Source organism: Hyperolius riggenbachi, chromosome 6 (genome assembly GCF_040937935.1).
Source record: "Hyperolius riggenbachi isolate aHypRig1 chromosome 6, aHypRig1.pri, whole genome shotgun sequence".
In the NCBI taxonomy this organism is placed as follows: Eukaryota; Metazoa; Chordata; class Amphibia; order Anura; family Hyperoliidae; genus Hyperolius; species Hyperolius riggenbachi.
In genome coordinates this window covers 252,227,152-252,515,509 of record NC_090651.1, presented here as the reverse complement: position 1 = coordinate 252,515,509, position 288,358 = coordinate 252,227,152, and the positions used below count along the sequence as shown (strand labels likewise).

Below are 288,358 nucleotides of genomic sequence, written 5' to 3'. Positions count from 1 at the left end.
TATTAATGAAGCTGCAGAACTGCGATTACTACAGCAGATTGAAAAAGCTGCAAGTAAAAATGAGGTCATAATTATGGGCGACTTCAACTTTCCAGACATTGACTGGAGTATTGAGGCTACCCATTCTGGTAAAAGCAGCAGATTTCTGGCAGCACTACAGGACAATTACTTGACTCAAATGGTAACTGAACCAACTAGGGGGAATGCGTTACTGGATCTGATCATTTCTAATAGACCAGATAATGTATCAAATGTGCAGGTTCAAGAACATTTGGGAAATAGTGATCACAACATGATAACGTTTGATCTGGTGACTGATAGGCCACGGGGCAGCGGGACCACTAAAACTATGAATTTTAGAAAAGCAAAGTTCAATCAAATTAGGCAGGCACTAAGTTTGGTGAACTGGGATAATGTACTACAAGGGGAAGACACTGAAGGGAAATGGCAAGCTTTTAAACTTATACTCAATCAATACTGTAGTATGTATATCCCATATGGAAACAAAATGTCTAGGAATAAAAAAAGGCCTCTATGCATGAATAGAAAGGTTAGAGATAAAATGAAGAGGAAAAAGAATGCCTATAAGGTCTTAAAACAGGAGGGGACCGAGGCTGCACTAAGCAATTATAAGGAGTGCAATAAAAATTGTAAAAAAGAAATTAGGCAGGCAAAGATTGAAGCTGAAAAACAAATCGCTAAGGATATCAAATCTAACCCAAAAAAGTTTTACAGTACATTAACTCTAAAAAAAGAAAGGTTGACTGTATAGGACTCCTAAAGGATGAGGGTGGGAACTCAATGGTGGATGACCAAGGTAAGGTAGAGTTATTAAATGCTTTCTTTGCTTCTGTCTTCACAAAAGAAACAGCACTGTTGCAAACTACAGAGGCGGAAGAGTCTCAATCTTCTAACTGTAATATTAAATACTTAACGCAGGAAGAAGTGAAGGCAAGACTAAATAAATTAAAAATAGACAAGGCACCTGGCCCGGATGGCATGCATCCTCGGGTCCTAAGGGAATTAAGTTCAGTTATAGATAAACCCCTTTTATCTTAACTTTTGTGACTCTCTTGCAACTGGCAGAGTCCCAGTGGATTGGCGTACAGCCCACGTTTTCCCATTATTTAAGAAGGGCAAAAAATCAGATCCAGGAAATTATAGACCTGTAAGCTTAACATCAGTTGTATGCAAACTATTTGAGGGGTTACTAAGAGATACTATACATGACTTCATAGTTGAAAATAATCTTATTTCTCAGCATCAACATGGGTTTACTAAAGACAGGTCCTGTTTGACTAACATGCTCACCTTTTATGAGGTAGTGAATGCTAATATGGATATTGGGAATGCTGTAGATGTGATATACTTGGACTTTGCAAAGGCCTTCAACACTGTTCCCCACAAAAGTCTGGTGCAAAAGTTGAGGATGCAAGGACTGGGGAAGAGTCTGTGTTCATGGATAGGGAACTGGCTAATGGACAGAAAACAAAGAGTTGTGGTCAATGGATCGTACTCAAAATGGGAGACTGTTAGCAGTGGGGTCCCACAGGGGTCTGTTCTGGGTCCAGTGCTCTTCAATTTATTTATTAATGACCTAGTAGATGCAGTAGTGAGCAATGTTGCTATTTTTGCAGATGATACAAAATTGTGCAGAATCATCAACTCTCAGGAAGATAGTGTCATATTGCAACAGGATCTGGATAGGATGGCTATATGGGCACATACATGGCAGATGAAATTCAATGTTGACAAATGTAAGGTCATGCATTTTGGACGTACTAATGGTCTAGCACTATACAAAATAAATGGGATACAGTTGGGGACATCAAACTTGGAGAAGGACTTAGGAGTACTCATTGACAACAAGTTAAATAATCGTACTCAATGCCAAGCAGCTGCAGCTAAAGCTAACAAAATTTTGGGATGCATTAAAAGGGAAATAAAAACTCGAGATGCTAGCATAATATTGCCCCTGTTTAACTCTCTAGTAAGGTCACATCTGGAATATGGAATTCAGTTCTGGGCACCACATTACAAAAAAGATATTGCAGTTTTAGAGCAGGTGCAGAGACGAGCAACAAAATTGATACGTGAGATGGAAGGTCTCACTTATCAAGAAAGGTTAGATAAACTGGGTTTATTTAGTCTAGAGAAAAGACGCCTTAGAGGGGATCTAACTAACATGTATAAATACATCAGAGGGCAATATAATAGCTTGGCGGATGAGCTTTTTGTCCCTAGGCCTTCTCAAAGGACTAGAGGACATGATCTGCGCATGGAGGAAAAACGTTTTAGCCATTTATTTAGGAAAGGGTTCTTTACAGTTAGAGTGATTAAGATGTGGAATGCATTGCCACAGGAAGTCGTTATGGCAAACTGTATACCTGCATTTAAAGGGGGCTTAGATGCTTTCCTTGCGTTGAAAGACATCCATGGCTACAATTACTAGGTAATGCCTAATGATGTTGATCCAGGGATTTTATCTGATTGCAATCTGGAGTCGGGAAGGAATTTTTCCCTTTAGGGGCTAATTGGACCATGCCTTGTAAGGGTTTTTTCGCCTTCCTCTGGATCAACAGGGATATGTAAGGGAGCAGGCTGGTGTTGTACTTTATACTGGTTGAACTCGATGGACGTATGTCTTTTTTCAACCAAAATAACTATGTAACTATGTAACTTCAGACTAAAATGGCCACAGCAATCTTACAAGTTGGGGACGGTGTTTTAAAACAATACAGAATTATGTGTGAGTGGGTGACTTACTTTGCCTATCACCTAGCAATACTAGTATAGCTGTCACAGAGAATTACATGCTGCAGTACACATGTGGGTTGTAACAGTTGCTGCTTTTCATATGTGGGGTTAGCGTTTTCTGCATTTCATATGTGTGGGGTAACATTTGCTGATTTTTATATTTTGGAGGTAATGTTTTCTGTTTTTTTATATGTGGGGGTAACTTTTCCTGCACTCCATATGTGGTGGGTATCATTTCCTACATTTCATATGTGGGATAGAGGGATAACGTTTGCTGCTTTTTATATCTAGTGTTATGTTTGCTGCATTTCAGATGTTGGAGGTAACATTTGCTGTAATTTTTATGTGGATAATTACTTTTGCATTTATTATGGAGTGGGTGTGTGTAAATAATCAGCACCAGGTGTCATATAACCTAGGTACACCACTGAGTGATCCATCTATTATTCGTACTATAAATCAGAATGGATAAGAATGTGTAGTATTTGTGGTTTGGAGAGATTGTACAGCTCAGCTTCAAGTCACTACCACACCCACTTTGGCTGGAACCCTAGATTTACAGCGCCCACATATGCTAGTCGGAACCTTGTGTATACATAGTTATACAGGTTACAACAGGTGTCAATCAGCCCATCAGCAGGTTTTTGGTGGTCAGATCCCAGCTCCTTGTATGGGGACAACAATGGCTATATATCTAATTTCTTTAAGTTTCAAATCAAAAGTTTCCCTTCTTAAAACAAAAGGTATTTGTGATAATTCGGCTTGTAGTGAGCTCTGACCTGAATAATTACAACAAATACCTTCTTTTTTTAAGAAGGCAAACTTCTGATTTTCATACCATCTTAGTAAGGATGCTTTTTGGTCTCTTTCACCTCCGTACACACACCTAGGAATTCTGACTCGTCATGAGCTTGCTGGACAATCTGTAATTTTTAGTTTCGCAGAAAGATTTTTATTTTTGTTTTCTAATGTAAACATACAATTAGTAAAATCTAATAATCATCAAAATTGGTAATTAAAATAAGTAATACATACCATGCATGCAATGTAAACTAAAAATAAACCGATAACAAACAACATACGGTAGGTTATTCTTCAGCTTTAGGTTCTAAAGCTAATCATATAGTTTACAATGCACTTGAAAATTATATGCAAAAAAAGAAAAAATACAGGCGTCATATATTTAAAGTTTATTTCTACTCTTTCAGTACAACCAGGGCTGCCAGATCTTTTCAAATCATGAGGTGGTGTCTCTCAGCATGGCAATGATCTTTTCTCCTAACATAATATCCTTACGTTTGTGCTGCGGATATTTTAGCTGATGCAGATTTTGCCCAAGTAGATAAATCATAGGATATTTAAGTAGCAAGAAATCAAATTTCTTTTGAGGAATGTCTAGAGAGAGGGGGCCTGGTTTTTTTCCAGTGTCAAAAACAGGCTGGGCTATAGAGGAACTCTACCTCAGCTGCTAGTCTATGTATCTCAGTGGTTTTAAGCTAAAGAAGAACTCTGCCTGTTCCATGCATGTGCATATGCGATCAAAACATCCCATGTAGTACTTTCCCCTCATATAGTGACACCAGTTAGTGCTTTCCTCAACATAGTGCCTGTTGGAACCTCTATTATAATATTGCTCTTTTCTAATAGTACTCTTTACTATAGTGCAGTGATGGCTAACCTTTCAGAGGCCGAGTGCACAAATGCAGTGGGCCACATTTCACCAGAAAACAAACGCAGAGGGTAGCATTTCACCAGCAAACAAACGCAGTGGGCCACATTTCACCAGAAAACAAACGCAGAGGGTAGCATTTCACCAGAAAACAAACGCAGTGGGCCATATTTCACCAGAAAACAAACGCAGAGGGTAGCATTTCACCTGCAAACAAACGCAGTGGGCCACATTTCACCAGAAAACAAACGCAGAGGGTAGCATTTCACCAGCAAACAAACACAGTGGGCCACATTTCACCAGAAAACAAACGCAGAGGGTAGCATTTCACCAGCAAACAAACGCAGTGGGCTACATTTCACCAGAAAACAAACGCAGCGGGCAGCATTTCACCAGAAAACAAACGCAGTGGGCCATATTTCACCAGAAAACAAACGCAGAGGGTAGCATTTCACCAGCAAACAAACGCAGTGGGCCACATTTCACCAGAAAACAAACGCAGTGGGCAGCATTTCACCAGAAAACAAACGCAGTGGGCCACATTTCACCACAAAACAAATGCAGAGGGTAGCATTTCACCAGAAAACAAACGCAGTGGGCCACATTTCACCACAAAACAAACGCAGCGGGTAGCATTTCACCAGAAAACAAACGCAGTGGGCCACATTTTTACCAGAAAACAAACGCAGCGGGCAGCATTTCACCAGAAAACAAACGCAGTGGGCCACATTTTACCAGAAAACAAACGCAGCGGGCAGCATTTCACCAGAAAACAAACGCAGTGGGCCACATTTTACCAGAAAACAAATGCAGTGGGCCACATTTCACCAGAAAACAAACGCAGCGGGCAGCATTTTACCAGAAAACAAACGCAGCGGGCAGCATTTCACCAGAAAACAAACGCAGTGGGCCACATTTCACCAGAAAACAAACGCAGCGGGCAGCATTTCACCAGAAAACAAACGCAGTGGGCCACATTTCACCAGAAAAACGCAGTGGGCCACATTTCACCAGAAAACAAACACAGTGGGCAGCATGTCACAGGACATAAACACAATGTGACAAAACATTTCACCAGAAAATAACACAGTGGGCCGCATTTTACCTGAAAAAAAAAGTAATGTACTCACCTGACAGAAGTCTTCTCTCTCGGCTGGGCTCTGGCGCGCATCTCCCCCGGACGTTCCTCCTGCAGTCTCCCGCGCTGCCGCTCACAGGCAGAGTGCAGGGCTACGGGAAGATAGCGCCCGAAGCCCTGTACTGGAGACACAAATAGTCTCCAGTACAGGGCTTCGGCAGCCATCTTGCCGTAGCCCTGGTCTGCCTCCCGGGAGACTGCGGGGTTGCGGGATATGAACTGGTGCGGCGGCGTCTAGTAGACGCTGCGGCCAGTTCATAAGTAGCGGTGGCATGCCAGCAGATTAGGCTACGCGTGCCGGGCCTGGCACGCGTGCCATAGGTTCGCCACCGCTGCTATAGTGCATCAGTTTTACTCTAGTGGTACCAGTTAGTACTCCCAATATCACTCCACTATTTACAGTTTTCTTTATTATAGAGCCATTACGGAAACCCCATATTATAGTTCCCTGCATTATAATTCCATTAGTTACAGTATCTGTCATGTCATTATAGTGTCCCCTATTAGTGCTCCTCTGTTTAGAGTTTCCGAAGAGTGCAAAGTCATGCTTGCAGAGGTTGGATGGTTACATTCATCTGTTCTGCTGCAATCACTGTCCTTACTAGTGATGAGCCAAAATTTTGCATATGCGCAGCTTCGCATTGTAATTTACATTTATGATGCAAAATCGTAATTCATAGATTTCAACAAACTCATAATTAATTTTGTCGTTAAACATAATGTCGCATCATAATTTTGCGTTAATGTAATTTAATCACTTCACCCCAAAGCGGTTTTTTACCCTAACGGACAAGATCGATTTTCACCTTGCAGTGCTCATCCCTATAGCTTAATCACTACTTATCACAATGAAATGATCTAACTCCTGTTTTTTTTCACCACCAATTAGGCTTTTTGGGGTTGATATTTGTTTTCAGTAATTACTTTATTTTCTATGAATATTAAAGGGGAAATAAAGGAAAAAATATATACTATATTTTCCCAATTTCATCCCCCATAGTTTTAATATAAACACTGCTACTGTACATAAAACCCACACATTTTATCTGCCTATTTGTCCTGGTTATTACAAGACTTTAATTATGTCCCTAGTACAAAGTTTGGTGACAATATATTATTTGGAAATAAAGGTGTATTTTTTCTGTTTTTTTTTTCCTCACTAATCTCACGTGCACGCGCACAGCGGCAGCAGCACTGTGTGACTTATAATTACGTAATTACGAAAATAATCATAATTATGAAAATTTCACATGTATGTGTAATTATGCATCATTTTTTGCAATCACAATTTTGCTATTAAGATCGAAATTATGAAACCGTTACCACGAGTCCTTACCCAGCTGCTCAAACTGGGTCTTGGGTACACTAACCCGATGGTGATGCAATGTCATATAACAAGACAAGAGTTATATTGCGTTTTTCTCCTGACGGACTCAAAGCACTTGAGCTACAGCCACCAGCGCACTCAGTAGGCTGTAGCAGTGCTAGGGAGTCTAGCCCAAGGACTCCTTGCTAAATAGGTGCTGGTTTACTGAACAAGAAGAGCCAAGATTTGAACCTAGGTCTCCTGTGTCAGAGGCAGAGCCCTTAACACTATCCAGCCACTGATTACCATTGTAACTTAGAAGAGAAGCGGCAGTGCATGTGGCTGGGAATGGAAAGGATTGTGATCCGGAGCAGAGAGAGATAAATGTAACCACTGACACATTCCACACGATGAGCAGTTTTATGCAAGGGAAGGCAGCTGCGTTACCTTGGGATTCTTGCCGCAACACCCATGTTGGGAAATGCTGGTTTAGTGTTTTTTTTTTCCAGTCTGCAAACTCTTGCTGTTCTCTGAATTTGCCAGAGATGCATTATACAGTAAAATGTATGTGTGAATCATATACTTCCACAGTACCATCTGGTAGTCAGCAGTATGGTCTTACGCAATGTTCCAACCAAAGAGGAGAAATTATCTATGAAGATCGGCCTCCAGACATTCTAGTGGAACTCCAGACACGGACAGTAATCAAAGCTTTTAATCTGCATGGTCCACGTGCTCTTTTATGCTATTTATAGGACAAAGTTTATAGCACACCAATTTCTTCAGTTGTAGCACACTCTTGATTGTGCCAAATCCAGAAGTATTCTGACAAATGTTTTTGGGGCCTCGCAGGGTCCCCCTTTATCAAGGCGTGTGGTTTACAGTGCAAACATGCATTTAAATACAACACTAATCCCCAATACCCAACCCCACCCCAACCAGTTTTAAGCTTAGTCTACACAATATAAATGGTCATACGAGATACAGTGCACAAGGTACTACCAATGCTCACATACATTTATTAACATGCAGCCAGTGCTGTAAACTGCCACAACTCCCATGTCCTGAAAAGATTCAAACCCTGTTCCCACCCTGTTGCCATTGCTACCATGACTGACAGCCATCGCTGCCATTCAGCTGCCTTGGGAGGGATCCCCAGTGCTCCCCGCACAAGGGTCACATGCATCCCAAGTCCTCCCATATTATAAACGTTGAGCTATGGTACCGCCCAGGAAGAGGATGTCTCCATGGCAGCAAAATCCTGATTGGCTTGCCTGTAGTGCGTCATCAAGGTGCCATGCATTAGGACTCTGTCACAAGGGAAGGTAACCACATTCCCAGCTGTCCATGGCGCGTCATTGGAGTTCCTCCCATGGAGACAATGTCTCCAGCATAGCCACAATCCGATTGGCTCGTCCGTGCAACTTTGCCACTCCCCATTAATGTGTCACTAAGGATGTGGGCGTAGCGTAGATATCTGCCAATCAGAAATAAGACTGAGAAATAAGACTGAGTTTTGCAAAAGATGGTGCACCTTTAGAAAGTAGCTGATTAACCTTGACAAAGGTATTGAGTATTATCATAAATTCATGCATTAGAAGATGAGGGAAAAGTATTAATTGGTGTGTCTGGACCACAAGGAATGGAGGGTCTATCCTTGGCTACATGGAGTGCCGAACCCCGGAACCAGACTCTCCCCATATGAATGTTGGCCGAAACCCAGACAACCGAAGCCAAAACTCGAACCTAAACACAAGCCAAACATTTCAAAAAAGAGATGTCGACACAGAGAATCCAAGTTCAGATAGCGATTCTAACCAAGGCCCCAGTCACCCTTTTCAAGGGGCAGGTGGCACAGACAACCTCAGTGGAGCAATGAAAGAAGGAAAAGACACCAGAGGGAGACAAGACAAGGGAACAGCAGTGAGAATGTGTATCAATGTCAATTCTTATAAATATCTGTTATAGATATGATAGTATGTTTTGCCTGCTGTAGTTTGTTTTAGTGAGTAGACTTTTCAGTTTGTCTGAATAATTTTTTGAAAGAATGGTTGTCTGAATGTTTGTGTGTAAAGGATTACAGGAATTTCATATAAAGAGATATCAATAGAAATAAATGTCAAAGAACTGCAGCAGAGGATAGGGCCAAAGATGGCCTCTCTGGCCCTAACCTGTTCACAGGCCTCTTTAATTTGTGTCTCCTGTTATTTAGCCACCAGGCACTTACAACCTGTTGCTATAAAGAGAGAAATGTTCATTTTGCCTTTGTGCGTACTCAGTTTGGTTCAGTTTTTTTTTTTTTTTTTGAAGATTAGGTCTGAATTGATACTGTGTTAAATACCCTGAAGATGACTATATTCCTCTCTTCACTTCAAAACAAACAAAAAAAATCTTATCTATCCCTTAGAATATAAGGATTATTGGAAGGCTTGTACACACCTGCTACTTTTCCGACCAACTGTCGTTAACTTGGTCTGTTGGACAATAGTTCGGCATGTGAATGTTTGACAAATGACTGGACAAGAAACTGATAACAACATACAGTATTTCCCACAAATTTAGTTGCAACCTGTAGTTGCATTAGCCAATATAATTTAAGGTATGTGCAGAACTGATATACTATACTAACACATCTTCAGCCTAGCATTTATAGGTGATCTTGCAAAACCAGCCTGAATTAATTAAAAAAATAAAAAGTTCTCTCATCTTGAGGGTACTTGATTGTAAATGCAGAAAGTCTGAAAATGAACTAACCTTTCAGCAACCATTATTATTTGATATGGCATGCAGACCCCTGCCCCTAACAAAATAACATTTTTTAATAATACCAGGCCAGCTTTTCACGATTGCTTATGTATTTCGGTGTCCTCCAGGCTGGAGAACATTAGTAAATGAGGCCCATTGTGTAAAAGCCTTTGGCGAGCCTTGTCTACTAGCAGAGAAGAAAGCTGTTAAGTCACACACCTGTGGACCTCGCTATGCCTCACTGGCCTGCTGGTATTTACTGAATTCTGTCTCTCTGTAGCAGCAGACACAATGGACAATCTGTGGGTCAGACGGCTCCATTAAGATGTCCTGAATACATGTGTTTAATGAAGTATTACATTTTAAGAGCTGAATAAAAGCAGGAATCCTTAGCAGGAACAGATGTCCACAGATGCAAAGAAGACCTTTTTTGGGGGGGATAATTGTTCTCATCTTTTCCAGCGTCTCTTTTCTCCCACCTATCGGCTCAGCTTGCCGCTGTTTGATTCATCAAGCTAGGCTGTATACGAATTGATGTGCATGGAGATCTACATTTCCTGTTTTGTATGAGACATTTTCAGAACAATTCCACTGTATATATTCAGCGTGGAAACTGGAGACATAATGCACACATCTGTTAGCAAGAAACCTTGGCTAGGTGGCCATGAAAAAGCTCTGCGTGTTAGAATCACGTGGGCCGCTATTTGATGTGTGCAGGAAAGATGTTTGAGGATCATCTAGGTTTTTGTTTTTAATTATGGGCACCAAAGCGTTTGCAGATCGTCTGAGAGAGCTAACCAGCCCATATGTACTGAAGTCCAGACAAAGTCTAAGAAACATTCTCATAAATCTTCCTGGTGTGACAGCCTTCTGCTTCCATTTCCACTTCCCCAGCCAGAACGCCTGCTTTAAGGAATGCTTTAACCACTTCACAACTGAGGGGTTTTACCCCTTCAGCATCCAAGCAATTTTCACCTTTCAGCTCCTTCCATTCATTTGCCAATAACTTTATCTCTACTTATCAGAATGAAATGTGTTAAATGTGTTTTTTTTATCACTAATTAGGCTTACTTTGGGTGGTAAATTATGCCAAGAATTATTTTATTCTAAATGTTTTTTAATGGAAAAATAAGAAAAAAATTGGAAAAAAATCCTTATTTTTCAGTTTTCGGCCATTATCATTTTTAAATAATGCATGCTACCATAATTAAAATCCACGTAATTTATGTGCCCATTTGTACTGGTTATTACACCATTTAAATGATGTCCCTATCACAATGTCTTGCACCAATATTTTATTAGGAAATAAAGATGCATTTTTTTCAGTTTTGCATCCATCATTAATAAAAAGCCCATAATTTATAAAGTAACAGTATTATACCGTCTTGACATACATATTAAAAAAGTTCAGTCCCTAAGAAAACTATTTATGCATTTTTTATAATTGTAAATTTATTTCATTGTATTTTTTTACAAAAAAAATAAATGTTGGTAACTATTGGGGAGTGTGGGAGGTAAGGGGTTAATTTAAAATGTAAAAACAGGTCTTTGCATTTAAAAAAAATACTTTTAGATGTAGTTTTACTATTTGGCCACAAGATGGCCTCAGTCTTTTTTTTTTTACACGTCCTGTAAGCAAAATATGTATGCTTACAGGAAGTGTACTGAAGATGGGAAACTTTTATTTATTAGAATGATCGTGCAGCTTCTCATAAAAGGCGCCGATAATTGCTACGGGGACTTAGATCAATGATTAGGAATTGCTTTCCCATTCATTGATCTCCTGGTGGGCAGATGGCAACATGAACGAGCGCACAAATAAGCGGGAGCGCTTACAGCAGTGGTAGCAGCGGGAGTACGTATATTTACTCCCCTGGGCGGTTAGATGAAGTCTGCAGGGGAGTAGATATACTGTACTGGAGCTGTGAAGTGGTTAAACATATATGGTTTTCTGAAAATTTATGTATTCTCCCACGAGTAAAAAAGAAACCACTACAAAGTAAAATGCAGGCATTTGTACGCTATGCATAATGCCGGGAATACACGGTGCGTTTCCGCGGCTCGATCGAGCCATTAGGTGGCTCGATTCATAATTTCCGACGTGTCCGATCTCCCGCCGGATCGATTCCGCACTCGATACCGCGGGCGGGACAATAGAAAAAGATAAGGAAAACGAGCAGAAGATAAGTGAATCGCCCGCGGGGACGAACGGGAATCGATCCAGCGGCATAATCGAGCCGCGCAAACGACCCGTGTATTCCAGGCATAAGGCAGCATTCACACTTGGTTTTTGTGTGCATACTCTGCATAGAATGTTAAATAATGTACTGAGGAGGACAAAAAGTCTGAAACAGGCTGTCTACATGTAGGGTTGATGTAGCTCTGTAAAATTTAAAGCTATGGGCCTGATATACACCATCGGTTCTGCGTGCTAGCCTGGCTAGAGTGACCAGATTTTTGTAGGCTCAACCTGGGACGGGGTGAATTGGGTGGGGGTGGGGGGGGGGGCTGCGCCGAAAAATTTGGTGTCTGCAGCGCGCGCGAAAAATGGGCGTGGTCATGACATTCTATGGGCGGAGCTAACAGAATGATGCAACAGCGAGGCATAAGAAAGCAGTGTTTACGCCGTGATGTGGTCAAACGTGGATTCACATCATAGGTGTGCAGAAACTGTGTGATGCTATTTAATAGTATGCCATAACCGCAAAGCAGCAAACACAGCCAACTATGACCATTAAATAATAAATGCAGCAACAGTTACCCCAGACACCACAAAATAAACGCAATGGGCAACATTTCAGCACAAAATAATCGCATTGCGGGCAAACATGTCAGCATAAAATAAACGCACTGCGGGCAAACATGTCAGTACAAAATAAACGCACTGCGGGCAAACATGTCAGTACAAGATAAACGCACTGCGGGCAAACATGTCAGTACAAAATAAACGCACTGCGGGCAAACATGTCAGTACAAGATAAACGCACTGCGGGCAAACATGTCAGTACAAGATAAACGCACTGCGGGCAAACATGTCAGTACAAGATAAACGCACTGCGGGCAAACATGTCAGTACAAGATAAACGCACTGCGGGCAAACATGTCAGTACAAGATAAACGCACTGCGGGCAAACATGTCAGTACAAGATAAACGCACTGCGGGCAAACATGTCAGTACAAGATAAACGCACTGCGGGCAAACATGTCAGTACAAGATAAACGCACTGCGGGCAAACATGTCAGTACAAGATAAACGCACTGCGGGCAAACATGTCAGTACAAGATAAACGCACTGCGGGCAAACATGTCAGTACAAGATAAACGCACTGCGGGCAAACATGTCAGTACAAGATAAACGCACTGCGGGCAAACATGTCAGTACAAGATAAACGCACTGCGGGCAAACATGTCAGTACAAAATACACGCAATGCGGCCAAACATGTCAGTACAAGATAAACGCACTGCGGGCAAACATGTCAGTACAAGATAAACGCACTGCGGGCAAACATGTCAGTACAAGATAAACGCACTGCGGGCAAACATGTCAGTACAAGATAAACGCACTGCGGGCAAACATGTCAGTACAAGATAAACGCACTGCGGGCAAACATGTCAGTACAAGATAAACGCACTGCGGGCAAACATGTCAGTACAAGATAAACGCACTGCGGGCAAACATGTCAGTACAAGATAAACGCACTGCGGCCAAACATGTCAGTACAAGATAAACGCACTGCGGGCAAACATGTCAGTACAAAATACACGCAATGCGGCCAAACATGTCAGTACAAGATAAACGCACTGTGGGCAAACATGTCAGTACAAGATAAACGCACTGCGGCCAAACATGTCAGTACAAGATAAACGCACTGCGGGCAAACATGTCAGTACAAGATAAACGCACTGCGGGCAAACATGTCAGTACAAGATAAACGCACTGCGGGCAAACATGTCAGTACAAGATAAACGCACTGCGGGCAAACATGTCAGTACAAAATACACGCAATGCGGCCAAACATGTCAGTACAAGATAAACGCACTGCGGGCAAACATGTCAGTACAAGATAAACGCACTGCGGGCAAACATGTCAGTACAAGATAAACGCACTGCGGGCAAACATGTCAGTACAAGATAAACGCACTGCGGGCAAACATGTCAGTACAAGATAAACGCACTGCGGGCAAACATGTCAGTACAAGATAAACGCACTGCGGGCAAACATGTCAGTACAAGATAAACGCACTGCGGGCAAACATGTCAGTACAAGATAAACGCACTGCGGCCAAACATGTCAGTACAAGATAAACGCACTGCGGGCAAACATGTCAGTACAAAATACACGCAATGCGGCCAAACATGTCAGTACAAGATAAACGCACTGTGGGCAAACATGTCAGTACAAAATACACGCAATGCGGCCAAACATGTCAGTACAAGATAAACGCACTGCGGGCAAACATGTCAGTACAAAATACACGCAATGCGGCCAAACATGTCAGTACAAGATAAACGCACTGCGGGCAAACATGTCAGTACAAAATACACGCAATGCGGCCAAACACTTCACCTGCAAGAAAAGGCATTTACTCACCTGGCAGAAGACGTCCCCTCACGCAGCCGGCCTCTGGTGCCTCAGGTGCAGCTCCCCCTGGCCTGGATGATGTTCAATCTCCCGCTCAGCCTCTCACAGGCAGAGCAGGGCTACGGCAAGATGGCGTCCGGAGGCGGAGCCCTGTACTGGAGACAAATAGTCTCCAATACAGGGCTCCGCCTCCGGACGCCATCTTCCCGTAGCCCTGCTCTGCCTGACTGTGCCTGCCGGAGAACATTGCAGGCTGGAGCGGGGCTGCGGGGAATGAACTAGCGCAGCGTCTAGTAGACGCTGCGGCTAGTTCATTGTACGGTGGCCAGAGTCCCGAGGCCGGGACGTCCCGCTGCTCAAAGCGGGACGTTTCCCGGGACCTCATGCAGCCTGGGACAGCGCCCCCCGAAGGCGGGACGCGTCCCGGGTAAAGCGGGACGTATGGTCACCGTAAGCCTGGCTCCAGGGGCATAAAGAGATAATTTGCATATTCAGTAGCAGTGTATTGTGGGTAACCACACATGTTCACTTAAAGCTGAATTATCGCAAGTACCTTCTGTTTTAAGAAGTCAAATCACACCAAGCATTGCTTTTTAGTAGGAGGGCTCTTTTTGCCCTCTATACATTCCTAGTGGTTTGAGTCACCCCGAGCTGCTTGGTTACTCTCTAGTTCACTCTTGAGAGCTTATTGCCTCTGGGTGTCGTGTCTGTTTCAGAATTAGACAAGGCACCTGTGCTGCTGCTAAGCCGCAACCAAATTGCTATAGCTGTGCCATGCATGGCTGTAGGGATCCAGATGCGTGCTACGAAAAATTGCTGCATGTTATCTAGAATTGCACCGTCATGCAATTTGGATGGCAGGATGTTGGTGGGCAGTACGGTGGCATAGTGGTTCATATTCTCGCCTTGCAGCGCTGGCTCCTTGGCTCGAATCCCAGCCAGGGCATTATCGACACAGAGTTTATATGTTCTCCCCATGTCTGCGTGGGTTTCCTCTGGGCACTCTGGTTTCCTCCCACAGCACAAAAACATACAGATAAGTTAATTGGCTTCCCCCTAAATGGGCCCAAGACTTTACAATACATTACACTATATGAACATATGACTATGGTATGGATTAGATTGTGAGCCCCTCTGAGGAAAAGCTAAGTGACAAGACAATATATACTCTGTACAGCACTGCGGAATATAAATAAATAATAATGCTAATAATGCAGCATTTCCCTGTCTAGCTCGGATGCGAGGAAATGCTGTGTATTTGTACCCAGTGGAAACAGGCCCTTAATGAGTTTTTCACATGCAAAAAAATCAACTGCATTCTAGCACTTAGTTGTGTTCAAAATTATTCAACCCCCACTGAAATTGAGTGTTTTGGCCAGTTTGATATTGATTTTGATCATTTCAGTCTTCTTGTTTACAATTAAATCAAAGTTCAATTTGTTTACAATTAAATCTCCAGTTCAGTCACATTCTTAGGCTTTCGTGCTGCAACTGCTTTCTTTAAGTCCCACCAGAGGTTCTCAATCGGATTTAAGTCTGGTGACTGCGATGGCCACTCCAAAATGTTCCAGCCTTTAATCTGCAACCATGCTCTAGTGGACTTGGAGGTATGCTTGGGATCATTGTCCTGTTGAAAGGTCCAACGTCTCCCAAGCCTCAGGTTTGTGACGGACTGCATCACATTTTCATCCAATATCTCCTGGTACTGAAGAGAATTCATGGTACCTTGCAGACGCTGAAGCTTCCCTGTACCTGCAGAAGCAAAACAGCCCCAAAGCATGATTGCCCCCCCCCCCCCCGCCATGCTTCACAGTAGGCAAGGTGTTCTTTTCTTCATAGGCCTTGTTCTTCCTCCTCCAAACAGCGTTGATCCATGGGCCCAAACAGTTCTAATTTTGTTTCATCAGTCCACAGAACACTACCCCAAAACTTTTGTAGTTTGTCTACATGACTTTTGGCATACTGCAGTCGACTCTTCTTATTCTTTGGAGACAGCAAAGGGTTGCGCCTGGGAGTTCTGGCATGGAGGCCTTCATTACTCAGTGTGCGCCTTATTGTCGGAGCTGAAACTTCAGTACCCGGATCTAACAAATCTTTTTTCAGTTCCTCAGCAGTCACACAGGGATTTTTCTCCACTTTGCGCTTCAGGTAACGCACAGCAGTCAAAGTCAGCATCTTCTTTCTGCCATGACCAGGTAGCGTTTCAACAGTGTCCTTTGCCTTGAATTTGTGAATTATGCTTCCTATGGTGTCTCTTGGTATGTTTAACATCTTTACAATTTTCTTATAGCCATTGCCCTTCCTGTGAAAAGAAATCACCTCTTCTCTTGTCTTCCTGAACCATTCTCTTGACTTCACCATGTTTGTAAACACACCAGTAAATGTCTAGAAGGAGCTGAGTAACAATGCAAGATAGTTCACCAGCCTCAGGATATTATCATGCAGATCACAGGGAGTCCTATTGGGATGAGGGGTCCATCACACCTCTCAATTTCAAAGTCCACAATCATAGAAATGCCCATCCAGGACTTGACCCACAGACGGATGTGATATAAATCACTGGTGTTTATTCCATTATAGCAGAAATGTATACAGTACAATAAAACAGCACGACGTTTCGGGCATCGGCCCTTTATCAAGTGCTCAAACTTCTGATATGACAGTGCAACATATATAGACACACCTTAACACACCACACCCAACAATTGGGGGGCGGGCACATGCTTAGTTACTAGTTAACCCTTTCCAGGGTAAAGAGCTGCTACCTGTTAAAGAAAACATCTGAGACTAAAGTCTTCATTCAAGCCACCAGGTGATTGAGTCCCCAAACACTCCATCCAGTAGGCCTCACGTCTAAGGAGCGTGTTTCTGTGGGGCTTGCCCTCCTGAGAGGATACAACTTCCAATATCTGCCATCTTAATTGGCTCACGCTATGTCTTGACTCGACAAAATGTCGTGCCAGGGGGGACACTGTGTTTATGTCCTCTCCCCTATCCCTGGCTTTTTTCAGGACCTGGATGTTACTTTTGTGTTCGTTGAGCCTAATCTTGATTTCCCTTGTGGACTGACCCACGTACCCCAGGCCGCAGGGGCACTTGATGTAATAAACCACCCCCTTTGTGTCGCATGTGGCAAAATCTCTAAGTGTGACAGCTGCTCCTGTGCGGGGGTGATGTACCTCAGGGCCCTTAATGATGTTGTTACAATGCTGGCAGTGGAGGCACGGGAATGTCCCTGTCTTAGGGGGGCCCAGAAATCTCTGGACTACACCCCGTGTCCTACCAATGTCAGCCCTTACCAAATGGTCTCTCAGTGACTTTGCTTTTCTATACACAAATCTAGGTGGAGCTCTACAGATTGGAGCAATTTATGGATCCATCTCAATCACCGGCCAGAATTTCAACATTACGTCTCTCAATATTGCAGATTCTCTGCAATATGTGATGACAAAATTTACTTCATCTACTTGATCACATTCAACAGTTTTATATTGTCTCAACATTTCTCTGGTCATCCCTGACACCTCCAATGCTAACTCCTCACATCGCTTTCTGTTATACCCCCTACTCACAAAATCCTCAGTGAGGAGTTGCGCCTGTTTATGATATAAATTATCAGTGGAGGTAATCCTCCTTGCCCTAATATATTGGCTCTTAGGGAGCCCATTCACCAATGGCCTAGGGTGACAGCTGCTGGCCAAAAGAAAGTCATTCTTATCAGTCTCTTTTCTGTATAGATCGGTTTCAAAACCATGTTCTCCCTTCCTGATCTCAACGTCAAGGAAGTGTAAGCTGCTGTCACCATACTCCATTTTAAATTTTAAGGTACTATGTTTCTGATTTAAGGCATCAAAAAACACGCGCAACTCTATCTCACTTCCTGTCCAACCAAAAAATAGATCATCTATGAATCTACAGTATCCCAGGATGCCAGTGCCCCCCCCCACCCAAAATATACTGCATTTCAAAATCAGACATCACAATGTTAGCTACCGTGGGGGCATACGGGGCCCCCATTGGCACCCCGAGGACCTGCAGATAAAAATCATCACCAAATCTGAAATAAGCATGAGACAAACTGAATTCCAACAAAGTCATAATAAATGACAACAACTCATTATTGATCCTACTATCTTTTTTCAGTCGTTCCTGGACCGATATTAATGCCTCACTATGTATGATGTTGTTATACAAATTGATCACATCCATAGACACTAGCAGACTTGTATCTCTGGCATTAATTTGGCTTAACGTGTTGAGAAACTGAGTTAAACACCTTTCGTCAGATCTTACAATGGGCTGTAACCAAGTGTCTATCAGAACACCCAAAGGTTCCAATAATGAATCCACAGCAGACACAATGGGCCTTCCTGGTGGGTGTCTGAGATCTTTATGCACCTTGGGCAGCGTATAAAACACAGGTACCCTAGGTGAATCCTTTTTTAGTGCTGACATAAGTTCTCTACTGATGACACCCATATCTGCTGCCTCCTCTAATATCATATCAATTTCTGATTTGAACTTCATAGTGGGATCACCAGGCAGTTGTCTGTACATCGAAGTGTCGCCAAGCTGGCGTTTTATCTCTGCAATGTAATCATTACGATCTTGAATTACGATTGCTCCCCCTTTGTCAGCCTTTTTTACAATGATGGATTTGTCCCTTTTAAGCTTGTTCAGGGCCTCATGTTCCTGCCTTGTCAGATTATGTTGTTTTTTACTTGTAGTGGTCAACCTCTTAGTGGTCTCCTTAATAACTAGTTTTTCAAATAGGTCCAGTGCACTGCTGGATAGCGGCGGATCATTTTGATTTTAAGATTTAAAGGAAAGGTTCAGGGAGGGTGGGTAAAAAATAAAAATCAATTTCCACTTACCTGGGGCTTCCTCCAGCCCGTGGCAGGCAGGAGGTGCCCTCGCCGCCGCTCCGCAGGCTTCCGGTGGTCTCCGGTGGCCGACCCGACCTGGCCAGGCCGGCTGCCAGGTCGGGCTCTTCTGCGCAGGCGCAGAACTACTGCGCATGCGCAGTAGAGCCCGGAGGACGTCCGATGACGTCAGCGCGCCGGCGTGGGACGCAGAAGTTCCGGGCCTTGGAGCGCAGAAGAGCCTGACCTGGCAGCCGGCCTGGCCAGGTCGGGTCGGCCACCGGAGACCACTGGGAGCCTGCGGAGCGGCGGCGAGGGCACCTCCTGCCTGCCACGGGCTGGAGGAAGCCCCAGGTAAGTGGAAATTGATTTTTATTTTGTACCCACCCTCCCTGAACCTTCCCTTTAAGTCTCTTAGGGATATCCTGTGAGTCCGTGTAGTCTCGGGGGTTAATAGTACCAGTGTCTCTCCTGGGACGATTTAGGCTATGCCACACTTTCCATTTGATGTTTCTGGTGTACTTATATAAATCAACTTTCACATCAAACATCTTGATGCCACATGTAGGTACAAAGCCTAATCCTTTATTAAGCAGGGCATACTCCTCCTGCGTTAATTGTTTGCTAGAGATATTGATTACTCTCTCATCCCTATTCAAAGTCACCTGGTCCCCTGGATTAATATGGGTCCCCTCTTCTCTATTGTTAGTAACATCAGTATGCAGCTCATTATTCCTTACACTGATTGCCACATTGTTCATGCGATCTTGACTCACCCTTTCTGTAACATGTAACACGGAGTGTCCGGCGCCGCCTGCGTCCTCTCCGCATGTGTCCGTCAGCCGACACATCGCTCCTATTGTTGGCTGCGGGTGAACGGGCGGTTCTGGGGCTGTAGCTGTGGGGCTCCTTGCGGTCTCCGACCTCCTCTGCCTCGGCTTCTTCCTCTTCCGTCGGCAGGTCCGCCCCTTCCTCTCGGTGGATTGCCTCCACCTCCCCTGGGCTCTCCTTGTGTATGAGGAAAAGGGGTCGCGTACTCCTGCTCACTGCCGGAGTTCTCAGACTCGGAAGCGCCGCCGGCTGCTGGAGGGTGCTGCTGATACTGACGTGCCAGCCGTCTCACCAAACGCCAGGTATAGACTCTATTTAGTTCGTAAACCTTTGTATCTCTTTTAAATTTCTCGATCTTCCCCTTCAAGATTCCCTCTTTCAGCTCCTTAATAGTTGTATCCAATTGTTGTTTAAAGCTGTTATAAGCCTCCAGAGTGTCCTTACTTAACAGTTCTGCCGTTAATTTCTCCACCTCCCTAGAAGGAGCTGAGTATCACAGTCATTTTAAATCTGCCTAATTGGTGCTTATTATGCTTGATTGTTGCTCGTTAACATCCACAGGTGATTTCAATACCTGATCGAAAACACTTGAATGAACCTCTGTTCTTAAGAGTGGTAGTCTTTAAGGGGTTGAATAATTGTTTCAATGAAGAAATCACACAAAAAAATTAATACTGTATTACAAAAACAATTGATGTCATTTTAGTTGCATTTGGTTCTTTAAAAAGTCCTTGTAAGATTTCATTCTGAGCACAATTACAAATGTACACTAAATTCCTTAAAACCCTTTACAGCATTGGGGGTTGAATAATTTTGAAAACAACTGTACATACAAACACAAATGGGCCTCAATTTACTAAGGGCAGTTTGGTAAAATAATTGAGGTCGGTAAAATACAGCATTATGGGCTTGATTCACTAAGACAAATAGAATGCCTTATCCGAGTTAACACACCTTATCAGAGAAAACACATCTTGTCAAAGTCAACACACCTTATCAGAGTAACATGCCTGCTAATTGGCACTCCACTTGTCCTGCTCTGAGTCTCTACGGGTTCGTAGGGGCTATGCTACACTGATAAGGCATGTTAACTTTGATAAGGCGTATTATCTCTGATAAGACGTGTTAACTCGGATAAGGCATGCTATTTGTCTTAGTGAATCAAGCCCTCTGTATTTTACAAAAATTTTTCACCAAATTCCCCAAATTCACTAAGATTTCCCGCATGGGGTAGAAGTTTGTTAATATACTGAAAAAACATGCTTCAATGCAGCGAGTCCTGGACACACTGAAAGCTCCTGGGAGCACGGCTGGCGCTGTCAGCGAGGCTCATAGGACGGTTACTGTGCATGCGCGGGGGAATTCATTCTGGGTCACAGGTCCTGACAATTAGTCAGAACCAAAGAACAGGAAATATAGTGGTAGAACAGTGGCAGAAACAGGGTAACGGAGGAAAGATAATGATGAAGCTGAACATTATAACCAAACGTATGTACTTGATTTACCATAGTTAAGAGAACAAATATACCGTAGTGGAATCAGAATCATTTATTTTGCCAAGTACAAAAAGGGGGGTTGTACCCAAAATTGGTTTTGGCTCATACTGGTTCTGGGAGGATGGGGGGAAATGCCTGAAAGCCAAGAGCTGAGGCTGCCATACTACAAATCAGATAGGTTTAGGCAAACAAATGAAGACAAGTATGAAGTTACATGGTAAAAACCGCTTTGAAAATCGGATAAGGGAACGTTTTTATTGCTTACAGGAGCTTTTTTTTTTTAACCAAAACAAAGTTTATTGAACAGAATTTTAAAGTTACAAGGCATACATTTGCATATAACAGATATACATGAGCATTACTGCAAAACCAAATATTCGGCACTGATTCACGGAGAAAGTGACGTCACGTGTGCTTATACAGGAAGGTATATATCAGCCAGCACAAACATTACAAACAGTGGTAGATTAAATGATTAAATAGTTGAGAGGACATAATAATTTGCATGACACAGGCAGAAACATTCAGGGGGTCCTTAGAGTGTGTAGTTATTAGTTTGAAGCAATGCTACCGGTTTTTCCATCTGTCCCAGATTAAATGAAATTTCTTTAGTGCACCTCTGTATAAGTATACTACTTTTTTTGTAGGGCAGAGCAGTACTGACTCATTTGACCCAATTTTCAAAGGAAGGTGGCATGGGCGATAGCCATCTACATGCTACCTCTAGGCTACCCATAAACAAGACTTCAGATAGAAAGGTTTTAAGTGAATTATCAAGTGCTTCATCCTGAATTACACCAAAGAGGCACAATATGGGGTCGGAATTCATAGGGCAACCCATTTTATCATATAAAAATTTAGTAATTTGGGCCCAGAAAGCAAAGATAACTGGGCATTCCCAGATCAGATTGAAAAAGGTTGGGGAGGAAGCTTGGCATTTGGGACATATGTTGGAGGCTTGTAGGTTATATTTGGAGACTTGTTTGGGGGTTAGGTAGGCCTGCTGCAGTATATACATTTGCGTAATACGTTCCCTTACACAAGGGGAAACATTTTTAGGAGCAAAAAGAGCGTCATCCCAGTCTTCATCTGTGATATCCAATCCACAAGATACCCATTTATTTCGTGAAGGGGTGGTAAGTTCTTCTGCACCGTAATCCAGAATGGTTTTATATAACTCTCCAATCATATGCCTGATTGGGCCATTTTTAATCATTTTTTATGATAGGGGAGTTATAAATTTGTATGGGGGTTTTATCAAATTGTTTATTAAAGGCATGTCTCAGCTGCCAGTATCTAAATTCTTGGTTAACAGGGATGGAGTATGTATTTGCTATCTCAGAGAACGACAGAATCTGACCCTTGGATGTAATATTCAGTGGTGCTCATCCAGATATCCGGGTATCCCGGATAGCCAAACTTTTTTCAGCTATCCGACTCGGATTCGGATTCCGGATTTCTGTGCAAATTCGAATAGCACTATGCGGATATTTGGTCGCATACCCGGACAGGGCCGGTCCTGGATGTTCTGCTGCCTGAGGCAAAGATCGTGAAGGCGCCCCCCCCCCCCCCCCGGCCAAACCCCCCCCCCCCCTCCTTCCTTAAAACAAGATTAAAGAAGACAGCTTCAACAGCGGTTATCTTCACATTGGATCTGCTGGTGTGTGTCTCTGCCTGACTGCCTCCATGCTCTGCTTGTTCTCCCTCCTGTCTATCTTAGCGGAATTAAGCCTGATACACACTTTCAATTACGATTGGCCAATCATTGACCAATTTTACTACCTGCCTCCATGTAGTATAATAAGGGATACCTACATAATCTGCTCATAGTCTTCAGTATCTGTTGCTCCTCATACTACATGCAGGTGGTAAAATTGGTCAGTGATTGGCCAATCATAATTGAAAGTGTGTACCAGGCTTTAGCCCTTACCTTAAAAGTGGATGTGTTAGAGGATTTAATGAAGTTAGAGGATTTAATGAATAATCCAGGGACTGACGGTTTGCTGAGACAGTGTGTTGGTCTGGTGTGGCAGTTGGAAATCTCAGCTCTGAATCACCACCCTGCTGTGACTGTCAGAGTTCATCTCTCTGATGCTGAATACACACGGTGCGCTCCCACACTCGATTTCCCGCTCGATTCGTTTATTTCCAACATGTCAGATTTGCATTTTGATGGATCGTTAGGCCGATTTGGCATACTTTACATGCGAATCGTCCTAACGATCCATCGATATGCAAATCGGACATGTTGGAAATAAATCGCCGGAAATCGAGTGGGGAAATCGAGTGCAGGAACACACCATGTGTATTCAGCATGAGAGAGATGTCAATTCTTGGAGCACAGCACACAGTCCATGCTTTCTACCTCCTTAGGCACAAACCACTAGGGCTTCAGTCAGTCACTGCACTGGCAATATAGCTAGGCCTAGGTTGTATGGTGCTGTTGTGAACTTACAAAGTGGCTGCCCCCCTCCTGCATATCCCAGACCCAACCCCCTTATAGCACACAGACAGTCAATAAGACATAGAGAAAAATAAATAACAGCAGCAGTCACAGGATGATAGCATATCCCCCCTGTATATGCAGGGCCTCTGCATATAACAATACCACACTAGACACTACCACAATAAATACCAGTCAGTCTGAATATATATATATTTTTAATCATGACGTGACAATAGAAAATGAAAGGAGTCCGACCCGACCATGAAGAGCAGAGCCTGGGGCAGCAAAGTGACTCACCGTGGATGGTGGGGTCAGGCGGCGACGATGGCGGAGGGCAGGCGGAGGGCATGATCCAGCATCCATCTTGCGCTGGCGGGCAGAAGGCAGCTGCAGGCGGCGAGCTTGTTCCTCCATCTCGCGCTGGCGGGCAAGGCCGGGGGGCAACGGCGGGCTCATCATTGTAACGGTCACGGCGGCACTCAGTGACCGTGACTACCATGGCGGGCAGCGGGCAGCGTGACTCCAGTCACTTCCGGTCCCGGATTCTGCCTGCGGCCCACCATCAAGCAGGTGCAGCCTCACAGAAACCTAGTAGGCGGCAGAGCTCGGACGCGGAGTGCGGCATGGTGGGTGGGCGGCACGTCACGTGGCAGGGCTGACGTCACTGTGCACCGGGTCACTCACGATTTGGTGTGCAGCCAGGGAGACCTCACTGCAGAGTCTGCAGCGCAGGAAAATTTAGGCGATCAGGCGGGCCAGGCGGCGGTAGCACACTCCAGTCCAGTCTCTCCAGAAAGGCGGCAAACACCAGGCGCAGTCACTTCCTCTTTATGCCTGGTGCCGCCCCACCACTTTTTGCCGCCTGAGGAACCCGCCTCACCCCGCCTCATGGACGGGCCGGCCCTGTACCCGGATATCCGTGGATATCCGTAGGATATCCAAATCCGAATACTGTAACTAACGAGATGACTTCATTGAGCCAATCAGAGGGCTCCCAGCAGAAGCCCTAGAAGCCAATCATAAAGGGGAACTCTGGCCATCCCCCCCCCCCCCCCCCCCCCCCCTGTATATAAAGCAGCGGCCATTTTGAGGGAACTCGTCCTTGCTTTGTGACTGCTCACTGAGAGACACTCCAGTGCTGTTTGGCTAAAGCAAGTACTTTCTACTGTGTTAAACCCAGCGTTTTTGCACATAAACACCTGTACTATACCACTCTTTTATTGTTGTTTAGCTAGCTTGTAGTATTGTGATTTTCGTTAATGTGCGTGACAGTCTCTGCTGCAGCAGCTCTCTAGGTCCTGTCTGTGTCTGTGTGTGCTGTTTGTGCACACAGGCCAGGCCTGTGCTATATTGCCTTAGCTACAGTATAGTTTAGGCCATAGGGATTACTGTGTAATTGTGTAGTTAATGAATACTGCAGTGCTTAGTTGTTAGAGACTAGTACTGTCTGTGTTAGCTTACTACTACAGATCACTGTATTTCTGCTGTGCTGCTGAGTGTCAGTGTGTGTGACAGACCATCCGTTAGTGTGCACACTGTATTCTTCTTCTACTCAGTTGTCTGTCAGCCCCCCCGTGCTGATTCATCAAAGTCCAACACTGATTTCAATAAAGTGCAAGTACCCCTCATCCATCTGGTGACATCATCACTGGCACCCGGGGGAAGGGCATCAAGGGCAAGAAGAGAGGGAACATTGCTGGCAACGTCACCGCCAGCAGTTCTGCCGCACCAGTGTCCATTCCGCTGCTAGCCACTGGCCATGGATGCACTGGGCGCCCAGCTGATAGGGGGAGTCACGCTGCAGATGCGCAGCAGCATGTAGTGGTCATTTTTCAGCATGGTCGGTGCCGCAAATTGGAGGAGAAAGACGCTGAGCCTGTGATGCAGCGATGGTGGATGAGCAGGCCACCACCAGCTCTACAACAGACACCTCCACCCCCACCACCACTCCTGTTCGCAGGAGCAGCAGCAGCCACCCACTCGTTGGTCATCATGTCGACCCCAGCAAGCAGCCTACCCTCAGTCAGCGCGCTCTGTAGTCCGGACACCGCGAGCGAACTGGGGTTTGCAGAGGAGTCAAAGATGGTGACGGTGATTGTTGGGGGAGGGGATTCCTTGCCTGAGGTGTCAGCAGATGAGGAGTTTGGGGGTCATCAACATCCCAGCAATTGTTTGAGGAGGAGGAGTATGATGCTGATAATAATGATGACGAGATTAAGGACCGTGACTACCAACCACAGGAGGGGGATGTTGGCTCTGAGGAGGAGGATGCATCCGTGGGTATGGCACGGAGGATCAGCATCACTGGCATTGGCAGGAGCAGCAGTGGGCATGGAATGCGGGACCCACAGCCTGCTGCTTCATCTTCTGCCGCTACCACCAGCCGCATCATTCAACCCCAGGCCCCAACCACCGCAGGGCCAACCACCGCAGAGAGAAAAAAAGCAGAAGTAACCCAATCAGGGCGTAAGGGAAAATTACAATCCCCAATCTGGCAGTTTTTTGATCTGCCCTCAGTGGACAGCAAGTTTGTGACTTGTAATATGTGCCAGGTGAAGCCGAGCAGAGGTTGTAACCCCTCCAACTACAGCACCTCCAGCTTAATCAACCACCTGGCGAACAAACATCTTCACAAGCATGAGGAGTTTAAGAGGCTGAAGGAAGCTGGCGCTGGCAGTGTTCCGACCAAAAGCACCACCAGAACCCCCTTTGCCAGTGCCACTCCTGCCGACACTGAGGCCTGCTCAGGCAGCTAGTCCTCCTCAGTGGTCTCCTCTGCTCCCTCCTCCTCTTCCCGTGCAACCAAAAAACACTAACAGACCCCTTTGAGCGAGTCCTTTGTGATCAGGGCTCAGCCTCCCAGCAGCTGTCACATCCGCCAGCTGAATGGCCTGCTTGCACGAGCTATGTCCTCCCAGCTCCTCCCGTACTCCTTTGTGCAGGAGGGGAGCAACATGCGTGCGCTCCTGCAGAGCGCAACGCCGGATTGGCCAATACCCAGCCGGCACTACTTCTCACGCACGGCCATCCCAGCACTGCAACGCTTTGCGTTGGCCAAAGTGGAGCGTGGGCTGGATCATGCGGTGGGTGAGTGGGACAGGTCGGTACAATTCATTTACTGTGCACTGGGTCAGTTTGGTGGAAGGGGGTGAGGAGGGGACAGCAGCATCGGACACAGCAGCAATCCAGTGGGTGGTGCCACCTCGCAGCAGGGTCAGGGGAAGTGCAGCAGGTTCCTCAGATCCGGTTCCACCCTCCGGCAAACCCGCCTCCGCCAAATGCCCCGCTTCAGCAGCAGTGTGTAGGCCCGCCACTGCCAAGAGCTGCTGGAGATGGTGAGCCTGGGGAAGCAGAGACTGACAACAGACCATGTCCTGGCCGAACTCCGAGACCAGGAGAGGAGTTGGCTGACCCCCAGAGGCCTCAGAGTCGGAGAGGTGGTGTCTGACAATGGGGCCAACCTGGTTGCTGCCATCCACCGGGGAGACCTCACCCACATCCCTTGTCTGGCCCATGTCCTGAACCTGGTGGTGCAGAAATTTCTGAGCACCTACCAGGGGATGGACCCACTTTTGAAAGCGGCTCGGAAAATGGTGGGTTATTTCTGCCGCTCGGGTGGTGTCTCAGCAGCTCTGGAAGCCGTGCAGCTGGAGCTGAACCTCCCACGGCACCAGCTCATTATTGATGTTGCAACATGATGGAACTTAACCCTGGCCATGTTGGAGTGTCTGGTTGAACAGAGGCAGGCTGTCAACCGATACCTGGCCAGAGCCCACCCACCTCCCGGACATCATCCTGAATGCAGAGTGGGAAAAAATGCAGCTGGTGTGCTTGGTACTGGAACCCTTCCTGGAGGCCACCAACATGGTCAGCCAGGATCGTGTGTTGGTGTGTGAGTGGGTACCATGGTGGGCATGCTGGACAAGGCCTTCGATGCTCTGCTGGAAGTGAGAGAGGCAGCCTTGATCCAGCAGGAGCAGCAGCAGCAACCTTCACAGTCCACCTCTGTGTATCAGGAGGAGGAGGTTGAGGACTTGGAGTTGGAGGAGTTGGAAGTCCCTGACCTTGAAGATGAGGGGGCACAGCCAAGTGCAGCTGCAGTGGTGCGGGGGTGGAGAGAGCAGGGGGAGGCTCAGGAATCAGAGGAGGAGGACAGCACTGGGGGTGATGAAGAGTATGTGTCAGCAGAGATGGCAGCTCTCTTCCCCATGGCAGTGCACATGCTGCAGTGCCTGAGCAGTGACCTAAGGATCAAGCATATGCGTGCTCGGGAGGACATATGGATCACCCTGATGCTGGACCCACAGCTGAAGGGGAAGCTGCATCAGTTACTGCCTGCACGAGGAGACCCTGTGCGCGAATGAGGGACTTGCAATGGTCCCTGGTTCGACGCTTGGAGGAAGTCTTCCCCCAGACTCCCCCCTCCCCCTCCTGGCACAGTCCAGCCAGCACAGCAGCAGGTGCCTGCGTCCATCAGCAGCAGGCGCCCATCAAACCTGCTGTCTCTCACAAAGGCGCTGTACGCCACACCAGTACAGCTGCCGACTGAGGAGGTGCCTGTAGCAGCATGTGGCTATCCAAGCCAGAACCAGCGCCTGACCCGGATGGTGGCAGACTACATGGGGTCCTACAGCGGGCTTGACAGCGACACCCCTGTGAACCCCTTGGACTACTGGGTCAAGCACCTGGATATTTGGAGCGAGCTGGCGCAGTACGCCCTGGAAGTCCATGCTTGCCCCCCTTCCAGCGTGCTGTCCGAAAGGTGCTTCAGTGCGGCTGGTGGCGTGGTCACCGAGAAGCGCTCTCGTCTGTCCACCCAGTCTTCCACAGACTGGGTGGACAGACGAGAGCGCTTCTCGGTGACCACGCGTCCACCCAGTCTTCCACAGACTGGGTGGACAGACGAGAGCGCTTCTCGGTGACCACGCCACCAGCCGCACTGAAGCACTGCAAGTCCCTGATGTTTCTCAAAATAAACCATATGTATCAAACGCAGATAGAACAGAGGCGCCAAAAAGAGTAAAAACACTTATTTAAAAACAGTAAAAAGAGGGAAGGTAAGGTGGACTTACCTCCCTCTAGCAGTGGACAACAAAACTCTGAGGTAGAGTAGAATGCATTTATTAAACAGTGTAACTCCTAAAGATGCAACGCGTTTCGCGGGCCACAGCACCGCTTCCTCAGGCTATACAGGAGTTCAAAAAAGCTGTATCCAATCCAAGTATTGAATGAGCGCTCATTCAATACTTCAATTCAATACTTGGATTGGATACAGCTTTTTTGAACTCCTGTATAGCCTGAGGAAGCGGTGCTGTGGCCCGCGAAACGCGTTGCATCTTTAGGAGTTACACTGTTTAATAAATGCATTCTACTCTACCTCAGAGTTTTGTTGTCCACTGCTAGAGGGAGGTAAGTCCACCTTACCTTCCCTCTTTTTACTGTTTTTAAATAAGTGTTTTTACTCTTTTTGGCGCCTCTGTTCTATCTGCGTTTGATACATATTACTTATCCGCCCTTGGTGGAGGGGTACGCCCCCTTTTTTCTCCTATCTACAGAGAGCGACTTTTATACCCGAGTGGGGTCGGGTACCAATTCTCCCCACCTGCCTTTCAAGTGGTTGCCTGCTGGTGACCCTTTTTTGTGAGTATAATTCTGCACGAACTATTTAGACAGATTTTCTCTGTTAAAACTATATTGCACTATTAGGCTCTCGGTGCCCTGTTTTTTCTTTTGTTTCTCAAAATAAACCAGGCTTGGGTGGTTGGTGAATTCCTGGCCCCTGTTGTTGGCAAGAGTGGGAAATGAAGTGGCTGGAAATCACTATGCCTGCCTTACCACCCTTTACCACCACAACCTCCAGGCTCCGTCTTGAGTCATGAGCCTCGTTCAAAAATTGTCTACAGCCGTGGTACCAACACACTAGGCGCCATGGTGAACGATGTAAACACAATTGCTGTGTAATTTTTTGGGAGATCTCTGTTCTGTCTGAGTTGTGGGGAGGCCCTAACTGTGGTAGTATGACCGCTTTCTGGAACCTCTCCTAATGTTTTACTGTGCCGTGGTACCAACACTTGGTGCCATGGGGAACTATCTAAACACAATTGCTGTGTAATTTTTTTGGAGGTGTTTGTGCTGTCCGAGTTGTGGGGAGGCCCCAACTGCGGCAGTGCGACCGCTTCCTGGAACCTCTCCTAATGTTTTAACTGTGCCGTGGTACCAACATTAGATGCCATGGTGAACTATCTAAACACAATTGCTGTGTAATTTTTTGGAGGTGTCTGAGCTGAAAACTGTCATGTCCCAGATGTGCGTTTGGACTTTGGACACAATGTGGGCGGCACGACCGCTGTCTGGAACCTAGTCCTGATGTTAATTTACAGCCATTTTTTGTGTGTATTTTTAACTCCCCACATAATAAATTAGTGTTTCCCTTTAAAAAAAAACATGATGCTACATGCATAATTTACCTCAAAAAACGTTTTGGAAACTATTTATAGGCCACTTCAATTTTTTCAATCCGGATATCCGAATCCACCCGGATAGCCCAGATAATGCGTTCAGTTATCCGCATGTACGTGGATATCAGAACGTTCGGATTCGGATGTCCAATTCCGATCCGGATATCTGGGTATCTGGATCCGAATCAATTTGGATTTTAAAAAGGGGTATCCGAGCTCTACTGGTAATATTACCCAGCATGATCACTCCTTTGGATATCCAGAATGGAGAATCAGGTATAGTCTTAAATTCAGTGAGATTGGGGTTATCCCACAAGGGAGTATGCTTTCCAATGCCTTTATCACTGTATAATTTGTTAACATATTTCCAAACCTGTGCAGCCTGCATAAGGATTGTATTATGTTTTTTATCTCGAGGGACAAAGCAGCGGAGAGTATCGAGGGCTGGGCTTCCAGAAGTTGGGTCTTGTGGATATCCTAGCGCTTCGGTATTTGTGGAGGCTGGGACTAGGAACCATGCTGAAATGTGTTGTAGTTGTGCTGCCCAGTAATACTTTTGAAATACGAGAAATGCAATGCCACCTAGATTGGTCGGATTTTGTAGTAGCGAGCTCTTTAACTTGGCTCTACCTTTTCCCCAGATAAAGCTAAGGAGTATGGATTTCAATTTTATAAAAAAAGTGCATGGGATATAAACAGAGGAGTGATGTATGATGTATAGGATTTTAGGTAGGAGTATCATTTTAACTAGACTGTTTCTACCTGTGACCGCTAATGGGAGTTTTGCCCAGACTTTGCATCGTGAATGAACCAGGGGGAGTAAGGAATACACTTCTCCTTTAAGATAGTTAATGGGGTTTACAGGTAGTTTTTAATATCAGCTTTATACATGCAGCAATTCCACATGTACTGTGTAATGATCGGTGTCAGCACACAGAGAGAATCTGATTGTTGATGATCTGCAGAATCATCAACAATACAGATGTATACTCGATTATGGATGATCTGCAGAATCACCAATAATACAAGTATGACTAACCTCTGGACACCTAATGAGTAAATGTATTGGATGAACTGGAGGCTATCTCCCGAGGCGCGGGAGATATAAGAGACTCGGCCAAGAGCCACCTGAGGGGCAGGTGACCCCGGGCAGTGCAGAAACTATCTCTTGATTGTGAGGACCTGGTAACCAGGGAAAACAGTGTTAGATGGTGAATTGTACTGTAGCCAGAGGGAGGGACCACTGGCTGCTAACAGGCCGGACTCTCTGAGGAGCGGGAGTCCCGGTTGCAGCTGACACCTGATGGAATGGTGTCACTGCTAATACTGATAGACTGAGCACTCAGGGAGAGTGACAACTAGGATAGTCGGGCAGGCCAGGTCGGCAACACACGAGCAGATGAGGTACAGAGACAGAAGACTGATTTGGTAACCGGTACAGGCAGGGTCTGGCAACAGGTAGACAGATATGCAGAGGTACCGAATCACAAAGCGAGAGAAAGGTCAACAGAGCAAATAGTCCAAACATATAAATATAACAGAGTCCTAGACTGGGGTGTGAGCTCCTTGATCTCGACACCCGGGAACTAGTCTAGAGTAACACAGTAATGACACAGAGTCCCTAAGCTTGGGTGTGAGGTCCTTGGTCACAACACCCTGGAACTGGTCTAAAGTATAACACAGCAATGACACAGTATCCCTAAGCTTGGGTGTGAGGTCCGTGGTCTCAACACCCTGGAACTGGTCTAAAGTATAACACAGCAATGACACAGTTTCCCTAAGCTTGGGTGTGAGGTCCGTGGTCTCAACACCCTGGAACTGGTCTAACATATAACACAAACGTATTCTGGCTAAGTGTGAATTCCCAGGTCCTCCTGGTTCTAACACTCTGTGGGATTTGACTGGTCTGAGTGCTCACACGTAAGTATTCGCAACGGCAGACAACCAGCAACTGACAGGCAAGTATATATAGAGCAGCGCTCCTCAGCGCCGCCCAGCCCCACTTAGCCAATCAGCTACTACGCTGGGACCAGCTGATCGTCCTGATCAGCTGATCCCTCTCCTATTGGCACAAAGGTCCTGCCTCCTAGCACGCGCATAGCTCTCCATCTGTGTGCACTACTAGGCTCAGACACACCAGACGCACGCTGCTGTGCGGAAACCGTCGGCCTGAACGCGGAGACAGCCGCCCCGCTGCCAGGCCGCGCAGCGGTGTCTCCGCAATCCATTACATATTGTGTTTCAGAATAGTGTTATATACTAATGGATGAACAGTATGTAGCTCTCTTCTCATGCAGTTCATAGTAACTTGTGGTCTGGTAACCATTCCTGAAGACATGCCTCAATAAGAACGCCTGGGTGACTCTGGGACATCACATTGCATGTTTTATATGTTTAATAAACGTCACAAAATCAGAAGACTTTGGTGTACTGTTTGTATTGTTGCATCGGTTTCCTAATGCATCACAAAATGACTGTGACGTGTGTATGACTCCTTCTCCTTTGGGGAAAGTAACCAATATGGATGGCTCTATGTACTGTGCTGTGTAATATTGTGGCACTGTACACATATATTACACAGGACATTATCCACGCACTTTGATTGGCCCAATAGGCTGCCTGTCACTTGACAGGAAACTTGACAGGCAGCCTATTGGGCCAAACAAAGTACGGGGATAATGTCCTTTAAAGTGATTGGACCCGCAGGGGCTCAGGGCAGGACAAGTGTAGCTCTTGTCTTCGCCAATCAGCATGCATAAGTTCATAGCACTCGGTATGCTACTCTGATAAGGCCTGTTAACTCCGATATGGCGTGTTAACTCTGATAAGGCGAGTTAGCTCTGATAAGGCATGCTATTTGTCTTAGTGAATCAAGCCCTATGTCACATGTCATCTTGGGTACACTTTAAACTTCTGAACTGTGCAAGGAAAAGTAATAGGAGAAGCTGTAGGATTGCTAGAAGAGGAACTGCAACTGTTCTGCAATCAGACACTTCATAGGTGAGGTCAACAATGTTCTACAGCCATGCCCCAGTATGACAAGTGCAGAGGAATAAGGCTCAGAGAGACTGTAATGTTAAATGGCATGGTGCACATGAGAACATAATTACTGGAACGCTGAGCGCAGCATGGCTTTATTGTCCTGACAGGGCCTCATGCAGAGCTGTGTGAAGTAGAAGAGTGCAGCACGTGTTTAAAAGAAAACAGAAGTGGTTTCTTTAAGCCTTAACCTCAAGTGGCTTGCTGTGCTAATGACTTCATAGGGAGCTGTACAGTCTAGACACCCTTCCTCTTCAGCGCTGTAGTCAGCGAGGAGGACTTACTGGCAGAGATCATGAGGTCAGTCTGGGTGTTCAGTTTGCATCTGCACAACCTGTAAGGACGTATACAGCTGCATCCTTCTGAACTGCACCGTGTAATCAGGCCTTGTATTTCTCAATTCTGACTAACTCTAAGGGGGAGCTGCAGAGAGCTGTAAATAATGTCCTTTCTCAGTCTCCGCCCTCTCAACTAGATCATTCCAGCAGTCTGACTTGAAAATTACCTTGATATCAGATTTGTTTTATTTCTGCCGGGGGCTTTTGATTTGTTCCACAGGTTGATGCGTGCTCAGACGGCCAAGTAAAACCACAAATGGGAGCCATATCTTCCCATGGCAGCAATCCAGGAAAAGTGCTTAACCCATTCTTTTATATAAATTAGAGGTTTGTTTTATAGATGAGTATATGTAACTGGGTAAATGTACCACAGCCTACCTGGGACATGCCTGGAATGAAGTGTGTATAGTATAGTCATATTCTTCTAAATTGGAGGAAGTCATCACCCATGTGGTTGTACACACACAAGTGAAGGTCCTCACTCTGTTGGGAAGCAGTATAGACATTGGGAGTTAAAGGCCTAATTCAGGCTCATTATTGATGCATATTGGCCTCAGTTCATAAAGCATTCCCGCATGCGGTAATGCTGAAAACAGCAGACTTTCCCAAGCACTTAGCTAAGTATCAATTCATAAAGGCTGTTACCACATGAAAAACTAAAATTACAGAGCAGTGAGGAAAATTACCGACTTGGCTGTAGTTACCGCCAACACATGTCAGTAAATTGTCAGCAAATGTCAATTCATAAAGCCTTCAACAAGCGGTAAGCGAGACGATGATTACCGACACCTCTGGTGAGGTCTTGACAGGGAAGGACTGGGACCTTTTGGCCTGGGGGGAAAACACAAATTAGAGGCCCATTTTTACAGCAGCCCCAGCCCAAATGACATCACACACGTGCCCCATGTGCTATATTCCAGTAGTGGGAGAGAGATGAGAATAGCCTGAGATGGATCAGAGAGCTTATCTGTATTGCAGCCAAATCACACAGAGGCTACTTGCCTATAATATCAATCCTGTCCCTGCCAATCTCTCACACAAGTCCTGAAAGCAGCCCCTTTGGAGTCTAGGGACTGTCTGCCTGCAGACGTCCTGGTGTCTAGGGACTGTCTGCCAGCAGCCCTTCTGGAGTCTAGGGACTGTTTTCAAGCAGCCCTTTTGGAGTCTTAGGATTGTAGAATACTTTTCAACCTAGACAATACCTTATGTAGCTGTGCACATGCAGCCATTTTAACAATGGTGAGACCAGATTTGTTCCCACAGACCCTGCAGGCAAGCCTCTGCTCTATATCATGCTATGTATATTTACCAGCTTGCCCACCCTCTAATTGCTCTGTAATTGGGCATTTATTTGCCTCAGCCAGCCTAGTGGTTCACATTGCCTTGTACAAAAACATGAATGCACCAGGCACTGTACCAGCCCTAAATCATTAAATGAGAGGCAGCCTGGGGGGGAAGTCCCCCCCTTCCCCCCTGGCCAGTTCTCCCCTGGGTCTTGACAAGTTACTGACACCTCTCAGTGTTCTCCCCAGGGCTAATTAGGTGGGCGGGCCGCCCGGCTGATTTGAAGCCCCGCCCGCCTGTTGTCATGTGCTCGCCTGGGGCTTCTAGTAAACTTCACTTAGGAGCGCTCCATTGCCTGCTTTCAGTCAGCGCCAGCCTCGCACAATAGCAAAGGCTGATGCTGTACACTGAAGGAGCGCTCCTCTGCCTGTCAGCTCAAGTGTTCTGGTGAGACAGGGAGGGATTGGCTGGGCGGGTTGTAAGGGGCGGGACTCCTGCTCCGATTCTTCCTACTGCTCTCCAAGTGATAGGATCTGTTTTATTACGGTGCCTCTCACTCTCGTTAATGAAACCGGAGAGAGCAGTAAAGCAAAAAAAACGCCCACACAGCAGCAGCTTCCAGGAGTGAGATGAGAGCCACGTGAGTTTCCGGGACAGCCTCAGAGCGGCTCACGTAGTCTCTCTTTCTCCTGCAGACTGCAGCTAAACAACATGCCTGAGTAGTTGAAACCGGCAGCTGCACGTTTAATCCAGCTGGAGGGAGACACGGAGATCAGGAGAAGTGATGCCCCTTCAGGCCTCTGCATGTTTATTTACTTTGGGGGGGGGGGGGGGGGGGTGAGCAGAGGAGACGCAGCCATGCAGAGCATGTTGAATGACAGGCTGTCTGTAGGCAGCCCCCTGTGCACTTGTCTCCTGCTGTGTGTGTTTCTCGCTGGCCCCAGCTTTGTATCTGTAGTGCTGCCCCTCCCCCTGCACACTGGGGAAATTTAGTGGAGCTGAACTCTTGCACAGGACAGAAGGAAAGCAGAGAAATGCACCCTGTATTTACACACACAGTTTAGCCTGTCTAATTTGATCTCTTTCTGTGTCACATGACTGCAGAGAAGCTCATTTGAAAAGCCCTGAATGTTAACATGTCTGCTTACAAGAAAGCAGGAAGTAGACACACTGCAGATTTATTGCAGCATTTGTATCAGCTGTAACAAATGTTTTTCTTTAAAGGACAACTGAAGTGAAACTGATATGGAAGCTGCCATAATTATTTACATATAAGCAATGCCAGTCGCCTGGCTGTCCTGCTGATCCCCTGCCTCTAATACTTTTACCCTAGCCTCTGAACAAGCATGCAGCATATCCGATGTTTCTGATCATATTGACAGATCTGACAAGATTAGCTGCATGCTTGTTTCTGGTGTGATTCAGACACTACTGCAGCCAAATAGATCAGCAGGGCTGCCAGGCAACTGGTATTGTTTAAGAAGAAATAAATATGGCAATCTCCATATTCTTCTAACTACAGTTGTCCTTTAAAGGTTATGCTGTTGTGCATCTTTTAGAGCAGAGAGGAGGTTGTCTGTTCAGGTCTGCTTAAAAAGGGACCTGAGCACCTTAATCTGAAACAATCTGCTAGGTACACACAATGCAATTTTCTGACAGATCTACTGTCAGATCGATTATTCCCAACATGTCCTATCTGATTTCTGCACGATTTCCTATAGAAGTGAACAGAAAATCGGAAATCAGATCAGGCATGTTGAAAATTGTCGAACTGACAGTAAATTTGTCCGGAAATTGCATTGTGTGTACTTAGCAGGTACATCGGTTTGCCTCCTCATCCTCTTTTTATTCTGTAAGCAGAGTTGCATTCCCCCCTCGCACGCCACCCGGCTACTTTTTCATGCCACCCGGCTGGAAAAAATTTCTGGGGAGAACACTGCCTCTGGTGAGGTCTTAACAATGCAAAGTGCAGGGAGCCGAAAGTCTGTGCAGGGAGCCGAAGTCTCTGTGAGTCTGTGCAGGGAGCCGAAGTCTGTGTGAGTCATCTGTGCAGGGAGCCGAAGTCTGTGTGAGTCATCTGTGCAGGGAGCCAAAGTCTGTGTGAGTCATCTGTGCCGAGAGCCGAAGTCTGTGTGAGTGATCTATGCAAGGAGCCGAAGTCTGTGAGTCATCTGTGCAGGGAGCCAAAGTCTGTGTGAGTCTGTGCAGGGAACCGTAATTCCCGCTTGTAACAAAAGAGATATATCGCCATTCTTCAGCTGTACCGCTCAATTGGCTGCGGTAATTTACCGAACATCAAAGGCAGCTGTGAAAATCTTTATGAATTAGCACACAAAGGTCTAAAATACCGAATGCGGTATTTTCCCTCGCAGATTTTTTTACCGCAAAGCCTTTTATGAATTGAGGCCGTTGTGTGGAATGTACAGTCATGAGACTATGAAAGTACACCCTTTCTACGCCAAGGTTTTCCGTACGAGGACATAATAATAAACAACTGTCTGGTCCTAAGCAGGTTTTAAAATTGGATAAGTACAACCACAAGTGCACAACGACCCATGGCATATTACAGTCTTATTATTTCATGATTTATTTAATAAAGGCTATGTCAAAATGCAGAAGTGGTGTGTTAAAAAGTAATTCCCCTCTTACATTTTCCATAGGAATGAAGATGGTAAATGGCAGCCAGGTGCTGCTAATCAAATGCACTGTATTAATTTATCATCAGCAAGTGTGACTACCTCTCTAAGCAGAAGTTGTGGCAGATTGCTGTCTGGGGCATTCAGGTGTGTGTTAACACAATGCCAAGGAGGAAAGACATCAGCAATGATGTTAGAGAAGCAGTTATTGCTGCCCATCAACCTGGGAAAAGTTTTAAATCCATGCCCAAACATTCTGATGTCCATCATTTAGTAGTAAGAAAGATTATTCACAAGTGTGAAACATTCAAAACGGTTGGCAATCTTCCCAGTAGTGTACATACATCCAAGAAATTTACTCCAAGGTCAGACTGTGCAATGCTCAGAGAAATTGCTATAAACCAAACAGGTACATCTTAGATACCGGTACTAAAAACATTAGTTCGCATGTGAAATGTTAAGGTTCATGACAGTACAAATACAAAAAAAAAATTGCACAAAACAACAAACCTTCTGGATTCAATGTCCTTTAGGCCACATTAACAGTGGGATGTTGCATTTTGTTCCCTGTGTAACATATTGCATACAGTGAAGCATACAGTCAATGAAAAATAGGCTTTACTCCTACTGTTAACATGCGCATGCCATTGCACTGCAATGCACCCGCCACACTGTGAATAGGTGGTGATTTGCAGTAAGCCGAGTGGGGCCTTGACACGAGACCAAAGTGGAGATGTTTGGGTATATTGATCATTCCTAAATATTACTTTATTATACATTTATATGGCACTGCCCTATTTTTGGCAGTGCATTAATGTGTTCTTGGCTAAACTGCTTACTAAGGAGAGGGAGTGGGTATGCACTTGGGGACCCAGAGAGTTAATAGCTGCATGTGGTGACCCAGAGGCATTATTGGCTGCACTTGGGGGCCAGGAGGGGCTAATGATTATAATGCTTTATGCAGTGCAGTCATTACATTTGCTGGATAGACTTATATTTGAGTCATTAAAAAATTCTTTAGAGTGCAAAATACTGGGGTCCACTTATACACGAGTTTGACTTACATTCAATGATATGGTAGTGCAGTATAAGAAAACCTTTTTCAACCTACTTAACACTGTGGTCATAGAGAGAGGAAGAGAGATAGAAAAGGGAACTAAACAGCAAGTATAGTGGAAAGAGCTGTGAATAACAATAACATTACCATCTAGTGGCTTTTCTTGATATTGCAGTATATTTAATACATTACATCACACCTGTTCTAGATGACTAAGTTCGCTGAATAACTTTCGTGGTTAATGACCCTTCTAAGTGCTCTTATTGGGGGCTTGGAAGCTCTTCATGTGCACTGGCCTCCACAGTAAGAGCTTCATCTTGAAGTCAGCCTTTGGTGTCACACTGTATAGGAGTTTCTCCCTCTTGTTGGATAAGTGATGAGATGAGTTTATCTGAAACTTACTTGTAATAGGCACTCCCCGATCTGTACACTGTCCCATAGTCAATTCTATAACTAGTCAATATGTCTGAGAATTACTCGACCATCAACTGTTGTAATCATGTTTGACACATGCTTAGTGGCTTTCAGAATGGTTGCAGGTATCCATTTAGAATTGAGGGCTTAACTCTTGCAATATACCTTGTTTCCAGGCTCAAACACCTGGACTTCTAAAGCCTTTGTATTATTATAGAACTTCTCCTCTTTATTCAACAACAAAAACATACACCATTTATAAAGCGCTTTTCTCCCACAAGTGCAAGTGCATAATAATGGCTCAGACCAGTAATTGGTTGATTGGTAAATTTTGGTACAGAGGAAGAATTCTACAAGTCCTCAAATGCCAGGCTAAAAAGGTGGCTTTTCAGTCTGGATTTGAATAACTCCAGGGATGGGGCTGTCTTTACTGGGTGTGGTAGGGAATTCCAATGGGTAGGGGCAGCATGGCACAAAGCTCTGACTTAAAAGGTTTTGAGGTGCACTCTGGGAGTGACCAAGTTAATGGATCCTGCTGATCTAAGGTGAAAAGTGTGGTGCAGTTTCAGCAAGTCCTTCATGTCTCCAGGGCACAAATTGTGTAGGGATTTGAATGTAAACAGTCCAAACTTAAAGAGTATTCTCCATTCTACAGATAGCCAGTGCAGTGAGCGAAGAATCGGTGTAATGTGACAGTGGCGAGGCTGGTTTGTTAGCAATCTGTCAGCAGCATTCTGTACTAATTGCAGGTGGCACAGGTCCTTGTTTGGAAGGCCTGCAAGAGTAGTCCAGCCATGATATGATGAAGGCTTAAACTAGGGTTGGAAGATCCTCTGGGGGAATGAGATGTTTAATTTTTGCAATGGTACTCAGATGAAATTAGGAATATTTGATATAGCCGAGATTTGGGCAGCACAGTGGCGTAGTGATTAGCGCACTTGCCTTGCAGCGTTGGGTCCCCAGTTCAAATCCCAGCCAGGGCACTATCTGCGCGGAGTTTATATGTTCTCCCTGTGTCTGAGCGGGTTTCCTCCGGGCACTTGGGTTTCCGCCCACATCACCAAAACATAACATAAGTTAATTGGCTTATCCCTACACATATGACTATGGTAGGGATTAGATTGTGAGCCCTTCTGAAGGACAGAAAAGTTACAAGACAATATACTCTGTACAGCGCTGTGGAAGATGTTGGTGCTATATAAATACTATATAATAACTAATCTGTCCACAAAACCTGCCCAACCTACATTTCCAAACTTACCCAGAGGTACACACCTAGCTGCTCACTCCGCTCCTCCAATGAACTTCGCCTGACTGCCCCTTGCATCACCCAATCCCATGCATGCCTCCAGGACTTCTCAAGAGTTGCTCAAAAGCTATGGAACTCCCTACCTCCCCCCATTAGGCTTTCCCCCTCCTTTAACATCTTCAAGAAGGCCCTCAAACCTCACCTTTTCACTCTGGCCTACCCCCCTCACTAGTGCTCTAAAACCACAGCTGAACTCTGGTCCCCTACCTTTCGTGTCCCCGCCTCTCCCTCTAGATTGTAAGCCTTCGGGGCAGGGCCCTCCTCCTTATGTCTCCTACCTGATCACGCACCTCCATTACCGTATACCCATCCTATGGATCAGAGTGAACCCGACTTGCCTAATCTCCATGCTCCCATCCAGTGACTGACTAAGCATTACCTTGTACTCGTACTGTGCTGCGTGATCTGGTTTGCATGTATTCCTGTATTGTCTTATGCTGTATGTCATCCCTAAATATTTTCTGTAACCTTAACTAATGTCCAGTGCTGCGTAATATGTTGGTGCTTTATAAATACAATAAATAAATAAAATAAATAATTCCCCATCGATCAGCACACCAAGGCCACACACAGGTCAGAGCTATTTACGTTTGAGTTCCCTATCCTAATTAGTGTTCATTTAGAATAGAGCTGTTTTGATGTCACAAACTGGCCTTGGACAAGAAGGACCTCAGTTTTGTCATCACTTTCAGCCAGTTGTCATTTATCCACTCAGCTAAGAAAGAAATTATTTTGGAGTAGGGTCTGTTCTACCAGGTTTTAAGGATTAGTATAACTCAGACATAGGCAAACTCGGCCCTCCAGCTGCTCCGGAACTAAAAGTCCCACAATGCATTTGCCTTTATGAGTCATGACTGGCTGTCGGACTCCTGCAATGCATTGTGGGACTTGTAGTTCCTTAATAGCTGGAGGGCCAAGTTTGCCCATGCCTGGTATAGCTGCATATCATCGGTATAGCAGTAGTACATCAGGCCATGTTGTTGAATAACTGTACCAAGTGGTAGCATGTAGATTGCAAATCTAAACATGTTTTCACTCAAAGATTTATCAAAAGCTCTACTTGATTACACCAAATGTTAGCACAGTGAGTTAAATGCTGCTGCAACAGATAATTAGCGAGTCTTTTCCATCTATAATTCTGTTTTGCACATTTTTTGAAGTCTTGACCATTCACTCAGCTTGCCCATTTGAAGATGGGTGGAAAGGCAAAGCAGGTTACTTTCCATAAATGCCTTGAATTCCACGGATTTGAACTCTGCTTCATTATCAAACACAATTATTAGTATTAGGTAATCCATGCTTTGCAAATAACTTCTATGGCATGTTTATTAATATTGAAGTTGTTGCTGGAGTAACAGGAGCAACTTACAACCATTTAGAAAATTAATCAACCACAAGAAAAAACTTTGACCTAGGAAAGGCCCTGTGTAATCTATTTGAGGTCGAGACCATGAACTTTGTGTCATCTGCTACTGATGAACTGCAATCTGGCTGGAGCATTGCGAGTAATCACAAATGTTACCCTCCCCCTTCTGAAGTGTTCATCCAAATTTGGCTACTACATATAACTGCTAGTGAGAGCTTTCATATTTTAATGCCAATATAGAAAGAGGGTGATTGGCACTAGGTGCTTCACTGGCAGACCCCTAGGGGGTTTAGTGGATAACTCACTGTTCCTCCGGAATACAGTCAACCGTGTAGCAAGAAGGAAAGGAGATCTGGGCACCAGATGAGTTTGCAAAGACTTCCACCACTTTATTTCACCCCCATATCAGATGGGATACACACACAAAAAAAAGCAGTCATTTTGCAAGCATACGCTTGCGGCCGCTTCCGAAACAGCCGTCAGGCCTTTGCTTTTTTGTGTGTGTATCCTGTCTGATATAGGGGTGAAATAAAGTGGTGCTCTGAGGAAGCAAGCGGCTTCTTGCAAAACAGCTGTCAGGTGTAATAGATTGCTGAAAAGCCACCGCATGGACTGGAGGCAAGGCGGCTGGTTCCGCGTCTGGCTCGGCGGGTTGCACGCGGCAGCGTGCGTCTGGGTCTGTTAGTGCACACAGGTTGAGGAATACGCGCGCGCGCTGAGAGGCAGAACCTTTATGGCAGACGAGGAGGGATCAGCTGACCAGGTTGGTCAGCTGATCTCAGAGCGAGTGCTTATTGATTGATCAGCGATGGGTGGCGCCGGAGAGCGCCGCTCTATATATAGTTATTGCTGGTCAGTCTAAGGTTGTCTGCCGTTGCGAACACTTACGTGAAAGCACTCAGACCATAGTCAGATCCCACAGTGTGTTAGAACCAGGAGGACCTGGGAATTCACACTGAGCCAGATTACTACTGTGTTATACTTCAGACTAGTTCCAGGGTGTTGAGACCACGGACCTCACACCCAAGACTAGGGATACTGTGTTGCTATTGTGTTATACTTCAGACTAGTTCCAGGGTGTTGAGACCACGGACCTCACACCCAAGACTAGGGATACTGTGTTACCATTGTATTATACTTCAGACTAGTTCCAGGGTGTTGAGACCACGGACCTCACACCCAAGACTAGGGACACTGTGTTATCATTGTGTTATACCTCAAACTAGTTCCAGGGTGTTGAGACCACGGACCTCACACCCAAGACTAGGCATTGTTAGATATCTGTTATGACCTATTGCTTTCCTGACTATCCTGCTGCTTTCTGATTCGGTACCTACGCATATCTGATTACCTGTTGCCAACCCTGCCTGCTCCTGGTTACCGAATCAGCCTTCTGTCTCTGTACTTTATCTGCCCAAGTGTTGCCGACCTAGCCTGCCCGACCATGCGAGCTATCCCTCTCCATAGAGAGATTAGTCTCCAGTCCTGCTTGTGACACCCGCCTTCTAGGTGTCACTTAGCCACAGGGCCTTCCTGCTACTCAGCCTGGGACTCCACCCCTTTGGAAGTCTCAGGCTGGTGGAAGGTCTTCACACTTCCCTGTGGGAGGTAATTCTCATACAGCCAAGGACCACCTGCTCCTCGGGTGGTCCCACTCAAAGTTATTACTGTTGCACCAAACACTCACACTTTATAGGTGTCCAGAGGTTAGTTATACTTGTAATATTGGTGATTCTGCAGATCATCAATAATCAGGTATATATCTGTATTTTTGGTGATACTGCAGATCACCAATAATCAGATTCTCTCTGTGTGCTGACACCGATCGTTACCTCAGGCCTTTGCTTTTTTGTTTGTGTTTCCTGTCTGATATGGGGATGAAATAAAGTGGTGGAAGTCTTTGCAAACTCATCTGGTGCCCGAATCTCCTTTCCTACTTGCTACACATATTTTTAATGCCAGGGTAACCCTCATGCAGGGATTTTAGGATTTCAGGTGTCCATTGCTTGATTTTTCTGCCACCCCATCATAATTTTGATTAATTTCCGGCCAAAATAATTGAAACTATTGATAACACACGTTGGAAAGATCTTGCTCAAAAGGAGCTGGTTGGGTGTGCAGTGGTAGATTTTGGGATGATCGATGGACGCCCCAGGTCTCCCCCTTCCCGCCTAAAATGTGCTCCCCTGGACCCATAAAGAGTGTTGCAGTGGAGCGCACATAAACCTGTCTGGCCGGCCAGTGATGGAGCTTGTATGCTCCACTGCCAACTCTCTGCAATACCCTGGTGGCGTACGTACGAAAAGGGCATCGGGAAAAAAGGGCGCGTGGTATAAACGATAAATAGAAATATCGTTTATAGAAATATTGTGTAGAATTTCGTTTATAAATAGTGTTTTAAGAATTTATAAATCACTAAATAATGTGTATGAGATCGGCAATTCTTAAAACGTTAATCTTCCCTGTTTGTAAAGTGAAACTTATATTTACGTTTATTAAAAACCCTCCCTGTACCTATCCCTAACCCCTAGACCCCCTGTTGGTGCCTAAACCTAAGACCCCCCAGTTGGTGCCTAAACCTAAGACCCCCCAGTTGGTGCCTAAACCTAAGACCCCCCTGTTGGTGCCTAAACCTAAGACCCCCCAGTTGGTGCCTAAACCTAAGACCCCCCAGTTGGTGCCTAAACCTAAGACCCCCCAGTTGGTGCCTAAACCTAAGACCCCCCTGTTGGTGCCTAAACCTAAGACTCCCCAGTTGGTGCCTAAACCTAAGACCCCCCTGTTGGTGCCTAAACCTAAAACCCCCTATGGATAATAATGTTTTACAGACATTAATAAATAAAAAATGTAAAGAAAAAAATGTAAATTATTTTTTTGGGTGGATAATAATGTTTTAGAAATGTTTTAGAAATAGTGATTTAGTATCTTCATAAACGTTATTCGTCACGGGCTCATTTTGTAAACTTAAATCATCACAAACATAGTTATAAATCCTTAAAAATTTCCGGGCGCCGTTATAAATCCTTAAAAATCTCCGGGCGCCGTTTGTTAAAACGTTAATAATCTCCGGCGCCTTTTTTTCCCTGTTCAGCGCCAATTAAACGATATTTATAATGGAAGTGAATGGGGCGCCCTTTTTGTCCACTTGTCTCATGCGCCCAAATCTACTGCTTCCACCCTGGTGGGAGCACCTTAGATGGGGGAGACCTGAGAGTCTGGCAGGTAGAGCAGCTCCACATATTTTCAATAGATTTCATGCTGAAATGTGTCATAATTCATGGACCCCTCCAGCATTTTTTTACGGGAGCACATATTATGTCTCAGCTTTATTTCCTTTGTACAAGGCATAATGCCATACGATGTTAGAGGCATGCTTTCAAGAATACCCACCAGAATGCAAATCTCTGCCTCACTATGCACCCAGTGCTGATTGTACTGTCTGGATTAGCTGTGTAGCACTCTGTATCTTGGCTTGCCTGTTATTTTTTTTTGATATTCTGTTACTGACCTTGGCTAGTTAATCGTTTACACTGACTATGTACTTGACTATGCTAAAACTCTGCCTGCCCCGACCTCTGACCTGTGATCCAACTATGCCTGGTGTCCCTGAAGTGCAACCTGGTGAGCACTAAGCAGCAAAGTCCATCCACCCTTGCAGGTCACTCTAGTGGAAACCAGTGGTCACTTAGACTCTGCATTCTGGGGAGCCCTTACCTCAGTGGGAAGGTCAACAGATACAACAGTAATAGATCCCTCTCTGATCAAAATCTGATCTATGTGATGGTTGAATCTGGTGGCCACCAATGAAGCCATACACTTAGATTTATCAATTATTGCCACAAACTGTACACAGATTTTCAATAGATTTCATTCCCAGTGGCCTGTACGTTATGTGACCATTTACATTCTGACAGGTCACGGGACTCCGGCAGCAATGGAGAGAGCATGCATCAGGAGCATGCCAGTGGAACGGTGAGTGTTTTGCACGGCAACACTCTCCACGGGTCCAGAGGAGTACATTTAAAGAGAACCTGAGACGCAAGGAAAGAAAAGTTTTTTTATACATACCCGAGTCTTCCTCAAGCCCCCTCCACACAGATCGTTCCCTTGCCGCTGTCCTTCACCTCCTGGATCTTCTCAAATTGGCCATGAAAAGTCATCTGGTCCACGTTGCACTGCGCAAGCACTACCTGCCACGCGTGCCCCTGTCCTGCACCTGGGCAGAACTATTGCGCAGGTGCAGAACAGAGCGTGACGTGGGAGCGCACTCAGTCAGACTGCCTGCACCGACTGGTTTCCGACTAGAGGACTTTCCGGGGCCAGTTTCAGAAGACCTAGGTGGCAGAGGAGGTGGGGAGGGAGCGATCTGCGTGGAGGGGGTTGGAGAAAGCCCCAGGAATGTATAAATCCCCCCCCGTCTCAGGTACACTTTAAGATGGGGGAGACCTGGGGAAGGAGGGTATGCAGGAGTGCACAGAGTTAAGGACTGACAGAGGAGCGCCTCTGCTGGGACAAGTGAGACGCTACTTTGCCGAAGACTCTGCAGGACTCCTGGGAGAGACAGTTAAGTTGGGGGGAGACCTGTGTGGCCTGGAAGACAGCTCAGGGCCCTGGAGCCTAAGTAGGGCCAGCCCTGCTGAGGACAACTACTAGAACTAGGGAGTCTGATGTTATTAGATAAGAATTATTTTATTAGATGCTCTCATTGGTTGTATGCCCCCCAGTTTGATTTCAATGGGCCATATTCTTCTCTTTCGGCATATTTATAAAGTGACAATAAACTTGGAGGCCTACCACTCTCATTTTCTGTGGTATCGCTGCTTTTCTTCCCCTCTTACTCATATTTAAAAAACATGAAAAAGTACAGTTCACCAGTGATGTGCAGTGATAGAGCAGGAAAATAAACAATACAAAAGCATTACAATGGATTCAAGCAGTGATAAGCCAGTGATAGCTGTTAGTGACATGAATATGTACACTGTAAATCGCTGCAGAAGATGTCGGTGCTATTTAAATACTAAATAGCAGCCAAGCAAACCAGTTTGTTAGTTCTGTGTTTCTGGCATGCCAGGTGTCATCATATCCAGCACTGCTATCCTGTAAGCTCTGTATCACTGAGTACCTAATAGCGATCCCTGTATGTGTCACACTGCACGCTTTCTTTGACACTTCTCTTAAAGTGGATCCGAGGTGAACTTTTACTCATTGCATAATTGTGTTCCTTTCCTATTGTTTATAGGGCATTCCTCAAGCCAAATACTTTTTTGTTTTAATACTCTAATTCCCTAAAAACTAAATAAACCATGCCCACAAGGTTTCAGAGAGCCTTGGCAGTAGCAAGGGCTCATGGGAGCTCAGTCTGGGCAGGAGGAGGAGGAGGTGTTACTAGCCATTGATTTCAGAGGCAGAGGGGAGGAGGGAGGAGGAAGGATTAGTTTTTTTCACAGGCTGATTGCTCAAGATGCAGATAAGCCTGCCTCTGTGTAATGTTTACAAACAGCATGGCTGCTGTCATTGTATCACAGGAAGAAATACTCATTTTCTATTAAAGCTGTTTGCAGCTAGATTTGCTGTGTAAACTATCTAAACTTCAGATAAGATATATAGACAAGTTACTTGTTATAGTTAGTTTTTCATCTCGGATCCGCTTTAAGCTCCTCCTTCCCCTTCCCTCGCAATTTAAGTACACCTGTTCAATAAGTAGAGGAAAGGGATAGCGAACATTTGATAGACAATGTGGACATAGCATTTGCTATGGGAACAGTTATTATCCTTATTAGGATTATAGCATTCCAGAGAGAAGGCTTAGGAAGTTTGGCTCTGAACCTTCCTTCCCAAAATCAGAGACAGCAGAAACAATTCAATGGTGGTAACACCTAATAGGCAAAGCTGATGTTCCTGGTGGATTTCCATTTAAAATATTTCTGTTGGTTGTACTTAATTAATGTTCATGTTTGTGTGGAGAGGACACTGAGCACAAGGCAGTAGTTAGTCATCACCATCAGTGTCCTTTGGTATATATTGATTTTCCTCTGCCTGAACTTTGGCTGACTCTTCCTATTGACAAAGCCAGACTTTGTGACCTAGGGAATGCAGTTTACGTGGTCACAAGATGAGCCTGAACTCAGAGACCCCAGAACACTGCGGTCACACATAGGAGAATGATGGATGGAAGCTCTCTGCAATGGACTCGCCTGATCAATCTTGCTCTCTGCACTGAAGGGATTTTTGTGTTTGGAATATGAAGTGTAAAATTCTGTTTACTGACATGAATACTTAATACCTAATCCACCATAACTTTCCCTAGTGCTGACTATAGCTACTTTTAGAAATGGATTAGAACAGCCTTAAAAGAATTCAAGAAAGTTCTTTCATCTACATAACGAAACAACATGACCACATTATCATGATAGAAGAAACTACAAACCAATGTGTTAAAAAAAAGTCAATTTACAGGCAACCTGAATAGCAAGAAGTATGAAGGCTGCCATCTTTCTATGCACTTGAGCACTTTCTACATATGTATACCCCTGACAAAGTCCCTTTATTGAGGTGAAACATGTTTGGTGTGGGTGAGATGTGCTCATAGGTTCTTGTATTGGTGATGGTTTTTGTTCCAGCATTTTCCTTTTTCTGTCTATATACTGTGTTGTTTGCCTGCATAAGGATTTAGATTACAGCTCTTTTCCCTTAGATCCTACTGTCATTATTGCTGGCGGAACAATTATTTTTTGATTTAGTACATACGTTTTGAAGTATTTGTACAGTTTCAAGGGTGTTTCTGTGTATATGCATTCAATGCTGTTTTTTTAGGGGTATAATGATGTGGAATTATAGTGTTTATACACCTTACTGATTCAACCTCTCCATTTGTTCCTGCACTGATATGTATATTCAGCGAGTGTACTCCTGGATTACAGTATGTATGATGTTATAAAGCATATTATTCAAAGTTACGTTTTATTTGTAGAGTGACCTTTGTCACACAGTATATACCTAACTTTAATGCTGGGAATACACGTTTCGTTTTTGCCTTCGTTTAAACCTTCGTTTCGATTGTGCCTTTTGTCCTTTTCGATCCCGAAATAATCGACCGTACGGTTAATATCACCACCCACGGTTTGGGTTTTTTTTTCGATTCTGATGGTTTCGTTTTTCCAATGATCGAAGGCTGCAAAGAAACGAAACGTAGTACAGGGACGGACGGCATAAACGAATATATAATCGATCTGAACAGCCATCAAGCCTACCAATGGCTCGATTAGATGGATAAAGAGAGATAATATCAAACATGTTCGATCACTAGTCGTTCGTTTTTGGGGTCTATTAATCGAAACTATAATGAGATTATGACTATTTTCACATACGTTTTCAACACTCGATTCGTTTACCGAACGAATTGAAGGCTAAAACGAAGGCAAAAACGAAACGTGTATTCCCAGCATAACAGACAAATCTACAGTGTCAAAGTAATTCATCATTGTGTCTGGCTGCCGGTCTTAGTGGGAGATGGAGAGTTAGGAGGTAGAGATCATAGGCACTCACTGACATCTAAAGACTTTTTTGCCACTGGCTTAAAGGTCACCATAGTCATCAGATGACTAGTTTCCCACCTTCCGGCCGGGCACAAAAATTGTCCTTTTGGAAGGGGCTTTTTTCCCCTCTCTTGCCTGCCATCGCTGTGCATTAATACCTCCCTCCTCGGCTTGAGAATTAGTCTTTCTGGCTGTGGAGGAGCAGGAGCAGTGTCACTCACTGTTAGAGCACCTGGAAGCAGTGGTGCCCGATCAAGCCCAGCAGAAGCATCCCCATTCCTTGCCTTTCATGGTAAGTAGGTCAGGGGGAATCCACTAGAAAATCAGGGAAGAAAATCTATATAAGAAGGAGTGATGTGGGGGAGGATCACTAGACTGCCAGGGAGAGCTATATGGCGGCATTTGATTTCCAGGCAAATTTATATAAGGGGGGGCACTAGACCACCAGGGTCCAAGAATTAACATTAAAGTGGACCTGAACTCAGGAAGTCCTCTCACAGCATAACCTTCAAACAAAAAACATTTCTTTCATGTTACAGCTGATACAAATGAGGGGGGATTAACCACTTCCCGACCGCCGTATAGACAATTGGCGGCTGGGAAGTGGACCCTTTTACGGCATGGGCGGCGCGATCGCGTCATTCGTGACGCGATCGGCCGTCGGGGACTGGCTCCGCCCACCTCGCGCTGTAACTTATAATTATACACTTTGTATGCGGCGATCCGGGTGCTAGTAACCCGCCGGCGCTTCCGAACGGCCGGCGGGTTACTAGCACCCGGATCGCCGCATACAAAGTGTATAATACACTTTGTAATGTTTACAAAGTGTATTATACAGGCTGCCTCCTGCCCTGGTGGTCCCAATGTCCGAGGGACCACCAGGGCAGGCTGCAGCCACCCTATGTCGCACCCAAGCACACTGATTCTCCCCCCCCTGCCCCAGCTCGCCCACAGCACCCCTCAGACCCCCCCCTGCCCACCCCCCAGACCCCTGTTTGCACCCAATCACCCCCCTAATCACCCATTAATCACTCCCTGTCACTATCTGTCAACACTAATTTTTTCCCCCTGCCCCCTCCTGATCACCCCCCACCCCTCAGATTCTCCCCAGACCCCCCCCCCCCCCTGTGTACTGTATGCATCTATCCCCCTGATCACCTGTCAATCACCCATCAATCACCCCCTGTCACTGCCAACCATCAATCAGCCCCTAACCTGCCCCTTGCGGGCAATCTGATCACCCACCCACACCAATAGATCGCCCGCAGATCCGACGTCAGATCACCTCCCAAGTGCAGTGTTTACATCTGTTCTCTACCCTAAACACCCACTAATTACCCATCAATCACCCATCAATCACCCCCTATCACCACCTGTCACTGTTACCCATCAGATCAGACCCTAATCTGCCCCTTGCGGGCACCCAATCACCCGCCTACACGCTCAGATTGCCCTCAGACCCCCCCTTATCAATTCGCCAGTGCAATATTTACATTTGTTCTTCCCTGTAATAACCCACTGATCACCTGTCAATCACCTGTCAATCACCCATCAATCACCCCCTGTCACTGCCACCCATTAATCACCCCCTGTCACTGCCACCCATCAATCAGCCCCTAACCTGCCCCTTGCGGGCAATCTGATCACCTACCCACACCAATAGATCGCCCGCAGATCTGACGTCAGATCACCTCCCAAGTGCAGTGTTTACATCTGTTCTCTACCCTAAACACCCACTAATTACCCATCAATCACCCCCTGTCACTGCTACCTATCAGATTAGACCCCTATCTGCCTCTAGGGCACTCAATCACCCGCCCACACCCTCAGAACGCCCTCAGACCCCAGCTCTGATCACCTCGCCAGTGCATTGCTTGCATCTATTCCCCCCTCTAATCACACCTTGAGGCACCCAGCAATCAGGCCCTAATTTGCCCCGTGTGGGCTCCTGATCACTCGGCCAAACCCTCAGATCCCCCTCAGACCCCCTTCCGATCACCTCCCCAGTGCATTGATTGCATCTATTTTCCCCTCTAACCACCCCCTGAGACACCCATCAATCACCTCCTGTCACCCCCCTAGCACTCCTATCCATCAGATCAGGTCCAATACAACCTGTCATCTAAAAGGCCACCCTGCTTATGACCGGTTCCACAACATTCGCCCCTTCATAGACCACCTGTCATCAAAATTTGCAGATGCTTATACCCCTGAACAGTCATTTTGAGACATTTGGTTTCCAGACTACTCGCGGTTTTGGGCCCGTAAAATGCCAGGGCGGTATAGGAACCCCACAAAGTGACCCCATTTTAGAAAAAAGACACCCCAATGTATTCTGTTAGGTGTATGACGAGTTCATAGAAGATTTTACTTTTTGTCAAAAGTTAGCAGAAATTGATTTTTATTGTTTTTTTTTCACAAAGTGTCATTTTTCACTAACTTGTGACAAAAAATAAAATCTTCTATGAACTCGCCATACACCTAACGGAATACCTTGGGGTGTCTTCTTTCTAAAATGGGGTCACTTGTGGGGTTCCTATACTGCCCTGGCGTTTTAGGGGCCCTAAACCGTGAGGAGTAGTCTAGAAAACAAATGCCTCAAAATGACCTGTGAATAGGACGTTGGGCCCCTTAGCGCACCTAGGCTGCAAAAAAGTGTCACACATGTGGTACTGCCGTACTCGGGAAAAGTAGTATAATGTGTTTTGGGGTGTATTTCTACACATACCCATGCTGGGTGGGAGAAATATATCTGTAAATGGACAATTGTGTGTAAAAAAAATCAAACAATTGTCATTTACAGAGATATTTCTCCCACCCAGCATGGGTATGTTTAAAAATACAACCCAAAACACATTATACTACTTCTCCTGAGTACGGCGGTACCACATGTGTGGCACTTTTTTTACACCCTAAGTACGCTAAGGGGCCCAAAGTCCAATGAGTACCTTTAGGATTTCACAGGTCATTTTGCGACATTTGGTTTCAAGACTACTCCTCACAGTTTAGGGCCCCTAAAATGCCAGGGCAGTATAGGAACCCCACAAATGACCCCATTCTAGACAGAAGACAACCAATGGTATTCCGTTAGGAGTATGGTGAGTTCATATAAGATTTTATTCTATCCTGGAATTCTAGCCCCTCATGAAACATGTCAGGTGCTCAGAAAAGTCAGAGATGCTGGAAAATGGGAAAATTCACTTTTTGCACCATAGTTTGTAAACGCAATAACTTTTACCCAAACCAATAAATATAGGCTGAATGGGTTTTTTTAATCAAAAACATGTTTATCCACATTTTTCGTGCTGCATGTATACAGAAATTTTACTTTATTTGAAAAATGTCAGCACAGAAAGTTAAAAAAAATCATTTTTTTGACAAAATTCATGTCTTTTTTGATGAATATAATAAAAAGTAAAAATCGCAGCAGCAATCAAATAGCAACAAAAGAAAGCTTTATTAGTGACAAGAAAAGGAGCCAAAATTCATTTTGGTGGTAGGTTGTATGAGCGAGCAATAAACCGTGAAAGCTGCAGTGGTCTGAATGGAAAAAAGTGCCTGGTCCTTAAAGAGAACCCGAGGTGGGAATTACTTTTACTATTGGGGCACAGAGGCTGGTTGTGCGCACTAAGACCAGCCTCTGTTGCCCCATCGTGTGCCTCCATGTCCCCCCTGCTCGCCGCTATACCCCCCGCATTGCTGGCGACACGCAGCGTGTCGCCAGCTCAATGTTTACCTTGCGCTGTCAGTCAGCGCTGCTCCCCTGCCTCCTCCGCATCGGCGCACCCGCCCGTGTCCCTTCCCTCCCGCTGATAGGAGGGAAGTGACGCGGCGGGTGGCGCCGATGCGGAGGAGGCGGGGGAGCGGCGCTGACTGACAGCGCAAGGTAAACATTGAGCTGGCGACACAGCCAGCAATGCGGGGGGTATAGCGGCGAGCAGGGGGGACATGGAGGCACACGATGGGGCAACAGAGGCTGGTCTTAGTGCGCACAACCAGCCTCTGTGCCCCAATAGTAAAAGTAATTCCCACCTCGGGTTCTCTTTAAGGGGGGTAAAGCCCACAGTCCTCAAGTGGTTAAACAGGCTAAACACTCTAAATGCATAAAGGTTGCATTTCTCTGTTTTCCTTCTGTCCTGTGAAAGAGTTCAGGTTCACTTTAAGGGTAGGGGATAGAGACCCATAGAACACAACAGAAAGCTATCTGAGGGGATCACTAGACTACCGGAGAAATTAATATGAGAGGGGGAGACAGCTAATCCACCAGAGTCCAGAGAATGTAAGAAGGGACGGGAACCACTAGACTACCAGGGAAAGCTATAGGAGGGGACCACTACACTACCAGAAAAAGTAATATAAGAGGAGGAGAGCACAATGGACCAGAAGATATAATAAGGGGAATGGGGAGACCATTAGAATACCAGGGAAAGCTATATGGGGTGTTGTGCAACAAAAATTTTGGTGTGGGGCCCAGTGGTTTCTAACTACACTCCTGACTCACATTACTTTGCCATAAGTGCATGGAAAAGAGGACATAATTATAGTTTATTGATAGAAGCAGCTAGTTAATTTCCTCATAGGGAGGCACTCACAGAAATAATTTACGGAATGATTTAAGAAGGGAAGTATGACCAACAATTTGTATTGATTAAAGCATAACTTAACCCACAACTGAACAAGGCATATTATCAAAGCTGTCAGGTTGATTGGTATAAGCATTACCTCTCCAACCATACTTTACAAATTCTGTGCTGCTCTGCAACTGTGCACTGGCTTCTAGTGCCTGGATAATTTCCGATTAGCAAATTTTAGAGCTCTTACTAAATCTCACTATCTATTTTCTGATCCAATTCTGTATCATGCATGAAGAAGAAACTATCAAAAGCCTGCAAGAAAATGATGTATAGTTAAGGTAGCCATACATCAGAAGATGTATGGGCAGATCGACCAAGAGATACATCTCTCTCTGATTGGAGAGAGATCTGTCGCCTGCCCATACACCACAGGCCGATTCTCTACTTCCATCAGTTCCATCAGTTCGAAACTAATTTTTCTAGCCGTTCCTTTTTTTTTTTTTTTTTTTCCAACTTTATTTACAAAATTTACAAAGTTTACACACATGATGGCCCCGCCCCTCTATGACACACTTCCGCCCGGAAGTACTCTCACATTCCTCATACTGTTCCATGCTACTTAATGAACTCAGGTGTCCTCTGGCATTACAGAGGCGCCGAGCTCGCTGATATAATACAGATGGTAAGTCTGCCTTCTCCTTATACTCTTGTTTACTTGCTGCCTAAAACACCCCACCTGTTTTTTAGCCATTCCAACACCCTCTGTTCCTCCTCCTCCTCTAGACCATGTCAACCCTTTCTCCCAATTTCACCCACTATTCACTGTTGTTCTGTATGATGTCCACAACAACCGGCAGCAAACCCAGCCAATTTTTTACTTTATGTATTTGCATATTTGTTTGTATTTATCATTGGTCTTACTCTGTTTAGCACAATGCACCTTTAACATTCCCCCTACCCATTCTATAGCTGTCAAGCATACCTATGAGACTACTATCAGTCTGAAACTAATATTTATAACCCGCGCACAACTTGTCACTAAAATGTAATGCAAAATGTAAATTTACGTATTCATATCAGCACTTTGACGATTTTATGCCTCTGGTTGTCTGTTTGTGTATTTTCTGCAGCTGTGACTCCTACTGTATTTTGCCTGAGGAAGCGGGATGTATGGCCCGTGAAACGCGTTGCATTGTTTTTTGGAGTTCCAAATAAATTGTTGACTGTCTGAATCGCAGTCCTTGCCTGTGTCTGTTTGGAGGGGGTAAGACCACCGCTGCCTCCTCTGTTTAACCAGTTGGTTTTTTAAGTTCATTTAATTACCTTTTATTCTTTTGGCGCCTCTGTATCTTGTACACTACAGGCCGATTCTCGATCAATTTCAGCTTAAAATTTCTTGGGAATCAGTCTTGTAATTTTGAACCTGCCACCTCGCCACCCCCGTGCTGCCCCCCTAATGTAAAATGTCACCCCCCCAGTACATTATACTTTACTTGTCCATCGCTGGCTCCGGCCTCCATCCGCATCAATGTGCCCTATGTCGTTTTCGGTCTATGCATGGTGGTTCCATCTCGTTCATTGCTTTCTCCAATATAGCACGCCTCTACCGTCACGCACCCTATCAAGCAAGTCGGCCCTACATCTAGCAGCATGTCCATTCGATACATGACTGGGGATGTCACTGGAGTAAATATAGTCATGAGTTGCTAAGTTTCTTAGTTAAATTTTTGTTGCAAATTGCATGCAGCTTAGAAATCATCTTTAGACTGAATGTATGGTAAAAGGGTGACTGGTGGTGTGGTGGCCACGTGTCTTTCGCCAAAATACATTTGATGTAAACTGTCACTCAGTAGGGATGAGAATCAAACTTTTGGGCAACAGGTTGAGGCTCAATACTGTACAGATGTGTCACTAGCCTGCAGGATTGCTACACGTCTTTTCCTTGCACAACAGAACAGCTCCTCCTGGGCAAGGTGAGTGGGGAGAACATTGCGATCAGAGCATGCCTGACCTTTAGGTGATGTCAGGCAGCCGCTGTACACACACTAGATGCATGCCTTTATCAGCCCCTAGCTCAGGAGCGGTGTTATATTTACCTTTCCCAGCATTGCCTCTTCCTACTAGCAGCCACTTGCTCTATGCTGCCATCATGTGACAAGCATCATGAGTCGGAAGGATGGCAGCATGGGGCGTGCAGCTGCCGGGAGGAAGAGGAGACCCAACGCAGTGCGGAACAGGTAGATATTACACTAGCCCCTGTGCTACTCTGCAAGGTGGGAGGGAGGAGGAGCGGGCGTTATAGACCATGGCCTTAGGCCTGGTCCACACTAGGTCCGGAAACGTATCCGTGGCTGCGTTTTTCAAACCTGATGAAAAACGGAGTCCCGGATACTAATGTTCAAAATAGCAGCCAGCCTCACCCAAGTAAACGTTTGCGGGGACCCGTTTTCAAAACCTGAACGGAAGGTCCGGATCTGCTGCATTTTCACGCAACGGATCAGGACCACGAATACATGCAGGGGTAGTGAAAAGCAATCAGAAAACGCATCTCCGGCTCCACAGGCAAAAAACTGATGTGAAAACGGATAGCCTGAGCTTTATGATTGGCCCAAAAAAATCCTCCCACTCCTTCCTAATGATAGAGACGTTTTCTGTCAGGGAAAAACTGAACGGAAACTGATGCAAAACTGATGCACTTTCATCAGTTTGCAGTACGGTGGTACTTCCCCTAATCTTCCCCTGATCCGGACTGCAGTGTCCGTCCTGCAACTGTGTCTAGTGTGGACCTAGCCTTACCCTCTGTGGATGAGAGACCTGCCTAAGGCCCGGGCCACACTGGAACTAAAACAATGCACTGTTAGTGGATTGTTACGGAAAGGATCCACTAACTTATGGATCTGTTCACATTGGTCCATTCAAAAGGATCCATCCCGCACGATTCGCTGGCCTGACCGCAAGTTTGTATCTGAAGTAATTTTGCAGGATTGAAGGATGCGTTGCATTGACTGCATGTTAATGGAACGGAGAAGGAAAACTGATGCCTTTAAAAATGGATCCATTCCACGGATCAGTTTTTACACCGGTCAGTTTTCCATAAGTGCCAGTGTGAACCGGGCCTGAGGGTAGGTTCACAGTGCGACGTTAAAGTCGCGCGTTATAGCCCTTTCTAACGTGTGCAAACGCACTGCAATGCAAAGTCAATGCTACATTCACAGTGCATGCGTTGCGTTATAGTGTAACGCAGCACATTCTGTGAAAGTAGTGCTTGCAGTGCGTTTGGCACGTTATGGGCTGCGTTACTGTGTTTGCACATGCTCAGTGGATTTTGGGCGCATCAGGATGCCACGATAACGGCGCATTTGATGCGACGTTAGGGTCACATTGAAATGACAGCTAAACGCAACGCAATATAGCATAACGTGTACTAACATATTATGCTTTTGTGTTGCGTTACTACCTGCGGTGCGACCTTCATGTCGCACCAAAAACGCAACTTCAACTGTGAACTTAGCCTTACACAACCAAACTTCAGCTAATTTTCAGTAAGTCAACTCCTCAAGATTTTCCCATGTTCTCTTTGCATCTGTTTTGATCAGTCATTCCCACAGTGTTGCAAAATAAGCACATTTTATACAGCTAGTTCTTTTTAGTTCTAGGTTATAGTAGAACATGTAAGTTGTTTATATTAGCGTATGTAAGCCTGCACTGTCTCCTCGCAAGTAAGACGCAAATTACAAGACTTTAATGTCTGGAATAATCTATGTCATACATACATCATCTGGCTTAAGCCGGATAACCCTGGCATGTGCAGTGTATAAATTAGGCAGAACATAACATCAGCATGAGAGAGTCAGGAACAGCGGCCAGGCGGTGATTCTGCACTGTAACCAGGGAGTTGCTAAAACAAGTGAACTCACAGCAGATGGAGGCCCCTTCCCAGCTATGGACTCACTCAGGCAATATCATAAATAATACATCTCGCTGTTACCATTCTTCTACTGCGACTTGCCAAAACTCTGTCTTCTGGAACAAAGCCTTTGTTCTGCTCACAGGTCTTGTGTTCTGTGGTGAAAAGTCCCTTCCTAGATTTAGATTTGTAGTGAATCAAGTTATTGGAAAACAGCTGTGCAGACAGACAGCTGAGGATTTCTCTGATGAAGGCACAGGCGGATCCACATAGATGCTTGTGTTCATGTTCTCCTCTTTATTAAGATGGCCACTAATGATACAATTTGCCGAATGATCGTTTATGAACAATTATTCTTATGTACGTTCGGAAATTATTGTTTTGTATTGTTAGTGTCCACCTTAAAGCGGAATATAACCCTGCATTTCAACTTTGCTCTAAAACATTATTTACAGTATATTATATGCAACCAGCATTTTTTTTTTTACTAGACCAGCATTGGAAGGGTTACACAGAGCTTTCAAGTTCCTGGACAGAACTGCAGACGCATCCGAAGCTGACATAGATACATTTTGTTTACTTAAATGTATCTAAGTGTGGCATGTGACTCATCTCTCTGACTGAAAAGGAGCTGGAGGACAGCCAAAGAGTGTGTAACATTTATCACTTGTTACATTCTATTTAGTTAAATGTATCTAAATGAACTTCTGCATATCTCTCCGCGGAACTTTAAACCTCTGTGTTTAACCCTTCCAATGCAGGTCTAGTAAAAAAAAATGCTGGTTGCTATAATATGCTGTAAATAATGTTTTAGAGCAAAGTTGAAATGCAGGGTTATATTCCGCTTTAAAGAGACTCTGTAACAAAATGTTCAGCCTTATTTCTTCTATCCTATAAGTTCCTATACCTGTTCTAATGTGGTCTGTCTTACTGCAGCCTTTTCTAGTTGCACAGTGGCTGTATTATCTCTGTTATATAATCTAATCTTCTTTCCTTTGTCAGCTTTGTCGGGCTCAGGCACTGAGGCAGGAATGTGCTGCTCTGCTTGTGATAGGCAGAAGCTATACACACCCTCTTCATGCCCCCTCCAGACTCTGTATGAGTCACAGACTGAGCTTCTCTCAACCTATCACATGCTGCTTAGCAGCCATGTTTTTTGTTTGTAAACACTGCCTAAAACTGGCAATTACAAGCCAGGATTGCAGCAGGGAGTGGCAGAAACAGCAAAGAGGGGCCCAGGAGAACATAATGAATAGAATGGTATGCTTTTTATTGTAAGAATTTTAGAGTACAGATTCTCTTTAAGATTGTTCTCCTTTTGAAATCTTTTTTAACCACTTCAGCCCGCAGGTTGTTTTCACCTTATGGACGGGAGGAATTTTGATTCACCAATAACTTTATCACTACTTATCACAACTTAATGGCTTTGAAAGAACAGAAATGAAACCGAGAGCCCAATATGGTGTAGTATGTCAAAGTAAATGAAAATATAGTGTAAATGAAAATATAGTGTAAATTAATGGTAATGTACTCACAAATATGGGTTACCACAAAGGCAACCACTGGACCGGCAGGTGGGGAGAAGTATACCCCACTAAGGTAATAAAAAGTCGCTCTCTGTAGACAGAAGAAAATGGGGATACACCCCTCCATTCAGGGTGGACTAGATCAGCAGTAAAACAAGAGTAACAGAGGCACCAACACAACGAAATGATCTATAACTTTTTTTTTGCCACCAATTAGGCTTTCTTTGGGCGGTACATTATGCTAAGTATTATTTTATTCTAAATGCATTTTAATGACAATAAGAAGAAAAAAAATGGAAAAAAATCATTATTTCTCAGATTTCGGCCATTATAGTTTTAAAATAAAACGTAAAACTGTGGATAAAAGCCACACATTTTATTTGTCCCGGTTATTGCAACATTTCAATTCTATCCCTAGTACAATGTATGGTGACAATATTTTATTTGGAAATAAAGGTGCATTTTTTTCAGTTTTACATCCATCACTAATTTTAAGCACATAATTTAATAGTAATATACTCTCTTGACATACGTTATATATTAAAACATTTTTATCCCATAATGTCTGTATCTGTAATTTTACTATTTGGCCACAAGATGTCCTTGCACATTATTTTCTATTATCATACTATAAGTACGAAAAATAGGAAGTGATGCGTGCCTGTGTTCTCCTAGATGCCGGCAATCACAGGGACTTAGAGGGTAGATGAATGAAGGAATCTAATAATCGGCGGCAGGACCGAGCGTCTGGGGGGGCGCGTAGCGGCATGATCGCTCCTACAACTGAAAATGATCACAGTTTTTGAACAAAAACAGTGATCATTCTCGCTGCACAAGTATGGTTTGGCTCATAGCACGTCTGTCCCCTGCCACCAATCCCCCCTGTCGCCGGGACAACTGCATGGACATAAGTTTCACATCCCTGTGGCTAGAGCACTCACGTCTATACAGCTGAAAAGGTTAATCTCAGGTACACTTTAACTGAGCAACCTGGGCAGAGCGTGGCTTCATAGGAATATTACTGGACAGTCTATTAGACTATATACAACACAAATATGGTGCTCAACAGGTGTGGTGCCTGCATAGTCCCAAATAACGGATATCTACATCGTAAGGTTTATTTACACTATGTGCTTTGAGTAATGTTATAGAATAAGTTATAGGATCCTTGCGCACTATGTGCGATGTGTTCCGACGCAACGTACAATATCATTGTCTTTCAGTGAGATGCAAAGTAGGTAGAATAAAATGTTTGCCTGGATTTTAGTTTAAAGGTGGGGTTGGGACAATATGCAGCAGGATGTCTCTAAATGACTGAGAGAGAATCACAGGAATTCCATTCTAGCGAGGTGTAGACCAGAAGGCACCTTGCTGCTAAAGGTTAGTGTACACACTAAATTAAACTCAGCCATGGCAGCCACTAAAGATCCTCGGGCGAGATTCAACCATTATACCAATCAATACTTTGAGTATGATCTCATGCATTAGCCCCAGATGTTCTGCTGTTACAGCACATAGTAAAAGCTTCTTTCTCTGTTATAACAAAATCTGCTCTCTGTTTGACCACAAGGTGCCTCTCTAAAGCTGGCCAATTTCTAGCGAAAAATCGTTCGAGCGATCTGAAATTCTGATCGGATTGGTTGTAAATAATCTCCATTGGTGGCCACAATCGATTATGAACGAGTGAAAAAAATGTCGCCCGAATGAATTTTCGTCGATTGAAAATTTGGATTTTCTTGGTGGTTGTGATAGATAGGAAGCAAAGATTGGTTAGTTGATGGTGAACGATTTTTCGTCCGATCAGAATTTCTGACTGCTCGAACGATTTTTCGCTAGAAATTGGACCGTTAGTGGCCAGCTTAAGAAAGAAAATGCCTAGGTTGCCTTTGCCTGGAAACTGTCCTGTTTTAATAAACTAGGAATCTGGTGTGGATGGTATAGAGCAAGTCAGGGCCGGTTCAAGTAACAATGGGGCCCTAGGGCAAGATTAACCCCCAACAGACACCACCCCGACCAAAAAGCGTCATCAGAGGCCCTTTGTTGCAGCCAAATTTTCCTCCTGGGTCCCTGAGCTGGCTGCTGACCCTCCCCCAATCATCCCCCAACTTAACAGACTCTGCAGTGTCCCTGGGGAGCAACAGTTCAGATGGGGGAGGGACAACTTGGGGGCCCCTACAGGCTCTGGGGCCCTGGGGCAACTGCCTATTTTTTCCTATGGTAGCTCCGGCCCTGGAGCAAGTACTGGGGGGGATACTGGAGTATTAAGGAGACAGAGGGAGCACTGTTTGGTTAAGGGGGTGTATAAGTACCGTACTATACATATATCCTCTGAAATCTACATATTTCAGTTTTTAAATATCACAAAAGAGCCAGAAGTACAGATTTCGATTTCGCATAGTCCTGCTCTAATATTGTTATTCTAAGAAAAAATCTGATAAAAATGTTTAAACATAGTTATGGCTACCGACTACTGATCGTAATTAGTTTTCTTTATCTTACATGGGAATGTGTCAGTCCTATTCACACAGCAGCAAGCTTCAGAGAGAGATTTACACAGCGCTGACTAGGAGGTATGTGAGTGTATTAAATGTGCTGACCATAGGCTTACAAGGTTCCCTAACCATTATATGTAACACAGACTAGAGATAGAGATTGTATGCGGGAATGCAATTGAGCTTAGGATAAAAAGAGTAATTGTCTTTTGTCATTTTTACAAGGAGGATTTAATGGAAGCGAAGGTATCAGCTGTGAGGGAAATTCCAAAGATAGTTCGCCAGCTATGTGATATTACTCCAGAGAATTCCCAGACAAAGTCTGTGTGACAGTTTCTCAGTGGCTGTGCTTCTCCACAGACAGAGCTCTTATGCAGAGCCATCTATGAGGTGTTTAGTGCACAGAGGAATTTCTGGCATCTTTCAGGGCTATTCAATGCCCACCTAACAGCAGCTCTTATCAGTCATCTATCTTCATGTTACACTGCACAAGCTTAATTGTGTGTAGTCATATCATTGCCCATCACTGCTTACTGAAAAAGGATACAAAGCTTGAAGAAAAAAAAAGAACCGGGATAATAAGAGGCCTATTTGTCAATGTATGTGAAATGTATTTTTTTCTGCAAGTTTTTTTTTGTACCTTTGTGTCACCGTCCCCTTCCCAAATTGAGGATATTTGAAGTAATAATTCTAATATTGTGAAAGGTACTGTGAAAAGCACCAACACAACATTGCTTCTGTGGTGCATATGATATGACTGGTGGCTTTGAAATGCACTGTAGATGCTGTCATTGGAAAATGCATGCTTTGTTATGTGGGAAAATGCATACAAAAATGTGTTCAGTATTACAAAAATATGTATAATGTGAATGTAGCCTAAAAAGACATATCACCGGCACAGCACATAGGAGGATGGCAAAGTTGGTTAGTAGAGATGGTCAGCAGCAGATGATCAGCAGGACAGCTTTAAAAGGAATTGTTTAAAAGGAAATAAATACAGTCCTGGCCAAAAGTTTTGAGACTGTCAAAAATATTGGAAATTAGAAAAGTTGGTGCTTAGGCCCGGTTCACACTTGCGGTGGCCCTCCGGAATCGCCGTGCCAGAGCCGCACCGCCTGCAGAACGGACGGAACGGACGCACGGCATAGCAATTAAAGCCTATGCGTCCGTTCACATGGGTCCGTTCTGCAGAACCGGAGCCGGACCGGATCCGGGCCGGATCCGGACTCCGGCCTCCGTTCCAACATGCTCTATTTTTTCATCCGGCCCCTCCGGCAGCCGTATCCGGGGCGGAGCCGGACTGCACCATCCGGCCAATACAAACAAATGGGAACCGGAGGCCGCACAACACACTGGCTGAGAAATCCGGATGTTCTACCCCACTTCCTATGCGGATTGTTGCGGCGATATTGGCTGGGGACACATGGGCAAGCATTTCGGAGTGGAGCAGCACGAGCTGGAGATGTTGGCAGGATGTTGGCAGCATGTCGGAGGTGGAGGTGAGTGCTAAACAGCAGAGGGCCTGATTCCACAGGTCCCCCTTCTGCTGACCTCCCAGACCCCAACATTTTTTTTTTTTTTTTAACGTTACTTTGCCAAACGGATCCGGATCGCATCCTGATGGACACCTGATGCAACCTGACCGGATCCGGATCAGAACCGTACGGTTCCGGCCCGGATCCGGTCCGGATCCGGTCAGGTCATCCGGTCCGTTTGGCAAACAACCGCTAATGTGAACCGGGCCTAAGTTTTTATATGGTAATAGCAATTTGCATATACTCCAGAATGTTATGAAGAGTGTTCAGAGGAATCGCATAGTACTTCTTTGCCATGAAAATTAACTAAATCCCAAAAAAACCTTTCCACTGCATTTCATTGCTGTCATTAAAGGACCTGCTGAGATAATTTCAGTAATCGTCTTGTTGACTGAGGTGAGAATGTTGACGAGCACAAGGCTGGAGATCATTATGTCAGGCTGATTGGGTTAGAATGTCAGACTTGACCTCTTAAAGGAGGGTGATGCTTGAAATCATTGATCTTCCATTGGTAAGCATGGTGACCAGCAAAGAAATGCATGCGTTGCATAAAAATGGCTTCACAGGCAAGGATATTGTGGCTACTAATAACTTCAAGGAAAGAGGTTCAATTCTTGTTAAGAAGGCTTCAGGGCATCCAAGAAAGTCCAGCAAGCGCCAGGATTGTGTCCTAAAGAGGATTCAGCTGCGGGATCGGAGTGCAACCATTGCAGAGGTTGCTCAGGAATGGCAGCAGGCAGGTGTGAGCGCATCTGAAAGCACAGTGAGGCGAAGACTTTTGGAAGATGGCCTGGTGTCAAGAAGGGCAGCAAAGAAGCCACTTCTCTCCCAAAAAATCATCAGGGACAGATTAATCTTCTGCAGAAAGTATGGTGAATGGACTGCTGAGGACTGGTAAAGTCATATTCTCTGATGAAGCCCCTTTCCGATTGTTTGGGGCATCTGGAAAAAGGCTTGTCAGGAGAAGAAAAGGTGAGCGCCACCATCAGTCCTGTGTCATACCAACAGCAAAGCATCCTGAGACCATTCATGTGTGGGGTTGCTTCTCATCCAAGGGAGTGGGCTCACTCACAATTTTGCCAAAAAACACAGCCATCAATAAAGAATGGTACCAAAACACCCTCCAACAGCAACTTCTTCCAACAATCCAACAACAGTTTGGTGAAGAACAAAGAATTTTTCAGCGTGATGGAGCACATAAGGCAAAAGTGATAGCTAAGTGACTTGGGGACCAAAACGTTGACATTTTGGGTCCATGGCCTGGAAACTCCCCAGATTTTAATCCCATTGAGAACGCGTGGTCATTCCTCAAGAGGCGGGTGGAAAAACAAAAACCAACTAATTCTGAGGAACTCAAAGAAGTGATTATGAAAGAATGGGTTGCTATCAGTCAGGATTTGGCCCAGAAGTTGATTGAGAGCATGCCCATTCGAATTGCAGAGGTCCTGAAAAAGAAGGGCCAACACTGCAAATAGTGACTCTTTGCATAAATCTCATGTAATTGTCAATAAAAGCCTTTGAAACGTGTGAAGTGCTTATAATTATATTTCAGTACATCACATAAACAAATGAAACAAAGATCTGAAAGCAGTTTAGCAGCAAACTTTGTGAAAACAAATATTGATATTTTTGACAGTCTCAAAACTTTTGGCCAGGACTGTATGACAGCCTCTAAATCCCTCTCACTACAGTTGTCCTTTACCCACTTACGTACCAGCAGTCTCTAGCCCCTTAAAGGGAACCAGAGATGAACTTTTGACACAAAATATACATATCAGTCGATAGCTTGTAAAGAATAAATGCTCTACCTGATAATTTCACCGCTCTGGTGTGCCTTTTTGAGTGTTTATCCATTATTGCTCCAGGAAAAATCCAATATGGCAGCTGGCTCATACCCATTCTGCTTCCAGGTTATGAGCTGTTCTGGATGTGCTGTCTAGGCTCTATGAAACTATAGACAAGCAGGGCTGCTGCTGAAGTCTTTCATCTGTGTGCTTTCATTATTCTGGTATGCTGTGCAGCTGCATGTAGGAAGTGTCTCTCATAGGAATGAAATTGCATAGATAATAATGATGACGACTGCACAGTAAGTACACACAGATCACACAGCCACACTTGTCTGTTTTTTCAGAGCTTCTTTCTCGGTAGGAGCAGCTCCTCCCAGTCATCAGAGCACTGGGTATGCAAAGCAGGAAATCTGAGCCAGGAGGAAGTGGGCTTGGGCTTGAAAAGACTCACAGAAGATTGACTCAACTTTAATGATTCCAGGCCAAACCTAGACTGAATACTCAGTCGGGGATTCTTATCACAGCTAATAACAGGAAGATTTAGCAGAGAAGAATGAAATTAAAAGCAGGGTAAGGGTTTACTGTCATGTTCTCACTGATACATATATTAAAATACGTGAGGGTGCTTCATCTCTGGTTCTCTTTAAGGACCACAGACTGCTGGTAGCGAAGAATGGTACCTCCCGATGAATCGTTGTGCATACCCGCTGGTCACATCGCTGCTCCTTTCCCGCACCCAGTCCTCTCTGCTGTCTCTATGATGGCAGCGCTTTGTGAGAAGGTCAGGAGCCACTTTCATTGGCTCCTGACACTGTCTATCAATGTAAGCCAATGGGATTGGCTTACAGTGATGACAGGGTGAGTAGCCAATGAAATCGGCTATTGACTGGCTCATACAGCTTTCGAGTGATCTGCGGCGGCGAGAGAGCAGTGCGATTGGTGGTAGCGAGAATGCGCGGTGGGATGATTGAAATCTACGCCCCGGCAGCGGTAAGTAGTTAAGGTGTACCTGGGGCTTCCTCCAGCCCCTTTTAGGCTCATTCTCCCGTGCTGCCTGGATCCTTCGCTATTCGGCCCACTAATACCTTCAGTCAAGGCCAGTTGGAGCATGGCCAGTCCGGCTGCGCGCTTCCCCCCCATTGCACTCCCGTCACCGAGAACACTCTGCACCTGCGCAGTATTACTGCACAGCTGCAGAATACTCCCGATGTCGGGTGTGTGCCGTGCATGTGCAGTACGCCCTGACTAGAGGAATTACCGGGCCAAATAGCAGAGGATTCAGGCAGTGCAGGAGGACGGCAAGGGAGTGATCAGCCTGGAGGGAGCTGGAGGAAACCACATGCATGTATAATTTTTTTGTATGCCCCGTTTCAGGTTTTCTTTAAAGCTCCTTCCACGCTATATACATTGTGTTGTGCATCCTGAAAAATGGGGATTGCAACGCAAGGGTGATGTAAAGTCGCATCACAGCCTACCACTGTGATGCGACCGGTACAGTGCAGCATACAGTCCATAGACTTTATGCTTGTACTGCGCGCTTCACCCGGTAACGCAGTGCAAGCTGTGCATTATTCTGTCAAGTATCGTTGCACCACTAAAGTACCAGTGTGAAAGGCCCATTGAAACTAAATCGCATTGTGATACACTTATATTGTCTATTGCATGCTAACATAACAGAGGTAATGTGAAAGGAGTGTTAAGTATTACAATTTCAAGGCTATAATGAACATTTTAACTAATAATAGCCCATTGAACTTTTGTATAACCACATGGAAAGCAATAGTGTTAATACATATTACAGCAAACCTGGCACATTCTTTATCTATCACGTGTTGGGCTTGATTCACTAAGACAAATAGCATGCCTTATCAGAGTTGACGTGCCTTTTCAGAGTAGCATAGCGAGGACTATGAACTCCTAATTGGCAATGACGAGAGCTCCACTCATCCTGCCCTCAGTTCCTGCGGGTCCAATCACTTTAACTTCTAGCCGACTGCATCACACCGATGGGCGTGGCCACGGTTGCAACCCCAGGACCGCCTAACGCCGATCGGCGTAAAGTTCTGGGGCTCTGTTTTGCAGGAGATCATGCGCAGGGTGCGTGCGCATCTCCTGCTTGGTGGGCGGAGCGATTCACCTTCAGTCTCTGAGCGGAAATCGCCGCTCGGGAGACTGTTAGACGGCGTAATCGGCATCTAATTACTGGTACAGCGCTGCAATCTACAGCAGCGCTGTACCAGGGACAGCCGTGTGACACGGCTGTCCCCTCCTGAGCCACAGAGGTGATCGGCTGTCATAGACTGAAGCCTATGACAGCTGATCATGGGGATTGGCTGGCGGGGGGGAGGGAGGGAGGGGGGTATACAAGAGCATTAAAAAAACACACACTTTATTAAAAAAAAACATACATAAACAAAAACAAACAAACATCTCGGGGGCAATCAGACCCCACCAACAGAGAGCTCTGTTGGTGGGGAGAAAAGGGGGGGAATCACTTGTGTGCTGTGTCGTGTGGCCCTGCAGCTTGGCCTTAAACCTGCAGTGGCCAATTTAATGAAAAATTGCCTGGTCTTTGGGGGGTTTAACAATGCAGCCCTCAAGTGGTTAAAGGACATTATCCCCGCACTTCGATTGGCCCAATAGGCTGCCTGTCAAGTTACCTGTGAAGTGACAGGTAGCCTATTGGGCCAAAGTGCGGGGATAATGTCCTTTAAAGTGATTGGACCCGCAGGGGCTCTGGGCAGGACAAGTGGAGCTCTCGTCATCTCCAATTACCAGGCATAAGTTCGAAGTGCTCGTTATGCTACTCTGATATGGCGTGTTAATTTTGATAAGACATGTTAACTCTGATAAGGCATGCTATTTGTCTTAGTGAATCAAGTCCCTTGTGTTTACTGCTTAAAGGGCCACTATCGTGAATAAAGTAGGCAGTTAAAATCTGACAGAACCGATAGGTTTTGGGCCAGTGCAACTCCACATGGGGGATTCTCAGGGTTTTCTTTGTTTTCAACAGCATTTCCTGATCAGCAGTTTAACTGCCAAAACAGTAAGATCAGGTAGTGTAACAGATCCAGGTTCTCTGTTCCTTGGAACTGAGTTCCCTGTGTTTCTGTTGAAAAAAGGAAGACCAGGAGCCCAATAGTGCAGTATCGTTAAAACCCTGGAGGTTCAATTTAGGAGCAATTGAATACTCACAAGTATGGGTTGCAATCCTGCAACCACCGTATGTGCGTGTGGGAAATTTGGACCGTTCCCGCTCGGTCTCCCGGTCTGCACTGGACTCGGGTGGTCGCTCTCCTCCTTGGGTCTTCTCTACTAGTGGAACGAGTCCCAATGTAGTGAAGGTCCGCACCTCTGTAAGAGGTGTTGAAGTACTTAAATAGGGGTTGTGGGGAGGCGCCCAATATATAGGTACTTATACAAAATAATAAGCAGCGCTCAATACAAAAATATGTTATGTGGCTATTATAAACATGAAGTGACCAAAGTCCAAATGTAACTTAACGCTCAATCCACGAGTGGATCGCTGTAGTGAGATATGTGTATATCTTCAAAAGCAATATTGTAATGTTCTAGCAGCGCTCAGTAACAGTTCCTAAGATAAATGCTGGCTTAATACCACTTCACAAAACACCATGGGGTCCCCCCCCCCCCCTTCGTAGAGCAACTCACCAGAGGATGCGGCTGAACCGGCCCGATATCGCTTCTGGGGTATATGGCCACCCCACTGCCTCCACCTGGCAACCTCCAACAGCTCACTGTCATCTGCTTCAAGATTTTCATTTATATAATCATCTGCGCTGGATTGATCATAAACCTCAGTAGTTACTAAATAACTCCAAAACCATGATAAATCAAAATCTCCGCTTTAGACATATTCTTAGTACCTATTGCTTACAGGTTACTACATCATGTAGTACTTTGGACTTTGGTCACTTAATGTTTATGATAGCCACATAACATATTTTTGTATTGAGCGCTGCTTATTATTTTGTATAAGTACCTATATATTGGGCGCCTCCCCACAACCCCTATTTAAGTACTTCAACACCTCTTACAGAGGTGCCGACCTTCACCACATTGGGACTCGTTCCGCTAGTAGTAACTACTGAGGTTTATGATCAATCCAGCGCAGATGATTATTTAAATGAAAATCTTGAAGCAGACGACAGTGAGCTGTTGGAGGTTGCCAGGTGGAGGCAGTGGGGTGGCCATATACCCCAGAAGCGATATCGGGCCGGTTCGGCCGCATCCTCTGGTGAGTTGCTCTACGAAGGGGGGGTTGGGAGACCCCATGGTGTTTTGTGAAGTGGTATTAAGCCAGCATTTATCTGATGAACTGTTACTGAGCGCTGCTAGAATATATAGGTACTAACTGATTTCGAAAACTATAAAACGAGGCTTCTTACCTCTACAGAAGACTCACTGAGGTGGAAAACAGGGAGTCTATTAAAAAAAAACGGTTTTACTGTAGACAACGCGTTTCACGGGACGCAGCTTGCTTCCTCAGGTCAATAATACAGAAACCTTAATTATCAGCCGTGCCGTGCGGGGGCGCATTGAAAAAAAATTTTTTCATTGCGCCCCCGCACGGCTGACAATTTTTTTTAGTAAAGACTCCCGGTTTTCCACCTCAGTGATTCTTCTGTAGAGGTAAGAAACCTTGTTTTATTATTTTCGAAATCAGTCAGTACCTAAAAATTGGGCGCCTCCCCACAACCCCTATTTGAAAACAGTAAGTTACCAGCCTGCCTCCCTACTCATTTGCACACTATTTTGTCAGTTAGACTTTGCAACCGCTGTTCAGGGAATACTGTTGAAAACAAAGAAAACCGTGACCAAGAATTGATCTTCATTCCAATTAGTTGCTGATACCCCCTTTCCCATTAGAAATCTTTTCCTTTTCACAAACGGATCATCAGGAGGCTCTGTATGGCTGATATTGTGGTGAAACCCCTCCCACAGTGTGATGTCAGGATCATGGTCCTGACAGTTTCCTGTCTATGAACCTCATTGCATTGTGGGAAATAACAGCTGTTTACAGCTGGGTCCAACTGCCAAAAAGGCAAGCAGCATCTCTCTCCACTGACATCACCTGCCAGCAGTAAAAAGGTCACCATGTGGTAAATGTCAGAATGTAAATTAGGGAGAGGAAACATTTTCCAATGAGAAAACACTGACTAAATCATTTATACATAATTATTGTAAAAATTAAGCACTTTTTTATTACATTATTTTCACTGGAGTTCCTCTTTAAATCAACAGAATTTTTTAATAGCAGCAGCCAATGCTCATTTGTTTGTACTTCAATAATTTGTCCATCATCATGTTATTTCTGAAATTAACTAACCAGTCAATATTTGCTCCCATAAGTAAAGGTTCTAACCTTTTTTTTCAGTGCAGTGTGCAAGGAGAGGGAAGGGTCTGTGTCCTCTAGAGCAGTGTTTCTCAACATTTTATTGGTATGTACCCCTTTTAAAACCCTGTACTCACCAAGTACCCCCTGGCATAGTAAATATTATCACAAGTACCCCCTGACAAATATATTTTTAATCATAGTACATAATAATTGGTTCTAAACCATATCCAAGCATTTATTATTGCTTTTAATTAGCTAAAATACTAATTTGGTCTTGTTTATATAGGATTTATCATAATCTAAAACTCTAAATTTGTTATACTTGGTTAATTATATCAAGCCCGAGTACCACCTGGAACCATCAGAAGTACCCCCTGGGGTACGCGTACCACACGTTGAGCACCTAGGCTCTAGAGCCTTCCCATTCCTCCTACGGTTCCCAGGTTCCAGCGCTGGATCCCCCGTTAGCATTCTCTGGCCGATGTGTCGGAGACTGCTCTCTGCCGCTGCAGGAGGCTTTGGAAGTCTTCAGAGGCCTGAGTGCTCCCGAAGATGGGCCGCTCTATACTGCACATGTGCGAGCACGCATCCTCGCGCACTTGTGCATGCGCAGTACGGAGCTGCCTGTCTTCTGGAGCACTAGGGCTCCCGAAGACTTCCAATGCCTCCCGCAGCAGGGATTTTAATGAGGGATTCGGCGTTGGAACGAGCGGACTGTGAGAGGAACAGGAAGTCTATAAAGGACCCAGAGCCTTCCCTCTCCTTAGGAGAGTACAGTAATTGTTTTTTTAATTACACTTCAGACTCACTTTAAGGCATAATTCCAAACTGATTTTAAAGGGCAATTGAAGTGAGAGCCAAGGTGTATGGAAGCTAACACATTTATTTCCTTTTAAACTATACCAGCTGCCTGGCAGCCGTGCTGATCTATTTGGCTGCAATAGTAACTGAATCACACCAAAAATAAGCATGCAGCTAATCTTATCAGATCTGACAATAATGTCAGAAACACCTGATCTGCTGCATGCTTGTTCAGGGTCTGTGGCCAAAAAGCATTAGAGGCAGAGGATCAGCAGGGCTGCCAGGCAACTGGTATTGCTTAAAAGGAAATAAATATGGCAGCCTCTATATCCCTCTCACTTCTGTTGTCCTTAAATATACCTACTGATAGCTCGGTTTGTATTTGGTCAAATGAGATGAGAAAGTATGAAATGAGAATCTTGCAGCTTAACCACTTGAGGACCGTGGTGTTAAACCCCCCTAGTGACCAGGCTATTTTTTACTTACAAGTGATTACCCCCCCCCCCCCCCTTTTCTCCCCACCAACAAAACTCTGTTGGTAGAGTCTGATCGCTCCACAGTTGTTTATTTTTTTCTTGTAAATATGTATTTTATAATTTTTTTTAATAAATGTGGCTTTTTTAAAATGTATTTTGCCCTGCTCCCTCCCTCCCCCCCGCCAGCCAATCAGCACGATCGGCTGTCATAGGCTCCAGCCTATGACAGCCGATCACTCCCCAGCCTATGGAGGGGACAGCCATGTCACACGGCTGTCCCCAGTACAGCGTTGCTGCAGATCGCACCGCTGTACACAGGCGCCTTCCGAGCAGGAGATGCACACGCTCTTCTGCTAGCGCCATAGAAGGCCATTCACGCCAATTGGCAAGAAGCGGTCCTGGGGCTGCCGCTTCGTCCACGCGAATGGGCGTGGAGCAGTCGGTAACAGGTTAAGATGCAATGATATGATCTGAAGCATTTCAGCTGAAGGAGATAACAGCAGGCTCTGTGGGTAAGGCTCTGTTCCCACTTGAGCAGAGGAATGGACATTTTTTGTCCGTTCTCTGCTCCACAGTGAACGGCTCCTACACGTACGTTTTTCTGGCATTATGTGGCATTTTAAAAGTAATGCTTTTAGGGATCCACCGCCGTCCCATGCAAGTGAATGGGAGCGGTTAGTACAAGCTTTTGCAGGCTTTCATGAAAGCCTGGCAGTTGATCACGGCGTCTCATGTCAAAAGCAACATGTAGCTTCCAGAAGGTGTTTGAAAGCCACCAAAAGCCATTGAAAGCCCATAAAAGCCCAGCCTTTCCCTATACTTGCTGCAAAAGCCACCAAAAGTCCAGAAAACGCAACACTCTCCTGAAAGCCATTAAAAGCCTTCAAAAGCCATTAAAAGTTTAGCTGTTAGGGCTGGTTCAGACGGACGTCTGCGTAGCGTCGCGTCTGGGGGCGTTGCGGCGGCTGCGCGGTCAGGCTTTCAGTAGCCTTCGGTCGCGTCGTGATGCGGTCGCGTTTTTTTTTTCCCGTAGGGGAACATTAGCCGTCGCGGTTGGCCGCTCCCTGGAAGCTACATGTTGCTTCCAGGGGCAGCCCGAACGCTCGCGAAAATCGGGACCCAAACGCCGCGTTCGGGTAAAAGCGCGCAAAAGCTCGGTGTAAACGCTCCCATTCACTTGAATGGGAGCGTTTACCGCGACGGTCCGAACGCTTGCGGTAAACGCTCCGCAAGCGTCCGTCTGAACCAGCCCTTAAACACTGGCATTCTTGTAAAAAAAATTACAGCGTTTGAACGAGACGCTGAGCAGAAGCCCGTGTGAACTAGTCCTTAATCCCTGGCACACAGGGATAGGTTACCCCATACAGCTTATGGGGGAGCGTATCTGCCCCCTACAACTGGACCATGGCGGACCATCAGCTCTCACTGGCCACATGTGGTCCGCAACAAGTGGGAACAGAGCCTGAAACTGTTTCTTGGCCCAGTGTAAACACACTGCAGGAAGGTGGGTCCCATTTTCTAAGCACTTTAAGATATCAACTAATAACAGAACTTATAAACAGATGAAAGGACTATGAAAATATGTGCCTGGAAATAGGTTTTAAGGATGTGTCCAAACTATGCATGTTGTGGTACGTTATGTTATTTATAATTGTACAGCAATGCGCTGCAATATGCCGACAATGTGCCCATTCATATTATTGCATTTAGTCTGCAGGTGTGTACGGTTCCATTGTAATTACATGGTGTAGCTGGTTACTGTTGCAGAAAGATTTGAGTGTGTGGTAGTTCTGTTCAGGGGCGTTGCTAGGATTCTAAAAGATCTGGGGTACTTTTGGGCACTCCAGCCAAAAATGGGTGTGGCCACACACCAGAATCTGGGCCAAATTTACATGAGCTTAACAATGGTCTAAGTAGGCCTGCTAAGCAAAATGTTGGATAAGGTCTGTTCAGGGGTGTCTCTAGCCATTTTGTCACTCCAGGCGAGAAATCCTGTGGCGTATTGCAGTACCACATTACACAGAGACTAGTTGCTGGTAATAGGACTGCTGTCCCTGCCAGTCTCCCACACAAGTCAGAAAGCAGCCCTCCTGGAGTCTAGGGACTGTCAAAACTTTTCAACCTGTTTAACACCTTATCTGCACATGCAGTCATTTTAACAATGGGGAGAGACCAGACAGATTTTTTCCCATGGACCCTCCTCTGCATCATGCTGTGTATATTTACCAGCTTGCCTGCCCTCTAATTGCACTTTTATCAGCTAGCCTAGCCTTACAATGCCTTACAACAACAAACCTGAATACAGCAGACACAGGACCAACCCTAAATCACTGAATGAAAGGCGGCCTGGGGGGCAGTCAATGCCTGGCTGCTACAGTCTCTACTTCCACGCAGTTACCAGTAGCAGAGAGAGGGACTAAATGAATCTCAGGAGCTGATGCTGTACTCAGATCCCTGACTAGGATGAGTGCCTTCTCTCACTGACTCATTCATTACTGTGGTTCTTTGAATCATTGAGCTGAAGGAAATGAATGAATCAGTCAGTAAATCAGTCATGAGTCAGGCGCTGCTGCTGCTGCTGCTGCTGCTGCTGCTGTGTAACCTGATACCTGAGTGAGTTGAGAGGCATTTCTCCTCTCACTACTCAGTTCAGCAGCGCCTTTCCCTCCTCCTGTCGCCCTTCCCTCCTCCTGTCGCCCTAGGCAAGAATTTATAGCTGCCTAATGGCTCAGACGCCTCTGGGCCTGTTACACATCAGAAACGTGCAGGAGAACGGCTCCTGCAGGCGTTGCGGCGTGTCGTCGGGAAACTCCGGTGCGACGCTGAGTAGCGGCGGTAGTAGTTAATTCACCCGAAGGGGAAACGGCGATTCCCGGCAATAAAGTGCGCCGGGATGCGTCATATCGCAACGTATCGAAACGCAGCGTCGGGTGTGAAAGATAAAAGGAAAGTCTATGGACTTTCCTTTTACCTTGGTTAAGGCAAGTATAGACCTTGCGTTAAAACGCGTAAAAAGGGCTCTGGTGTGAAAGAGCCCTTAAGCCTCCCTCTCCATGAATGCAACCCCCCTCCCCCCCCCCCCCAAAAAAAATGCAGCATATCACATAAATAGGCACTGTCACTTAAACATAAATAGGCAGAGTTAACTGGCTTCTGTGCTGGCTGGTCTAGCTTTCTGCTGGGTGGGCTGGCCTGCTGCCAGGCTGTCTGGCAGTTCTCCCATAGCATTCCCTGACCTAGTGGACCCCCTCCTATGCTCACATGGGACTCCCATTGAGGTACCACAGCATGCCCCCATAGAACAACTAAGCTCCCTGCATGCCCCCATAAAGGGACCACAGCACTCAGCTTGGAGCCACAGCACCCAGTATGCCCCCATAGAGGCAACATAGCTCCCAGCATACCACCATAGATGAACCATAGTACCCAGCATAAGCCCATAAAGGCACCACAGCAAGATGTCTGCAGAATCTGGAGACCAAGCGGCCGAAGTCGAGTACTGCCGCCCGCTTCCTGACTCTGCCTGGGGGACATCTGGGGCACCCCAGAATAGATCCGTGGCATGTGCCACTGCTCTTTAGGGCTAGCAATGTCCCTGATTCTGTACACCCATAATATGTAATATAAGGTATAAATGCAACCATGAATCACACATTGTACAATAGCAACTTCCAATGATATACAGGCTTGTTGCTTTGGTGTTGACATACACTCACCTAAAGGATTATTAGGAACACCTGTTCAATTTCTCAGTAATGCAATTATCTAATCAACCAATCACATGGCAGTTGCTTCAACGCATTTAGGGGTGTAAAGCAGAAAACCGAGAGCCCAATATAGTGTAGTATGTATTGGAAAAAGAAAGTAATAATGAATCGTAAGTATTATATTTACAAACCAGGGTTACCGCCAAGGTAACCACTGTAGAGGCAGGAGGGGAGTTTAGGCCTGTCCCCACTCAGGACTAAGATGTCACTCTCTGTGGATAGAAGAAAAAAGGGTGTAGCACCCCTCCACCTGGGGTGGATATCTTAATTTGTAGAGATGTACAGAGGCGCCAAAAGGATAAAATTTGCTAAAAACGTTTAAAACGTTCGGGAGGCGGTGGTGGACCAACCAACCCAAAACAGACATGATGCTGTCGATTGAAGTAGTATCAATTTATTCACTCCTAGAAACAATTGGCAACGCGTTTCACAGGCATAATCCCGCTTCCTCAGGCAATAAAACAACAGGAGTATCACACTGAAAATGACAGAGACTAAAAGCAAAATCAGATAGCTGTGTGTGGCGTTATTGGGGTACATATCTGGGGTGATGGGGGTCATGACAAAACGTGGCGGTATTTGTTGAATGATGATTTGCATAACATATGATAAACTAATAATAATAATAATAATTGGATCATAAAAAACACATAAAAAAAACAACCAACAAAAGATAAAAATGTGCATGAAGGCATGAACTTAATTAGAGATCATAATTGACAATTCAATTTGTTTGGGGGTATATCAATATCTATATAAACCATGTGTATGTGCACAAATACTGTATATACCCTTATGCACATGTAAACACATACCCACGCTGACAGAATAGTGAATAAATGGTAATGGGAGGGTAATGACAATAGCAAGGAAGATGGGGGCAGAAGATGGTGACATAGGGATAATTGGATTGCAATGAAAACATTAATAGTACATGTAAGCAGGGGTCTCAAACTCGTAACCCGCGGGCCATTTGCGGCCCTCGATACAATATTTTGTGGCCCTCGCTGGCAAAAGCTTCCTTATAGTTTGCTTCAGTGCTCCCAAGTAATCCGCCGCATCCCTGCCGCTAAACGAGGGCTGCAGAGCCCCCAAATCGCCCAGGGGGCCATCCGCCGGCATTTCCTGGAAGGGGCAGAGCTTTCAACTTCAGCTCTGCCCCTCCTGACGTCAATCGTCGCGCATCGCTGCCTCTCCCCGCCCCTCCCCTCTCTGTGAAGGAAGAGTGAGGGGCGGTCAGAGGCGGTGAGGCACTGCGATTGTGAAATTCCTTATGCGGCCCAGCCTCATCCTGACTTTGCCTCCTGCGGCCCCCCAGGTATATTGAGTTTGAGACCCCTGATGTAAGGGAAACAAATGGCATCAAAGTATTGTAAAAATGGCACTTACCAGCTAGGGGTCCAATACACGCTTGGCACCTGCTGTGCTGGTCTTTCCGCCCATTATGCCGGCATGTGTGTGTACGTACGTAAGTGTACATATCCGGTTTCTATGCGGCCATATTTGTTAAGGGCAGGAAGGGAGGGAGTGTATTTATAAATGGAGCCGGAGGGGAAATAAAGTTATTTGTGAGACTAGTAGCAAAAAAGTTTCTGCACCGTGTCAGCCAAACAAATTATATAGGTAGAAAAAAACAACGTTTTGTAAAAAATAATACCTTTTAATGGCTATCTAATAGAGTTAAATGATGCAAGCTTTCTGGGGTCTAGTCCCCTTCTTCAGGCATGTTTCTAGATTTTTTTTATGTGAGACTAAAAATCGGTAAAATCTAAGTGTGGTAATATATATATATATATATATATATATATATATATATATATATATATATATATATATATATGTATGTATGTATGTATGTATGTATGTATGTATGTATGTATGTGTGTGTGTATGTATATACAGGATCTTCTCAAAAAATTTGCATATTGTGATAAAGTTCATTATTTTCTGTAATGTACTGATAAACATTAGACTTTCATATATTTTAGATTCAAATACACACAACTGAAGTAGTTCAAGCCTTCTAAAAAAATTAGCATTCTCATCTCATCTCAAAAAATTAGCATATTTCATCCGACCAATAAAAGAAAAGTGTTTTTAAAACAAAAAAAGTCAACCTTCAAATAATTATGTTCAGTTATGCACTCAATACTTGGTCGGGAATCCTTTTGCAGAAATGACTGCTTCAATGGGGCGTGGCATGGAGGCAATCAGCCTGTGGCACTGCTCAGTTGTTATGGAGGCAGGGGCGTAGCAATAGGCCCTGCAGCGCCTGCGCCCGCGGGGGGGCCCGCCCCCCCCCTGGGGCCCGCTCGGGGCCGTTTTTTGGGGGCTGGAGGGGTGGCAGCATGAGGGGAAAGCCTTGCCCACAGTCGGCGGGGAGAGGGGAAGTTCCCCCCTCTCACTCACCTCGGGGCTCTCCCCTCCAGCTAGTTAATGTGTGGGCAAAGGCCAGTGGGCAGCGAGCGGCGGGCAGATACATACCTTCTTCCGTGCGTTCCATCGGAGACTTCTCGCTCTAGCGGCTGACGTCACTTCCGCTTCCGGAAGTGACGTCAGCCGCTAGAGCGAGAAGTCTCCGATGGAACGCACGGAAGAAGGTATGTATCTGCCCGCCGCTCGCTGCCCACTGGCCTTTGCCCACACACTAACTAGCTGGAGGGGAGCGCAGAGGGGAGAGCCCCGAGGTGAGTGAGAGGGGGGAACTTCCCCTCTCCCCGCCGACTGTGGGCAAGGCTTTCCCCTCATGCTGCCACCCCTCCAGCACCCAAAAACCGGCCACGAGCGGGCCCCAGGGGGGGAGGGGGCCCGCTCTGAAAATCTGCAGGGGGGCCCGGTGGGGCCTAGTTACGCCCCTGTATGGAGGCCCAGGATGGTTCGATAGCAGCCTTAAGCTCATCCAGAGTGTTGGGTCTTGCGTCTCTCAACTTTCTCTTCACAATATCCCACAGATTCTCTATGGGGTTCAGGTCAGGAGAGTTGGCAGGCTAATTGAGCACAGTAATACCATGGTCAGTAAACCATTTACCAGTGGTTTTGGCACTGTGAGCAGGTGCCAGGTCGTGCTGAAATGAAATCTTCATCTCCATAAAGCTTTTCAGCAGATGGAAGCATGAACCCACTTTAGAACCAGAAACAGCGGCAGAAGCGCCTGACCTGGGCTACAGAGAAGCAGCACTGGACTGTTGCTCAGTGGTCCAAAGTACTTTTTTCGGATGAAAGCAACTTTTACATGTTATTCGGAAATCAAGGTGCTAGAGTCTGGAGGAAGACTGGGGAGAGGGAAATGCCAAAATGCCTGAAGTCCAGTGTCAAGTACCCACAGTCAATGATAGTCTGGGGTGCCATGTCAGCTGCTGGTGTTAGTCTACTGTGTTTTATCAAGGGCAGGGTCAATGCAGCTAGCTATCAGGAGATTTTGGAGCACTTCATGCTTCCATCTGCTGAAAAGCTTTATGGAGATGAAGATTTCATTTTTCAGCACGACCTGGCACCTGCTCACAATGCCAAAACCACTGTTAAATGGTTTACTGACCATGGTGTTACTGTGCTCAATTGGCCTGCCAACTCTCCTGACCTGAACCCCATAGAGAATCTGTGGGATATTGTGAAGAGAAAGTTGAGAGATGCAAGACCCAACACTCTGGATGAGCTTAAGGCCGCTATCGAAGCATCCTGGGCCTCCATAACACCTGAGCAGTGCCACAGGCTGATTGCCTCCATGTCACGCCGCATTGAAGCAGTAATTTCTGCAAAAGGATTCCCGACCAAGTATTGAGTGCATAACTGAACATAATAATTTGAAGGTTGACTTTTTTTGTTTTAAAAACACTTTTCTTTTATTGGTCGGATGAAATATGCTAATTTTTTGAGATAGGAATTTTGGGTTTTCATGAGCTGTATGCCAAAATCATCAATATTAAAACAATAAAAGGCTTGAACTACTTCAGTTGTGTGTATTTGAGTCTAAAATATATGAAAGTCTAATGTTTATCAGTACATTACAGAAAATAATGAACTTTATCACAATATGCTAATTTTTTTTAGAAGATCCTGTATGTGTATATATATATATATATATATATATATATATATATATATATATATATATATATATATACATATATATATACATACATATATATATATAGGTCATAAGGCACAATAAAGCTAATAAAGCTAAAATGTTACAATTTGGCAAGGATGCTAGATGCCAGTGTACGTAATTGTAGAGTAACACTGACCTCTACTGGTAAGAGAGAAGAGTGCATGGTGAATTTGTTCTTGTTGATTCTGGTAAGGTGTTAATTTTGTATCAGGGGGAAAAATATATTATTGCACAAATAAGTATTTGTGGCTCCAAGCGCTGCGCTGCTCTCTCGCCGCCAGTCTCCTCTCTGCCTACACGCTGATACACACCCACGCTGCTTCCCGTTTAGCAGCGTGTGTGTGTATCAGCGTGTAGGCAGAGAGGAGACTGGTGGCGAGAGAGCAGCGCTTGGAGCCAGCAAGGTGAGTAGTTTTGCATAGCGCTTCCCTGCTGCATTACTCTGCACTCCGAGGGGGGATCGCACGGAGGGCGGCCCGGGGAGAGGAAGGGAGGGAGAGGTCGGGCTGCCCTCCCCGCGGCTCCCCCCTCCATCATGGGGGGCACCTACCTAACCTATACTGGGGCAGCTACCTATCTAACCTATCCTGGGGGGCACCTACCTAATCTAACCTATACTGGGGGGCACCTACCTAATCTAACCTATACTGGGGGCACCTACCTAATCTAACCTATACTGGGGGCACCTACCTATCTAACCTATCCTGGGGGGCACCTACCTAATCTAACCTATACTGGGGGGCACCTACCTATCTAACCTGGGGGGCAGCTACCTAATCTAACCTATACTGAGGGGGCAGCTACCTAATCTAACCTATACTGGGGCACCTACCTATCTAACCTATACTGGGGGGCACCTACCTATTAACCTATACTGAGGGGCACCTACCTATCTAACCTAAACTGGGTGGCAGCTACCTATCTAACCTATACTGGGGGCACCTACCTAATCTAACCTATACTGGGTGGCAGCTACCTATCTAACCTATACTGGGGGCACCTACCTAATCTAACCTATACTGGGGGGCACCTACCTAATCTAACCTATACTGGGGGGCACCTACCTAATCTAACCTATACTGGGGGGCACCTACCTAATCTAACCTATACTGGGGGCAGTGGCGTATCTGTGTAATATGGCGCCTATGGCAAACACTGAAATTGCGCCCCGCCCATCCGAGCCCCCTTCTGTAAAAACAGCACCATTTCTCACATACCCTTGTTGTTGACTGTTTTTTTTTTTTATTGCGGGTTATCACTAGTTGCTTTTTTTGGAAATACCGCTATTGCATTACCATTAAGTAGCCTTGTGCTTCAAAATTAAATAAATAGTCACATGCTTAGATAAAAAAAATCAAATGGTTACATGCCTCCAGATAATAGAACCTGCATCCAGACAGGGCAATTTCTAGCCTTTTTTTAGTTACCCCGGGCAAGAAAACCTGTCCCCACCCCATGACACACACACACACACACACACACACACACACACACACACACACACACACACACACACACACACACACACACGCACACGCACACGCACACGCACACGCACACGCACACGCACACGCACACGCACACGCACACACACACACACACACACACACACACACACACACACACACACACACTCCATATGCCTATAGACCATACACCATGTGATACATGCTGCCATCATGCCCTTCAGGGAAAAAAAGTGCCGCAGAAGATGTCACTGCTATATAAATATGTAATAATAATAATATATCGTGACACTAAAGTATGACTATGGGTAACAATTAGATTGTAAGCTCCTCTGGTGACAGTCACTATGATCTTATTAAATACTTTATATTTAATAAGCATTAAATGCATTGCTAGAATGCCCCTGGTTACGCCTGTACTACCGGGTGGTTGCTATGGAATAAAGTAAGTATGGAGTGAACCGAGGATGCGCCACTTTTTTTTTTTATTTCCATTCAACTGCTTCTAGTTGAAGCCACAAATGGGGAGTAGAGCAGGGCAAGGGAGGACAGTCTACCCAAACGTGTGAACTAATGGCATTCATTTTAACTTAACTAGGGCTTCTTCCAGTCCCCTGTAGTTCATCAGGTCCCACGCTTTCCTCCCAGTCTGCTGCTGTGCCCCTCCGAATGATGGTCAACTGACCCCTGTTGCAGGCTACAGGACATATGAGGCCCCGATTGAGCTCCTGTGGTCGGGAGCATTCTGCGCATGTGCAGTTGCAAGCTTTACCAACTGTGCAGGTGCCAAACGCTCCTGGAAACAGGAGCACGATCAAGGCTAGGGCCACACTGGGGATGGGCATATGCAGTTGCCCATGATAGGGCTCAGTCGGCCAGCAAATGGAGGGGCACAACAGCAGAAAACACAACACAGTGCACCAGGAAGACAGTGAGAAATCTAAATGGCAGGGCTGGAAGAAGCCTTAGATAAGTTAAATTGACTGGAGCTTTCATTCACATAAGGTTGCCTTTGGTTCCCTTTAATCTATTAGGGTCTACAAATTATACAAAAGTAGACACATAAACTGCTAGGATAGTGGTAGGAGGAGGGTGTTAAAGAAAGGTGGCACACAGCATTAAACTTTTTTTTTATTTAACACAACACTGTAAATAATCACCTCAGTCTACTGTCTGCAGGCTACAGCAGCAGCAGCAGAAGCTGGGCAGCACAATGTGGTGCTACTATACACTCAGTGATGTACCTACGCTGTCCTAACTTGCTGATGCTGCCAGCTTACATGTCCAATTCTTGGTTGCTGCCTGTCACCCTGCAACGGATCGCCGATTCGCCACTACCGTCTGCCAGGATGATGTCTGCGGCGAAGTGACCCAGCATTGCCGGCATCAACAAGAACTCATGGCCGGAAGGAGAGGCGGCAGGTATCAATTTACGATTGGCCCTGCTGGGAGGGGCGGGTCTAAAAGACAGGAAGCGCTCCATATACTTTTGTTGTAAATACTAGCCCAGCCCTGGGGAGCGACCGGTACTAGAGGCTGAGAGTGGCAGGCTGGCGGCGAATACGAACGAGAGACTAGAAGCGCGCCAACGGAGGGGGGGGAAACCAGGGAACAAGAATTTTACCGGCACGTAGTTACCGCTGCTGCTCCCCCATCCCCGCATCGCTCAGACATCAGAATCACGGGCGACCGCAGTGAGCAGAGGGCGCACAGTACCCAGACAGCTGCACTTCACGTGGAAATGTGCAGTGCTTTGTGTCCATGGGTACTGTGCGCCCTCTGCTCACTGCGGTTGCCCGTGATTCTGAGGTCTGAGCGATGCGAGGATGGAGGAGAAGCAGTGACGGACGGCCTGCGCACAGAGAGGCATCGGTGGTAGCACAGAAGGGGGGGCAAACATGGCGCCCATGGTGCTATGGCGCCCATGGCACTAGCCATGCCTGCACCCCTCTAGATACGCCTCTGACTGGGGGGCACCTACCTAATCTATACTGGGGCAGCTACCTATCTAACCTATACTGGGGGGCACCTACCTATCTAACCTGGGGGGCAGCTACCTAATCTAACCTATACTGAGGGGGCAGCTACCTAATCTAACCTATACTGGGGGGAAGCTACCTATCTAACCTATACTGGGGGCACCTACCTATCTAACCTATACTGGGGGGCACCTACCTATCTAACCTATACTGGGGGGCAGCTACCTATCTGACCTATACTGGGGGGCACCTTCCTAACCTATACTGGGGGGCAGCTACCTATCTAACCTATAGTGGGAGCATTAACTTATCTAACCTGTATTGGGGGCACCTACCTACCTAGCTAGTCTATACAGGTGACAACTATACTGGCTACCTATATTGGAGGCACCTACCTAACTAACCTGTACTGGGGGCACCTAACTATCTACCGGGGACGCCTGCCTATCTAACCTATACTGTGGGCAACTATACTGGCTACCTATACTGGAGGCACCTACCTGGCTAACCTATACCGGAGGCAACTATACTGGCTCACCTATGCCTGGCTACCTATACTGGGGGGACCTATAGCTGTCTACCTATACTGGGGTACATATTCTGGAGGAATCTATACTGAGTGCAACTAGACCTGGCTAACCTACACTGCGGGCACCCATACCTTGCTTCGAAACCCATACCTTGCTTAGAAACTGCACTGGGTGTGGGGAATGTTTTCTTGGCACATTTTAGGCCCATCAGTGGCAATTGGGCATCGCTTAAATGCCACGGGCTACCTGAGCATTGTTTCTGACCATGTCCATCCCTTCTTGACCACCATGTACCATCCTCTGATGGCTACTTCCAGCAGGATAATGCACCATGTCACAAAGCTCAAATCATTTCAAATTGGTTTCTTGAACATGACAATGAGTTCCCTGTACTAAAATGGCCCCCACAGTCACCAAATCTCAACCCAATAGAGCATCTTTGGGATGTGATGGAATGGGAGCTTCATGCCCTGGATGTGCATCCCACAAATCTCCATCAACTGCAAGATGCTATCCTATCATAGTTACATAGTTATTTTGGTTGAAAAAAGACACACGTCCATCGAGTTCAACCAGCACAAAGTACAACTCCAGCCCGTCCCCCACATACCCCTGTTGATACAGAGGAAGGCGAAAAAACCCCCACAAGGCATGGTCCAATTAGCCCCAAAAAGGAAAAATTCCTTCCTGACTCCAGATGGCAATCAATATGGGCCAACATTTCTAAAGAATGCTTTCAGCACCTTGTTGAATCAATGCCATGTAGAATTAAGGCAGTTCTGAAGGCGAAAGGGGGTCAAAACACCTTATTAGTATGGTGTTCCTAATAATCCTTTAGATGAGTGTATACTTTTGATACATTTTACAGACTGGTGAGAAATTCTAACAGTAATTGATGATGTAAATCAACTGAGAAAATGTTAATAATAAAATCTGCACACTTACCTGTACATTATTGTGATACTGTGTTTTTGTAATACCAATTTAGGTTAGTTTCACATTGAGGCATTGTATACCTTTTATAAACAGGTTCACAATGCAATAGAAGGGAAAAGTCGCATTGTGCGATAAGCACAAGTACAGCATAATGTGAACATACCATTGCAATATAATCGCATCGTGTTTGCTATGCTATATGATTATATCATATCAGTGTTTAAATAATTCTGACAAATAAAGCAAGAAGAAGTAACTCTTTCTCAACCTAAACAAAAGAGATGATATTAATGTTTAATATCTATATAAAGGAGACTATGAGGAGAACATGGTTTTACAAACATAAAACTTGTAAATGCAAATCAGTGGAAATCACACAAATATTTAGAAATTGTATCTCAATGCTGTAATGGATCAATCAATGCTGAAAGGTTTCCTCCTATCCTCAGGTTAGAAACCCCTCCCTAACAGTTTGTTCATCTCTTAAAGGGTTTGATTTCTCTTGTGAAGTACCTTCCCATTCTAACATCAAAAAGAAATGGAGCTGGACACAGAGTCTCTGGAAAGTTAAAGCAGGACTCTAATTCCAAAGAACTGGAAGGACCCCCAGTATCCAAAGTAACCCTAAAGACTTGAACAGACAAAAACTTACAGGGAACCTGAGGTGAAAGCTTTATGGAGGCTGAAATATGTATTTCCTTTTAAACAATGCACATTTCCTGGGTGTTCTGTTGATCTACTGCCTCGAATAATTTTAGCCATAGATCCTGAACAAGCATGCAGATCAGATGTTTTTGACAAAAACCTGACAAAGATTAAATGTGTGCTTGTTTCAGGTGTGCAATTCAGACACTACTGACCAGAAAGATCAGCAGGACAGACATGCAACTGGTGTTGTTTAAAAGGGAAAAAAATATGGCAGCCTCCATATGTCTCTCACCTCAGGTTCCTTTTAAATAACTCATTTCATGTTATTCCCTTTTATTTACTGTGGGGTATGATGTTTATTAGTTATTTTTTTCTATAATCCTTTTATTTACTATTTTTACTTTCTTGATTAAATGATATAAAAGCTTAGTGTTCAATGTACTGAATCCTTAGGAGCCAAGGAAAAAAAATATTATGTTTTGCATGCAAAGGGTTAAAGAAAAGCTATTTTTGCATAGTTTCTTTTCAGGTCCTGTCTCTGTATAGTCTCGCAGTGGCAAGTGATTTGTATGTGTATGTGTGAGCACCAGTTGTCTGTTAATCTGCTCTCAGATGGCTGATACATAGATTGTAGTCCTGCAATGCTGGAAAGTCTAGATAGTGAGGCTTTGAGACTTGAGAGGTGTGACAGGGAACTGGGGTTTCCACTATGATGCAATTAATTTGTAAATAAGCAAGGTTGTTTATCTTTACTAATATCTTTACTAATAGCCTAAGATTTGTTTGTTTTTTGTTTGTTTTTTAATCCAAGTTGCTTTTATCAGCTGTAACAAATAACAAGTAATAAATATATATATAGCACTTTATTTATAGTTTATGTTTAATAACATTATAAACATTCCTTTCTTGTACTTGTTCATATCAGTGCAATAAATTAATGTAACCCTTCTGTGAGGGAAATGTTCAAGAAGAATTTCATGATTCATCTAGGGAGAAAAGATGTCTGGCAGGATCCCTCCTGTAGCGTGTTCTGTCCGTTGCAGTGGAACTGCAAACGGACAGTTCTGGCTTATCTGCTTGCATTCGGTTGTGCATTCGCAATAAGTCTCATTGTCATTTGCAATCGCTCTGCAGTTCTGGGCAGCTCAGGATGCTGTCATCATTCCACCAATTGCTTGCTGCAGCTGAGCTGTTGCCGGATAGCCCTGGATTTCCTGCATGCATGTTGTTACATAATACTGCATGTATTTCTTATGGGAGTCCTTTTCATTCACAGCCAGCTAGCAAATGATAATCAGACCAGCTCAGGATTGAGTGATTACCATTCAGCTGTGTGGGAATTTGCATGCCTGCACTCATTGGCTGAGGTCCACATAAAAGTCTGACTCCCATTTTAGACCCTGGCCTTCGTAGCGGTCAGTACACTGGTCTGCTGGGCACTTTGTCACTCTGTAAAAGATCTGTTATTGTAGTTCAATGCGACCTTATTACTTGTGCTTTAGCTAGTTTCTTGAGAAACATATATGCAGACTTGCTAATATATATTTATCCGTTAGTTGAGCTGTTTTTGTTATTTTTGTGTGTTATCGTGTATTGCCTTGTTTTCATGCCTGATGGACGTTCGCTGCATCCGCGGTGGGTCAGTGAAGTCCACTATCTTGATAGCTTGGATTCTGCCATCACAACGTTGGTGATTGGTAGTATTCCTGCTACTCTAGTTTCTAGGAACGTAACTATAGGCTGCAGTTGCTATTAGTTGCATTCTTTCCTGTAGTCTTGCCTGTGTGGATGCTTGCTGGTGACTGTTGTTAGCCTGCTTGCTCTGCTTCTGTGGATGTGACTGTGAGCTGCGGTTGCTACTAGTTACGCTCCAATCTATAGTCCTGTCTTGTACCTGTCTGAATGCTTGCTATCGCTAAGGCAGCGCAACATCGCACTGCGCTGCCATTGTGTCTTATTTGTAGCGATATCGGAAGCCCAGAGCTGCAGTTGTTCTGGGCAACCTGTGTAGCCTCTTCCATTATTCAGCTACCAGCCTTGTTGCTCTGGGTGGTCAAAGTATAACCCCCAGGCATTACAATATCCATTAAAACTTACAATTTTAGCTTCTTAAAACTTATGGCATTTACTCCACATAGGCAACACCCATAAAACATCTCTTCAAGACAGTGGATGAATATGCAAATTATTCCTTTATACACTTGCTAGCCAAGTGCACATACAGACCCACCCATTTATAGCATAACTAAAACTTAAATTGACAATACACATAAAAACTACAGTGCCTGTAGTTAGCTATTTGGACATTAGATGGCTCTAGTAGCTATTGTGTGTAACTGCAGAAATGCAACAGCTATCTAGGGGCATGGTGAAAATGCAAAAACTTACATTGATAAATTGTTCTTAAAGAGACTCTGAAGCGAGAATAAATCTCGCTTCAGAGCTCATAGTTAGCAGGGGCATGTGTGCCCTTGCTAAAACGCGGCTATCCCGCGGCTAAACGGGGGTCCCTTCACCACCAAACCCACCCCCGCAAACCTTGGTCGTAGAATTGGTCGTTCCTGGAGGCAGGGCTAACGGCTGCAGCCCTGCCTCCAGTCGTGTCTATCAGTGGCGCATCGCCGCCTCTCCCCCGCCTCTCTCAGTGAAGGAAGAATGAGAGGGGCGGGGGAGAGGCGGAGATACACGCTGATAGACGCGCGTGGGGCAGGGCTGCGGCGGTTAGCCCTGCCCCAACCAGGAAGAGGGGATGCGCTGCACGTAGGGGGATTTGGGGGTGAAGGGACCCCCGTTTAGCGGCGCAATAGCGGCGGTTTAGCAAGGGCACACATGCCCCTGCTATCTATGAGGTCTGAAGCGAGATTTATTCTCGCTTCAGACTCTCTTTAAATTCTTTTAATTGAATTATCATAACCATTTTGAAAAAAACTGTTATGTAATCATTGCCTCTGACTTGCACTTTCCATAGGTTTTGTATGTGGAGGTCAGAGAAATTTTACCTGATCTTATTGTATATGTAAACCACTTGCGCAGATAGCGGAGCTTGCTTTCAGTTCCTCTGACCTATCTAGAAACACCTATGTAAGTGGATAATTATGGTAGTTAAAGCAGGATGAAACTTCTTTTAAAAATTATATTCAAATCAAAAATTTGCCCTTAAAAATATTGGCCATCAGTGTTCCACACTAAATTTATGTATTGTATTTATAAAGTGCCAACATATTACGCAGCGCTGAACATTAATTTAGGTTACAGACAATATTTAGGGATGACATACAGCAATATGACAATACAGGAATACAAGAAAAACAGATCACACAGCACAGTATGAGTACAAGGTAATGCTTAGTCAGTCACTGGAGGGGAGCATGGAGATTAGGCAAGTTAGGTTCACTCAGATGCATAGCATGGGTGCACAGTAATGGAGGAGCATCATCAGGTAGGACACAAAAGGAGGAGGACCCTGCCCAAAGGCTTACAATCTAGAGGAGTTAATGTAACGATCGGTGTCAGCACACAGAGAGAATTTGATTATTAGTGATCTGCAGTATCACCAAGAATACAGATTTATACTTGATTATTGATGATCTGCAGAATCACCAATAATACAAGTATAACTGACCTATGGACACCTGATAAATGTAAGTGTTTGGTGCAACAGTGTATGAGTCTGAACCACCTGAGGAGCAGGTGACTCCAGACCTCCTGATAGGCTTGGAGTACACAGAGAGTCAATGTTTCCCTGAACTGTTGGGAATCAGATTCTACTGCAGTCAAAGGACTCCAGTGAGATTGAGTTCCTGACTGGATTGCAGAGAGGTCCCTCTGAGAGACAGGGAGTCCCTGCAGCTACTGGACACCCCACTAGGGGGGGGGGGGGGTGTCACAGGTAGAAGGGTCAGTCAGGCCGGGTCGGCAACACACGAGCAGATAAAGTACAGAGACAGAAGGCTGATTCGGTAACCAGGGACAGGCAGGGTTGGCAAAAGGTAATCAGATGTGCAAAGGTACCGAATCAGAGAGCAGGAGCAGAGTCAAGGGAGCAATAGGTCATAACAGATATCAAGTAGAGGCCTAGCCTAAAGTGTGAGGTCCGTGGTCTCAACACTCAGGGACTGATCTAAAGCACAACACAGTATCCCTAGTCTTGGGTGTGAGGTCCGTGGTCTCGACACCCTGGGACTGGTCTAAAGTATAACACAGTAATAACACAGTTTCCCTAGTCTTGGGTGTGAGGTCCGTGGTCTCGACACCCTGGGACTGGTCTAAAGTATAACACAGTAATAACAAAGTTTCCCTAGTCTTGGGTGTGAGGTCCGTGGTCTCGACACCCTGGGACTGGTCTAAAGTATAACACAGTAATAACACAGTTTCCCTAGTCTTGGGTGTGAGGTCCGTGGTCTCGACACCCTGGGACTGGTCTAAAGTATAACACAGTAATAACACAGTTTCCCTAGTCTGGGGTGTGAGGTCCGTGGTCTCGACACCCTGGGACTGGTCTAAAGTATAACACAGTAATACACAGTAATCTGGCTAAGTGTGAATTCCCAGGTCCACCTGGTTCTAACACACTGACGGATCTGACTATGGTCTGAGTGCTAACACATAAGCATTCGCAACGGCAGACAACCAGCCACTGACAGCTGAGAAGTATATATAGCAGAGCGCTTCTCAGCGCCACCCAGTCCCACTCAACCAATCGCCTGCTGCGCTGGGATCAGCTGATCGTCCTGATCAGCTGATCCCTCTCCTATTGGCATAAAGGGCCTGCCTGTTAGCGCGCGCGTAGCTCTCCATCTGTGTGCACTACTAGGCTCAGACAAACCAGACGAATGCCGCTGCGGAGAAACCGCCGGTCTGAACGCGGATTCAGCCGCCCCGCTGTCAGTCCGCGCGGCAGTGTCTCCGCAATCCATTACAGTTAAATAAGGTAACTTGCTTTTCTTATGATTACCTGATTAATCCTGCTTGTGTAAGCCTGGCATGTAGCAGTGGTGAGCGTCGGGTGCGGCAATAGTAGGGGCAGGGAGCACTCGCTGGTGGCAGATTCTTCAATCAAGATTAAGGCCCCTTTTACACTTGCCTTGCAAGCGTGCATTGCGTTAACCTGTTTTAACGCAATGACAATCCAATGCAATGGGGCTTAGCACACTTAACACGTCCCATTGCGCTGGAAGTGACCGACCACAAAGTCAACAGCTCCTTACCGTCGGACTTCTGTGCCGATGCAAGTTATGTAAGTCAGTGGGCGACGCAGGGATTTTAAATATGTTGGCGTCAGTGCAGCATGCATTCGCAGAACGGAAATACGACGGGGAAACCCGGGAATCTCAGAGACATTCATTCTGTCCAGCAGGGAGAATGTCACGCGGCGAGTGGTTGTGAGGGGCGTCCGGGAAGGGGGGGTGTGAGGCTATGCATATGACCCTGTCGGTGCACAACAAGGTCATATGAATGACATTTTTGTGTTGCGGTGGAATGGGGGCAAAGCATTGCACCACAACACAATAGCCAGTTGTAAAACCAGCAGAAAAAGTGAAAGATCAAAAAAAAATAAATACAGAAGGTGTGCTCTGGCCAATATAAGTAGACAAATATCAGCACTTCTAGTGATGCTTTATTGATGGTAGTGAGCAAGCGGTTTCCCCTCCCCCTTGTCTCAGCCTCCAGTGAAGTACCCAGAGTGAAATCAGGCTTTCTCTATGCGCCATCAGCCTTTCTCTACGCGGCTCCCATGCACCATTTCACCCACTCTGGTATGTGCTAATGGTTTTACAAGCGTGTCAGTAAAGCATCACTTTTTGTGCCCACCACCATCTCAATGTTTTTGTCTGGTATATAGATTAGTATGAGTCCCATGCAGGTCGACCCAGCCATCCTGGCTATACAAGCCTGCACGGTTGAGTAAGTATTAATTGGTAACCCTTTAGTACGGGGGGGGGGGGGGGGGGGGTAGGGGTGGGAACTACCTTTTTTTAATTTTATAGACTAATGAAAGTCCTCCTCAGGGAGGATTCTTATTGGTCCAGACTGTGGACCAATGGGGAGCATTGGCAGGAGGTTCAAAGATGCTTTGCCGGAGCTCCCTGTATTGCAGAGTGATGGCGTGATGGTGAGGAAATGTGGATGATCATGATGTTGCTGGCACCATGGACACAGGCAGCGATGAGCTGCTAGGAGAAGTGGCATTGCAAGGTGGCGGGGATCGGTGGTGCTGGTGGTACCGGAAACGGAGCGGTGGGTAGCGACATGCAGTGGCAGTGGTCTGGCAGGAACCTAGCTACAGGACAGATAATAGAATACAGTGTAATGAACTTTAGGGCAAAAACATAGCCCAAGCGAGTTTTTCAACACCTTACTGGGTGCTAACTGCAATAGGATAGGCCCACGTTACTGTCACCTGATTTTAGAGCTTGCCTGCCCTTAAGGCTGGTGAATTAGCAGAGAACTAAAGAATACCACCAATTAGGAATCATGCAGAGATTGTTGGCTACATGAGAAGTCCTTCAGCAAGTAAGCTCCAAGGCCCCATTTCCACTATGACTGATATAATTTGTTTTAGAAAGCGAAATTGCATTCTGCCGGTTATCAATGCATTTTCTATGCACTGTTTTCACTTAATCCAAATATTTATATGCGTGAAAAAACGAACAAGTTGCAGCATTTTTCGGCCATCGCATCGGTTTTGGATGTAATGATTATCAGTATGCTAGCCGCATGCAAAAATTTGCTTAAAATTTGCACATTTTTCTTTCCGTGTAAAAATTTGTACACTTAAAAACATGAATGTCTTGGTGAAAAAAGGGTCTTAACGGGATGTAACACTTGCCCATATACCGTTAACTTTTTCTCATGACTTTTCTCATAAGTAATATTTTTTAACCAGTTCACCCCCAAGGGTTTTTACTCTAACGGACCAGAGCAATTTTCACTTGTCAGTGCTCCTCCCTTTTATTCCCTAATAACTTTATTACTACTTATCACAAGAAAATGATCTATACCTCGTTTTTTTCGCCAACAATTAGGCTTTTTGTGGGTAGTACATTTTGCTAAGAATTTTTTTATCCTAAATGCGTTTTAATAGGAAAAAAACAAAAAAAATGAAAAAAATAATTATTTCTCCGTTTTCAGCCATTATAGTTTTAACCCTCTGGGCGATACAATTATATCGCCCAGGAGGTGGCGGCAAACTATTTTTTTTAATTTTTTATTTTTTAAATCATGTAGCGAGCTCAGGGCTCGCTACATGATAGCCGCAGCACAGCGGCATCCCCCCACCCACTCCGATCGCCTTCGGCGATCAGAGTAAGCAGGAAATCTCGTTCAGAACGGGATTTCCTGCTGGGCTTCCCCGGTCGCCATGGCGACGGGGCGGGATGACGTCACCGACGTCATGGACGTCGTGACGTCAGAGGGAGTCCCGATCCACCCCTCAGCGCTGCCTGGCACTGATTGGCCAGGCTGCGCAAGGGGTCGGGGAGGGGGGGGGCTGCGCGGCATGGCGAGCGGCGGCGATCGGAAGTTACACGCAGCTAGCAAAGTGCTAGCTGCGTGTAACAAAAAAAAAATTATGCAAATCGGCCCACCAGGGCCTGAGAAATCCTCCTGTGCGATATACCCCGAGCTCAGCTCGGGATTATCGCTCAGGAGGTTAAAATTAAACATTCTTGTGTGGTTAAAACAAACACCGTTTATTTGCCCAGTTGTCCCAATTATTAAACCGTTTAAAATATGTCCTTATCACAATGTATGGCGACAATATATTATTTTGAAATATTGGTGTTATTTTTCTGTTTGTTTTTTTTTCGTTCTGGCCATAATTACCAGCCCCTATATAATAAATTAAAATTAATTTTCCCCCATAAAATATAGATTAAAAAAAGCTGAGTCCCTAAGGCAATTTGATTTTTATTTACAAGTGTTTTTTTTTTTTTTGGGGGGGGGGGGGGGGGGAGGGTTGGAAGTGTTATTTTATTAATTTTATTAATAGTGTGTATGTACTTGTGTATATGTGTAATATACTTTTTGGCCACAAGATGGCGCTAGTGAACACTCTCCCGTATAGGAAGTGATCACTTTTGTTTTTTTACTCTTTACTAAACTGTAACATTTCCTGTTTTTATGAATGGACGCGGCCGCTGTTTGCGATCGCGTCCATTCACTCCAGGCAGTGCGATTGGGTAGAGGACCGCTCGGTCCTCTTCCCCAATCACTCAGCACGGGATCCCTATGGTAATGGCGGCGGTAGCGGCGCGCACACGAGCGGAGCGGCTGTGGGAACGCGTGACGTATTAAAACGTCATGTTGCCATTAACAGGCAAAAGCATGATGTTTTAATACCATACATTGTGGCACTGTGGCAAATCTGTTTCTGGGATGGTGGGAGAGAGAGTGTGTGTGGGTGTCGTCTCTGGAACGATTCCACCCCGCCATTGCGGGGTGGCATCGTTTCATAGACGACATCCTCATCCTATGGCAAGGCCCCCAAGAGGATCTCAAACAATTTTTGAATTTGTTGAATACCAACGATGTGAATATATTTCTAACGTCTGATATCTCCTCCACAACAGTTAATTTTTTGGACTTGCATATTACGAAGGATGAGGAGGGACATCTGAACACAACTCTCCATCGGAAGAAAACCGCTTGTTACATTTTTCTTCCTACCATACACCCACAACAAGGAGAAATATACCAGTGGGACAGTTCTTGAGGTTGAGGCGGAACTGCTCAACGCCGCAAGCATTTGAGGAGGAAGCAGGGAAATTGGCATGCAGATTCCGTGAAAGAGGTTATCCTAACAAATATGTGAGAAGAGCATGGAGAAGAGCCAGATTCACGAACAGGGAAACCTTGCTACAACCCTCCACCACCAAAAGGGGGAAACCAAGGGGGGACCAAGTAGTCAGACTAATAACAAGATACAATGACAATTGGAATGAAATATATAAGATTGTACAGAACCATTGGGGTATTTTACAAAGTGATCCTGTATTGAAACAACATCTAGCTAAAAAAGCCTCAATCACAGCCAAGAGGGCACCTACCCTACGTGACCAGTTATGCCACAGCCACTATACGTCACCCATAAGGAATTTGAGTACGAAGGGGAGCCACCCCTGTGGACATTGCTCGATCTGCAACTTAATGCCTCCAACCAAATTCATAATCAATCATAGAGATGATAGAAGGATTTATTTACAGGATTTCATAAACTGCCAAACTTCCTGGGTTATTTACATGCTTGAATGCATATGTAGGGCAAACTCAAAAGCCTTTAAAAATCAGGGTACAGAAACACCGATCCACAATTAAACTGGCCCCCAGAGACAATCTGGAGGGTAAGATACTCACTACAGTGGCAGCACATTCCTTATTATGTACACCTGGAAACATGGATAGATGAAGGGTCTATGGAGTCAAAAGACTATCTCTCAACAATAGAGGTGGCAACCATACAATCAAACTGCTACAGTTGGAGCTAAAGTGGATACATAGACTAGGTACAAGATGCCCCATGGGCCTTAATGAAGATTTTGGGTTTGGGTGCTTTTTACCATCTTAATGAGGTCTGTGTCCAATCATATGAGAATGGGGTCACCTTTTGTTTGATGTGAGCACTATATACTTCTGGCCTGCATCACCTCTGTGGGTGTGTAGGGTGGTTTAGAAATTTAGGGATCTATAGACCTACTTATGTTGTCTCTTAATCTAGGATCTCAAGGTGAGGAGATCTGACTTTTTATTTGCTTGTAATATTCTTCTTGATATTCTCCAAGACCCTAAGGTAGGAGGGTCTGACTGTTTACATCTTCTGAACTCCATTCCTCCATGACTGTGTTTGTGTCATTTCCCTATTGTTGATTCTAAGACCGTGAGGTAAGACGGTCTGACTTTCTTCACATTTAGGAGAGGCAGTGGTATACTTATGTACATATGTCTTTCCAAGGGATGGATATTAATGTTTTGTATTTTTCATGTTCCCCCTAATTGAACTTATAGGGCTCCTTACCCCATGTTGAATGCCTTATAGCAAGCAATGAAGAGTTTACACATGGACACATGGATGGGTCTTTAAGAAGTTGCTGCGATAGAGTATCCAGGAGGATGTGACTTTTTGGACGTGTCTTATATGCCTAATTTGGATGTGTTTTGTCTATACACCTTGCTGTGAAAAACATAGCTAAATTTATTGTTTGGCACATATGTCTGGGATCTGTGCTTGTGGGATGTAACCATTGGATGTGTCTATTCTCTTTAGTATCCTGCCTAAAACCTGATCTGTGCTGGGGGCTGAAGAGCCCACGCAGCACAGATCAACCAAAACACCCCTGGTCATTAAGTGGTTAAAGACAGATTCCAATTAGCAAGAAGTATATTTATAATTTTTCTGAGATTGCGATTTTTCTGCCATTTTCACTGGAATGTACAGAATATATTTGAGTACTTTGCTGAAAAAAAGGAAGAGCAGAAGTGAGGTCACACTGCAGCCTCGCTGCCTTTGCTCCTAGGATGAATATAATGAAAAGAAAATTATTTAGTATTGTGCCAGTCAGAGGTACTGTACATTTAAGTGAGGATGCAAAATATATATATATATTTTTAATAAAATTCATTATATATAGAGTTTCCGCCCACTTTGTTTCTATTAAAAAAAAAAAAGGTGTTGGGTACTAGCAAGCGCGCTGTCCTGTGACATGCAGACATCTACTAAGCTTACTTGCACTAGTTGTCACCTTGTTATAACACAATCTCTGTCTGCCCTCTTGTGGTTTGCAGTGAAATTATACCTCCCAAGTTAAAGAGGAACTTCAGCCTAAACAAACATACTGTCATTAAGTTACATTAGTTATGTTAATTAAAATAGGTAATATAATCTTTCTCCCACCCTGTTTTAAAAGAACAGACAAATGTTTGATTTCATGACGGCAGCCATCTTTTTGCTTGAAAGGAGCTGACAGGGAGCATGTGCTGATCACCGCTCCCAGTTGCCAGGCAACGTGAATAACAACATAGAAAATCCCATCATGCTTTGCACAGCATCAGGGAAAAAAAGCCTGGGCAGTTTTCTTTGATGGGTGGAGCTTAGCTAAAAATGCAGCTAAAGAAAAACAAAGTTCTGTGAAACTGTTAAAGAAACACCAAGCCTTTTCAGTTCTGCTGAGTAGATTTTTAGAACACCAGCGCATGCCACTAAGGTTGCATCTGAAATGACAACCAGCTCATGTGTGCAGCACCTAAATAGGCTTTCTGCACACTTCGCATTCAATTCAGATGCAAATCATATGCAAATCTGCAAAGAATCTGCAAGAAAGAACCTGCAAGGGATCAGCAAGGATTGTGCAAGAAGTAATCTGCCAGGAATCTACCAGGACTCTGCAAAAAAGACCATGCAGAAAAGTTGCTACAATTGGCAACAAAAAAGCAGAATTGATCCTGCCACTTCCTGCCAGTGCTGATCGTGCAGTTCCGGTTTGGGGGAGGCGGGTGCCACCTGTGTGGGCATGTAGTCTTACATGCCCCACTAAACATGGAGAGAGAGATCGGGCTTTGCGGGGGGCAGATGTGCCTGCAAAGCGCCGCTGAAATGACAGGAACGGGAGATTCGCATTGTCCCGCTTTGCAGGTCATACGAGTGGAAAGGGTTAAAAGTAGAGAGGAAGTTCTGAGTTTAGTTCCACTTTAAGGTTAGTCGGACTCTAGGAAATCCTGAGCAATAATATGTTGATGCCATGGAGAGTCTTTAGACTAGTTCAGAGCAGATGGAAAATTCCAAATACTGGGAGGAAGCTTTGAGGAAGTCTGTTGCAATGGTAACTTTTTCATTACTTATTTCCAACCTTTTTAGACCAATATGCAAAGCTGAAAAAGAGTTATTCTTGGGAATCAAGTGCCTAGAGTTAGGCCAGAGTAAGATTACTCCATTATTTTAACAAGTAGAGATGGTCAATTAACCATCATTAGGGTCCTAGGCATTAATAATTTTTATTTGAACCCCAGTCACCCAATGACCGACTGCAGCAGTTGAGGCATCTGCCATTGACAGTGGCAAATGGCAGCAATTTAAATATTCCCCTTGAATCAATTGGTGTATTTTGATTGGCTTTTGTAGGCTCCACTCACTTTCCTGAATATTGATCCCAGTCACCCAGTGACCATGTGTGCCAAGTTATAAAACCTTGTAATTAACGATCTAAGAATGGCCGCAATTTACGTTTTCCCATTGAAAATGAGTTACTGAAATTTGATTGGCTGTTTTATGATCTGCCCACTTTCCCTGAATTTGTAACCTCGATCACCAAGTGACCAACTGTGCCAAGTTTGGGGATTCTAGGCTTATTACTGTGCGAATGGCAGACTTTTACATTTTTGCCATTGACGGTGAAATCTGATTGCCTGTTGTGGTTCCGTCCAGATGTGTGAGAGCCCCAGAACATATGTTCCCAGGTAGTATTGAATCTGTATACAAAGTTATGCTGAAATTGGTCAAGGTGATTTAGAGTGATCGGCACATACACACAACCTTATTATATACTGTAGATAGATATAAGTTGTGTGTGTTTTGAGCTTTAGCACGCAAGCTAACAAGCAAAATCAACTAAAATTAATAGACATCTAAACTTGAGTATGCAGTGAGTGCAAAGCCTGTAGTGTCCAGCTGCTCCCTCCCTCCCTTCCCCCTCCAGCCAATCAGGGTTATCAGCTGTCATGCCCAACCTATGGAGGGGACAGCCGTGTCACACGGCTGTCCCCAGTACAGCGCTGCTGCCGATCGCAGCACAGTACATGTAAATAGACAGCGATTACGCCATCTAACAGTCTCCCTAGCGGCGATTGCCGCTCGGAGACCCGCCTCCCCCCCCCCGTGGATCGGGGGGTTGGCCCTAGAGCTGCGCAGCCGCACTTGCGGCCAGGCGGACTGCGCAGCCGAGGCCAGAGGAAGTGGCCATGGGCAGGAGAGCCCGACCCGGGCCGTGGGGTCGGCAGCCGGCCCGGGGGGCTAATGAGCGGGGGGACCCGGCGGATCGGCACGGAAGGCCCGGACGGCGTCCTCCGTGCCTTAAAAGATGAGGCAGATAATTTACTTTTTTTAGTAATTTCGCCTCGTAAGTCCTTTAACAACTGTCTCCCCCAAAAAATTGTATAATCCCTCAGTATACTTTGCTAATGCCCGGTACACACTTTCAATTATGATCTAACCAATTTTACCACCTCTATGTAGTATGAGGATTTACCTACACAATCTGCTCATAGTATTCAATATCTGTTAAGTCTCATACTAAAGAGGAGGTGGTAAAATTGCTCAGTGATTGGCCAATCATAATTGAAAATGTGCGCCATGCTTTTTTCATAAATATTTGTTATTTTTTTTCTATTAAATTTACTTATTTATTTAAAGCTAATGTAACCCCACCTAAAATAAAAAAGTAAGATACTCACCTAAGGAGAGGGATGGCTCTGAGCTCCTAATGAGCCTATCCTCTCCTCTCCCGGTGCCCGGTGGATCCTCCGTTCAAATCCGCCGCCGCGGGGACTTCGAAAGTCTTCGGGAGCACTCGGGCTCCTGAAGACCGGCGGCTCCATACTGTGCAAAGCGAGTGCATCATAGACACGCGCGAGTGCGACAGAGGGCACTCGCGCGTGCGCAGTATGCAGCGGCCCGTCTTCGGGAGCCCGAGTGCTCCCGAAACCTCTCTTCGGCGGCGGAAGGGGACAGGAGTGGGGGGCGCGCGGTGAGAAAAAGGAGGAGACTAAGGTACATTGGAGGGCAGATGGCACACGGGGACACCAAGGGGACACTCCGTGACACGATTGCAAAGTAGGACAGAGGGAGCATTTATGGTGGGGGTACCTTCGGACTATAAGACGCACTGACTCCCCCCCCCCCCCCCCACACACACACACACACTTTTTGGGGGAAAAAAGTGCGTCTTATAGTCCAAAAAATACGCTAGATCTTTTAGGTGTGATAAGTAGTGATAAAGTTATTAGCAAATAAATAGGAGGGCGTGAAATGTGAAAATTGCTTTGGTTTTAAGGGGTGTGGTGTGGTGGGGAAATTATTAAAGTAAGAGGCTAAATCACAACTAAAACACATCAAATTTTGCTCACAAGTTTATTTGAGTCCTTACTTCGTCTGGTCTTAGGGCCTACTTCCAATAGATCTGCATCAGTTTTGTATCAGCTTTTCTGCATCCAGATTTCTGGATGTGGCTATCTAGTGCCTGTTTCCACCACACAAGGATCCTGGATGCAGAAAAACTGACTCCAATGCATGCCTATGGTCTTGTTTTCACTAAACGTGATTTTTCTGATGCAGATTTCTGCATCATGCATCCGTTTTCCCATACAATGAAAACATTAGTGGAAACAGGGCCATAGGCATTCATTGGAGCCAGTTTTTCTGCATTCAGAATCTGATGCAAAAATCTGCAACATGCCATTCATAAATTTTCTGCGTCACAAAACTCGCGTTTAGTGGAAACAGGCCCATAGGCATTCATTGGAGTCAGTTTTTCTGCATCCAGAATCCGTGTGTAGTGGAAAGAGGCGCTCACAGCAGGCCAATACCCAAGTGTAAAACATTAAGTGGTTTAGGTGTAAGGAAAGTGGAGAAGAATAGAAAGAAAATAGATGGAAAGTCATAACAAAGGTTGTTGTGATGGGGTAAGGCTGCACGTGACTCAAAAAATTCACAGAAAAATAGAGTCATAAGACACCTTTCATATCTTTTTTACACTTATCAAGAGAATTAGGGGGGCAGAGGTGAAAAAAGATTGGAAAGCTGTCAATATATATCAATATGTAATTATTCAGAAGACAAAGTTCTGTGTTCTTATGTAGCACTACATAATGATTCTTGTGAAGGGAAATCCAAAACTGGCATAGAAACAAATGGTTGAGGTGTGTACTAGAGATTTATTTATTTATTGTATTTATAAAGCGCCAACATATTACGCAGCGCTGAACATTAATTTAGGTTACAGACAATATTTAGGGGTGACATACAGCAAAATGACAATACATGAATACAAGAAAGACCAGATCAGGCAGCACAGTAGGAGTACAAGGTAATGCTTAGTCCGTTACTGGAGGGGATCATGGAGATTAGGCAAGTTAGGTTCACTCAGATGCATAGCATAGGTTCACAGTAATGGAGGTGCATGATCAGGTAGGACACAAAAGGAGGAGGACCCTGCCCACAGGCTTACAATCTAGAGGGAGAGGTAAGGACACGAAAGGTAGGGGGCCAGAGTTCAGCTGTGGGTTTAGAGCACTTGTGAGGGGTAGTAGGCCAGAGTGAAAAGGTGAGTTTTGAGGGCCTTCTTGAAGATGTTGAAGGAAGGGGCTGCCCTAATGGGTGGAGGTAGGGAGTTCCATAGTGTTGGAGCAGCTCTTGAGAAGTCCTGGAGGCGTGCATGGGACTGGGTGATGCGGGGGGCGGTCAGGCAAAGTTCATTGAAAGAGCGGAGTGAGCGGCTAGGTGTGTACCTCTGAGTAAGAACAGAAACGTAGGTTGGACAGGTTTTGTGGACAGATTTGTAGGTCAGACACAGTATCTTGAATCTGACTGGATAGGAAGCCAGTGGAGAGATTCAAGGAAAGGATCTGCCATGGTGGAGCGATGGGAGCAGTGGATAATTCTGGCTGCCGCATTAATGATAGACTGCATTGGGGCTGCCCGGGTCATAGGGAGACCAGACAGAAGGGCATTGCAGTAGTCAAGGCGGGAAATTATGAGGGCATGGATGAGGAGTTTGGTCAGGTCAGGAAAGGGCGAATCTTACAGATGTTATAAAGGTGGAAGTTGCAGGACTTTGTGAGGTTTTGGATGTGGGGAGTGAAGGAGAGTGTGGAGTCCAGGGTGACACACAGACAGCGGGCTTGAGAGGTAGGGCGAATGGTAGTGTGGTTAACAGTGACATGCACATCTGGGAGGTTCATGGATGGCTGGGGTGGGAAGATCATAAATTCCGTTTTGTCTAGATTTAGTTTCAGGAACCTAGCGGACATCCAGGAGGAGAAGGCTGATAGGCAGGAGGAGACCTTGTCCATGGTAGTGGTGTATATGTCAGGGGTGTGGAGGTAGATCTGGGTGTCATCTGCATACAGATGATAGTTAAAACCCATGGAGGAGATAACCTTGCCAATAGAGGATGCGTATAGGGTGAACAGTAGGGGGCCAAGGACCGAGCCTTGGGGGACTCCCACCGAGAGGTGGACGAGGACTCATTGAAGGCGGTCGTGAAGGAGCGGTTGGAGAGGTAGGATGAAAGCCAGGTCAGGGCGAGATCGTGAATGCCCATGGATTGGAGGAGTAGGGGATGATCTAATGTGTCAAAAGCTGCTGAAAGGTCAAGGAGGAGGAGAATGGAGTATTTACCTTCAGCTTTAGCTAAGGAAAGGTCATTGACCACTTTGGTGAGAGCAGTTTCGGTTGAGTGGGCAGGCCGAAATGCAGATTGCAGTAGGTCTAGCAGTGAGTTGGCATTGAGGTACTGGGTCAGGCGTTTGTGAACCAGACGCTCAAGGTGTTTTGAGGCAAAGGGGAGGAGGGAGATAGGGCGGTAGTTGGAGGGTAGCGAGGGGTCGAGGGAGGGTTTCTTGAACAGGGGTAGTACAGTGGCCTGCTTGAAGTCTGAGGGGAAGGTGCCTGTGGATAGGGAGAGGTTGAACAGGGTAGTAAGGACTGGGGCCAATTCCGTGAAGCGAGGCTGGAGTTAATCAGAAGGGATGGGGTCAAGGGGGGAAGTAGTGGTATGGGAAGTCTGCAGTAGGTGGATGACTTCCTCGGTGGTAGTAGGAGTGAAGGAGGTGAGGAGAGGATAGGGTGGAGGAGGAGCTGGTTGGGAGGGGGTGGGAGGTGAAGATTGGAGATTGTATATTTCCTGACGGATGGAGACAATTTTGTTTGGGTGGCTAAATCTGTGGCAAAGAGGGAGGAAACGGAGGGTGGGTTTAAGCAGGGAGTTGAAAGTGGCAAAAAAACGCCGGGGGTTGGAAGCTTGTGCTCCGATGAGCTTAGTAAAGTATTCCTGCTTTGCATGAGCAAGGGCAGTGTGGAACTGCAGCAGGTTAGTCTTGTACTGTAGGAAATCCTAGTTAAGTCTAGTTTTCCTCCATTTCCATTCAGTGGCGCGTGTTTTCCTCTGGAGGTTGCGAGTAGGGGTAGTGCGCCAGGGCTGGGGGTTAGGGGGTCGGTTGCGGCGAAATATTGGTGGAGCAGCTTTCTCTAGTGCTGATGAGAGAGTTTGGCGATACTGAGCTGCAGCAAGATTAGGACAGGTTAGGGTGGGGAGAGTGGAGGAGAGGGCATGGAGGGGGTCAGCAAGGACGCTAGGGTTGAGCTTGCGTAGGTTTTGCTGCCACCGACCAGGTGGGTGGGTGGGTGGGTAGCTTGGAGGTGCCTTCCGTGAGGAGGTTGAAGGTGATGGTCTGAGGGTGGAAAGGGTGCGATGTCAAGGTCTGCAGTGGTGGTGGATTTAGTGAATATAAGGTCGAGAGTGTGACCTGCAGTGTGAGTAGGGGTGTTGGTGTGTTTTACTAGTCCAAGTGAGTTGGCAATGGTGAGTAGCCGGGTCACAGCGGAGTTCTGGGCTTCATCGATGGGAATATTGAAATCCCCAAGGAGGATGGTGGGGAGGTCAGAGGAGAGGATGTGAGGGAGCCAGGAGGCAAGGTCATTGAGAAATTGTGGGGAGGAGCCCGGAGGGCGGTATAAGAACGCAACAATGGCAGGGAGGGGGTGGTAGAGGCGGATAGTGTGGGCCTCGAATGATGTGAATTGTAGGGAGTTAGGTGGGGTGAGGACACGGAAGGTGCAGGATGGGGAGAGGAGCAGACCCACTCCTCCCCCATTCCTGTTGTCTGGTCTGGGGGTGTGACTGAGTTGAAGCCCCCCGTAGGAGAGGGCAGCCTCTGGGGCAGAGTCAGAGGGGGTGAGTGCGAGGATGGTGAGGGATTTGGAGCGGAAGAGGTTGTGGACTGCTGTAAGTTTATTGCGGACGGATCTGGCATTCCAGAGACCGCAGGGTAGGGGGAGCATGTGCTTGTGGGTGGGATGGATGGAAATAAGGTTGGAGCGAGGATGGATGTTGAGGTTATTTGTGGACAGAGGGCTGTAAAGTGTGTGAAGCAGGTCAGCAGGGGATGCTTGTCTGGCAGCAGGCTGTGGTCCAGGATTGAGTGATATATCACCAGCTGCAAGTAAGAGTAGGAGGGAGAGAGTAAGCAAATGTGAGTGGGATTTAAATGTTTGTGAGGTTTTTGAGCTGCTGGGGGGAGAGAGAGATTTCAGGAGAGCTAACAGTTCATGAGAAGCTGAGTAAGGTGAGGAAAGCAGAGCAGGTGAAATTAATATGGAGTGTGGTACACTGGGAGGATGCATATTGCAATGCAATCAGCATAAATGGTTATGTACTTTGTACAATTGGTCATACAGATGTGATAGAAGTAATTAGGTGAGAGAATCTCAGACTCGATTGACACACTGTATATGCACTATAAGTTGCCATTGCACTGAAGAGTTTGTGACTGTTTCTTTTGCATCAATGTACAGAACATGTATAGTTCTCAACTGGAATGCCAGGAAACTTGTGTCTGTAGCTCTGCAATCTTCAGGTGCTGACCATGTTTGGAGGATTAGCGATCTGCCGAAGTGGATTCCTTCCAATGATTGCAATTGTTTTCCTATGATCCAATCCTCCACTCCGTCTCCTCTACGTAGTACTAAGTAAGCATGCATTACTGAGACAGACAATGTCCATGTGTTGCTGCTATATGTTGCTCTGTCTTTGAGGTCACTTATAATTCTCTGTAGTAGCAAATGCAGTCTAAAAATGCCTACTGGAACGTTCCACCTCTGTTGGTCCATCACAGTTGTGTCAGCCAAGATGGAATATGAAGACAGACATTTTTTAGTCTATGCAGGGGTACACTCAGGTCTGTTCTACACAAAAGCCGAATTTCCTCCTTCTTTTACCCCTGTAAAAATGTTATAAATAAATTGTTGGTAAATAGTAAACTTTTTTAGCCTAAAATTTCTAATCAGATAACTAGAGCAACATCACAAAGCATCTGAAAACCAATATAAGAAAAATTATGACATGCACACAAATGAAATTTCATTGTGAATATTGATAGTGTTGTCAATGGGGTTAATTCACTCTAACAAATAGCATGCCTTATCAGAGTTAACACTCCTTATCAGAGTTAACACACCTGATCAGAGTATCATAGCGAGCGCTACGAACTTATGACTGCTAATTGGCAATGACGAGAGCTCCACTCATCCTGCCCTGAGCCCCTGCATGTCCAATTACATTAAAGGACATTATCCCTGCACTTTGATTGGCCCAATAGGCTGCCTGTCAAGTTTCCTGTCAAGTGACAGGCAGCGTATTGGGCCAATCAATGTGCGAGGATAATGTCCTTTAAAGTGATTGGACCCGCAGGGGCTCTGGGCAAGACGAGTGGAGCTCTCGTCATTGCCAATTAACAGGCATAAGTTCGTAGCGCTTGCTATGCTACTCTGATAAGGCATGTTAACTCTGATAAGGTGTGTTAACTCCGATAAGGCACACTATTTGTTATAGTGAATCAACCCCATTGTGTTTTGTAGTAAAAAGAGGATTTACTAATTTAGACTAAATTTGATTCTTCTTTACATTATGTAAATTATTCTGCACAAATTAATGTTTTATGTCAGCCAAGTGCATCTTAACGTTTTTTTTTTTTCTGCATGCCTCCTTTAGTAAATCATCCCCTATATATGTAATACTAAAACAGCAGGCATACTAAGAGATAAAAATGAAATAAAATAAACAAAGGAGTGTAAGTATGTATTTATGGTTTTTGTAAAGCATCACACAGGTATCAAAATACATTTTTGCTCTAAAATACAACACGTCATGGAATAATATACCTTCTTCAGGTTGAGAAACGATGTATTTAAACAAGATACAGTGTTGAAACATTAAAACATTTCTCCTAGATGCAAAGAGCAACAAGGGCCATGATGACGTTTATTTTGTGTTTATTAACTTTACTATCCACATCCAAAATTTAGTGTGGGAGGTTTCATTACAGGTGTTTGGGAAAATACCATTGGTCCCATTAACAGGGAAGTTTACCATTTGCTTAGGCAGAAAGAGGTAGGCCACACATGAAAACACCCAGGTCGCATAGGTAGTGCTCAGGGCCACATGTGGTAGGTAAGGTGAGAGTCTTAGGTAAGGTCTTATCTACCACATGTGACTCTGAGGATGCTCTGTATTTTGGCATGTTGGCAGTAACACCTGTGGCACGCTTCCTATATCAGCTACCTGTTTAATCCTTGGCTGTTTCTTGCAACCTGGTGTGTTCCTGGTCTACCTCAGTGATTTAAAATCATAACTCACCAGGTGACTTGCGAAAGTATGAATGGATTGGCGAGACCCATCCTCTTTATTTATGGGGCAGAGCTCCAGTGTTGCATGAACTTATCCCCTCCAGCAACACTATACAACATATGACCAACAGAGTTAATTTTATAGTGTTGCCCATTGAACAGGCACATTGAATTGTCATTAGTTTAAAGGAGTACTGAAGGGGGGTTGGAAAAAAAAAAAAGAGTTTTAAACTTACCTGGGGCTTCTAATGGCGTCCTAGCTATAATGATTCCTGAGCAAAGCCAGACTTAATGCTCAGTCGGGAATTTTATCAGGGCTGATAAGAAGCAGGCTGAACAGTGAAAAATGAAACAGAGAGCAGGGTAGGTGTTTTCTCTAATGTTCCCACTGATATATATGTAAAATACATGAAGGTGCTTCGTCTCTGGTTCACTTTAAAGTTGGAAAACCATTGCGCCTGTGCGGCCGTGTCCTCGTCCCCGCTGACGTCACCAGGAGCATACTGCGGAGGTGCAGACCATACTGGGCCTGCGCAATGCACTCCTGGTGATGTCAGTGGTAGCGAGGCCGCGGCCATGCAGGCGCAGTGGTTTTCCAACTTTAAATTCGGAAATTCCAGAAGTGGACCGGAGCAGTGAGTGGCTGCGCGGGCACATGATGTCTGCGGGGGACTATTAGAAGCCCCAGGCAAGTTCAACTCTTTTTCCTCTACCCCCCTACAGTACTCCTTTAACTTTCCTGACCTGTGCCTCTACTATACCACATGTAAGCAGATATTAAGATACTAATGCCACAGGGCTGCGGTTGGGTCTCTATGGACTAGTCCTGCTGCAATTGGGTGCCTATCTGCTTTTCATCACAGTGCAGAAGAATTTCCCAGATTGTTTGTCAACCAGATTTACCTAAGGCGTTACTAAAACCACAGTACATCACTACAAGATTTAAATGGTTTAGATTATTACCTATATATAAACACACATATATATTGGCCTCGATTCATAAAAGTGCTGTCGGTAAGGTAAACTCAAGCGGGGAAACACCGCTGTCGGTATTTCAGCCTTCAGGGTGGTAATTCATAAAAATGTTTCTAGTTGTGATAGGCGTGCGGAGATATTCCGCTGTAGGCTAGCGTTAGGCTGTCGGGAGACATGCGGAAACAGGAGAAGCAGGCGGAGTCCCTCCGTGCGGTGTTCTCTCTGCAGCTGCTTGGGAGGTCTGTCCCATTCACTGCAATGTATTCCGCATGCTTCTCGCCACATCAGAGGTAGCGGTAATCCCCGTCTGCATACCGCTTCCTCTAACCTTTATGAATTAACATTTGTTACTTTTGTTATGATAATCACCGCACAAGGCGGTGATTTATCACTCTGCTAGCGAATGTCGGCTTTTCATGCGGAAAAAGCCTTTATGAATACAGATTTTGCTGTGTGGTCGGTAAAGTGAGCCGTTTTCAGCATTTCCGCATGTGGAAATGCTTTATGAATCGAGGCCATTGTTTAATCTCTGACACTTCTCCATGGAGTATCATTTTGCATGATTGATGGCCATTTCGTAGTTTTTCTGTATCTTGGTGCCCTACACATCTACAGCCAAAGTAAACTAAGCTTTTGTTGTTGTTGCATATTCCCAGGTTTAGACATTATAACTGCATTAGTTTGCACGTTTCTTCTTATTCAGGTTTAATGCCAGTGCCTTAAAACAGACCTGAACTCAGAACTGCTTTTCTGCTCTAAAATTATAACCTTTAAAAAAATGTATTTGTTACAGCTGATAAAAAACCCTGCAATAAATCTGCAGTTTGTTTTCATTTCCTGGTTTGTTTGTTTTTTTATGAATTTTATTGTTTTGGGCGCCTCCTTTCACCAGTTGTTCCCATATATTGTTTCTTAAAGTACATACACACATCGGATTTTCGCAAACGACCCGTCGTTTGGACGTCAAATCAGGCATGTGTACAGTCTGTCGTTCAGCTGATAAGACTGGACTTTGGTGGATCGCTCAAGTCCAGTCTTATCAGCTGAACGACAGACTGTACACATGCCCGATTTGACGTCCAAGTGACGGGTCGTATGCAAAAATCCGACGTGGGTACGCACCTTTAGAGTGATATATGTGAATGTCACATCTAAAATTACTCTGATAACTAAAACAATGCAGTACATAATTTTTTTCCCTATTACTCACAGAACAGTTACCTTGGAAAAGATAAGAGTTCCGGTGCAGAGATAATAAAATTGCTATACTGATTGGGATATATTGTATAGAAGGACTCCAAAATGTACAATTGTATGCAGTGGTATAAAGCTTATTCAGTAAGCGGTCAATGTATTTGCTAATACTAAAAAACATGTACATTTAAATTCATTTTGTTTCTTTTGAAACTCAACTTTACTTATCACCTAACCGATCATCAATTTGGACTTAACTGGAACATTATTAGTGTTGGGTACTTGTTAGCATTATTGTGTGAAAGGAGCATGAAAAAAAGAAAACAGCAAAGTTTTTATTTTCAAGACAAAGCCATTTGTAACAAATAAGGGGGAAAGTTGTAAAGTTCAAGGACATCAGCTGCACTCAGTAAATAATTTCTCACATGCACTCTCGATCTGTAACACATATCTAAAAGTAATTCTCGATTCATGTAGAACAAAAACGCCAAGTTCAAACTTTGGTGTGATAAAAGATCAGTTCAAGAAGGACGCTAGATTTCTACACTATATAGATACTATGAAAACTGTTATATTTGAATGAATCATTTTTTCCAGTGCATACTTTTTTGTTACTTTTGTTACAGTTAGTACCTAACTGAGTTGTTCCAAGCTTATTCTAGACAATTAGCAAAACCTGACCTCGCTGGAGGTCAGGTTTCATAGCTTCAGGTACTAGATAAGATACTGTAGGCTAGTCCTCTCCTGACCCCTTAGGGCAGGGGTCGGGAACCTATGGCTCGCGAGCCATATATGGCTCTTTTGAACTCCGCATATGGCTCTCTGGCTCGCTAAAACACGTGTGACGGAGCGGCCAGAGAGACTTTGTTTACTTTTAAATTCAGTGTGCGCCGCCGCCTCCTCCTGCCCCCCGGGCTTCATTTACATATCCACCTCCCGCCTTCCCTCACATGCGTGCTGAGCGCCGCCTCCTCCACCCGCCGCGGCCAGCGTACTGTAGCTCCGCCCCCATGGTGACGTGGCATGCAGGGACTGGAGGCCGGAGTGAGTTGTGGCCAGTGATTGTCAGCCGAGCCCGCGCTGTGGAACTCCGGTGAAGCGGACTAGAAGCTGGTGAGTGTTAGCATTATTAAGCCTGCCACCCAGCGCCTCACCTATTTCCCCCCACCCAGCCACCCACCAAGCGCTATTAGCTGCCTGTCCAGCACCTCACATGTTTCCCCACCCACTCACCAAGCAATATCACCTACCTACCCAGCACCTCACCTGTTTCCCCACCACCACCCACCAAGCAATATCACCTACCCACCCAGCACCTCACCTGTTTCCCCCCCACCACCCACCAAGCAATATCACCTACCCACCCAGCACCTCACCTGTTTCCCCCCACCACCCACCAAGCAATATCACCTACCCACCCAGCACCTCACCTGTTTCCACCCACCCACCAAGCAATATCAGCTGCCTGTCCAGCACCTCACCTGTTTCCCCCCCACCACCCACCAAGCAATATCACCTACCCATCCAGCACCTCACCTGTTTCCCCCCACCACCCACCAAGCAATATCACCTACCCACCCAGCACCTCACCTGTTTCCACCCACCAAGCAATATCAGCTGCCTGTCCAGCACCTCACCTGTTTCCCCCACCACCCACCAAGCAATATCGCCTACCCACCCAGCACCTCACCTGTTTCCCCCACCACCACCCAATATCACCTACCAACCCAGCACCTCAGCTGTTTCCCCCATCCACCCACCAAGCAATATCAGCTGCCTATCCAGCACCTCACCTGTTTCCCCCATCTACCCACCAAGCAATATCACCTACCCACCCAGCACCTCACCTGTTTCCACCCCACCACCCACCAAACAATATCATCTACCCACCCAGCACCTCACCTGTTTCCCCCCACCCACCAAGCAATATCAGCTGCCTGTCCAGCACCTCACCTGTTTCCCCCACCCACCCTCCAAGTAATATCACCTACCCACCCAGCACTTCACCTGTTTCCCCCCACCCACCCTCCAAGCAATATCACCTACCTACCCAGCACTTCACCTGTTTTCCCCCACCCACCCACCATGCAATATCACCTACCAACCCAGCACCTCAGCTGTTTCCCCCACCCACCCTCCAAGCAATATCACCTACCCACCCAGCACTTCAGCTGTTTCCCCCATCCACCCACCAAGCAATATCACCTACCCACCCAGCACCTCACCTGTTTACCCCCCACCACCCACCAAGCAATATCACCTACCCACCCTGCACACTGCCAACCCAGCACCTCACTACCCCCCCCCCCAGCAAGAAATATTACCTACCCACCCAGCACCTCACCATCCCCCCCCCCAACAAGCAATATCACCTGCCCACCCAGCACCTTGACCTACCTCTCCACACCCTAACCTGCCGCTCCCATTATTTTCTGGTGAATGCTGCCCACATTGCGATTATTTTCTGGTCACTGCTGCCCACTTTACGATTATTTTATGCTGAAATGCTCCCCACTTTATGATTATTTTATGGCGAAATGCTGCCCACTTTACGATTATTTTATGGTGAAATGCTGCCCACTTTATGATTAATTTCTGGTAAAGTGCTGCCCACTTTACAATTAATTTCTGGTAAAATGCTGCCCACTTTACGATTAATTTCTGGTGAAACATTGCTGCATTAGGTAAACAATAAGTCTCTGAATTCTTTTTAATAATGTTGTTATGCAGTTGCTAACCGTTAGCAACAGCATAACAACGTTATTAAAAAGAATTCAGACACTTATTGCACTTTAAACTGTTGGTTTTGCATAAAATGCACACATTTTCTTGTATTTAGTTATTGTATGGCTCTCACGGAATTACATTTTAAAATATGTCGTGTTTATGGCTCTCTCAGCCAAAAAGGTTCCCTACCCCTGCCTTAGGGGTTAGAGATGGTTGATGGATGTACGACAGCGAATTAGAAATTTTCGTCTGACTATGCACTGTAATCGTTGTTCAACTCACAGTTATGTATAATACGACAACTACTTGATTAAGTTATGATTAGCTCATTGTCAATTGACTATACTGTTCCTGTTTACTAATGTTGATCCAAGATTCTGTTGGAAAATTGTTCTGTATTCTCTGCAAAACTTTTCAATAAAAACTATTGATACAAAAAAGATTAGTTGAAGGGGGTCTCATCTCCTACCTATACTCAAAATTGTCTCAGCAAGAGATCCCAGCTAAATTCAAGTTCATGAGGCAGAGGTAAATAGATTTAAAGGTTTGATTTCTCACTTGAAAAATGGGGTTACTGATGCACAACCCAGGCCAAAAGAAGCAGATATTATTCTCATATTGTGACTAATTTAAATGTTTCATCACACCTATTTCACCACCGAAAAGATTCATCACATTTTTCATGTTTTAGAGCTTGTGGGAAGTGAAGGCTCCTTAATAAATATCTGGCGGTTATGAAACTAACAACTCCAAGAGCTGACCTCCATTTATTTCGGAGGTCAACTCACCAATAAGGTCACCTGCCCCTCCCTCTCCAGTCTTCCATAGCCGAATAAAAGCAGTGGGGGTAGCACGGAAATGTAAAAAAAAACAAATATTGCTCTTAAAAAAAAACAGCAAAAATGTGAACTCCCAGTTGCAACACACCTTAATGATCCTTATGTCAATGCCCTGAAAGGTGGCTTCAAATCATCGAAAGATAGATTAATAGTAAAGACGAAATGTATAAATTGGTTCAAAGCTGTGGACAAAGGCATGAATAAGGACAAAAACTTTATATACTGGTATGAGGTTGATGATATTTAATGCCAGAACTCTCTCAGCCTAGACAAATATTGCATCTAGTCTGTTTGTAGCTAAACTTGTGAACTCAGAATTTACCAGCCTCTGTGACAGTCCCAATTCTGTAATGGCCTGTTTCCACTACACGCAGATTGGATGCAGAATTGATGCAGAAAAACTGACTCTGTTGAATGCCTATGGGAAAATCTGCATCAGAAAAATCGTGTTTAGTGGAAACAGGCATTAGGCATTAATTGGGGTCAGTATTTCTGAATCCATTCTGCATCCAATTTGTGTGTAGTGGAAACAGACCCTAAGGGATTGAGTAAACAAGGGGGTCTAATCTATTAATCAGCAAACAACCTCTTAAAACCCCATTTAGATGTTCTGTTTCATTTAAGGCATCTTAAAGAGACTCTGTAACAAAATTTTCAGCCTTATTTCTTCTATCCTATTAAGTTCTTACACCTGTTCTAATGTGGTCTGGATTACTACAGCCTTTTCTAGTTGCACTGTCTCTGTAATAGATCTAATTTTCTTTTCTTTGTCAAGCTTTGTCGATCCAGGGAGGAATGGGCTGCCTCTGTTGTAATAAATATAAGTTATGCACGGCCCCTGCAGGCTGTGTGCTTTGTTTACTCCTCACTCTCTGCTCTTCGTTTCAGACAAGACTGATGCAGTTTGTGAGGCTGAGTGGAGAGGGAGCTGATTTTCACATGCATATGAGAATCCCAGACTAGAGTGCAGTTAATTCACTATGTAATAAAAACTTGTAGTATACTGTAACATGAGATACACACAGTAGAATAGTAGAAGGAAAAAACACAGAGAGATTCGGGAGCCCAATCTGGTGCAATACGGTTATTGGATCTGAATATAGCTATTAGATGCAATAATTATACTCACAAACATGGGCTGCAGTAAGGCAACCACTTGTGTCCGCATGTGGGGAAGTACCGTCCCCACTCGGCCTTAGGTGGTCGCTGCTCCAAAAAACGATTTATTGGTTGACCGTAGTCGGCCTAATCTCCCCTACTGGCAGGAGGGGTGTTAAACTTTTTGGGTACAGATGCACCGGGGACGCCAAAATACTTCTCTGGCGCCCGGACACACGGACACCCTAAAACACAGGTAAGCCTCCTATGCTTCCTAACCTCACACCTTCCGTCACCCCTATACGGTAACCTCCTACGCTAGAGCTACCCAGGTTCCTACCTTTTTCTCCTCTCATCCTCCTTTCCCCGCCAGTCCTACTCCCTGACTATAACAATTATTTTATACTAACCCTGATGACAATACTCATATGTATACTCTGGCATAATTTTTCTATGTGTCTCCCAGACTATAATAATTACTTCATATAAACACCTATGGCTTTACTTATATATGCATATTCTGGTGTAATTGTTCTATGTATATTTTTTCTATGTATTTTTCTATGTGTCTATGGAAAACAGTCATTTCATTTTTGATGTGCACATGTGTGTAGATGTGTGTGTGTGTGTGTGTGTGTGCTTGCATTCACACTATGCGTCCACAATGACAGCACACGCTCTCATATATATATACATACACATGTATGCATATAAAACTCCAGTTTTTAACATTTTATACATGTTGTATTTATTTTTTACAGAATCTCTTATATTTAATCTTATTATTCTCGTTTAATACTATGTCTACAGTCCCACACATAGGATGAGGAATTTGTTAGCTCTTCCAAGTATTTAAAAGATGACTATAGAAAACGTGGATCGCTTTTTTATCTAAAATGTTTAAGCCAGTTTTTACCTGATATGATTTCATGTGTATATATTATATCTGTTGTTCGATGTCTGAGAGCTGCCAATTTGTATTTTAAGGCACTGCTATTGACCTGATGAAGCGGCTGTGACCGTGAAACGCGTTGTCTTCTAGTGCACCATTAAAAATATTCCTTTATGCTTCTGATTGTCTCAAATTTTCCTAAAGGGACACCTATAAGGTAGGACAACCTAACTTGTAATAATTGGATACTGTCATATAGATTATTATAGTGAAATCCTTAACCGGGCACCTCCTATCTGTACCCAAAATGAGATACACACACACACACACACACACTAATATGTGTGTGTAAAATATATCTATCTATCTATCTATCTATCTATCTATCTATCTATATACAGTGGTTTGCAAAAGTATTCTTCCCCCTTTGTAATTTTCCACATTTTGTCACATTACTGCCACAAACATGAATCAATTTTATTGGAATTCCACATGAAAGACCAATACAAAGTGGGGTACACGTGAGAAGTGGAACGAAAATCATACATGATTCCAAACATTTAATAAACAAAATAACTACAAAGTGGGGTGTGTGTAATTATTCGGCCCCCTGAGTCAATACTTTGTAGAACCACCTTTTGCTGCAATTACAGCTGCCAGTATTTTAGGGTATGTCTCTACCAGCTTTGCACATCTAGAGACTGAAATCCTTGCCCATTCTTCTTTGCAAAACAGCTCTAGCTCAGTCAAATTAGATAGACAGCGTTTGTGAACAGCAGTTTTCAGATCTTGCCACAGATTCTCGATTGGATTTAGATCTGGACTTTGACTGGGCCATTCTAACACATGGATATGTTTTGTTTTAACCCCCCCTGGCGAAGCCGCGCAGGAGGTTTTCTCAGGCCCTGCTGTGCCGATTTGCAAAAATTTTTTGTGCTGCACGCAGCTAGCACTTTGCTAGCTGCATGAGCACACCGATCGCCACTGCCCCGATTCGCCGCGCCGCACCCCCCCCAGACCCCTTGCGCAGCCTGGCCTATCAGCGCCAGGCAGAGCTGAGGGGTGTATCGGGACTCCCGATGACGCCACGACGTCGATGACGTCTGTGACGTCATCCTGCCCCGTCGCCATGGCGACGGGGGAAGCCCTCCAGGAAATCCTGTTCTTTGAACAGGATTTCCTGATGGCTGGAGGCGATCGAAGAGGCTAGGGGGATGCCGCTGCACATCGGCTATCATGTACCGAGCCCTAGGCTTGCTACATGATTTAAAAAAAATAAAAAATTACAAAAAAATGGCTGCCCTGCCCCCTGGCGGTTTTAAATAGACCGCCAGGAGGGTTAAACCATTCCATTGTTGCCCTGGCTTTATGTTTAGGGTCGTTGTCCTGCTGGAAGGTGAACCTCAGCCCCAGTCTCAAGTCTTTTGCAGACTCCAAGAGGTTTTCTTCCAAGATTGCCCTGTATTTGGCTCCATCCATCTTCCCATCAACTCTGACCAGCTTCCCTGTCCCTGCTGAAGAGAAGCACCCCCAGAGCATGATGCTGTCACCACCATATTTGACAGTGGGGATGGTGTGTTCAGAATGATGTGCAGTGTTAGTTTTCCGCCACACATAGCGTTTTGCATTTTGACCAAAAAAGTTAAATTTTGGTCTCATTTGACCAGAGCACCTTCTTTCACATGTTTGCTGTGTCCCCCACATGGCTTGTGGCAAACTGCATACGGGACTTTTTATGCTTTTCTGTTAACAATGGCTTTCTTCTTGCCACTCTTCCAAAAAGGCTAACTTTGTGCAATGCCCGACTAATAGTTGTCCTATGGACAGATTCCCCCACCTGAGCTGTAGCTCTCTGCAGCTCATCCAGAGTCACCATGGGCCTTTTGACTGCATTTCTGATCAGCGCTCTCCTTGTTCGGCCTGTGAGTTTAGGTGGACGGCCTTGTCTTGGTAGGTTTACAGTTGTGCCATACTCCTTACATTTCTGAATGATCGCTTGAACAGTGCTCCGTGGGATGTTCAAGGCTTTGGAAATCTTTTTGTAGCCTAAGCCTGCTTTAAATTTCTCAATAACTTTATCCCTGACCTGTTTGGTGTGTTCTTTGGACTTCATGGTGTTGTTGCTCCCAATATTCTCTTAGACAACCTCTGGGGCCTTCACAGAGCAGCTGTATTTGTACTAACATTAGATTACACACAGGTGCACTCTATTTAGTCATTAGCACTCATCAGGCAATGTCTATGGGCAACTGACTGCACCCAGACCAAAGGGGGCTGAATAATTACGCACACCTCACTTTGCAGTTATTTATTTGTAAAAAATGTTTGGAATCATGAATGATTTTCGTTCCACTTCTCACGTGTACACCACTTTGTGTTGGTCTTTCAGGTGGAATTCCAATAAAATTGATTCATGTTTGTGGCAGTAATACGACAAAATGTGGAAAGCTTCAAGGGGGCCGAATACTTTTGCAAACCACTGTATATACACATACACACACACACACATCACTTCCTGGTTAGCGGCCATGTTTTTTATTTGTAAACGATGTCTAAAACTGGTGATCGGCTCTCAGAGTCGGGCTGACATCATCCGGACTGTACTGCCCAGGCTCAGTAGCTCTGTGCCTGCACAGTACTGCTCGGATGACGTCTGTGCGACTCAGTGAGCCACACGCTGGAGCACAGGAAGATCCCCACAAGGCAAGGTCGACATCTGCACCGAGAGCCAAGATTGCGCGGACCTTCCCTTTAAAACTACGCCACACTTGTGGCTGCCTAAGCCTGATGTGGCGTAGTCTGAACGATGGCGGCTCCCAAGCAAAGGATGCAACAGCGCATGTCGGCCAGAAATAGAATATTAGTAGCAAAGAGAAGAATCTTATATTGTTTTCCAGTACAGAAAGAGTTAAAAAAACCAAAAAAACGTTGGTTGTTATCTATGAAAAAGAGCTTCTGAGCTATTCAACCCCCTGGTTCAAATACAGTTTTTTTGAAGCACTTATAGGTTAAACAAATTACAGCTCAAATCAAGTGAAAACACTTACATTTATAAAGGTGCCCATTAATGTTCCAATCCAGCAGCCGATCAATCGTTTCCATTTTTTGGATTGATCTTACTGAATTGTTTAATGGGAATTCGATTTATACAGTTAATGGGCACCTTTAGAAGTCACTGTATTTACATTTTTGACAACTCTAGGTACCCAACAATTGCTTGTTGACTAATGCCTGGTACATACCATGCAATTTCCATTCAGATCGACGGGTCAAATCTATAATTTCCGACAGGTCCGACCAGATTTCCAATTGATTTTGTACACAAGTGATTGGAAAATTGATCTGACCTGTCAGAAATTATCTATTCAACCCATCAAACTGATGGGAAATGGCACGGTGTGTACCAGCCATTAGGGCCCGTTTCCACTATATGCAGATTCTCAGCGTTTCCCCGCATGCGAGCTGCACAGGGAAACACTGCCTATCTGTAACATGCCTTGCCTTCCAGATCACACTTCGGTGCAAATCTGGACGGCATGCTGCAGTATTTATGCAGCACGCAGTCGAATCCTAAGCTGTGCATGCCATGGCTTAGCAATTCGGGCTGCGGCTACGCATCAGGACAGGAGCCGTATCCAATTTGGAAACGGCTACTGCTCCCAGTGGAAATAAGCCTTTTGACTCCACAGCCATGATCAAAATACATACACTTTTAGATCGGCCAAGCAACATGAATATGACAAGAGAAAAGAAGAGAAGGCTCTTGGGGGATCAAGTTATCAGCCAAAAATTCTGCCGAATGTCTGTCATCTGTGTGTTGACAGACATCCCTACACATGCATCACATCATCAGTCAAACTGAACAATCATATTTTCCAACAAACTTTTGAAGTCTGTTTATATGTTTAGTGGACCCCTGGCTGTTGGAATATCAGTACATTTATTACGTTATCTGCAACTATCAGCAAGTGGTAACTCATTGGGCTTGATTCACAAAGTCGTGCTAAGTGTTTAGCACGTGAAGTGCCGTTCTCGGACTTTTGTGCGCGCAAAGTGCTGCGATCGCGGACTTTTGCGCACACAAATTGCATGCGCAAAAGTCCGCGATCGCGTGAATCGCGGCACTTTGCGCGCACAAAAGTCCGCGAACAGGACTTCACGTGCTAACTGTTTAGCACACCTTTTGTGAATCAAGCCCATTGTGGTTGTTAAGGCCTAATGGGGTAATTAGGGTTACAGATGTTAAGACAAACAGAAATTACTATTCCTATGCAAAAAAAAAAAAGGGCTGTGTCAAGGGCAGTTCAAACGTTTGCAATCAGCTGTATTTTCTACTATGTTCATGAGGCTTAGATGTGGTCTCACAGAAGGTAAATGTCCTCAAATAATTGCTTAAAGTCATTGGGAACGGTTATAAAAAATCCAGATACTTACCTAAGGCGAGGGAAGGCTCTGGGTCCTATAGAGCCTTCCCTCTCCGCTCCCAGTGTCCTTTACAGCACAGGATCCCCCATAGAAGTATTCTACCAATTTGGTCAAATACTGCTGTGTCCACCGCCGAAGGAAGGGTTTAGAAGATGGAGAACTTCCAAAGACCGACCGCTCCATACTACGCACATGCAAGCGCCCTCTCTCATGCGTGAGCAGTATGGAGCCGCCTGTCTTTGGGAGGACTTGGCTCCTGAAGTCCTCCGCAGCAGGGGGATTCAAATGGAGGGGCTGCTGCCGCAACGTGGGCACCAGGAGAGGAGAGGCTCTATAGGACCCTGAGCCTTCCCTCTCCTTAAAGGAAAACTTAAGTCAAATAAAAAAAATGACATTTACTCACCTGGGGCATCCCTCAGCACCCCGAAGCTGGATGGTGCCCTCGCAGCCCCGCTCCGATCGTCCTGTCCCCGCCGGCGGCTACTTCCGGTTCGGCGACAGCCGCCGACAGGCTGGGAACGCGGCTGATTTTCCGCGTTCCCAGCCGCTGCTATCACCCTCTATGCTGCTATAGCGTATATATAGACGCTATAGCAGCATAGAGGGTGATAGCAGCGGCTGGGAACGCGGAAAATCAGCCGCGTTCCCAGCCTGTCGGCGGCTGTCGCCGAACCGGAAGTAGCCGCCGGTGGGGACAGGAGGATCGGAGCGGGGCTGCGAGGGCACCATCCAGCTTCGGGGTGCTGAGGGATGCCCCAGGTGAGTAAATGTCATTTTTTTTATTTGACTTAAGTTTTCCTTTAAGTATCTGGCTTTTTTTCTTTTTCTATAACGATTCCCAATGACTTTAGAACAGCATAAATTGTCATAGCTACATTTGCAGGCAGTTAAGAATTTTGTTCTCATATGGGCCAGTGCAGGAATGCACAATTATACCAAACAGGTGCTAATCAATTAGATAACATGTTCGTTAAAAACAATCATTAAATTAAACAGAATCATCTGTGTGGATAACTGGTTGAGGAAAAACTATGCCATTCTAACAACCTGAGGTAAGTGAAGTCTGTTTCTTATTAAAAAAAACCTGAAAACCTTACAGAATGGCACAATTATGCATCTTATTCCATGTACTCTACATAAATACTATAGATATGAACACTGAAACATACTTTCTGTTTTATGAAACTGAATCTGTTCCTCCCTGTGGTGACATGTTCGTTTCAGGTTCCTGTACCATGTTTTCTTCTTCTGAGAGCTTTAGGTTTTCTTTTCCTGAATAAAAAAAAAATGTTCACTAAATGTACATTAGCAGGCCAGCATAAATGAAAGGAACTTTTTTAATACCTGTATTATATCTCATATTAAAATACTTAATGTGAAATATTTAATATAACATGTTTAAGATGAAATATTAATATTTCCTTCTGAAAATAAAAATGTTTTCAAATAAAAAATATTAATGAGGAACATATACAGTATTATTGAAAGAAGTTTCACTTATTTTAAAGAGTTCCTCCAGCTGATTTAACTGGCAATTTAGTAAGGAGAAATTTAAAATATGTCTTGCTTTACTGATGCAGTAAATTAGTTTCTTACATTGCTGAGGCCAAGGAACCAAATCTAGTATTATTTAGACAAATGGGTCCTAAAAATTCCTATCACAGATAATCCTCCACAAGTCTGAGACTTCTCAATATGACCAATGTAAGACTAAGGAAACAGGAGGAAATAAATTGGTACTTATCCGTTAGCCGGGCGCATCCTCTAGGTGGAGACAAAACTCCACCAGAGTTACATCTTTCCCTACTATCCATGTCGGCCTGGAGGGGGAATAGTAATTAGCGCCACCTGCCGGATGCGCCCGGCTAACGGATAAGTACCAATAAATTATATATAAAAGTACAAATTTTATTAATGACCAAAATACAAACACATATATATGTAAATCTATTTAAAATTGACCAGAACACACAGGTGTGCCACCATGTCTAGGCCAGATGGAAAGATGTAGGGGATCCCCTAAAGAAAATATTGATAGTGTGCAATCCATCAAATATCTTAATGCAAAAAGAGGGGGAAGCGACTCCTAGCAGGTAACATTGAAAAAAAAAAATCCTGCAAATCACTGGAAATATTATAGCAACACAGCCGGAATCTGATACACCTGTGCTTTTTCTACTAGGAGGTCTTTTTCCATTTAGGTCCTGGACACTTGGCCTTTAAAACCAAGGAAACATTGCAGCAACACAGCAGGAATCTGATACACCTGTGCTTTTTTACTAGGATGTCTTTTTCCATTTAGGTCCTGGACACTTGGCCTTTAAAACCTGATATATTTTTCTCCAGGGTTTTTTTTTTTTTTTCAATGTTACCTGCTAGGAGTCGCTTCCCCCTCTTTTTGCATTAAGATATTTGATGGATTGCAATATGACCAATGTAAGACTAAGGAAACAGGAGGAAATAAATGATATATAAAATTAAAAATGTTATTAATGACCAAAATACAAACACATATATATGTAAATCTATTTAAAATTGACCAGAACACACAGGTGTGCCACCATGTCTAGGCCAGATGGAAAGATGTAGGGGATCCCCTAAAGAAAATATTGATAGTGCGCAATCCATCAAATATCTTAATGCAAAAAGAGGGGGAAGCGACTCCTAGCAGGTAACATTAAAAAAAAAAATCCTGCAAATCACTGGAAATATTATAGCAACACAGCCGGAATCTGATACACCTGTGCTTTTTCTACTAGGAGGTCTTTTTCCATTTAGGTCCTAGACACTTGGCCTTTAGAACCTATGATATATTTTTCTCCAGGTTTTTTTTTCAATGTTACCTGCTAGGAGTCGCTTCCCCCTCTTTTTGCATTAAGATATTTGATGGATTGCGCACTATCAATATTTTCTTTAGGGGATCCCCTACATCTTTCCAACTGGCCTAGACATGGTGGCACACCTGTGTGTTCTGGTCAATTTTAAATAGATTTACATATATACTGTATGTGTTTGTATTTTGGTCATTAATAAAATTTGTACTTTTATATATAATTTATTTCCTCCTGTTTCCTTAAGGCTCATACACACATCAGACTATGGTCTTTGGAAAATGAAAGATCACAGACCAATCTTACCACCCTTCATGTAGTATGAGAGCCATACTCTACACAGTCTTTCTATGGAACTGAACTCCACATCAGAAAAAAAATCTTTGCAAGATGCTGCACACACAGATGCTGTACAGACACAAAAGATCAGTATCTGCAAAAGATCTGTTCCTGACAAAAATCCATTCCTGCAAATTGCTATGATAGTCTATGAGATCTGCAGATCATCATAAACACGATTTAACTGACATTCATCTGCAGATCAAGCAATCATCCGCAGATCTGAAAATCCATCCTGGTGGATCTGATCTGCAGATGAATGTCAGTTAAATCATGTGTGTATGACGATCTGTAGATCTCATAGACTATCATTGCAATTTGCAGGAATGGATTCTTGGCAGGAACAGATCTTTTGCAGATACTGATCTTTTGTGTCTGTACAGCATCTGTGTGTGCAGCATCTTGCAAAGATTTTTTTTCTGATGGGGAGTTCAGCTCCATAGAACAGACTGTGTAGAGTATGGCTCTCATACTACATGAAGGGTGGTAAGATTGGTCTGTGATCTTTCATTTTCAAAAGACTATGGTCTGATGTGTGTATGTGGCCTTAGTCTTACACAACCAAATCTAGTAAATAGAGAATTTAAAGGGCAACTGAAGCAAGAGGAGTGTGGAGGCTGCCATATTTGTTTTCTTCTATCCAATACCAGTTGCCTGGCTGTCCTGCTGATCCTCTGCCTTAGCCATATACCCTGAACAAGCATGCAACAGGTCAGGCGTTTCTGACATTATTGTCAGATCTGACAAGATTAGCTGCATTCTTGTTTCTGGTGTGATTCAGACACTACTACAGCCAAAGAAGTCAGCACGGCTAGCAGGCAATGTGCATTGTTTAAAAGGAAATAAATGTGGCAGCCTCTTTATCCCTCTCACCTCAGTTGTCCTTTAAACAGAGACTGCAGAGAAAAATTGGTTGTAATGATCACTTGTTAAAGGGAATCTGAAGTGAAAAACGTATGATATAATGACTTGTATGTGTAGTACAGCTAAGAAATAGAACATTGGTAGCACAGATATGAGTCTCATATTTCCAGTATAGGAAGCGTTAAGACACTTCAGTTATCTATGCAAAAGAGCTTTTCTCAGCTCTGCGATTTGCAGAGAGCTCTGTCTTCTGAAGCTTTTACCTCAACTGTCTCTCACTGTATCTTGTTTTGTTTAAGGTTTTACTGTAGAGGAAAGTTGAAAAGGTCATTATCTTTGCACTGTGAAATCATTTAAAATGCTGTGAAATCATTTAAAATGCTGTGAAATCATTTAAAATGCTGAGTCTAGTGTTTAAACTGAACATATTAGAGAATGATGCATTCTATCAAATCTAACCCAAAGAAGTTTACAAGTACATCAACTCTAAAAAAAAAAAGAAAGGTTGACTGTATTGGACTCCTAAAGGATGAGGGTGGGAACTCAATGGTGGATGACCAAGGTAAGGCAGAGTTATTAAAGTGAACCTTAAGTGTCCCAAAAAAAATGAGTTTTACTCACCTGGGGCTTACCTCAGCCCCCTGCAGCTGATCGGTGCCCACGACGAGTCGCTCTGATGCTCCGGGTCCCGCTGGAGGCCACTTCCGGTTTCGCCGTCAGGACCCGTCAGGCTGGGGAACGCGGCTGATACTACGCGTTCCCAGCCAAAATAGCACCCCTATGCGGCCATATGTCCGCATACGGGTGCCTATGCGGACATATGGCCGCATAGGGGTGCTATTTTGGCTGGGAACGTGTAGTATCAGCCGCGTTCCCCAGCCTGACGGGTCCTGACGGCGAAACCGGAAGTGGCCGCCAGCGGGACCCGGAGCATCAGAGCGACTCGTCGTGGGCACCGATCAGCTGCAGGGGGCTGAGGTAAGCCCCAGGTGAGTAAAACTCATTTTTTTTGGGACACTTAAGGTACACTTTAAATGCTTTCTTTGCTTCTGTCTTCACAAGGGAAACAGCACTGTTGCAAATTACAGATGCAGAAGAGTCTCAATCTTCTAACTGTAATATTAAATACTTAACGCAGGAAGAAGTGAAGGCAAGACTAAATAAATTAAAAATAGACAAGGCACCTGGCCCGGATGGCATGCACCCTCGGGTCCTGAGGGAATTAAGTTCAGTTATAGATAAACCCCTTTATCTTATCTTTTGTGACTCTCTTTCAACTGGCAGAGTCCCAGTGGATTGGCGTACAGCCCCCATTTTCCCATTATTTAAGGGCAAAAAATCAGATCCAGGAAATTATAGACCTGTAAGCTTAACATTAGTTGTATGCAAAGTATTTGAGGGGTTACTAAGAGATACTATACATGACTTCATAGTAGAAAATAATCTTATTTCTCAGCATCAACATGGGTTTACTAAAGACAGGTCCTGTTTGACTAACATGCTCAGCTTTTATGAGGTAGTGAACGCTAATGTGGATATTGGGAATGCTGTAGATGTGATATACTTGGACTTTGCAAAGGCCTTCGACACTGTTCCACACAAAAGTCTGGTGCAAAAGTTGAGGATGCAAGAACTGGGGAAGAGTCTGTGTGCATGGATAGGGAACTGGCTAATGGACAGAAAACAAAGAGTTGTGGTCAATGGATCATACTCAAAATGGGTGACTGTTAGCAGTGGGATCCCACAGGGGTCTGTACTGGGTCCAGTGCTCTTCAATTTATTTATGAATGACCTAGTAGATGCAGTAGTTAACAATGTTGCTATTTTTGCAGATTATACAAAATTGTGCAGAATCATCAACTCTCAGGAAGATAGGGACATATTGCAACAGGATCTGGATAGGATGGCTATATGGGCACATAAATGGCAGATGAAATTCAATGTTGAAAAATGTAAAGTCATGCATTTTGGTCGTACCAATGGTCTAGCACCATACAAAATAAATGGGATACAGTTGGGGACATCAAACTTGGAGAAGGACTTAGGAGTACTCATTGACAACAAGTTAAATAATCGTACTCAATGCCAAGCCGCTACAGCTAAAGCTAACAAAATTTTGGGATGCATTAAAAGGGAAATAAAAACTCGAGATGCTAGCATAATATTGCCCCTGTTTAACTCTCTACTAAGGCCACATCTTGAATATGGAATTCAGTTCTGGGCACAACATTACAGGAAAGATATTGCAGTTTTAGAGCAGGTGCAGAGACGAGCAACAAAATTGATACGTGGGATGGAAGGTCTCACTTACCGAGAAACGTTAGATAAACTGGGTTTATTTAGTCTAGAGAGAAGATGCCTTAGAGGGGATCTAATTAACATGTTTAAATACATCAGAGGGCAATATAAAAGCTTGGTGGATGAGATTTTTGTCCCTAGGCCTTCTCAAAGGACTAGAGGACATGATCTGTGCATGGAGGAAAAATGTTTTAGCCATTTATTTAGGAAAGGGTTCTTTACAGTAAGAGTGATTAAGATGTGGAATGCATTGCCCACAGGAAGTAGTTATGGCAAATTCTATACCTGCTTTTAAAGGGGGCTTAGATGCTTTCCTTGCATTGAAAGACATCCATGGCTACAATTACTAGGTAATGCCCAGTGATGTTGATCCAGGGATTTTATCTGATTGTCAACTGGAATCAGGAAGGAATTATTTTCCCTTTTGGGGTCAATTGGACCATGCCTTGTAAGGGTTTTTTGCCTTCCTCTGGATCAACAGGGATATGTGAGGGAGCAGGCTGGTGTTGTACTTTTTTCTCTAGTTGAACTCGATGGACGTATGTCTTTTTTTGAACCCAAATAACTATGTAACTAGGTTATAAAAAAAAAAAGCTATATAACTAAAAATAAGAGACAATTTTCTTTGCTACCAATGTTCTATTATGCGTACTACACATACAATTAATTATTTCATAAGGGGTTTTTTTTCCGCTTCAGTGTGACTTTAAGACAGGATGGGGAGGAATGACCTCTACATTTATCCAAGTTAGTCATGGTCATGCCTAGGAGAACTCATACAGAAGCATGTGATTTGTTTGATCAGCTGATAGATTTGTAAAGCTCTCATTTGCTATGATCACATTCTGCTTTAGCACATGATCATGACTAGCATTTGACTTACATATCTATCACCTGACCAAACTGATCCCATGCTTCTCCATGAATTCTCCTAGACATGACCATCACTAGAAGCAGCACAGAAGGCTGGGTTAGTAATAGTGGAAGGGACATTAAAATACATTAGTCTCATCTCCTTAAAGTGGACCCAAATTAAAAATACAATATATTTTCTAAATTATAATAATAAATAGCAGCCTTTTTTCAGCTGCATGATGCTACTGATCATGTCACAGGGGATGTGATCTCAACTTGTGTGAGATTTCACATAGATGACACCCCTGTGAGGGAGGGTAGCTGATGACAAACACACCCATGATCTAAAACCTCCAACTAAGCTCAGAAGTAATGGCTGCCACCTGTATAACCCTAGTTATGAAAAGAGTAGGGTAAAAAAGCATGCACTGAAATGCGCATAGGCTTGAAGGAGTGTTTATTTATCTTTCTATGGCCTGGTGCACACCAAAAACCGCTAGCAGATCCGCAAAATGCTAGCAGATTTTGAAACGCTTTTTCTTATTTTTCTGTAGCGTTTCTCCTAGCATTTTGCAAGTTTGTGAAGCGTTTTTGGTGTAGTAGATTTCATGTATTGTTACAGTAAAGCTGTTACTGAACAGCTACTGTAACAAAACCGCCTGCAAAACCGCTCTGAAGTGCAGTTTTTCAGAGCGGTTTGCGTTTTTCCTATACTTAACATTGGAGGCAGAAACGCCTCCGCAATCCAAAATCTGCAGCAGCCCGGGAGTATGCGTTTCTGCAAAACGCCTCCTGCTCTGGTGTGCACCAGCCCATTGAAATACATTACCCAAGCGTTTCCACATCCGCAAACGGATCTGAAAACGCGACCGAACCACTCTGTGCACTAGGCCTATGTGTCAGAGTGGTGCAACTAAATATTTTGAATTAAAAAAATGTTTGGTTTGGGTCCGCTTTAAGGTCATTCCATTTTCTTCAAGATCTGGTTTGCTCCAGATAGTAAGATTAACTATTTTGTTGGATTTACCAGAGCTGTTTCAAATAACATGGGGTATCCAGGTGTACTGTGGATGTTGGAAAGTGGAGAGAAATAACACAGAAGACACACTGTTCACAAATATTCACTGAGGTTGGGAACTCTACAGAGATTTTTTATCACACACAGATGTTACTTTTTTTTGTGTACTGGCATAGTATAGGATCTCTCAGCATAATCTGGTCTACGATGTTAACTGTGCTGACAAACACAACTGAGCACGGGCTGGTTCACATGGACGGCTCCCGGCAGCCTGTTTTGCCGCAGCCAATTGGATTTCTGCTACTGTCCAGAAAAGCATTAAATCGTTTGTTGTTGCCTTGCATTTTACAGCCCTAGGGGTTGAGCTATCAATGACAAATGATGGTAAACAACATGACATTAATAAGGCCCGGTTCACATTGGCGTTCTGAGCCAAAAGAATCCGGTGAGCGGATCCGGTCTCCGCTTCACCGGATCCGGATGGCTCAGTCCGTGGCCCGGTTCACATAGTGAAAACGGATCTGATCAATGATTGATCGGATCTGTTTTCACTCAGCAAATACATAACTTATTTTCAGTAGTAGTCGGGGGTAGAGGCTTCCTCTTCTTCCGCTGTGACTACACAGAGCGTCAGGTGACTAGTCACATGACGCGAAAGAAGACGGAAGCCTCTACTGCTGGCTACTACTGAAAATAAGGTATATATAAACCCTCCCTCACCCGCCCGGCTGTTGCACCCTCCCCTCACTAGATGCGTGCTGGCCCATGCCCCCATCCCCTGTGGAACGGTCCGTTTCTTCACTAGTGTGAAGAAACACTCCGTTTCCCATTGCCCCAATGCTGCAGTATTTTTTTGTCTGGATCTGTTCCGCTAAGCAGAACAGTCCGGAAAATTAGGGCCTGCAGCATTTTTTAGATCCGTGGACCGGAACGTATCCGTACCAATGGACGCATGTGAATGGATCCATAGGTTAACATAGGATCCATTCACATCCGTTCCGTTTGTACAGTATACGTTCCGGTTTCCGATCCAGAAAAAAAAACGCCAATGTGGACCGGGCCTTAACTCTCCCATGCATTCAATTATGGTGCGGTGGTCCCCAAGAGTTAAATGCAAGTGATAAACATAGGCAGTTGTCCCTCTGAACCGGCCCTAAAGCTAGTCATACACTATTTTATGTAACGATAAGGAAAATTGATTGAAAAAATAAGTCTTTGATCAATTATCAATGGAAAATTGATCAAGAAAGTCCATTTTTTTCTCCTCAATTCATCATGATGGCAGCATGATATACACAATGGAGCTGATTCACTAAAGAAAACAGCGAGAGCAACCTCCTGTTACTCATGCTATTAGCCACTTGGAGAATACTGTACGTTCGTCCACATGTATTTTTTAATAAATAAATACATTCTATTACATTTAAAAACTAGCTGTTTACTTCCCACACCAAAAATGACCCAAATAAAATTTTTCATAAATTTTTTTTTAAAAAAAGAATTAAAGTAAAAAAAAAAAAACAACCTAAATAGTTACCTAAGGGTCTGAATTTTTTAAATATGCATGTCAAGAGAGTATGTTAATATAATTTTTTTAAATTACGGTATAGGCTGGTAAATAGTGATGGACGCAAATTGAAAAAATGTACCTTTATTTCCAAATAAAATATCGTCACCATAAATTGTGATAGGAACATAATTTAAAAGGTGTAATAACCGGGACAAATGGGCAAATAAAATACATGGGTTTTAAGTACGGTAGCATGTATTAATATAAAACTATAATGACCAAAAACTGAAAAATAATGATTTTTTTTCCATTCTTAGCAAAATGTACTCTCCAATGAAAGCCTAAATGGTGGCGGAAAAAACAAGATATAGATATTTAATTGTGATAAGTAGTGATAAAGTTATTGGCGAATTAATGGGAGGTGAAAGTTGCTCAGATGCAAAAAATGAACAACCCTGTGGGCTTAAGTGGTTAAACCAGTGCGCCTTAATGTTAGGTCCCTGCGCGTTAGTGTCAGAGTGGCATGCGTTAAGTAAGCAATGGGCGCTACTTATAATAGCTGCGCGTTACTGATGTATTGCTACCGCAATACTTCTCTAGCGCGGCTGCTACTATGTTAATTAACATAGTGGCAATCATTGCAGGTGTACTTAGCTTTAGTTACTTTTGTCAAATTCAAATTATCCGATTATTTTAGAAATAGTTGTGGACTATTCCTTCAAGTGCTGTCTGATGGAATAATCTCCCCACTGAAGTGTCCAGGTAGCACAGACCAGTCAGCTGTATCTCTACTGCACCTCATGGGATAAACATGATAATCGCTCTCCAGCATAATGCGAACACAAGAGGCCAAATCTCAAATACAACATTTTTCAGACTTCAAATTTCACCAAAAATCTGAGAATCATATTGCCTGGCTTGGTGCCAATATCAGAATTTTGAGTGAGGGTTCATAAGTTAATGATGAGTGAGATTTGACCTGCACCTTCTGCTTTTAGAAAGTTTGTCATACTTTCCTATATGATTCATACTCATGAGATAATATTAAATTATTTACTTACTTAATATGACATACCGGTATACCACCAAAGAAAGCACACAAACAGCTATAAATGAAGCTATGGTGACATAGTGACCTCTTTGTTCGTGGCATATTGTATCTAATTCTGATGTTCCGGTTTGGTCCTCCACAAGGCCCTGATCGGAGCACCTACAGAATATATACACAATATACAGGTAGACATGTTAAAAAAAAAAACACAAAAATATACAACTTATTTATTTGAAGTGTACATGATCATAAAAAAAAACATTTCTTAATAGGTCATCTGCATACACTTCTGAGTAACCAATTGTGATGTCCCACTCCAATTCCTGTGCCCTCTGCCGCAGCTTATGATTCAGCCTCAGACCCTGAGGGAATTCTGAAGGCATTCAGCACTGCAGGCAATGTAACCTTTTGGATTGGTTGGTGAGTCCACACACAATACAATTTCAATTGTATGTACAATCAATACAATCTGCAATCTTGTACAGAGATCTGGTAAGCTTCCACCAATTTGCATTAATGCGAATATGCAATTCTAACTCTAGCTAGTCCTGTAGGAAAAACGGTTATTTTAACAACCTCTTTAGATATAACAATATATAATAATAAAAACAGTTATGGTAATGTTCTCTCTGAAAGACAGGATTCTTTGCAGAGGATATTCAGAACAAGCACTTAGACAAACGATTTTTAATCGTTTATTTATAATAAAATAGATGCATGAAAGATTAAATACAAAAATGACAAAACAACTCCAGGTTAGGGGCATGGCCAAGGGTGCCCGTTGTGCCCCATTGGTCGCGAACCTGTTTCTTGGATGGCAGGAGCGTGAGGTTGTGTGGTCTCAATCGATGGACCAATATGCCATCCCCATATTTTTGGGTGGTTTTGGTTCATTGACGACCTACTTATCCTTTGGGATGGACCACGAGATACTTGTGATTAATTTTTGAAGATTCTCAATCGGAATACACTTAATTTTTCCTGACATACAAGGTATCGATTAATGAGGTTGAATTTTTAGGTATTAAGATCACCAGAAAGGAAGACAGCAATTTGAAGATAACTACATTTCGCAAACCCAACAGCGGTTAACAGCCTGCTGTCTTTTGGGTCATGCCATGTGACTAATTTGAAGAAAAACAAATCCATTGGACAATTTATCAGGATCAAACGAAACGGTACTGATAAAGAGGATTTTAGAGTGAGAGGCAAGGATTCTAAAACAAAGATTTAGGGATAGGGGTTATCCCCATGGTTGCCTGGAAAGAGCAATCAGGAGAGCACAAGCTATTACGGGGGATGAATTAGTAAAGACCCGCAAAAAGACCAATTCTGAGATTGTGTGAGTAACAACTCCTTATAACTAACTGGCAGGGGATCAGAGATATCCTACAAAAACATAGGGGTATTCTCCATAATGGCAAATATATTGCACCATTTTTAACTCCAAAGACCAGTTTTAAAGCAAAACGAGCAGAAACTTAAAAAAAAAAAATCTTATGTAAAAGCCACCTCCAGAGAGACGTAAGAAGACCTATCAAGGGCAGTTTCCAATGTGAGTATTCTATCTGACCTTTTATGAGGCCAACTAAGGAAGTAAAAAGTAATGTAATTCAGAAAACTTATTATATCAGAGACTTATCAATTGTAAATCCAGTGCAGTGGGTTACATGCTGCAATGCCTATGCAGGAGGCAAAATGTGGGTCAACCAAAAAATTATCTAAAACTCAGGCTGTAAAAACATGTGTCCACAGTGAAATTAGCTAAAAGGGATATTGAGCGAGGCAAAGCTATTACCACTATAGCAGCCCATGCGTTTTATGCTCATAACAGCTCTTTGTCAGGATGGTGTTTCTGCGGTTTGCAACAAACTAAGCAAGGATTTAAGTGGGGAGAATATCACATCCAAACTTTTGAAAGCAGAGATGAGATGGATACAAAATGTATCTATTTCAGCTTCTGCAGAAATCTCCAGGAACTTTAAAACTCTGTGTAACCCTTCCAATGCTGGTCTAGTAAAAAAAAAAAAAATGCTGGTTGCATATAATATGTTGTAAATAATGTTTTAGAGCAAAGTTGAAATGCAGGGTTATATTCCGCTTTAATAGAACTATAGAACTTGTATTGGCTTACATATATATGTATATATATATATATATATATATACAGTGTTCTCCCCAGGCTCTTTTAGCCGGGTGCTCCACCCGGCTAGATTTGGTGACCACCCGGCTGTCATCGGCTCACCTCCTCACCGACTCCTATGCTGTAAGTAGAGTTGCCCTGCATTTTCATCTCGCCCCACCCGGCTACTTTTTCCTGCCACCCGGCTACTATTTCATGCCACCCGGCTGGAAAATAATTCTGGGGAGAACACTGTATATATATATATATATATATATATATATCAATTTCTTTATTGAACAAGTATGCAAATATACATGTACAGGGTACAAAAACCAGAAGTGTATATGAAACACACTATACGGATAATTTCACAGAATTCCTTAAAGGGACTCCGAGCAGTGCAGAAACTATGGAAAGATGCATATCATTTTAAAGCTCTCTTTCTCCTCTTTCCAATGATATATACTCACAGGGCGACTTTTTCTCAAAGTCAGCAGCTCCATTCAGCAGAAAAAGTCGGCCTGTGTAATACAATGTAACTATGGAAAGATGGATATCATTTTAAAGCTCTCTTTCTCCTCTTTCTGGTGACACCTAAATCATCGCCCTACGCCTTTTAGTTGTCTCTATTTTCGCGATCGAAGTCGCGGCCGCGGCAATTTCGATCACAAAAATAGCGAAAACTAAAAGGCGTAGGGCGGTGGTTTATATATCATTGGAAAGAGGAGAAAGAGAGCTTTAAAATGATATGCATCGTTCCATAGTTTCTGCACTGCTCGGAGTCCCTTTAAGGTCAAAAAGTGCACACAGAAAAAGAGGAAATACTTACTCAACCTCCCAATCTAAACCAAATCAAGTAGCCCTGGCTGCGAAGTTAAGAGAGCAAATAAAATAAGCAAGGCATGACCAACATTTCCAGGGATATAAAACCCTTAATGGTGTCCCTTCCAAGGCGTCCAGGCAGAAAAAACATCAGAAGGAAGTCACCCAATCACGAACTCAGGGTCTCTCCACCAACCAGGGGGACCCCTCAACTCACACAAAATAAGCACTTGGAGATCAAGGATATTGTCTCACTTCACCTCATTATATTCTTATAAATCTCCTTATATTTAAAATCCAAACACAGAGCCCATGCCCTGGTGTATTTATCCATTTTGTCATGCTTTAGGGAGATCAGTTCCTCAATATCAGCTATAACTTGGGCTTACCTATATTTTTATTAATGTTACTGGTTATTAATATAGGTTTTCTAGAATCCCCCTGGATGAACCAGGTATGTATACAGGTATACAAGATCCATAAGTAGATTTGAGGGCTTGTGTGGGAACATGAGATTAGATGTATTTGTGGGCATATAGTGGTTTGTTTGTGTGTTTCCTGTCATGCCGCAGTGAGTACAACATGTCTTTCTGTGTATGGTCATGGTTGACTTTGGGCACAGATTTTTTCACTTTTGGTGTGTCTTTAAGGTATTTTTCCCCCTTCATTGATGGAATCATGTTATTAGTTTTTATAAACACTTATATAATTGTTTTTCTTTTTCTGATGATTTGATATAATCACACAATTTGATTAGAGAAAGAAATTCTCTGAAGAATTCATCACTTTGTAACTATGAAGAAATCAAGATTTTGCACATATTGTCAATTGCACTTTTTTTTGTATATCTATGATACCAATCATGGAGTTTGCACATATATTTTTTGGTACTCACTGCATGTGGATCGGCATCACGACTATGCATGACTTCCGGGTCGCAATGACCCGGAGTAGTACGTCTGCGCTGGCCTGGCGGAGCGCGTCCTAGATCGCGCTCCCGTTGCCGGGCACCCTCTGCGCATGTGTGTGACGTCACACACATGCGCAGAGAGTGCCCGGCAACGGGAGCGCGATCTAGGACGCGCTCCGCCGGGCCAGCGCAGACGTACTACTCCGGGTCATTGCGACCCGGAAGTAGTAAGAGCCACATCAAAATGACAGGTTGGGCAGCCAAACAGTTCGGCTAACACAGCCGAACTGTTCACCCAACTCTACACCTAACGCTAACCTCACTGCCGCTGCACCTAACGCTAATCTACCTAACGCTAAAGTACTCTATTAGATTGAGATCTGATGACTATGGAGGCCATAGAATTACACTAAACTATTTATGTTCAAGAAACCAGTTTTAGATGATCTGAGGTTTGTGACATACATTATGCATTACTCTGCTGGAAGTAGCCTTCAAAAGCCATCAGGTGCACTGTGGTCATGAAGCAATGGGTATGGTCAGCAACAACATTCAGGTAGGTTGTAGGCTTTAAACAAAGCCTAGGTGGTACTTAAGGGCCCAAAGTGTGCTAAGAATATATCCCCCACACCATTACACCACTACCAGCAGCCAGGATCAATCTTATTGCTTTTTTAACCCGACCGCCCATCAGAAAGCGACCAAATGACCCCCCCCCCCACCCCCACCCCCACCCCAAGCAGCACCTGAAAGTGTATTCCGACCCTTATTTTAAAATGTTTGTTTTGCAAGAACTAGTTAATGTAACTGTAAAATGTATTGCGTCTTTACGCTACATATTTTTATACTACATACAGTGGGTTGCAAAAGTATTCGGCCCCCTTGAAGTTTTCCACATTTTGTCACATTACTGCCACAAACATGCATCAATTTTATTGCAATTCCACGTGAAAGACCAATACAAAGTGGTGTACATGTGAGAAGTGGATCGAAAATCATACATCATTCCAAACATTTTTTTACAATTAAATAACTGCAAAGTGTAGTGTGCGTAATTATTCGGCCCCCTGAGTCAATACTTTGTAGAACCACCTTTTGCTGCAATTACAGCTGCCAGTCTTTTAGGGTATGTTTCTACCAGCTTTGCACATCTAGAGACTGAAATCCTTGCCCATTCTTCTTTGCAAAACAGCTCCAGCTCAGTCAGATTAGATGGACAGCGTTTGTGAACAGCAGTTTTCAGATCTTGCCACAGATTCTCGATTGGATTTAGATCTGGACTTTGACTGGGCCATTCTAACACATAGATATGTTTTGTTTTAAACCATTCCATTGTTGCCCTGGCTTTATGTTTAGGGTCATTGTCCTGCTGGAAGGTGAACCTCCACCCCAGTCTCAAGTCTATTGCAGTCTTCAAGAGGTTTTCTTCCAAGTTTGCCCTGTATTTGGCTCCATCCATCTTCCCATCAACTCTGACCAGCTTCCCTGTCCCTGCTGAAGAGATGCATCCCCCGAGCATGATGCTGCCACCACCATATTTGACAGTGGAGATGGTGTGTTCAGAGTGATGTGCAGTGTTAGTTTTCCGCCACACATAGCGTTTTGCATTTTGGCCAAAAAGTTCCATTTTGGTCTCATCTGACCAGAGCACCTTCTTCCACATGGTTGCTGTGTCCCCCACATGGCTTGTGGCAAACTGCAAACGGGACTTCTTATGCTTTCTGTTAACAATGCCTTCCTTCTTGCCACTCTTCCATAAAGGCCAACTTTGTACAGTGCATGACTAATAGTTGTCCTATGGACAGAGTCTCCCACCTGAGCTGTAGATCTCTGCAGCTCGTCTAGAGTCACCATGGGCCTCTTGACTGCATTTCTGATCATCGCTCTCCTTGTTCGGCCTGTGAGTTTAGGTGGATGGCCTTGTCTTGGTAGGTTTACAGTTGTGCCATACTCCTTCCATTTCTGAATGATTGCTTGAACAGTGCTCTGTGGGATGTTCAAGGCTTTGGAAATCTTTTTGTAGCCTAAGCCTGCTTTAAATTTCTCAATAACTTGATCAGGACCTGTCTTGTGTGTTCTTTGGACTTCACGGTGTTGTTGCTCCCAATATTCTCTTAGACAACCTCTGAGGCCCTTACAGAGCAGCAGTATTTGTACTGACATTAGATTACACACAGGTGCACTCTATTTAGTCATTAGCACTCATCAGGCAATGTCTATAGGCAACTGACTGCACTCAGATCAAAGGGGACCGAATAATTATGCACACACCACTTTGCAGTTATTTATTTGTAAAAAATGTTTGGAATCATGTATGATTTTCATTCCACTTCTCACGTGTACACCACTATGTGTTGGTCTTTCATGTGGAATTCCAATAAAATTGATTCATGTTTGTGGCAGTAATATGCCAAAATGTGGAAAACGTCAAGGGGGCCAAATACAAATAAATGCAACCCACTGTATATTTGTACACAAGATAGATATCCGGTACATTTGGGCTGGGGCTGCTGTAAAAGGGCCTCTAGGTTTTGTTTTCCCCCCAGGCTAAAAGGTCCCAGTCCTCCCCTGGACAAGATTCCCAGTTCCTGCACTGGCCACACAGCCCCACAGCCTGATGGAACAACCACCATATTTTACTGTAGGTAGCAGGTGTTTTTCTTGGAATGCTGTGTTGTTTTTCCTCCATGCATAACGCCCCTTGTTATGCCCAAATAACTCAATTTTAGTTTCATCAGTCCACACCACCTTATTCCAAAATGAAGCTGGCTTGTCCAAATGTGCTTTAGCATACCTGAAGCAGTTGTGGACAGAGAAAAGGCTTCCTTTGCACCACTCTCGCATACAGCATCTCCTTGTGTAAGGTGCGCTAAATGGTTGAACGATGCACAGTGACTCCATCTGCAGCAAAATGATGTTGTAGGACTTTGGTGTTGGTCTGTGGGTTGACTCTGACTGTTCTCACCATTCGTTTCTTCTGTCTATCCAAGATTTTTCTTGATTTGCCACTTCGAGCCTTAACTTGAGCTGAGCCTGTGGTCTTCTTTCCTCAATATGTTCCTAACTGTGGAAACAGACAGCTGAAATCTCTGAGACAGCTTTCTGTATCCTTCCCCTAAACTATGATGGTGAACAATCTTTGTCTTCAGGTCATTTGAGAGTTGTTTTGAGACCCCCATGTTGCTACTCTTCAGAGAAAATTAAAGGAGAATGGAAACTTACAATTTGTCACGGACGGTTGCGGGGCCGCAGACGCGTGCTGGAACCGCCCGTGAAGAAAAAGCGATTGCACTAGATTCTCTGCATCGATTGCGCTTCAGATCACTAGAACCGGGATTGATTGTGTAGGAGCCTCTGCTTAACTGCAGGATGGCTCTTTTGATATGCTAATGAGCAGGAACAAACCCTTGTGCTCAGGAAGCAAATCCCAGCAGGGGGCTATTCAAAACCTGCTTCTTTTCCAGACTGGCCGGAGCCACTTAGCCAGCCATAAGAAAAGCGTGGGTAGTATGATTTCCTGTCGGTATACGAAAAACGTATGTCGCACAGCTATAAAATTCATATCGTCTTGTTCGGTAAAATCTGGCCATCGTGCTGATATGACATTCATTGTGATAGCCGTCCGGTTATTGAGATATGAATCTTCCCAGGAGCCTGATCCGCTGGCTTAGCCATGTCTGATGTCATATTAATCTGTATTTTCCGACAAGTATGAATCTCTTACCCCCCTAAATATAACGTGTATGGTTCAGGAGTTACAGCATTACATAAGTTTAGCCCTAAAATCTCTCAGAGGGAATGAACTGTCATTTGTTGGTAACTCAGAGGGGGCCGGCATTGCCACACCCCCAAACCAGCTTCATCAAAAGCACATGGCCAGCAGGCGGGCTTCAGTCCTCCAAATTCCACCTTCCTGAGAGCACATTGCCAGCCAGAGGACACATGGTTGGCGGCCATCTTGTCTAAACTGAAACAAAGGACACATGGCTAGCGGCCATCTTGATTGGCCATCTTCTGTAACCTGGAACAAAGGACATTTTCCATGTTTGCGTGGATTTTAAACTTTGTTGGAACTGAACAAAAGGAACTCTACAAGTTTTCCCAGAACGGACATACAGTATTTCCACAAATCCTAAGTATTTTTCTCCCTTCTTTTATTTTTCATACTGGCTATTACTGTCTTAATAATTGTTGATTTTAATAATTGTCTGTATATATTGATTATTTATATTACTTTCAATAAACCGACGCTATCGTCAGTTGTTAATCTAGCTACCCTATTATTCAGCACACACAGAACTGATCCCAGGTCTCTGAAGAGACGCTACTATTGTTTGTTGTTGGCTAGACAGAATACAGCGTGTTTTAACCGTTTTTATTTGTAGATCTAGGCTCAGACAGTCAACGGGCTCCTCTGTCCCATGGTAACAGAGGTGGTGGCAGATACCCTGAACTAGTGTTTAAAGTTGTAATTACAATACCCCACAGGCTCCCTTCTGGTTTGTCTGCGGCCAATTCCCAATGGTTCCTGCGCATTGACTGCGACCAGAGTTCGCACGATCCGTGTGCTGGCACCGTTTGGAAGGCCATTTGCGGTCTGACCACTAGGGCTTCCTGTGGCACAATTGACCCCCTTAAATACTTTTCTCATAATTGGATTCACCTGTGTATGTAGGTAAGGGGTCTCTGAGCTTACCAAGCCAATTTGAGTTCCAATAATTAGTTCTAAAGGTTTTGGAATCAATAAAATGACAACAGTGCCCAAATGTATGCACCTGCCTAATTTTGTTTAAAGAGGAGTGGTTAGGTATAGGGTCTCAGAGAAAAAAAACACATATATCAGTAGCTAAGTATTGGCTGTACTTACATTACATATGCATTTCACTGTCCACGTTTGGATTTCACAGAATTTTTATATAGTATTTGCAGAGAATGTTGCTCCTGACAGCTCGTGGCAGGTTACCTATTTGTCTGTCTCCTATGAAGCTGTCATGATCGCTGCTGCGGCAGGTATTGCTGGAAGTAGTAGTGCTGCAGCTCAGGCAGTTCTGATCTCTTTCCATGCAAGCTGCATAGCTTTGTCTGCCTTTCCCTGCTGTCAGCTTGTGACTGATTATCATTCACCTGTGTGGGAATCTGCATGTCTGCTCCCATTGGATGACCTCAGTATAAAGATCTGCTTCCTGTAGGACTCCTCGGGTTATCATAGCTTCAGTTTAAGCCTGTCTTGCTGTTGCTTCAGCCCCCGATCGTGTTTCTTGTTCTAAAGATACTTTGCTGGTCTTGCATCATATATTGGTTCATAGCCAATATATATGCATACCAGCACGTTTATTATTTTCCTTGTATTCGTGTTACGTTGATACATCAGTGTCGCTGATGTATACGTACACGAACTGTTTATATCCTGTGTTCAGTTAGTCAGCTTTCCAGCACGTTTTGGTAGTTTGCACGTATCGTGATCACCCGTGCTGAGTTAGTTATACTGCTCCTGGTTCTGTTTGTGGATTGCGTTCATCTCTGCGAAGAGATAACGAATCCTTCTGAATCCTGTTCTGTTACCGTTTGTGGATTGCGTTCATCTCTGCGAAGAGATAGCGAATCCTTCTGAGTCCTGTTCCCTGTATTGCTCCAGTCCTAGTCAGTGTTCCTGCGTATGTCATATATCGGTTCATTGCCGATATATACATATGTTAGTCAGACGTTACAAATAGTTTCATTGATAGCTGTAATTGTAATACGCTAGGAAAACATACTTATTGTATATTTGTCTGTGTTACGTTCATCTATCTTGATCCTGCTATTTCCTAACTATCCTGTCCTGTCTTCGTGAGGCAACCATCGCTGTAACGCATTGGCTGCCTCATTCCTGTCTGTCTTGTTGTGGACGCTTGCTGTCACTAAGTAGCGGCTAGCTAGCAAGCGTTCATTCTGTCTACTTGTCCTGATCTCCTCAGTTCTGGTTTATGCGCTCAGCGCTACCTTGTGCTGAGACGTTATCACAAAAGCATTGTTTGTGGCTGTTCGGATCTGCACCGGCTCTGTGCGCCACAATCTCCTATTGGAGTCAGTCCTCCCCTCCACTATACTAAGGATAGCCTGTTTCCTTGTGCTAGTGTGTGTACCTCCTTCACGTCAGCTCATGCGTTGCATGCTGACTGTGGAGAATACACCACCAAGCCTAACATTATGATAACCCCATTACCAATCCCCATTGTGGGGGGGATTCCCAGAAAGTATGACACTGTTAATTATGGTTCCTGTTCCTTTAAGAAATTTGAAGAACTTAACTCTGAAACAGAAAATGAGTTTTTTTCTGAATGTGCCAGGTTCCTGGCCAATCCTGATCTCCAAGCGACTCCTGTTTCAACCTGGGCACTCCAGCTAAGTTATATTTTGTTTAAAGGGGAATTGTTTCAGTGGGCATTTGATGTCCTCGATCATACCAATTTGAAAGAGAGACCGCTGGAATTTCTAGCGTTTGTGATCCATAACTGGCTGCGCAAAACTAATTTGCCTTACCCTTTTAATGAACTCCTGGCAGCAGGCCAATCAGCTGCTCCTTCAATTGCTTGCAAAAATGATCAGCAAGCAGAGAGTGTTCCTGATAATTTTCCTGCAGCTTTGAATAAATCACCAACGGCAGCAGGGTCTAAGGCCAAACGCAAACGTTATAAGAAACGTGTCCGATCTGCAGAATCGTTACCTTTAGCGACTGCGCATCAGACCTGTAATGAGATTCTGCCATTAACAGATAATGAAATGCAATTGTCTTTCAGGGGAGTTAAATGGACTTATGAAACTACTAATGAACTTTCATCCCTGGCTAGGGAAAATAAAGATTTCTGTTTAAAAGAATTATCTGAGTATGATTATGAGGAGATATTACAGAGTATTGAACAAATCAACTTATTTGTGAAGCAAGGGAAGTTTGCATACACTACAGTTCAACACTTGCTACAGGTATTGGAGATTCTTAAGAATAAGGAATCTGCCAATCACCTGCTAATTAACCCAATACATGTCCCTGCCACAATCATATCTGCAAACCGTGATCAGCCTGAATGTTCAGCTAAGTATGCATGGGATCCCTGATTCAAGAAGGGAGAGATGGAAGCCCTGGTCTGTGAATGGAAGAATGATTCAAGTTCATTTTGTCAATTTTACAGTGCAAAAAGTGAAATGGTATTGAATGCATGCATTAAGTCAGCCTATAACCTAATAGAGACTGGTGTGTGTAGGTATGACTGTGTGGCTCCTTTGATTGATGTGTGGGAACTGATTTTGGATGATTTTTATGTGACTCCGAATTCGCAAATTTGGCGTTCTGACCCGCCTGCTTCAGCACCTTTGGCTGATTCAGCAGGTGATTCGGAGCTCTTTTTGTGTGAAATTGAAGTTCCTGCAATTCAACCCTGTACCATGGATAACTCAGTGTTACTTACCAGTAAAACAGAAGCCACTGATACATTCTTAACCTTGCCCTGCGCAAATTTCTCAGCAGAGAATCCAGAGGTCCTGCTGACTTCCGAGTCCAGCCTAGCCAGTACTCATGACTCTTTGTTCAGTGAAACAGACATCAGGAAAATCTTGCCTGCCTCTGCAAACACTTCTGCAGAAATTACCTGTGTTAATAAAGTTCAACTCCTGTCTGATCCAGCAGATGTCAATAGATGCATTACATTATCTTCTGAGTCCCAGCAATCCTGTCTAGAAACCTCAGAACCCCAGCATCTGAATTTCCCAATTTTACTATTGAATGGTGATTCAGATGCGCAAACATTGTGTCTTGATCTTCCTGTTTCTACACCTCGCTCTAGTTTCGTGAATAGCTCAGAGCATCTGCTATGTGAACCTGAAATCGCAGAATTATTACCTTGTTCAGAAAATGTTCCAGTAAATTTGCCCTGTATCGTGAATAGCTCAGAGCATCTGCTATGTGAACCTGAAATCGCAGAATTATTACCTTGTTCAGAAAATGTTCCAGTAAATTTGCCCTGTACCATGAATTGTGCAGTAGATCTCTCCTATGAAGCTCAGGTCACAGAATCCTTATGCTGTCCAGCAGGTGCTTCCATGGTTTTGCCCTGCAATATGGACTGTTCAGTGATCCTGTCCAGTGAAGCTGGAGTCGCAGAGTCCTATGCTTCACCCAGTACTTTGGATACTTCAAACCCTCTAGCAGAAGACTCTGAGGCACTGCTTACCTCAGTGGGTGTTGCAGCAATATTCACTTGTTTAGCAGCTGTCTTAGAATTAAAGTCCACTCTAAATAAACTTGATGAATCTTTGTCTGATGAAGCAGAAGTCATTGAAATATTGTCCTCGTCAGCAAGTGTCTTAGATACCTTGCCCTGTACACAGTCTGTTTTAACCAATGTTGTTGAGTCCCTCTCCAGTGTTGTAACAGCCGAGGAACTCCAGCCCTGTCCTCTGAATGTTTCAGAAGTCTTGCCCGGTAACATGGATAATTCTGATTCTCTGGTCAAAATAACAGAAGTCTCAGAATTTCAGTCTGATTTAGTAAGTGTTCCTGAAAACCTGCCTGGTATCTTGGAAAATTCTGATTCTCTGGCCGGTGTGGCAGAGATTCCAGCGTTCCCTTCCTGTCCAGGGAATTCCTCAGATTTGCCCAGTTCAGTGGGGGATGCTGTAATATTGACTTGTTTTGCAGCTACTTTGGAGCCCCAATCCCAGGTACTAGATGAGTCTCTGTCCAGTCCAGAGGAAGTTGTGGAATCCCTATCTAGCTCAGTTCATACATCAGAAGACTTGTCCTGTCTTGTTTATGCCCCTGAACCTGATTTGTTACTAACCTTGCTAGAATCAGTGACATCCAAGTCTGTTCCTGCATTATTTAGTGAGAGTCCAGTGCTTGTGAAGTCTAGTCATGATGAATTTTTGTCCAGTCCTGGTTTCGGTCCTATCTTGGCTGGCCCTGAGGTTCACAGTTCCTTGACATGCCCAGAGGTTTCTCTTGTGCCAGTGTGCCCAGATGTGCTTTGTGTGCCAGAATGCCCAAGTGTGTCTAAGGTGTTAGCGTACTCAGATGCTTCCTTAGGGGAGACATGTTCTGATGTTGCCAGTCTGCCTGCATGCCCAGAGATGGTTCTGGTCCCTGAAAGCCCTGATCTTGATGTTTGTCCTTGTGACCCTGACTCGGGAATTGCCATAGGTTCCATGGGGATTCTTGATAGTTCTCCATGTGAGCCTAAAGGGCGTTCTGACCTTTTGGGATCTCTTTGGAGCTTTAAAGTGTTCTGGGAGATCTCTGAGGAAGCTTGTCCTGGTACCTTGGACTGGTTCAACAGTGGGTTTTGTGTTGGTAAAGACAGTTCCGGTGGGCATTGCAAAGGCTTTGGCATTTTTGGACGGTCCCTGGAAGGCAGTGGGTATCGCTCAGAGAGCTTCGGGGGGCTTTCTTCTGGAAATCATGGTTCTGATGGGTGTCACACTGAGACTTGTAGTACAATACAATACAATACAATAACATTTGTAAAGCGCTTTTCTCCCATAGGACTCAAAGCGCATAGCTGTGTCTCAGATTAATACAGGGTTTCAGGCTGGGTTGTGTTACAGAGGAGATAGTCAGATGTTCATGAATGCCAGACTGAAAAGGTAGGTTTTCAGTTTAGACTTAAATGCTTCCAGGGATGGGGCTGTCCTGATTGGGTGTGGCAGGGAGTTCCAAAGTGTAGGGGCAGCATGACAAAAGGCTCTGTCTCCAAAGGTTTTGAGGTGGACTCTGGGGGTGACCAAGGTGTTACGTCCTTTTGATCTAAGATTGTGGGGGGTGTGATGTAGTTGCAACAAGTCCTTCAGGTATCCAGGGCCCAGATTGTGCAAGGATTTGAATGTCAGTAAGCCAATCTTAAACAGAATTCTCCATTTTATCGGTAGCCAGTGGAGTGAGCTCAGGGTTGGTGTTATGTGGCAATGGCGGGGTTGGCTCGTTGACAGCCTTGCGGCGGCATTCTGTACTAATTGCAGGCGGCGTAAGTCTTTCTTATGCAGGCCTGTGTAGAGGACGTTGCAGTAGTCTAACCTTGATGTGACGAAGGCATGAACTAGGGTTGGAAGATCCTCTGAAGGAATTAGGTGTTTAATCCTTGCAATATTCCTTAGGTGAAAGAAGGAATGTTTCACAACAGCTGAGATTTGATTCCTGAAGCTTAATTTCCCATCAATCAGTACTCCCAGGCTGCGCACACAGTCTGAGTTGTTCAGGTCTGAGCTCCCTATCCTTAGCGGTGTTGGTTGAGACTGGAGCTGCTTTGCTGTTGAGCCCTGGCCCTCGATAACAAGAACCTCAGTTTTGTCAGCATTAAGTTTTAGCCAATTATTATTCATCCACTCCTGAAGCTCAGCTAAGCATGCGTTTATTTGTGGAGTAGGGTCTGTGACATCAGGTTTGAATGACAAATATAGCTGGGTGTCATCAGCATAGCAATGATATGTCAGGCCATGTTTTTGTATGATTTCTCCAAGTGGCAGCATGTATATGGTGAACAGTAAAGGGGATAATATTGCGCCCTGAGGTACACCGTATTTTAGTGGTACAGGGTTGGAGAGGAAGGGCCCTAAGGCTACCCTTTGTGTTCTGCCAGCCAGGAAGGAGTTGAACCACCAGAGAACAATGCCATCTATGCCACAGTACTCTTGTAGCCTGTTGAGTAAGATTTCATGATCGACTGTGTCAAAAGCCGCTGAGAGGTCGAGCAAAATCAGGATGGAACATTGACCCTTGTCTCTTGCAATGAGCAGATCATTGCAAATCTGGGTGAGGGCTGTTTCACAACTGTGATATTTCCTGAAACCAGATTGAAGAGGGTCAAGGATGTTGTTTCTGGAGAGCCTGGCTTCAAGTTGGAGGTAGACAGCCTTTTCAATAACTTTTCCCAGAAAGGGGAGGTTTGAGACAGGTCTGTAGCTGTTTAGAGCATCTGGGTCTAAGGATGGTTTCTTGAGTAGAGGCCTGACGATTGCTTCTTTCAGAGTAGAGGGAAACCACCCTTCTTGTAAGGAGCCGTTGACTATTTTGTGGAATGCCGGTGTAAATAGTTCAGGGCATTTCAACATGAACTTAGTGGGGCCAGGGTCCAGATCGCAGGTAGTCTGGCGAAGGTTTGAGAGGATATCCAAGATGTCTTTTTCAGTGATTACCTTAAAATCAGACCATGGTGGTAGGCTATTTTTGCACCTGTTATATGGCTCTGCATGGGTTTCTGGGGCTGTGAATTGAATGGCAGATCGTATGGAGGAGACTTTGTCTGAGAAGAAGTGGGCAAATTTCTCGCACAGTTCCTGTGAAGGTCTGATGCTGGATTTCCTGCAAGATGGATTGCAGAGACTGTCAACCGTGCGGAAGAGTTGGGCAGGTCTGTTGGCTGCATTTGCAATTTCGTGAGACAGGAATAAGGACTTCTTTTTGTTAATCATCGTTTGATATTTTTTCAGGTGAGCAATTAGGGAAAGTACTGATGGGCATGGTTCTGTAGGTTCTGGTTCTGATGGGTCCAGTCTTGTGATGACTGATTCTGGAATTTGGTCTTGCCGGGCTGTCCCAGTCATCATGAATTATCAGTTAGGTTGTCTCCTTGGGAATGTCAGTTTTGAGAGGCGTCTGGTATCCGCCTTTAAGGGCGGGGGTACTGTCATGATCGCTGCTGCAGCAGGTATTGCTGGAAGTAGTAGTGCTGCAGCTCAGGCAGTTCTGATCTCTTTCCATGCAAGCTGCATAGCTTTGTCTGCCTTTCCCTGCTGTCAGCTTGTGACTGATTATCATTCACCTGTGTGGGAATCTGCATGTCTGCTCCCATTGGATGACCTCAGTATAAAGATCTGCTTCCTGCAGGACTCCTCGGGTTATCATAGCTTCAGTTTAAGCCTGTCTTGCTGTTGCTTCAGCCCCCGATCGTGTTTCTTGTTCTAAAGATACTTTGCTGGTCTTGCATCATATATTGGTTTATAGCCAATATATATGCATACCAGCACGTTTATTATTTTCCTTGTATTCGTGTTACGTTGATACATCAGTGTCGCTGATGTATACGTACACGAACTGTTTATATCCTGTGTTCAGTTAGTCAGCTTTCCAGCACGTTTTGGTAGTTTGCACGTATCGTGATCACCCGTGCTGAGTTAGTTATACTGCTCCTGGTTCTGTTTGTGGATTGCGTTCATCTCTGCGAAGAGATAACGAATCCTTCTGAATCCTGTTCTGTTACCGTTTGTGGATTGCGTTCATCTCTGCGAAGAGATAGCGAATCCTTCTGAGTCCTGTTCCCTGTATTGCTCCAGTCCTAGTCAGTGTTCCTGCGTATGTCATATATCGGTTCATTGCCGATATATACATATGTTAGTCAGACGTTACAAATAGTTTCATTGATAGCTGTAATTGTAATACGCTAGGAAAACATATTTATTGTATATTTGTCTGTGTTATGTTCATCTATCTTGATCCTGCTATTTCCTGACTATCCTGTCCTGTCTTCGTGAGGCACGCCATCGCTGTAACGCATTGGCTGCCTCATTCCTGTCTGTCTTGTTGTGGACGCTTGCTGTCACTAAGTAGCAGCTAGCTAGCAAGCGTTCATTCTGTCTACTTGTCCTGATCTCCTCAGTTCTGGTTTATGTGCTCAGCGCTACCTTGCGCTGAGACGTTATCACGAAAGCATTGTTTGTGGCTGTTCGAATCTGCACCGGCTCTGTGCGCCACAATCTCCTATTGGAGTCAGTCCTCCCCTCCACTATACTAGGGATAGCCTGTTTCCTTGTGCTAGTGTGTGTACCTCCTTCACGTCAGCTCATGCGTTGCATGCTGACTGTGGAGAATACACCACCAAGCCTTACAGAAGCCAATTGTGATGTCATATCCTCCCTGCTTCCTGATGATTCGACTCACAAAAAAGATCCTAATGGACAACACTACTGTGCAGTGAATATTAATTAGCCATGTGGCTAGGAACAATAGCGGACTCATGCAGTATACTCTAAAGGAACATGTGCCCTGTGATTTTTCAGTGCTGGCTGCTGTTACAAGCTGCTGTAACATGAGCCAGTAACGTCTCACTATGAAAGCAGCCTTAGGGCGTGATAGGGAAATGAAGGGGATGACCCAAGGTACTGCAGTGGGGAGAAGAGGCAGCCCCAGAATGCTTTGCAGTATCTGTCATGCGTCCTGCCAGCCTCCTTCAGAGCTTGGGAATAACCAGCCTTGCTGTTCAGCACACATCATAGTAAGAGAGATTTTTAACTTCAGTATTGCCTTTTTGGCTTCCTTCTAAACTGTTTAACACAGGAGAATAGAGGTTTAAATTAACTTTTGCAGCCTGACAGTTACTCTTTAAACAATTATTGCGCATTTTCTATAAATCCAATAACCTTCATTTCACTTCTCAAATATCACTGTGTGTGTCTTCTATATGATATATTTAACTGACATTTTTAATTGTAACAACCAACAATTTATACGGCAAAATCATGATGCTTAACAAGGTTGCCCAAACTTTTGCATCCCACTGTATATGCACACACACACACAATTTTTATGCTAAATTTTTGAAAATGCCCTTTTTTGAGGGCATATTTTGTGGTTATATCTGTATCCACTTAATATGCCTCATTGTGCACACACTTTATGCACTTTTTAGTAGTTATTTAATTCATATTTATTGATTATATGTGCAGTTTTCAGTTTGGCCACCAGATGGCGGTTAAACCCTATTAACTAGTGGCTGTATACTGTGATCATATGAGGATTTTTTTTCTGAATGCTTTGAGTATGCCGCTCTCCTTATTCTTTCTTAACCTCCCTGGCGGTGCATTTCTGTTTGGAATTATGAGTCAAAACCGGTACATTTTTTTCTAGAATTTTCGGCCTCCAATTCTTAAGTCATAATTTACCCAAATATGACAGAATAAAAGCCTGGTAGACATTCTGCATATAAATAAAATACTAGAACACAAATTTTTTGAATTAATTAAGTTTATGAAGACTCTTACAAATTTTGAAACTACAAATAAGAGAGTAGTCAAAATCAGGGCAGAGGTTGGTGCAGGCGGCAGGCAGAAAGCAGTCAAAATCAGGGCAAAAATTGGTAACAGTATGGCAGAAGCACTTAGCTCAGAAGCAGTTGGGAACCAAATGGCTATATTGTTACCATCCTGTGCTTTCGAATAATCTTTTCTGCCATCTCTGCCATGGCAGTCAGGAGACACAGGGGAGAGATTAAATTACAACTTGTGATTAGAGACAAATGAGGCTAAACTCTCTCTCTCTATATATATGTACATACATACAAACATGTACATACATACATACATACATGTACATACATACATGTACGTACATACATACATACACGTACGTACGTACGTACGTACATACATGTATGCATGTATGTATGCATGCATGTACGTACGTACGTACGTACGTGTACGTATGTGTATGTATGTATGCACATGCATGTATGTATGTATGTACATGCATGCACATACACGTACCTACATGTGTGTGTTTGTATATACAGGATCTTCTCAAAAAATTAGCATATTGTGATAAAGTTCATTATTTTCTGTAATGTATTGATAAACATTAGACTTTCATATATTTTAGATTCAAATACACACAACTGAAGTAGTTCAAGCCTTTTATTGTTTTAATATTGATGATTTTGGCATACAGCTCATGAAAACCCAAAATTCCTATCTCAAAAAATTAGCATATTTCCTCCAACCAATAAAAGAAAAGTGTTTTTAAAACAAAAAAAGTCAACCTTCAAATAATTATGTTCAGTTATGCACTCAATACTTGGTTGGGAATCCTTTTGCAGAAATGACTGCTTCAATGCGGCGTGGCATGGAGGCAATCAGCCTGTGGCACTGCTCAGGTGTTATGGAGGCCCAGGATGATTTCGATAGCGGCCTTAAGCTCATCCAGAGTGTTGGGTCTTGCGTCTTTCAACTTTCTCTTCACAATATCCCACAGATTCTCTATGGGGTTCAGGTCAGGAGAGTTGGCAGGCCAATTGAGCACAGTAATACCATGGTCAGTAAACCATTTACCAGTGGTTTTGGCACTGTGAGCAGGTGCCAGGTCGTGCTGAAAAATGAAATCTTCATCTCCATAAAGCTTTTCAGTAAATGGAAGGATGAAGTGCTCCAAAATCTCCTGATAGTTAGCTGCATTGACCCTGCCCTTGATAAAACACAGTGGACCAACACTAGCAGCTGACATGGCACCCCAGACCATCACTGACTGTGGGTACTTGACACTGGACTTCAGGCATTTTGGCATTTCCCTCTCCCCAGTCTTCCTCCAGACTCTGGCACCTTGATTTCCGAATGACATGTAAAAGTTGCTTTCATCCGAAAAAAGTACTTTGGACCACTGAGCAACAGTCCAGTGCTGCTTCTCTGTAGCCCAGGTCAGGCGCTTCTGCCGCTATTTCTGGTTCAAAAGTGGGTTCATGCTTCTATCTGCTGAAAAGCTTTATGGAGATGAAGATTTCATTTTTCAACACTACCTGGCACCTGCTCACAGTGCCAAAACCACTGGTAAATGGTTTACTGACCATGGTATTACTGTGCTCAATTGGCCTGCCAACTCTCCTGACCTGAACCCCATAGAGAATTTGTGGGATATTGTGAAGAGAAAGTTGAGAGACACAAGACCCAACACTCTGGATGAGCTTAAGGCCGCTATCGAAGCATCCTGGGCCTCCATAACACCTGAGCAGTGCCACAGGCTGATTGCCTCCATGCCACGCCACATTGAAGCAGTCATTTCTGCAAAAGGATTCCCGACCAAGTATTGAGTGCATAACTGAGCATAATTATTTGAAGGTTGACTTTTTTTGTTTTAAAAACACTTTTCTTTTATTGGTCGAATGAAATATGCTAATTGTTTGAGATAGGGATTTTGGGTTTTCATGAGCTGTATGCCAAAATCATCAATATTACAACAATAAAAGGCTTGAACTACTTCAGTTGTGTGTATTTGAATCTAAAATATATGAAAGTCTAATGTTTATCAGTACATTACAGAAAATAATGAACGTTATCACAATATGCTAATTTTTTGAGAAGATCCTGTATATATATATATATATATATATATATATATATATATATACATACATACATACATACACACAGTATATACATACAGTGGCTTGCAAAAGTATTCAGCCCCCTTGAAGTTTTCCACATTTTGCCACATTACTGCCACAAACATGCATCAATTTTATTGGAATTTCACATGAAAGACGAATACAAAATGGTGTACACGTGAGAAGTCGAACGAAAATCATACATGATTCCAAACATTTTTTACAAATCAATAACTGCAAAGTGGGGTGTGCGTAATTATTCAGCCCCCTTTGGTCTGAGTGCAGTCAGTTGCCAATAGACATTGCCTGATGAGTGCTAATGGCTAAACAGAGTGCACCTGTGTGTAATCTAATGTCAGTACAAATACAGCTGCTCTGTGACGGCCTCAGAGGTTGTCTAAGAGAATATTGGGAGCAACAACACCATGAAGTCCAAAGAACACACCAGACAGGTCAGGGATAAAGTTATTGAGAAATTTAAAGCAGGCTTAGGCTACAAAAAGATTTCCAAAGCCTTGAACATCTCACGGAGCACTGTTCAAGCGATCATTCAGAAATGGAAGGAGTATGGCACAACCGTAAACCTACCAAAACAAGGCCGTCCACCTAAACTCACAGGCCGAACAAGGAGAGCGCTGATCAGAAATGCAGTCAAGAGGCCCATGGTGACTCTGGACGAACTGCAGAGATCTGCAGCTCAGGTGGGGGAATCTGTCTATAGGACAACTATTAGTTGTGCACTGCACAAAATTGGCCTTCATGGAAGAGTGGCAAGAAGAAAGCCATTGTTAACAGAAAAGCATAAGAAGTCCTGTTTGCAGTTTGCCACAAGCCATGTGGGGGACACAGCAAACATGTGGACGGTGGTGCTCTGGTCAGATGAGACCACAACTGAACTTTTTGGCCAAATCATACACGATTCCAAACAATTTTTACAAATCAATAACTGCAAAGTGGGGTGTGCGTAATTATTCGGCCCCCCTGAGTCAATACTTTGTACAACCACCTTTTGCTGCAATTACAGCTGCCAGTCTTTTAGGGTATGTCTCTACCAGCTTTGCCGGGGGAACCAGGAGGACCTGGGAATTCACACTGAGCCAGATTACTACTGTGTTATTATTTGTGTTATACTTCAGACTAGTTCCAGGGTGTTGAGACCACGGACCTCACACCCAAGATTAGGGAACTTGTGTATCATTCTGTTATACTTCAGACTAGTTCCAGGGTGTAGAGACCACGGACCTCACACCCAAGATTAGGGAACTTGTGTATCATTCTGTTATACATCAGACTAGTGCCAGGGTGTTGAGACCACGGACCTCACACCCAAGATTAGGGAACTTGTGTATCATTCTGTTATACTTCAGACTAGTTCCAGGGTGTAGAGACCACGGACCTCACACCCAAGATTAGGGAACTTGTGTATCATTCTGTTATACATCAGACTAGTTCCAGGGTGTAGAGACCACGGACCTCACACCCAAGATTAGGGAACTTGTGTATCATTCTGTTATACATCAGATTAGTTCCAGGGTGTAGAGACCACGGACCTCACACCCAAGACTAGGCATTGTTTGATATCTGTTATGACCTATTGCTTTCCTGACTACCTCTCCGCTCGCAGATTCGGTGCCACACATATCTGATCTTCCGTTGCCAACCCTGCCTGCCTTGGATACCGAATCAGTCTTCTGTCTTTGTACTTTGTCTGTCTGTATGTTGCCGACCTGGCTTGCCTGACCTCGAGAGCTATCTCTCTCCCTTAGGAGATAGTCTCCAGATCCCCTAGTGACATCCACCTTCAGGTATCACTCACTCACTGGTCGTTCCTACCTTCAGCCTGAGACTCCACCCCTTGGAAGATCTTAGGCTGCTGGAAGGTTCTTGTGCTTCTCTAAAGAGCAGTGTTGCCCACACTGCCAAGGATCACCTGCTCATCAGGTGGATTACTCAAAGTAAATACTGTTGCACCAAACACTCACGATATATACAGGTGTCCAGAGGTTAGTACTATATCTGTATTATTGGTGATTCTGCAGATCATCAATACTCAGGTATATATCTGTATTCTTGGTGATACTGCAGATCACCAATAATCAGATTCTCTCTGTGTGCTGACACCGATCGTTACAGCCTAGCACACAAATAACTATGCTGTGTTCATTTTTTTTTCTTTCTCTGTCTGAAAGAGTTAAATATCAGATATGTAAGTGGCTGACTCAGTCCTGACTCAGACAGGAAGTGACTACAGTGTGACCCTCAATGATAAGAAATTCCAACTATAAAACACTTTCCTAGCAGAAAATGGCTTCAGAGAGCAAGAAAGAGATAAAAAGGGGAATTTCTTATCAGTAAGGGTCACACTGTAGTCACTTCCTGACTGAGTCAGCCACTTACATACCTGATATTTAACTCTTTCAGGCAGATAAAGAAAAAAAGGAACACAGCATAGTTATTTGTGTGCTAGGCACTGTACATACACGTCTATCTCATCATGTCACATGTCACTTCGGGTATCCTTTAATTTAAACTATTTATGATGAACTATAGCATCTATTTGTTTATTGAATATTATAATGTATGCTAAATTCTTTATTTATACTTCCATGTATTTGCCTTGCAATGCACCATGCTTTATTGCTCTCCCCGGCCTGCAATGACATCACCCGCTGATACACGCCCTTAAAGAGAATTTGTACTCTAAAATTCTTACAATAAAAAGCATACCATTCTATTAATTATGTTCCCCTGGGCCCTCTTTGCTGTTTCTGCCACTCCCTGCTGCAATCCTGGCTTGTAATTGCCAGTTTTAGGCAGTGTTTACAAACAAAAAACATGGCTGCTAACCAGCATGTGATTGGCTTAGAGAAGCTCAGTCTGTGACTCATACAGAGCCTGGAGGGGGCGTGGAGAGGGTTTGTATAACTTCTAACTATCACAGAAGAGCAGCACATTCCTCCCTGAGCCGACAAAGGAAAGAAGATTAGATTATATAAGAGATAGTACAGCCATTGTGCAACTAGGAAAGGCTGCAGTAAGACAGACCACATTACAACAGGTATAAGAACTTATAGGATAGAAGAAATCAGGCTGAAATTTTGTTACAGATTCTCTTTAACATTGAAGCACGTAGTCAGGAAGGCGCAGCCACGCATACAGGCGCCGCTAGTAAGCATAAGTGAGGACAGCGTACATACAGTTGTTGCCGGTGAGGGGATATTGTATCAGCTTAAGCAGGGGTAGCGTATTTAAGAGGGAACGGTTTCTTCCCCACACTACCTTCTGAAGAAGTGACAAGTTGTCACAGAACGCGTGAAGGGACATAGGAGGATAGCGCATACCCATACATGACATTGCAGGATTGGGTAAGAGCATTTTTCTAACTTGGTGCTTATATGCTACTTTGTAACTATACGAATGTTGGTTTTTCATCACTTTGTTATCGTTTTACATAGTATTCAGAGGTGATATTATTCCAACTTCAAGTGGTGTATATGGAATACTACCCATATTCTCTCTACCAAATTTATGTATGGACTATTGAGTATTGATATTATATATATATATATATATATATATGTGTGTTCTCTGGTGTTCATAGATGTCAAACACAGGTTAATTATTACATTGTACAGTATTTCAGAGAAAAACATATCTTGGTGACAAAATGTGGTAGACTGGTGATTAATGCTTGCACACCTTCATGTTGTATCCAGTGACCATCTCGTTAATTTGCATGACTGGCACTAAACAAAGTATGGAAATATAATAGAAATGTATATTATTTATTAATAGGTGGATTAAGAGCGACATTAAATTCCCTCTCCCCCTTGACAGGGCATGTAAGATATCACTATGGCAGTCAGTGGTTTATGACAGTTACCGTATATTCCGGCGTATAAGACGACCCCCCAACTTTTCCAGTTGAAATATAGAGTTGGGGATATACTCGCTGTATAAGACTACCCCTCTTTAAAACATGCCGCCTCCATCCTCCTGGCCCACCCCTGTATACATCCTCTGCACCTCACATCAAAATGAAAATAAGAACATAGTACTGGCATTACTGGTGGGTGCTGCAATTATCCAGGGGAGGGAAACGAGATCGGGCTGTGCTTTTTAAGAACTGGCAAAGCTTGCTATGCCTATAGTACATTGTGCCAGGCAGAGCTCTACATTACATACCGGGTGCTGCAGTCAGGGGAAAGATCAATCTGGGTCGCACTGGGTGTCAGGCGCCGAGTGTACGTTCTTGTGCCAGGCAGAGCTTTAAATGACGTACCGGGTATGCAGCCATGGCGGAAAGGTCAGTTTGCAAAATCTGTTTCAATTCAAAGTTTACTGCAATCCCGGATAACATCTTGTCAACAGCCGCTCGTGTGGATAGCAGGGCAGCTTCCTGGTTCGAGGGGTCACCTGACTGTGACGTATGCGCTCCACTACTCAGTGTGTTCCACCTCCAGCAATCTCTTTCAGCGTGAGCGCACACGTCACAGTCAGGTGACCCCCGAACCAGGAAGCTGCCCTGCTATCCACGCGAGGGGCTGCTCGCAAGATGTTATCCGGGATTGCAGTAAACTTTGAATTGAAACAGATTTTGCAAACGGACCTTTCCGCCCTGGCTGCATACCCGGTACGTCATTTAAAGCTCTGCCTGGCACAAGAATGTACACTCGGTTCTTGACACCCGGCGTATAAGACGACCCCCCACTTTTCAGAAGATTTTCAGGGGTTAAAAAGTCGTCTTATACGCCGGAATATACGGTATATGGTTTTTAGTTCCATGACTTTCTTATCAGTGTTTTTGTGATCTACGGATCAGAGAATGTCTGAGAGGTCATTAAAGCAGATCTGTTATGCTAAAAAATAAAATAAACATTGCACCTGCTTCCTTATTGCGCTCCCCGCTATTGCGCTCCTTATTGCACTCCCCCTGAATTAAGATGGTCGAAACCCCGGAAGTACTTCCCGGTCATAGCGGCGTGTACATATACACTGTGCACTTGTTTCACAGCTGTGCCCGGCTCGCTGCAGCAGCAGAACATTAGCATCCTGCACCAGGAGGCAGCTCTCTCCCTGCTGTCTGTGACTCACAGGGACAAGCTGATTACAAATGGAGCACTTACAAAGGAGGAGAAGCTGTAAGGATGAAGTGACAGTAGGGGGAGGGAGAAGGTCTACAAAATTGTCTAGAAATCCTGGAGAAATTCAACACAACATGAGCACTCCCTATTAATCTGAAGAAAACCAAAACCATGGTGTTCCAGAAGAAAAACACAAGGTCAGCCCAGAGCCCATCCTTTACACTAAATGACTGTGAAATCAGCAAAACTGACAAATATACCTACCTTGGTCTAGAAATCAACCAATCTGGAAGCCTTTAATCAGCCATAGAGGCCCTGAAAGCCAAAGCTTGCCAAACCTTTTATGCCATCAGGAAAGAACTGTACCACCTCAAACCAGCAGTGATGGTCTGGCTAAAAGTCTTTGACAATGTTATCACCCAAATCCTACTCTACAGATGTGAACTATGGGCCCTCATCACCTACCCAGATCAATCAAAATGGGAATCTAGCCCCTCAGAAATATTCCACCTGGGATTCTGCAAACACCTCTTCCAGGTCCATCGGAGTACCTCAAACAATGCCTGCCGAGCTGAGCTAGGTAGATCTCCACTACTGCTTGAGATACAGAAGAGAGCGTTGTCCTACGGGCCCGCCTACAGAGCAGCAGGCCCAACTCACCCTACTACAAAGCCATGCTGCACAATGAAGACCAAGAAAAGCCATGTGCCCTGAAAGAAGTTGTCAACTCTCTGGTCCCTCTAAACTCAGATCCACAAGTCCCATCAAGAGCCCAGATAAAGCACACCACAACCAAGAGCAAAGAGAGGATTATGTAGATAAATGGAGGAATAAAATAAAACAGTCACAAAAGCTCACCATATACCAGTCCCTACAGAGAAGATACAAAATAGCCCCATACCTGGAAAATCTCCAAAACTCTCAAGTGAGGAAAATGCTGAGCGTCTACAGACTGAGTGCTCACAACCTCGAAATCGAGTCTGGGAGACACAGACAGACATACAAACCCAGGGAGGAGAGACTATGCAAACACTGTGAGTATAAGACCCTCGAGGACGGGAATCACTTCCTGCTGCACTGCCCCAAATATACAGCAACCAGGGAAACCTTCTTTAACTGTTTCCAGACTTTCACACATTAGAGGATGAGAGAAAACACTACATTTTACTAGGAGAAGAGAAATCCACAGTGACAATCACTGCACAATATGTCACAACATGCCACAGACTGAGAGGAGTATAAATGAATTGTAAACCCCTTCCCCATCCCAAACAAAAATGTCCATGAACTGCTAACCCACTGCACCCCTATTCCACCCCATCCCATGTACCCCATTCCCCCTGCTTTGGCAATACCTGTATTGAAGCTTGGTCATGCCAATAAAGCTATGTTTGATTTGAAGAGGAGAAATGGCTGCTAATGAGGCAGCTCTCTACCTGCTGTCTGTGACTCACAGGGAAGAGCGGATTACAAAAGGAGCGCTCAGAAAGGAGGAGAAGCTGTCAGGATGACGTGACAGCAGGGGGAGGGAAAGGGAGGAACGGCTGCTAATATCTGGCCTCTTCATAAAGCAACTACATTCGACTTGCAAGATGCATAATTAAAACAGAGGTAGAGAGAGACAGCACAGCTATTGCAAAAGGATTTAGGGAACAAATGATTTGTCCCCACTAAAACATACAGTAGCTGTTATTTCACTTTTCAACAAAAAGAAGGGCTAAAGTTTTCCTTTAAGTGGGGAAGCCAGGCCTGCTAGGAAGAAGAATTGGGTTTAAAGAGAATCTGTACTCTAAAATTTTTACAGCAAAAAGCATACCATTCTATTCATTATGTTCTCCTGGCCCCCTCTGTGCTGTTTCTGCCACTCTCTGCTGCAATCCTGGCTTGTAATTAAAGGGACACTTAAGTCAAACAAAAAAAATCAGTTTTACTCACCTAGGGCTTCCAATAGCCCCCTGCAGCTGTCCGGTGCCCTTGCCGTCTCCCTCCGATCCTCCTGGGCCCGCCGGCAGCCACTTCCTGTTTCGGTGACAGGAGCTGACAGGCTGGGGACACGAGTGATTCTTCGCTTTCCCAGACACATTAGCACCCTCTATGCTGCTATATGGTATATGCTATAGTAGCATAGATGGCGCTATTGTGGCCAGGAACACGAAGAATCACTCGCATCCCCAGCCTGTCAGCTCCTGTCACCGAAACAGGAAGTTGCTGCCGGCGGGGCCAGGAGGATCGGAGGGAGACGGCGAGGGCACCGGACAGCTGCAGGTGGCTATTGGAAGTCCCAGGTGAGTAAAACTCATTTTTTTTGTTTGACTTAAGTGTCCCTTTAACAGTTTTAGGCAGTGTTTACAAACAAACTAAGCAGCTTGTGATAGGCTCACATAAGCAGAGTGTGTGAGTCATACAGAGCCTGCAGGGGGCCTGCAGAGGGTGTGTATCGCTTCTATCCAATCTCAAGCAGCCCTGCACATTCCACACATTCCAGCCTTAACCCCACAGAGCTGACAGAAGAAAACAGATTAGATCATATAACAGAGATAACACAGCCACTGTACAATTAGGAAAGGCTGCAGTAAGCCACAGCACATTAGAAAAGGCAAAGGAACTTATAGGACAGAAGAACTAAGGCTGAACATTTTGTTACAGAGTCTCTTTAAGGCTTCCCCCCTGCAAGGGAAGTTTTACAACTCTGCCTAGTTGAAAGTGTAAACACTTTCCTGAAACCTTCTACAGACACATTTTGTTTTTTAAGCAAACTTTTGTGCACATGGGGCGTCTCTGAATGGCAAATCTGTCACACCAATGACAAAATCAGACGGGAAAATTTGGGGACACTTATAAGTGGGAATACAATATCAAACTAAAAAACTAAAGACAGTGTGGGCCCTGGGAAGCAAAGGCACAATTTGGGGAGCACTAGAAACTGGAAGACACTATGGAGAGAACTGATAAGTTAAGACAATACAGGGAAGCGGAGACATACTCTAGTGATCCCCAAGAAACTCGGCATACTTAAAGCGGACCCAAGATGAAAAACTAACTATAACAAATAACTTGTCTATATATCTTATCTAAAGTTTAGATCGTTTAAATCTAGCAAATCTAGCTGCAAACAGCTTCAACAGTATATGATTATTTCTTCTTGTGAAACAATGACAGCAGCCATATTGCCTCTATATTGCCTTCCCTCCCCTTTGCCTCTAAAATCTCTGCATGCTTTAGCAAAATACTCCTCTTCCCCAGGCTGAGCTCCCATGAGCACTTGCAGCATGGGACTCAGAAGGCCTAGGGGCTGGATGAGTTGTGGGCTCGTTTTGTTTATAGAGAATTAGGCTGCTTACACACTAAGACGTTACAGGCGACGGTTAGTGCAGCCTGTAACGCTCCCCCAACGCACTGCAATGTAACACAAGTGGGCTGTTCACACTGCCCACGTTGCGTTACATGTAACGCTGCACGTTCTTCCGAAAGTGCAGCATACTGTAGCGTTACAGCGGCTTAAGCCGCGTTAGACTGTTTGCACATGATCAGTCATGTTGGGGAGGAGCGGAGAGCGGCCAGGCACATGGCTAATTAATATTCACTGCACGTTGTGACGTGCAGTGTTTACTTCCTGGTGCGGCCGCTCTGTGAGGCGATTGGCCGGCAGGACCACGTGATGCCGCATGCATCCAAGAGTATGCATCACGGACGCCAGAGTGAGCTGCACAACGCGGCTCACTCTGAGGTCCACATCGAAGAGCACCAGGCCTTGCGTTAGGTGCACGTTATGCGACCTTAACGTAGCACCTAACGCAAAGTCTTGGTGTGCAAGTAGCCTTAGGGTATTAAAATAAAAAAAAGTATTTGGCTTAAGGAATGCCCTATAAACTATAGCAAGGGCACATTTATGCAATGAGTAAAAATGTATCTCAGATCCTTAACGAGTACCGCTGAATTCATAATAGAGCAGTATAAAGACGTTTGGATGGCAGCACACCAGAAAGCTGCTATGCAGTGAAGGACACTACAAATCGAACAATCACGTTGTAAAAAACAAAAAATCGCAACATATATCCTAGGGAAAAAGAAGTAATGTATGCAGGGCATAGTCAAATTCAAACTACTGAACATTAATAATGCAGGCAAACACTCACAGCACAGCAGGCAAGAGTTTGCGTGCAAGCATTTAGAAGATGCAAAACCGCTGTTACTGGTATGGTATTGTCAACGATGCAACCGCCTGCCTGTGCACCCACTCTACGTGTTAGCTGTGCTGTGATCTACAACCTGTGGGGGAGTGCTCTAGTTTGAAAATATTTTTGATCTGCCACACAGTGCTCAGAACTCTGAGTGTAAGATTATCTTTACGTCTTTTGTGGTGAAACTATAAAGCAACCTGGAATGTAACTCACTGAGGGAAGGGTATAGAAATGTCACATAAAATCTGAAACACAAAGGGTGGGGACCTAACTTGATATAGCTACATTAAGCGTGGGCCAAAACTTTATTCTTTAAAATGCAAAAAGTACCACTTGTCTGTGATGGCATTTTAGGATTTGCAAGCTGATTTCCAGCCATGGAGCTTTACAATACAGGAGATGTCTGCAGTGATCACCAGCAAATGGCTGGCCATGCCAGGCTGGGATTCTGTGGGCGCTGGCGCAACACCAAGCTGGGACTCCATAGGAACCGTGTAGGGTATTTGGGAGAGGAGACTTTAATAACTCATTGATCAAAAATACATATTCTCATTCGAGTAATCCACCACACTTGAACTTGTACATACAGTACATATAAAAATAGGAAGATAAAAATGGTAAGAAACCACAATGAAAAATATTAGTATCCAACTGTATTTTTAGCAAAAATTGCAACAAGTATTTCCAGTAAGAAACAAGTCAGTCCTTCCAAGTGGAATGATACAATTTGACAATTGCAGACAGAGAACAGCGTAAACTTTATTTGCGTAACAATTTCAGGCAACGACACTAGTCTGTTTTGGGTTAGCATCAACCCTTCATCAGGCCTTTGCAAAACAAGAATCTAAACACAAACAAACACACTTATTAATATACACAAATATTATGCCATAAAAGACTCCCATAAGATTGGGTAAAACCCTGGAAAAACAGAAAGTGTGTCAAAAGGAGCAGACGACAATTGCACCAATTTCTGAGCAAAATAACAGACATCCATTCCATCACTGTCCAAAGAAAAAAGAAAAAAATGTGCAGTAGACCTGAAGAGAGAGAAAAGAGTGTGATCCTAAGGGTGGTAAATACTACCCTCACACTCAATAAGGAAGAACTTATGGGAAACTCGCATACAAGTCAAGATAGTAAAATGCACATTAGAAGGTAGATGGTTGGTCACAAACCTCTGGAATAGCAAAGAGAAAAGAAAAGGGGTGTCAGTGCAAAAATGCAATTGTTTGGCCATCAAAAAGTATATGGCATTTGAGCCGACCAAAAGCACCACTGCACCTAATAAAAACAGGAGGGAATGAGTATCATAACTGTCATATAGACAGTACCATAGAATTAAAAAATTGCATAGAAGCAGATTGAATTGCATAATGACACTGGACATTTAGGCCGAGCACTGAAGTTGTATATGAACAGTCTAGCAACAAGATATCTAATGGCAAGGCAGCAGGTTATCTAATCATACCAATAAACCTATAGCTGCAACTGACATATATGGTGGCACATGACCTTCAAGCTCAGCAAGAATTGCATAAAAGCAATCTAAAAACAAAGCAAAAAAGTATTACAGAAACTCCATCAAATTACAAAGCAATATATCAACAAACCAAACCATATCAATGGGCACGTAACCATTTCATCATGACATACTGCTTTCAAATCACCAGACATAACATAACATAAAGACAGTTTAGCAGCAGACCCCCTAGTGATACAATGAAGTAATATAGCGATGGGCCATAATGATATAGGACATATATCTGTGTTATGATCACTTCTGTAGCATGTACTGCTGGCTGCAGTTTTACTGAAGACAAGCAGTTTTTGATTTCTTTGCGTGCATTTGCTTGCATAGTTTTGCGTGCGCTTACACTGAGCGTCAATTCCATCTGCAGTCGCTCTGAAGTTAATGACAGGTTAATATGCTTTTGTGAAAACAATTGGCCTCAATTCACTAAGCTTATCTCCTGTCTTTAATAACTCTTCTAGAGTTGTTACCATGGTGATAAGGCATGTAGTATTCAGGAAACATTTTACCTCAGGTAAACCTAAAGTTAACTCTTCTGTCTTTAAAGAGAACCAGAGACGAAGCACCCTCATGTATTTTATTACATTTATCAGTGGGAACATGACAGTAAACACCTACCCTGCTTTTAGTTTCATTGTTATCTGCTTAATTAGTCTATTAGCAGCTGTGATAAGAATCCACCGACTATTCAGTCGAGGGTTGACCTGGAATCATTATAGCTGAGTCACTCTTCTGTGAAGTGTTTTCAAGCCCAAGCCTTCCCCCTCCTGGCTTAGATTTCCTGCTTTGCATACTGAGAGCTGTGATGACTGGGAGGGGCTGCTCTGCTGAGAGAGAAGCTCTGTGGCTGTAATATGATCCCTGTGTGCTCTGTCTGCATAGATACTGATCACTGCAGTTTCATTCCTATGAGAGACACTTCCTACAGGCAGTACATCATACCAAAATGAAAGCACACAGATGAGCCTTTCTCATATAGCCTAGATAGCAGCCTAGTCTCATATAGCCTAGACAGCACATCCAGAACAACTCATATAACCCGGAAGGAGAAGGGATATGAGCTGGCGGCCATATTTGATTTTTCCTGGAGCAATAATGGATAAAAAACACTAAAAAAGGCACACCAGAGCGGCAAAATTATCAGGTAGAGCATTTATTCTTTACAAGCTATCAACTGATATGTTTATTTTGTGTGAAACGTTCATCTCTGGTTCCCTTTAAGTTAACTCTTTAATCCTTAAAATAACTCCAGAGTTAAAGACAGGCTGTTCATTAACTGCGTGTGAAAATAACTACAGAGGAGGTAACTTAACTACAGAGGAGGTAAATTAACTACAGAAGAGGTAACGTAAGGAATGAAGAGATAAGATAACTCTCTTACTGTGTGGAGGTAAGTTTTCGCTTACCTTATTATCTGCAGCATGATCTTAGTGAATTGAGGCCATAGTCTGTTGCAATGGAGCTGCAATCCCTTTCTTGCAGGCTGCATATCATTGTCTGCTCTTTCCTGCTGTCAGCCTGTGATTGAATACCATTCACCTGTGTGGGAATCTGCATGTCTGCTCCCATTGGATGACCTCAGTATAAAGGACTGCTTCCTGCAGTGCTCCATGGGCTATCATAGCTTCAGCATAAGCCTGTCTTGCTGCTGCTTTGGCCCCAGATCATGTTTCTAGTTCTAATGTTACTTTGCTGGTCTTGCATTATATATTGGTTCATCGCCGATATATATGCATACTAGCACGTTTGTTATTTTCCTTGTATTTGTGTTACGTTAATACATCAGTGTCGCTGATATACACGTACACGAACTGTTTATATCCTGTGTTCAGTCAGTCAGCTTCCAGCACGTTTTGGTAGGTTGCGCGTATCGTGATCACCCGTGCTGAGCTAGTCAGTCCTGTTCCTGTTGCCTTGCGTGGATTGCGCTCGCTTCTGCGTAGAAGTAGCGAATCCTTCCTAGTCCTGCTCCAGTTCTTAGTTAGTGTTCCTTGCTTATGTCATATATCGCTTTATCGCCGATATATACATATGTCAGTTAGTCGTTTGTAGTTCATTGATAGATGTAACCGTAATACGCTAGGAAAGCATACCTATTGTATATTTGTATGTATTACGTCTGCCTTCTTTGACTCTATTTCCCGACTATTCTGTCCTGTCCTTGTGAGGCACGCCACCGCTGCAATCGCATTGGCTGCCTCATTCCAGTCTGTCTTGTCTTGGACGCTTGCTGTCACTTAAGCAGTGACTAGTTAAGCAAGCGTTCATTCTGTTACCTGTCCTGATCTTCTGAGTTCTGGTCCATGCGCTCAGCGCTACCCTGCGCTGAGCCACTATAGTGAAAGGATTGTTTGTGGCTGTTCGGATCTACGTCTGCTCTGTGCACCACATCTCCTGTTGGAGTCAGTCCTCTCCTCCACTAAACTGGGGATATCCTGGTTCCTTGTGCTAGTGTGTGTACCTCCTTCACGTCAGGTTATGCATGTCGTGCTGACTGTGGAGAATGTACCACCAAGCGTAACAATCTGCAACTGGCATTGATCCATATATGACCCACAACTCAATAAATATATTGCACAGTTAAGGGCCTATTTATTTATTGTATTTATAAAGCGCCAACATATTACGCAGCGCTGTACGGCGAAAGATACGCTAATAAGGTTGCTTTTCACACTTTGCAATACTATATCCCTTTTAATAGACATGTTTTAATCTGTTGGTTTTTGATTTGGTCCTCCATTGTTGGTCATTTATATCTGCATGTTTTCTGTACATTTTAAGGGACTGGAGAGTACAGTTTTGATTACTTAATCCCGTACTAAATAAAGCTTTTCCCTGTGAAGGTGAAGTTACTTTGTGGGCTATTAAATAGTCTGCTTCATGTAGTCTGATTTTATCCCTGATTGCATGTAATACACCCTGACCCCATCCGTTTGTGCTCCATATAGTTCAAAAATATAAAACTGTAAATCTGAGTTTGCATGTAAAACATAATGATCCATCTCGGAGGACAAGGGAACTGTCACCGTAAGCTATGGAAGCTATGCTCATCATACCACCATACTGCAAACCTGATCAGGAGATCCTATAGGAAGAAGTTAGAATTCTAGAAGCCCTCCTGTGGTAGGAAAGTTGCTATGTAAGGGAGTATGCCACATTAAAGCGGACCCAAACCAAACATTTTTTTTAATTACAAATATTTAGTTGCACCACTCTGACATATACAAAGATAAATAAACACTCCTTCAAACCTATGAGCATTTCAGTGCATGCTTTTCACCCTCCTCTTTTCATAACTAGGGTTATACAGGTTGCAGCCATTAGCAATTCCTCCATTGCCAGACACCATCTACTCCTCCAGTTTGCCGGAGTCTGTCCCGGCAATATGAAAGGAAGGGAGGGGTTCCTCCAATAAATGTAAAATATTTTATATTTGTCATCATGCAGCTGAAAAAAGGCTGCTATTATTATAAGCTAGAAAATAGATTTTATTTCTGAAATCTTGTATTTTTAATTTGGGTCCACTTTAACCCTTAGCCTTAGACTGTCAGCTCTTTCTTTTACAAAAGCTACATGCCAGTGCCAGCTATGTTTGAATTGTTTTTCTTACATGTCTTACCCAAATGCACATGTACCAAATTAGTCAGTAGGATTGTTATTAAAGTGAAGAAAAGTTTTTTTGTTTAAAGGTTATTATGCTGGTGTGTATCTTTTAGAGCAGAGAGGAGTTCTGAGTTCAGGTCCACTTTAAAGAGAATCTGTACTGTCCGATTTGTACAATAAAAAACATACCAATTGAGTCGCTGTGATCTCCTGGATCCCTCTTTGCCATTTCCGTCCCTCCCCACCACGATATATATATATATATATATATATAGATATATATATAGATATATATATATATATATATATATATAGATATATATATATATATATCATTGTGATGATCTGCTCGGCTGCCTGTGCAGGCAGGCAGCTTTTTGACCATTGTGTAGGTTTGCATGCTGCAGGACTCTGGAAAGAAGAGCTTCTGTCAGTTTTGCAGCTTGTGCTTGCAGAGGAATTTGCATACGTTGTCATGCAAATTGCCTGGCCACATTCATTGGAGGCGTGTACTATAAGTACTATGTCTTTCCCACAATGCTTGGCTGTTCATAAGGAGTCTTCCTGTGAAACACTCTGGAGAGTGTCAGCCATGCTCTTTGTTTGAAGTTCAGCTTAGAGTAATTCCTGGAAACTGTGCTAGGCAGATTCCCTAGTGCAGTTAGGCTTGTTTATCTGTTTGTTTGTTCTGTTGCTGTTGTCCTGTCCCAGCGGTGGTCGACAGGAAATGGTTCTGATCTCTGTTCTTGGAGTATAGCTGGTGCAGCGGTTGCTACCAGCTACCTCTTCTGTTCTGTCTCCTGGGATCGCGCTAGCCACTTTTCGCTAGTGCTGTGGATCCTTCTGTTCTGTCTCCTGGGATCGCGCTAGCCACTTTTCGCTAGTGCTGTGGATCCTTCTGTTCTGTCTCCTGGGATCGCGCTAGCCACTTTTCGCTAGCGCTGTGGATCCTTCTGTTCTGTCTCCTGGGATCGCGCTAGCCACTTTTCGCTAGCGCTGTGGATCCTTCTGTTCTGCTACTCTGTACCTGGATCGCACTCGCTTCACGCTAGTGCTGTGGATCCTTCTGTTCTGTCTTCCTGGATCGCGCTAGCCACTTTCGCTAGTGCTGTGGATCCTATCTCTCGCTTGTCCCTGTTTTCGTGTGTCTGTCTTGTCTGCTACGGACGCTTGCTGGAGGCTCGGTGAGGTAACCGTTAAGCAAGCGTTCGCGTCCTCTGTTTCATGTTTGTCTGTCGATGGTTAGTTAGGCGTGCTTGTCTCTATTGTGCGTATCATAACCGCGTGCACTGTTGCGAATGAGTGCGGTGTTCGCGGTTAGCTAGCGTTTGTTATTTTCCGTATCTCCTCATTGTATGATTTGCTGTGCCTTTGCTACTCTCTTGCTCCGCCTTGCTGTAGCCTTGTGTCACGTCTGGCGATCGCACCTCTCGCGATCGCGTTCCTGCTTCGTATCTGCTGTGGTGTGTGCACTGTCGCGGGTTGGCGACTAGTTTTATGCACACACACACAATCTGTCTCTGTGCTCATTCTCAATCGCTTCTCTTGCGATTGCGGTTCTTCCCTTCGTACAATTCCTGTCTGGCGTGTGTGGTAGGGCAGAGGAGCTGTTCCTCTGCACTCCACAGCTCCACCTGCCGACAGAATTTTTTTCCCTCTGCAGGTGCATTGCACCCACTGCTGGGTTCCTGCAAATTTATACGCTTGTGGAGGAAATCCGCCGTGTCAGCGCACGTCTGGTGCGCTGACCACGGAGACGCTTCCACATTCGTTACACTCATGTTACAGTATACTACAAGTCTTTATTACATAGTGAATTATCTGCTCTCCAGTCTGGGATTCTCACAGTTTCTCAGCATGTGAGGCAGCTCCCTCCCCCCTCAGCCTCACAAACTGCATCAGTCTTGTCTGAAACTGAGAGCAGTGAGAGAAGAGTAAACAAAGCACACATAGCCTGCAGGGGGCATGCATAACGTGTATTCATTACAACAGAGGCAGCCCATTCCTCCCTGGGTCGACAAAGCTTGACAAAGAAAAGATGAGATATATTACAGAAACGGTGCAACTAGAAAAGCCTGCAGTAATCCAGACCACATTAGAACAGGTATAGGAACTTATAGGATAGAAGAAATAAGGCTGAAACTTTTGTTACAGAGTCTCTTTAAGGTGCAAATGAATTTGAGAGGATTGAGAATTATGCTAATTATTATGATACAGAATTATTATGAAAATCTATAGTAAAAAGGACTAAGCAAATCTTGTAGTAAAAGCATTTTACTGGTCCATATTCAAGCAGCAAAGATTTGCAGTGATATTTGCATATTTCCACAACAAAGGACACAAAAATGCCTACAGACATCCACTGCAGGCAAAAGTAATTTTGTATTAAAGAGAGTCTGTAATGAAAAAAAGTTCCCCTGGGGAGTACTCACCTCAGTAGGGGGAAGCCTCTGGATCCTATTGAGGCTTCCCCCGTCCTCCTGTGTCCCGCGGCGGTCTCGCTGCAGCCCACAGAACGCACAGCCGACAATTTGTCAGGCTGTGCTATATTTACCTTTTCTGGTTCCACACGGGGCGCTGCTGCGGCTCTCCGCTTCAAAATAGGCGGAAATAGCCGATCTCTGTCGGGTCCACTCTACTACGCTGGTGCAGGAGACTTGCGCCTGCACAGTAGAGCGGCCCAACAGCAATCAGCTATTTCCGCCTATCTCCAAGCAGAGAGCCGATGCTGCGTCTGCGCTGGAGCCGGAAAGGTAAATATTTACATCCCCGCCGTTCGGGGAGCTTTATCGCTGCCGCTGTGGGACACAGGAGGACGGAGGAAGCCTCGATAGGATCCGGAGGCTTCCCCCACCCGAGGTGAGTGCCCCTCAGGGGAAATTTTTAGTTACAGTTTTTGTTTAAAAAGCTTTTAGACGTCCGTAGCGCATGGATACGAAAACACAGAACACCTATAGATGTCAGCGGCAGTCTAAGGGTTAAATATTGCACCATTAATGCTAAAGTACAGATTATAAACTTGGGTTTAAATCATCTACTATATTGAAAAACTATTTCTAAACATCTTTCAATAAAAACACATGGAGACATTGTTATTATTTTACAAAATAGTTAACATACTTTGTCCACGCTGTGCAAGTCAATGACATTTCAGAATTGCTATAGTGACCAGGTGGGCAGTCTTCACACACATTATCTCTGCTTGAAGTTCCTATTAAAAAGGAAACATAAAAAATACTGCTTTACATACACAGATGTCTTGTATTTCATACCTTAACACAATGAACCTCCATTATACTTGTACAGCAGATTGGGTGTTTGCTGTCCCTCCACTGAAGTCTAATGGTGGCGATACATGGTATGATTTTTTTCATCCAATCTTACCATTTCTAGGTAATATAAAGGGAACTGCCTAAATTATCCTTTCAGTATATTCACTTAATTTACCCTTATACTACATAGAAATCGTAAGATTGGATGAAAAAAGTATACAATGTATGGGCACCATTAAATTGATCCCAAGCTAAAGCTTGGGATCAAAATAACACATTTACCTGAAGAGAAGTTATTTAACAGCTACTCTACAGCAATAGCCTAAGTTTAGCTAAAATACATATGGCGTACGTAAAACACAGAAGGTACTCTAATGCTTAAAAGTTAGTGTCCCACCCACACATCGTCTGTTTCATAAGATCTTCCAGTTCCAGTGAGGAACATCATATCAGCTGGGTTCCGGTGCATTGATCTGCCCCCTTGCAGAAAATGGCCCTGGCCTTTAATTGCAAGGTGGCAGGGCTACACGTTGGAACCTAGCAGATATGGGGCTCTGGCGAATTCTTATTCTAAGGACAACAGACTGGGGCATTTACGTTGGCAACGACTGGCCAGTAGAGATGTGGCGAACGGTTCCCGAACCGTTCGCCGGCGAACATCTCCAAATCCCTGGGGCTCTTACTACTTCCGGGTCGCACTGACCCGGAGTAGTACGCCTGCGCTGCTCGGCGGAGCGCGTCCTAGATCGCGCTCCTGTTGCCGGGCACTCTGTGCGCATAAGCGTGACGTCATGCACACGCGCAGAAAGTGCCCGGCAACAGGAGCGCGATCTAGAACGCGCTTCGCTGGGCAGCGCAGGCGTACTACTCCGGGTCAGTGCGACCCGGAAGTAGTAAGAGCTCCAGAGATGTTCGCCGGGCGAACAGTTCGCCACATCTCTACTGGCCAGCACAGCTAACAAGGTAAAGTGTCAGCTTCCTGGCCAGGAGCTTTTTGATCCCTAAAGCAGATGCCATCTTAATATAGCTTTAAATTCCTAAGCTATGGCAGTGATAAAAATCCTTTTATGTTACTTTACAATCAACATGACTGTTATATGCAAATTAGTGGAGTCAAAGTCGAGGAGTCGGAGTAATCCTAAGTCGGAGGAGTGGCAAGGCCAATTCCCGAGAGATTTCATGCTGAAATCGATCAGGAATCGGCCTGCGATATATGGGCAGGCTACAGATCTCTCCGATCACATTCGTTCAGAGAGATGTTTGGTCTCTTGGCTGATCTGCCCATACATCGGTTGATGTATGGGCACCTTTACATACTCTGAAAAAAAGAGACCATAACAAACCGTAGGACAAATAGGAGGGGCGACCCTAAAGGCTCGTTCACTCGATAGATTAAAGTCAGTGCAAACAAATGAGCAAAGCTGCTTAAACAACATTACCGGGTAAAAAAGAAACAACATGTAGCTCCGGAACAAAGTAATTTAAATGACATTGTACATAACGACTGACTGCATGAAATCTGCCCATTAGTCATCTGAATTGATCCGCAAGTTGGGGCGGGCAGAATACGCAATACTGTTAGTTTAACATCATTTGGCCACTTTTTTTATACCATTTGTTGTCCGATAGCTGTGGTTTGTTTACGGACTTTTATCTAGCGTGTTTACAAGGCTTTAGTCTGTATAAATGGAATTATTTTATTATTATTAATTATATAGCACCAGCATCTTTCGTGGAGCTGTACAACAGAATACAGGATATAACACAACAGTTAACAAGACAAGACAATGGTGGAGTACAACTGGCACAGAGAACAATTCAACTACAGATTTGTACACATGGGTGGAAGATATGCACACAATACACACCATTGTGAGACAAAAGGGGAAGAGAGCCCTTTTCAAAAGGCCTTATAGAGGCAAGGGGCCACTTCTGACTACCAGTCTCTCTTCTTTTGTGTCTCTCAATTAGCTTCCCGCTGTACACGACGCTACCACTACCTCATTCGTAGCCCCGCCTGACAAAACTAGTCCGGCAGGGCTACGAATGAGGAGGTGGTAGCAAGGTGTACAGCGGAAAGCGCCGATGGTGTGAGGACCTGAGGGGACGAGATTTCGTTTAGCCCAGCTGGTGGCCACCACATGGGCGAGAGTCCATTGAAACTCTGTGCCCGAATATAATTATGGAATATGTGAGTGTGCAATTTTAATATTTTAAAAAAATGTGGTTGCAGTTTTATGCTGTGGAAGGCCTTGTGCTTTATTTTGAGGTGTATTCTCTATGAAGATTCTACAGCATAAGTGGAAAGTGAATCGTCATAAACTGGGGATCGCCTGAGAGTATCCCAGAGGCGCTTATGACCCTTCTTAACAGGGGGTCAGAGGATAATGGTGAGTGTCCAGTCACACGTGGTGGAGGTTGTGATTACCGAAGATGCTAGCAAGTTATTGTATTGTTCCACTAAGAAGCTGGATAAAGGACATATGAACTGATAAATGTGGATATTTCCTTCAGGATATTGCATCTTTTATGCATGCAGAGTCTATATTGGAGATGTAGAACGGTCCTATGTTGGTTAGATAATCATGCACTGGTGGAATCCACACTTTGTGGTTTGACTGGAAGGATATACAGCAAGGGCAGTGGCCAACACACTAAGCCATGTAGCTCTCACACATAAGCCACAATGATCTTATATTAGCAGTACTATGTAGAACCTGGAGGTGTGGCCGATGAGAGATATGCAGGTTGATGCCCCATTTCTGGTGACCATGGTTTCCATAAGCTTCGAAGGGCAATTATCACCACTTGGCATGTTAAAGAATAGGTTGAGCCACTCATTTTATGTCCTGCCACATGGTGTTCTGAACTGCAGAACCCTAGAGTTCCGTGAGACCCCTTCATGGGTTCCAAAGCATTTTTGCCACTTTCGCAGGACCAAATAGTCCCGCTTCTCCATTTTCGTGGGACAAAATTGTCCCACTGCTTTATTGATGCATCTGGCGGATTGATCTAATCCATGGCGCATCTCTCAGCTCTCCTATTGGGCTGCTTAAGTGCCCATCATGCTTCAAACAGAAGGCAGAGAGGCAGCAAGTGTGAAGGAGACAAGTGAAGGAGGAAGTGTGAAGGAGCCGAAGTGACGGCGCGTACAAGATGAGAGAAGCAGCCCGGAGGCGAAGAAGACTGAGGCAGTGACAGACGGTGAGTATGTTCCCCTTCTCCCGCTGAGCACCAATAGGCATCAAACACTGAGCACAGTATATATTTTTGAGGGGGAGGTAGCCAGGCATGTGCTGGGAAGGTGGAGGCAGTCACTGCAGCCCAGTCACCTGCAGCCCATTCTCACTTCCAGCCAGGATGTAACCTACCTACCCACCCACAACCCGCTCTGTGCACAGGGAGTCGTGCAGAATATGTATATGCATAGTTATCTAATGCCCTGTCATTTTTATTTAATTTAATGAACCAATTACTTTGTGGCATTTGGGGAAGTGCCCATTCAAAGTCCACTGACACCAATGATTACTGCACTGTGGGGGTAATTGTTGGCATTCTTATATGAGGTGATTGCTACACTGTGGGGTAATTGTTTCCATTGTTATGTGGGGTATAGCTACACTATCAGGTAATTGTTGCTATTCTTATGTGGGGTGATTGCTACACTGTGGGGTAATTGTTGCTATTCTTATGTGGGGTGACTGCTACACTGTGGGGTAATTGTTGTCATTCTTATGTGGGGTGATTGCTACACTGTGGGGTAATTGTTGCACTTCATGCTTGGGGAGATTGCTGCACTGTGGGGCAATGGTTGCCATTCTTATGTGGGGTGATTGCTGCACATCATATGTGGAGTAATTGTTACATTTAATATTTGGGTGCAATTGCTGTATTAGTAACATGGGGTAGTGATTGCTGTGCATGTGATATGACACTGGTACTATTGTTAACCAAGAGGTGTAAAATAGTAAGTAGTAGGGAAAACTCATAAAAGTGGCGTGAATTTATGCAGGGGTTCCCCGAGACCTGAAAAAATTTGTAGGCCCACGTTTGTCCCTCACTCCCACTTCCACTTGTAATCAGCCTGCACAGCAACTACAATCAAGGTACTTACACATGGATTATATTACTCATATTACCACAATTGTTGTTATTCACTTGCAAAAAAACGGTTTGGTTTGGATGGAAGGTGCACGTTTTACTTTTTGGTACACAATTTAACTTATCTCCTACATTTTTTCCTGGCAATATTTTTTTTTTTATATTTTCTAATAAATAACCTTTCAGCACTTAGCAATTGAAAAAGTACTAAATGGTAGGCAAAAAGCAATTTCAAACTTATTTTGGGTATTTTCATGCTTTCTGGGGGCTTGAAAAAGCTTTCAAAAGCCCGCCCAGTAAATAAAAATGCTCATGAACAAAGAAAAGAAAGCACTTTCTTTTACTCGTCGTGTGCTGTATGGTTTGTGAACTGGCACAAGTCCATTTCATGTGGTCATTCATGACCATGGTAAACTTCACGGAAGCTTTGAGGAAAAAATATGCTGAAATGGGAACAGTAGGCACCTGGGAGGCAATAGACTGTAATAAGGGCTTAATAAGAATTATAAAAGCACCACTTTCTAAGTAGATTTTCACTTCAGTTTTACTTTACTTTAGGTCTACTTTAACCACATAACGACCAGCTAACGCCGATAGGCGGCGGCTGGTCGTTTGTGGGTTTCCATGGAAACGGCCGCTCGTTTCACGTCAGTTCACAGAGGGTGTCTCCGTGAACAGCCTGCTAACCTCCGATCGCGGCTCACAGGCTAAATGTAAACACGCGGGGAAGAAATCCCGTGTTTACATCCCTACGGCGCTGCTGCTGAAGCCTATCAGAGGCGGCGCAGGACGCATCACCGCCTTGTGCCGCCCAGGGGAAGGAAGGGAAAAGGAGCGAGGCCCCCGCTCGGCCACACAGAGCGGCGGCGATCAGACCCCCCCAGCAGGACATCCCCCTAGTGGGGAAAAAAGGGGGGAGGAAGTCTGATCGCCCTGCCTCAAAGCTGATCTGTGCTGCGGGCTGGAGAGCCCACGCAGCACAGATCACAGAAACCAGCCCCGGTCCTTAAGTGGTTAAGACAGATAAGGTGAGATAAATCATGAGTTAAAGGGACCCTGAGCAGATACTTAAAATCAAAATCTGCACTTACCTGGGGCTTCCTCCAGCTGCCGGAAGGCCGTGAGGTCCCTCTGGCTGCCCAGTTAGCCTGGCGACTTCGGGCAAAGTCCTGCACAACTACCATGCAGTCCGTGCACCCGGCTTGATCACGCGCACTCTGTCACTACCCAAGACCTCCAACCCCGCATACAACACCTAGAGGGGGAGCGCAGGTGAGCCCCAGTACTACCACCACCCGGGGCCCCCCTTCTGTCATCTGCACCAGTATTTATGTTTTTACATTTCTTTTTTGCAACTCCCAGTACGCAGATGCAGGTCAGTGGTTAGGGAGTGGGGTATTGAGAGGTTTACCAGCACATGGTGCTCCTTGCTGGTGACATAGTCTAGAATTATGTACGACCGAACTTTTTTTTTTTTTTTCTGAATCTATGTAATTCCTGCTAGATTTGGTACTAAAGACATGCGTATATACCATTATGTTAGGTACACACCATACAATTTTCTGGCAGATTTACCTGCCAGATCGATTATTTCCAACATGTCCAATCTGAATTTCGATCGATTTTTTGATTTTGCTATCTTTTTTTAAATCTATTTTCATAGAACTGAACAAAAATCGGTTTAAAAAATGATAAAATAAAAAAAACAATCGGAATATCGAAAAATCAATCAAAATTCAGATCAGACATGTTGTAAATACTTATTTTTAAAAACGTATTTGGGGTGGGGGGGGGGGCGTGGCCGACCGGCGATGTGAGTGCACTAATCTCACATAGCTTCTGCTCTGATCCTGTTTTATTTGATCCAGTGCTGTGATTTGACCCCTCGGTTCTGGTGCTGTTGATGTCCCCTGTGGAAGTGACGACCCGAAGCATTGCTGGAGTGACCCTCGAGAGGCTGCTGTTGTAAAGAGGTTTACACGGAGGAACAAGGAGGATGAAGGCCTTGCAGACACGATGGAGCGGCAAGATGGAGTCAATGCCTGCGCGCTAGCATCAGCTACAGCCGAGTGATACAGCTTCTAGGCTAGAAAAATTTACCCACAAATACAACGGGTGTGCCACCTACAGTTAGGCATGCTGTAGACACTGCCGCCTAGAGAGGCAGTACGCATTGCTAGGTTGTAATTTAATACCAAGTTCCTGTGACTGTTGATGCAGAGGTTCAGCTAACCTGTTCTCAGTTAGTCTATGTTTATGTTCATGTTTTATTGTATACTATACCTAACATGTTGTGTATGTTATTAATGTGTGTACAAATACATATACGCAGATGTTTGTACAGTTTTTTTATTCTTATGTTTGTATACACTTATTGCATTTAATAAAACATTTTGTGGGAAAAAAAAAATACATCGGGTGTGGTAAGCAGGAGACGGCGGAGGGACAAAGTGCGGAGATAGAGGAGGTGGATGGTGGGCAAGGCGAGACCGAAGGCTCGGTCACGGAGGCAGAGTGGGAAACTGAAACAGGAGTACCTGCTGTGATTCCCAAGCCTAAGGCTTCTAGAGCGGTAGACAACAAAAACCTAAAGAATCTTCTCCCAGTGAGATTTAAGCTGCAGAGTAGGCCTGTAATGAAGAGATTGTCTCTCTGACGCAGCAAACTGGTGGCATAAGAGAGGAATTGGGCCTGCTGAGACAAGATTTGAGTAACATCAGGGAGAAAACCACGTTGCTTGAAAACAGACTTAGTGATGTTGAGGAGAAAATAGGTCCTATTACCAGAGATTTGAAACATGTTATAGGTCACACCATTGCTAATACTGATAAAGCTGAGGATATTGAGAACAGACTACGCTGCAACAATGTGTGTATAGTAGGTCTGCCTGAGGAAACAAAGAAAGCTGATGCCACTATTTTTATTGAAAATTGGCAGGTGGAACTTTTTGTTTGTGAATCCTTCTCGAAAATATATGCTACTAAACGTGCTCATCGTGTTCCCACTCGCCCTCCACAACCTGGCGCAGCTCCCAGACCTATCCTAGCTAAACTTCTTCACTACAGAGATTGAGAGGCTGTCTTGAAACAAGCAAGGCTCAAGGGTAATGTTTTATTTGGTGACCACAAAATCTCTTTCTATCCCGATTTTTCAGCTGAGGTACAAAAGCAGAGAGCCAAATTCTATGATATTAACCACTTCCCGACCGCCGTATTGACAAATGGCGGCCGGGAAGTGGACCCCGCAAGGACCGCCGTATTGACAAATGGCGGCGGTCTTTGTAGGGGCATGGGCGGAGCGATCGCGTCATCCGTGACGCGATCCTCCGCCGGGAGTCGGAAGCCCGGCATTTTGCCTCTGCTCGCCGGCCACTTAGCAGAGCCGGTGAGCGGAGGCATCTCCGGGATCCGCCAATCAGAGAGTATAAGGCACTTTGTTAGGTAAACAAAGTGCCTTATACGTGCTTCCTCCTCGCCTCGTGGTCTCATTGTTCCAGAGACCACCAGCGAGGAGGAAGCACTTTGTGAGTATAAACAGCACACTGCCTTTTTTTGCCCAGAGTCCCCGATCTCCCACCCCAGCCTTCATACCCCCCCTGATCACCCCAGCACCCCTGTAAACCCCCCCCCCACACTAACTAGCGATGCTGTCCCTTAGTTTAGGTCCCTAACTGCCTCCTAGTCACCCCTGATCCCCCCCCCCCTACCTTTAGATCACCCCCAGACCCCATCCCAGACTACCCCCCTGTATACTGTATACATCTGTATACAGCTACCTTACCCCCTGATCCCCCTCTGATCACCTGTCTATCACCTGTCCATCACCCCTCAGCACCCCCACCCATCAGAGCAGACCCTAACTGCCCCCCGGGGGTAACCGATCACCTGCCCAGGCCCTCGATTGCCCTCATACCCCCCTCCTGATTACATCCCCTGCTCTTTGTTTACATCTGTCCTCCCCAGCAATCACTAACTGATCTGCGATCAGTAACCCCCTGTGTCTGCCTCTCATCAGATCAGGACTCAGTCTGCCCCGTGCGGGCTCCTGATCAACCCCCCCCACCCCTCAAATTGCCCTCAGACCCCCCCCCCCCTAATCACCGTCCAAGTGCATTGTATTTGACTGTGCTGTGATTGTATCGATTGTGCTGCGCCTGTATTCGATTGTCCCGTGATCTGCTTCGATTGTCCCGTGATTGTTTGATTGCCTCTGAGACCCCACTTCACACCAACCCCCACCCCACCACCACCACCTTCCGAGTGCATCAGATTTGATTGTGCTGCGCTTGTATTCGATTGTGCTGCGATTGTATTTCATTGTCCCGTGATCGGCTTCGATTGTCCCGTGATAGTTTGATTGCCTCTGAGACCCCCACTTCCTGCCACACCCAACCCCACCCTCCCCCCACCACCTCCAACCACCACCTTCCGAGTGCATCAGATTTGCTTGTGCTGTGATTGGAGTCGATTGTGCTGTAATTGTATTTGATTGTCCCGTGATTGTTTGATTGCCTCTGAGACCCCACTTCCCACCAACCCCAATACCTCTCAAATACTCCCTTTTTGCTAGGTAGGTGCTCTTTTTTTCTGGGTAGTCTCGGAGGAAAACCCCATAAATTTAGCAATCCACAATGGCAAGAAGGGGGCTTTCCGATGAGGAGGTATATAGGTACATGGACCAGTCGGATGAGTTATTTTGGGAAGAATCATCCGTCGAATCATCCGGGTCCGAATTTGAACCTGTGGAAAGCAGTGGTTCCCTGATCGAAAGTGATGACGAGGCTTTGGTCCCGGCTAGAGCCAGGCGTACCAGACCCCATGTCGTTAGACCGCAGGTGGCGCAGGATCCGCCTCAAGGGCAGCAGGGTGGTGCTAGCGCTGATGATAGTTTTCTTGGTGAGGCAGGCACCAGCAGCGCAGCATCTCCTGGACTTGGTACCAGTACTTCTGTAGACCCTGGCGAAGTGGTGAGCGCCAGCATGGAAGTTGAAACTGGTACGGTGGCAAGTGCAGTAGTACCCCCGTTGCAGCCACCAAGAAGAAGACGGGCCCGTAGTACCCATAGACTCCCAGAGGTGCTGGCACATCCAGATTGGCAATCCCCTGATTCCGCCGCACCCGTAGTGCCCCCTTTCACCGCCCAGTCTGGAGTCCAGGTGGCGACAGCTCATCTAGGAACGGCCCTAGACTTTTTGCAGCTGTTCATCACCCAGGTTCTCTTGGACTTAATTGTGGTTGAGACCAACCGTAAAACCACACAATTCATCACCGAGCACCCGGAGAGCATGTATGCCCAGCCTTTCGGGTGGAAACCAGTCCAAGTTTCCGACATTAAAATCTTTTTGGCCCTTATCCTTCACTTGGGACTAATGAAACAGAATGTATTGCGGTCGTATTGGTCTACGAACCCAGTACATCATGTTCCCTTGTACCCTGCTGCCATGTCTAGGACACGATTTGAGTCCATCCTGCACTTCCTGCACTTCAACGACGACGAAACCTGTCATGAAAAGGGCCACCCTGCTTATGACCGGCTCCACAAAATTCGGCCCCTCATAGACCACCTGTCATCAACATTTGCAGATGCTTATATCCCTGAACAGAACATCTGCGTAGACGAGTCCCTCTTACGCTTTACCGGGCGCCTTGGCATCAAACAGTACATCCCAAGCAAGCGCGCCCGGTATGGGGTGAAACTGTATAAGCTCTGTGAAAGGGCCACAGGCTATACATGTCATTTTAGGGTCTATGAGGGAAAAGACTCAAAATTGGAGCCGGTCGGATGCTCTGACTACCTGGGGAGCAGTGGAAAGGTTGTGTGGGACTTGGTGTCACCCTTGTTCCAGAAGGGGTACCATCTTTTTGTGGACAATTATTACACAAGTGTGGCCCTCTTTCAGCACTTAAAGTTAGAAGGAATCCGATGCTGTGGCACTGCGCGGCCTAGTCGCTAGGGCTTCCCCCAATGGCTCTTTACCACCAGACTTGAACGGGGGCAGAGGGCCGCCTTGCGTACTGAAGACCTGCTCGCGGTGAAATGGAGGGCCAAGAGGGACGTTTACTTTCTGTCCACCATTCACACAGACACGACAGTCCAAATTCAACGGGCAACTAAGGTCATTGAAAAGCCCCTTGTCGTCCACGAATATAATGTCAACATGGGAGGGGTGGACTTCAATGACCAGAAGTTAGCGCCCTATTTAATTTCCCGGAAAACAAGACGCTGGTATAAGAAAGTGTCTTTTTATCTGATTCAATTGGAAGTTTACAACAGCTTTGTTCTCTACAGTAAGGCTGGGAGAACTGGATCTCTCCTTCAATTTCAGGAACAGATCATTCTGGACATCCTGTATCCAGCCCCCCCCACTCCCCCCCCCCCCCCCCCCCCAAGATGCAACTAGCCGACTGCATGGAAGGCATTATGCCTATCAGATTCCGTGTGCCCCAGGTCAACGCATCCGAAGAAAACGTTGTCATGTCTGCAGCAGTGCTAGAAGAAGGAATGACACCAGTTTTTATTGTCCCAAATGTCCTGACCAGCCTGGCCTATGCATAGGGGAGTGCTTTGAGAGGTACCACGAGCAGGTACACTATTAGAACCTAGGGAACTCCAGACATAGGAGTAGGCACACACTCAGTGGTCTTTCGTACATTGTCCCAGGTGGAGGAGAGGTAAGCTTGAAAACCAAAAAAACGGGTAAGCATAAAAGTCGGAAGAAGGATCGGTTTCCATGCTTGATATTGCTGATCTGTCCTGGGTTGGCGATATAAGACGGCATGTTTGAATTTCCCTTGAGTGTGGACACCCCCGGTTTATATGTGATTTACTTTGGGCCTATGATGATGCTTTAATGCCGCACAGAGTCATCTCTATTGGCAGGCATATTGCTGTATCCTACAGGCATAATGCTGTATACTAAAGTTCTGAGGCCCAGTCACATAAGTTGGTGGCCCACCCTGAGTGCAGGGTGGCACGGGGTGTCTCTCTCCTGAGGTTATCACTGCCATTGATGTGGAGGAAGATCTGCCATTGATGTGGAGCAAGGTATGTTTGCCGTTCATTTTTCCTTTCAGCCCTGAGTGCATTACTTGTATACCCAATATAAGGAGTATAGCAGAAACTCCTAATACTGGCCATACATGTAATGATTGCAGAGACCCTAAAATGCCAGGACAGACTCCACAAATGACCCCATTTTGGAAAGAGGACACCCTAAAGTATTATGTGAGGTGCACGGTGAGTTCATAAAAGATTTTAGTTTTTGTCACAAGTTAGCAGAATTTTTTTTTTTTTTTTTTTTTTAACAAAGTGTCATTTTCTGTTAACTTGTGACAAAAAATAAAATTTTCAATGACCTCACCATTCCCCTCATGGAATACCTTGTTGTGTATTCATTCCAAAATGGGGTCATTTATGGGGTTTGTTAACTGTCCTGGCAAGTGGGCGGGGTGCTAAATTTTGAGCACCCCTGTAAAGCCTAAAGATACTCATTGGACTCTGGGCCCCTTAGCGCAGTTAGGGTGCAAAAAAGTGCCACACATGTGGTATCGCCGTACTCGAGAGAAGTAGTACAATGTGTTTTGGGGTGGGAGAAATACCTCTGTAAATGACCATCTTTTGAATTTTTTACACACAATTGTCCATTTACAGAGTAATTTCTCCCACCCAGCATGGGTATGTGTAAAAATACACCCCAAAACACATTGTACTACTTCTACTGAGTACGGCAATACCACATGTGTGGCACTTTTTTGCAGCCTAACTGCGCTAAGGGGTCCAAAGTCCAATGAGCACCTTTAGGCTTTACAGGGGTGCTTACAATTTAGCACCCCCCAAAATGTCAGGACAGTAAACACACCCCACAAATGACCCCATTTTGGAAAGTAGACACTTCAAGGTATTCAGAGAGGGGCATGGTGAGTCCGTGTCAGATTTCATTTTTTTTTGTCGCAAGTTAGAAGAAATGGAAACTTTTTTTTTTTGTCACAAAGTGTCATTTTCCACTTACTTATGACAAAAAATAATATCTTCTATGAACTCACTATGCCTCTCAATGAATACTTTGGGATGTCTTCTTTCCAAAATGGGGTCATTTGGGGGGTATTTACACTATCCTGGAATTCTAGCCCCTCATGAAACATGACAGGGGGTCAGAAAAGTCATAGATGCTTGAAAATGGGAAAATTCACTTTTTGCACCATAGTTTGTAAACGCTATAACTTTTACCCAAACCAATAAATATAGGCTGAATGTTTTTTTTTTTTTAATCAAAAACATGTTTGTCCACATTTTTCGCGCTGCATGTATACAGAAATTTTACTTTATTTGAAAAATGTCAGCACAGAAAGTTAAAAAAATCATTTTTTTTCCAAAATTCATGTCTTTTTTGATGAATATAATAAAAAGTAAAAATCGCAGCAGCAATCAAATAGCACCGAAAGAAAGCTTTATTAGTGACAAGAAAAGGAGCCAAAATTCATTTAGGTGGTAGGTTGTATGAGCGAGCAATAAACCGTGAAAGCTGCAGTGGTCTGAATGGAAAAAAAGTGCCTGGTCCTTAAGGGGGGTAAAGCCCAGGGTCCTCAAGTGGTTAAGAAAAGACTACAGAAGCTGCAGTTACAATACACCATGTTATATCCAGCCAAGTTGAAGGTTATTGCTAACAATGAGGCTGTGAAGAAACGTGGAAAAGCCGCCGCTTCTCATGGTGAGGCGGCTGCTTCCGCGTCCAGCATGGCGTCACAACGTGGAAAAAACGCCGCATGCCGCATAGGCAGAGCGGCGGAATCCGCATAGGGAGCGGCGGAATCCACATTGGGAGCGGCGGAATCCGCATTGGAGGCGGCGGACTTGCCGCATGGCAGTGTCCCTGACAAGGGGGGTGAGCGTGGGGAAGCCGCCGTTGGTAGTGAGCGGTGTGCCGGCTCCCACGCTCGGTTCGCTGGATACATTGCAAGACAGTACTGGTGTGGCTGGGACTGATAGTCCACCAAGATTCAGAATGACACGCGTGCGCGCAGAAAGGCAGAGCCTATATGGCAGCCAGAAGAAGGTCAGCTGACCAAGCTGGTCAGCTGACAATTCTGTGTCCTCCCATTGGTCCAGCACTTAGGGAGGTGCTGGAGAGTGCCTGTGTATATATACTGATGGCTGTTCAGTTGCTGTTGCGATCACAATGTGGTAGCACTCAGACCTGAGTCAGATCCTAAAGTGTGCCGGGACCAGCTGGAGCTGTAATCCTACACTTAGCTAGATTCTATTGATAGTATAAAGTACTAGTTTGATTGTGATTATCTGTTATGACCTTTTGCTTGCCTGACAAATCTCCTGAACTCTGATCCTGTACCTCGCTATTCTGATACTCGGTTGCCGTACCCCAGCTCGTCCTTAGACTCTGTATCTGCCTCCTGATTTTGTACCTCGATATTTCTGTTACCCTGTTGCCGAACCTTGCCTGTACTTTAGACTCCGTCTCTGCCTTCTGAATCTGTACTTTGTCTGTCCGTGTGGTTACGACCTGGCTTGTCCGACCTCGAGAACTGTCCTTTCTGTTAGAGGCAGTTCCTAGATCTGTTAGTGCCACCTCCTCCTGGGTGTCACTCCTGCTCTGTCCTTCCTACCTTCAGCCTGACTCCTCCCCCCGGGAGAGTCCAGGTCTAAGGAAGGAATCTGTATTGGTACAGTACTCCTTGCTGTACGGTACTTGTTCCTGGGGCTCAGTCTTTAAAGTATTACTGTTGCACCTAACACGTTCACTCTACTCAGGTGTCCAGAGGTTAGCTTATATATCTGATTTTCGGTGATACTGCAGATCATCAATAATCTGGTATATATCTGTATTCCCAGTGATACTGCAGATCACCGGTAATCAGATCCTCTCTGTGTTACACCGATCATTACAGAGGCTCAATATTTTGGTGAATATTTGTCCAGTACGGTACCAGTTTGGGGCAATGCCATGTTAAATGGAGTAGATTACCTTCTGGTGCCCCACATCTCCAACAAGAGTTTGGAATTTGAGGAAGGATTCTGTTTAAAAATTCAGGGGTCCTGTACCAAGAAATTTAAACCATTGTTCCTGCATCCAGGAGTTTTGTGAGGTCTTTTGGATATTGAAATAAATGTCTCCCAATCATCAGCTGAGATCTCAAATCTCATTCACCTGGAATGGGAGAACAGAGCCCAGTGCATGGTCACTAAGTAGAAAGTAGGCCCATGCGAGTAAGTAACTTATAGGTTTACTTGGGTCTATACCTCTGGAGTCAAAGGGGGTGAGTTAATTTGAGAAAGTTGGATTCATAGTCTGGGTTTTTATAAAATGTGTCTGTATAAACTGCCATAGAGGTAGGCCTCTGGCCCGGCCAAACCCTTAACTTGCTCATAACTTTTCATGACACTTTGAGATAAAAAAAAAATAAAAAATTTTTGGGGGTGTCGGGTTGAGTCCAGCCTTTAAGAAACGCGAATTCTAGTCCTGGTGGGAATCTAGGATTATTTTTTAAAGGAGTGAAAAAGCCCCCTACATTGGCTAGTCCAAATTTCTTACAGAAAGTATGGAATGCCTTCAGAGTAGGCATAATGAGAGGGTGAGCATTATCAAGACTGTCGCATCCACGGGATACCTTGGATTGGGGCAGAAACAAATGCTTGTTCTATGTGTGTCCTGTCCTTAAAGGGGGATTTATCCATCCAGTCTGGGGAGGGTGTTCAATTTCAAGGCAGTCATTCTTCTGAACCAAGAGATTCCTCTAAATTTGCTCCACTGCTAGAAGTCATTAGTGATCTTAGTTTCTAGGGGAGTGTAGTGAAGGGCAAATATTTGTGACAAGCTTGAGGGGAGTTTGACTCCTAGATATGTGATTGAGACTTTTTCCCATTTAAAGGGAAAGGCTTCCATACATGTTTGCAAAGTCTTCTGAGATATTTGGGCTCCTGATTTTGCATAATTTGTTTTAAGGATCGAGATGGTTCCAAAAGCTTCAAAATGTTTGGTTAAATTGCGGAGAGATATAAGGGGATTTGTATCAAAGAAGAGCATGTGGTCCGCAAATGTGACTATTTTAAATTCCCTTTTGTTAATTGTGACTCCATGCATATTTGAATTTTTGTCTAATAATATTAAGAAATGCATGAGGAAAGGACGTGCTCAACTGGATGAATAAAAGTCAGATTTTTATTGGAAAAACATCAGTATTGGACAGACAGGCATATTAGCTCACGCGTATTGGAGCTAGCAATCGCTCCTTAACCATAGCTAAGAAAGCTCTCACAGGAGCTACAATTTATACAAGCAGTCGCCTCAAAGGGCGGTCCATACAGTAAGTATTACAAATAGGGAAAATTTAAAGGGACATAGTACAAATAGCGTCAATACTATCAAAAGTACATAATTTCTTAGAGAAAATGCTAAAAACATTTATACATGGGATGGTGGGAGGAGCTCCAGATTGTTGGAGATCACAATCCGTATTTTTCCCGTAACTTTTGGTATGGGAGATATATTGAGGACCTGCTCCTGGGGTGGAGGGATCTCAGTGGGGATTTTCCTGATTTAGTGCATTTTGTTAATCGTAACGATTTGAATCTGAAGTTTACATTCAATGGTGGCACTCAGGAGGTTGATTTTCTGGACGTTACCCTTACTGGTTTTCCTGAAACTGGGTCTATTGAGACACGCACTCACAAAAAACCAACATCAGGCAACTCGGTCTTAACTGCATCAAGTTGCCACCCTAGACATACAATTAAAGCCATCCCTGTAGGCGAGATGATCAGAGCTAAAAGAAATTGTTCTGATCCGGCCTCCATCCGTTCTGAATTACAGAATGTGAAAAGCAGAGATCCACACAGATGGGTCATCACCACCGTAGGTAGATTATAGCTCTTTTATTATAGAGGCAGCAATTACAGACTGCTGTTTCGAGCAGACAAGCCCTTTTTCAAATTGCATATAAAGCCATGACAGATAAAATGCATACAAAGGGTCTTTAAATAATCAAAATGCCGTGCAGCACCAATCAGCGCCCACGTGGGCCAGGTAGTATCTCTATGCGTCGGTATTGTTCCTTGCTTTAACTTGGTCAAGAAATATACTCTTTTGCAAAACGGCAGTCATTTCCCATCTCAGGTTTTATCAACTGTGCCACCACAATTGTTATTTATGTTATTTCTTGTTTAAAATGTTCAATACAGTATGTAAGCTGCACCACTCGAGCTTTAAGAGAGAGGGTTTCGGAACACTATCGTGGGACTTCCAAGGACAATTTTGGAGGTTCCAAAGTTTCGCATCATTCTGCTGTATGTCATGGGGGTGACCTTTCTTCTTTTAGATTCCAAGGTGTGGAGAGGGTCATGCGACTCATTAGAGGGGGGACATCCAGAGGAATCTCTTGAAACGGGAGACATATTGGATCTGGCGGCTTGGCACTCGCATTCCTGACGGTCCCAACTCTAGGTGGGACCTTAGTTTGTTTTATAATTTATGAAATTCCTTTATTTTTGTCTCCCTTCTCGAGCGATTACTAGTTTACTTATTCATAGGTAGGTTGTTGTGTAAAATGTTTTTAGACAAGCATTTTTTATAAGAAATTATGCACTTTTGATATTATTGACTCTATTTGTACTATGTCCCTTTTAATTGTCCCTATTTGTAATACTTATTGTATGGACTGCCCTTTGAGGCATGACTGCTTGTATAAATTGAGAGCTGTGAGAGATTTTTTAGCTATGATTAAGGAGCGATTGCTAGCTCCGATACGCGTGAGCTAATATGCCCGTCTGTCCAATACTGATGTTTTTCCAATAAAAAAAAAAAATCAGACTTTTATTCATCCAGTTGAGCGGGTCCTTCCCTCATGTAGTCAGCTTGGGTGTGCTTAGTCCTGCTCCTAGTGAAGTATGGCGTGGTGAGCGGTATTTCTTCCTCAGCATGCATATTAAGAAATGGTTCTAGGGTCAGCACAAAAATTAATGGGGACAAGGGGCACCCACCTTGCCTGGTGCCATTTGATAATGTAAAAGGAATTAGATAACAGGTGGTTCGCCTCAATACGTGCAGATGTGAAGGAACACAATACATTTATCCAATTCCAAATTTTAGGCCCTAGTCCAATATTGCTTAAAGGGACACTTAAGTCTCTGGAAAAAAAAATGAGTTTTACTCACCTGGGGTTTCCAGCAGCCCCTGCAGCTGTATTGTGCCCACACAGACTCCATCAGATGCTCCTGGCCCTGCCGGCAGCCACTTCTGGATTTCGGCGACAGGAGTCGATAGACCGGGAACACGAGTGATTCTTCGCGTTCCCGACCACAATAGCCCCCTCTATGCTGCTATATGCTATAGCAGCATAGAGGGCACTATTGTGGCCGGGAACAGGAAGAATCACTCGCGTTCCCGGCCTGTCGGCTCCTGACGCCGAAACCGGAAGTGGCTGCCGGCAGGGCCAGGAGCATCTGATGGAGTCTGTGTGGGCACAATACAGCTGCAGGGGCTGCTGGAAACCCCAGGTGAGTAAAACTCATTTTTTTTTCCAGAGACTTAAGTGTCCCTTTAAGCAATATTGGACTAGGGCCTAAAATTTGGAATTGGATAAATGTATTGTGTTCCTTCACATCTGCACGTATTGAGGCGAACCACCTGTTATCTAATTCCTTTTACATTGGACCTGGAGCATCTGATGGAGTCTGCGTGGGCACAATACAGCTGCAGGGGGCTGCTGGAAGCCCCAGGTGAGTAAAACTAATTTTTTTTTCCAGAGACTTAAGTGACCCTTTAAAGTAGCTCTAATGTAGTCCCAAGAAACTCTATCAAATGCCTTCTCAGCATCCGCGGAAAGAAAAACGCCCTTCATGGAGAGCCAAGAAAGCCATCTATGGATCCCCAGTGCTTTAGTTGTATTGTCCTGTCCCTTCCTCCCTGGGACAAACCCAACCTGGTCAGTTTTGTTAGATTTGTAAGTAAGGGGGACAGTCTGTGTGCAAGGATTTTAGCAAAAAGTTTGAGGTTGCTGCTGAGGCACGAGATTGGCCTGTTACTTGCACAATTTCAAGGGTCTTTCCCTTTTTTCATAGATAATTGTAATATGAGCCTCCAGGAGCGGGGGGGGGGGGGGGGGGGCTTGGAATTGTATGCATTGTATGCATCTACAAAGGGTTCTACAAGTGTACTACCAAAAGTTTTGTATTGGAGGTCAGTAAGACCATCTGGCCTAGGACTTTTACCTGATTTAAGTCATTTTACAGTGGTTAGGAATTCTTCTTGAGAGATTGCGTCATCTAGCTTATCCAGAACGGTGTTCTCCAGTGGTTTGTACCCATATTTGGGAAGAAGGTTCACCATCAGCTTTTGTCTGTTATAAACATGGTTGCTTATAGGCTGATGTTGATCAATATTGTACAAACTAGACTAGAACTGCCTAAACGCCTCCAGTATAGATTTGGAGATGGTCTTTTCTTCCCCTTTCTTATCAATTACAGTTTATGTGTTATTGGGCTATTTTCTATTTTAGTCTACGTGCTAGTGAAGCTCTGGCTTTGTTGTTCCACTCGTACCAGATCTTTTCTGATCTTGAAAGCTGCCTCTTAGCTGCAAAGTTTAGGATATTGCTTACTTCCTTCCTCAAGTTTGTCAATTCAGTTAGGCCTGACTGTGCTAAGCTTTGCCTGTGAACCTACTCCAGAGCAGTCCTAACTCCTTTTCATTCAATCTGGAGATAATGGTATATTGGCTGCCATGTGACTGACTGCCATAGAAAAGAAAAGCGCTGTAAAAACAAATATGTGTTAAAAATTCTTCCGCTCCATTAGTATTATATGTCCACTCTAAATGTGGTCAAGATATTGGTTCATTATAGGACCTAAAGGTCAAAACTAAAGTATAAGCACCTACAATGTCAGCCATTTCTGGAAATGATCACCCAATTTGTTTCAGATTGAAACCAGACTACAGTAGAATTTCCGTTTTCCTTCCCATATGGGGATTAGTACTGTATATGCTGGATAAATGTAGCTTCTGGTTGCTTGAGAGTTACTATTAAAAACAGGTGTAAGTAATACTGTACTATACCTCTTACTATACCAACACCATAAACTCTGTATTAAGGTTAAGCTACAGTGTGGTACTTATAAACAACTAATAACAAAACATGTTTTATTGCTGAATACTGTAGTGTAAAATGGCTTTCTGATTCCTGCAAGGCAAGGATTTATTTTTTGGTTGCTTCTGGGCCCTTTCACACTGGGGCAGTGCGGTAATTTCACTGTACCCCATCGCAGGGCAATAAAGGTCTATGGAGACTTTCATTCTGACGTGGTACGGCATAATGTGATGGATGTGACGTTTTTGCTGCATACCCGATGCTGGGACAGATCTACATTACTGTGCGGTTCTGCGTCGATTTGCAGCATGTGGTGGACTGAAAGTCATGTAAGTCAAACGCGACACATGTCAGTGTAAAAACCTGCCGCATGTTTTACATGTCGCGTTTGCACAGAAGCACATTTTTGCAATAGTATCACTTCCTGCTTGACCGGCTGCCAGACGGCAATTATCGCGCACTAACGTGGTAATCCCCGAAGGCCTGTTTCTGCAGTCTGCCCCCTGCACTCCTACTGTCCCCACGACTTCTTCCTGATCCCCTCCGGCCAGTGGCGGCAACCTCCGCAAAGCTGGCCTGTGGCCAACAGTCAGCAGGTACTGCACACTCTTGATCGAGCCGCGCGCAACCTGGTCACGTTCCTGGATGGAGGTAGCCTTCTGCACATGCGCAGTAGCGAATTACGTGTACTGCACATTCCCAGAACGCTCCAAACCAGGGGAGCACGACCAGGGTGTGCAGTAGCCGCCGACAGGCCAGCTTTGCGGGGGTCGCTGCCGCTGGCCAGAAGGGATCAGGAGGACATTGTGGGCACAGTAGAAGTCCAGGAGGCTGGAAATTCTGGTTAAAGCGGACCTGAACTCTTGCATAGCACACAATAAGTCTTTATTCCACATATAGTTGCTGAAGAAATTCACTGCTCTGTGTTTATTTAGCCAGATCAAAGTGTCTAATTCATTTTAATCAGCAACTGTGAATAGGCTGCAGGTAGCTCTCCCTATACAGTTAACACTGAGGCTTGACCCTTTCAATGCTCCCTGCAAAAGTTAAACCAAGGGTTTCCATAAATTGTAATGAAGAAATTGTTTTCCATAAAGGTTATTATGCTGTGGCTAATCTCTCAGAGCTGAGAGGAAGTTCTAAGTTTAGTTCCACTTTACTGTGTCATAAATAACTGAAATTCTACTGTATTACGTTTATCTAGAATTTTCCTATGTTCTGCTTTATTGTTTCTTTAGTTACTGTCCTATGATTTCTGGGAACATTCAGAAAAATGCTGACCACAGTTACATATGAGAACTGACGGTATCCAGTTCACTTTTTAATGTGAGATAAATTCAGGTGACTTTCTCTGCCCTGATATAACATTGCAAACCTTGATGCAAGCTTATTAGACTAAAAAACGACTACCGTATATTGCGAGATGCTGGACCTACAAGTATGATTTTGCTGCAGTAAAGCACACAATTGTAAGCTGGTCATTGTTCTTTGCATTTATGAGGGAAAAACAAATTAACCAGTCAATACTAAAACATGAGAAGAAAGTACTGACACTTAGTTTCAAGTGTCTGATCGATCGTAATATGGATTGGAAACTGCGGGAAGGGGAGTCGGACCCCCTCCTTCACCTGGACCCCTTCCGTGCTCCCCATCCAGCTAGTTTTGTTAAAATCATCAATCAGCTTGCAGCGAACAGGAAAGTCACTCACTTCCTTGTTCCACCGCTCAGCGCGTGACTTCCTGCAATGCTGCCCACTGACGTACAGAGGGCGGCATTGCAGGAAGTCACGTGGTGAGCAGTGGAATGCAAGGAAGTGAGTGAGTTCCCCGCTCGCCGCAATCAGATTTATGATTTTAATGAAACTAGCTGGAGGGGGACAACGGAAGGGTCCGACCCTGCTCCCCGCCACTGTGCCCGCTGCCCCCCTTCTTGACTGCTAGCCCTCCAGGCAAGGCAATCCGGGTCTCTCTCCGTTTTTGTGTGCAAAGTTCCCTATGAAGAAGGAGATCCGTTTTTGTATTGCCTTTCAATGCCCCTGTGTGTATCCGGGGTCCGTGAAAAGCCTGCAAATCCGTACTCTCCGTTCAGTTTTTCAAACGGGTCCCGTGGATCAGTTTTTTAAAGTGTACAAAGATGGCCGCTATTTACAGCTTTGGTATCCGTGGCTCCGGTTTTGGTCTGGGCCAAAAAATGGAGCTACAGAACCGACCCTCACTCCCTTTCATGTTCTTGTATTTTAAGTGGTTTTAATTGCTGTGCCATAACCTTATGTAATTAAGGACTGGTAATTCTACTTTCTCGCATTTATTTAGAAATTTGTCTAATTGTAATTCAATCAATGTTGACTGAACTTTTGAAAAGGACTGTGCAATCCAATTTAGCATTACAGTATTATTTTTATTTCTAGAGCCAGATACATGAGCAGTTCAACATACTGTACAATCAGGACTAGTGACACAAGTGCTGATTAGAGTAGCCGCAGTTGGATTGTGCATGGTAATCATACCATGCACAATCACGGTTTGCAGTTTTTTGGGGGGCGGGGCGAAGTAGCGGCTGGGATGCAACGTAGCAGCGGGTGCAGGAACAACGAACAATGGCAAGGATAAATACTCACTTGCCGGCGGGTCCTGCACGCGTGTACTGGCTTCTTCCTCCTTCCTGAACGAAGCCAGGACACGTGTGCATGAACTGCCGGCAAGTGAGTGTTACCCCCGCCGCTGCGTCTCCCCTCCCCCCGGCTCTCTATACTGCGGGCATCTATCCTGGATACACCTATTCCTGGCTACCTATGCTGCAGCCACCTACTGCTGACTACACCTATCCCTGGCTACCTATGCTGCAGCCCCTCACTACTGGGTACACATATCCCTGGCTATCTATGCTGTGACCACCTATTACTGGCTTCACCTATCCCTGGCTACCTATGCTGCAGCCACCTGTTACTGGCTACACCTATCCCTGGCTATCTATGCTGCGGCCACCTACTACTGGCTACACCTATTCCTAGCTACCTATGCTGCGGCCACCTACTTCTGGCTACACCTATCCCTGGCTACCTATGCTGCAGCCACCTGTTACTGGCTACACCTATCCCTGGCTATCTATGCTGCGGCCACCTACTACTGGCTACACCTATTCCTAGCTACCTATGCTGCGGCCACCTACTTCTGGCTACACCTATCCCTGGCAACCAATCCTCTGGCCACCTACTACTGGCTACACCTATCCCTGGCTACCTATGCTGCGAGCACCTACTACTGGCTACACCTATCCCTGGCTACCTATGCTGTGGCCACCTACTACTGGCTACACCTATCCCTGGCAACCTATCCTCCAGCCACCTATAACTGGCTACACCAATCCCTTGCTACCTACTACTGGCTACACTTATCCCTGGCTACCAATGCTGCAGCAACCTACTACTGGCTACACCTATCCCTGGAAACCTATGCTTCGGTCACCTACTACTGGCTACACCTATCCCTGGCAACCTATCCTCCGGCTACCTACTACTGGCTACACCTATCCCTGGCAACCTATCCTCCGGCTACCTACTACTGGATACACCTATCCCTGGCTACCTGTGCTGCAGCCACCTATTACTGGCTACACCTATCTCCAACGCCACCGACTTTTACAGGAGCAGGGTGAGCCTTTTTGCAGTTTTACCCGGCGCCCCAAATCTCCCGGCGGCTTAATCATATGTATGCTAAGGGAATAGGGCATTCCACACTGGGGTGGAGGGGGGCACATTGTTTAATGTAAAGGGGGGGGGGGGGTCCGGGTCCAAATAATTGTAAAATACTGTGTACCGTCATACCGTGGTAGTTTTATAGACGGTTATCATACAGTGGAATTTCATACCGTTGCAAACCTATTGCCGATACATACTATTGATGTGTAGTTTGAATAACATCACCAAAACTGATAGATGTTAATTTGATAAATTGCACAGAAACAGAAAACAAAAGGGGGGGGGGGGGCACTGCCCTTGTGAGCTTACGATCTATCATTATCATGAAAAAAGAAGTAAACTGTTTGAACCCAAGGAAAGTCCCCAGCCTAGATAACCTTTCGGAGCTTTTTCTTTTACTTTCATTTGCGTCATATTTTCTGTTTCATTTTACAAACACTGACCAAATTTCAAAAATACAGAGAAATGGCATGGTGTGATACTGTAAATCACGGTAAACGTGCAAAACATACAACAGGGGGAGCAAGATACATGAGCAGTTCAACATACTGTACAATCAGGACTAGTACCACAAGTGCTGTTTAGAGTAGCCGCGGTATACTGGTACGACGGTATACCACGGTTTGATTGTGCAAGGTAATATGGTACTCGTATCATGCACAATCACGTTTTACCGGTTTGGGGGGGGGGGGGTGCGCGACATAGCGGCTGGGATGCGACGTAGCGGCGGGTGCAGGAACAACGAACAATGGCAAGGATAAATACTCAATTGCCGGCGGGTCCTGCACGCGTGTACTGGCTTCTTCCTCCTTCCTGAATAAAGCCAGGACACACGTGCATGACCTGCCGGCAAGTGAGTATTTGTACCCCCCGCTGCGCACCCCCTCCCCCCCTTGGCTCTCTATACTGCAGGTACCTATCCTGGCTACACCTACTCCTGGCTACCTATGTTGCGGCCATCTACTACTGGCTACACCCATCTCTAACGCCACCAACTTTTGCAGGAGCGGTGTGAGCCTTTTTACAGTTTTACCCGGCGCCCCAAATCTCCCGGTGGCTTAATCATATGTGTGCCGAGGGAGTGGGGCCACATTAATGTAAGGTGCCCCCCCCCCCCCCCCCGAGTCCAAATTATTGTATAATACTGTATACCGACATACTGTGGTAGTTTTTTAGACAGTTATCATACCGTGGAATTTCATTCTGTTGCAACCCTAGTGCCGATACATACTATTGATGTGTAGTTTGAATAACATCACCAACACTGATAGATGTTCAATTGATAAATTGCACAGAAACAGGAAACTAAAGGGGGAGGACACTGCCCTTGTGAGTTTACAATCTATCATTATCATGAGAAAAGAAGTAAACTATTTGAAGCCAAGGAAAGTCCCTAGATAACATTTCTGGTCATTTTCTTTTACTTTCATTTGCGTCATATTTTCTATTTCATTTTACAAAACACTGACCAAATTTAAAAAATACAGAGGAATGGTATGCAGTGATCACAAAACAGAGGACAAATCAGTATGCGTTGTGTAATCTCTGAAAATGGTTAAGATCTGATTTCTGATGCTACTGATTATCACACACCACTTTTCGCACAAGTTAGTAATTTAGGTAATATCAATTTATAACACAAGATATGTTTATAATGCAAGCAATACACAGTCTCAATCAACCGAACAATAAAAACTAGTACTTATGACCGATCAATTAATATAGAAACATACATACAACTCTTCCTGGATCAAGTGCGCGCATAGGCCGCGCGAGCCCACTTGTGCATTCGTGGGCCGGCTCAGTCAGCAATTGCGCCCACTTAATCCAAGAAGAGGTGCTACGCAGCTCCTTGAGATTAGTGACAATACTAATCTTCCACTCGCATCTCCGGAAGCTTCCTGCGCAGGCTCAGTATGAGAAAACAAAGCGGGAGCGAGTTGCATTAGTCTAGTTAGATGAATCATTGGATGGGGGAGGCGGCAGGGGGACGGTAGAAGCCTCAGGTAAGTGTAAGGTTTTTTTTGTTTTTAAATAAGCCCACAGAACCCCTTTAAGGTAAGTATCTGATTTTGTACCAGAGTTTCGGCTTGGGTACACTTTAAACACCTCTACAGATGTAAACTGCCTGTGCCTGTGTTAACCCTGTGAGTGAATCCCTCCTCCACCCCCTGTGCAGTGTTTGATGGCATAGTGGGAGGCAAGGGGGAGAGGATCTATACGAGTTTGGCTGGCCATCGGACTAGCCCTACCTCCCGACAGCGTAGAGTTAAAGAAATGAGGTGGGAGTGTATGAATCAAGAGGCGAGCTAATGGCGCCACCATTCTCTGCACCAGGCCAGGACCTGCGGAAACAAAGCCTGAGAGAGGCAGAACAAGTTACAAACCACATTCTCCTCACTCTCAGCCCACCCTGTCTGCCTGCCCTTTCACTGCATCCCCATGTGACACCACAATTGCTGCCACACATGATCAGACCTTCCCATTGGCTCCAGTACATTGTACTCCTGCACACCCAGCCCCCCACTCTTGAGCCTTTTTTGGGTATTTAAAAGCCTGTTTAATCACAGTGCTATGTGGTCGTTCATATCTACATTATCTACAAATTTGATGGTTGACAAGATTTGACCATACAGTATCTAGGACAGTGAAATGAAGAAGGCGGACTCCGGCACTCCAATGCAGAGATAGTTTATTCAAGCACTGTACACAACTTGCAACAGGTTACAATACGCCTGTGTATCTAGGACAGTGATTCCAAACAAAGGGCATTTCTTATCTCTGTTAGGCTCGGTTTACATTAGCGTTTTTTTTCCCCGGAACATAACCGGAACATATACCGTACAAACGGAATGGATATGAAAGGATCCAATGTTAACCTATGGATCCATTGACATGCGTCCGTTGGTACGGATACGTTCCGGACCCCGGATCCAAAAATTGCTGCAAGCCCTAATTTTCCGGACCGTTCTGCCCATCGGAATGGATCCGGACAAAAAATGCTGCAGCATTGGGGCAATGGAAAGTAGCTTCACACTAGTAAAGAAATGGACCGTTCCCAGGGGGATGGGGGCATGGGCTGATGCGAACCTGAGCGACGGGAGGGTGAGGGAGGGTGCAGCAGCCAGGCGGGTGGGTGAGGGAGGGTTATACATACCTAATACATACCTAATCTTCTGTAGCAGCCGGCGGTAGAGGCTTCCATCTTCTACCGCGTCATATGACTACATGACACGTCATGTGACTAATCACATATCGCGCTGTGTAGTCACAGTGGAAGAAGAGGAAGCATCTACCGCCAGCTACTACTGAAGATTAGGTATGTATTTGCTGACTGAAAACGGATCCGATCAATCATTGTAGAGATGCGTTTTCACTATGTGAACCGGGCCGCGGACAGAGCCATCCAGATACGGTGAAGCGGAGACCGTATCCGCTCACCGCATCCTTTTGGCTCCAAACGCTAATGTGAACCGGGCCTAAGTGGAGAAGTGCTGCTATCCACCATGCTGAGTATAAGTTCCAGCTTTCACATATGACATATTGGACCAAATTCATTAAACATCAGTAAGATTGCTATCTAAACACAGCAATCTTACTGATGTTAATTAATTTGGATTATTAGAAGCACACCTTTAAATAAAATAATGCATTTAATGGCATAATTAATGCAAAAATGAAAAAAAAATTATACACAAGATTTTAAGATTATGTTCAAGAATAATAAGATCACAAGATGATAGTATATTTCTCTCTTTGTATAAATCACATGTGAAATGTTGAAATAAGGATAAAGGGCTCCTGCAGCTCATTACTCATGGAGGAAGAAGGGAATTTTTAGGCAGTCTATACTTACTATCAGCTATGAATGCTCATAGCTTATTGCAAATTCAAGGCAAAAGGTCAACTGCATAAAGACATGTACAGCACTAATATACAGTATATTTATCCAAACTGAAATGGAAGTTTATAAAGATTTTATACATACCTGGAGCTTCCTCCAGCCCCATACGCTCTGATCGATCCCACGCCGCCATCCTCCTCTGCCCACAGCTACGAGAACCGGCTCCCTGCTGTTCCGTCAGTCGGAGTCAGTCTAAGCGTAAGGGAAGTGCGCTCTTTGCGTATCTCTGCAGCAGCCGCTGGAGAGATACGTAGACGGCGCACGTCTCATGCGTAGCTGGCTCCGATGACGTCAGCGACGGGACCTTGTTCTCGTAGATGCAGGCAGCGGAGGATGGCGGCGTGGGATCGTTCAGAGCGTATGGGGCTGGAGGAAGCCCCAGGTATGTATAACATCTTTTTCATTTTCCAAGCTCAGGTACATCTCCGATTCCCTTTAAAGCGGTATTAAACCCAGACATAATATTCAATAAAAATGTGTATACATACAGTTGTCCATACTGTTGTCATATTTGCTTTTGGGCAAAAGTATTATTCATTTAGAAATTACAAGTTCCCAAAGTACAGTTTTGTTTGCTCTGGAAGCTGCCATTGCATTTAATTCATAGCTACAGTATTTATATATTCTAATGTACCCAGTGAATTTTTCTGAGTTGTCTGCTGATCTAGACAGTTAGGGCCCATTCACACTTAAGCGATTAGCGGGCGATTCCCACTAATCACAAAAGCGCTAGCACTTTTTAAAACGCTAGTGCTATGTTACCCTGCGGCAGTGTTCTCACTGCCACGATTGGCGCTGATTGCGGGCATTTTGCAATTAGCACCAAACCTGCAGCATTTTTGGAGCGATTCTGAAGTGATCACATTTTCCGATCGATTTCCTATTGAAGTGAACAGAAACCGGTCGGAAATCGATCAGAAAATGATTGGAAATCGTTCGGAAATCAGATCGGACATGTTGGAAATAATCTATCTGACAGTAAATCTGCCGAAAAAAAAATCTCAAAGTGTGTACCTAGCATTAGAAGGAGTTCCACAACTGCCAGGGAATGTTTACATTCTTCTCTTGCTACAATTAAAGTAAACACAAGATAATGTTATCAACACTTTAGATGTGGCTCTCACTGCAGGGAGCTTTCTATTGCAAAAGTGAGTCCTGTGTTTAACTGTTTGAATGCTGTTCTGGTAAAAAAAAAAATTGTGGTAGTATATTATATGCTGTAAATAATCTTTTAGCGCAAAGATGGAATGCTGGGTTTCATACCGCTTTAAATAGAATTCTATAGCAGTACTTTACACTACCATTTACAAAATAAATTGTTGTAGTTCTTACCTAATACTTTTACGTATGTTCCTTTGGGACAAATACTCTGTGGTATGCACATATCACACATGTCTCCATTGGGGCAGTAATAACCAGGTATGCATTCACATTCTGCATTCGCTTTTCTTGTGCATTCCTTTTTTACCTTCATCCTAGCCCCTGTGTACAATACAAATAACATTTCTTTTCATTGAACTATTGAAATAGTCTGTTTAAAAAAATAAGCATTTTTAGAAACTTTTGAGAAACGTAAAAGTTAAAAACAATATATGCATAAACACAGCGTAAAGCCTCATGCCTAGATAGGCCGAGTCCTGTGCAGACATGTTGCTAGCCTGCAGTATACATTTAAGGATTCTATCTCATGTAAGCCTGGGCTGCTAGACACAAACGGTCTACACATTTCCTAAAGAACTGCAAAAAAATTGGATGGCAGCTGCACACTGTTGGTTTCATTTCATTTGCAGCTTGGTTGAACTCGATGGACGTATGTCTTTTTTCAACCCAAATAACTATGTAACTGATTAGGAGCGCTGCCAATTTTTGTGCTGTTCTTTAGAATCTTATTAAACAGACAATAATATGTTCTAACCTTTAAGCATTAGCATACCTCTGTGTTTTTTTATGTTCACCAGAGATGCAATTTAACCAAACTTAGAATATAGCTGTAAAGTAGCTGTTAAATAAAAATCAAAACTAGTCCTTGGTAAAAGAACTTGTAGAGGGTGTAGACAGGAACAAGGAACATCGATCGGGCCCTAGCAAATCTAACGCTTGAGTACATTTAAGAGTGATGTGCAGGTACTATAGTTCATCCAGACGCTGCGCTCCCATGTGTGCCAGCCAATAATAATAGTAGTCCTCTTGCAATGATGTCACTCAAAAGAGAAAAGAAAACAGACAACCATAGCGTAATACTGTTTTAACCCTTTGCCACTCTCCCATTTACACCAGTGCTCCAGAAAGAATCCGTGCTTACACCACCAAAAGGTCTCACAGATCCTCGCCAGATAGTGCAGCTGCCAAGTCACAGACAGCAATACAGCATTTGTAGCTATAAGACTCCCCACACTCTCCCTTATGTGCAAAAATTGGTGGGACATGAATGTGCCCCATTCCTATCAATTGTTATATATATTTTTCCTTAATTATTTGCTTATTTATTAATTGTACTGTGTTTGGGGTGGGGGGTGGGATATGGAGGCGTACCCGCTGCGCATCTGTGTGTCTGATGATATATGGATGTGCGGCATGTGCATCTGTTTGGAAGCCTTGATCACTGAATGACAGCTGAGTTAGCTGTGAATGTATTCATATTAACTGGTTTGTATGTCAATACATTGAGATCTAGCCTGCTCTATGTGTCAGATATATTGTAATTATGTAGATGTGTCATATATTGAAACTGTGTAAAATGCGTTGTAACTTATTTGCTGCTAGCATATTGATGTGGATATGTGCTCGCATAAGGGGTTTGAGGAGTTGATGTTTAATTTTAATCTTATTATTACCTTGTGAGCATTAAGTGTAGTGTTGCCATCTAGCAACCAAGATAGGATGATATACTTTATGTCACTTAGCAACGTGACAGCCAATCACGGAACCGTAATACCGGCAACCTATGTCACGAAATGATGTAGGTGGGCGGCGCTTACTATGCCCAGAGACTGACAGCTGTCTGGCCAATGGGAAACTAGAAGCGCGGTCACGATGGGCGGAAGTGATGCGTCTGCTGAGACTGACATGGCATTATATTATTGGAATGAGGGCGGAAGTAAGCTTGCGGCCATCTTAAAATAGGGCAGTTTGCCGTATTGGATGGCAGAGAGGGTTTTTCACATTTAAATACGGTATAGTACAATTATTTGGACCCGGGGCCCCCCTCTGTAGCCACTAGTAGGTGCTCGCTGCATAGGTAGCAAGGGGTAGGTGTAGCCAGTAATAGGTGGCCGCAGCATAGGTAGCCAGGGATAGGTGTAGCCAGTAATAGGTGGCCGCAGTATACGTAGCCAGGGATAGGTGTAGCAATAGGTGGCCGCAGTATACGTAGCCAGGGATAGGTGTAGCCAGTAATAGGTGGCTGCAGTATAGGTAGCCAGGGATAGGTGTAGCCAGTAGTAGGTGCTCGAAGCAAAGGTAGCCAAGGATAGGTGTAGCCAGTAGTAGGTGCTCGCAGCAAAGGTAGCCAGGGATAGGTGTATCAGCAGATGAGTGTTGCATATTTTTTCCAGAGGTAAACCTGTTAACCTATAAATATTCTGTTTATAGTGAGCTACGCACCCACTACTGACTAATATTGATTATGATGACTTTTAGCCTGGCCCTTTAAGTAGTTGATAATCATTTAAGGCAAATATCGATAAGATATTTGACAGTAGTAGGTGCTCGCAGCATAGGTAGCCAGGGACAGGTGTAGCCAGTAGTAGGTGCTCGCAGCATAGGTAGCCAGGGACAGGTGTAGCCAATAGTAGGCGCTCGCAGCATAGGTAGCCAGTAGTAGGTGCTCGCAGCATAGGTAGCCAGGGACAGGTGCAGCCAGTAGAAGGTGCTTGCAGCATAGGTAGCCAGGGACAGGTGCAGCCAGTAGAAGGTGCTTGCAGCATAGGTAGCCAGGGACAAGTGTAGCCAGTAGTAGGTGGTCGCAGCATAGGTAGCCAGGGACAGGTGCAGCCAGTAGTAGGTGCTCGCAGCATAGTTGGTAGCCAGAGAAAGGTGTAGCCAGTAGTAGGTGCTCGCAGCATAGGTAGCCAGTAGTAGGTGCTCACAGCATAGGTAGTCAGGGACAGCTGTAGCCAGTAGTAGGTGCTCGCCACATAGGTAGTCAGGGACAGGTGGAGCCAGTAGTAGGTGCTCGCAGCATAGGTAGCCAGGGACAGGTGTAGCCAGAAGTAGGTGCTCGCAGCATAGGTAGCCAAGGACAGGTGTAGCCAGTAGTAGCGTGCTCGCAGCATAGTTAGCCAGGGACAGGTGTAGCCAGTAGTAGATGCTCGCAGCATAGGTAGCCAGGGACAGGTGTAGCCAGTAGTAGGTGTTCGCAGCATAGGTAGCCAGGGACAGGTGTAGCCAGTAGTAGGTGCTCGCAGCATAGTTGGTAGCCAGAGAAAGGTGTAGCCAGTAGTAGGTGCTCGCAGCATAGGTAGCCAGTAGTAGGTGCTCGCAGCATAGGTAGCCAGGGATAGGTGTAGCCAGTAGTAGGTGCTCACAGCATAGGTAGTCAGGGACAGCTGTAGCCAGTAGTAGGTGCTCGCCACATAGGTAGTCAGGGACAGGTGGAGCCAGTAGTAGGTGCTCGCAGCATAGGTAGCCAGGGACAGGTGTAGCCAGAAGTAGGTGCTCGCAGCATAGGTAGCCAAGGACAGGTGTAGCCAGTAGTAGCGTGCTCGCAGCATAGTTAGCCAGGGACAGGTGTAGCCAGTAGTAGATGCTCGCAGCATAGGTAGCCAGGGACAGGTGTAGCCAGTAGTAGGTGTTCGCAGCATAGGTAGCCAGGGACAGGTGTAGCCAGTAGTAGGTGCTCGCAGCATAGGTAGCCAGGGACAGGTGTAGCCAGTAGTAGGTGCTCGCAGCATAGGTAGACAGTAGTAGGTGCTCGCAGCATAGGTAGCCAGGGACAGGTGTAGCCAGTAGTAGGTGCTCACAGCATAGGTAGCCAGGGACAGGTGTAGCCAGTAGTAGGTGCTCGCAGCATAGTAGGTAGCCAAGGACAGGTGTAGCCAGTAGTAGGTGCTCGCAGCATAGGTAGCCAGTAGTAGGTGATCGCAGCATAGTTAGCCAGGGACAGCTGTAGCCAGTAGTAGGTGCTCGCCGCATAGGTAGCCAGGGACAGGTGTAGCCAGAAGTAGGTGCTCGCAGCATAGGTAGCCAGGGACAGGTGTAGCCAGTAGTAGGTGCTCGCAGCATAGGTAGCCAGGGATAGGTGTAGCCAGTAGTAGGTGCTCACAGCATAGGTAGCCAGGAACAGGTGTAGCCAGTAGTAGGTGCTCGCAGCATAGGTAGCCAAGGACAGGGGTAGCCAGTAGTAGGTGCTCGCAGCATAGTTAGCCAGTGATAGGTGCACCCAGTAGTAGGTGCTTGCAGCAAAGGTAGCCAGGGACAGGTGTAGCCAGTAGTAGGTAGGTAGACAGAATGAGGTGGCCGCAGCACAGAGACCCGGGGGGGGGGGGGGGGGGGGGAGGGAGAGGGGACGCCGCACCAGGGATAAATACTCAGTTGCCGGCAGCCAGGTCCTTCATGATGTACGGGCTTCATTCTACTTCTTGTTCTTGCATCATCTTGCAATAGCACCCAGGGGGCGCTGTTTCAGGGAAATGTGATGCAAGAACAGGAAGTACAAAGCCAGTACATCGTTCAGGACGGAGCTGGCTGCCCGTAAGTGAGTATTTGTATCCCCGCCGCTGTTCGTGCGCTCGCCGCTGCCTCCCAGGTCGCCTCGCCCCCTAAAACGAGATTGTGCATGGTATGATTACCATGCACAATCAAACCGCGGTATATCGTCATACTAGTATACCGCGGCAACCCTACTACATAGATCTGTTAAGATTGTACAATCTAGATTCTATCATTAGTGGACACCTTTAAAGTTTTAAACAGGTCTAGTCTTCACTTTATTAAAGCCAAGAGAGCCCTGTGGCTGAGACCCTATGTCACAAAAATTTAATCAAAATAAAATTTAGTGAAGATTCTTTATGATGGCTTCTTGCCTTTTGGTGTTAGAAAGGACACTATGACAGGCTTAATGGGTAATAAAGAATTTAACCTTCAAACCTTCAAATAAAGTTAAATGATTATACACAAATAAAAAATACAAGAACACATCTTTGTTGAGATCTATAAAAGCTGTCACATTAATTAAAGACCAGGGGTGGTTTGCTGCGTGGACTCTCCAGCCCGCAGCACAGATCAGGATAGAGCCAGGGCGATCAGACTTACCCCCTTTTTTCCCCACTAGGGGGATGTCCTCCTGGGGGGGGGTCTGATCGCCGCAGGCTTGCTGCGCTTTGCGGGGGGGCTCTTCAAAGCCCCCATCCGCAGCGTTTTCGGCGCTCCGTCCCTCTACCTCCCCCTGTGAGCGGCGCAGGATGGATATCCGTCCTGCGCATTGTAGGATAGGCTTCAGCCTATCATATGCCGGCGATCCCCGGCCAATCAGAGGCCGGGGATCGCCGATCTGCCTTACGGCACTGCTGCGCAGCAGCGCCGTATGTAAACAGCGGGGATTTCTTCCCCGCGTGTTTAAATTTTGCCGGCGAGTCACGATCACCACGAGCAGACACCCTCCGTGAACTGACATGGAAAGGTTTCCATGGTAACCCACTTAAGACCTGCTGACGCCTATGGGCGTTAGCTGGTCCTTAAGCGGTTAATGGCACAACTGGCTACAAAATCTTTTTGAAGGTGCACTTGTCCATATTTGTCCAGACAATGAAAGACCGGTTTGGTATTGCTGGATATGGGCAGTCAAAGTATCGACTCCTTGGGACCTCGGCATAAAAATCCCAGACTACAAATAGTTCTTCTGAACTTCTTATCCAAGGCTCACCTTTTCCAACAAGAATACCCTTGTCAGCAGAAGGAAAAAAAAACTCTGGCCCAGGGCAAATTGTGCATGGGCGTCCAGGCCATGCGCGCTCCCTCATCTTGCTCCGGTTGCCGCTCCTGCGGAAATCACTCCCAGCTCCCACACAGATCGCTCCCAGCTAAGGGGGCAAGAGGGAGCGCGCTCGGCCAGACTGCACCTAGACAGACTGGATGACTTAACGGGACCAGTTGCGGGTAAACCAGGCTGTGACTGAAGATGACGAAAGAGTGATCAGGCCAGAGGGGGCTGGTGGAAGCCCCAGGTATGTGCAATTAGGTCCATAAATATTGGGACATCGACACAATTCTATCATATTTGGATCTATACTCAACCAGAATGGATTTGAAATGAAACAAACGTGATGTGCTTTTAATTGCAGACTGGCAGCTTTCATTTGAGGGTATTAACATCCAAATCAGGTAAACGGTGTAGGAATTACAACAGTTTGCATATATGCCTCCCACTTGTTAAGGAAGCAAAGGTAATGGGACAGTTGGCTTCTCAGCTGTTCCATAGCCAGGTGTGTTATTCCCTCATTATCACAATTACAATGAGCATATAAAAGGTCCAGAGTTAATTTCAAGTGTGCTATTTGCATTTGGAATCTGTTGCTGTCAACTCTCACGAGGAGTTTCAAAGAGCTGTCAAGATCAGTAAGCAAGCCATCATTAGGCTGAAAAAAGAAAACAAACCCATCAGAGAGATAGCAAAAACATTAGGCGTGGCTAAAAACTGCTTGGAACATTCTTAAAAAGAAGGAACACATCAGTGAGCTCAGCAACACCAAAAGACCTGACCAAAGGATTATTTCCCTGTGAAGAAAACACCCTCCACAACAGTTGCCAGATCAAGAACACTCTCCAGGAAGTGTGTGTGTGTGTGTGTGTGTGTGTGTGTGTGCGTGCGTGCGTGCGTGCGTGCGTGCGTGCGTGTCAAAGTCAACAATCAAAAGACTTCACCAGAGTGAATACAGAGGCTTCACCACAAGATGTAAACCACTGGTGAGCCTCAAAAACAGGAAGGCCAGATTAGAGTTTGGCAAACAATATCTAAAGAAGCCTTCACAGTTCTGGAACAATATCCTATGGACAGATGAGACCAAGATCAACTTGTACTAAAGTGATGGGTAGAAAAGAGTATGGAGAAGTAAAGGAACTGCTCATGATCCTAAGCATACCACCTCATCACTGAAGCATGGTGTTGGTAGTGTCATGGTATGAGCACGTATGGCTGCCAATGGAACTGGTTCTCTTGTATTTATTGATGACGTAACTGCTGACAAAAGCAGCAGGATGAATTCAGAAGTGTTCCAGGCAATATACAGTGGGTTGCAAAAGTATTCGGCCCCCTTGAAGTTTTCCACATTTTGTCACATTACTGCCACAAATATGCATCAATTTTATTGAAATTCCACGTGAAAGACCAATACAAAGTGGTGTACATGTGAGAAGTGGATCGAAAATCATACATCATTCCAAACATTTTTTACAAGTCAATAACTGCAAAGTGGGGTGTGCATAATTATTCGGCCCCCTGAGTCAATACTTTGTAGAACCACCTTTTGCTGCAATTACAGCTGCCAGTGTTTTAGGGTATGTCTCTATTAGCTTTGCACATCTAGAGACTGAAATCCTTGCCCATTCTTCTTTGCAAAACAGCTCCAGCGCAGTCAGATTAGATTGACAGCGTTTGTGAACAGCAGTTTTCAGATCTTGCCACAGATTCTCGATTGGATTTAGATCTGGACTTTGACTGGGCCATTCTAACACATAGATATGTTTTGTTTTAAACCATTCTATTATTGCCCTGGCTTTTTGTTTAGGGTCATTGTCCTGCTGGAAGGTGAACCTCCGCCCCAGTCTCAAGTCTTTTACAGTCTCCAAGAGGTTTTCTTCCAAGTTTGCCCTGTATTTGGCTCCATCCATCTTCCCATCACCTCTGACCAGCTTCCCTGTCCCTGCTGAAGAGATGCACCCCCCGAGCATGATGCTGCCACCACCATATTTGACAGTGGGGATGGTGTGTTCAGAGTGATGTGCAGTGTTAGTTTTCTGCCACACAAAGCGTTTTGCATTTTGGACAAAAAGTTCCATTTTGGTCTCATCTGACCAGAGCACCTTCTTCCACATGGTTGCTGTGTCCCCCACATGGCTTGTGTCAAACTGCAAACGGGACTTCTTATGATTTCTGTTAACAATGCCTTTCTTCTTGCCACTCTTCCATAATGGCAAACTTTGTACAGTGCATGACTAATAGTTGTCCTATGGACAGAGTCTCCCACCTGAGCTGTAGATCTCTGCAACTCGTCCAGAGTCACCATGGGCCTCTTGACTGCATTTCTGATCAGCGGTCTCCTTGTTTGGCCTGTGAGTTTAGGTGGATGGCCTTGTCTTGGTAGGTTTACAGTTGTGCCAAACTCCTTCCATTTCTGAATGATCACTTGAACAGTGCTCCGTAGGATGTTCAAGGCTTTGGAAATCTTTTTGTAGCCTAAGCCTGCTTTAAATTTCTCAATAACTTTACCCCTGACCTGTCTGGTGTGTTCTTTGGACTTCATGGTGTTGTTGCTCCCAATATTCTCTTAGACAACCTCTGAGGCCCTCACAGAGCAGCTGTATTTGTACTGACATTAGATTACACACAGGTGCACTCTATTTAGTCATTAGCACTCATCAGGCAATGCCTATAGGCAACTGACTGCACTCAGATCAAAGGGGGCCGAATAATTATGCACACATCACTTTGCAGTTATTGATTTGTAAAAAACGTTTGGAATCGTGTATGATTTTCGTTCCACTTCTCACGTGTACACCACTTTGTATTGGTCTTTCATGTGGAATTCCAATAAAATTGATTCATGTTTGTGGCAGTAATATGACAAAATGTGGAAAACCTCAAGGGGGCTGAATACTTTTGCAACCCACTGTAACCTGCTCATATTCAGCCAAATGCTTCAGAACTCATTGGACAGCGCTTCATATTGCAGATGGACAATGATCCAAATCATACTGCAAAAGCAACCAAAGAGTTTTTGAAGGGAAAGAAGTGGAATGTTATGCAACGGCCTAGTCAATCACCTGACCTGAATCCGATTGAGCATGCTGAAGACAAAATTGAAGGAAAAATGCCCCAAGTATAAGCAGGAACTGAATGTCTATGTGTTCCAGACTTCAGGCTGTAATTGACTGCAATATATTAAAAAGTGAAAGTTTGATTTATGATTATTATTCTGTCCCATTACTTTTGCTCCCGTACAAGTGGGAGGCACATATGCAAACTGTTGTAATTCCTACACCGTTCACCTGATTTTGATGTAAATACTCTCACATTAAAGCTGACAGTCTGCAGTTAAAGCACATCGTGTTTGTTTTTTTCATTTCAAATACATTGTGGTTGTGTATAGAGCCAAAAATGTTAGAATTGTGTCGATGTCACACTATTTATGGACCTGACTGTATATTTCTTCTTTGTATCCCCATCTCAGTACACTTTAACATAAATGTAAATACAGGGAAGAGGTTCCATAACTCCTGTGCACACTCCTGTGCACACTACAGATGTGTTTCATATTCTAATAACAGCAGCTCATTTCCTGTCCATCACATAATTTCTGAAAAAAAAATTAACCAATCAGCTTCTGCTTTCTAATGGAACGTTGCTACCCCTTGACCCTCAATGTTTCCAGTAGCTGTTTAGAGTCTGGAAGTGTGCATTTTTCCCAACAGCGGTATCTTCTATCAGATTAGCTTCTTGTAATAGTAATTTTAATCTTGCTGTGAAGTGATGTTTAACCAGTGTGCTAAAAAGCATACTGGTGATTACTAGTGTGACAGAATAGATAATAAAGTTTCATTTATAAGTAAATAGTACACAGGATATAAAAATAAATCTCACTTGCCAGGGTCACACTCTGTACATCGTAAGCACTTTGTTTCTCCATTGAAATGATCCATATATGTTCCATCGCTGCAAGGCACGCAAACGCTACTACTTAACATTAAGGTGCAATGGGTTTTCACAACTGTGCCTAAGAGAAAGCAAATGAAACACACTTATTACATCAGATTTTACAAGCTCTAGGAAAATGACTATGCATAGAATTAGAAATGAATAATACTCACTGGTTATTTAAAAATCAGCAATTGTAGAACATAAAAATTGTTAAATGCAAGTAGATGATGGTAAAAATACACCCGTTGTTAGGTACAAACTAAGACAATATTAAAGCACACCTGACTTAAAGAGACTCTGTAACACAATTTTCAGCCTTATTTCTTCTATCCTATACCTGTTCTAATGTGGTCTGGATTACTGCAGCCTTTTCTAGTTGCACTGTCTCTGTAATATATCAAATCTTCTTTTCTTTGTCAAGTTTTGTCGACCCAGGGAAGAAGTGGCTGCCTCTGCTGTGATAGGGACAAGTTATGCACACCCCCTCCAGACTCTGTGTGTGTGCGCTTTGTTTATTTCTCACATACAGTCCCTGCTCTCAGTTTCAGATTGTCTGTGATGCAGTTTATGAGGCTGAGGGGGGGGAGGGAGCTGTTGCCTGTCACACTCTGAGAAACTGGGACTCTCAGACTGGAGTGCAGATAATTTTTTTTTTACTGTATACATGCACACACATACAAACATACACACATATTAGTGTGTATCTATCATATATATATATATATATATATATATATATATATATATATATATATATATATATATATATATATATATATATACATACACACACACACACACACACACACACACACACACACATCACTTCCTGCTTAGCGGCCATGTTTTTTGTTTGTAAACACTGCCTAAAACTGCGATTAAAAGCCAGGATTGTGGTGGGGAGTGGCGGAAACGGCAAATAGGGACCCAGGAGATCACAGAGACTCGATTGGTATGTTTTTATTGTACAAATCGGACAGTACAGATTCTCTTAAAGACAAAGCTATAGAACAAGCACAGAGATATGTTCATGCTGGATCCACTTACCTCTGTGCGTTGTCTGCACCTCTTGTCATTCCCCCTGGTCTCTGTAATCGTTCCACAAAAAAATTGAGCTTTGGCTAAAGTCAAATTTTAAACTGGATGGGATAGGCAAGCGATGTTCCCTCCTATCACTCTCCCATTTGTGCTGGGACTCACTAGAGCCCCTTTTGCAGCATTTTGCAATCGCTTTCAATTTCCTAAAATGCTTTTGCAAATGTAAGTGGTTGGAGCCGATCCCACTGGAGCGATTGCGATTAGGGAAATCACAATCGTAGGACATGCAGCATTTTGGGAGTTTCCGCTTTAATGTATTGTATAGGAGCAGGGAAATCACTTCTAGAAATCACTTCTAAAAATCACTTACGAAGCGCTACTACAAATAGCTAGCGACTGCGATAGCACTTTGTAGTGATTCCCAGCACTTCCTTCCTCTTCCTTGCCCCATTCATTCCCCTTCAAGGATATCTGAGGCAACATGACTGAATAAAACTATTTACCTAATTTGCTGCATAAAGTAGTTGGGACGTGGACTGCTTCCTCCTTTCCCGCCCGATTACCTCTAACTGCCGAGAAAAGTGTCTTGACCGAGCTCCCACACCCACTTCCCCATCCTTGACCAGCACCTGTAATGCACATTAGACACCCCGCCTGCGCAGTTTGTCAGGCTGTGCACTTAGAAGCGCTTAAGAAACATTGATAAACAATCAGAGCTCATTCGGTTTTCTGAAGACAAATACTTGTGAGATCATGGAAGAGATGAAAAATTAAATTGTTCAAGGGTTATCTGTATTAAGCTGGCCATACACTTATAGATTTCCACCCAATGTTCCAAAACAAAAGATTCCAATTGATTCAGAAGGAATCGATTCCTACCATACACTGCACATCAATTTCCAATTGATACCAGCAGAAAATGTATTGCAAATCAATCAAACTGCATTGTTGCACTTTTCGATGCAGTGTAAAGTTAAAGGCCATCAATCTGCCAATGCTCTTGCTCCACCACTGATTATTTTAAAGTTTCTATCCTGTCCAATCAATACTTTCGAATGATTTTTAGTCAAAATCAATCTGTCATTTTGGTAAATTGATTCCCTGCAGATGAATCGAATCTGCAAGAAATCAAATGAGAAAATCAATGAACGTATGGCCATCTTACCTGGAGGCAACTTCCCTGTGGTGCAGTGTAGAGGTAAGCATCAATCATGCCAAATGGTATTGGCAGAATCTATCTACCACTACAACAATTAGCTAAGCAAACAAATACATTTTCAGTCTCCTGAACACAGTTTAAAAAGGAGCACATTGAATGCTCCAGTGACGCTGTAACACCGTGGAGGTAAATTGCTAAGCCCCATTCAGTTACCGCATCGCTATACAATGCCCGTTCTGTAAACAATAAGACTGGATTGATGCCAATGTGGGCCCCACACTGGAAGCAACCATCCAAAACAATTACTCAGCCCTAAGTGAGGGAAGACAAGACCACAGAGGAGGGGCTATAGCAATTTGTGTTTAAACAACCCTACAGCTCAAAGCCCTGAGTGTTGGCACAACAGAGTCCTTTGAATGTATAGGCACCCAGATCTCAGCTGGTAAAGGCATCAAAATTTTACCCCCAGGCTTACAGATAACATTTTTGATACCTTTCAGTCAGGATTCAGGAAAAGGCACAGCACTGAAACGGCACTAGTCCAGGTAATGAATGATCTACTTACAGCAAGAGACAAGGGCGAGTGCTCAATTCTGATTGCCCTTGACTTGTCTGCAGCTTTTGATACTGTGGATCATGAAATACTAATCCAGAGATTGAAGAATTACTGTGGTCTAAGGGTCCTTTTACACTTAATCAGTTGCTCTCAGGTAAAACGGAAAGAAAACTGATTTTCAAACTAAGTCCCATGTTTTCCTATGGCACCTTTCACACTTAACGCGTTTTAACTGAAATCTTCTTCCCAATGCACTGCTATGGAGAAAACGCGTACTAACGCGCACTAACGCCTACCAACTAATTAAGTGTAAAAGGGGCCTAAGGGGTGCTATTAGCTGGTTTCAGTCTTTCCTATCTGGCAGGACACAGCAAGTAAGACTGGGCTCGCACTACTCTAATCCAGTGCCACTTGCCTATGGAGTTCCAAAGGGTTATGAGCAATCTCCATTACTCATTGCAGTCTCCATGCTCCCAGTGGGCAAAATAGTCCAGAACTATGGCCTAGGATACCACTGTTATGTAGATGACACACAACTGTATCTGTCCTTCAACCCTGGCACTCAAGAACCATCAGTATCTATCAATGCCTGTCTAGTGGAATTGCAAAATTGGATAAACACCAGCTGGTTGAGGCTGAACTCTGAGAAAACAGAGGTGTTGGTAGTATGCAGGCCACACATGATGGATAAAGTCCAAAACTCTAACCACTTTAAACTAGAAATTGGAGGAGATACCGTACAGTATTAAGACTGTGCGAAACCTTGGGGTGATCCTAGATGGCAAGCTAACACTGAGACAGCACGTATCAGCTGTCATCAAGTCTTCCTCCTTCCATCTGAGAAATATAGCGAGAAACGAGCACCTTATCCCAGCTGAAGACTTACCTGCCCCGGGTTCATGCATTTGCATCCTCCCGCCTGGACTACTGCAATACCCTGTTCATCAGATCCCCAGATAGGGTTCTGCGCCCCTTACTAGTTCAGAATGCAGCAGCCAGACCCCTAACCAATGTTCCCGCAGCTCACACATCTCCCCAGTACTGCAAACTCTTCACTGGTTGCCAGTAAAATGGAGAATCCATTTTAAGATCTGCCTGCTGACATTCAAGGCTCTAAACCACATGGGACCCAAATACATAGTGGATCTATTGGAACTTTATGCCCCTCCACTCTGCCAAAAATAGGAATCTGGTTATTCCCAGGATACACTTAACATTTGGTGCTTGGGCCTTTTCCTATGCAGCCCCTACTCTATGGAACTCTCTTCCACAGTCAGTGCGAGAGGGCCCTTCTCTGGACAGCTTTAAGAAAAAGCTAAAAACCCACCTCTTTTCCTGAGCCTTTGAGACTGTAACGCCTTTGAGACACAGCACTTTGAGTCCCCAGGGAGAAAAGAGCTATAAAATATTATTGCTATTGTTACTGTCTTTCCAGCAGTAGGTTAAGAAATAGTTACAGCAGGCTGTCTAGATATCCAACAAGTATCTAAACTTTATTTTTTAATTTACAGGTGAGGATGAATACATGGACTGCTCATAACTGCGCTGACAGGATTTAAAATTAATAGGAGCTAGTCTAGGAATGACTGACATGAGTTTGAGATTTACAGATTCACTTACCTTTATCACACATGGGGCAGCATACCCCGTTATTTTTGTACTCTCTTGGACGGCAATCAACACTTTGTGAAAAGGTCTGAGAATCGAAGTATGTCTGTCCGAAGAAGAAAAACACAAAAAGAAAAGAAAGACTATTAAAACCTCTTGAACAATAAATCTAAACTAAATGCATCAAATTGTAACCTTTTAGTCTTCTGACGGCAGGGCCACAAACGCCTACTACAACAGACTAAACTTTTATTCTCCAGAACCATGTTTTCAGTTGACAATGCTCGTGTAGATGTGTATAGAGTTTCTATAGGATGTTTCGCCATGATGACATAAAATGCCTGTTTTCACCAGAAAAAAAATCTTTCTTATTGACAATAACAGCTATTTCAGCAAAACATAGTATCATGACTATAGCTACTTCTCTAGCCTTTATGCTTTTCTATACTAAATATTGACCTGTTTACATTGCTAAATAAGACCCTTAACTTCAGGATAGAATCATTAACTTTAGGATTGCATGAGGTAAATTGTATAGTGAATACTAAATGATTCATCACCATGGGGATAGCAGTAAAACAGCTCAGAAATATTATTAAAGACAGGAGATAAGCTTTGTGAATTATGGCCAATGTCCCTGTTGTGCCACAGTTAAATGTTGTTTGCAAATGAAAGCTGAAGCAATTTTTCTTAAAACCCAAAATTCAGACTTCATTTAGTAAAATGCTTTCTTAAAGGGAAGGTTCAGGCAGTGCTTAAAAAAAAAAAAAAAAATATCCAAATCCACTTACCTGGGGCTTCCTCCAGCCCGTGGCAGCCAGGCTGTGCCCTTGGCGCCGCTCTGGAGCGCAGAAGAAGCCCGACCTGGCAGCCGGCCTGGCCAGGTCGGGCTCGCCACCGGAAGACTGCGGAGCGGCGCCGAGGGCACAGCCTGGCTGCCACGGGCTGGAGGAGGCCCCGGGTAAGTGGATTTGGATTTTTTTATTTTTAAGCGCTGCCTGAACCTTCCCTTTAAAGTGAGCCCGAGGTGAGAGCAATATGGAGGCTGCTATTTTTATTTCCTTTTAACCTGCTGAGCGGTTTGATTATGCAGCCACATGGCTGCGCATAGTTTTTTACCCCTAATTTTTTTTAATCATGTAGCTAGCCTAGCACTAGCTACATGATACCCCCCTCCCTTCCGATTCCCAGCCACCCTTCCGATCGCCGCTGGCGCCTGTGCCCGTCAGGAAATCCCGTTCTGAACGAGATTTCCTTAAGGGCTTTCCCCGTCGCCATGGTGACGAATGGAATGACGTCATAGGGAGTCCCGATCCACCCCTCAGCGCTGCCTGGCACTGATTGGCCAGGCAGCGCATGGGGTCTGAGGGGGGGCCCTATTACGCGGCGGGTAGGCGGCGACGATCGGAGAATCACGCAGCTAGCAAAGTGCTAGCTGTGTGTTTCCAAAAAAAATTATTCAAACCGGCCCAGCAGGGCCTGGGCGGTGGCCTCCGGTGTCTCTGGACATGCCTAGCTCATCCAGAACGCTAGGGAGGTTAAACAATAACAGTTGCCTGGCAATCCTGCTGTTCTATTTGGCTTCAGCAGTGTCTGAATAACACCAGAAACAAGCATGCAGCTAATCTTGTCAGTTCTGATAATACAGTGGGATGCGAAAGTTTGGGCAACCTTGTTAATCATCATGATTTTCCTGTATAAATCGTTGGTTGTTACAATAAAAAAAAAATCACTTTAATATATCATATAGGAGACACACACAGGGATATTTGAGAAGTGAAATTAAGTTTATTGGATTTACAAATGCGCAATAATTGTTTAAATAAAATTAGGCAGGTGCATACATTTGGGCACTGTTATCATTTTATCGCTTCCAAAACCTTTAGAACTAAATATTGGAACTCAAATTGGCTTGGCAAGCTTGGTGACATATGACCTACATACACAGGTGAATCCAATGATGAGAAAAAGTATTTAAGGGCGTCAATTGTATGTTTCCCTCCTCTTTTAATTTTCTCTGAAGTGTAGCAAATGGCGGTCTCAAAACAACTCTCAAATGACCTAAAGATAAAAGATTGCTCACCATCATGGTTTAGGGGAAGGATACAGAAAGCTGTCTCAGAGATTTCAGCTGTCTGTTTCCAAAGTTAGGAACATATTGAGGAAATGGAAGACCACAGGCTCAGTTGAAGTTAAGGCTCGAAGTGGCAGAGCAAGAAAAATCTCGTACAGAAGCGATGAATGGTGAGAACAGTCAAAGTCAACCCACAGACCAGCACCAAAGATCTACAACATCATCTTACTGCAGATGGAGTCACTGTGCATCGTTCAACCATTCAGCGCACTTTAGACAAGAAAATGCTATATACGATAGTGATGCAGAGGAAGCCTTTTTTCCGCCCATAGCACAAACAGAGCCGATTGAGATATGCTAAAAGCACATTTGGACAAGCCAGCTTCATCTTGGAAAAAGGTGCTGTGGATTGATGAAACTGAAATTGAGTTATTTGGGCATAACAAGGACATTATGCATGAAGGAAAAAGAACACAGCATTCCAAGAAAAACACCTGCTACCTACAGCAAAATATGGTGGTGGCTTTATCATGCTGTGGGTCTATGTAGCCAGTGCAGGGACTGGGAATCTTGTTGAAGTTGAGGGACGCATGGATTCCACTCAGTATCAGCAGATTCTGGAGACCAATGTCCAGAAATCAGTGACAAAGCTGAAGCTGCGACGGGGCTGGATCTTTAAACCAGACAACGACCCTAAACACTGCTCAAATCCACTAAGGCAGTGGTCCTCAAACTAAGGCTCCTGAGGTTTTTTTTTTAACCGGCCCCCCAACACAAAATGTATTACTTATACAGGGAGTGCAGAATTATTAGGCAAATGAGTATTTTGACCACATCATCCTCTTTATGCATGTTGTCTTACTCCAAGCTGTATAGGCTCGAAAGCATACTACTAATTAAGCATATTAGGTGATGTGCATCTCTGTAATGAGAAGGGGTGTGGTTTAATGACATCAACACCCTATATCAGGTGTGCATAATTATTAGGCAACTTCCTTTCCTTTGGCAAAATGGGTCAAAAGAAGGACTTGACAGGCTCAGAAAAGTCAAAAATAGTGAGATATCTTGCAGAGGGATGCAGCACTCTTAAAATTGCAAAGCTTCTGAAGCGTGATCATCGAACAATCAAGCGTTTCATTCAAAATAGTCAACAGGGTCGCAAGAAGCGCATGGAAAAACCAAGGCGCAAAATAACTGCCCATGAACTGAGAAAAGTCAAGCGTGCAGCTGCCAAGATGCCACTTGCCAGCAGTTTGGCCATATTTCATCACTGGACTGAAACATCACTGGAGTGCCCAAAAGCACAAGGTGTGCAATACTCAGAAACATGGCCAAGGTAAGAAAGGCTGAAAGACAACCACCACTGAACAAGACACACAAGCTGAAATGTCAAGACTGGGCCAAGAAATATCTCAAGACTGATTTTTCTAAGGTTTTATGGACTGATGAAATGAGAGTGAGTCTTGATGGGCCAGATGGATGGGCCGTGGCAGGATTGGTAAAGGGCAGAGAGCTCCAGTCCGACTCAGACGCCAGCAAGGTGGAGGTGGAGTACTGGATTGGGCTGGTATCATCAAAGATGAGCTTGTGGGGCCTTTTTGGGTTGAGGATGGAGTCAAGCTCAACTCCCAGTCCTACTGCCAGTTTCTGGAAGACACCTTCTTCAAGCAGTGGTACAGGAAGGAATCTGCATCCTTCAAAAAAAACATGATTTTCATGCAGGACAATGCTCCATCACACGCGTCCAAGTACTCCACAGCGTGGCTGGCAAGAAAGGGTATAAAAGAAGAAAAACTAATGGCATGGCCTCCTTGTTCACCTGATCTAAACCCCATTGAGAACCTTTGGTCCATCATAAAATGTGAGATTTACAAGGAGGGAAAACAGTACACCTCTCTGAACAGTGTCTGGGAGGCTGTGGTTGCTGCTGCACGCAATGTTGATGGTGAACAGATCAAAACACTGACAGAATCCATGGATGGCAGGCTTTTGAGTGTCCTTGCAAAGAAAGGTGGCTATATTGGTCACTGATTTGTTTTTGTTTTGTTTTTGAATGTCAGAAATGTATATTTGTGAATGTTGAGATGTTATATTGGTTTCACTGGTAAAAATAAATAATTGAAATTTGTATATATTTGTTTTTTGTTAAGTTGCCTAATAATTATGCACAGTAATAGTTACCTGCACACACAGATATCCCCCTAAATAGCTAAAACTAAAAACAAACTAAAAACTACTTTCAAAAATATTCAGCTTTGATATTAATGAGTTTTTTTGGGTTCATTGAGAAAATGGTTCCTGTTCAATAATAAAATTATTCCTCAAAAATACAACTTGCCTAATAATCCTGCACTCCCTGTAGATGCGGTCAGCTACATCTTTAAATATTGGTGGTCCACAAATAGAATAGCAGTGCTGGCACCACCCATCCACATGGAAGCCAGAAAACAGTAATTCGCTGGTTTCCAATCAAATTCTACATCAGGGGACCCTGCTGTCCAATTGGACTTCAGGTTGTCACCTAGGTATGCTTCACTGTCTGGCCCGCAAAGACATCCTTTTATGTATACTCCGGCCCCCCAGCAGTCTGAACTAGGTTGACCCGGCCCTCGACCCAAAACGTTTGGGGACCCCTGCACTAGGGCATTCATGCAGAGAAACAAGTACAGCGTTCTGGAATGGCCATCTCATGAAAATCTGTGGTGTGAGTTAAAGAGAGCTGTCCATGCTTAGAAGCCATCAAACCTGAATGAACTAGATGTTGTGTAAAGAGGAATGGTGCAAAATACCTTCAACCAGAATCTCATTAGACTCTCATTAGAACCTACACGAAGCATTTAGAGGCTGTAATTTCTGAAAAAGGAGGATCTACTAAATATTGATTTCAGTCCAATTTTATGTACCTGCCTAATTGTGTTTAAACAATTATTGCGCACTTTCTGTAAATCCAATAAACTTCATTTCACTTCTCAAATATCACTGTGTGTGTGTCTCCTATAGGATATATTTAACGGACAACCAACAATTTATACAGAAAAATCATGACGATTAACAAGGTTGCCCAAACTTTTGCATCCCACCGTATTGTTTGAAACACATGATCTGCATATGCCTGATCAGGGTTTATGGCTAAAAGTATTAGAGGCAGATGATCAGCAGGACAGTCAGGCAACTGGTATTGCTTAAAAGAAAATAAATATAGCAGCCTCCATATCACTCTCACCTCGGGTTCACTTTAATCCAGGGGGGGGGGGGGGCGGGGGGAGTAAAGCCTCTAGGTGCTACAGAGTGCTGCGCTCCCATCTGTGTACAAGTGCGGCCTGACACTGACAGCCTATGCCAGGCTTTCTCAACCAGGGTTCCTTGGCATTTTCCCCCAGCACCGAGCCGATTGTACATGGAGGAAAAAGTAGTAGATGAGCAGCTCTATGCTACTGCGCAGTCTGTTATTACGCCTGCATAGTATGGAATGGCTCGTAGACCGACGGGAGCATGGCTGTGCAAGCTTATTCAACAAGCCATTGTCAAATAGGTTCAGAGGGTCACTGCCTTTGGATTATTCAGAGGCTTCCCTGTGCAAAAGGTTGCATTTTTTCAATGTGCATTTTTTGATGCGTTCTGCCCCACTTGAATGCATAATGCAGGAAATGCATGCAACTCGCACTTCGCAGGAAAAGTAGTGCATATTGTTAGTTTATATTTCGCACTGTGGCAAAGCGCACGCGACTTTTACAAGGTTGACCCTTGCCTAAGACATGGTTGCATCTTGTCTGTTCTTCCTGTTTCTCTGCTGGTTACACCTGGGCTGATTTAGGCAGGGAGCACATATATTAAAATCCTGAACGTTATTGATGCACACGTCAAAATGCATACTTGTAGTCAAAGCCCCACTCTGGAATCACGTCATTTGCATTTTTTGCCGTGTTATTAAGTTGAACAGCAGTTTGCTTTTTACTGCATTTCCAAATTTAACACATCACAAACTGAAAAACTCCCAAAGAGCGTAGAAAATTGCAAATGCATAACAAACGCAGAGTGCCGCAAACCCCCTGAACACTTGCAAAATTGCAGACACACATGTGCTCCCAGACTTTGAGCAATTTGCAAAAAAAAGTTGGAGAATTAAGACATAATTGGACATGATATACAGGCAGCCCCCTTACATACAAACGACTCAAGTTATAATTTTTCATACATACAAAGTTGTCCCCACGTACAAAATATACATAACTGGGGTTTTTTTTTTCAGGGCTGTGGAGTTGGTACAAAAATCCACTGACTCCGACTCCTCAGGTTAGGATTCCACCGACTCCGACTCCTCTAATTTGCATATTACAATTTTGTTGATTAAGGCTACTTGCACACTGAGACGTTGCGTTAGGTGCCACGTTAAGGTCGCATAACGTGCACCTAACGCGACGCCTGGTGCTCTTCGATGTGGACGTCAGAGTGAGCCGCGTTGTGCAGCTCACTCTGGCGTCCGTGATGCCGTGATGCGTACTCTTGGACGCATGCGGCATCACGTGGTCCCGCCGGCCAATCGCCGCACAGAGCGGCCGCTCCAGGAAGTAAACACTGCACGTCACAACGTGCAGTGAATATTAATTAGCCATGTGCCTGGCCGCTCTCCGCTCCTCCCCAACATTACTGAGCATGTGCAGACAGTCTAACGCGGCTGAAGCCGCTGTAACGCTATAGTATGCTGCACTTTCTGAAGAAGGTGCAGCGTTACATGTAACGCAACGTGGGCAGTGTGAATAGCCCACTTGTGTTACATTGCTGTGCGTTGGGGGAGCGTTACAGGCTGCACTAACGTGCGCCTGTAATGTCCCTGTGGGGAAGCAGCCTTAAAGTATGTAACATGAAATGCATCTCTTAACTGCCAATGCTTAAGAATTTTAAAATACAAATGAAGTGAGAGGGATATGGAGGCTGCCATATTTATTCCCTTTTAAACAATACTAGTTACCTAGCTAGCCGGCAGATCTTCTGCCTCTAATACTTTTAGTCATAGACTAAAACTTGTCCTTGGTAAGAGTACTTGTAGAAGACAGGAACAAAGAACATCTATCAGGCCCTAGGCAATGTGACTGTGGGTACATGTAAGAGTGATGTGCAGGTACTCTGCAGGAGAATGAGGCTATTCTTCCTCTATTACACATTCTTCATGCACAATCCGAACCAGGTTTCTGACAAACCTGTGATAGACAACACCTCTCTGTTCAATGTGCACAACATTCTCAGTGGATTCCCTGCAGCTCTGTGGGGAGTGCATATGTAGAGTATAGTTCTACTGTGTAACTAACTAAACCTGAGACAGGGCCAGTGCACACCAAAAACCTCTAGCAGATTTGCAAACTGCTAGAGGTTTTTGAAGCAGATTTCAGAGCGATTCTAGGCATGTTTAGAGAGGTTTTCTAAACATGCCTAGCGTTTTTTATATTGTTATAGTAAAGCTGTTACTGAACAGCTTCTGTAACAAAAACACCTGGAAAACCGCTCTAGCTTTTATCAGAGCTGTTTCCACTTTCCTATACTTTAACATTGAGGCAGAAACGCCTCAGAAATCTAAAAAATGTTGCAGCCCCTGAGTTTGCGTTTGTCGGAAAAAACGAACCGCTCTGGTGTGCACTATGTCATTCACTTTCATTAGCCAAGCCGTTTTCCCCCTGCAAGAGTTTTGAAAAATGCTTCAGAAATGCCCTGGTGTGCACCAGCCCACAGATGCAATTCAAGTTTTATACATACATGGGGTTTCCTCTAGCCCCCTTCAGGCGATTCAGTCCCTCGCTGTCCTCCTCCGCCACCTGGATATTCTGCTATGGGTCCAGGTACTTGAGCCAGTCGGGCGTAGTGCGCATGCACACACTCCGCCGCTGGGAGCGTACTACACCTGAGCAGCACTATTGCGCAGGTGCAGAATGTTCCTGGCTGTGGGAGTGGCCGGACTGCGCTGACTGGCTGAGTTACCGCAACTCATAGCAGAAGATCCAGGTGGCGGAGGAGGACAGCGACTGGATTAGCCTGAAGGGGGCTGGAGGAAGTCCCAGGTATGTATAAATTTTTTCTTTTCATCCATCTCAGGTACCCTTTAATTCGTAGTCACCAAACCAAATTTTAACAACATGACAAATTATTCGATTTCATGAGCAAAGGAAGTGCATACATTTGCATAAACCAGCATCAACGCAGAATTATTTCCATCTCATTGAGCATCTCTATTAGTGACACAGTTACACATCAGGCTTTATTCTTACAGCATATATGTTATTAAGTATATATAAAAGATTCCTGTGTACACATCATATATACAGTCACAATCAGATATGTATATCTGACTTTAAAAATACGGGGACTGCTTTATTGAAGCAGCACAAGTAACTATTTTTGATTGGTTTATTTCATTTTTGAGGATTAAGCAAAGCTATTACTGTATATATAAATTATTTATGATGACTATTATCTGAGAAATAGAACATTTTATCATATTTTCTATTTTAAAGAGTCTCTGAAGTCTCTTTTTTCCCCCTTATTTTCTCATACCAGCTTGTTAAGAGTTAATGCCTAAGTGAAATCGCTGCATCCCCGCGGCAGATGACAGACTTAAAGCTGAGGATTAGCCCTGCAAAGCTCCCGGGCTCGCAGGGCTTTACTTCCTTAATTAGGCAGAGCTTTAGGCTGTAGCTCTGCCTCCTCCGCAGTCAATCCCGCAGTCAATCTCTGCGGATCGCCGCCTTTCCCTGCCCCTCTCATTCTTCTTTCACTGAGAGGGGCGGGGAGGAGGCGGAGACCCGTGGAGATTGATTGCGGAGAGGCAGAGCTACAGCTCAAAGCTCAGCCTCTTCAGGAAGAAAAGCCCTGCGAGCCAGGGCAGCATGATCTGCGACCTGCAAAGTCGTAGAACTTTGCAGGTCGCTTTCTAGGTAATAAATCAGCCATCTGCCGCGGGGATGCGGCGATTTAACTCTGGCATCAACTCTTAACAGGTTGATATGAGAAAATTAGTGAAAAAATAGACTTCAGAGTCTCTTTAATTACAGTTTAAATTCATTATGAGTCGGAGTCGATGCATTTTCTCCCAACTCCGACTACCCAAAAATTGCCCTGTCTCCTCGACTCCGACTCCACAGCCCTGTTTTTTTAATACTTACTCTTGTTGTTGCATGCTACAGTATTGTATAAACTGTTATAAGTAGTTTAAAACAAAGTAAAAGCATGTTGAAAACAACCAAAAAAACATTGCTTGTACTGTATATTCAAATCCAGAGTTGTCTAAAAGTAAATAATTTATCCATGTTTCATTATATATACCGTATTTTTCGGACTATTAGACGCACCTAGGTTTAGAGGACAAAAACCAGGGAAAAATATACTAAACCTTGTGAAGTCATGGTGCAGGGGCATCGTGTGGATGTTCTCCCCCTAATTGTTGAGCCCACCTTGTACCACTTTTGTCCGCCTGTGCCCTCCTCTTTCCCTCCTGTGTCCCCCATGTGTCCGCCTCTGTTCTCCTTGTGTCCTCCTCTATGCTCTTTTGTGTCCCCTATTGTCTTCCTTGTGTCCTCCTCCATGCCCCTTTGTGTCCTCCACTGTCCCTGTGCCCTCGTTTGTCCCACTGTGTCCTCTTTTTTTGTCTCCCTATGTCCTCTGCTACCCTCCATGCAGAGTTAATAGCAGCATAAGCCGATTGTGTCTCTCACCTTGGGTGCCCACGACAATCAAGACCTCTCCCTCGCTGTTCCCAGGTACGGGTCGCGTGTAATGGCCTGATCAGGAAAGCCGGCACTAAGTAACAGTGAGGGAGAGCAGCTGATCGCCATGGGCACCCTCGTATCAGGTGCTAATTACTGTGTACAGAGCAGAGGAGGACATGGGGACAAGAGAGGACACAATACAGGGATTCCCCAAAATTGCAGTGGATCAGCGGTTTATATCGATGAGCATTTGTAAGTCGGGGACTCCCTGTATTTGGAATATAAAATGCAGTGACTTTTTCTACCTCTCTTTTGGGGGAGAATAAGTGTGTCCTATATTCCAAAAAATATGGTAATATCTGACTCAAGTTACAAACAAATTCAACTAGCAGACAAACTCCCGAAACATAACCTGTTTGTAAGCAGGGGACCGTTTGTTGTGTAAAACAGATACATACAGAGTGGAACTATAGTCACAATCTGTAAGAGCAGATTGTGTTATTTAATAACACTATATGTACTCTGTAAAGAAAAAAATGCTACTGAAAGGCAGGGCTGTGGAGTCGGAGTCGAGGAGTCTGAGTCAGAGCAATTTTGGGTACCCGGAGTCAGTGATTTCATAAACTGAGAAGTCGGAGTCGGATGATTTGTGTACAAAATTCATGGCCCTGGTAAGTATTAGACTAAGGAGTCGGAGCCATTTTGGGAGTTGGTGGTTTCATAAACTGAGGAGTCGGAGTTGGAAGATTTTTGTACCGACTCCACAGCCCTGCTGAAAGGGTTAATGTTTTTCACTGCTAGGAAGTTTGTCAATTACAAACAAGGAAGGTTAGCCACCGCCATGGAATTTCAACAGATTGTTCTTTGAACACTAAATGCAGCTCATAAAACATTTCCTGCATGATTGTAAGCTGCTCTGTAAACATAGCAGACAAATGTATTTGATGACATATGGTGACCAGGAATGCTGTACTCTGAGCTAGACTGACCTGTGAGTTTTACATAGCTGACTTTGGCCTCAATTCAGTAAGCTTATCTCCTGTCTTTAATAACGGTTCTAGAGAAATCACCATGGTGATAAGGCATGTAGTATTCAGGAAACATTTTACCTCAGGGAAACCTAAAGTTAACTCTTCTGTCTTTAAGTTAACTATTCAATCCTTAAAATAACTCAAGAATTCTAAACGTAAAGACAGGCTGTTAATTAACTGCGTGTGAAAATAACTACAGAGGAGGTAACTTAATGAATGAAGAGATAAAGATAACTCTCTCCCTGTGTGGAGGTAAGTTTTCTCTTGCCTTATTATCTCCAGCATGATCTTAGTGAATTGAGGCCATTATCCTGGAACAAATGCAATTATAACTATAACACATTTCTATTGTATGTTATAGCGAACTTAAAGGGAACCAAGCACCAGTCTTTGAAGCAGTGTTTTATCTAACGCGCAAGCCGGGAGAATTGCACAGTAGTTACTGCACAGGCGCAGTAACGGGCCCACACATGCATGATGAAGCGCGACTCGGCCAGGCTAACGGGCTATACTGCGGGGGACAGGAGCAAACCGGGTAGACTGCGAGGGACCGAGCAGCCTCAAGGGTGTTTAAGGAAGTCCCAGGTAAGTATGGTACCTGAGACTGTTTTCGTCTCAAGTACACTTTAACCACTTGAGGACCATAAGCTTACACCCCCCTAGTGACCAGGTTATTTTTTTTTACAATTTAGGCCACTGCAGCTTTAAGGCCTCGCTGCAGGGCCGTACAACTCAGCTCACAAGCGATCCCCCCCCCCTTTTCTGCCCACCAACACAAATCTCTGTTGGTGGGCTCTGATCACTGCTGGGGTGTTTGTGTATTTATTTTTTATTTGTTGTTTTTTAAAATAAATTTGGGCATTTTTTTTTATTATTTTATTTTCCACCCTCCCTCTTTCCCCTGGCAGCCAATCCCAGAGATTAGCTCTTACAGACATCAGCCTATGATAGCCGATCGCTCTCTGTGCCTCCCAGGGGGACAGCCGTGTCACACAGCTGTCTCCAGTACAGCGCTGCACATTGTAAATAGACGGCAGTTTTGCCGTCTAACAGTCTCCTAGCGGGGATCGCCGCTGGGAGACTAATGACGGAGCTAAGCTCCATCATTCAAGCAGAGAAGCGTGCGCGAACTCCTGCAAAACCTCGCACCAGGACTTCACACCAATTAGCGTTGAGCGGTCCTGGGGCTGCCGCCGCATCCACACCAATTGGCGTGGAGCGATCAGTAAGCAGTTAAAGCATAAGACCCAGTTCACACTGGAAGGATCAAAAACTGATCTGTGTAAAAACGGATCCCTAAAACGCTTTAACAGATCTAACAGTCTCATTGACTTTTTGTGGGTTTGCAGAGTTTGTTTCTGTAACCGATTTTTCTACCAAAAGTAACAATTTCTTGAATGGAGAGGACTACCTTGAATTTTTGTCAGCTTATTATAAATGGAATCAGGTAGTTTTGCAAATTCTTTGAGGGCCCTTCTAAACAGAATTTTTTTTCAGTTCATATTGAGTGCATGTTTTGCCGCAATTTATGGGTGCGATCAGAATGTGCAATTGCGTTTCCTGACGTGAAAAGATAAAAAAGGAACTTTTTAAAATCACAAATCGCATAGCACTGCGTTTGCTATGAGATTTGCATGCACTCTCATTGATTTAACCTAATCACAAACGCAGAAAGACTGCAGTAAACACTGCGATTGTGGTTAGCTTAAAATCGGATTGCACCACACTGTACAGGGCACCGCGATCACTATGTCACGATGCCCTTGTGATCGGCAACCCGCATGCACTTTTAAAATCATATCGAAGCTCATGCAGTGTGAAAAAGCGCTGAATGAAACGTGCTTTGTGTGCAAAGTTGGAACTGATCATATCAGCTTCTGTTCTAACATGTCTGCGGGGAGACACTGCAAAAGACTGAATAGCTGGCTTAATCATAAGCCATATAAAATTTTATTACATATCGGCTTTTTATTAGGTTTGGGAAAAAAACAAAAAAACAGCTGATGTAATTTCTCCTTACTGGATATTACAGAGTTTATTTTAGATTTCTTGAACAAGATATTTTTGCTCTGCTTTCTGTCCAACCACGTTTTACCTTTCTAATGGTGCTGGTTATTATTTTTTAAATTATCTAATCTTACAGAGTGGATGTCAGGATGGTCCCAGCGAGCGGCGATGATGGCAATTGCGGGGGGTATGCGCAGCGGTTTGTCGGGATTCCGTCGTTCTTGTACCAGCGGTCTCTGGTCCTTAAGGGGGCAGAGACCGCTGGTACTTAAGTGGTTAAGCTGCAGTATTACAGCTTACCTCAAAATGCAAATAAAAAAAAAAAAAAAAAAAAAAAGACATGTGTGATCGTCGCCATAGCGATGACTGAAGCTCATTGGGGAGGCTGCGGCTCTCGCGGCATCGCAGCTAGGTAACGTATAGCGGCGGCGATCGGGGGGATCAGAAGGGTGCGGGGGGACTTGGGGGCCAATGGTAGCTAGCCCAGTGCTAGCTACAAGGTTTACAACAACTTTAATTAAAAAATCCCTCCCACGGACGCAGCCTCAGAAATTTTGTGCCGCCAGGGAGGTTAAAGGTTATTATGCTATTGCGTATCTTTTAGAGCAGAGAGGACATTCTGAGTTAGGTCCCCTTTAAAGAGTTTACACAGTAATGTAAGCCTATTATCTAGGTGTTGTTTGCTGTGGGAGGGACAGTAATCTGTAATGCCCGGTAAACACGAGGAGATTTTCTGGCAGATTTACTGCCAGATTATTTATTTCCAACATGTTCGATTTGATTTTCTGATCAATTTTCTATTCACCTCTATGGAAAATCGATCGGAAATCAGTTCGGACATGTTGGAAATAATTAATCTGGCAGTAAATCTCCACAGAAAATCTCATCGTGTGTACCAGGCATACAATTTCTTTTTGTTTCTTTGGCTACACAGAGAAACAGTAAAAATAGAAATCAGAAACATTTTCTTTTTTTTATAGCACATTTCTCTTAAGGTAAATCTCAGACAGTCAAAGATTTTATAATTACCCAGGGCTTCCTCCAGCCCCATGAGCATCGATGCGTCCCTCGCTGTCCTCCCGAGTGCCTCCGTTTGCCTAGTATTGGTCCGGGGAATCTGGGTCAATCATGCCAGTCGGCTCTTCTGCACTTTCGCGGAGGGGCCACGCATGCGCAGAAGAGCCGACTGAGCCACATTACTGGGACCGATACCATGTGAATGGAGGCACTCGGGAGGACAGCGAGGGACACATCAGTGCTCATGGGGCTGGAGGAAGCTCCGGATAAGTATAAAATCTTTTACTATGCCCATCTCAAGTACACTTTAAGACCGTTTTCACACTACAAACCAGCATTATAGGTGCTGTGTGATCGGATGATTAAATCGCACCGTAACGTTAAACGTAGCCTTTAGAGATTACCGCGGCAATGCGTGTAATCTCACTTCAAGCTGCAAGCCAAGCCAGAAGTGATGCTCTCTAGCACTCACTTCCTAACACTTCCATAACGTGCTGTTGTCGTCGAGTCAAATCAGATACTTCCGTCGCATCACATCGCGATAGGTAAGAAATGCGCCATAGGTTTTCATTGCTTTAGCATTACCCTGCAGTAAAAAAAGGCAGTGCAATGCAATGAAAATATCACAGTGTGACACTAAAAACAACAGGATAGGTAAGCAAAATAATTTCTTATTGGATGATTTATTTTAATTTATTTTCAGATAAAATGGCATTTTATCCCACTTTAAGTTGGCCATACACTATACAATTTTGTTTTCATCTTGTCTTATTAAACGTCTAATTGCGAAAAACAAAATATTGTACAGTGTATGGCTATCATTATAGGTAGCACCTCCAGACATAATGCAAGGTATTGGTAGATGCCATTAAAGAGAACCAGAGATGAAGCACCCTCTTGAATTTTGGAAAAAATTACAGGCAGGAAAAAAAGAAGGAGAGTCGGCACTACAGCTCTCTCTGTGTACAAGAGGGAGGTGGCAGAGAACACAGCTGTAACGATTTAAATCGTTACCTCTGTGGTGGAAAGCAGCGCAGCTGCTTTCACACCTGATGTCGCCTCTCTGGCCAAGCCATCCCGGGTGTCGCTTCCCGACTCAGCTGGGACAGGGATCTCTGTTGCAGCAGCTTGGGTCCACACGCCTGCACATGGAGTAAAAGGACCTTTACATGGAGCTAAAGGACCTTTAAGGGCAGAGGAGACAGATCAGCTGACTTTGTGGTCAGCTGACTTCCACCTGTCAATCTTCTTTGCAGGTTGGTTCAGCCCCTCGGGCGGGGCTGCTTGAATCTGCTGTCAGTATTTAAACCTGGAGTTGTTACTCTGTCTTGGTCTGTCGTCGTGTATGCTTGTGTGTCAGCACTCAGACCATAGGCAGATCCCAAAGTGTGCTAGAACCGGCCGGAGCCGGGGATCCACACTTAGCCAGATTCTGTTGATAGCGTAATGTACTAATTGAATTGTATCTGTGTTTTAGCATAGTTTCCAAAGGTGTTGATGATCACGGACCTCACACCTTAGCGTTAGGAATATTGAACTGTATTATTTGTTATGACCTTCTGCCTGCCTGACTATCCTCCTGTACTCTGATTCTGTACTTTGCTATTTCTGATACCCTGTTGCCAAACTCTGCTCGTTCCTGGACTTTGTATTTTCATTCTGATTCTGTACCTTGCTACTCTGATACTCCGTTGCCAAACCCTGCCTGTTTACTGGATTCCGTATCTGTCTCCTGAATCTGTACTGTATCTGTCTGTGTGTTTACGACCTGGATTGCCCGACCTCGAGAACTGGCCTTACTGTTGGGGGCAGTTCCCAGACCTGTTAGTGACACCCTCTCTCTGGTGTCACTCACGTTTTGTCCTTCCCTCTCCCTGTCTGGCTCCTCCCCGTGGAGAGTCCAGACTATGGAGGGAACTTGTTGCTGAGCAGTGTTCCTATCTGCTCTTGCGCCTGTCTTCCAGGTGCGGTCCTCATGGTATTACTGTTTGCACCTTAACACTTACACCTGCTCCACAGGTGACCACTAGATCCGTGTTATTTGTATCTCTTAGACTGCAGTAAGGTCTGAATCACCTGCTCCACAGGTGACCACTAGATCCGTGTTATTTGTATCTCTTAGACTGCAGTAAGGTCTGAATCACCTGCTCCACAGGTGACCACTAGATCCGTGTTATTTGTATCTCTTAGACTGCAGTAAGGTCTGAATCACCTGCTCCACAGGTGACCACTAGATCCGTGTTACTTGTATCTCTTAGACTGCAGTAAGGTCTGAATCACCTGTTCCACAGGTGACCATTAGAGCCGTGTTATTTGTATCTCTTAGACTGCAGTCAAGTCTGAATCACCTGCTCCACAGGTGACCGTTAGAACCGTATTTCTCTGTCTGTACATTCCAGCCCCACTAGGGGGCCTTGTGTCTAGTCTGTTCTGTTTGAGTACTGAGTGTTCCTTACCAACTCCTGTGGTAAGGTCCTCTAAAACCATATGAGTTACGGTGGCACCAGACACACACTTACACTCTGCTCTCGTTCTTGCTATACTGGCATTATTGGTGATACTGCGGATCACACATAATCGAGTATAGCGTCTGTATTCTTGGTGATTCCGCAGATCACCAATAATCAGTCATCTGAGTAGTGGCATTAACTGTCACAACAGCCTTCTTGCCCTTTGGTGTAGACAGCGTGCTCAGGCTTAAATATACTGTATACAAGAGATGCACAGTTGAGGACAGAGTGGATAAGTCGGCACTTGCTGTAAACTTCAATTTATTCCAAAGGTGGTGACACATCATATCAATACAGTGTATCAAAGGTAAACATACCATATACAAAGGCCGTGCGGTGGTGGTGGGTGCTGGACCCTCTTGAATTTTACCTTATAAATCAGTGGGAACATGAAAGTAAACACCTAATCTGCTCTTTGTTTCATTGTTCTCTGTTTAATCTGACTGTTATCACCTCTGATAAGAATCCCCGACTGAGCACTCAGTCTAGCTTTGCTATGGAAAGATTATAGCTGAGTCTGTCTTCTCTGGTGTCTTTTCAAGCCCAAGCCTGCCCCTTTGTGGCTCTGCTATAATGACTCAGCTATAATTATTCCCTGCAAAGCCAGACTAAATGCTCAGTCCGGGATACTTCTCACAGCTGACAACAGACACTTTTAGCAGTGAGGATGAAACCGAGAGCATGGTAAGTGTTTTCTCTAATGTTCTTACTGATATATATGGTAAAATACACAAGGGTGCTTTGTCTCTGGTTCACTTTAACCTCGCTGGCGGTAACCCAGACCTGAGCTCGGGGTAGGAAAAATGAGCTGCGAGCGGTAAGCCCAAGCTCAGGTGGGGGTAGGGAATACCTTGGGTTTTTTTTTTCTGTTTAGGAATCCCGCGCGCGGTCAGCACTGCGCAGCGGGACTCCAGTCTCTGTCCCCGGCTGTCTGCCGCTTCTCTCTGGCCGCCGGAATCCCCATATCATCGCTTTTGTTCCACGGACCTGGCAGCCAATCAGTGCGGCGGAGCGGCACGACGTCAGCGGCGGGGCTAAATTTAAAGCAGACATGAATTTTTTTTTTTATGCGCAGGAAAAGTGTATGTACATGTACATGTATATACACTCACCTACCTGTTCAATTTCTCATTAATGCAATTATATAATCAACCAATCACATGGCAGTTGCTTCAACGCATTTAGGGGTGTGGTCCTGGTCAAGACAATCTCCTGATCTCCAAACTGAATGTCAGAATGGGAAAGAAAGGTGATTTAAGCAATTTTGAGCGTGGCATGGTTGTTGGTGCCAGACGGGCCAGTCTGAGTATTTCACAATCTGCTCATTTACTGGGATTTTCACGCACAACCATTTCTAGGGTTTACAAAGAATGGTGTAAAAAGGGAAAAACATCCAGTATGTGGCAGTCCTGTGGGCGAAAATGCCTTGTTGATGCTAGAGGTCAAAGGAGAATGAGCCGACTGATTCAAGCTGATAGAAGAGCAACGTTGACTGAAATAACCACACGTTACAACAAAGGCATGCAGCAAAGCATTTGTGAAGCCACAACACGTACAACCTTGAGGCGGATGGGCTACAATAGCAGAAGACTCCACCGGGTACCACTCATTTCCACTAGAAATAGGTAAAAGAGGCTACAATTTGCATGAGCTTACCAAAATTGGATAGTTGGAAGACTGGTCTGATGAGTCTCGATAGGTCAGAATTTGGCGTAAACAGAATGAGAACATGGCTCCATCATGCCTTGTTACCACTGTGCAGGCTGGTGGTGGTGGTGTAATGGTGTGGGGGATGTTTTCTTGGCACACTTTAGGCCCCTTAGTGACAATTAAGCATCGTTTAAATGTCACAGGCTACCTGAACATTGTTTCTGACCGTGTCCATCCCTTCAGGGCTGTGGAGTCGGAGTCGGGCAATTTTGGGTGCCTGGAGTCGGAGTCGGGAAAAAATGCACCGACTCCGACTCCTAATGAATTTGTAACTGTAATTAAAATAGAAAATATGATAAAATGTTCTATTTCTCAGATAATAGTCATTAAAAATAATGTATATATACAGTATTTATACAGTAATAGCTGTGCTTAGTCCACAAAAATGAAATAAACCAATCAAAATTAGTGACTTGTGCTGCTTCAATAAAGCAGTCCCCGTATTTTTAAGGTCAGATATACATATCTGATTGTGACTGTATATATGATGTGTACACAGGAATCTCTTATATATACTAAATAACATCTATGCTGTAAAAATAAAGCCTGATGTGTAGCTGTGTCACTAATAGAGATGGTCAATGAGATGGAAATAATTCTGCACTGATGCTGATTTATGCAAATGTATGCACTCTCTTTGCTCATGAAATCAAATAATTTGATATGTTGTTAAAATTTGGTTTGGTGACTACAAATTAAAGGGTACCTGAGACGAATGAAAAGTAAAGTTTGATACATACCTGGGGCTTCCTCCAGCCCCCTTCAGGCTAATCAGTCCCTCGCTGTCCTCCACCACCTGGATCTTCTGCTATGAGTCCTGGTAATTCAGCCAGTCAGCGCTGTCCGGCCGCATGCCGCTCCCACAGCCAGGAACATTCTGCACCTGCGCAATAGTGCTGCACAGGTGTAGTATGCTCCTGGCGGCGGAGTGTGTGCATGCGCACTACGCCCGACTGGCTCAAGTACCTGGACTCATAGCAGAAGATCCAGGTGGTGGAGGAGGACAGCGAGGGACTGATTATCCTGAAGGTGGCTGGAGGAAGCCCCAGGTATGTATAAAACTTAAATTTCATCTGTCTCAGGTTTACTTTGTTACACAGTAGTACTATACTCTACATATGCACTCCCCACAGAGCTGCAGGGAATCCACTGAGAATGCTGTGCACATTGAACACAGAGGTGTTGTCTGTTTACAATCTCCTCATTCCCCTGCAGAGTACCTGCACATCATTCTTACATGTACCCACACTTACAGTGCCTAGGGCCTGATAGATGTTCTTTGTTCCGGTTTGTACCTTTTACAAGTACTCTTACCAAGGACTAGTTTTAGTCTAAAGGGAATAAATATAGTAGTCTACATATCCTTCTCACTTCAGTTGTCTTGTAAAATTCCCAAGCGTTGGCAGTTAAGAGACGAATTTCATGTTACATACTTTTAATCAACAAAATTGTAATATGCAAATTAGAGGAGTCGGAGTCGAGGAGTCGGAGTCGGTGGAATCCTAAACTGAGGAGTCGGAGTCGGTGGATTTTTGGACCGACTCCACAGCCCTGCATCCCTTCATGACCACCATGTACCCATCCTCTGATGGCTACTTCCAGCAAGATAATGCACCATGTCACAAATCCCAAATCATTTCAAATTGGTTTCTTGAACATGACAATCAGTTCACTGTACTAAAATGGCCCCCACAGTCACCAGATCTCAACCCAATAGAGCATCTTTTTGATGGAACGGGAGCTTCATGCTCTGGATGTGCATCTCACAAATCTTCATCAACTGCAAGATGCTATCCTATCAATATGGGCCAACATTTCTAAAGAATGCTTTCAGCACCTTGTTGAATCAATGCCACGTAGAATTAAGGCAGTTCTGAAGGCGAAAGGGGGACACCGTATTAGTATGGTGTTCCTAATAATCCTTTAGGTGACATACACACATGTATACATGTTGCCGCCTGCACCGACCTCTGCCTGGATTTTGACTACTCTCTGCCTGCCTTATTTGTACAGTTTCACAACTTTTAAAGTTTATTCATAAATTTAATGAATTCAACAAATTTGTGTTCTAGTCTTTTATTTATATGCAGAATGTCTATCAGGATTTTACTCTGGCATATTTTGGTGAGTTATGACTTAAGAATTAAGAAACAATGTACAATTTTTGAAAAGCAATGCACCCCTTTTGACTCACAATTCCAGACAGAAATGCACCGCTAGAGAGGTTAAAGGATACCCGAGGTGACATGTGATACGATGAGATGTGTATGTACAGTGCCTAGCACACAAATGACTATGCTGTGTTCCTTTTTTTCTCTCTCTGCTTGAAAGAGTTAAACATCAGGTATGTAAGTGGCAAATCCTGTCTGAGTCAGGACTAGATCAGATTACAGTGTGACCCTCACTGATAAGAAATTACAACTATAAGGGCCCATTTCCACTATCGCGAATTCGCATGCGTTTTTCGCATGCAAATTCGCATAGCAATACAAGTGAATGGGACTGTTTCCACTTGTCAGGATTCCTTTTGCGTTTTCCTGTGCAGAAAAAATTCGCATGGCAGAGCCATCAGAATTCGCATACCGCTATGCGAATCGCATACAATGTATTTAATAGGAAATTCGCATGCGGTTTGGGTATGCGAATTTTCATGCGAATTCGCATAGAAACAATGGAAAAGCACACAAGCACTGCCATGGTTAAATTATACATCATCATCCATGCGAATTCGCATGAAAATTCACATTAAAATTCGCATTGAGGTTAGGGGGCCTCTGTGAAAAGGAGACAAAACTATTTTGGACTGCAATCACCCTTAAAGAGACTCCGTAACAGAAATTGCATCCTGTTTTTTATCATCCTACAAGTTCCAAAAACTATTCCAATGTGTTCTAGCTTACTGCAGCAGTTTCTACTATAACAGTCTCTGTAATAAATCAATGTATCTTTCCCCTGTCAGACTTGTCGGCCTGTGTCTGGAAGGCTGCCAAGTTCTTCAGTGTTGTGGTTCTGCTATGAAGGGGGACTTCCAGGCCCCTCTCTGCACACTGCCTGTGTATTATTTAGATTAGAGCAGCTTCTCTCTTCTCTCTTATCTTTTACAAGCTGGATAAATCTTCCTCTGAGCTGGCTGGGCTTTCACATACTGAAGAATTACAGACACAGGCAAAGCTGTTTGCAGGAAGAAAAGAGCAGCCTGAAACTTCAGTGCATGAGAGCAGAAGGGGGAAAGAAACACACAAATGATCTCTTGAGATTCAAAAGGAAGGGTGTATGCAGCCTGCTTGTGTATGGATGTATTTTCTATGTGTGGACATACTGTACATCAACCTGCTTCCTGTTTTGGTGGCCATTTTGTTTGTTTATAAACAAACTTTTTAAAACTGTTTTTAACCACTTTTAATGCGGCGAGGAGCGGCGAAATTGTGACAGAGGGTAATAGGAGATGTCCCCTAACGCATTGGTATGTTTACTTTTGTGCGATTTTAACAATACAGATTCTCTTTAACAAATACAAGGAGGAAGGCTATATTGCACAGGGTTTCAGATCCTATAGGAAACCCTCAGAATACGGTAGGATAAGAGATTTGTGGAGAGGTGGGATATTGCACAACTGAATTACTGTAGAACTCTACAGGAGATTGTGAGGGAACGAACAATTGAGGAGTATAACAAGGTCTCAGGAGAATTACAGGAGACGAGGGAGCAGCTGCAGGAGGCAACTACAACAGAAAACTTTAAAGGTATTATTGCAAAAAAAGAGAAGACAATCCTACCCACACAGAACGAATTGAAAGCAAAAGAAATTCCATAGGGATCAGAATGATTTGAAAAAGGGAAGGATCTTTACTTGTGGCTAGGGAGGTATCCCCAATTGAGGGGCCCCCCCAAAAAGAGTCAAGGGGTACTGCACCACCGACCCGGTTTCGGACATGGAAGACGAAAAACACGAAAGACGCCCTAAACCCAAACAGTACAAGAAAAAGGGCAACAATCCAGACCCCAAAATTAAGCCAGTAACTCCAAAACCATGTGCCTCGACAACCTTTAGGAAACGGATCTGCCAAGGAGGTAGAAGGCAAAACACATATGGAAAGGACGGTGACTTAGGACTCTCCAGTGGTGGCAAGAGGAGCACATGGGAGCAGCAGCAACAAAAAGAGGAGGACCAGGGAATAGGGGGAGGGAATGCGGGGGAACTGCAGGTGGTCAACCTGACCAATGTGGACATTCCTGATGGTTCTCTATCTCTCCTCAAGAAGGGCCTAGGCTTCTCGCCCACCAGATGCTTTGACTATGTGGACTTTTACATAGATCTTTTCAAAACAACAAGAACAATGATTATCAGTCAATTATACTGTAATGATGACGGGAACATGAAGCTCCAAGGACCGGATGATGAAGGCCTCACACCTCACAGGTGAGGCCTATACGCAGGAAGCCTATAGACAGCTGCACAACAGTGAATATTCCGAATGTTTGGGTTACAATCCAACAACCAAATATCAGTCGACTCTTCGTACTTTGTTAAGGCGAGTTGGGGTGCATGTCGCAGAGGTTGGCCATTGACCTACTCACTTTGTCCCCCCAGTACCCTGTGTGGTACCACCTTCCTAAACTGCACAAATCAATGGAAACCCCTCCGGGGAGGCCCATAGTCTCCGTGTATGGGTCTCTTACGGAGCAGCTGTCACGTTTTTGGACCATTTGTTGCGACCCCTCCTAGTGGGGGTCCCAGCTTACCTGGCAGACACGCTAGACACGATTAATATCGCAGAAAGTGTGGAGTGGAAGCCCAGATACAGACTAGCCACAATTGACGTGGAGAGTCTGTACAGCAGGATACCCCACGAGGAGGGTATCAAAGCAGTCGAAGGTTCTTGAATAGAACCAATAAGGACAACGGAAACAAGGACTTCCTGTGCGAATGTCTCAGGTACGTTCTAAAACACAATGCGTTTATGATTGACGGAAGGTGGTACCACCAGACCTCCGGGACGGCCATGGGGACCTCTGTGGCATTGTCACGGTCAGTTACCTGTTCAGGTTAGGCGGCTGGCACATATGGATGCTGGCAGTCATCCTGGGGGGTCTCGGCGGGCTTCCTCACGGGGTGGTCTGTCGGTGCTCTCCAGCGCGCGTTGCGTGGCGTAAGCGTTGGCGTATCAAGGCGCTGATGTGAGCGTTGCGCGCGCGCGCAAGGGGTGATCTGTTTTATGCATGTCTCTGGTTGTTCTGCGGACGTGCGTGCGCGTGTTTGCGCATGCGCGCGTTACACATAGCGATGTGCGCGCCAAACGGCCTGCAAAAGCCTGGAGAGTGCAACACTGCGGTGCTGTAGTATTGCAGCAAGTTTGCACTCCTGTGACGTGACTTTGAGTCTGCCTGATTACCTGTTACTGATTACTGATGCTGAACCTGGCTTGCCTGATTACCCGCTCTGGCTTTGACCTCTGCTCAGTCCGATTACCCGCTCTGTTGCTGACCCCGGCCCGTCTGAGAACCCGATCTGTTACCGACCTGCTGCCTGTCTGAGAACCCGAACTGTTGCCGACCTCTGCCTGTTTACCTGCTTACGTGCTCACTGGAATCAAGCCTGTTCCTGCTACCAACTACCAGCTGAGTCCTTGCACTACCCGACTCAGCCTGTGGGAGTGCTTCAGTTCCATTGTGGTCCCGCCATCGGTCCTGCTAGCGCTCCTGCCCTTTGTTCACTGGCCGCCTCTGTACCCATTCCAGGGCTACCAGTTAATAAGTCGCAGGGGTTGCTGTCCTCAGCACATCGGTCTCCTCCCATCAAGGTACGTGATAGGCATGTACCTATGCAGGCCTTTTCCTGGGAGCTTGAGAAGAGGATTATGTGGCTAGCCCTAAGAATCCATTTAGAGGCAACATTACAACCTGAAGTTTCCCCCTCATAATCTGGCAGCATTAACCTTTCCTCACAAGAACACTGTAACGATCGGTGTCCGCACGCAGAGAGAATCTGATTATTGGTGATCTGCTGTATCACCAAGAATGCAGATATATACCTGATTATTGATGATCTGCAGAATCACCAATAATACAGATATATTGCTAACCTCTGGACACCTTTTGGTATGTGAGTGTTTGGTGCAACAGTAGTACTTTGATTAATGCACCTGCAGAGCAGGTGATAATAAACAGTAAAGAGACACTGCTCTGGGAGCACAGGAACCTTCCAGCAGCCTGAGGCTCTCCAAGGGGAGGAGTCAGGCTGGAGACAGGAAGGGCCAGAGAGTGAGTGACACCCAAAGGTGGATGTCACTGGAGACTATCTCTTAAGGGGAGAGATAGCTCTCGAGGTCGGGCACGCCGGGTCGGCAACACACTGACAGATAAAGTTCAAAGACAGAAGGCTGATTCGGTATCCAAGTCAAGCAGGGTCTGGCAACGGAATATCAGATATGCGAGGTACCGAATCAGAAGACAGAGGAGTAGTCAGAAAAGCTATAAGTCATCAAACAATGCCTATTCTGGGTGCGAGGTCCTTGGTCTCAGCACCTCGGAACTAGTCTGAAGTATACACAGATGATAATACAGTTCCCTAGTCTGGGTGCGAGGTCGTAGTCTCAGCACCCTGGAACTAGTCTGAAAAATAACACAGATGGTAGTACAGTTCCCTAAGCTGGGTGTGAGGTCCTTGGTCTCTACACCCTGGAACTAGCTTGAAGTATAACACAGATGATAACACAGTTCCCTAAGCTGGGTGTGAGGTCCTTGGTCTCTACACGCTGGAACTAGCTTAAGCATAAACAGAATACAATTCAAATAATCTGGCTAAGTGTGAATTCCTAGGTCCACCTGGTTCAAACACACTGAAGGACCTGACTAGGTCTGAGTGCTTCCACGTAGTGATCGCAACGGCAGACAACTTGTGACCAGCAGGAACTATATATGGAGTAGTGATCTCCAGCACCACCCCTAATTGCTCAACCAATAGTATCCTGCTCTGGAGTCAGCTGATCGGCGTGGTCAGCTGACTCTTCCTGCTTAGTATAAGAATTCTGCCTCTCAGCGCGCGCGCGCGCGCATTCCTAAGCCTATGTGCACTAACAGACTCAGCCACACCAGACACACGCTGCCGCGTGCAAACCGCCGCGCTGGACGCTGAACCAGCTGCCTTACTGTTGTTGCATGCGGCGGCTTTTCCGCGTTCTGCCCTGCTACCAAACACACGCTTCCGCGTGCAAACAGCCGCACTGGACGCAGAGTCAGCCGCCTGCTCAGTAGCACATACGGCTTTTTTTCGCGATCTCTCACAAACACCAGGCAGAGTTTTCACCTTAAAAATACATTACGCAGAGTCCTCCTTTAATAAAATGTCCCTCTTTAATATAAATACATGTTTCTTCCCCAGAGACACACATATGGAAGCTGTATACACTCTGGATGGCACTTGGCAGCTGTAGCAGCATAGTGCTCCTTTAACTGGTCACAGTGGCCAGCTGTACATGCAAGCATTGTAGAAAAGGGAAATTCAAGGCAGCAGAAAGTGCCACACAGACGTTCAGAAAACATCTCACCTCTCGTTCCTGAAGCACAGACCGGCCGCCTGCTTCTTTTGCACTCTCTGCCGCTGCTGCACGCCCAAGAAAGGCTGAACCTCTGGCACCTGCTTAGCTTCCTCTCCCGGAGGAAAAAGCGCTGCCCGGAGACATGTTTGCAGCCCAAAACTGCCGCGCTTTCCGCCAGTCACATCACTGTCCAGTGCCTGCCCCCTGCTCCGGTAAGACTGTGAGTCATCAACCAATTCTCTCCCGCTCCAGCCTGTGCCGCTCTCATTCACTGTGTGGGAGAAAATAGCTGTGGCCACTTTGATTAAAAGCAAAACTGCTCAACACAGGCATGGAGCTGGCGGCCGGATGCGGCCCGCAGGGCCGCCAATTGAACAGCACTGCCCTAGGACATCGGGGTAGGCCTTACCGGTGATAATGAAATAGGGGCAATATGCTCCAACAGACCGTGAATGCATGGTTTGACTGGGCTTGGACCCTTGTTCTGGGGCGTGTGCGGCCCGGGGGTATGACAGGTAGGATGCATTAGATGCAGGTCCCGGATTTGGGGTCCCCTGTCCCAGGCTGGGCTAGGTCCCGGGAAATGTCCCGCTTTTAGCTGCGGGACGTCCCAGCCTCGGGACTCTGGCCACCGTACTATTGCATGAACTGGCCGCGGCATCTAATAGACGCCGTGCCAGTTCATAGCCCGCAGCCCCGCTCCAGCCTGCATAGTCTTCCGGCAGGTAAAGCAGGGCGACGGGAAGATGGCAACCGAAGCCCTGTACTGGAGACCATTTGTGTCTCCAGTACAGGGCTTTGGGCGCCATCTTTCCGTAGCCCTGCTATTCCATTCCAGCGCGGGAGATTGGAGGAGCAAGATGGTCCGTGGAGCTGCGCGCCAGAGGCCAGGAGAGGAGACGCCTGCCAGGTGAGTAAATTATTTTATTTGCAGGCGAAATGCTGCCCAAATTGCGTTATTTTTTGCTAAAGTGCTGCCCACATTGTGTTCTTTTCTGCTAAAATGTTGCCCACATTTTGCGTTATTTTCTGCTGAAATGTTGCTCACATTTTGCATTATTTTCTGCTGAAATGTTGCCCACATTTTGTTAATTTCTGCTGAAATGTTGCCCAAATTGCGTTTATTTTCTTCTGAAATGTTGCCCAAATTGCGTTTCTTTTCTGCTGAAATGTTGCCCACATTGCGTTTATTTTCTGGTGTCTGGGGTAACTGTTGCTGCATTTATTATTTAATGGTCATAGTTGGCTTTATTTGCTGCTTTGGGGTTACGGTTACGCTCCGCCCATACAATGTCATGGCCACGCCCATTTTTCGGCGAACGCCCCCCCCAGTCACCCAACCCCCTAATCCCCGCCCCCCCCATCCATCCCAGGTTGGACCCAGAAAAATCTGGTCACTGTACATTAGATGGTGCTGGCAGGTGTGATAAAGAGTCACTGGCCCAATGTACTTGAATGGGAGCAGCGAACAGCGGGAATTAGGTACTCTCATGACACCCTTTCAAACTTTGTTGTGGTGCCAGGGGTTCCTCCTGGGCCTACTGCCCTTCCCCGATGAGCCAAGTTCTGGTCCTGGCAATTACCTTGTGGCCGGACAGTCCCACCCCTGACGGTACGCAGACACGTAAGTCTGGTGACAGTTTCCTACTATCGTTCCTCCCGCTTATCCCCGCTAAAATAAAATTACAGGCAGGATACCCCAAATAAATAATATGGCCACTCTGAGTAACTTGTAGGTGGATATGGTTGGTCCAGCTACAACGATCGAACAAGACTGGCAGAGTTGATTTTTAGGGATGTAGGCAAACCGTTCGGGGGCGAACCCCTATGGGCCGCTACTACTTCCGGGTCGCTATGACCCGGAGTAGTACAGCTGCGCTGGGCCGGCGGTGCGCGCCTTTGATTGCGCGTCTGCTGCCGGCTACTCTCTGCGCATGGGCGGGACATCACTCATGACGTCATGCACATGCGTAGAAAGTGCCAGGCAATAGGTGCGCGATCAAGGACGCGCACCGCCGGCCCAGCCAGGCCGTACTACTCTGAGTCATAGCGACCCGGAAGTAGTACAGAGTGAGGTGTTCGTCGGCGAACGGTTCCCAAACCATTCGCCGACATCTCTTATTGTTCATAAGGTGAATGCATCCATTGTTTGGTTATCAAATACCTCAGACTCCCCCAAGTTCTCTATGAGGTTTTTAAGGTTATGGGTTTTATGATACAGTACATGTATAGTCTAATAAAGTAATGGATTTTATGTAGTAAGGAGGGAGCTGATAGGTTGCTATGGTTACTCCCCACAGAGTTGATGTGATGTGTTTACATGTCTCATGTTTAAGCATGGTTGTTTCATTAATTGAATTGGTACGCTACTTATAAACATTTTAATAATGTCACGAAATGCACAGCACTTTGTTTAATAATTATTGTATTATTTGAATGTGGTTTTGTAATCGCTTTAACCTCCCTGCCGGTTATCCCGAGCTCAGCTCGGGGTAACCTGCCGCGAAGGATTCCTCAGGCCCTGCTGGGCCGATTTGCATAATTTTTTTTTTGTTACACGCAGCTAGCACTTTGCTAGCTGCGTGTAACTTACGATCGCCGCCGCTCCGCGCCGATTCGCCGCAACAAAGGGTGCCCCCCCCGAGACCCGTGCGCTGCCTGGCCAGGCAGCGTCAAGGGGTGGTTCGGGACTTCCTCTGACGTCACGACGTCGGTGACGTCATCGCGCCCGTCGCCATGGCGACGGGGGAAGCCCTCCTGGAAATCCCGTTCAGAACGGGATTTCCGGATGGGTATATGCGCCGGCGGCGATCGGCGCATTCGGGGGGACGCCGCAGGGAGGGGGGGAAGCATGTAGCTAGCGCTAGGCTAGCTACATGCTAAAAAAAAAAAAATAATGGCAAAAAACACCCTCCCTGCCGTGCGCAGCAATTTTTTATAACGGCAGGGAGGTTAATAATCAGCTTTCACATATTCGCTGCTGTGCGGCGATCCTCCGCCCCTCCACCTTCAAGCTCACATCACCCAGCCCTGAACCAATGGTGTGCGTGGTGGGCGGAGCTCCATGGTTTCTTCCTGGGAGCCCGAGCACGCCGGCCATTGCCCTGGACATACACACGTGAACAAGAGCCATATCGGCGTGAAAAGGCTGTTGCGTCGTCCAAACACCCCCTGGTCACCCATCCCTACCCGTCATGACAATGGTCAAGGTTTGATGTAATCACACTGTTATGTCAGGCAATGTATTTGTATACATCTGTAATGTGACTTTCAAAGGGGAATAAAGCAACCTCTGAAGCGGTGCACAAACTGCCTTGTTTGTACCAGTATTGCAGTGTTTTTTCGTATGCATTCCTGCATGCACGCTTCTTTGCTACACCCTGAGACCAGTAGTGTATTTGAAAGATGGAGTGTATTACCCGGCAAGGGGTTTAAAGGTGCAGGGAACTATCTATCCCCCAGCTGCTGAGTGCCAGGTGAATCCTTTTTCTAAGTGTACTAATAGTACGCACAGGAAAGTTATGCGCGAGAACATCTTATAGTAAAATTACCCCTACTGGACCCCATTGCTGACACAAAGACATAAAAAAGCAAGTATATGTATTGCAAAAGGGGTACCGGAGCAGAAATCAGACAAACAAAATTCGAGAGTCAGAAGGCTCAATATAAACCAGGTTAAAGATCGAAAATGTTAGCAATAACTGCATGCACCATGTCAGCGAGTAATAATAAACATAGAACAAAGAATTGAACTGACTCTTGGGTGCATGCAGAAATATTCTTAATTATTTATTTTGAATAATTTAATTAGATCAATAAAGTAAAAAAAGATTAAGTATCAAAAATTGCATGGATATACAGACACAATACACAACAAATACATAACAAATACACACATACAAAAACACTCTTAAAAATTGGACAAAATATCCCAATTGAAGGGAGGCTGCAGTCCTCCTGACCTGGCCAGTTAAATGGTTTCTGTGGTGCTCACAAAGTGACACTGTCACCTAATGAGCAATTGTAACCACATATGTTGGTAACTCAAAATTGCAATTCGCCAAACTCCAAAAAATGCTCTAAAAAGCTCAAAAAATGCTCTAAAAAGCTCCAAAAATGCTCCAAAAAGCCCAAAAAATGCTCAAAAATGCCCATATGCAGCCAATCAATTAATTGCTGGAAAGAGTCCCGCCATGTATTATGAATGCAGGTAGTCCTGGACCCAATCGCAGTCACCCAGGAAGTCCACAAATCCGTGGGACTAATGTGTGCAGTCACCGTAGTGTAAAGCCTCTCTTAGCCCAGAGAAAAAGTTCCAGCACAGACAGGGATATCAATACATGCATCAAAACACCAATGTGGATGGTTCAAATGTAATCCAAAATGCAGTTAGATCAGCAGACATTGATAGCAGCAAAGCAGGCAAGCTGGGTTAGCTGGATTAGAAATCAGCAGTTTGGGAGCAATTAGGATGGTTCAAATGTAATCCAAAATGCAGTTAGATCAGCAGACATTGATAGCAACAAAGCAGGCAAGCTGAGTTAGCTGGATTAGAAATCAGCAGTTTGAGAGCAGTTAGGAGGCAGTTCACAAGCGCTGCATGAAATAATGCATAGTTACCATCCAATGTGGATGAGCCCAAGGAAGTACAGGCCTCTAATCCAAAATGCAGTTAGATCAGCAAACATTGATGTAAAAACACTTGGTAGTGGCAAAGCAAAAAAGCTAGATTAGCTGGATTAGCAAGCAGCAGTTTCTGGGCAGTTATAAGGCAGTTCATGAGCGCTGCATGGAGTAATGCATAGTTACCATCCAGTGTAATGACCCCAGAGAAATACAGGGTCTCTGGCTTACAGGAAGATTGCTGGGATACAGTCCATGAATAGACGCATAAGTGTCGACATGTTTCGCCGTTGCCAATGACGGCCTCTTCCAAGACAGCGTCCTTACAGCTCTCTAATCACTGACAGACTGTGCCGAGTATTTCAGCTCTAGACCACGCCCATCTCCACCCACATGGTACGCCTGATCAGCTGCAAGAGACAGCCAATCACAGACGCACGGTGTCACACGCCGCCCAGCGCACCAAGGCGCATGGAGACGGACGTAAGCACACCGTGCGTCCCAGCATGGGGCGCAAACGAAAGTTCAGCGTCCCATTGACGGCGAGCAGGGGGAGAGGAGGGAGGCATGCAAAAAACCTCGGCACAGCATGGCATTTACCGTTTGATACCAGCATCCACACACGAAAAACATAATCAATCAAAATAAACATACAAAACAACCTAAGAAAACAAAACAAAGACAAAAAGGCATCCCGAGGGGCCCACACAAATATTCAAATCAATATTTATATACTAGTACTATTATCCATCTTAAACAGAGGCTCAAAGATTAGACCATATAAATGTAAAAACAGTATTCTCAACTTATGTGAACCTACATAACACATTCCTATTGTAATAAGTGGGACCCATGCGCATAAACAAAAGGAGGGAAAGAAAGGAGACAGGGGAGAAGGAGGAAGGAAAAGGGGGGAGGGAAAGGGGAAAGGGGAAAAAGGGGGGAGAGAGGAGGGAGGGGGAGGGGAAAAAGGGGGAAGAAAAAGTAAGGGAAAAGGAAAGGGAAGGGAAACCTAAGGGAACACCCGCTAGGGAGGGTGCAATTGAGCAGAGTACAAGAAACACACCAGTATACAGCCAACCTGCTAGGACGGCAGGAAAGCACCATATTGCACTGCGTCATTTAGACCTTTGCCCTTGGTGGCATTTAATTCATAAATCCACCTAAGTTCAATCTGTAGAAGTCGTTTGTCAACATCCCCACCTCTTTCATGTGGGTGTACTCTGTCTAGACCTACAAACCTAATGTAGCTAGCATCACCCCTATGTGTCATGTGGATGTGTCTAGAAATTGGGGACCTAAAGTTACACCCCCCAATGTCGCCCGTGTGTTCTTTTATACGTTCTTTAAATGCCCGACTGGTTTTTCCCACATAGAAGCATCCACATCTACACGTGAGTAAATACACAACACAAACAGTGTTGCAATTTACAAAGTGGCGTAGTTTCCACCTACGCTCATTGGGAAGCACCACCTCAGGCCCTATTGTCAGATATCTGCAGTAAGCACAGCCACCACAGCTATAGGTACCCACTGTGGTGCAGTGCCTACGACGACCACTACGACAAAAATGACTGGAGGTCAAGGTATCTCTCAGAGTCCTTGATCGTCTGAATGTAATTTCCGGTCTAAAAGACACATAATCCCTAACTGAAGGATCGCAGCGAAGCACATTCCAATGTCGGCCCAGAATCTCATATAACTGGTGTTCCTGATCGCAAAAACGTGTAATCAGACGTGTTTTGCTATCATCATTCCTATCAGCGGTCTTCGGGCCACCAGGGGGTCTCAAAAGATCTGTCCTGGTTGACTCCCGAGCCCTGCGATATGCTTTCTTAAGCCATTTATCTTTATAACCCCTTTCCAGAAATTTCCGACGTAGGACTTTGGCTTCTCTTTCAAAATCCTCATCTCTTGAGCAATTTCGACGGATTCTCAAATATTGCCCAATGGGAATGCCACGAATCGTGTGTTTTGGATGTGAGCTATCTGCTCTAAGGAAGGAGTTCGTCGCCGTCTCCTTACAATATAATTGCGTCGTAATATATCCGTCTGTGCTCACATTGATCCTTAAGTCAAGGAAAGGTACCGTTGCAAAGTCACAATGCATTGTAAATCTAAGATTGTAGTCGTTAAGATTCAACCTCTGTACAAATTCATCCAGGAGATCCCTCCCACCTGTCCAGAAGACCAAGATATCATCTATGTACCTGTGCCATGACACAATATGGCACAGGTACACAATCAACGAATCATTACCAAATAAACCGCGTTCCCACTCCCCCAGGTACAGGTTCGCAAGCGACGGCGCACAAGTTGTGCCCATCGCCGCGCCCTGCACCTGGAGGTAGTGGCAGCGGTCAAATATGAACACATTGTTCTCCAGGATAAATGACAACAACTGCAAAATAAATTGATTGTGAGCATATTCCTCCGTGCCCAATTCCAAAAGAAATCTACTAACTGCCTCTATCCCCTTTTGTTGGGGAATGCTGGAATAAAGGGCCTCAACGTCCAGGGTGACTAAAAGAGAACCAGGGGGCACCTGTAAGCCCCCTAGAATAGTCAGCAAATGTGAGGTGTCCTTAACATAAGATGGAAGGCGGTGGACATGGGGTTGGAGAAAGTGATCAACATATATACTGATTTTTTCGGTAAGCGCACCACAACCCGAAACAATCGGTCGTCCAGGGGGTTTTAATATATTTTTGTGGACCTTTGGCAATGCATAAAAAGTGGGAGTGACTGGATTATCCACCTTCAGAAAATTTGCCGTTTGTGGGCTAATAATCCCCACATGTACAGCATCATCAATTAGTTTAAAAAGTGCCCCCTGGTTCTCCACCACCCTGGACGGAGAGACCCTCCGATAACACTCTCTCTGCCCCAGAATTTTCTGACACATATAGGTATACTGCTCCACTGTCATAATAACAACATTTCCCCCCTTGTCCGAGGGCTTGACTATAAGGTTCTCTGCTGATTGGAAATCCCGCAGAGCCTCAATTTCTTGCAAACTTAGATTAGATGACAGACTAGGCTCCAGCCACAATTGGCGTATATCTTTTTCCACCAAATGTACGAATGTCTGAACACCCGGACAAAGGGAGAAAGGGGGAAATGACGTAGATCTCCTTTTAAAGGTTGTGTTCCGTCCAGATATAGACTTATTCACAGCTGAATCTTCGTCAGCTGTGATCCACCCACCTTCATCCCCAAGGTCTATAAGAGTCATTAAGGTTCGATAGTCTTTGTTGGTCCATTCCTTCCAATCCTTAATCACTCCCCCCAAGGGAGCGTCCGCCTTCCTACCATGCAGGCTCTTCAATACCAAATTACGGCAAAAAATGTGCAAATCTTTAGTAAATTCAAAGCGATCAAGAATACGACTTGGACAAAAACCAAGGCCTTTTTTAACCAAAGTTTCAAGGCCAGGTTGTAATTCAACCTTAGACAGATTAATAACCTGCATAGAGTGGCGGGTGTCCCCAAGGGGCGGACGGGATCAAGGTACCGTCGCTAGGACTCAGGTGTTGCCTGGGTTCAGTATGTCGTTGACCAAAAAAGAAGAAGAGGATGAAGAAGAAGAGGAAGCCGAAGCTGAGGACACCCCCGGACCACCGGAGGCCCCCTCCCTCTCCTTTTTTTCATAAAAAAGCAAGACTACAATTAGCCAAAATGTATTTGAGTAAGCCAACATGCTTCTGGGAAAACGTCTTGTGGACAGATGAGACCAAGATAGAGCTTTTTGGTAAAGCACATCATTCTACTGTTTACTGAAAATGGAATGAGGCCTACAAAGAAAAGAACACAGTACCTACAGTGAAATATGGTGGATGTTCAATGTTTTGGGATTGTCTTGCTGCATCTGGCACGGGGTGCCTTGAATGTGCACATCATTAAATCTGAGTATTACCAAAGGATTTTGGGTCGCACTGTAGAGCTCAGTGTCAGAAAGCTGGGTTTGCGGCCGAGATCTTGGGTCTTCCAGCAGGACAATGAGCCGAAACATTAGTCAAAAAGCACTCAGAAATGGATGGCAACAAAGTTCTGGAGAGTTCTGAATGGCTAGTAATGAGTCCAGATCTAAATGCCATTGAACACTTGTGGAGAGATCTTAAAGTTGGTGTTGGAAAAAGGCGCCATTCCAGTGAGAGAGACCTGGAACAGATTGCAAAGGAAGAGTGGTCCAAAATTCAGGGTGAGAGTTGTAAGAAGCTTATTGATAGTTATAGTAAGCGACTGATTTAAGTTATTTTTTCCAAAAGGTGTACAGCCAAATATTAAGTTAACCACATAACGACCGCCCCCAGCCGATGGGCGGCGGCAAAGTCTGGGCCCAAACGACCGCAATACGCCCATCGGCGGGGGCGGCTGCGGGAGTGGCTATGCGGCGATCGCGTCATTCGTGACGCGATCAGCCGCCGGGGACTGGCTCCGCCCCCCGTTCGCCGTAACCCGCCGGCCGTTCGGAAGCGCCGGCGGGTTACTGGCATCCGGATCGCCGCTGCAACAGTGTATAATAGGCTTTGTAATGTATACAAAGCCTATTATACTGGCTGCCTCCTGCCCTGGTGGTCCCAGTGTCCGAGGGACCACCAGGGCAGGCTGCAGCCACCCTAGTCTGCACCCAAGCACACTGATTTCCCCCCCCCCTGCCCCCTGATCGCCCACAGCACCCCTCAGACCCCCCCCTGCCCACCCCCCAGACCACTGTTTGCACCCAGTCACCCTCCTAATCACCCATCAATCACTCCCTGTCACTATCTGTCAACGCTATTTTTTTTTTAAGTCCCTAATCTGCCCCCTACTCCCTCCTGATCACCCCCCCACCCCTCAGATTCTCCCCAGACCCCCCCCAGACCCCCCCCCCCGTGTACTGTATGCATCTATCCCCCCTGATCACCTGTCAATCACCTGTCAATCACCTGTCAATCACCTGTCAATCACCCGTCAATCACCCCCTGTCACTGCCACCCATCAATCAGCCCCTGATCTGCCCCTTGCGGGCAATCTGATCACCCCCCCACACCAATAGATCGCCCGCAGATCCGACATCAGATCACCTCCCAAATCCATTGTTTACATCTATTCTCTCCTCTAAACACCCACTAATTACCCATCAATCACCCCCTATCACCACCTGTCACTGTTACCCATCAGATTAGACCCTAATCTGCCCCTTGCGGGCACCCAATCACCTGCCCACACGCTCAGATTGCCCTCAGACCCCCCCCTTATCAATTCGCCCGTGCAATATTTACATCTGTTCTCCCCTGTAATAACCCACTGATTACCTGTCAATCACCCATCAATCACCCCCTGTCACTGCCACCCATCAATCACCCCCTGTCACTGCCACCCATCAATCAGCCCCTAACCTGCCCCTTGCGGGCAATCTGATCACCCACCCACACCAATAGATCGCCCGCAGATCCGACATCAGATCACCTCCCAAATCCATTGTTTACATCTATTCTCTCCTCTAAACACCCACTAATTACCCATCAATCACCCCCTATCACCACCTGTCACTGTTACCCATCAGATTAGACCCTAATCTGCCCCTTGCGGGCACCCAATCACCTGCCCACACGCTCAGATTGCCCTCAGACCCCCCCCTTATCAATTCGCCCGTGCAATATTTACATCTGTTCTCCCCTGTAATAACCCACTGATTACCTGTCAATCACCCATCAATCACCCCCTGTCACTGCCACCCATCAATCACCCCCTGTCACTGCCACCCATCAATCAGCCCCTAACCTGCCCCTTGCGGGCAATCTGATCACCCACCCACACCAATAGATCGCCCGCAGATCCGACATCAGATCACCTCCCAAATCCATTGTTTACATCTATTCTCTCCTCTAAACACCCACTAATTACCCATCAATCACCCCCTATCACCACCTGTCACTGTTACCCATCAGATTAGACCCTAATCTGCCCCTTGCGGGCACCCAATCACCCGCCCACACCTCAGAACGCCCTCAGACCCCAGCCCTGATCACCTCGCCAGTGCATTGCTTGCATCTATTTCCCCCCTCTAATCACACCTTGAGACACCCATCAATCACCTCCTGTCACCCCCTAGCACACCTACCCATCAGATCAGGCCCTAATTTGCCCCGTGTGGGCTCCTGATCACTCGGCCAAACCCTCAGATCCCCCTCAGACCCCCTTCCGATCACCTCCCCAGTGCATTGATTGCATCTATTTTCCCCTCTAACCGCCCCCTGAGACACCCATCAATCACCTCCTGTCACCCCCCTAGCACTCCTATCCATCAGATCAGGCCCAATACATCCTGTCATCTAAGAGGCCACCCTGCTTATGACCGATTCCACAAAATTTGCCCCCTCATAGACCACCTGTCATCAAAATTTGCAGATGCTTATACCCCTGAACAGTCATTTTGAGAAATTTGGTTTCCAGACTACTCACAGTTTTGGGCCCGTAAAATGCCAGGGCAGTATAGGAACCCCACAAGTGACCCCATTTTAGAAAGAAGACACCCCAAGGTATTCTGTTAGGTGTATGATGAGTTCATAGAATATTTTATTTTTTGTCAAAAGTTAGCGGAAATTGGATTGTTATTGTTTTTTTCACAAAGTGTCATTTTTCACTAACTTGTGAGAAAAAATAAAATCTTCTATGAACTCACCATACCCCTAACGGAATACCTTGGGGTGTCTTCTTTCTAAAATGGGGTCACTTGTGGGGTTCCTATACTGCCCTGGCATTTTAGGGGCCCTAAACCGTGAGGAGTAGTCTAGAAAACAAATGCCTCAAAATGACCTGTGAATAGGACGTTGGGCCCCTTAGCGCACCTAGGCTGCAAAAAAGTGTCACACATGTGGTATCGCCATACTCAGGAGAAGTAGTATAATGTGTTTTGTGGTGTATTTTTACACATACCCATGCTGGGTGGGAGAAATCTCTCTGTAAATGGACAATTGTGTGTAAAAAAAATCAAAAATGTGTCATTTACAGAGATATTTCTCCCACCCAGCATGGTTATATGTAAAAATACACCACAAAACACATTATACTACTTCTTCTGAGTACGGCGATACCACATGTGTGACACTTTTTTGCAGCCTAACTGTGCTAAGGGGCCCAAAGTCCAATGAGTACCTTTAGGATTTCACAGGTCATTTTGAGACATTTGGGTTCAAGACTACTCCTCACGGTTTAGGGCCCCTAAAATGCCAGGGCAGTATAGGAACCCCACAAGTGACCCCATTTTAGAAAGAAGACACCCCAAGGTATTCTTTTAGGTGTATGATGAGTTCATAGAAGATTTTATTTTTTGTCACAAGTTAGCGGAAATTGATATGTATTGGTTTTTTTTTCACAAAGTGTCATTTTCCGCTAACTTGTGACAAAAAAAAAAATCTTCTATGAACTCACCATACTCCTAACAGAATACCTTGGGGTGTCTTCTTTCTAAAATGGGGTCACTTGTGGGGTTCCTATACTGCCCTGGCATTTTAGGGGCCCTAAACCGTGAGGAGTAGTCTAGAATCCAAATGCCTCAAAATGACCTGTGAATAGGACGTTAGGCCCCTTAGCGCACCTAGGTTGCAAAAAAGTGTCACACATGTGGTATCGCCGTACTCAGAAGAAGTAGTATAATGTGTTTTGGGGTGTATTTTTATACATACCCATGCTGGGTGGGAGAAATCTCTCTGTAAATGGACAATTGTGTGTAAAAAAAATCAAATAATTGTCATTTACAGAGATATTTCTCCCACCCAGCATGGGTATGTGTAAAAATACACCCCAAAACACATTATACTACTTCTCCTGAGTACGGCGGTACCACATGTGTGGCACTTTTTTGCACCCTAAGTGCGCTAAGGGGCCCAAAGTCCAATGAGTACCTTTAGGATTTCACAGGTCATTTTGCCACATTTGGTTTCAAGACTACTCCTCACGGTTTAGGGCCCCTAAAATGCCAGGGCAGTATAGGAACCCCACAAATGACTCCATTTTAGAAAGAAGACACCCCAAGGTATTCCGTTAGGAGAATGGCGAGTTCATAGAAGATTTTATTTTTTGTCACAAGTTAGCGGAAAATGACACTTTGTGAAAAAAAACAATTACAATCAATTTCCGCTAACTTGTGACAAAAAAAAAAAATCTTCTATGAACTCACCATACATCTAACGGAATACCTTGGGGTGTCTTCTTTCTAAAATGGGGTAATTTGTGGGGTTCCTATACTGTCCTGGCATTTTAGGGGCCCTAAACCGTGAGGAGTAGTCTTGAAACGAAATTTCTCAAAATGACCTGTGAAATCCTAAAGGTACTCATTGGACTTTGGGCCCCTTAGCGCAGTTAGGGTGCAAAAAAGTGCCACACATGTGGTATCGCCGTACTCAGGAGAAGTAGTATAATGTGTTTTGGGGTGTATTTTTCCACATACCCATGCTGAGTGGGAGAAATATCTCTATAAATAGACAATTGTGTGTAAAAAAAATAAAAAAATTGTCATTTACGGAGATATTTCTCCCACCCAGCATGTGTATGTGTAAAAATACACCCCAAAACACATTATACTACTTTTCCTGAGTACGGCAATACCACATGTGTGGCACTTTTTTGCGGCCTAACTGCGCTAAGGGGCCCAAAGTCCAATGAGCATCTTTAGGCTTTACAGGGGTGCTTACAATTAGGCACCCCCCAAATGCCAGGACAGTAAACACACCCCACAAATGACCCCATTCTGGAAAGTAGACACTTCAAGGTATTCAGAGAGGAGCATAGTGAGTCCGTGGCAGATTTCATTTTTTTTTGTCGCAAGTTAGAAGAAATGGAAACTTTTTTTTTTTTTTTTTTTTGTCACAAACTGTCATTTTCCGCTAACTTGTGACAAAAAATAAAATCTTCTATGAACTCACCATGCCTCTCACTGAATACTTTGGGATGTCTTCTTTCCAAAATGGGGTCATTTGGGGGGTATTTGTACTATCCTGGAATTTTAGCCCCTCATGAAACATGACAGGTGCGCAGAAAAGTCAGAGATGCTTGAAAATGGGAAAATTCACTTTTGGCACCATAGTTTGTAAACGCTATAACTTTTACCCAATCCAATAAATATACACTGAATGTTTTTTTTTTTATCAAAGACATGTAGCAGAATAACTTTCGCGCTCAAATGTATAGGAAATTTTACTTTATTTGAAAAATGTCAGCACAGAAAGTTAAAAAAGTCATTTTTTTGACAAAATTCATGTCTTTTTTGATGAATATAATAAAAAGTAAAACTCGCAGCAGCAATCAAATAGCATCAAAAGAAAGCTGTATTAGTGACAAGAAAAGGAGGTAAAATTCATTTAGGTGGTAGGTTGTATGACCGAGCAATAAACCGTGAAAGCTGCAGTGGTCTGAATGGAGAAAAAGGCTCTGGTCCTTAAGGGGCGAAAAGACTGTGGTCCCGAAGTGGTTAAGGGTGTCAATAATTTTGTCCAGCCCAGTTTTGGAGTTTTCTGTGACATTATGTCCAATTTGCTTTTTTTCCTCTCTTTTTTGATTTGTTCCAATACACACAAAGAGAATAAACATGTGTACAACAAAACATGTATTACTGCAATACTTTTCTGTAAGAAATACTTGAATTTCTGGAAAAATGTTTGGGGTGCCAACAATTTCGATTCAATTCGATTTGCCATTGCAAAACAATGGCAAATCGACGTGAGGCGAATCGAATCCCGATCGGACATGTCGGATTTAATCGGATCGTAATGGAATCGCACAAAGAATCGTATCGTGTAGATGGGGTTTAAGAGGGGTTCATCGCTACAGCTCCCAACTGTCCTTTAATGTGAGGAGAACATTACTTTGGGGTGGGGGCGTAGAGAAACTGTCAGCAGAACCCAGAGACCAGGGTGACAGTTGTAAGCATTGCGAGGGATTTCTGGTGGGCAGGGTAAAATCTGGAATGATGTCTTCATACCTATCTGACGTTTAAAGATGCGATAAAATATATATGTGGGGGGGTCAGCTATATGCACCATGGATTCTAATCTGCCCAGTTCCTCTAGTCTAGCACATGCATAAGGCTTAACCACTTGAGGACCGTGGGCTTTACCCCCCTTAAGGACCAGGCACTTTTTTTCCATTCAGACCACTGCAGCTTTCACGGTTTATTGCTCGCTCATACAACCTACCATCTAAATGAATTTTGGCTCCTTTTCTTGTCACTAATAAAGCTTTCTTTTGGTGCTATTTGATTGCTGCTGCGATTTTTACTTTTTATTATATTCATCAAAAAAGACATGTATTTTGGCAAAAAAAATGATTTTTTTAACTTTCTGTGCTGACATTTTTTAAATAAAGTAACATTTCTGTATACATGCAGCGCGAAAAATGTGGACAAACATGTTTTTGATTTAAAAAAAAACCCATTCAGTGTATATTTATTGGTTTGGGTAAAAGTTATAGCGTTTACAAACTATGGTGCAAAAAGTGAATTTTCCCATTTTCAAGCATCTATGACTTTTCTGACCCCCTGTCATGTTTCATGAGGGGCTAGAATTCCAGGATAGTATAAATACCACCCAAATGACCCCATTTTGAAAAGAAGACATCCCAAAGTATTCACTGAGAGGCATAGTGAGTTCATAGAAGATATTATTTTTTGTCACAAGTAAGCGGAAAATGACACTTTGTGACAAAAAAAAAAAAGTTTCTATTTCTTCTAACTTGCGACAAAAAAAAAAATGAAATCTGCCACGGACTCACCATGCCCCTCTCTGAATACCTTGAAGTGTCTACTTTCCAAAATGGGGTCATTTGTGGGGTGTGTTTACTGTCCTCGCATTTTGGGGGTTGCTAATTTGTAAGCACCCCTGTAAAGCCTAAAGGTGCTCATTGGACTTTGGGCCCCTTAGCGCAGTTAGGCTGCAAAAAAGTGCCACACATGTGGTATTGCCGTACTCAGGAGAAGTAGTATAATGTGTTTTGGGGTGTATTTTTACACATACCGATGCTGGGTGGGAGAAATATCTCTGTAAAATGACAATTTTTTAATTTTTTTTTTACACACAATTGTCCATTTACAGAGATCTTTCTCCCACTCAGCATGTGTATGTGTAAAAATACACCCCAAAACACATTATACTACTTCTCCTGAGTACGGCGATACCACATGTGTGGCACTTTTTTGCACCCTAACTGCGCTAAGGGGCCCAAAGTCCAATGAGTACCTTTAGGATTTCACAGGTCATTTTGAGAAATTTCGTTTCAAGACTACTCCTCACGGTTTAGGGCCCCTAAAATGCCAGGACAGTATAGGAACCCCACAAATTACCCCATTTTAGAAAGAAGACACCCCAAGGTATTCCGTTAGTAGTACGGTGAGTTCATAGAAGATTTTATTTTTTGTCACAAGTTAGCGGAAAATGACACTTTGTGAAAAAAAACAATAAAAATCAATTTCCGCTAACTGGTGACAAAAAATAAAATATTCTATGAACTCAGGGTAGAGAACAGATGTAAACACTGCACTTGGGAGGCAATCTGACGTCGGATCTGCGGGCGATCTATTGGTGTGGGTGGGTGATCAGATTGCCCGCAAGGGGCAGGTTAGGGGCTGATTGATGGGTGGCAGTGCCAAGGGGTGATTGATGGGTGGCAGTGACAGGTGATCAGTGGGTTATTACAGGGAAGCACAGATGTAAATATTGCAATGGCGAATTGATAAGTGGGGGTCTGAGGGCAATCTGAGCGTGTAGGGGGGTGATTGGGTGCCCGCAAGGGGCAGATTAGTGTCGGATCTGATGGGTAACAGTGACAGGTGGTGATAGGGGGTGATTGATGGGTAATTAGTGGGTGTTTAGGGTAGAGAACAGATGTAAACACTGGACTTGGGAGGTGATCTGACGTCGGATCTGCGGGCAATCTATTGGTGTGGGTGGGTGATCAGATTGCCCGCAAGGGGCAGGTTAGGGGCTGATTGATGGGTGGCAATGACAGGGGGTGATTGATGGGTGATTGACAGGTGATCAGGGGGATAGAGGTATACAGTACACGGGGGGCGGGGGGGGGGGGGTCTGGGGAGAATCTGAGGGGTGGGGGGTGATCAGAAGTCCCCAGGGGGCAGTTTAGGGTTAAAAAAAAATAGCGTAGACAGATAGTGACAGGGAGTGATTGATGGGTGATTAGGGGGGTGATTGGGTGTAAACAGGGGTCTGGGGGGTGGGCAGGGGGGGGTCTGAGGGGTGCTGTGGGCGATCTGGGGCAGGGGGGGGGAGAAATCAGTGTGCTTGGGTGCGACATAGGGTGGCTGCAGCCTGCCCTGGTGGTCCCTCGGACACTGGGACCACCAGGGCAGGAGGCAGCCTGTATAATACACTTTGTAAACATTACAAAGTGTATTATACACTTTGTATGCGGTGATCGTAGGGTTAACATCCCGCCGGCGCTTCCGTATGGCCGGCGGGATGTTGCGGCGGGTGAGCGGAGTCAGGCGCCGGCGGAGGATCTCTTCACGGATGACGCGATCGCTCCGCCCATGCCCCTAAAAGGACCGCCGCCTTTGGGCATGAGCTGGTCCTTGCGGGGTCCGCTTCCCGGCCGCCTCAGTGCGTCAGGCGGTCGGGAAGTGGTTAAGGATGGCTACTCTTAATTGTTACTGTTTTGACTAGGAACTCAAAGTCAAAAGCTCATCCCTTGTCTCAACCTGCTGGTGTAAGGTGGACAGACACTTACATGTTCCTAAACTTAATTCCCATTTCAGCAACGTACATCTCTTCATCATAACCTACAGCATCTCCAGGTCTCTGCCCTATCTTTTCAGTGATTGCACAACATGGGAGGAGGAGACCTGGAGATACAACACTGCACAGCAGATAAACACTGCTGGCCAAGTAAGCAACACTACCAGTGGAGTTTCAGGACATGTAAATGTGTACAGTCACACTGGGGTCTATCCCAGGGGGTCTACGTCAGGGGCTTTTGTAGGGTCCTTGGAGATTGGGGGCACCTGCGGGCACCAGGCGGAGAGGTATATGCGGTGCTGCAAAAAATAGGTGTGGTCATGGGGTGAGTGGGCGTGGCCATGGGTGGGGCCAAATGTACATGAACTTAGCAGCAGTGTAAGCTACAGATAACGGGCCTGCCCATCGAAATATTGGATGGAGCCCCCTGTCCTTTATTTAGATAATTTACAATCAGTATAGGCATAGATCAAAGATGTATACGCACATACAATTTTGATTGGTCAATCACTGACCAATTTTACCACCGCCATGCAGTAATTGGGCCAACAGACAATGAATTTGATGAACAGAGCTAAAATTGGCTAATCAAAATTGTATGTGTGTACCAGGCTTTGCAGCTAATACTGTACATACTGAAAGTAGCAGGGATCAGCATACAATACAGCTGGTTTACAATCAGTAAAGGCACAGAGTAACACCTTACACTGTACACACTGGAGGTAGATCAGCACACAGTGCAGGCACTAGAGAACAGCGTATACTGTACATACTGTAGGCAGCAGAATTCAGCACACTGCAGCTAGCGTGCCAAAAATATGAGGATCACGTTGTGCGGCACGCTTATCGCGCCACACCGAAAAATGGGTGGGCCATGGACCAGAATGTAGGTGTGGTAATGGGTGGAGACAAATTTACATGAACCTAGCAATGGTGGGACATTAGATTATGACAGTGGTGGCGAACCTTTTGGAGGCCGAGTGCCCAAACTGCAACCCAAAAGTCACTTATCGCAAAGTGGCAACAGCAATTTAAACTAAATACTGTACAAACGTTTTAACTCGTACATGAACATTATGGAAAATCCAAGTTGAAAATAAACTGTGAAGATAAACAATTTCATCCATCCTACTCCTGAAAAATGTATTACATTTTTTAGAACCTCCCAGTTAGGCCTGAACGATTTATCGTCTTTTGATCGAAATCGCGATCACGGAAACAACGATTCCGTGATCGTGAAGGTGACGATTTTTCACGATTTCCCTGGCAACAGTGTACTAGTTCAGCCCGGCAGTCCATCTCCCGCTTGCCGCTCTGCAGCGGCGGCTTAGTAGCTCTCACCAGCTCCTTCCTAGTGGCAGCCTCTACCCACTACGTCATCAGTGTCTTAATTTCTCCCTCCGCCTTGCATATACATCATCAGAGGACGGGCGGCTGCGGCAGGCACTCACTCACTCTCGCTCCGCCCAGCCTAACACATCATCAGCTGGGCGGGCGGTGGACTCCGCCCATAGGTACTCGCTCTTTCCCTCCGCCGCGACTAGCAAGCCATCAGCTGGGCGGGTGGCCGCCACGGCTTTCACTCACTCTCACTCTGCCCAGCCTAGTACATCATCAGCTGGGTGGGCGGCAGACTCCGCCCACAGGCTCTCGCTCTGTTTCCCTCCGCCTAGCGTGTCATCAGCTGGGCTGGCGACAGGACTGTCACTAAAAAGTTTGGCCAGGTAGTGCACGACAAATTATCTATATATATAATAGAGTAAGTGCATCAACCTTCAAGCAAGAAGAAGAAGTAGCGCCCTGCCCCCAGGGCTGGTCCAAGCAAGAAGAAGGGGCTGGTCCAAGCAAGAAGAAGAAGTAGTGTCATATCAAACCAAGGGCAAAGAGGGATACCGTATATACTCGCATATAAGCCGACCCGCATATAAGCCGACCCCCCAACTTTTCCATGAAAAACCAGGGAAAAATGATTGACCCCCATATAAGCCGGGGGTAGGAAATGCTGGCCGCGTGATCCCCCCAGTGTGTCCCAGTATAGCTAGTATAGTGCCCAGTAAGGGTAGGTAGTGCCCCAGTATAGCTAGTATAGTGCCCAGTTTAGCCAGTATAGTGCCCAGTATAGGTAGGTAGTGCCACAGTATAGCTAGTATAGTGCCCAGTATAGCTAGTATAGTGCCCCAGTATAGCTAGTATAGTGCCCCAGTATAGCTAGTATAGTGCCCAGTTTAGCTAGTAAAGTGCCCAGTATAGCTAGTATAGTGCCCCAGTATAGGTAGGTAGTGCCCCAGTATAGCCTTTATAGTGCCCCAGTATAGCTAGTATAGTGCCCAGTTTAGCTAGTAAAGTGCCCAGTTTAGCTAGTAAAGTGCCCAGTATAGCTAGTATAGTGCCCCAGTATAGGTAGGTAGTGCCCCAGTATAGCTAGGTAGTGCCCCAGTATAGCTAGTAAAGTGCCCAGTTTAGCTAGTAAAGTGCCCAGTTTAGCTAGTATAGTGCCCCAGTATAGGTAGGTAGTGCCCCAGTATAGGTAGGTAGTGCCCCAGTATAGCTAGTAAAGTGCCCTGTTTAGCTAGTATAGTGCCCAGTTTAGGTAGGTAGTGCCCCGGTATAGCTAGTATAGTACCCAGTGTAGGTAGGTAGTGGCCAGTATAGTGCCCTGCTCGCCCCCCTCCCGCCGCCGCTACTATTACCTGCAGCGGCTTCCTCTTCCCCGGCGCTTCCTCTTCCCCGCTCTGCGCTCTCATGCCCGTATGAAGAGATCACAGCAGCGCGCTCGGCGTTGCTGCTGTGACGATGCAGGGGGCAGGAAAGAGCGGTTCCCCTGGTAACGGCGATACAGATCGCCGCTACAGGGAGCCGCGCTCTTTCCTGCCCCCTGCATCGTCACAGCAGCAGCGCCAAGCGCGCTGCTGTGATCTCTTCATACGGGCATGAGAGCGCAGAGCGGGGAAGAGGAAGCGCCGAGGAAGAGGAAGCCGCTGCAGGTAATAGCAGCGGCGGCGGCGGGAGGGGGTAGCGGGGCCCGCGGACTACGGACCACCAGGGAAGACTCGCATACAAGCCGACCCCCAACTTTTGACCCCCTTTTTGGGGGTCAAAAATTCGGCTTGTATGCGAGTATATACGGTAATTTGCATATTCACTAGCAGTGCATTGTGGGTAACCACAAATGTTCACTTATAGCTGAATTATTGCAGATTTGCTTCTGTTTTAAGAAGGAAAATTACACCAAGCTTTGCTTTTTTTTTTAGTAGGAGGGCTTTTTGGTCTCTTTTATCCTCCTATACATTCTTAGTAGTTTGGGTCACCCTGAGCTGCTTGGTTAGTCTGTTGTACTGGTCCAAGCCCCTTCTCATACAGCCATATCAAATCCTGCTATGTACTAATGAGGACCAAACGTCTGAAATAGGCTGTCACAAGTGGGTTTGATATGACTGTGTAAAACTTAAAGCTGTAGACTTGCTTGCCCTACCAAGGGTGAAAAGGAATAATTTGCATGTTTAGTAGTGGTGCATCACAAATGTTCACTTATAGCTGAATTATTGCAGATTTTTTTCTGTTTTAAGAAGGCAAATTACACCAAGCGTTGATTTTTTTAGTAGGTCTTTTGGTCCCTTTTATCCACCTATACATTCCGAGTGGTTTGGATCACCCTGAGCTGCTTGGTTACTCTGTTGTACTGGTCCAAGCCCTATTTCATACAGCCATATCAATCCTTGCCATGTACAGATGAGGACCAAAAGTCTGAAACAGGGTGTCACATGTGGGTTTGATATGGCTGTGTAAAATTTAAAGCTATAGGCTTGCTATACACCAGTGGTTCTGGATGCTTGCTTGGCTTACTAAGGGTGAAAAGGAATTATTTGCAAATTTAGTAGCAGTGCTTTGTTGGTAACCACAAACATTCACTTATAGCTGAATTATTGCATATTTCCTTCTGTTTTAGGAAGGCAAATTACACCAAACTTTGCTTTTTTTAGTAGGAGGTCTTTTTGGTCCCTTTTATCCACCTATACATTCCAAACAGTTTGGGTCACCCTGAGCTGCTTTGGTACTCTGTTGTACTGGTCCAAGCCCTATCTCATACAGCCGTATCAATCCCTGCCATGTACTGATGAGGCCCAAAAGTCTGAAATAAGCATCTACATGTGGGTTTGATATGACTGTGTAAAATTTAAAGCTATATGCTTGCTGTACACCAGCGGCTCTGGATGCTTGCTTGGTTTACCAAGGGGGAAAAGGGGTAATTTGCATATTTAGTAGCAGTGCATTGTGGGAACCACAAATATTCACTTATAGCTGAATTATTGCAGATTTCCTTCTGTTTTAAAAAGGCAAATTACACCAATACAGTGTGCAGCATTGCAGGAAGTGACGACAGTGGAACGCACGATGGAACACAGAAGAGGTGAGTCATCCCTGCCCACTGCCTCTTACTAATAGTGGCGGCTGCTACTGTGCTTAAGCAGGAGGGGGAGAGCACATGGGGGACCCAGGTGAGGGGGGGGTGGAAGGGTTCCTGCTGAGCTTAAGCTGGAGGGGGAGTGCACATGGGGGACCCAGGTGAGGGGGGGGGGGGGGTTCCTGCTGAGCTTAAGCTGGAGGTAGAGGACACATGGGGGACCCAGTTGAGGGGAGGTCCAACCCCCCTCCCCGCCGCTGTGCCCAATACCCCCTTCCTGCCCTCTACCCTCTTATGCGGCGTATGCTACGCCGCGGGTCGGCTAGTATATATATATTACTACCAGACATCCACCAGGCTAAGATTTACCACTGCTCCGCCTCCTTTGCCACTCTGCATCAGTGCAACTCTGCACATCACGCTGACACCCTGTGTGTGCCTCATCCATTCTGTATGTGTACAGGATGATGTATGCTGGGCAGTGGGCAATTTGAGCTGAGGTGACTGAGCTGGACTGTGTGATGTGATTTTATATGTATTCACGATTTTTCTTCAAATCTAGTCCTCTTGCTGTGCACTGTCCTGAGCCCGGCCACAAGGATCAGTTTGTGTGAACAGTAGTGTCCTTCCACAGCTCTGCACTCCGCACGACAGGCTTTGGCCAGTTATCAAGCCTGGCAGGAGTGGAACCACAGTGAGAGTGTGTGTGTGTGTGTTCTATCTTGCCAAAGCCTGTCCTGCGGAGTGCTGAGCTATGGAAGGACTCTATTGTTCACACAAACTGACCCTTGTGGCCGGGCTCAGGACAGTGCACGGCAGGAGGAGGACTAGTTTTTAAAGAGAATCTGTATTGTTAAAATCACACAAAAGTAAACATACCAGTGTGTTAGGGGACATCTCCTTTTACCCTCTGTCACAATTTCGCCGCTCCCCGCCGCATTAAATATAGTCAAAAACAGTTTTTAAAAGTTTGTTTGTAAACAAACAAAATGGCCACCAAAACAGGAAGTAGGTTGATGTACAGTATGTCCACACATAGAAAATACATCCATACACAATCAGGCTGTATACAGCCTTACTTTTGAATCTCAAGAGATCATTTGTCTGTTTCTTTCCCCCTCCATCTCACTGAAGAGTTACAAGCTGATTGTTTGTTTACTCTTGCAGACAGCTCTGCCTGGTTGTCTGTAATTCTGCAGTATGTGACTCATCAGTATGTGAACAGAGGATTTATCCAGCTTGTAAAAGATAAGAGAGCAGAGAAAAGCTGGCTAATGTAAATAACACACACACACACACAGGGGAGTGTGCATAGAGGGGGCATGCATAGCAGATCACACTGAAGAGTTGGCAGCCTTCCAGACACAGGATGACAAGTCGGACAGGGGAAAGATAAGCTAATTTATTACAGAGATGGTGATAGTATAAAGTGCTGCAGTAAGCCAGAGCACATTATAATAGGTTTAGGAACTTGTAGGATGGTAGAAAACACAATGACATTTTTGTTACAGAGTCCCTTTAGGAAAATTGTGAATCGAAATCGCAATTTCTACAGAAATCATTCAATTCAATCTTTTCCTAAAATCGTTTAGGCCTACTCCCAGTTTTATTTTCTGTTTTAAAAAGCTAAAAAGGTAGGTTTAATGTTATTGTCTCATATGATAAGGATTCAGCTTTTCCCATAGTCTCGCAGTTAGCAATCATGTGACCCCCAACAAGACAAATTCAGCAATCATGAGGCCCCCAACAAGACAAATTCAGCAATCGTGAGGCCCCCGACATGACAAATTCAGCAATCATGAGGCCCCCAACAAGACAGATTCAGCAATCGTGAGGCCCTCGACGTGACAAATTCAGCAATCGTGAGGCCCCCGACATGACAAATTCAGCAATCGTGAGGCCCCCGACATGACAAATTCAGCAATCGTGAGGCCCCCGACATGACAAATTCAGCAATCGTGAGGCCCCCAACATGACAAATTCAGCAATCATGAGACCCCCAACAAATCATGAGGCCCCCAACAAGACAAATTCAGCAATCTTGAGGCCCCCAAGAAATCATAAGGCTCCCAACAAGACAAATTCAGCAGTCATGAGGCACATAAATAGACAGCATTTCACATAAATAGGCAGAATGCCCCCTTAATATGGTAGCCCCCAAGTTAGGTAGTGAGTGACAGGGACCCCCAGGTTAGCTAGTGAGTGACAGGCGCCCCCCAGGTTAGCTAGTGAGTGACAAGCGCCCCCCAGGTTAGGTAGTGAGTGACAAGGTGCCTCCAGTTAGGTAGTGAGTGACAAGGTGCCTCCAGTTAGGTAGTGAGTGACAGGGACCCCAGTTAGGTAGTGAGTGACAGGGACCCCAGATAGATAGTGAGTGACAGGGACCCCAGTTAGATAGTGACAGGGACCCCAGTTAGATAGTGACAGGGACCCCAGTTAGATAGTGACAGGGACCCCAGTTAGATAGTGACAGGGACCCCAGATAGTGACAGGGACCCCAGATAGTGACAGGGACCTCCGTTAGATAGTGAGTGACAGGGACCCCTGTTAGATAGTGAGTGGCAGGGACCCCCCTTAGATAGTGAGTGGCAGGGACCCCCGTTAGATAGTGAGTGGCAGGGACCCCAGTTAGATAGTGACAGGGAACCCAGTTAGATAGTGACAGGGAACCCAGTTAGATAGTGACAGGGAACCCAGTTAGATAGTGACAGGGAACCCAGTTAGCTAGTGAGTGACAGGGACCCCCGATAGTGAGTGACAGGGACCCTCGTTAGATAGTGAGTGACAGGGACCCCAATTAGTGAGTGACAGGGACCCCCTTTAGATAGTGAGTGACAGGCGCCCCCCGTTAGCTAGTAAGTGACAGGGACCCCCGATAGTGAGTGACAGGGACCCCCGTTAGATAGTGAGTGACAGGGACCCCAGTTAGTGAGTGACAGGGACCCCCGTTAGCTAGTGAGTGACAGGGACCCCCGATAGATAGTGAGTGACAGGGAACCCCCTTAGCTAGTGAGTGACAGGGACCCTCGATAGTGAGTGACAGGGACCCTCGTTAGATAGTGAGTGACAGGGACCCGTTAGTGAGTGACAGGGACCCCCGTTAGCTAGTGAGTGACAGGGACCCCCAATAGTGAGTGACAGGGACCCCCGATAGATAGTGAGCGACAGGGACCCCCGATAGATAGTGAGCGACAGGGACCCCCTTTAGATAGTGAGTGACAGGCACCCCCGTTAGCTAGTAAGTGACAGGGACCCCAGTTAGTGAGTGACGGGGACCCCTGTTAGCTAGTGAGTGACAGGGACCCCCGATAGTGAGTGACAGGGACCCCCCGTTAGGTAGTGAGTGACCCCCCCCTTACCTCGCAGCCAGCAGATCTCGATCAGCACCGCGGGCGACCCGACCAGATAGAGCGGGCGCCGGACGCACCACGCTGTATATGCGGAAGTGATGTCACTTCCACATATCAGCGGTGTACGCTAGGTCCTAGCGCCCGCTGTGTCTGGTCGCCCGCTGATCGAGGTCTGAAGCTCTGGCTGCGGGGACAGCCGGGGGGGGGGGGGGCAGTGGCGGCCGGGGGGGGCAGCGGCGGCCAGGAGGGGACAGCGGGCAGTGCCGGGCACCCCTGGGGAACAGATCCGGGGCACCCCAGGACAGATTGGGGGCACGCGCCCCCCAAAATAGGGCTAGCAACGCCCCTGGTCTACGTAGTTTGTCAATGGGGATATACTGCGCATTCACTGATATTTTTCATAGTGTACTACTGTATATTCAACATACACTTAAAAATGTGTCCGTAAATGCAGACTCTGGCAGCCATGTATTGTAGTAAAGAACAAACGACTAGATCTCGAACTGGATTTATGCAATTATAGCTTGATTTATTAGTAGCACAGACACTAGATAGCACAACGTTTCGGCACACAGGCCTTTATCAAATGCTAACTCGCCATTTATTTTAGCGCTATAGTAACTGCTATGGGACCGCGGAAAAAAAACCAAAGGAGTCCTAATCAACGAGGGGGAGGAGTAGTGGAGGGGGATACAGAACTTCACAGACTAGATGCTGAACTTTACATGGTGAGTGAAGAAAGTCCATGCCTTTTATACAGTACTAGGTGGACCAAGCTCATTAATATAACAGGCTCTAGTCCCTCACAAACCCCGCTCCGGCCCCTTTGACCTTACGGATGTCTGCGCATGCGTGCTTGCACGCCCGTTTCCCGGAGCGCACATACTTTGGTCCCTTGAAGGGTATGGATCTCTTCAGGCACGCACCAGAGTAACTGACTCACATTATGTCCCTTTTCCAGAAATGCTTGGCCATGGATGTCCTGCCTACCCACCCAACTATTTTCAATTTTATATTATACTAATTTAGCTCATATTACTTTAAAGCTCTTCTCCGCTCCGGCTACTGAACTTCCTGTCCAGGGGAAGTTTAAACAGGTGAGGGTGATCTACTGTTTAAACTTCCTGCCGGGACAGGAAGTTCTGTGTAGCTCTGGAGCCCGAAGCGGAGAAGAAGACCAGGGGACTCGCGCCGGCCTGAACAGGTAATGTATACCCGCTGTATTGCGTCGGTCGTCGGGCATTCGAACGCCGCTAACGACGCACTCCCGACCCACCGGCGACCGAGAAAAATCTTCTGCACGGATGGGTCGTTGGGAATCGACGGGAACGATCGATTTCGGACGGAAATCGATCGTTCTGTCAGCGGTGTGCGCGGCGATTTCACAGCCGTTTCGATCACTGTGATCGAAGCAGCTGTATATCGGCGGGAAAATCGTTAGGTTGGGACTCTTTAGTTGACCAGATACACATTTCCTCACATATTCCCATAGGGGAAATGACTTGTAATTCACCTTGGAATAAAAGAATAGTCATTTTGCTAAATTAATCAGTTTTCCATAAATGCCAGGCATATCAAAACTATTGGATATGCATTAGACCCGATCTGGAAGGTGTCTGAACCACAAAGCATTTGTCTAGCCTCTTCCAGCACCGAGATCTAGTTTCCTCTGAAATGCAATATCATCATATATACTGTATGTGTTTAGACTCTGAATTAAACAGAGAATGCCAGGAAGAGGCATCATTCTCTGCGGGTTCAGATCAACGGATCCCGACATATGACCATTTCAGGTATTTCATATTATTTTCTGCCTGACATGACAGATGGTGGAGCTGGGGAATGTAGCAGAACTGCCCATCTACCATCTCCACCCTCCAGCGGAGAAAGAGTTAAAAACTGGTTGACATAGGCTGTCAGAAAAGAGTCCCAGTCGGTATCCATGTTCCATCAAGGAGCCAGGCTTTCCATAATTGGACTATTATAACTTCTGTTTGGACTTACAGTTCCAAAGGACACGGTAACTTGACAAATTGCTCGGACTATAACTAGTTATTTTTTCACTTTTATCCCCTTTATTTTTTTAACTATAACACTCCAGGTTTAGTGTATGTATGTATGTATGTATGCAAGTATGTATGTATATATATTTTCCCCTGGTTTGTGCTCTCTAAACCTGGGTGCGTCTTATATACCGGAGCTTCTTATATGTCTCACTGTAGCGATTGGCAACACAAACACAACACAAACGTGGTGCATGCCATGCAGTAATTTTCCAGCGGTTGCGGTACAAATGGTAAAAAAATCACTATCGCTCAAAGATCATGGAAATGTTAGATAAAAAACGCTGATGATTTTGCTAGTGTTTCGTGATCTTCAGTGTGAACAGGGCCTCTCTGTACTTGCATGCATCAGAACACACACACCTACCGTATGCTATGTGCTCCAAGGGAGCATTTATATAGGACCTCCGAGTCAGGGCCAGTTCAAACTTGAGCGGATGCAGATCGGAAACGTTAAGCACATCCACAAGGCAGATACGTACCATCTGTTCTGCGTCCACATGCAAAAAAATACACCAGACCGTTCTGCATCCGCATCGCCGCTCACCTGTCCCGCCACTGCAGCTCAGTCCCTTCAACAGCCCGGAAGCCAGCAAAAGCATGGGGATCTCCATAGGCTGCAGCAGCCTAATTCTCCCTAGTAGCAGGGAGAATTTCCATTGGTATAACATAAACCAATGAGAATTCTCCCTGTTGTTGAGGATTCCCATTGGTCTTTTGCAGCCAGTGGACTGGAGATTCCCCCGGCCACTGTGCTGTTTAGAAGAGATCGAGCGGCGTCGAGACACGAGTATGAGGTCACGGCGCAGATGTGGGCAAACCGGGCGACGCGGATGCGGTGACTAGCCTAGTGAGTATGGATAGTGTCCGTTTTCATAGGCTTTCATTGGACACATTTCCCGCCCGGTCTAGGAAAATGTGCCAAGTTGGGATCCTGCGTTCTGCGGCACACAGATTGGTGTTTTGTACCAAATGGAAGCGGATTTTATTTTTAACATACGATCCACTTCCTGCATTTAAAGGAAACCTTAGCGCAATAAAAACCAGGGGGAACAGGCATGTGTAGTGGGCTCTCCTCATGCCCACCGCTACTCTCCGTTCTCCTCCGTCCCCCTCCTTACCTTGAACATACTTCCTTGTACAAGTGACGGCAGTGGCCCGGCGGCGCGCAGCTTTAAGGCCAAGCTGCCGGGCCGCACAACACAGCACACAAGTGATTCCCCCCCCCCCCCCTTTTCTCCCCACCAACAGAGCTCTCTGTTGGTGGGGTCTGATCGCTCCCCCCATGTTTGATTTTTTTTATAATAAATATTATTGTTTTGTTTTTAAAAACCAGTGTCTGTAAACTTCTTCCCTCCCTCCCCACAGCCAGCCAATTATGGTGATCGGCTGTCATACGCTTCTGCCTATGAGAGCCGATAGCTCTCTTGTCCCCCAGGGGGACAGCAGTGTCACACGGCTGTCCTCAGTGCAGCGCTGCTGCTGATCGCAGCGTTGAACCTTGTAAATAGCCGCTCGGAAACTGAAGGCAGGGCGGAGCTCCGCCCTCCCAAGCAGGAGATGCACGCGCACGATCTCCTGCAAAACACGCCAATTGGCATTAGGCGGTCCTGGGGCTGCCGCCGTGGCCACGCCTATTGGCGTGACACGGTCGGCAGAAGGTTAAAGGGATACTGTACTGTGTTCCCGTGCAGCCACTCCCCAATGCTCCTGCCCCGCCTCCGGTTCTCTTCTGGAATTTCAGACTTTAAAGTCTGAAAACCACTGCGCCTGCGTTGCCATGCCCTCAATCCCACTGATGTCACCAGAAGCGTACTGCGCAGACACAGACCATACTGGGCCTGCGCAGTATGCTCCTGGTGACATCAGCGGGATCGAGGACACGGCAACGCAGGCGCAGTGGTTTTCAGACTTTAAAGTCTGAAATTCCAGAAGTGAACCGGAAGCGGGGCCGGAGCATCGGTGAGCGGCTGCGCGGGCACAGGGTGTCTGCGGGGGACCATTAGAAGCCCCGGGCAAGTTCAACTCATTTTCCCCTGACCCCCCCCCCCCCCCCCCGCCCTACAGTGTCCCTTTAAGCGAAGCTTAAAAAACATCCTGACCAGTGTGAACCGGAGTGAATAGAACAGAGACTTGCTGGAATATGATAATCTTTAGAACATCTAATACTGTATAGGTACACTCAGGATACTAAAAAAAACCACAAACGTTTTTACTTTGACAGCAACTTTTACTTTCGGTTTCCAAACAAAAAGAAAATAAAGAATTATTAGAGAAAACTTACCAAACAAAAGACAGCAATTATCACCAAAGTGTTCATCTCAGAGGTCATGCATTCTAGGAACATCATAGACGTGCGATCTGCCTCGTTTATAAAAGTCATACTTCCCACGATAGAATAGTGAGCGGCCTCTGCCTTCTCTTCATGCCGAGAGATTCCATCGTCACCAGGGCAATCAGGAAATCATCATAACCACTAAATAAAAGCCCAAAACCCCACAAAATTCAAACTGTACAAAAAACTTAAATAACATAAAAGTTAAACTCCGCCCTACATAGCAGAATAAGGATATGCGTATATTCACATGACGCCACTTGTGGTTACCGCCCATATTCACCAATCAACCAGTGAGGCGGCTCTGAAGCTTTTCAAAGTCCCTACTTCCTAGCGTAAAGTACTACCAATCGGTGTATTGCTCAACGCGATCACGGCTGTCTGTTTACTACTTCTGGTCTGGATAGAGTTCACTCAGGGAGGGTGAGGGGTCCTGAACTCCGGAGAACAGAGATCGCGCTGTGCACTGCTAAAACACCGATTGGTGCCTACAGTACTACCTTTGACGAAGAATTCAATCAATAGCTTAGTGATCTGGCGCAGAATATTTATGGTACCAGCTACGATTGTTCAGTATAAGCATAGCCACAGCGTTTTTTATGACTCGCCGTTTGTTTATGTTTGTTGTCAGAACAAAAAAAAAACAGTATTTTGGTTTTTTTTTTAGAACAAAATGTTTTAAGTTGGCCATACTTCAGGCGACCATCCAATTCAATAATTATCGAGTCGGATACAAATTGGTGCTGTCACAAGCATGCCAGATTCAACCACCAATGTATTTATCGGCCATGCAGATCTTGGGCCCATGTGTTCGATTAGGTGCACGGCAGTAACGGCATGCAATATAGGGACGAGTGACAAATGCAACGGAACCACAGCGTTGCGCCCCCCCCCCCCCTCCCAATTTAAATGTGCCCCCCTGCCCATGCATTTATACTTGATCACCGTCGTCTGCCGTAGTGCCCGTCCATCTTCCGCATTTGCGTTACACTCGCTGCCAGTGTATAGCGGGTAGCCACGTGGGGCTGCAGTTCAGAAGATGGATGGGCACTGTTGTGGGCGACAGCAATTAGGTATAAATGCACAGGTGCGGGTGGGGGCACATTTACATTAGAGGGGCTGCGGTCAGATACTGAAGTCTATCGGGAATCGGCCTACAGTGTACGGGCAGCCAAAAGATATGTTTCCAATCAGAGAGAGACCTGTCCCTTGGTCAAATCTGCCCATACATAGCTAGACGTATGGGCACATTTACTCGATCTAGATCAATGGTTCCCAACCTTTTATGAGGTATCGCCCCTTAGGGGAAGACGACTCACCCCTGTCGCCCCCCTTCTCTTAGTACGGTATAACCTTACGCCAGGTGGTGGTGCCAGTGGAGGGGGTAGCGCTGTGACCTTGCCAGCTAAAAGTGACTCAACTACTTTGCGACAATTCCCTTACCGGTGAAATGTCAGCTATTGCAGCCCCGCATGCGCAGTAGGAGCCTGCGTCCCATTAAATTGTGCAGCCACGTAAAACGTCCTAAATATCTCCGGGTGGTTGTAAAGGTTTCAGCGAGGTCTGACTCTGCAGCGACAGTTGCTGACGCCGGCTTGCGCTCTAGCACAAACTGTCGTACATCAGCAGTCGTACACTCCCGAAATTTTCAGGGGAGGGAGGGGACCCCCAGATCTAGCTCTGTGCCGAATTGCAGCCCCCGAGCCCCGCTGGTTCCCGAGACTGATTGCAGCAAACCTATCTCGGGAAATAGCAGGGCTCGGGGGCTGCAATTCGACACAGAGCTAGATCTGGGGGTCCCCTCCCTCCCCTGAAAATTTCGGGAGTGTACGTGGTGCGGAAGCGGAGATATTTTAGGTAAATAATATCTAACTTCCCAATGAGCATGCGCAATACTCAGTGAGGAAGGCTGCTTCCGGGTTGCAATATCTGACATTACACCGGCGCGTGACCAACGAGCCCTGAGGAATTATGCAACTCTATCATGCACACTTGCATATTTTATAGTATACAGATCATATTTTTGCCCATAATTTTCTTAAAAACGAGTGACACTGCGACACTTTATTTTTTCTGCCTTTTCATACTGATCGCCCCCCACAAATTTACCGCCCCCCTTAGAACCCAAATCGCCCACCTGGGGGCGATCGCCCCCAGGTTGGGAACCACTGTTCTAGATCAATCATAAAGGGGCCTATTAACGATGTATATGTTTTCCTCAGATGCAATCTTTACATCAGATTTTTACAATTGAATTGTACAGAAAAAAAAGAATCAATGTAAAATGATTCTATAGTCAATTGGAATAGATTTTTTTTTTCATCGTGTGTTCATCGAGTGTTGGATTTTGCAATCATATCTGAAACATAACACTGGTTTATGCAAACAGTCCATAAATACCTTCCAATTACTTTTGATCCCGACATCTTTAATCGACATCTTTAGATAGATCCCTCTTTTGGTTGAATCTGATTAGAGAGAGATATATTGCCTGCCCAAATGCTGCACACCGATTTCCAATAGATTTTAGCATGAAATCGTCCTAGCGCTGTTGCCACCCCCAAGTAACTGTGCCCCCACATGCAGTGTTGAGCGGGCATCTGTACCACGTGACATCTCTACATGCAACTGTGTCACATGGTCCCCAGACTCACTGTAATGCCAGACCGGAGGAGGCCAGGATTTCCGGCAGTGTGATAGGTCAGCATTCAACACTACACCTCTAATCACACCCCTGCCACACCTTCAATCACAACCCTGGTCACAAATACCACAAAAAACTTGTAAGCAAATGACACCGTTTTATAAATAAAAAACCCATTGCTCCTTTCTATAATCATTAGCTTTGCTTCATATACTGTATTTAGAAAACAAAAACAGAATGATATCAATTTAAAGGATGGGAATAAAGTTAAGAGTCAATTAAAGTGTACCTGAGATGGGATTTAAAAAAATATACATACCTAGAGCTTCCTCCAGCCCCCAACAGGTTTATTTATCGCTTGCTGTCCTCCTCCACCTCCTCGTTCCTCCGCAACTGGCCCCGGATAATCCTCCAGTCGGTGCAGACTGAGAATGCTCCCTGCGACGAGAGCGCACGGCCAGGCCGCACATGGCCTCCATTAAAGGGTTATGTTAGCAAACACTTGCGCGGAAGAACTTTTCCTTGCAGCTCCACGTCTCTCTCCCATTCAGTCCCTTCTTCCATGTATGATCACACTGAGCTCCATCTGCAAGACTACATAATGCCCCCTGCTATCCTCATACAAGGACAATGATGTCACCAACCACCTGGGAATCCCAATGGCTGCCAGCAGCAAAGCACAGACCTCTCTACGGCCCAGTGCACACCAAAAACCTCTAGCAGATCCACAAACTGCTAGAGGTTTTTGGAGCAGATTTCAGCGATTCTAGGCATGTTTAGAGAGGTTTTCTAAACATGCCTAGCGTTTTTTGGAGCGTTTTTGTGTAGCAGATGTCATATATTGTTACACTTTCCTATACTTTAACATTGAGGCAGAAACGACTCAGACATCTAAAAAATGCTGCAGCCCCCGAGTTTGCGTTTGTGGAAAAAAAATGAGCCGCTCTGGTGTGCACCAGCCTATTGAAAAACATTAGCCAAGCGTTTTTCTATTCCCAAGCGTTTAAAAAAACGCTCCAGAACAGTTCTGGTGTGCACCAGCCCTACCCCTGCATTTCAACCATCCAAGTCTTTTTTAATTACATTTCCAGCTGCCTCTAACCGCTGATGCAAATGGCTCAGGCAGCATGATCATGAGCTGTTGTGTGTTCCCCAGCCCCCCACGGTGATGGGTACCATAGTTTTGCCTATACCATATCCAAAGAGCCCAGCTATCAGGCCCAGAAATAGTTCAACCAACTAAACGTGTACACTACATGAAATACAGTACATACACACAACAGTGGACCCGCATGCAGAAAAAAAGGGCCCCATGTGATGAGCACAGCATGCCATGATGAATGGTGGCCATGACCAGGGGAGCCTTTAGGCATAGGCAGTACAGGCCATTGCCTGGAGTGCCATTGGTCCTGGGGGCACCATGTTGCTGCATTAAGCCCTGCCCCCTGAATGAAGCCCCACCCCACAGGTATTCTATTACTTGCTTCTGCTGCATCTGCTTAGCGTAAGTTGCAGGCAGCTGCCACTGTGTCCCTCTGTGCCTTGTGCATCCTTTTTCCCCCTTTGTGCCTCCTTCTGTCTCCTTTAGTCCATTGCGCCTCCTTCTGTCTCCTTTAGTCCATTGCGCCATGTCTGCCTCCTGTCTCCCTTTGTGCCTCCTTCAGTCCCCCTGTGCCACCTCTGCCTCCATCTGTGCCCCATTGTGCCTCCTGCCACTGTGTCCCTCTGTGCCTTGTGCATCCTTTTTTCCCCCTTTGTGCCTCCTTCTGTCCCTTTTGTGCCTCCTTCTGTCTCCTTTAGTCCATTGTGCCATGTCTGCCTCCTGTCTCCCTTTGTGCCTCCTTCTGTCTCCATGTGCCTCCTTCAGTCCCCCTGTGCCACCTCTGCCTCCTGTCCCCTTTTGTGCCTCCTTCTGGCCCTCATGCCTTCTTCTCTGTCCCCCTGTACCTCCCGCTGCCCCTCTGTGTACCTCCTTCTGTTCTCCTTTGTGTCTCATTCTGTCCCCCATTGTGCCTCCATTTGTCGTGCATTGTGCCTCCTTCTTTCCCCCTGTGCGCCTCCTTCTGTCCTCTTTTTTGACTTCTTCTGACCTTCGTGCCTCTTTCTGTCCCCCTGTGTGCCTTCTTCAGATAATAGTCATCATAAATAATTTATACATACAGTAATAGCTTTGCTCATGAAATCAAATAATTTGATATGTTCAAATGAATTAAATGGTACCTGAGAAGAATGAAAAGTTTTATACATACCTGGGGCTTCTTCCAGCCCCCTTCAGGCTAATCAGTCCCTTGCTGTCCACCTCCACCACCTGGGTCTTCTGCTATGAGTCCTGGTAATTCAGCCAATCAGCGCAGTCCGGCCGCATGCCACTTCCATAGCCAGGAGCGTTCTGCACCTGCGCAACAGTGCTGCGCAGGTGTAGTACGCTCCCGGCGGCGGAGTGTGTGTATGCGCACTACGCCAGACTGGCTCAAGTACCTGGACTCCTAGCAGAAGATCCAGGTGGCGGATGAGGACAGCGAGGGACTGATTAGCCTGAAGGGGGCTGGAGGAAGCCCCAGGTATGTATAAAACTTTAATTTCATCTGTCTCAAGTTTACTTTGTTACACAGTAGTACTATACTCTACATATGCACTCTCCACAGAGCTGCAGGGAATCCACTGAGAATGTGCACATTGAACACAGAGGTGTTGTCTATCACCCATAAACCTGGTTCAGATTGTGCATGAAGAATGTGTAATAGATGAAGAATCTCCTTATTCCCCTGCAGAGTACCTGCACATCACTCTTACATGTACCCACTGTTACATTGCCTAGGGCCTGATAACGGAAAATTGAATACTTACCTGACGGTAATTTTCCTTTCCAGATGTATCCATGGCAGCACGGTCGGGTTAAGTCCCCGCCCACTTGACCCCATAGGACCCTACCTATAAATTTCTCCCAAGACTCCCCCCCCCCCCCCCCCCCATAGTCTCGTAGTTGGACTCGGAATCACCGAATCTTAGGGAGGGAGCCCCGTGCTGCCATGGATACATCTGGAAAGGAAAATTACCGTCAGGTAAGTATTCAATTTTCCGTTTTCCATATGTCTCCATGGCAGCACGGTCGGGAGATAACTAGAAATAACTACACAGGGAGGGATGAGGTGTAATGCTGAACAAAATTTAATGTTTACTTCACATTTAATACAGACACACCAAAGTTTATTGATGAGTTAGCCGCTGGGTCAACTTTGTAATGTCTCATGAACGTATGAATGGTTGCCCAGTTAGCTGCCTGACAAATTTTGTCTGCCGGAACTTTATTGAATGCAGCCCATGATGCTGCCAGCCCTCTCGTGGAGTGTGCCGTGACTTGCTGCGGGGGATCAAGGCCTTTCCCCCTATATGCACACTGAATCGTCTTTACCAACCATTGTGCACTAGTCCTTGCCGTGGCTGGCTCGCCTGCCCTGTATCCAGCAGGAATTATGAACAATCTGTCCGTCTTACGTAATTCTTTCGTTTTGTTAAGATACGTTTTTAAGGCCATTCCTACATCTAATGGATGTGGGTTTACGTTGTTTTCATCGTGAAAGGTTGGTAACGTCCATTGTTGATTAAAGTGGTATGTGGAGGATACATTTGGGATGAAATGTTGTATCGGCCGTATCACTACCCTATCTGGATAAAAGGTCAGATTCGGCTCCTGACAACCCAATGCCTGAAGTTCTGAGACTCTTCTTGCCGATGCCATAGCGATTAGAAACACCGCCTTATATGTCAGCTGTAGTAATGTACATTTATCTGTTGGGAAGTACGGTGTCTCAGACAGCATGTTTAGAACTAGAGGTAAGTCCCATTGTGGAAGAAAAGACTTTACTGGAGGCTTTTTCTTCATTACCCCCTTTAAGAATTGTATCACGAGCGGGTGTAATGCCCATCTCTGATCCGTAAGCGCTGACAATGCTGAGACTTGTGTCTTAAGCGTATAGTAGCTTAGGTCTTTGTCTAATCCTGACTGCAGAAATTTGAGGATATGGACAACCGATGGTTCTGTTGGTTCAAATTCTGTTGTAATTGCAAAATCTTGGAATTTTGACCACACTCTCTGATAAGCGGCTTTTGTAGACGGCTTTCTTGCTGTCATTATTGTATCTATTACTTGGGATGAACAACCTAGGTTTTCCAACCTCCTCCTCTCAACTTCCAAACTGCTAGGTTTAGCCTGGCTGGATTGGGGTGACAGATTGGCCCCTGTGTCAGCAGATTTGGTATTAGAGGGAGACGCAATGGTTCTTGCATCTTCAGTTCCCACAGTAACGGAAACCAAGGCCTTTTGGGCCAGAATGGTATAATCGCTATCAGTACCACCTCCTCTTGGCACAGTCTTAACAACAGTCGATGGATTAGAGGTATTGGCGGAAAGACGTAGGCCATTTTGAACTTCCAAGGTGTCGTCAAAGCATCTGTGGCTATTGCTGATGTCGATCGGTACCTCGAGATATAGTTGCGACATTTGCTGTTGGCCCTCGTCGCCATCAGATCCAGTTGTGGCGTCCCTAACTGTCTGCATATTTGTTGAAATACTTCCACGTCTAGGGACCACTCGTTGTTGCTGAGTGCCGTTCTGCTTAAGAAGTCTGCTGTTACATTCTCGATACCTGGTATGTAAATCGCTGACAGGCTGTTGAAGGTTTTCTGCGCCAGCTGGAATATCGGGGTTACTTCCTTCAACAACGATCTCGATCGAGTGCCCCCTTGCTTCCTTATATATGCTACCGCAGTGCGATTGTCCATCTGTAGAGTAATATCCTTGCCTGTCAGTTGATCCTGAAACGCGGTCAAAGCTTGAAAGGCCGCTCTGATTTCCAGCTTGTTGGCCGGTATTGTGCAATGTTTGTGTTTCCACAGACCTTGTATGTACTGGTTCTGGAAGTATGCCCCCCAGCCCTTCTGACTGGCATCTGTAGTAAGAATGGTCCCCAAGGGCTGCTGGATATTTAAGGGGGTAGCCAGATTCTTTGGTTTCGTCCACCAGACTAGGCTGTTTCTCATCTGTCGAGTGACCAGTATTGGTTGCTTCATGTTTCTCCCATGCCATTGCGATAGGAAACCTGTTTGCCACTGCCTGGAGTGCCACTGCGCCCATTTGACCATGGGAATGGTAGATGTCATGGTACCCAGGAGGCTGAGACATTGTCTGGCCGTGATTACTGGGCAACACATCATGTTTCGTGCCTGTTGTACAATCCTTTGTAGTTTTTCTTCTGGCAGGCTCACTGTATTGATGCTGGTCTGTAGACGTGCTCCTAGATAGACAAAGTCTGTTGACGGTTCTAACCGACTTTTCTTCAGATTTATCTTCCAACCGTATGTCTGTAATTGGGTTATCAGCAGATGTTTGTGCTGCAGGAGCTGACTGCTGTTTTGATGGAGTAATAACAAGTCGTCTAAGTAGTGGTAGAGTCTGAGGCCCTTGAGCCTCAGAGACTCTACCAATGCTAGAACTATTTTTGTAAATGTCCTTGGAGCTGTGCAGATTCCAAAGGGTAGAGCACGAAATTGTAGATGTATATCCCCTATCGCGAATCTGAGATATTTCTGATACTTTTGATGTATTGGTATATGCAGATAGGCATCCTCCAAATCTATCGTAATAGCCCAATCTCGTTCCCTCACTACCTGAAGAATAGTTTGTAAAGTCTCCATCTTGAATCGCTGAAGCTGAATATGTGAGTTTAGCTCCCTGAGATCCATGACCGGTCTCAGATCGCCTGTTTTCTTTTGAAAGAAGAAGAGGGGTGAATAAACACCTAAGCCCCTCTCGTTGTCTGGGACTACACATACCGCTTCCTTCAGAATTAGTTCTTGTACATACTTGAAAAGTATCATTTTTTTCTCCATATTGGTTGGAATGTTTGTCTTCCTGAAAATATCCGGTGGCTGTTTTGTGAATCTCCACCGATGACCGTGGGTAATAGTATCTATAACCCAGGGGTTCTGGATGTGTTCCGTCCAGATGTGTCCGAACAGCCCCAGTCTTCCACCTACCGGAGACATCTGGACAGATTGTGTATCAAAACGACTTCGTTTGTGATGATGGCTGGGCCGTTTTTTTCTGTCTATTTAGTCTTGATAAAGATGACTGCGTACTCTGCCAGTTTTTCTTGTAATCACGGAAAGGACGTGTAGTAGCTTTATTTCTGTATCTATTCTGAAATGTGTTTCTCTGGAAAAAAGGTCTCTTCGAGCTCCGGTCTTGTGGGATGATTCACGATTTTCCACCGGTTACCCGACGTATTGCCGTGTCCAACTCTTCCCCAAAGAGACTTTTACCGTCGTACGGTATCTTGCACCAGTCCTGTTTGGACGTGGCGTCCGCTGACCAGTTCTTCAGCCACAAGGCCCTCTTTGCTACTACTGCATGCAGCATTGCTCTTGCTGAACATCTAATTATGTCTACTGCCGCCTCTCCCATAAAATCCGCCGTAAGCTTTATATCGTCTAACGCGGCGATAATTTGTTCTTTATCCGCCTCCGTATGTAGTGCTTCCTCTATATTATCTATCCACGTCTTCAGTGCCTCTGCTATGGAAGTCAATGCAATTGCCGGCTTGCAGGCTCCTCCCGCCGACGTATAGGATTTTCTTAACTCTGCGTCCATTCTGCGATCTAATGGATCCTTGAAGGACACCGCGTCTTCTCTTGGCAGAGTTATATGTTTAGCGAGTCCCACTACTGATGCGTCAACTTTCGGTGGCTCATCTAGTGCTGTCAATTTGTTTTCCTCCATCGGATAAAGTTTATTCAGTCGATTTGCTTGAACTGTCTTCTTATCTGTCTTCTTCCATTCATCGAGGATCACTTGATGGATTGCCGCTATGAGCGGAAATGGTTTTGAGGTTTTCTTCAGATGTGCGTAATATTCTTTCTGGTTACTTGACGTAGATCCCTGAGGTTCTTCATCCTGCCACTCTATAGCTTCCCTTACGGATGTTATAAAGGGCTGCACTAAGCTGAAGTTAAACCCGACTTCTGGCTGTTCAGCTTCCATGTCCTGTGCATGAGTCTCTATAGTATCCGCTGGTAGCCCTTCAGATTGTGGTGTACAAGGGAGCGGCAGCGAAGCTATATATTGGTCCATCGACTCTTTAACAGCTTCCTTAATCATCGTTGCCACGTCCTTGGGTTGCTCCATATCCCTTGCCATGGCTCCGAAACATTCCTGGCAGACTCTCTTGCCAGGGACTACTCTGTTCCCACAGGCCCAACAGCCTCTTGGTGTCGATCTGTGCGGGTAGTGTTCTCTGCTTGATGATCTGCTGTGACGTCTTCGCTTCCTTGAAGATCGTCTGCGCGATCGCGATCTGCTCCTTGAACGATTCCTGCTGGACCTCCTGCGGGAACGCGATCTTGACCTTGATCTTTCCCTTTCCGGACCCGGTTTCTCTACCGGTAGCGTCCACGATGGCCCAGGTTGCTGAATCAATAATACTTCTGGCAGGCTGAAAGTAATTATAAACATTCAGTCATTCCAGCTCTCTTTTCCTAAGGAAAGAAACACTTACCTCTAAGGAAGACTTCCTACCTTATCACCTGTAGCTGATCAATGTGTTCCTGCAGTTCCTGTTCCATTATACAGCCCCTGCTGTAATAACAAAGAAAGAAGAATAACCATAATGATTAGCCAACGGCTAATATCCCCCCCCCCCCCTTTCCTAACCTAATACCTTCTATAAGGTAACTTACATAGAAGCTGATAAATATTTATGTAGCTCGCAGCGCAGAGTGTCCTCCCTCCTCCAAGGCACCGATGGACTGGCCGCAGCAGAACTAAAATTGTCAGGCTTAAATAACCCTCCTCCGCTGTAGAACCAATGAGGAGCGAGGGTTGAGCCTGTCTGCCAGCAACCAATCCTGCCCGAGAGAGGGGATGCGCCGAGCGGAAGTGCGTACCCGGAAGTACGTCACGTGGAGCGCACGCTAGACACCCGCCCCCTGCTGCCGACAAAGATTACCTAGTGGTGGAACGCACGCCATCCCGCGGGGCCAGACGAGCAGTCACCACGTAAGGAACAGGCTGCCAGACAGCATTTAGCCGCCCACAGATTACGGAAAATGATGCAGACACACGGAGGATTTACCTCACTCTGCTCACCAACTCCACGATCAGAAATGGAGATGCCCATATATTAGCCATTTAGACCTTACCAGGGCCGTCATACAGGAGAGGCTGAACCTGTATGGTAAAGGTAGGAAGTGTAGTCTAATCTTCATTATTTTGTACAGCATGCATAGTGGTATGGGTCCATGAGTGTGATTCTGAGGACAAAAAAAAGACTATGGGGGGGGGGAGTCTTGGGAGAAATTTATAGGTAGGGTCCTATGGGGTCAAGTGGGCGGGGACTTAACCCGACCGTGCTGCCATGGAGACATATGGAAAGATGTTCTTTGTTCCGGCTTGTACCTTTTACAAGTATTCTTACCAAGGACTAGTTTTATTCTATGACTAAAGGGAATAAATATGGCAGTCTACATATCCTTCTCACTTCAGTTGTCTTGTAAAATTCCTAAGCGTTGGCAGTTAAGAGACGAATTTCATGTTACATACTTTCAATAAATATTCAAAAAGAAGGAGGAGAGCGCCGGCACTGCTGTCATACACTTTATTCCAGAATCATTAAAAAGTAAAATTCACATTGTCCATACAAAAATTGAAAGACACATACCATTGGTAACTGTGGGTGATGTGATTCTGGAATAAAGTGTATGACAGCAGTGCCGGCGCTCTCCTCCTTCTTTTTGAATATAGATATGACTTTGGCCTGAGCACGCTGAAGACGTACAGTATACAGCGCATACGCCCCAGCATTGGACTGTGCTGCCTCCCCCTCCCTGGATGGTGGATGGCTTTTGCAGTGCCAGCATCACTTTCCTCTCTTTTTTACTCATACTTTCAATCAACAAGATTGTAATATGCAAATTAGAGGAGTCGGAGTTGAGGAGTCAGAGTCGGTGGAATCCTAAACTGAGGAGTCGGTGGATTTTTGTACCGACTCCACAGCCCTGATAATATTCCCTTTAACTTTTGTCACTGTAATAACCGTGTCTACCAATTCAGCATTATATGCCAATGTCAATATTTTAGGTATACCATTGCCTGTATTATTAAGTACCCAATGTTTATTTCTTACTCCGTATAGTGCCACAGAATATGTTCTCACTTTATAAATCAATACTAATAGTATTATTGTGTATTTATATACAACTTATCTCTTCTGCAGTGCTTTACAGATAAAGTACAGGTAGTCCTCGGTTAACAAATGAGATAGGGACTGTAGGTTTGTTCTTAACCTGAATCTGTTCTTAAGTCAGAACACTGTGCCCTCTCTGTCCCCTGTACCTCCTCTGTGGCCTCCAGTGTCCCCCTCTGTGTCACCTCTGCCCTCTGTACCTGCTTATACAAGTTTAAAAGCCATTTTTTCTTTGATTTTTTTGTAATCGATTTTCTCAAAAACTACAAGTCCAATTAGAAAAATTTGGGGGGGGGGGGGGGGGCTTGTTCCCATGGAAACAGAGAATCCATGCTGTTCGTATTGGTAGGTTGTTCGTAAGTCTGGCATTCATAAGTCGGGGACTACCTGTATATTGAAGTCACTAGATGTCAGAGGAACGCAAACCTAATCCCTGCCACAGTCATAGTCTATTATAATAATCTATGTTCATTTATTTCAGGGTGTGGGGATGACAGGGGCATTTCTAGGTTCTTGGGAGATCCGGGGCACCCTGGGCATCAAGAGGGAATGATTGAGGGTGTGGTCATGCCGCGTAAAGTGGGCATGGTCATAGGTGGGGGCCAAATGTACATGAACATAGCAGTGGCATAACTTTAATATATTCAATAGGCAGTATTTCACATAAATAAGCCCCTCACCTGGCTTCTGTCTTCGGCTGGCTGGCCTGTGTGCTGTATTCGGCTGGCGGTTATGCTGGGCTGCCTGGCTGGTGGTTATTCTATGCTATGCTGGCCTGGCTGGCGTTGATGCTGTGCTGGCATTGCTGGCAGTGATGCTGTGGCAGCTTGGCTGGCGGTGATGTTGAGCTGACCTGACTTTGCTAGGTGACTTGCTTGGGGCTTTGCTGGGCTGGGCAATTTGCTGAGGGCATTTTGGGGGCTTTGCTGGGCTGGGGGCTTTACTGGGCTTTGCTTGGCTGTATGCTTTGCTGGGCTGGGACCAGGAGGCTTTGCTAGGCTGGGAGGTTTGCTTTGCTGAGGGCTGTACTTTGCTGGGCTGGGGCTTTGCTTGGCTGTAGATAGGTAGGTGCCTCCAGTATAGGTTAGATAGGTAGGTTCCCCCAGTATAGGTTAGATAGGTAGGTGCCCCAGTATAGGTTAGATAGGTAGGTTCCCCCAGTATAGGTTAGATAGGTAGGTGCCCCAGTATAGGTTAGATAGGTAGCTTCCTCCAGCGTAGGTCAGATAGGTAGCTTCCCCCAGTGTAGGATAGATAGGTAGCTTCCCCCCGCGTAGGTTAGATACTTAGCTTCCCCCAGTATAGATTAGATAGGTAGCTTCCCCCAGTATAGATTAGATAGATAGCTTCCCCCAGTATAGATTAGATAGGTAGCTTCCCCCAGTATAGATTAGATAGGTAGCTTCCCCCAGTATAGATTAGATAGGTAGCTTCCCCCAGTATAGATTAGATAGGTAGCTTCCACCAGTATAGATTAGATAAGTAGCTTCCCCCAGTGTAGGTTAGATAGGTAGCTTCCCCCAGTATAGGTTAGATAGGTAGCTTCCCCAGTGTAGATTAGATAGGTAGCTTCCCCCAGTATAGATTAGATAGGTAGCTTCTCCCAGTATAGGTTAGATAGGTAGCTTCCCCCAGTGTAGGTTAGATAGGTAGCTTCCCCAGTGTAGATTAGATAGGTAGCTTCCCCAGTGTAGATTAGATAGGTAGCTTCCCCAGTATATGTTAGATAGGTAGCTTCCCCCAGTGTAGGTTAGATAGGTAGCTTCCCCCAGTGTAGATTAAATAGGTAGCTTCCCCCAGTATAGGTTAGATAGGTAGCTTCCACCAGAGTAGATTAGATAGGTAGCTTCCCCCTGTGTAGGTTAGATAGGTAGCTTCCCCCAGTATAAATTACTGTAGATAGGTAGGTGACTCCAGTATAGATTAGATAGGTAGGTGACTCCAGTATAGCTTAGATAGGTAGCTTCCCCCAGTGTAGGTTAGATAGGTAGCTTCCCCCAGTGTAGATTAGGTAGGTAGCTTCCCCAAGTATAGGTTAGATAGGTAGCTTCCTCCAGTATAGGTTAGATAGGTAGCTTCCCCCAGTGTAGATTAGATAGATAGCTTCCCCCAGTATAGATTAGATAGGTAGCTTCCCCCAGTGTAGGTTAGATAGGAAGGGGGGGGTGAGCGGGTGTAGTTAAAAACTCACCTTTCATTGTTGCAGGCACAGCCTCCAGCTTATTCTGACTTCCTCCTCTGCATTGGTAACAGTGGTAACAGTGCCCCCTGTGATGACAACGGTCACATCATCACAGGGAGCGCTGTAACCAAGGCGAGGGACGCCAGGGGAGGAAGTCAGAAGAAGATGGTGACTGTGCCTGCGCCTTCCTCGTTCCAGCGTGCGCTCCACTGACGTCACTTCCTGCTACGCCGCAGGAAGTAAAAAATAGTTACCTACGGGTCTGAACTTTTTAAATATGCATTTGAAGGGGGTATACTACGAACATTTTTTAAATTATAAGCTTGTAAATAGTGATGGCCGCAAAACGGAAAAAATGCACCTTTATTTCCAAAAATAATATTGGCGCCATACATTGTGATACGGACAAAATGTAAATGGTGTCATAACCGAGACAAACGGGCAAATAAAATACATAGGTTTTAATTATGGTAGCGTGGAGCTATAATGGCAGAAAACTGAGAAATCATGAATTTTTTCTTATTAATCCTGTTAAAATGCATTTATAAAAAAATAATTCTTAGCAAAATGTACCACCCAAAGAAAGCCTAATTAGTAGAGGAAATAACAAGATATAGATCAATCAATTGTAATAAGTAGTGATAAAGTTATTAGCGAATTAATGGGAGGTGAAAATTGCTCTGATGCATAAGGTGAAAAATACCCGCGGGCTGAAATGGTTAAAGGGTACCTGAACTGGAAATAAAAAGTCAAAATAACCATACACAGGTCATACTTACCTCCTGTGTAGTCTACTCCTCAATCCCTTTCTCCTCTCCTGCGTCCCATTTGTCCACTGTGATCAGTGGAATTCTCCGTCCTCCATTTTGAAAATGACCATTACTCCATAACAGTTTCCTGGTCAGCACACTGTCAAACTGTAATATCACCCACTTGAGCCATAGGGAAACATGGACATTACCTTGCACATTCAGTTGTAACTGACAGCTGCTGATATATAACAGGCAGCAACTGGTATATTTCAATTCTGACAAAATATTGTCAGAACTGGAAAGGATCACTGTACGAAGAAAACGGTGAGCTTCTGAGAGGAATTGACAGTGAGTGTAGTATGTAATATTTATTTGCAGCTGCATCATGTGTTTATTTTAAATAATTTTACTCGCTTCAGGTTCCCTTTAAGAATATCACTGAGATATACACCCATGTATAGATGTGTCAGAAGACATTCACAAAGTGCTGTAAGGCGAATGAAGCATTACATAAAACAAAAGGTAACTCACAAAAATTCAATTGCTGTCTCATGCACTTATATAAGTTTTATTGTTCGCCTTAGCTGGATCACAACACATATTAAAAACAGACACATTAAAACCACTACCTGGACAGGAGCTTTCACTATTACTGTATATATATATATAAGGGACCAGACACACAAATCAGTGCAGCGTGATCGCCCAGACTAGGCCTATGCAAAAAATGCTGCACCATAAACTGTGGGTTACCTAGGTCCTCACCCACCACCGGATCACCAGGCACGCTGTGCACTTAATAGCCCACGGAAATTCGGATCCTCATAGAACTGATCCGCACTGCAAAGGTCCTCACAATTGTATGGGGATGAATGGCAGCTAGCATGTAGAACTATCTATCCCACAGGGCACGCGGTTCTTGGCTTACCATCCGGCTTCACAATACTGTGACATCATAATAACAGCTCAGTGTACTTGTGTATTTAGACAGTTGCTCCAGATTCTTAGACTTCCAGACCTGCAGTGCACTGGGTCACGTTCATTCTTGCGGCATGCCAGCAGAAACGTCATCCATCTAAGCTTTATGCTTCTATTGCCTAGGACTCTATGGCAATGATCTTTGCGGTTGGGGATCCCGGCCGTGTGGAGTATCGCTCAGCGTGCTGACGTTTACACGTGGTGGGCCAGCGCGAGCAATCCGGCGGTAGCCACGCCTACTGACGCGTTTCGCCCCACCCACGGGGCTTTCTCAAGGTAGCGAATAGGGGACGGCTTAACTGTTCACCCTCTTGTACTAGGTCACACATACTCCGCCTCCAGTTTGGATTCTCCATAGCAACAAATGCCTCTATATCACCATATATTCAGATGGTGGTGGACTTCAATTAGTACAAGGGTTAATGATTTAAACTCATTGATTCGTTGCTTCTCAAAGCTGACTCCCCTCAGACAACATATGCAAATAAGATTCTTTTGGGTGATGTAACACCAAGCTCTTTCGCAATAGGGAGGGTATCAATAATAGTTAAAGGAAATATACCAGGTTCAAATCTGTATTCAGTCCTCTGGGAATTAATGTCCCTAGACGATAGATCCAGGTCTGCTCAATCCTGTACAGATCCTTTTCAATATCACATACATGGTAGTCTGTTGCTGGCTCCTATTATAGTGGCACTATCATTATGAGGTGGCTCTCCGGGGATTGTAATTGTTGGATAAAACAAAAGGTGCAATGTCTACTTATAATGCTCAGAGCAGGTTGGGAAAGAAGTATTCCATTCATCTCCTTCACCTATTCCAAATGCATAGTACACTCCTTTAAGATCTACAACATCTACTGAAAATGCCCTGAGCAGGTTAGGAAAGGAATCTTCCATCAATTTAGTTTACGAGACCTAATTTAGCAAACAAAAAGGCTGATATCAGATTATGGACTAATTCGCCAATAAGGAAAAAATAATTATTTTTGGTAATTTTATTGAGACTGTGATTCATTTAATCTGAAAAAAAAGGCTATCTCCAGCAGCAGGTCAGGATGTTGTTTAGGGATGTTCAGTGAGATTCAAATAATTCAGAGTTGATGCATGATTTTGCAATTTATTCATTTTAATAATAGGCCATTTGAATTACACCTGGTGAGATTTGTTTGATCAATTTTGAAGCTACAACAACAAATAACTTTTGTAAAACCCTTTTCTCCCTTACGACTCAAAGCGCATAAGCATGGCTCAGACCAGTAAGTGGTTGATCAGTAAATTGTGGTACAGAGGAAGAATACTTTAAGTCTGCAAATGCCAGGCTAAATAGGTGGCTTTTCAGTCTGGATTTGGATAACTCCAGGGATGGGGCTGTCTTTACAGAGTGTGGTAGGGAATTCCAAAGGGTAGGAGCAGTATGACAGAAAGCTCTGTCTCCAAAGGTTTGTTCCGCAGAGTTCTGTGCCGGTTGCAGGTGGTACAGGTCCTTGTTTGGGAGACCTGCATAGAGGGCATTGCAGTAGTCCAGCCGTGATGTGATGAAGGCTTGAACTAGGTTTGGAAGATCCTCTGGGAAAACTAGTTGTTTAATTTTTGCAATGTTGCTCAGATGAATGTAGGAAGATTTGAATACAGCCGAGATTTGATTTCTGAAGCTCAATTCCTCATCGATTAGCACACCAAGGCTGCTCACAAGGTTGGAGCTGTTTATGTCTTAATTCCCAATCCTGATTGTTGTTGATTTAGAATGGAGCTGTTTTGATGTCAAGTGCTGGCCTTGGACAACAAGGACCCCAGTTTTGTCAGCATTTAGTTTCAACCAGTAGTAATTCACAGGGCTGTGGAGTCGGTACAAAAATCCACCGATTCCGACTCCTCGGGATAGGATTAGAGATGGCGGCGAACGGTTCGGGAACCGTTCGATGGTGAACCCCTCACTCTGTACTACTCCTGGGTCGCTATGACCCGTAGTAGTACGGCTGCGCTGGGCCGGCGGTGCGCTTCCTTGATCGCACGCCTGTTGCCGGGCTCATGCACAGAGAGTGTCCGGCAACAGGCGCGGGATCAAAGACGCGCACCACCGGCCCAGCGGAGCTGTACTACTACGGGTCATAGCGACCCGGAAGTAGTAGCGGCCCATAGAGATTTGCTGGCGAACGGTTCGCCAACATCTCTAGTTAGGATTCCACCGACTCCGACTCTTTTAATTTGCATATTACAATTTTGTTGATTGAAAGTATGTAATATGCAATGCATCTCTCAACTGCCAACGCTTAGGAATTTTTAAACAATACTAGTTACCTGGTTAATTGGCTGATCTTCTGGCTCTAATACTTTTAGTCATAGACTAAAACTAGCCCTTGGTAAGAGTACTTGTAGAAGGTACAGATAGGAACAAAGAACATCTATCAGGACCTAGGCAATGTAACTGTGGGTACATGTAAGAGTGATGTGCAGGTACTCTGCAGGGGAATGAGGGGATTCTTCCTCTATTACACATTCTTCATGCACAATCTGAACATGGATCAGGTCCTAGACAATATAACTGTGAGTACATGTAAGAGTGATGCGCAGGTACTCTGCAGGAGAATGAGGCTATTCTTCCTCTATTACACATTCTTCATGTACAATCTGAGCCAGGTTTATGGGTGATAGACAACACCTCTGTCTTCAATGTGCACAACATTCTCAGTGGATTCCCTGCAGCTCTGTTGGGAGTGCATATGTAGAGTATAGTACTACTGTGTAAAAAGTAAACCTGAGACAGGTAAAATTAAAGCTTTATACATACAGTACATGGGGCTTCCTCCAGCCCCCTTCAGGCTAATCAGTCCCTCGCTGCCCTCCTCCGCCACCTGGATCTTCTGCTATGGATCCAGGTACTTGAGCCAGTCGGGCGTAGTGCGCATGTACACACTCCGCCGCTGGGAGCGTACTACACCTGTGCAGCACTATGATGAGAATGTTCCTGGCTGTGGGAGCGGCAAGTGGCCTGACTGGCTGATTTACCGGGACTCATAGCAGAAGATCCAGGTGGCGGAGGAGGACAGCGAGGGACTGATTGGCCTGAAGGGGGCTGGAGGAAGCCCCAGGTATGTATAAAACTTTTCTTTTCATCTGTCTCGGGTACCCTTTAATTCGTAGTCACCAAACCAAATTTTAACAACATATCAAATTATTTGATTTCATGAGCAAAGGGAGTGCATAAATTTGCATAAACCAGCATCAACGCAGAATCATTTGTTCTGTCAGTCAAGAAAGATCTGACAGACTGGAGGCCTGAGCCACTGATGTCACAGTTTTCCTGCAATCTGTTGAGCAAGATTTCATTTTTAACTGTGTCAAAAGCTGCTGAGATCTAACAGGATTAGGATGGACCATTCCCCGCTGTCCCTTATCATGAGCAAATCATTGCAGACTTGGATGAGGGCTGTTTCCCAGCTGTGTTGTTTCTTGAAGCCAGATTCTAGAGGGTCCAAGATGTTTGCTGAGAGCCTGGCTTCAAGTTGCAGACAGACAGCCTTTTCAATAACTTTTCCTAAAAATGGGAGGTTGAAAACTACATGCATTTACATACAGAATGTAATACATGCATGGATTCCTTGAGCATTTTCAGCATCTACTGTCTTCGTAAGAATTGTAGTGGAGAAGAAAGAAAGATGGAGCACCAGCTCTGCTTATTAGGTTTATTGCGGACACTTTGGCAATACAGGCATACCAGTTTAAGGGATAGGTGTGGATACCGGCCTAACCAGGGGCGGCCTTAGGTGTCACAGCGCCCTGAGCGTAACCAGATTTTGGTGCCCCCCCCCATATAGTCAGATCACCTTTAGGGCTCGTTCACACTGGAGGCGCTTTGGACTTTTTAAGCGCTGGCAATTTTTTAAAATCGCCCTGAAATCGCTTGTGCAATTATTCTCTATCAGACAGTTTGTTTCCAATCTGCTCAGAGAAACGCTGCATGGACCATTTTTGAGGTGATTCCGCCTCAATGGAGGATATAGGAAAAGCGCAAAACGCTCACAAAATCGCTTTATGCAGAGATTGTGTTTTTAAGAATAAATACATTGTATTTATTATTTTACGGATCAAAGAGACATCGCCGGGAAGGGGGGAAAAAAGCATAAAAAAAAAACCCAACGCAAACGCAATTGTGATCACAAGTTGTAATTTGATCTCACAGATGAGATAATCTCATTTGAACACACAGAATATTACCATTATTACTGCTTCCATGAAAGCAGGAAGTACACGGACTGCAGATTTATTGCAGGATTTGTGTATCAGCTGTAACAAAGCAATGTTTTTCTGTAAAGGTGGTTATGCTTTTAGAGCAGAGAGGAAGTTCTGAGTTCAGGTCTGCATTTAGGCAAATCTGAAAGCAAAATCTAGAGAGTGGAGCAGGGAGGAGGAGAGAGCAAGAAAAGAAAGAAAGGAGAGAGCACTGGCGAACTCAGGGGGATGTTCCGGGTGTCTGGAACCTCCCCCCTGCACTGAGCTGTGTATTCAGCCAGGGAAGCCCGCATAATATAAACAGCCTCATTCTCCCTCCCTTCTTACTTCTGGTGCCTCCCTCCAGCTAATAGAATGAGAGGCGCAGCCGAGCTTCCCCCACAACCCTCACAAGAAGATGCAGCCTACAGTGAGAGAATGTTGATTATGGAGTCCTGGACTCTCCACAGCACAGAAGTGTCAGACATGATGAAATTAGAGTGCAGGCAAGCTGGTAAATATGCACAGCATGATGCAGAGCTTGCCTGGACTCAGGGTCCGTGTGCAAACATCTGTCTGGTCTCTCCCCATTGTTATAATGACTGCATGTGTGGATAAGGTGTGGAACTGTGGATAACAAGCTGAAAAGTTTTTGACAGTCCCTAGACTCCAGGAGGGCTACTTTCTGACTTGTGTGAGAGACTGACAGGGACAGGAGTCCGATTACAGGCAAGTAGCCTGTGTGATGTGGGACTTCAATGCAGATAAGTTCTCTGCTCCATCTCCGGGGCTATTCTCAATTTCTCCACTCCTCTCTCTGGGCTAGTGCACGCCAAAATGACAATAGCAATCGCTAGCAATTTGTGAGTGTGATTTTGTGAAGTGATTTTCAGAGCGATTTTTGAATGAATTGCTCAAAAACATGCTACATGCAGTATACCTGCGATTTTGAAAAAATCACAACGCTGCTGTGGGAACACCCACATAGGGTAACATTAGCCAAGCGCTTTTCAAATCACTGTTGATTTGAAAAACGCTCAGAAGCCCTCTTGGTGTGCACCAGCCTCCTTCATTCACCTTTGTTTCCCTCTTCCCCTAGTGCTGGCTGGCTGACTGTGTGTTCTTGTCTTACAGGAAAGCTAAATAAAAGTGCAATCCTGGTGAGGCAAAATAATATTATTTAGTATTTATGTAGCGCCGACATCTTCCGCAGATGCATATATCCCTGCATCATATGGGTATCGCTTGCGCTATGTGAAACTATGTAGCATATTCCACTGAATTGTCCAAACTAAGTCTATCTCCTGTTCCTCTCTTGGGGAGTTGTTCCAGCGCTGTCCCCCGTTCACATTTGCTGCTACCAGAAGCCCTCAGAAACACTCGTGACCTTGAGTACTTCCAAAGATAGGCAGCTCCGTAATACGCCAGCGCACTTTTGTGCATGGGCAGTATGGAGCCACCTGTATTCGGAAGCACTCGGGACATACGTGCTTCTGGACCTTTCAGGAACCCCCCCCTTAAAAATCCTGCGTTTGCCCCTGGAGAGGGTGGAAAGGAGAAAGGCTGCTAAAGAGAGGAATAAAGGAGAGAGTGCAAGAGAAGGAAGGGAAGGAGAGAAAGAGAGGGAGATTGTGGGAGGATGGAAAGGAGATGGTAGGAAAATAGGGATGGGAGGAAAGCAGAGAATGTAGAGGGAAGAGTGACTGTGTGGCAGAAAGGCAGAATAGAGAGGGAGGGAGGGAAAGCAAGGAGGAAGTAAACCATGAGATGAAAGGAGATAGAGACACACAGAGCTATGGAAAGGAGAGGACAGGGAAATGGGAAAGAGAAGGGAGGACAAAAAGAGAGAGAGGATTGAGAGAGAGTATTGTGGTGGGGAGGCAGGGGAGAGACATTTAGCAACAGCAACATGAATTCAGTTGCAGTCAGCTGTACTGTGCAGGCACTGCAGGGGCAGCAGGGTCATATCAGACACACAGCAGGCAGACAGCCTGCACTAGGGGGAAAAAACAAGAGGAAGCGGAGAGGAGAGAGATAGTTACAGCAATCACATGGGGTGTCCGCTGGACAGGGAGCATCTAGCTGGCTGCAACTGTAGCAAATCAACTTATCTAAATAGGCATCAGGACTCCTGCTGTCACCACATATGGGCAGTCATCATCATTATCCGCGACAGGCTACAGATAGTATGGCTGCAGCAGTCACTGGACATGATGAAATCCGATGCTCTCTGCAGTGTCTGGAGATGACACACTCTGCAGCAGGTCCCGATGCCTATATAGATAAGAACACTCGAACACTGCCAAGCTGTAAACTCACCCTCTAGCCTGGCCTGGGAAGTTGCAGAATGCTGCTACTTTCAAAAGCAGCCGGGAAGACAGGGGGCGTGGTGGTGCATCCACTGTATCCAATGAGTGTCGCAATTCTCTTACTGGTCTTCGCCCCCATCACCCCCAGCGGCACCAGGGGGCGGAGCTACCAAGCGAGAAGGACCCAGCCGGAGCCCGGAGGCTGCAGCTCTATAACATATGCGGCAGCGGCAGGAGCGCCCCCCTGGAAGCCGGCGCCCTGAGCGATCGCTCCGGTCGCTCAGGTCAAAGGCCGGCCCTGGGCCTAACAGCCATTTCGCAGCTCCTGCTGCTTTCTCAAAGGCAACAGAGGTATCAATGTTGCCTTTGAGAAAAAAAAAAAAAAAAGTCTTCGTAAGAATTGTGCAGGTCAGAAACGTGCTGTTCTGAGTTCTGCTCCTACGAGTATATGTAAAGAGAGAACCAAGAGCCCAATATAGTGAAGTACGTCTAGGCAAATGGGTAAATGAAACGAGTACAGAGTAATACTCACAAACCAGGGTTACCTCCAGGCAACCACTGTATAAGCAGATCAGGAGATTATCCTGTCCTTACTCAGGAATAAGAAGTCGCTCTCTGTAGATAGGAAGAAAAAGGGGTTTCCCCCTCCACCAGGGGTGGATCTTAAACGTATTGTAATAGAGAACAGAGGCGCCAAAAGGATAAAATCAGTAATTAAAAAGTTTAAAAATTACTTAGGAGGCAGTGGTGGACTTAACTCCTGCAAGCAGACAGAACAAGCTGTGTATTCAAGACAGGGTATGTTTATTGGTACACTCCAGTGGCGTAACCAAGATGGCGCCGGACTCGGTCGCCTCGGCCACAGGGCTCCGGCCTTTTTGCTTTTTTTAATCTCTCTCTCTCCTCCACTCACCTCTGTGTTTCCTCCTCTGCTGAGGTAGGAGGCGGAGGACATGGGCACTGTCGGCCGGCTTTGGTTCAGCCACGGATTGCGGCATATGACGGCGGCGAGAGCATCAGCTGTTCAGGGCCGGCGAGAGGATCAGCTGTTCGGGGCCGGCGAGAGGATCAGCTGTTCGAGTGGCATGGAGAAGCAGCGTTGATCTGCCGCCGCTGCCCCGGACCATCAGCGGCACCACCTGCCCCGATCCCATCACTGCATGGATGGCCCCCAGCACGTTCCAGACACGGAGGACGACGCTGTGCAGGCCACCGGCCACCCTGCTGGTCGGGTGCGTCCGGCTTCACACAGGCACTGGCACCGTCGTCGCTGCCCGACTGCTGCCCCGAGCCAGCCCCTACAGCCACGACAGAGGCTTCAGTGACCGCAGGCTCAAGGGAGAGCTGCCGAACCGGAGGTCAGTGTTCCACGTGGTGCGGGCCTATGGTACATGGCCTGCACAGATGACGCTGCTCTCGGCTGTTCCGGCCACCGCGAATCAGCTGATGCTGAGCCGCTGCTGAGGAGACCAGGATGGCACATGGAGGGAGGCGACAGCTGCAGCAGGAGCCACCGATCAGAGCAGCATGGAGCCCCGGGAGACAACCCACGCAGCTTCTCTGCCGCCGCTCCCCAGCCAACCAAAGCCACGTGGAGCCTCAGCCATGGATAGCTCCTGGATCTAAATGAGGGCCGCCATCAGGTCACTGGCCATGCTGCCCTTTCAGCCACCAGACACTGTAGCAACCATCGGGACTCCAGCATCACACTGCCCCAGCAGCCATTAGACCCATGTCTCCTTCACTGCTGCCAGAGCCTCTCCACCACAGGGTCAACAAGGTACCCGATATCCTGCACTCCACCACCCCTGTGCCTGCAGCCCCATTGTTGACCAGGCCACTAGCCAGCTGCAGCAATGCCCAGGGACTATCTCTCTCCTCGGTCAGCCATTGGGACTTTTTGACAAGGCCACTAGCCAGCTGCAGCAATGCCCAGGGACCATCTCTCTCCTCCTCTCTCTCTCTCTCGCTGCTCTGTCCTCACTTTCTCTCTCACCTTATCTTCCTTCCTTTCTCTTGCATCTTCTCTCGCATCTCTCTCTCTTCCCCAGGGTTGGACTGGGGGGGCATCTGATTCAAGTATCGCTGCAGAAGCGTTTGAGTGCCTATACGGCAGCGGATTACCTCCTCAAGTCCTTCTCCGGGGTCCACTTGTAAACTTCTATTCTCTATATCTCTCTACGCTGCTTTTCCCGGAATCCTGGGGGGCATCTAATTAGCTGCAGAGCTGTTGAGCGCTGCAGAGAAGGTAGCGCTCCACTTACATAGCACTGGATGTCTCCTCTGGGGACCTTCCACTATGTAACTATGTAACTAAGTATTATGTTCCATGCACTGTGTACTCACTACTAAATGTAATGTACATTACTGCTTGCGTTTTGCTGTACCATCACCGACCCTGTATGTGCCAAAAATAATTCCAGGTACAACCCCCGTTGTACTTGGCGAAATAAAGTGATTCTGATTCTGATTTTATCCTTTTGGCGCCTCTGTTCTCTATTACAATATGAGTTCTGCTCCTGTTCCACTTTATTTTAAGTGGAAAGTGTGAATGGATTATATCCTATGCTTAAACTTACACATCTGCTTGCGCCCCACTGAATCTGAGTGTTTTGTATTGTAGTGTGAGCTGGCCCTTATGTGTATTATATTTGTCCCTATCAGTGCGAATCTGACAACTTGTGCCAATACAATCCCTTTATAGAAGGTCCAACAGTTTTACATTTATGTATATCAAAGCTGACTAAAGTCCGCACAATCTGCTGAAAATTATCAAAACGTTATTGTACAAAAACAATTAAAACATATTTCTGTAAGACCGTGACAGTTTTGCTGTTTTGG

At 45.1% G+C, this 288,358-nt stretch overlaps 1 protein-coding gene across 2 annotated transcripts; it reads right to left on the bottom strand.

The window, feature by feature from the left end:
• Positions 1 to 75,898: 75,898 nt before the first annotated feature.
• Positions 75,899 to 263,457, bottom strand: TNFRSF14 (TNF receptor superfamily member 14). Of its 2 annotated transcripts, none has more exons than XM_068240693.1 (8): positions 263,152 to 263,457; positions 208,133 to 208,226; positions 203,707 to 203,835; positions 194,240 to 194,389; positions 165,958 to 166,048; positions 128,477 to 128,625; positions 118,870 to 118,972; positions 75,899 to 75,972 (listed from the first exon to the last, which is right to left on the bottom strand). In XM_068240693.1, exons 1-7 carry the CDS (start codon positions 263,248 to 263,250, stop codon positions 118,878 to 118,880), a joined length of 807 nt encoding a protein of 268 aa, XP_068096794.1. In that variant the 5' UTR covers positions 263,251 to 263,457; the 3' UTR covers positions 75,899 to 75,972; positions 118,870 to 118,877. The 2 variants fall into 2 exon arrangements, with proteins under 2 accessions (XP_068096794.1, XP_068096793.1); XM_068240692.1 differs by lacking the exon at positions 75,899 to 75,972 and adding an exon at positions 100,061 to 104,145.
• Between the last annotated feature and the right edge of the window lie 24,901 nt (positions 263,458 to 288,358).

What these genes read in the sequence shown, in the direction of transcription:
- TNFRSF14 (XM_068240693.1), bottom strand. Translation starts at nt 263,250, where the DNA reads ATGACTTTTATAAACGAGGCAGATCGCACGTCTATGATGTTCCTAGAA. An exon ending in CTGCCCCATGTGTGATAAAG is followed by an intron (nt 203,836 to 208,132) that starts GTAAGTGAATCT and finishes GCTTTCTCTTAG; the next exon opens with GCACAGTTGTGAAAACCCAT. An exon ending in ATACCGGTATGTCATATTAA is followed by an intron (nt 118,973 to 128,476) that starts GTAAGTAAATAA and finishes TTTTTTATTCAG; the next exon opens with GAAAAGAAAACCTAAAGCTC.